The 266,487-nt window shown below is 41.2% G+C and overlaps 1 protein-coding gene across 1 annotated transcript; it reads right to left on the minus strand.

Annotated features, from left to right (window-relative positions):
* Window positions 1–17,437: 17,437 nt before the first annotated feature.
* Window positions 17,438–213,978, minus strand: adgra1b (adhesion G protein-coupled receptor A1b). The gene is made up of 19 exons (XM_085297564.1): window positions 213,163–213,978; window positions 190,999–191,070; window positions 168,309–168,380; window positions 165,961–166,032; window positions 165,710–165,781; window positions 165,211–165,374; window positions 155,970–156,183; window positions 144,699–144,863; window positions 141,379–141,598; window positions 140,802–140,951; window positions 138,962–139,123; window positions 138,394–138,627; window positions 80,167–80,377; window positions 79,421–79,629; window positions 50,204–50,331; window positions 42,444–42,567; window positions 32,783–32,928; window positions 22,288–22,383; window positions 17,438–21,958 (listed from the first exon to the last, which is right to left on the minus strand). Exons 1-19 carry the CDS (start codon window positions 213,378–213,380, stop codon window positions 20,545–20,547), a joined length of 4,143 nt encoding a protein of 1,380 aa, XP_085153690.1. The 5' UTR covers window positions 213,381–213,978; the 3' UTR covers window positions 17,438–20,544.
* Between the last annotated feature and the right edge of the window lie 52,509 nt (window positions 213,979–266,487).

Below are 266,487 nucleotides of genomic sequence, written 5' to 3' on the forward strand. Positions count from 1 at the left end.
CCATTTAAATATCTTCTTGTGCCGTGTCCTAGTCATGATGGAAAGCCTGTTTGGGTTGCCAGCTGAGCTCTGGGTGGTGGTGAATGAGATTGCTATTATGCCGGCGGTGCCCCGTGGCTGCTGAGCGGTGATAGAAGGGCCTCTTTGGCCAGGCAGAGGGAAACCACTATTAGAACTGTTGACTGCTCAGTACTGTGGCATGTTGAGATAATAGAGGGAAGTACTTTTACTTTAGCAGCCACGCAATTAATGTGATCATACATATTCTGGCATATCCCCTCAATGACTTATTACTTGAGAACAAAGCAGTCTATTTGATCCTTGTTGGCACTGTGCTGTAGCCAAGTGAGAGATACATTCAGAAGGTATTTCATCTTCAAAAGGATTAGCTCCTAATGTGGAAACACTGCAGAACTCCTTGCTGCTGGGAACAACTGAATCATTTACAGCGAGGCAGCGCTTGGCAGAGATGAGCCCGATGTTATAATCTGAAGTCATCTTAGAGTATTATGGCTGCTCAGTTTTGTCTATTTTCATATTTCAGGCTCAGATGTACTTCTTTTCCTCCTTCCTTATTTGGGTATAGCTGTCAGGATTGGCGAGAAAGAGGAAATACTTTTGGCCTGTTTGCACTTTTAAGTCGGAACCAAACTGATAAAAGATGGGATGGGATGTAATGTTACCTAACGTGTTGGGAATTCTGCAAATACTACAAACCTAGAAAACTAAATTACTTTATATATAAAGTGTGGAAGGTGAGCAGGAGATTCCAAGTAATAATAAATAAGGACAGTGACAGAATGTCAACTTATAGATAAGTGCTAAGAAATAATGACTGTTAGCTAAATGCTAAAGGGTTCAAGCTAACCTTTTCACAAAAAGTAAGAAATTACACCAGGTAGGAAGTCATTCTCCACACTAATCATGACACACGGTTGCTTATATCCAAGCTACAAGCTAGAGCTACTTTTCAGCTCAAACCTGCCCAAATCCTCAAATTCATGCACTCATGGTTTGTGACACCAAAACGAATGATTTATTCTAATATTGTTTAAGTGTTTTAATAGATATGCAAAATTTAGCTAATTTACTGAAGTCAGTAAACATACGAGACATGTAAAATGATAGTTCCCATTTGAAATCCTTATGCGTGAAAACATTTGTTGTAGAAAAGAATAGAAAAAGAAAGCTGTGACCCATATTTGGGATCCTGTTTGTATCCAAGGCTGATAGTTGACCTATGAAGTCTGGGAAGCATTGTTTCAGAGGAAATTCATGATGGACATAGAATGTCAAGCATGTGGAAACTTGCCAGCCTCTTCTGGAAATAGTGAATATTTACAGATGTGTCACAGAGATGTCAAAAGTTGCTATAGTCTTCAGTTCTGGTATGAAGCTTTAAAGTGTGGCTGTGTCTCAGCAGGGAAGCTCCTCTGAGAATATCTGACTTGGGAAAATGGCAAGAAAGCTTTTGGAGGTGCTGAGGTATGCAGGAAGTGTAGTAAAGTGTTGTGTTTAAATGAGCAAGAGCAGTATGTTGAACTATATGTAATATTGACTTTCAGCCACATGCAAATGTTGAATCTTTATACTCTTTTATTTACATCATATCATATATCAATGACAGTAAAATTATAGAAGTCAAGAGCTCTGCTGGCTCACCTGAAATCCGAACAGTAGCTTTGACTTGGAATATGAATGGTTAGTTCAACCAGGTTGTGCTTTCGTTCTTGCTTATAAGATCTATCACTTAAATTGTGATGGCCTCTAACTGTAACTTAAAGATCAAAATAGGGTTATTTTCTGATGCAGTAATAATTTTGTTTCATTATTCTTCCTCAAGGGTCATCAGCTGAGGATTGTGACTGTTTTCTTGAGGCATGCAGCTTTAGTCTCAGCATTTTAGCATGGTATAATTATGTAGCCTACCATGCATATTAATGATCTCATTTACCAGAACCTTATCTTAAAATGAGTCAGATGGAAATGTTGAAAAGTAGGCCAAAGACAGTATTTTTTTGAAGTTAAAGTTACATTAATCACCTAATAAAATCTGTTAAATGACAAGCAGATAATCATTGAGAAAGTAAAAACTTTGGGTTTTGTTCTAGAAGGGAAAAAAGCACCAATTGTTAGCTAAGTGGTTGCGATAGCTGTCCCTAACATATATCATGCACAAATCATGGTATTCATGGCAGGACATGGTGATGGATGTGCATCTAAACACTATTAGTTTATAAAAGTGCTACAAAGGTTGAATTTTTCCAGGACACATAGCACTACATATTTAGTGCTGTGTGTCCTTGTACGCGTATGTGTAACTGGGTCTGCATACCAGCATAAAAACATCATCCAAGAACTGAATAACAGTAAAACCAACATAATAACTTTGAGCCTGTAAAGTTCACCTTCATCCATCCTCTTCTTCCAATATAATTCAGGGTCACAGTTAGATTTTGGTCTATTCAAACTAGCAAAGGGCAAAGGTGTGTGGTGCACGCTGAACAGGTTGCCAGTCTATCTGAAGGCTAACACAGACATATAGCCAACCATTCACACCAACGGCCAATTTAGAATCGCCTAACATGTCATTGGGCTGTGAGAGGAAGCAGGAGCAACTAAACAGACACGGGAGAATATTCGAATGGATTCAAACTCTTGCTACAAGGCGATACCACACACTGGTGTGGTGGAAAAGTCACTATCACCACGATCAAGTGAATAATCAATTCCCAAGGTTCTGTGGAGAAGCCAACACCACTTGGTTTATCACTTCTAGCTGACGTCCAGTGCTAACTTGAGAGTTTACAGTTATATAAACTCTGGGTTTCATAACCCGATGTACGTCAAAAAAAACCATGATACCAACACCATGACCCAAGGTATCATGGTAGATGGTGTGTCCAGATGCATAACCAAGATGTATTCTTGTACTTCCTGACCTTGATCTTGAAACGACTGTTGAATGACGAGTGTGCTTATTACACAATGACCCCATCCAGTCAGTTTGTGAGAACCTATGATTAATGGAGTTCTGTCTTTTGTTAAATGCTTATAAACTTTACAGTTGTCTTCATGTTGCTTTAGTAAGGTTGAATGAAATGAAAGATGGACACGCAAGGAGAAGTTGTTTATCCAAACCAACAAACAAAGCAGATGAGGAGAGTGGTAGAGACGAGTGTTGGGTGATTAGTGATAGAAGGATAGCAGCAAGAGTGAAAAGGAAGATGGTAGTGAGACCTGCTGTGATGTGCTGTTTGGAGATGATGGCACTGACAAAAAGACAACAGTTTGATTTGATGTGTGTGAGTGACCAGAATGGAAAAGATCAGAAACAAATTCACAAGAGAGACAACTTTATGTTGAGCAGTTTGGAGACAAAGTTAAAGAAGCAAGGCTGAGATGGTTTGTGTACTGGCAGTTTGTGTGGCAGGCACAAGTTGGAAACAAAATGCAAGACTTGGAAACAAGTTACAAACTAAAAGGTAGTTTTATTGTTGAGCTCTTACAAAATAAACGTAAAGCAGGTCAGGAAAAAAAATCATTTACAGCTAGGAATCTTTCAGGAGAAAACATGAGCGGGGAGGTAGAATGTGACAAAGAGCCAAGAGCCAAGAGCCAAGCCTAAAATGACAATATATACAAACATAAGATAACAAGGAACAGGCAAAAGGTGGCAGAACTGCTGAGACTAATGACGAGACAGAGAACTAGAACTAACCAAAGCACTGGTGACAAGAGACTGTCAAAATCATATAGAAAAAATAACTAACACTGACAAAGACATACAAGCTTGACACAGAACATGGACAAACATGGAGACAAGATTGAAAGGACAGAATTGGAAATCCAAAAGGGGGGAAAAACCCAACCCATCATCTAAAGCCGTCAGGGACCCAAAGGCACAGACAACAGGAGCATAGCCATAACAGCATAAACAAAAGGAGTTTTACCAAATCCTGTATAAAAAAGACAGAAGGAACCTAAAGGTCACGAGAGCAAGAGCACAGAACTAAAGGCATGGAACTAAGTTAAAAGCAACTTGTATCAGTTAAGGGAATGAAGACCTATAAACATTAAGAAATAACAAATTCAAGGGGAAAATTTATTAGCAAAAGGTTAGACATTTTAGGTTGATTTGAATAAAATCCAAAGTTAGGAAAAAAAAGGTACAGAAAGAAACTTAAAACTAACCAGACTCTGAGACCTAATCCTGGAGCTGCGAGACATGAAGGAAAACTGAACTGACACCATGACAAAGGAAAAAGGGAGACTGAGACAATATATACACGGGACGTTGGTTATGGGAAGTGGAGACAGCTGGGCAGGATGAGACACCGGTGAATGAAATCACAGAAGATGAGACACAGGAAGCAAAACTAAAGGCAACACACACAGAACAACAAACACAGGAAGAGTGATAACTGAACGTAAACTGACCCAGGACCATGACGTGCTTATCAAAAAATAAAACTACAAAACCCCTAAGCAGAACAAAAAGTCAAAACCTGGTTCTAGGACAGGTTTGGACACTTGCAGTGGAAGGATACTGGATATACTGGACACAGAATGCTGAAGATGTTGCTCCCAGGCAGGAGGAAAACGAAGGAGGATGACCACAGAGAAGATTGATGGATGTAGTGAAGGAGGACAGGCAGAGCATTGGCGTGGCAGAGGAGGACAAGGAGACGAGGTCAAATGGAGGCAGATGGTCCACTGTGGTGACCCCTAAAGAGAGCAGCTGAAAGAAGAAGATTCAAGATTCTTCATTTGTCACATGCATAGTTATACAGATATAACACGCAGTGAAATGTGACCTGATTCCTCGACTGTGCAAAAAAGAGAGACAGAACTTTATATACAGTGAATGAGTATATACAAAGAGGACATTATGTGCAGCAAGTGGGTGAGTTATATACATTATATAAATAAAGATAAAATAAAATAAAGCAAGCTGGAAATTTACAGCTTGTGTACATTGCGTGGGTAGGGTGTTAAAGTGTCTTGTGCTGTTGTGAAGCCAGAAGGAGCAGGATGATATGAGAATGTGGAAAGTCCTGAGGATCCCTGGAGAGACCCTGAACTTCCTCAGTTGTCGTAGGTGGTATAGGCACTGCCCAGCCTTTTTGGACTGGACCTGAATGTGGGCAGACCAGGTCAGGTCTGAGGAGATGTGAACACCGAGATACTTGAAGGACTGCACCCTCTCCACTTGAGCTCCATTAGTGGAGATATCATCTGAATTTCAGGAGCGGAACCACTCCTCCTTCACGCCCCCTCCGGCCTCAGGCTATAAAAGCCCCCCTTCACCAATACTTGCTCTTCTCATTTTCATGCCCCACACTTCCCCCCCATTTTCCCTCTCTTTTCCTCTCTCCCTTTCCTTCATTCACTTCTCGTTAGTACATGGCGATCTGCCCGGGCCGGGAGCCGTCACCAGTCCCCTTCGAGGCCTTCCCCAAACCGCAGCACCAGTTAATACTCCCTCATCGCCCATCGTTACCAAGGATGTGGTCCCAGCTAGTGAAATAATAATGGGCTTGTAGTCTCTGTGCTGACTCCTTTTGAAGTCCACTACCAGCTCAGCTCCTTGGTCTTGCCGACGTTCAGCTGGAGGTGGTTATGCTGGCACCACGATGCCAGATTCTTCACTTCATCCATGTAGGCCGCCTTATTGTTGTTGGAGATGGCGCCCAACACCACTGTGTCATCAGCAAACTTCACAATGGTATTGGAGCCATGGGTGCCCACACAGTCTGAAGTGTAGAGGGAGTAGAGCAGTGGTGAGAGGACACACCCCTTTGGCGCTCCCGTGCTGATAGTGATGCTGTCGGAGACGCACCTACCCATCCTCACCACCTGAGTTCTGCCGGTGAGGAAGTCCAACACCCATGCACACATGCACACAGACGGCTGTTGAGTCCTAGATCCCTCAGCATTGTGAACACTCTACCGGGCACTATTGTTCACAGAAATTCACAGAAGTGTGCAAAAACGTTTTTACTTTGATGGATAAAGGATAATAAAAAAATCTCATTAAAATCACAAAATCCATTCCCTCCCAGTATAGATCTAAAACAGAAGGAACAATAGTTGCAGCTTGTTGTAAATAACAGCTTCCTGGTAGTATTTGTTACTTGCAGTGTCTTTAAGTTGAAGCTTTACCACCAAGTCTCTTTAGCACTCCCAAAGGCCCGCCCTGCTTTCACCTTCACCCCCCCACCCCCACCCCGAACAAGCAAACACTGGCATCTGTTTTTCCACTACCTCATTATAAAAAATGAAAAAGGAACATGTTTGGTCCCTTTGGCCAGTATTTTGGGAACTACACAAACACTTTGAACACACACAAAGCCCACAGTAAAACATTTGCTACTAGGCAACTGTGTACTCCTTGTACCTCTTTCAATTTTATTTAGCATGACAAGTGCTGTGTGGGTAGACCTGGAGTAATATCAGGAGGATTCAGAATCACAAGAAAATAAATGGAAACTGTGTTTACTGCACGAGCACGAGAGTTACTCACCTGGACAGGATGCAGACGTGTGGAGGAGAGTCTTTTTGCCTCACCTGGGTAACAGATGGTGGAGCTGAGGGCAGTGCAATTAGCCAGATGGAATAAACATTTTATCTCAAATAAAATAAGATTGCAATTGCTCATTTCAAATTCTAACTGTTAGATATGCGTATGAGTGCTTTGCACAATTCTTAAAAACATGCAAAACTAATTTATTAGTATTTATTTTTCCACACACAATTTTAATGTTGGGGCGCTGACATCTTGAAAGATAAATTTCATTTTACCCATTGACTCGAAACACAAGTTAAGTCAGCAACAACAGCCATAAACCACACTCAGATTTGTCTGTTCAATTCTTCCTCTAAACCAGGAATGTCAAACTCACTTTACAACGACACACACAGCCCACTTTGATCGGATGTGGGCAGGACCAGTGAAACTCACCCACACATTTAATCCCTGAGATATTTTAATATAAGAATAAGAAGTGTAGTTTCAACAGTGAGTCTCAGTTTTTCTACATAATAAAGAAATGCTATTGTAGTAAATCCAATAAATCTGTCAGCATAACTCTTTAGGGATACATTATAAGCAGTAAAATTACAGAAATACATTACTTATTTAATATGATGTAGTCTGGATGGTCAATTAGAATTTCTGTATCAGCAAGATACAGAAATTCCTTCATATTTTATCAAAACTATCCATTAGGCTGTCTTTGATGGCCAATTCTGGCCCACAGGCCTCATGTTGGACACCACTGATCTAAACTATCTGTTCCACCATTTGGCTTGGATGTGTAGTCTTTTTGTCTTCTGGTCATAGCTAACTGATAGCTAACCCACCTACATTCAGTGTGAGATCACAATATATAGAGAAACAATCACTGACCAAAACCCACTGATCAAAGACCACTGATCAATGGCCATGAGTACCATTCACAGAGAGTTGGGGAATGGCTGCAATCACAGCATTGTAAGATGGTGAAAGATGTACACTTAGGCCCCCTCCTCGATTCAGAGATGGTCTTTCCCTTTTCACGTAAATGGCCTCCTTGACTCCATGCTCAAACCAGAGTTCCTCCCTGTCCAGGATGTGTACATCCTCATCCTTGAAAGAGTGTCCACTGGCCTGTAGGTGTCAATAGACTGCAGAGTCCTGGCCTGATGAGGTAGTTCTTCTGTGTTGTGCCTTCGCCAGAGGTTGTTTGGTTTCCCCGATGTATAAATCCTGGCAATCCTCCTGGCACTTAACAGCGTACACTATGTTACTCTGTTTGTGTCGGGGGACCCGATCCTTGGGGTGGACCAGTTTTTGGCGCAGCGTGTTTTGGGGTTTAAATGCCACAGAGACCCGGTGTTTAGAAAAAATGCGTCTCAACTGCTCCAATACTCCTGGCACATATGGGATCACTACAGGTTTTCGCTTGGGCGATCTCTCCTGGATCGGCTGGAGCTTTCTTTAGGTGCCTTTCCAGCTTTGACAAAAGTCCAGCTGGGATAACCACATTTACTCAGGGCCTTCTTGATGTGCCGTTCTTCTGCCTCCCTGGCCGCTGTGTCAGTGGGGATGGTGTTCGCTCTGTGTTGTAGCGTCCTAATGACGCTGTTTATAAGATTGGGGAAACCTGCAGTCAGCTGAGACTGAAGAAGTCACTTGGATGAGTGACGAAACATTTCTCCCACAAAACGCTACGTCCAGATGAACAGAATCAACCTTTTAGAGACACATATTTCACTGTTTCCTCCATTTCAACTTATCATTCCACTCAGTTAATTATGTAACACATCTATCATCTACTTTCCTTTTATTTTTCTGTTTAAAAACACAATTGTGCATTTGATGACGCATTTATGTGTTCTGTTCTCTTGGTGATCTTTTTGGCATATCTGGCTGTTTACTTACTATTACACTTTTAATTAGTATCATCATCATCAAGAAAAATCTTACATAATAAATTCAATTCAATTTTATTTATATAGCTCCAAATTCCAACAGCAGTTAAAAACCCTGCAATAAACAACATAGAGCTCAGATGACAACAATCAGAAGACCCCTTATGAGAAGCACTTGGTGACAGTGGAAAGGAAAAAAGCCCTTTTTATAAGGAAGAAACTTCTGGCAGAACCAGGCTCAGGGAGGGGCAGCCATCTGCCACGACCGGTTGGGGGTGAGCGGAGGGTGACAGGACAACAGACATGCTGTAGAAAAAAAGCCAGAGATCAATAATAACTAAAAATCAAATGCAGATTGCTGTAGAAGCACACAGTGAAAAAAGGTGGGTGAAGAAGAAACACTCAGCCGCCCACAGCAGCTTAGACCTTATTGCAGCATAATGAAGGAAGGGTTCGCGGTTATATACGCTTTTTCAAAAAGGAACGTTTTCATCCTAATCTTTAAAGTAGAGAGCTCTAATAGGTATTTTGCAAAGTTATCTGTATATCAATAGCACTATATGCATGACGATTTGTATTGTGCACAAATGTATCACTGTGTGTGTGTGGTTGAGGAAGCGCTTAGGCATTAAAGACAGGGAGAGGGAAGAAATGCATATTCATCAGGCCTCGCAGACAAAAACAGTGTTGGGGCACAATCTCTGCAACGAGTGCAGGTTAAATAACTGCAGCTAACTCAATATGTTACAGCGGGACAAACATTTATGAACTTCGCCCATAGACTTGCCTCATGGTTACGCATCACAGGAAGAGAGAAGGGAAGCAGTTATTCCTGCATACATTTGCATTTGGTTGGGGGCTGGTGCTCAAGCCCACCCTAGCGTTTCGTTTTAACTCCATCTTGAACACTTATTTACTTCAGCTGGCTAATCTTTTACTTAATAAAGATCTGTTAAATAGGCTGTCTTAGGAGGGCGAACTTGAGAGATTTTTTTGGTGCACTTTGCCAAGTTAATACCATGTGACTGGCAGGGAAGTGTTGCATTTGTGCTATGTTATGCTGCAGCTGTGTTGCAGCCATTAACACAAAGCTCATGCACTATCCTGTTTAATAACCTGTTGTACATAAGGGCTATTTTCCAATACGGTTCCACATGTAAACTTACTGATTTTAACCACTAGATGGCATTCCTGTATTGAGAGCAGGAAACAGCCTCAGTCTGAAACCGGAGGCAGGGCTGCATGAAATCAGACCTCTCAGTTCATGCTGTTGACACTTAAAGCCACTACCAACTATGTTATGTCATGCATTAACATAACTGTCTGTTTTCATATCGTAGGTGAACAGGAGTAGCCATTTCTGTCGCTATTCCCAACTCCCAATGTTTCTTTTATCCAGGATTTTGATTTCTGTCACACCGAAAGGGAACCCAGAGGAGCCCTCTGAATGCTTCTCCATTTTAGAAGTCACATTTGCACACTTGGACCATATGCTTAGAGCCTTTCCAAGTCAAGTGCACATTTGCAGGCTGAGATTCCCAGAGCTCATCTGGTGAAAACAAATGAAACTGGTGACAGATTGATTTTCTGGAGCATACAGTCAGTGCACTGAATTCCTACTGAGGGAATGTAGAGTTTAAAATGAGAAATTGTACTCAGGCACAGCCAGGATTTGAATCCCTTGCCACGCAAGGAAAATTAAGACCATAAACCATACCTCATAGATAAATATGCACATGTTGGAGACTGTAGAAAAGTGAAACAGCATGGGGTAGGGTTGTGAAACTGACAAAAGAAATTAACAGATTTTATGTTGGCTAAAATGCTTAAGATGTTGGTTAAGCTAGAGCAGTGTGCAGCACATGGCTGATGCGCAATCCCAGAGCAGCTTGGCTAATTGTGGTTGGCGAATGGTGGTTACGGAAAAGAGAAATTCTTGCTGAGGGAAAGCGGGGGAAACAAAGTCATTAAAGACGAGAAAGAAAAAGTGTTGTAAAAGATAAATACAAACTTTCACGTATGATGAAAAGCTACGATTTGGATAAGAAGTGAGCAAAAACATGAATCACCAACAGAACAATAGATAAGAGATGCAGTTAAAAAACAACGATACTGTCACAACTATTCCATGCTTCTTTTCCACATTGTCACAGCTACAATTGCATATATTTTATATATATATTACATATTTTTAGTCACCCTGAGTTGTGTTTGAAAAAGTTTTTTTTTAAGTCAGACAGGGTTTGCTAAAACCAACAATCAACCACCAACAAATTAATAGCATTGTTTTTAATTTATGAAATGAAAGAGAAAACAAAAACGCTATATTAATTTAAAAACAAATAAAGTAAAAATCAAATAATAAAAATAATTAAATGATAAAATAATAAATAATAACAAAATAATAATCAAATATAATAATAATCACATAAAACAGAAAAAGAACAAAAAATAAAATCCCTTTTTTATTTCTCATCTGATTATTGTAATTACTTATAAATTGTTTAAATTAATATAATTATTTAAGGACCAAAAGCCAATATGAAATCCACAGTACTAACAGTAATAACCTGCTGCCCACCACTATATTAAGAAGAAAGTAGCCACATTTAAACATGTAACAACAGAAAATATAACCATATGTATTTTCTTTCATTTAAATCAACTTCTCTTTACATTTTAATTAAAAAAAAAAGAGAAGACGGGTGGGTACATGACATTGTACTGTGTATTTTCCATTGCAGTTTCCGTTCTCTTTGCAAAGTTTGTCAAGTTTACAGGATCAAAAATCCCTTTTGACCTATAGCGGCAGTGAACACTGGTTATTGGCAGCTGTGTGGGATTTAACAGACCCAGAACGAACACCTACTGTAGCATAGTCTACTTGTTGCAATCCTCTCTCTCCATCCTCACTGGTCCTTGGCCCACCATGCTGTCCCCAGCTGTCCTGTCCTCTCTCTCCACTAAAGAAGGGAGAAGGAATGGGCTGGAGGGGAGGGGAGGGCAGGGTGCTGGCTGGTTCTAGTCCTCCCTCCCTGTCTGCCTGGCTGTTGTACGAGCCTTGATGTTACATACTGTAACAGCAGCCTCTTAGGCCTCATAATCCACCGGATTGTTGCATTAAAACCGTCGCATGATGCTTTGCTCCCTTGCAGTTGTGCTGCGTTGCGTCATCATTAGAGGAAGCTATAAATAACAAGGAGAGACTGCGGGGGTGGGAGGGGAGATACGGGGGAGGGTTGTCAAATACATAGAACAACACAGATTGGCAGCTTTTGGCTCCCTCCAAAGCCAGAGTGCAGCTTTGAGTTAGAGAGCGCAGTAATATTCACACTTACCTGACTTAGGCATTGTGATGGCACACATCACAATTCCAACAAAGGATTTGATGCATAAAGAAATTCAGCAGCGCAGCAGGGGCCAATACTTGTGTCGAGAAAACAAGTTAAAGGGAATATTCAGACATGTCACTCACCGAGATGTCAAAGTCCTTTCTTCTATTCTTTTCTTTCTTTCTTTTTAGCACAAGAAGCTAGCTCATAGTGTCACATCACAGACTGAAATTCAGGTGTGGATGTGTTGACAGTAAGCCACTGTGAAATAGCAGAATGGGGTTGAGCTCAGTAAAATAGGTTGGGGTTTTTGTTCATTACTTTTATGTACTTAGAGGGGGATGTAAGTCTTCAGAGGTCTTTTTGGGGAAGCTGAGCGATAGCTATTGGCTGGAAGGCATCCTCTGTATAGGGAGACATATGCTGAGGAAAAACACAGCTATGACAAGCAAGAAAACCAATAGAGCTGTTTTTGTTTTCCTATGTTTGGAGGCCCTATGCACTGCATTATCACACATCATATCCTGTGCCCGCCAGGCAAACAACTACAGTACAAGTCTGTGTAAGTGTAGCAGGCTGGTTCTTCCAAGGGAATAATGTAAGATGACACAGCAGCAATGCTTAACATGCGTACATGTCACTATATGCACACTTGGAGCACCAACATTAACCTTTATATATTATATAACCTTGGGATTAAGTAATAAATACATTATTACTGAAAGACAAATGAATAACACTGATTATCCTTCATCCTGGCACCTATTAGTGGGTGGGATATATTAGGGAGCAAGTGAACATTTTGTCCCCAAAGTTGATGTGTTACAAGCAGGAAAAATGGGCATGAGGATTTTGAGCGAGTTTGACAAACGCAAAAGCGCACTGATGCATGGGGGTGAGCAAAGGCTGGCCTGTGGTCATGTCCAACAGATGCAGGTTAAATTGACAAAAAAAAAGTTCATGCTGGTTTTGACAGAAAGCTGTCAGAATACACAGTGCATCACAGTTTGTTGTGCATGGGGCTGCAGACCAGTCAGAATGCCCACTCTGACTCCTGTCCACTGCCAAAAGTGCCAACAATGAGCACATGAGCAGAAGAACTGGACCACAGAGCAGAGGAAGAAGGTGGCCAGGCCTGATGAATCATGCTTTCTTTTACATCACGTGGATGGCCATGTGAAAGTGCATTGCTTATCTGGAGAACACCTGGTACCAGCAGGATGCACTATAGGAAGAGGGCAAGCCAGTGGACGCAGTGTGATGCTTTGTGCAATGTTCTGAAACTTTGGGTCCTGCCATCTATGTGGATGCCATTTAATTATCAGTTATTAGTCATCTCTGGGTCCTGTGTTAATCCCCTAAACCCAAATGTTCACGTCAGATGTCTGCCCTTTCCTGAGCCTGATCTTGCTGGAGATTTCTTCCTGTTAAAAGGGAGTTTTTCCTTCCCACTGTCTCCAAATCAGTTGTTCATAGGGGATCATATGATTGTTGGGGTTTTCTGTTTCCTTTGTGTTATTATAGGGTCTTCACCTTACATATATAAAGTGCCTTGAGGCAATTAAGTTGTTACCATTTGGCACCATAAAAATAAAATGGAATTGAATGTTACTTTGACACGTACCTCCTACCTTTTACCTACAGTAAAAGGAGACCAACATAATATTAGGCAGGTGGTCATTTGTTGTGCCTAACCGGTGTAGTGTAGTAATTGCTCAGTTCAACAGTGTTGCTTTTTAGCCTGTTTTGTATTGTTTTGGGTTTTTGTTAAAGAGGAATGGTGGAGACAGAAATAAAGCTACATAAACAGTGAATGTGAGTCTGGCCTGCTTTCATGAACAGAAACAAAGTAATTGAAATTTCTGTCTCAAAAAGAATAGAAAAAAAACACGTATGGAAAAGAAAGTTACACGATAGCGAGACTGAGGCTAACTTTACCAGTTTTCTCAAGTAACAATGAAAGAAATGTAATATTGCACTTTGTAAAGGCCTCAGTGCTCCTTTAGTTCTAAAGTTGTCTTTATGTCCAAGTGGCTGCATTCATGCAGAGCTTCGGCTTGTTCTTAAGATATCTGCTAGCCTTTCTCCTGTAAGTCCAGAGTATTCTTATCACATTGAAACTGTGCTCTTGTATGCACAGAGTAAAAATTAAGCAATCATCAACCCAGAGAGACGTAAAGAGATGAAATCAAACAATCTGTGCTTGCAAAGAGCACAGCTGCTGTTATTGAGGACAAACAAATGAGACAGATAGGATCCATCAGGACCATGATGAATCCTTAAACACATACAAAGTGATAATCAGACAGTCTGTGTTAAGCTTCTATGTTTTTTTTGTTTTTCATTTTTGCTGATATGAGCAAGTCATAGGTGACTCATAGCAAGTGTTGGTGATAGCATGATAAGAACTAGTAATTCCTAGAAGTAGCGAAAACACACATTAGTGATGGTACATTTCTTTAGGTGTCCCAGTAAGACAGTATGACATTAACAGCACAATAAAGGGTTAAATGTGATTGGTTGATCATTCATTTCTTATATAGACCTGTGATTTCTGTCCTCTCTTTCTCCAATATGAAAAAGCCCAGTATAAAGATTCTCTACAGAATGCATAAAAAATATTGTAAAACAGACCGTCTACAGTAAGAAAACAGTAAAGAGTAAAAATACATAGGCATAGAATAAGCAGCAATTTAATGGAGGTAAATGTTAACAAAATGATTCACACAGTCACTGGCCACCTTGTTAGGTGTACCTGTTCAACTGCTTGTTAAGGCAAAGAGCAAATAAATAGCTCACATAGCAGGAAAACAGGATTGTTTAAGCATGTAGACATGTTCAAGACAAGCTACCAAAGTTCAAACTGAGCATCAGAATGGAGAAGCGAGGTGACTTAAGAGAGTTCGAATGTGGCGTGTTTGTATTTCACAAATTGTAATCTACAGGGATTTTAACACAGCCTTGTCTTTTTTTTTACAGAATGTCTGAAATGAGAAAAAATATCGTGTGAGCAGCAGTTCTTTGGACCACGTTGATGCTAGAAGTCAGAGTAGATTAGCTAAAGGAAACAGTAACTCAAATAAAGACTCATCACAACCAAAGTATGCAGAAGAGCATCTCTGAAGACACCAAACCCAAACCTTCAAGCAGTTGGGCAGAAGACCACATGTGCCACTCCTGTCAACTAAGAACGGGAAAGTCTACAACAGAAGACAGGAAAAATGTTGCCTGAGCCTTAATTTCTGCTGTGACATTTGGATGGCTATGTCAAAACTTGGCATAACAACTCGGATCCATCCTGCCTTGTTTCAGCAGTTAAAACTGTTGTTGGTTTTTTATTGGTGTATGGGGATATTTTCCTGGCATACTTTGGGCCCCTAGTACCAACCGAGCATTGTTTTAACACCACACCTGAGTATTGTTACTGAAACTGTGTGATGCCTCAGAACTGATTAGGACAGTTCTGAAGGCAAAACAAGGTTTACTAGCAAGGTTTACCAAACTCGTTTACCAAACAAAGTGGGCAATGAGTGTATTTAGTAAATTATTAAATTATTGGAACAACATTCTTTTCTGTCATTATCTGAAACGTCACCCTCAGATCTTACAACATTCCCAGAAACATCAGGAGCAGATTCAGCATCTTCTTGCCATATGATGTATTTACCACTAATGCAACCTGGAGGCTTTGCATAAATTACTCTCTGGAATAGGTGAGGTTCACTATAAACATTGATTTCATCAGTAATAGTTCAGACTTTTCATAAAAAGTGCATATTTTAAATAGTGACATCAGTGTGATATCATCAGGACTCGCTGTATTCTGAGGAGCTCCACCTTTATAGGCTACATTACAGTGTTTATAGATGTTTATAGATATTCGTTCAGATAGATGAACGGATTTGCATGTGTAAAACCAGTGGGCGTGACGTTGGCACTGGAGTAAATTACCTTCCACTGCAGCAAGCCTGAGATGCACTCTCACATACACACACACAAATTTCACGGACACCCATTAGAAATGTAGCTTCCAAGAAACCAAGTGATGATATCTAATAAGAAGTTTTGCCCACCTCTTTCTGTCTTTTCTTCCCCTTTGATCTCTCCACCTCCCTCGCCGTGTCTTTCTTCTCATAAGCCTCAAACTATCCGTCCTGCTTTCCCCTCCATCCACCGCCCCCTCCTCACCACCCCGCCTTCACTCTGCTGCTCCCTCTCGCTCTCCCCACCCCGCGAATCTCTAGCATGTTATTTAAGCCAAGGACAACATTAGCATGACGATCACAGCCTTCTATCACAAGTCTTGTCCGACAAGACAAGAGGAGGAGGAGGAGGGGGGGTAGAGCTACTAAACGTGTGGGGAGTAAGGGAGGAAGCCAAAGGCATATAAACGGTATAACATGGTCTGAGAGAAATCAAAGACATTCTTGATTAAGTAAGACAAAGTAATACAAGTCTCTATACACCAGAGGAACATTGTTTACGTGGCATATGTTGTTAGATCTACATGAGAGATAGCGAAAGATAACAGCAATTTTGACACGTGTTAAGAGACAGGCTTACAAAGAGACTCACAAATCATGCCCCTGTTCATATGTACAGTTCTTGCATCATGATAGAAGCCCCTCAGTAAAATCTAATTGTACTGCATGTATGGTTTCCGTACCATACATGAAGCGTATTTCTTTGCAGGGGCATATAAGCATTTCTCTTCACATCTCCTGCTCTTCTTCTTTGGCTAATACTCCTACTTATAGGCCTATCTATTACAACAGGAAATTAAAACACTGTTAATTGTATCATAAACACACATCTGTGTTGCTAAAATCAGATTAATTTTTAATGAAACAGCTGCCTCCCTGGGCCAATTTCTCCCTTTGCCAAACCACCATGGCCTCACCTACCACGGCCTTCAGTCTTCAAGCCTCACGGTGAATCATCCATGTGCTTTATTGACTCTTTGTTGAGCACTTAAAAAAACACACACACACTTATTTATTCAAAGACACGGGCAAGCGTCATATACAAGGATGGCAGCTACTCATTTGGCACTGCAGCACACAAAATAATTTGGTTTCTTTAAAAGATAGAGGCTCGAGACATCCATTACTCACCTTTCATAACACCCTGCAGTACTCATGTTAAGCCTGGGTCCTCACAGCCAACAGAGAAGGAGATCGGGGGTTTGATATTTCACATGGCTTTCAGTCACACGAATAATCTGATGGTTGTGAGGCTGAAGAGAGAGCTGTGTGGCCTTGGGAAAGAAAAAAAAATCCAGCTGCATATTAAATGTGCTCAGGCGTTTCACGGCCTGTCAAATCAGGGTGCCGTTTGTGATGCGCAGAAGACACAGTGTCTCATTTCCTGCAAGATATGTGCACGTGCAGATGCCTGTGCATGTATGTGGACAAAAGTCTGGGCATGCACCACACACACTCGCACAGCAGCAGCAGCAGGAACAGCAGTCAAGCCTGTTATCACTTGATTCCTCCCCCATGGTGAGTCCAAAAGACATCTCAATTTTCATCACGCTGGCAGAAGTTATAAAAGAGAATTATGAAGAAGAAGAAGAGGGAAAAAACAGGCTTTTGCGATCACTTGGATTCATATTCACATATGTTAAATGCACTTTCACACACATACACACAGGTGGCAGGCACACAAACACAAAGCCAAAGACGCGCTCGTCCGTTGCATGGTGAAAAAATACATTTATTGGAATCTGTGTCAATGTAGAAAAAATTGAAAACTGGCTTTAGGTTTTGTCACAGTACCACAAGTGAATATTCCAGCAGGCGCCTGGTGAGCCGAAACGAAGCCAGCTAGCTTGTTTGGGGCAGTACATCTGTTACTGATGGCGACAGAGAAGGTGGCCTATGGCGGCCTGTGATACCAAACACACCGTCTCACAGACACTGAAAAGCTCGGGCTGCTCCTAAGACACACCACCAGCAAATGCACATGTTGTACAGCAATTAACCTAGACCGATGTTCTCTCGGTTTAATGTGGGATGATTTCGTTGTGATACTGTTACAAATCCCTTTCCAATAACTATAAAGCCAGGGCCGCTGGCTGCTAGCATCCAAGGTGGCTCAAAGGAGCTTGTATTGTATGATCAATTGTGGGCCAATGTTTTATAACCCATAAGCTGAACCCATAACATCCCATTTTGTCCCAGTCCCTGGCAATAACTCCAATGGCCCTGTGCAAAGCTATGAGGTTCATGCATCATCTTTGATGTCTACCATTGCCTTCCTTTACTGTTCAAAGCCTTGCCATTCAACCAGAAGGACTGTCACATTAATATTTTGCTTTCTTTCTCTGAATTTCTTTCCTTAATTCAGGTCTGTCTGAACAAGCACTTCTATTATAACGACACCGTAAGTGACAAATACTATTCTGGCAGGCCAAACGTTATAATGGGTAGTGCATTTCTATTTCTGATATGACAGGATAAGTCTCACAACACACGGCGAGTCTGCATACTTTATGAAGTCGACAGAAAAAAAAGGCATTTGAAAACAAAAAGGACATTTCTAAACTCAGATACTGAGCATTATAACACTGAGAGGTCAGTTTTTTCCCATACAACTTTCTTTTACATAGACTTATTTTATTCTTAAATATCTTAAATCTCATAAAAAATAATTCATCAGAAACCAATTCTATATACACGGACAAAAAGTGCACGAGATGGATAGAGAGGTGGTGCGCATGCTGAGGTGGTTTCGCGAGAGTGGGCTTTGCTGTGAGATTATGCTTTGGATGTTGTTTTTTTTATGAAGTGTTGGCTGGTCTGATGAAATGTATGATTTGTTTTGTCTGGAGCATTGTATTAAATATTATCATTCATAAAACAAACAAGCGCTTCTAAATCAACACGGAGACTCTTTTGGCTTCTCTTTCGAGAGGCAATTCTTCAAAGAGAGTGTGACCTTCACGGTTTAAAAAAACAAAAAAAGAAATGATCCACATTTCATCTGTTAGCAGTCCTGACAAAAGCTGTCACCAAAGCAGGACATATGATTTTACTGACTGGACTCCTGAATAAATGTAAGAATAAAGGGATAGCTTATGGTTTATCTTATTTTCTGTAATACATATATTGTTACAATGTCAAAAGCAATCTTGAAACCTCTCTAAATGTTTTTTTTCTAGTGTCGACTCTGTTTGATTCAGTGAGGGGGGTATCAGCTTTGGCTATTACTTTTGGCCACACATGTGCTGTTTCTGAAGGGCAACCAATCAGGAGAAAACTGGGTGTTCTGGGCTAAAGCAGTTGCCCAGAAATAACTGCACTAAAGCCTGGTATAAGATAAAGAAGGATTCATTTAAACTATGAATCTTGCAAACATGACTCTAAGATTGAAGATTAAAAAAAAACTATGAAGCTGTAAATGAGCATAATGGGTCCTTTTTAAAGTGATGCAACATGAAGGTCACAAGAGCCAAATAGTACTGTTGAGAAGTGAAATAATCCACAAGTGCTTCAAAAAAGGACACATGGCAAGCTGCATTGGGTCGAGTCAAATGATATGTCTGTGGAAAGGCATTCATTTACACCATTAAAACACAGCTACATATAAGCATGCATGCGTTGGAGCTTTTATAAGGCAAATTATAAATTTATAAAACACAACAGGGCCGAATTTGCTCTGGTGTCTGCCATGTATCATTTTTTTGGCTTCGGCCAATGTCGGGTGAGTCTGAAATATTTTATTAGCATTTTAATAGGAGGGAAAATTGCAGGACGCTGGGCTGGTTTCCCAAAGTTATGTTGATGCAGCTTGCTGTTATTGTTGTTGCGGTTTTTTTTTTCTAGATTGATTGTACAGAGAAACATAAGCTGATGTGATACCGTCACATGAAGCGTGTGCAAACTGAGCTGAATGGAATAAAAACCAGCACACCGGTTTGGCAATGAACTTTGCTGTGAGGACCTGGCTCTTTATGGCACAATGGATCCAATGACTCACTGACAGTAACTTTCTACACACAGTGCTGTTGCTGCTGATGTGCCGTTATTCTCTCCAGAACAGAAAAGAAAAAGAAACACAACAGTGAAGACATCATATAGACAGCACGATCAATACTGACCTGGATAAGAGGATGCTTAATTTCACTTCTCTTTTTCTGTTGCTTTGAATTTTCACAACTTAACTGGCATCCACACATCTCTTGTAAGCAACAGTATCTTTATATATATTTATATATATTTCTTTTTTTTAGAAAACTCTAGTAGATATTCACAGTTGCTTGACCGAATGGCAAAAATACCCATGAAGTCTAAAACTGCTGGTTTAGTTGTCTAAAGCATGGATGCCAAGAAGTTCTTTTAAGTACTGGAGGTTCACTGTCATCAGAGACTATTTGACGTGTTTCAAAGTGTAAAAAATATCTTGCAGCGTGTTGCCTTTGAGCGTTAACACACACAAATTCATACGTACAACCATTCATTTTCTTGTATATATAGAGAGAGATAGATCTGTAGTAATATGGAACAGTGGCGACACCTTCGATTACATCTGAAGGTGCCATGCGACACACGTTTTCACAAATTCATTGTGATGGAAGAAATTCGGTTTCTGTCAGTGGATGCCCCCTGAAGGAGAGCGTTCAAATGGAATTCTGTACAGTAAAACAGCACACATAAAATCAAGAGGACATTAAAATAAAAAAATATCCCACGCTGATTGTGATGTTTTAAAATGTTATACAATTCTTTGTTTTTTTATTATCCTAGAAGGGGAAGCAGGAATGCTGCCTGCATCCCCTCTTCTCAGTCTTCCCACACTACACAGTAGTTTCATTCTTCCAGGGTCCAGTGCGTATATTTCCTGTGCTGTCTGACGTGTAGAGGAGACCCTCATGCAGGCTCCCCTTTAGAATCCCGTTCTGATTGGGCGGGTTCTGAGGGTAAGATTGTCTGCGCGGGGCGTGCATTTCCAAATGGTGATGTGTTGCCACGGGGTCCTCCTCAGCCACTTTGCCGCAGCCGCACAGGAAGACGCCCGTGTCTCCTGCTTCTGCCGGGCACAGAGAAGGGAAAAGGTCTGCCTTGGCACAGCAGATGTGCCTGTGGCAGGGATTATGGCATGCCAGGGACTCTGCAGCAGCGTGGCATGTGTGATGCACGTCATGGTGGCCTTCGTGGGCCAGGTGTGGACAGATGTGGGCGTGGCGCTCGTGTGTGCTGTGGGGGCTGTCAGTGTGTAAGCTGTGCACGCTGCCTCCATCCACACTAGAGGGGATGTGATAGGCGTACTCCCTCTCACTCCCCGCTCCACAAGCACCGGCCCCATCCCTGCGGCTGAGATGTCGGCCTTTAGTCCTGGCACTGCTCTTTAGGCAGGGGTGCAACTGGATCCCCGGCCGGTAACCCTCCGGGTCAGCGTGCAGCAGCACATGCGTGGCCGCGGGCTCTTCTTCCATAAGCTGCTGGCTGTGCAGTGCGGCACAGCACGGCGTCACTGGCGCTAGACACGTCATGTGATTTTGTGAGGAAGGAAGGGCAGCGTGTTTACAGTGAGCTAAGCTGCCATGGCCACAGCTTAGAGCTTTAGCCTGACAAGGTGAGTCATGGTGGCAGTGGCTGTGGCCGTGGCCGTGCCCGGGGGTATCTCCGTTCACGTTGACTTTGGGCCGCGTTTGAGCGGGCGCGGGGGCACCAGAGGAGGCGTCGGCGCTTCGTCCAGGACAGCAGGAACACCAGCAATGCCAAACATCGTCCCGCTTGGCACAGTGATGGATGAGGACGAAGAGGCCGAGGGTGACGGAGAAGGCACCATAAAGGCAGCTGAAGATCATGTCCAGGAAGTGGCCCTGTGACACAGCTAGTGCCCCAAAAGTCCAGGTTGCCAGGAAGAGGAATAGGGTGAAGGCCGCTGTTCTTAACTGAGCCTTGAAGGAGTGCTCGTTGGCCAGCAGCGCGGGGTTGATGGGAATGCCAGGGCAGCCGGCGGGGCAGTGGCTCCCGCTGGGCGGTGGAGCCAGGGCTCCGGGCTCGGCTCCCTGGTGGCAGTGTGTCGGCACATCGACAGCAGCCAGCCTCTGCTGCTCCTCCGTCAGTTGCTTGAGCTCGTACTTCTTTTCAGGGTGTCGCCGTAGCTGGATGAATGTGCAGAGGAAATAGATGCACGTGACCAGGACGATGAAAGCTACGGGGCCAAAGAATGCTCCCAGACTGGGCTCCCACGCCATCCAGCAGCTGCAACACACACAAACACACCACTGCACTTTAATACCATAAGAAATATGGAACAATTCAAAGTTTACTTTCTGTTTGTAATTAAATGGTTACCTTCATAAAGTCACATCATCTTTATGTGTTTACTGAGAAGAGAGTAACTAAATGAAATACACATCCACCAAAGGGAGCATACGCTTGTGTCTATGTATACACCCGTCTAACAGCGTTTAAAGAAGATTAAATCAAATTTAATTTTTGGGAGTAAAACATAAAAAAACTCTTTATTTGCATAACAATGTGAAACATCATCTCAGACTGACTCAGGAAGAAGCAAATCTAGGACTTACTACAGCGCTTGCTCCCTGCTGCCATAGTTGTCTATATTGACAGCTGCCGTGACCCCGCAGATGATGAGGGGCACTCCACCGCTGACTAGATAAAATCTTTGAGGGTAATGGGGGGAGGGGTAAAAAGAGAGAGTGAGACAGGGTCAGTAGGGCAAGAATATCAAAGTTGGAAGTGAAAAGACATTTACAAATCCTGTGTCACACAAAATACACTGTCAAAATAAGACTTCAGGAAGATTAAAAAAGCTGTCAAAGAAGGTGACAGATGAAAGATGCTGACTTGTGCTGTGAATGGACTGGTTACCACAGCAGATGGACACACACATTTGATTTGGCAGCTTTTTTTTTTCTTTTAAACACCACGTGAGAATTTGTCTCTCCTCTTGGGAAAGCTTTTCTGTTTTGGGACAAATGTGTTAACCACTACAGTATGGAGCCACTGGTGAATGCAGCTTTATGAGTGTTTTAAAATAAATGAATGAACAAAGATCAATGATGTGTGATTGGAACTTGTCGGTGTGCCTGTGACCACACTCCATGGGAGGAATCGCCACCTACAATTTGTTTTCTTTGCCACAAATCAAAGTGTAAATTTTCCTATATAAACAAATCTGTTTTCCCGGCGATAAACTTGTCAGTGCTCATTTAGGGCATCTGCTATTCATCAGAGCACCGAATATGGAAAGAGAGTGCGGATTTAATAGGAAAGGGATGGCGAACTTATCAAAACTGGCTTATCAGACAGACAGAAAACGGATTGTATCCTCGACTTCAGCTTTCATTATCATAAAGAGGGCAGGTCACTTAATAGACAAAATGAAAAAAACACTACACAACAATGAAGCACAGAGTTATACAGCTAAGTGGCAGTTATTTTAGCTTTCATAGCAACAACCCCAGAAATACAGCATTCGTGTTATGTTGTAAGCCACCAAGAAATTTAGCAGAACTACCTTTAATTTTAACACGTGTATTAAGTGAATTAGCTCTGACCTCACTTGCCAACATAGCTGATGTAATGGCGGTTTATCCAATTAAATCAAGACTATATAAGGCTAGCTGGAGAAAAAAAAAACCAAACAAACAATATTATCAATGGGAGAAAGATGTGAAGCGGAACTAATAAAGTATGATCTTAACAACAGTGCATTATGCCCCTAGGTATTACCATGTTTAGTTCTGTTTACTTTGTGTCGGATTAAATGTTCTCAAGGATGATATTCTAATGTTAACCGCAGATTATTCGGTGCTTTTTTCCCCCTCTCCTTGATCTTTCACATGTCAGCTACACTTATGCATGCGCACGGCAGGTATGTGAACCATGAAACTTGCATTGCAACAGTATATTACGATCCGTCAAGACTTCGGCGCAGAAACAAAGCTAATCCCCCAGCAGCTTCCTGTCCTTGGCTTTCCCTCCACTGTCATGCTATACAACAGTATGCTATTTCCTCTTCCTTCCTGTTCAATCTTAGCCTCTGTCATTACTCTAACCTTTCCACCACTCCATCTTCCTCCGTCTTCATCCTCAGTTTCCTCCCTTCCACCCCTTCTTACTGTGGCTCTCTCTCTCTCTCTGTCGCTCTCCCTTCCAATCGTTACTCCGTCACACAGCAGCCGTTCTGAAAATTCAATTACAATCAAGATGTTTGTCTGGGCTGGTCGGTGAGGGGTGGCTGGAGGTGAGGCAAAGACAGGGGGTTTTCGGGGGGAGCATTACTGGCCTGTCACTGTCTGTGTGAGTGGAACGGTTCTCCCGGGGGACCCTGCTCCAGCAGAAAGCCATTTACACACCCGTCAGCTAGATAAGCATAAATGAGAAGAGCTAGTAGATGTTAAAGCACCCAGCACTTTATAACCCTCATTCCCCTTTTATCCCTTCTAGGAAAGCCAGCATGTGTTTCCTTAAGACGTGGTCCCAAGTGAAGCACATGTACAGTACATGCAGAAACTGTATCGAGAGCGTGTGATATATTTCATTCTACTTGCTGCCTCGTTTTTATTCGAAAAGGTCTACCGCATTAAAATTCTTGCTAATGCACCCATTCTAATATGAATATGCACACAAAATCCTGCCCCCCTTGAATGCACTCATCCTCTTTGTTGGCCAATCTACTTTTTTAAAAAAGCCTTCAAACTCAAACAAAATGGCTGTGTATGCAGTCTTGTGCTTTTGAGTGAGTTTAGGAACAGCAATCATCTGATATAAATAGACCCTAAAGTGCCTTTTAGTCAGTAGCTACAGCAACTCCTCTTTTTGTTCCTATGCTTATGCTTATCTTCTGTTTTTATGACTGTGCACTGTCCTTTCTCTGGACCCTGTCCAGGATATACATAGCACAGCTGGGGACAACTGATGGTCATATTCAGCTCCAGCAGAGGGCAAGGGCTTTGGAGTAAAGCTGGAGGATGGAACATTAAGGCATAAATTTGGCATTAACCACAGTCCTGCAGGTCTGAATTCTCTTTAATGGGCAAAGTAAGCTGAATGAAGTGACAGTTCAACACTTTGGGAAATATACTCATTAGCTTACTTGCCAAGAGTTAAATGCACAGATTTATGCAAAGATTGATGCCACAGCCAAAAGAAAGCTGTGCCAGCTACCACAGCTTAGCATAAGGATCGCAAACAGAATAAAAACAACTCACAAAATAACACTCAAGCAATATGTCTGTGAAGGTTCTCAGTCATCCAGGCCATTGTAGTCTAAAGAGCTTGGAAAGAAAAGCGTCTGGACTTCTTTAAGTTGCTTGAACACATTTCACCTCTCATCCGAGAAGCTTCTTCAGTTCTAGGGTCAAATGGTGGAGAGCCCCAGATTTAAACCCAGTGGGAGTAACCCCCCAAGAGGGACAAAAGGACCCCTAATGATCCTCTACCTAATCACATGAGCCAAGGTGTGAAAACGAGTGTAGGTCACAATTAGCCAAGGTTTCGGGTGAGCTCATTGTGAAACCTAGCCCCACCCTATCACGTCCAGAATTTTTTTATTTCCAAGCGCCTTAGATAACACTCAAGCAAAAACTCTGAACAGTCTATGTTAATTTCAAGTAGTCTTTTTCAAAGAAAGATGTTCTTCCATATACCATTTTATTTTCTGATACATTTTTTGCTACTTTTATCATGTGACAACAGCTTTGGGACACTGTCACAAATAAGAGGAAGCCTTAAAATCCCCCCTTAATCATAAAACTAACAGAGGACAGAACAAAGTCTGCAAATCACTTTGTTCAAAGCCTAAAAGAAGCACACGCAGAGACTTCTCCAAAAATCACAACACAACTTTATGTAGGTTAAGTGTAGCCGGATTCACTTTGCTCTGAAACTTCACATCTATTAAAAATGTGTGGTAGTCTTCTCATTCAAAATAATTATGCCCCAAATGCTGAATTTGATCAAATTCTGGTCAAAATCTTGTCAAAAACAAAAATAAACTTGACTGGTATACACTTTATACCAATCATACTTTCCTTAATGATTAATTATTTGAATAAACAAACATTTGATTTTATTTCCGTTGCAGTTTATTCAAAATTATTGCTTCATATTTATGAAGGCAAAGAATCACTTTTTGTTGGAGTTAAAGTATCAGAATTTCAGGAGCGGGACCACGCCTCCAAACACGCTCCTTCCGGTTCTCATCTATATATGTCCCCCCAGTTCTACAAGCCGTAGTTCTCGTTTACCTGCCCCACCCTCCCTTCCCTTTTCAATTCTTTAACTTCTTCACTTCTATTTAATACACGGGGATCTGCCAGGCAAGGGAGCTGCCGCCAGGCCCCTTCGAGGCCTTCCCCAAACTGCAGCTTAATTCATATCCAAGCCCTTCTCCTTTATCTACTAAAACGCTATCAAACCTCAAATGAGGACGTGGGCCCAGCGAGTGAAAGTGCTCTTTAAACAGTTCATTAATCACCTGCAGCATCATACAGCAGCAGGATCCATGTGTGTGTCTCCAAAACAACAGTTTTGCACATATACACTTTACAAAACTTTGCAAATATTGTAAGATTTTGTAAATTATATTTCATGTCACTAATCAAAACACATGGATGATATAATTGCAAAGAGCATTGTATTCTTTTCTCTATTTGAGAGAGGTGAGCTGCCAAAGGCTACAGTCGCTTAATTTGTTACCCGGTGGTTTTCCTCGGGTCGAGTATTGAGCACCATCATAATTGCTGGGACATTTTCCTTTCTAAAGTCACAAATAGTTTTCTGTCATGTCTAGTTTTTCACACAGTTTCAGTCTTAGAGTTTCACTGTAGGCTATTTGCAGCAGAGATATTTTTAGGTCTATGGATGCTTCCCAAGTAGAACATGACCTCTCAGCAAAGTACCCACTAAAATATAACTAACGCCTTCTTGGTACCATAAATTACTGTAACTGATAATTATACATGACACACAGACAGTAGATTAAAGTTGTTTTTGTTTATCTATTTATTTGGGTTATTTAGGGACTTGATGGGTGACCTTTTCCCTTTAAAACACACTGCAGCATCTCATGTGCTGGGTATATTTTAATTGTTTGTCCATCTAAATTAATATGAATAAATTTTAACTACTGTAAAAAGATTTAAATGAGTATTACAATACATTACATAATACATTACCTTAGATTTCTCCCTTGTTTCCTGCTATACATGTAGTGTTATTTTACACTTACATGACTGCACTTGTCATGTGAGTTTTCTTTTCGATATCACTGACACCGACGGCTGGTATAAGAAGTTTTTATCAATAATTGTCAGATATTTGATGGAGATTCTATAGTGAATCCTCTGTTAAGTTTTAGAGGAAAGATCAGCACTCATCACTCCGGATCGGTGTTAGTTAATAGCAAAAACAGAAGCGTTTAAGGTGTGCGGTCCAACATGGTGTGGCAGATTTTTGACAGGGGTCGGTGTAATGGTCGGCTGGATATGCCATCAGATGCTGTCAAGAGTGGAAGGACGGGAAAAGAGGTAGATGAGGAGAAATAGGTGGGTTGTTGGGAGGGGAGAGAAATTGATTTGTCTCCAGCTGCTAAGTCTCATTGCATGAGCCTGTCTGACGGGGAGCATTACAGTCAATCACTGTGGATCAACTTGACTGCTGTGCCACACAATCCCCCCATCTGCCCCCAGACAAATTATCTCATTCACAAGCAGTGCATGATGGGAGAGCCTCGAGAACATTCCATATTAAACCCCTGAATCACGCAGGTGTCTGAGGATTTGCTTTGCAAGGAAAGTGCTGCTTATAGGTTGAGGGGATCCTTATCTTAGTGGCGTCCGTATCCTCAGACTTTCAGCGACTCGTCAGGAATACGTTATTGAGAGATTCGAATTTTAATAATGTCAGACATATGAATCTGCCCCTTTATAAATTTTCCAGATATTAGTTTCGGGTGGTATGGGCAATAAATGCCCATGAGAGTGCTATATTCGTCATAATAATCCTTTTAAACCACCCCACAGACAGCGATTCTAAAAGCACGTAAGGTGTTGCAGCAGGGTTCATATCCAGTGCAGCTCCACATGTTCAAATCATTTTCTAGTTTGGGGTCGTCTGCTGTATCTCCTGCAAAATATTCTGAAAAGTTCAAGAAAATTCATGCAACTGAAATTTCCCAGCGGGCTTTAAGAAAATGACAGATTAAATGACAAACATACATTTGCTACGGTCTGCCCCCTGTTTGCCTCTCTGTTGCTGCTCTGAAACCTTCCTCTAACAGGATTTCTCATTGAAGCTCCAGCAGCTTCTGCAGCACGGTTGCAATGTGCTGAAGAGCTCACACAGCACCTTCTCACCGCAGAGGAGGAGCGCCGCATGGGTCCAAAAAACGATCCTCTTAAATGTGCCAAATGTTAGGCGTAAGCAGTAAAGTAATAAAACGAAGAAGTAGGGGGAAAAAAAACAACACAAATAGGAGAAATGTAATCTGATGTGCGCGTGTCTAAGTGAAGAGGAGTTAAAGGGTTAAAAAGCTAAATACATTTAGGTTTTTGATAAAGCTTCTGGCTCAGTGGCCTCCTGGGTGACTGCGGTAATTAGTAAAAGCACTGGAGGTGATGCTATGGTGAAGGGCTTTAGTCAATTACTTCTCCGTCCTTCCTTCTCCTCCTCACATTCACCTGCACTCCCTCCTACTTACTAAACCTTTAAGTGTGGAAGGAAAGCTCACACAAAATAACCGAAAGTACACTGTGTTTTCACTAATCTATAAAAATATCTATAAAAAGGCAAAACATGATGTCTCAGGTTATTTTGAAATGCCTATTAATGAACAGCTAACAAAGGTTTGTGTTGTGTTGATTTACATAGATTCTGAACTGCAGCTATCAAATTGTCGATGTTGTCAGACCTCAGTTTAGTCAATGCTGCGTTCTCGTGTCTGCCATTTGGAGCGGCTGACATAGTCGTTTTTAATCCAATAAAACTACTTTAACAAAGTATTTTAAGTATGAATGGTTATTTCAAAATTAAGTATTTAAACAACTTGCCAATAATGTTATAACTTATAACAGAAAGCAGCTGTTTCTGTATCACCTTAACCATTGTGTTGTCCTCGGGTCAAAAATGACCCCTAGGTGTGTGGCAAACAAGTGTATGGGAATCCCGAGGACGACACAAGGGAGCTGCAGGTGCTTTAAACAAATCAAGTCAATGCTGACTCTTGTCTTCACATAGGAACCAAACCCTTGCCTCTTAGGTGAAACTCCATTGATTAACCTGTAACACTGCCTGCGTTTTGTTTGTCACAGTTGTTCATACTGTCCGTGATTCCCGATATACATAAATATTATGAAGAAGTATAACAGGCAGTGTTACAGGTCAATTTCTTTTTTAAATGTTTATTTGAATTATGTCACAATCCTTATTTTTGTGTTTTTACAATTAATAAAGTACATTACAAATACACTTAGATATTCACCAGTGTTTCTGGGCTAGAGATTACAAGACTGCGGCGGTGACTGCAATGATTCTAGCAAACAGATCAAAACACTTTCTGGTCAGTCTGCTATAGTTCAGTGAGGCTGTTTCTTAATGTCCTGAAAATATCAGGCAAGTTGATTAGCCAGACAAGCTCAGTGGGGAAATTCAGGAAATGCCCTACTGAGAGCTGCTGATGACTGACGGTATACTACATATTCATATTAACCTTGAATGTCACCCCTAACAACAACCTCTATCCATTTTAAGTGGTCTCTCTTCAGGAAATTGGCTGATTACAAGGAATTTAAAGTTCTCTAATCAGTGGTTTATCAGTTTTCACATAAAGTCACTCCTTACTATTCAACACCCAAGACATGTGTGAGAAATCAATAAGGTGATGCAAAGTGTAACAACAGAAAGTCTTGATAGCCATCTCGCTGTTGATGTTGAATAATGCAAACCAACTGGGGTTTTATTTTCATATAAATTATGCAACACTTGCATGACAGTTTCTCCCCTTTGAAACACCTGAGCCTAAACTAGTGTGAGACACAAAGATGCAAAAGTTTACTCCACAGTAAAGTCCACGTAGCTCACACGTGCCCAAGGGAATGGCTGAGTAATCTGACAAACACATATTTAGCTATTTAAAAGCCACTAAGAATTTTATTCTGTGTCCATGTCAAGCTAGCAATAGTCATTATCCCACCAACTCAAAGGGTATGAAGCAGCGGTCTCCAACCATTTTTGCGCCACTGACACTTTATGTCCTTTAAGGTGTCGTGGATAAAACCAGTACCGGTAACAAAAAAAGGAAGATTTATTCATAACACACGGGGAAAGACCCAGAGAAACTGAGTTAATGATAAAACCGATTAAAAACAATAATGATAAAAAACGATAAAAACCCTGAAAACCATAAATTTCACACCTGAGCCTCAACTCTCACGGCCCGGTACCGAACGATTCACAGACAGGCCCGGAGGTTGGGGACCGCTGGTATAGAGGATGCTATGTTGCTAACTCTGCAAAGTTAGCTTATCAGAAATATGCCACATATTGTTAGCTGTTAGCTTTAGTAGGTGCATGAAGGTACTTATCCATAGTTTCTTACAAATCACTGTACTGCTGACAATGGGAAACTGGCAAAAGGTTTTCTTCCACCTATAAAGCCAGTGGGAAAAAAAACTGTTTGTGAAAAACTACTTCTCACTCCGAAGTGAAAGTCCTGGGGCCTGTGCTTCGTACCGCGCTAAGTGAGTTAGCTGGATTAGATTGTTGACGATTTCGCGTGATCCTGGATCGTTCGGTTCCCCGAAGCCCATCCGGGACTTGCTGTCATAGCAACAGAGCCGTAAGCGTAAACCTGCTGGGGAGCAGGTTTACTTTATGTAAACAGGATTAGATCGTGGCCACGCAGGTATGTCCGCGTCATTCATACGAAAGCAACAGCGATATTCCACCACTGTTTCACCATAAATAAATAACATCAATGTAACTAAAGATAATGCAGCACTTGATCCTTTTATTGATTTCACACAGATACATACAGGTCATTCCCTAAAAAAGGGAAATGTACTATTAACATTCTATTACATGTATGTGATTATTACAGATGTAATTCATATTTCAGAGTAGTAATTGTAAATTACTTCGTGTAATCAAGATGAGAGACCACGGCTATAAAAGCGAAGGTGGATTTGGGAAGCCTGTCGCAGTCATATCCTGTCCGTTTACGCGAGCAACCCATTGCGGAAGGTGCAAGATTGATAAGGAGAGTCCTCAGAATTCAGCGTATATTGCGGGACAGACAGGATCCTTTAGCTCAGCGCGACAGTGTGCTCATAGAGAGATATCGATTTTCCCGTGAGGGTATTATTCACTTAACCAACTTGTTGACGAGGGGGTGCAGGACCACCACCTGTCTTTTTTTTTGCTCTGCCCTTTTCTTGGTTGCTGTTATGAACAAACAAACAGATTATTTCAGGGTCTCTTTCCAAGAGACGACAAGCAATATAAGTGATAAATATTACCATTCTGTAGGATATTCTTATATTTCACTTTTACTTGTTCCCATGTTCTAGTGGGTCCTGTTGTGGCTCTAATGTGAAAGGGGATATAATATAACATATTATAATATAATATAATGTAATATAATATTGGTAAATCTACCCTACCGCCTACTGGTGTTGGCCAGAGGGGCCGATGGCGCAATATGGCAGCCTGGCTTCTGTCAGTCTGCCCCAGGGCAGCTGTGGCTACAACTGTAGCTGCCTCCACCAGTGTGTGAATGTGAGAGTGAATGAATAGTGGCATTGTAAAGCGCTTTGGGTGCCTTGAAAAGCGCTATATAAATCCACTCCATTATTATTGTTATTATTGGATTACTTACGAGTTTGATTTGTCAGCAACTTTCTGCCAGCCCTCTCTCCTTGCTTTTGCAGCCTTTGCAGTGTTCCCTTGCGTTTTAATTAAACTCTGAAACTCCTGAAATCCCTCACTCAAGAGTTCTTGCTCTGCTGCCGAAAAATACCGAGCGCGCTCCTTCGCCATTTTCGCCAACCAATCAGCGGGTTGCCGATCACTGTTTCTGCTATCGATGCGTATCCCCTTTTACGGCACCCAGTGATGTCACATTACTGCGTCCAGCTGTACTAATCGTCAACAGCAGGTGTGTTCGGGGAACCGGATTAGCGAGCTCACGGTTAGTGCGATGATTTGATCTTGGATGTTTCATTTGATCTTGGATGTAGTAAGCGACGTACGAAGCACAGGGCCCTGGTCTACCACTGCCTCCATCTGTTAGCAAGTTTATGTTATGGTGTGACTTTGTTGTTCTAACAACTGTGAAAGCTAATGTGCGAAATCCTCAAAGTCACACAATATTGGGAGTAAATATAAATCTATTTATGAAGTGCTTTTCCAGCCTTGCTGATCAGTCAAAGAGCTTTAGATTACAAGCCACATTTAACCACGCATTGATACAGCGTTTTACTCTATATAGTTTAAGCCCTTTATCGGCCTTACATCCATGGCCCTTTAGAATCATCAGTCAAGCCAATAGTTGTGTTTTTAGTCAGTGGGAGGAAACTGGACCACCTGGAGGAAACCTATGAGGGCACAGGGAAAAACTCCATACAAAAAGATGAGTAGAAACCAAATCAACAGTGCTAATCATTGTATAGTGCGCCACACATAAAATAGACAACACAATATAAGACCCAGGGGTCTGGGGCAGGACCCTTATAACTGAGTATATCGATCATCGCTGTATTTGTATTTTTACTCATCTGAAGACTTCTTTCATCAAAATGTGAATGCATAAACCTACTATGACAGTATATCTCAGCCTCGGTCAAGTTGTGTATATACAAAAAAATGAAATAAGAAAGCAAATAACTGCGCAGTGAACCGTCCTTGTCCTCTAAAGGCACACATGAAGCAATCAAAAAAGACCAAAGAAAAGTACCACACACACACATACACAAACACATATGTGTGCACAAATGTTTATGAACTTTCTGTTGAGCGGCATTCAGGGTTGGGAAGGGTTGCGAGGACATCTGTGCTTACCTCAACAGGGGCTGTTTAGGGCGCGGAGGCGGGTCACTGTCTTGACTCTGTGGAGGCTTCTTGGTCACCTGTTTATAAATGTTCCTCGCCGTCACCCCGAGCCACAGCATGGTTGACAAAGACGAGTAGTGCAGCACGACCCCGACCTGAGATTGGGTGACGGAGGGTGCATCAAGTTACTTCTTTGACTTTGCTGAACTTTTGCTTATACATAATACTGTAAAGTGTGTCTCTGTGAAAAATGTCAGACTTCATTATATCCCTGTAACTCAAAGAAGAAAAGTGTTCAGGATGAGCTGCCACTCCTCTTGAGAAAATAACCATCAATGTCACTCCAAGGGTGTCTCCACAGACGTTTTCCTTAAAGACCTGGCTGCTTTGTGTTATCCTCCACTAAAAGACAATAGTAGAATGACGGAAAGACAGGTTCAAAAAGTGCTATTGAATCATCAAGGTTGTCTAGGATAAGAGCAGCATAGTGAGGTTATACTGGTGGATACTGAGCAGCTCCTTATCAGTTGAGTTAGAGGACATGAGGTGTGCACCGTGAATAACAAACCTGAATATAAATGTCAGTCACGTTGACAACTATCAGCGTGTGATTGTTTTTCCAAAAACGCACTGTACACATATCTCCGTTCCTCGTGTTTTAATATTCATGAATTATATTTGAATGGGGAAACTAATCTAACTTTGTTTAAAAGCTTTGCTAGCTCACAGACAGAGAGCATAGACATGACAGTTGCAAAAAAAGACAGAAAGGAGAATGGATACAGAAGATTAAAATGCACTGAGCCTTTTCTTCAACCAGTCAGTGCGTTCATGATGTACTGGCAACCTGAGGTACCCAATCAAATGGCTTCTCTCCAGCACGAAAGGCCTAGGGACTCGAGCTACCAGTCCAGATGCTAATTGGAAGCGTCCTTGAGCTGGTTATAGAGAGCAGAGAGTGGGTGGTAAGTCAATCACAGCTTCAGAGTCCACACTCTTCAGAGCTTCTTTAGTGCCAAGAACAGACAGAAGGCAAGTGTGTCTTTAAATATGGTTTTAATGGGGGAGGAGGGGGTTCTCATATTAACGTACGGAGCGTGACCTGTGATTGTTACTGGCTGATTAATGTCCTGAATATTGTTTTGCTATTGCAACTGCACGATCAATCAAATGGCAACAAAACTTTAATGTCCAAATCAGCTGAGACAAGTCAGCAATAATAAAGCGACACAGCTATAGTTGCCCATCTGGCAGTTTTTCAAAAAAATCACACACAAGCCGCAGTGGACCAATAGTGTGTGTGTGTGTGTGTGTGTGTGTGTGTGTGTGGTTAAAGAAACCCTATGCTAACATTTGTTTTGATAATAAAGCAGAATTTCTGGTGTCTTTCAGAACCGAAGGTGGTCACAATTATAGCTGTAACCATTGGTGACTGGAGCTATTTGTGACCATCTGTATTCGTTATTGAGTCTGTGAAAGGTGCATCATTTAGACTGGTATATACTTGAGGGACCTGACTTCTAAAAAACACAGCAATATTTTGATATTTGATGTTTTACTATTCAGAGCTGGTGTGTGCTTTCACCTGATGTGCCATTGTTAGCACAGAATCTGGGTAAATACAAAATTTCAGTCAATAATCGGATCAGTGAGCAGCAGCACAATGATCACACAGTTAACAAAACAGAAGCTGGAAGCAGCCCAGGAAGCCTGATCAATGTGTCCCCATTAAAACAGTCACTGCTTCCGTCTCCTCAAATCCCTCTTTTATCTCGTATGGAGATGTTGGTGAGACATGAAAAAATTAACACTTCACAAAAAAAAAAAAGAGTGGCTTGATTTTGATTCGTCGGCTACTTTCCTCCATACATGTGTGGTCAGTGGAAGAAGAGTAGCAACTTGTCAAAGCACTAGCACGTCCTTCTGCAGTACCAGTACACAGTGCAAGAGTGAACCCCAGGATTCTACTAGCTCTTAAACAAAAGCATCATGTGAAATTAATGTTAAATTAATAAGGAATCAGCATCGTTTTTGTATTCTCACTAATCCTATAAGTGTCTTGTTGAAAAACTAAAGTAATAAATAAACATGTTTTTTCATCCCATAAACCACCATTAATGGTTAATAGAAACATTTATCACAAATGATCATAAATCATTTCTGATTTCGACTTATTTTCACACACATTGTATTTCCTGACCGCAAAACGTTTGACCAGAACTGTATGTAAACTACAGAGTATTTTTTTTTTTATAATTATAATAATTTATTAGACACTCTTTTGTATTAGATGATGGTAAAGGCAAGAAATCTGTTTTTTTCCTTCCCTTCAAGGTGACTGTTGTAAAATATATGACAGAAAATGAGGAAAAGCAGAATTATAAGGCAACAATAATATTGTAAGTCTAGAAAAACACGTGTGCTCTTTATACTTTCTGACTGGAAATCACAATAATCAGTTTCATAGTATTTTTTTCAGTGAACCTAGTCCTTGAAAACTGATTTGAAATTTGAATAAACATTATCATAGTTCTGGAGGGAAAAGAAATGTGGAAAATAACAAGCGATTAAGAATTTTCAATGAACTCTATACTACATTTTTATTTCAGTTAATATTGCCAGATGATCTGTTTTAAAACATTTGGCACAGACTAAAAGTGCGATATTAAAAACTAACTTTAAAGTCTTTTATCTTTTATCACATCTTTGTCATATTGTTTCCAAATTATTTTTGGTAACCAGTCTACTCTAAGCTACAGTATTTATGTACAGGGAAACTTGGGAACAGTCAAAGTAGACCCAATGGAAAAACAAAGCAAAATCACTGCTATAATGTAATGCCCTCTCTCTCTCTCTCTCTCGCTTTCACAGCTTTTGCCATCACAACTAATTTCACAGTGCGGTGCTAATTAGGGAAATCCTCTGTATAGCATCTTTAAGCTGACACTTGGATGTTACCTCAGATCTAGGTCATCCTTAGCCAAGTTCTTTTCTAAATTAATAGGTTATTTAACGCCGGTCACACTCAGTGAACAATCATCTGCGATGTGTAATCCAAATTTTGATGGTCTGAGGTAACATGAGGTAAGTCGACTGGAAACAGTGGTATACTGTATGTTGTTCTCCTGCTTAGCCCGGGCAAGCAGAAAATGTAGTGTGACAGCTAGGGTGTTGCTCAAATCAATGATAAAGCAAGCCTTGTTTGAAGAAAAGATAGAAATTGAGATTAGAGATGACTTTGACTTTGAAGCTGTAAAGACATTGGATGCTGCATAGCGACAGTGCCACAGTGGGTGGAGTAGCGGTGCACGACTGAAGACTGGCATACAGATAGAAGAACAGGCAGACGAGTATGGGATGCAGGTGTGGAAGGAAAAGGAGGGGGGGGGGGGGTTTGGAGGAGGGATGGGTGAAGACTGGGTGGGGAGTGCGTGCTTGAAGTCTTGCGAGAACTGCCAAATCTAGACTCAGAGCCCCTTGAAGTTGCTTAGTTTGGAGCGAGAGCATGTACTTATTTTTCCTCCTGGGAAGGGAAAGGAGGGTAAGTGTGTGCGTAAGGAGGTTGGCGGGGTGATCGGGGGGTACAGTGAATTTAGCAGGCAATGCGTGTATCCGTGTGTGAATCTGACTGTGTATATGCATCGGGAGATCACACATCTCCTCAAGCATTCCTGTAATTATCCCAAATTGTGTCTGGTGGGGCCTGCCTCGATCCCAGTGGAATTGAAGACAATCTGGGCTCCTTCCCAAATCTGCCAAGAGTGATTTTGCTAGCAGTGATTAGGTAAAGGAGGAGCATCAAAAAGTATTCAAAGGCCCCAGGACAAAGTTGAATAAATGAATGAAAGGTAAGTACGTTAAAAACCAGCGGCAAGGTCAGCTAAATTACACAGCTCCATCAGAAAACTCTGCACTGATATTGTGGGAAAGCAGGAGATTGTGTGTGGCTGCATAAGTAGAATTCAAATAACAACCTTTTTCTAATAAGAAATAGGTTTTTGAAAATAATAACATTATTTCTTGTCCTTTCAAAACATTAAACACTGATGTACAATTCAAGGACAAACCTAAAAAAAAGAGAAAAAAACATTTAGAGGCAACAGATTATTGCAACAAACGCTTAATTTAGTACATTTTAAAATGCTTGGGTATCTAATCGAGTGAAAAAATCAAAACATGGACACACCAGCCAAAGTGCTTGTTTACAATGCCACAACTCAAAAGCATATAGAACAATATGCAGCTCATACTAAGTTTAGATGATATTTTATGCAGATGACACATTCCTCAATATGATTGAACATCATTCATTCTTCTCTCCTCTGAAGCTTGTACTGAATGCTGAAAAGTCAATGTCTCCCAGCCACCTATACACTCAGTGGTACAAAAACTAAATTTCATCCAGCTTTTAAGAAAATGAGGAGTAAATGGCACAGAAACGAAAGATAACAGTTGAATTCTTATAGTGATGTTTCTGTGAGGACCACCATGTTCTTCTGTTAAGAGATGTCTTTGTTCTTACATTGCTGCATGGATAACCTTCAACACTAGGCTATGCTACATGCTAAAAATCTAATTGTGTATTATTTGAAAATATAACTTTGCCTTCATAAGCATTAGAAGAAGATAACCACATTCTCTGTTCATTAAGATCTGCAAAGGGTACATCATTACATCACTTCTCTTCTCAAATTTTAAACCACTATGCATCTGAGCAGTGCAAATAGTTCTGAACTTGATCTAAATTGGACCTTATTCGTAAAATAAATGATAGAAGATTTGAATTTCTTATCCCTGTGGGTGTTTTTTTATGTCAAGTAATCAAAAATGATTTGATGTGCTTCACTAGACAAAAACTAGTTAAGCTACTCTTGTGTCCCTTTCACCATTTCTCTAAGAGTAAAGGGACAAATACCAGCCATTTTGTGTCAGTTACCATCGTATGGGAAGACTTGACGGCTGTGACACAAGTGGTGACTTTTTTTAAGACATGCCTGTCAGCGAGCCTTCTGCTAGACAACTCAAGAAAAGCTGGCTATATTTCAGCAGAGGTAGAGTTGTTACACTATGGAATAGGAGGCCACCTAAAGTGCTTGTGACAGCAGAAGAAGGAGTTGAGTCCCAAATGTGTGATAGCGCACACAAAAAATGGAGCATCGGAGGCCAACTGATCCAAACAAGTAGTGACTGAAGACAGTCTAAACTGTGAGTGAGAAGTAGAAAAGAGGTGTACATCAATCTCTTTGTGGCTACATACAGTAAATGCCCCCCTGCTGAGGTGAACTGACAGTGGGAGATGCTCTGCTCCAGCTGATGTTTCATGCTCACTACTGAGGTCGGTCAAGCTATCAATCAAATGGATAGGAAATCCACAGGGACCATATGGTATTCTAACCATGTAAAAAAGTTAAAGGAGAGACATATTGTTTTTTATTCTCACTTTCATTCTTTCTGACGCTGTCAACTATCGCAAACATCAGAGACACAGTTCAATAACACAGCAATTATGTCAGAAGCCTCTTTGATTTTTCCAGCTTTACAAATTCACATATGTTGACATTTTAATTTAATATTTTTCATGGGCTTCTGTAAAAGTTAGAGAGGGGGATGTTTGATATATTGGAGTGTTTAATATGGAGCTGCGAGGCAGGAAGAAAAAAGAAGATTTGCCAATATAGAGAAGGAGGACATGCAGGGGGTTGGTATAACAGAAGGATGTTAGAACAGGGTGAGATGGAGGCAGATGATCCACTGTGGCGATCCCTAAAGAGACCATCCGAAAAAAACAAAGTGATGTATGGAGGAGGCCAGTGAACAACAGTGAGTGTCTACAGCCATCTCTAAAACATGGTGGAGGCTTTGTCATTGTTTTGGCTGCATTTTAGCCAGTGCTGTCTGGGATCTCATCAAAACTAATGGAATTCTGAACACAGGAAAGTGTGGCGATATGTGGATCCACCACGCAAAACCATCTGGAAAACATCTAATTAGTAATGGCTTTATTTTTCAGCATGACACAGAAATGATAAAGTAAAAGTAGAATGCCAGGCAGAGCCTTCAGCTGTTTGCGAAACCAGCTCCCAGTCTGGATTCAGGGGACAGACACAATCTCTACTTTTAAGATTAGGTTCAAAACTTTCCTTTTTGATAAACTGTTTAGTTAGATGACCCTGAATCCTCCCTTAATTTTGTTGAATTAAGGCTTGGTTACTGGGGGCTTCCCATTGAGCACTGAGGGTTTCTTTTTCCCTCACTCTTCTTCATTCTTTATGTGTTTAAACACCACTTTGCATTTAATCATTAGTTAGTACTAAGCTCTGGCTTTCTTCCACAGTGTGTCTTTTGTCCCGTCTCCTTCCCCTCACCCCCAACCGATCATGACAGATGGTTTTGTCTTTCTTTCGAGAAGCCTGCAGAACTATTCCTGCAATCTATCCAAAGAAATTACAAGAAAACTTGCCCAAGTGAGATCAAGTTGTGCGAAGAACAAAGGTGGTCATACTAAATATTGACTTTAAAGCACATTACAATTTCACAAACTCTTTCACAAACTACATGTCTCTTTACCCCTATTTCCCTTTTTTCATAGCAAAATATAAAGAAACAAGGCGTGGCTCAAGAACTTTGCACAGTACTGTATTAGCTTTATAGTTTCATTTTTGATGTGATTTTATTCAGGTATTTTTTCTGTTTTCAAGTTACAAACTCTGTCAAAAACAGCTACACTCTAAGTTCAAGTGGAGTACCAGAGTGTAGAAAGTGTTATTTAGATTTGTATGCAAGTATTTTAATATGAAAATGCAGTCACTGCTATCCAGGGCCTGTTTCTCTATCTATAGCTAGGCTCAGTGATTGCTGTGATGGTCTCCATTGTCATTCAACTGCCTCACCGTCTTTGGTCCAGCTAACCACATATGATTTACCTAAATCTATGCAACCCTCATCAAGGCTGTAGAGGATAAAAAGGGCTACAGTACCTGCAGGCAGGGACACGCAAGACCCGAGCTCATGAGCAGTGACTGAACTCTAAATCTAAAACACTTTCAATGATGTGAGCTTCAGGACTCATCTAAAAAGCACGCCATATACCAAATTAAAGAATGCCTATACTATAAGATTTCCAATGCCTCAGAGGAGTGAAAACACTTTAAGCATGCAGGGGCCCTCAATTTATCCAGGGACCATAATGCATTCAAGATTTTTTACAGTAACCCACAAGCTCGGCAAAAAAACAAAATCTGTGCAGCTGTTAGGTTGAGAAAAACACAAATCATGAACCATAAACCATCATACACAAACTTAACACATTACAGCCTTGTCACGGATAGGAGCGCAACATAGCAAACAAGTGTTTCATCAACCAAATACAAATACTATTCAAACACTAGGGGTGCAACGATATTCGTATCGATATTGAACCGTTCGATACAGTGCTTTCGGTTCGGTACGCATATGTATCGAACAATACAACATTTGTAATTTATTTTATCAACTTTCCTTCTGACGATGCTGTCTGTGTTGAGCGCTCAGTGAATCTGTGTTCGACTACTCCGCCTAGGCTGCACTGTGGAGCGCAGATCCACTGAGCGCTCAACACAGACAGCATAGTCAGAAGGAAGAGCGCAGGCAAGCTAGCGAGAGAGAAGTTAAGCTCTCCTTGCAACATGGACCTCCCCCACCCTCATTCAGATCTGGCGTTTGGAATTATTTTGGTTTTCATGTGACGTATGACCCTGAAGGTAAGCGAGTCATGGACTAAAGTAAAACAGTATGTTGAATGTGCCACACAATGCTCAATTACATGGGTGGGAACTAGTGTGTTAGCGCAGTTAGCTCGTTAACGTGTTGGCCGTCTAGCCCCATGCACGGGGCGATCGGCGGTAGCTCGTTAACGGAGATTTGCCGTGTTGTGGCGTTAAGGTCATTTCAACGAGATTAATGCTGACAGCACTAGTGGGAACACAACGAATATGACTGCACATTTACGCCGACATCATCCTAGTGCAAAGACAAGTGGAAGCAGAGAAAAACAAGCAAGCATGCTACTAACTTTAGCCGAGTCATTTAGACAGCTGTTAGCACATGATTCTCCTCACATATGTTTAAAATGCTGCTGAGAATATAGCCCAGAAGAAGCGGATAGTATAGCTTTTATTTTTGGAAAGAGACATTTCTCTGTAATAAACTCTCTTTTCCAAAGATGAGTGATTCCTCAATCAGATACAGGGCTCGCAATATCGCTAGCCCGACGTCCCGGGGCTAGCGATTTTTTTTTCAGTCGGGCTACCAAAATCTATCTCTGCCCTGCCCGTCGAGCTATTGTAGGAAGGAAAAATATATGTCAATGCTTTTGCATTCTTTCAGAAATGTAGCTGGGTAATTATGTCATTGGCATCGGTGAGCCACTGTCAATATGTGACATATTGAAATCGCGTTTGAATTTGCGCTTGTTTTTTTGCTTTCAATTTGCAATCGTGCAAACTGTGTATAGAGAGCGACAGCACCGATCTGTGAGTGATGATAATTTGTGCACCAATTCCTCTGACATCGTCTTATTAATTGTTAGCTTACTATGCAAACATGACAAGTGAAATCTCCCGCAGCAAGCTTAAACATGTGAGAGGTTGATCGCGCAGAGAATCGCTGAGCTTATGTGAGTGCGCGTGTAAAAGCAGCAGGATATATATTTTAGTTCTGCTGAGCCAAATAAGAGACGTCAGGGTGAAGAAGTGACAGCCAAAGAAAAGCTTACCACAAAACGGAAAAGTTATGACAAATCAGACTATAAGGCAAAAAGAAAGTGCAGCTTTATGGTTTCATGGACAAAAGAATTTCTGTGGCTGCAACATGACGAGCTAAATAACCAGGGCTGCACATTAGTGGTCCGCAGGTGCGCATTCGCTGTCAAAATAAAAAACACGCACAAGGGTTAGGGTTAAATTTAAAAACTGTACTTTTGAGTTAAAATATATATTTATAATTTTAATAAATGACAAATTAAAAAGGCATGAACATTTCTTTTGTATCGAAAAAATATCGAACCGTGACACCAAAGTATCGAACCGAACCGAACCGTGAATTTTGTGTATCGTTGCACCCCTATCAAACACGTAAAAATCCTGGAGCTTATTTCATTAAGTAATTTAAAAATCCTTTGAAACTGCTTTTACTGTTATTTATGAAGACAGACACGCAATCCACAACGATCATGTTGCATCTCAAGTACACAGGCAGGGTGCCTTTAATGAAAAGCGATGTGGTAAATGCAACATTGAAATTTCCATAGAAAAGCATGTTTGTACAAAATTCTATTGACCAGAAAATCTTTTATATGCTAACAATTTCTAAAACATCCACAATGTTTGTGGCACAATGCCCACCACTAACCCCTGGGCAAAAAGAAAGAGACAAAGATAGACAATAGAGAGCCTGCTACTGAGTGCAGTTATGATGGGAAGGCCTGAATCATCCGCACTCACTAGGCCACCACTTTACTAAAAGAGTGACCAGACCATACATGCAGCTGAAGCATGAAAGACACACAAAGCGGGGTTATTGTACATCCACATACTGCACCCAGTGGCCTGGTTGTGGACACCTGAATAGACATTCACAATCAATTTTTTGAAAAGCTTTGAGAGTGGGACGAATGAAAAGGGAATGCACTTACTGCTTGACAGATGATGGGGTATTTGATTCGATTGATGCCGCCAGCAAACACAGCGAAGGTCAGCGCTGTGTGGAAACAGAAGTTGAGCAGCATATGCCATCCCTTCCGACTGATGCGGATTGCACTGCCAAAAAAAAGGTTCAAGGGAAAAAAAATTAGTAGATAAATAGTGATAAATATCATACTGTGAAGAGTTTTGTGGATTACCTTTTGTAAATTTGGTTGAAATTGTGTTATTTTCAGTATTATTTACAAAGGTCAGCATCAGTTTTCTTTATCATTTATCTCCTACCATATATATTAACAGTAAAACCTGGTAGTGCTGTCCATAGAAACCGAGTAGTATAAACAAAGTTTTATATGCTTCACTACCAATACACCTGCTGAGTAGCAGATATTTAAATTTTTATGAAAAAAATAAATCTATTAGCAGAAACATTGTGAGCTATTTGTATTCCTGTCTGAAGACAGTTCCACATTCAGATGGAGGAGCATAGAATTTTACCAGATTTATCTTGAAGAACTTGGGAAGCACTATCCCAGCCAATCATTATCAACCATACACATAAGATCAGTTGTGGCACCACAGCACCATTCATTCTCAATGAGAAAGGGTATTGCAAGGGTACACTAGAAAAAATGCAACTCAGTTAAATGCTATTCACTTATATAGCACCAAATCACAACAATAGTTGCTTCCAGGTAACATTAATCTGGAAACCCATTAACTACTGTGCTGACTTAGCCTGCAACAGTCAATATTTTGGGGCCTTGGTTTATCCAGAAAGTCACTGTTTACAAATGCAAATACATCTCTAAAAATACTGTCAGTGGCACCTCTCAGCCTCCAAGTAGATACACCAATGGTATCCAAAATGAAACTCCTACGTCGCTTCGTTCTCGAGTTATCGCATTTGCAAACTTAGATATCCACATCGCCTACGCGCCTGCCAGGGTGACAACAGTACTTCATCAGTCTTTTAACGCTAATAAAAAGCTCATACTTGTAAGACATTCAGACTGTTTATGTAGACACATGTAGCCAAAGCCTCCTGAAACTGAACATGGACTACAAGCGGAGTAAAAATGGAAACTGGAAAGCTTCAAATTCCAGAAATCTTGCCTACATACTCTGCATATTCATATGCAAGATATCTGTTGATAGAGATCACCATAACACAAAGTCAAAGATAATCATGTAACTATGTTCAAATATATGACATTTGTGTTATCAAAAAAAAGAATTAAATGATGTCCCTATTATATTATTTTATAAGAAGACTCAGTATTGAAGTGCAAAAAAATACATATATCTCTTTGCATTGACTATATCAATACTGTTTGCTAAAAGCAGAATGAACTGCAAAAATCACATTTTTACAAGTATTTGCTACACAGCAAAAAGCAGTTCAGCTACTTTTAAGTTCATTCTGATTGAACTTTTAGAAGAATGCTATTTACAGCAATGCTGTTTGAAGTCTTGTGACAATAAAAAAAAGAAAGTGCATTAAAAAAAACAAACCCAAAAAACAAAAACGGCCCTTTCAAAAAGAAGATCTCTGCATGTACAAAGTGAAAGACAGAATATTGTGTCATCAAAAGATACGAATGATTTAATTCCTTGCTACAAAATGCATAATGCTTATTTTAGAATGATGGACCTCAGGCAAAGGGATATTTGCAGATTCTTTTACAAGAATTCAATGTACATTCTTTCCACACAGCTTTTTTCCACCACCTTCTCGCGTACAATACATGCAGCATATGTACACAAAAGAGAATCAATCAGCTGATTTGATGATGAAATAAAAGGAGATTGCCTCCAGTTGGTTTGGCCAGTTGAAGTTTTTACATTTTTCATCTAAGCCCTGCATCTGTTTGTGAAATATGGTAGCAGCCACGCTCTGTGCAGCAGCACATTTATGGTAACCCAAACCATCGCTTTTCACCCAGCTGAAAATAAGCTGAATAGGTCAGACATTACCAACACATTAGTTGGACTGTGTGAATTACTAGACCATCTATTCTTTTAATTACTTTCCTACATCGGCTCCAGCCTCTTCAACCTTACAGTCACTGTCACCATTTGAAATTATATAACCATGTGCTGGAAATCTCCACTCCCCAAAATGGAGGAGCAGAGCCCCAGCTGCACGTGAGCCAACTGTAGATGAAGCAGTGGCTCAGCAGTGAGCCATGAGGTGTTTCTGGGGCCGGGCTTCACTGCTCTGTGTGAGGGGAGGGAGAATTAAAGCTACCGTTGTCGATGCCTCTCCTGCGGTCCAGGTACTGAACTCCTTCCAGCAAAGAGGCCATAAATCAGGCCGGCTTCAGGCCTCCCTTGAAGGAGGTTTTCATAGGCTCTGCTCTGGGCTTTCACTGGGTCAAGTACATTAACCTGGCAACCCTCCATGTCCCAATCTCCCAGTGTGAAGGGGGAATAAAACTGTCCTGACTTTGCATCTGCTCTCTCACCCTGTGTCCGGTCCTCAGCCAAATGTAAGGGACAATAAAGCTATGGACAGTGTAATATGACACATTATGCAATGAGTAGTTTGAGCCAAGTCTTTTTATTGGTGGCAGACACATTCCAAATATGCTGCTGAAGCTCCATAAACTATAGGCTGCAGCACCGTTACACAGTTAGATGGTACCCGCTGCATGGAAATGCATGTTAATTATGATGGAGGAAAAAGAGGAAACGTGGCAAAGGCAGTGGGGTATATGGTTGAAATCTATTTCATATATGAAAATAATATAATTTGTGTTCAGTGCAATGAACTGTGGCCCACCATATTATATTATAATAAGACAAACTCACAGAAACAGTAACATATGACATACACTACACTACCACAAGTATTCACTCCCCTAGCCAAGTTACATCCGTGGCCACAGGTGTATAAACTCAAACACTTAGGCATGCAGACAGCTGCTGTGAAAGAATGGATCACTCTCAGGAGGTCAGTGAACTCTAGCATGGTACCTTGATAAGATGCCACCTATGCAAGGAGTACAGCGAGTCGTTCCTCACTACTGAATATTCCACAGTTAACTGGTAATGGTATTATAACAAAGTTATGAAAGTGATTGGCAACAACAGCCATTCAGCCATGAAGTGGTAGACCACCTGCTCAGGTGCATAATGTTCAGATGTTGCCAGCTTTTTGCGGAATCAAATGCTACAGACCTTCAAACTTCATGTGGCCTTCAGATTAGCTCAAGAATAATGCATAGAAAGCTCCATAGAATAGCCTAGCAGCTGCATCCAAGCCTTATATCACCAAGCACAATGGAAAGTATCAAATGCAGTCATGTAAAGAATGCCACCACCATACTCGGAGTGATGAAGCACGTTTCTCCGTCTGGTGATCAGATGGATGATTCTGACTTTGGCAGTTGCCAGGACCGCACTGTGCCAAATGTAAATTTTGTTGAGGAGGGTTATTGTGTGGGGTTGCTTTTCGGGAGTTGTGGTCAGCCTCTTAGTTCTAGTCAAAGGAACTTAATATTTCAGCATACCACGACATTTTGGACAACATACGCAGTCAACTTTGTCGGACCAGTTTGGGGATGGTTCCTTTCTGTTCCAACATGACTTTGCACCAGTGCACAGCGCAAGGTGGATAAAGACATGGATGAGCAAGTTTAGTGTGGCAGAACCTGACTGGCTTGAACAGAGTCTTCATCTCAACCCAACAGAACACCTTTGGGATGAATTAGAGCAGAGAGCCAGTCCTCCTCATCTGTCAGCATCTGACCTCATGAATGTGCTTCTGGAATATCCATCCATCCATTTGCTTCCGCTTCTCCTTTTCAGGGTCACGGGGGGCGCTGGAGCCTTTCCCAGCTGTCATAGGGCGAGAGGCGGGGTACACCCTGGACAGGTCGCCAGTCTGTCGCAGGGCCAACACACAGGGACAGACAACCATTCGCGCTCACATTCACACTTAATGGCAATTTGGATTTTCCAATTAACCTATCCCCACAAGCTGCATGTCTTTGGACGGTGGGAGGAAGCCGGAGTACCCGGAGGGAACCCACACAAACACGGGGAGAACCCCGGCCTGATGTTGGAATTGAACTCAGGACCTTTTTGCTGTGTGGCAACAGTGCTAACCACCGTGCCACCGTGCTGCCTGCTTTTGGAATAATGGTCAAGAATTCCCATAAACACTCCTAAACCTTGTGAAAATCCTTCCCAGAAGAGTTGAAGCTGTTATAGCTTCAAGGGATTGTTTGGCCTATATTAAACCCTATGGATTAAAAATGCAATGTCATTCTGTTCATATGCATGTGTAGGCAGATGAGCGAATACTTTTGGCAATGTGTATGTATGTATTTGTAGAGGATATATAAGCAAGCAGTTGTGTATTTGCACATCCAGCACACTTGGAGGAACAAAAGAATTCATTTGGACTAATTTTCCTGACAAATGTGAGTCCAGAGTGCAATATTTGTGATTCACTTTTGGTGTCCATCAACTTTAGAAAATATGTATATTTTTATCTACTCAGTGCACTACTCAATTCACTAGTGAGCTTCACCACTGGGTTGCAGCTGGTTTAAAGTTTTCTTACTGCTTGCTCCAGCTGGAAACAATGCTAATGAGATCCTTGAGGCCTGAGTTGTAAGTCTGAGGTCTATGGTGAAATCGCAGACTGCACACACAAGCATTCTGAAAAACAAAGAAAAAACAAAGAAAAAAAAAACAGCTTTCACACCGGCATCAGTTGAGATGCACAAGGACCGATCTTGAAGGGAAGATTAGCCAAATTTAAATCAGGCAGGGCTTGTGATTGTGCTGAATGGAGACCCATCATCTATGCTCCTAAATGACGCTTTTGAGATTGCATTGGAATATGAAATCCCTGTTTCAGCTCCACACAGACTCTTTACCAAAGCCTGCTCAAATATGATAAGACTACAAGCAGACGAGCGGACCTGAAAGCAGAAAGCTTTTGGGTCAAAAGAAGTCTCGATACAAATGCATATTATGCAAATTCATATGCAGATATCTGTTTATAGAGATAAACTGGATGGTTACTGTATAAACTGGAAATTAATGAAGTATTCCTCTGACTCTAACAGCATGATATCAGTGTTTTCGAATATTCACTGAGTCATGACTGTAAACACTTTTGACTCAAATTTCATCAATTGGACTCAAAGGATTTGGGGTTCAAAGACGTGATACCCACCACTATGTTCTTCCTTGGCTCATACATCATACATCACATGCACTCTTAATCACATATTCTGTCTTATTATCTTGCCAGCAGAGAAAGAACTAAAGCACACAGTGTATTGCTATATTTATGCATGTGTGTATGTGTTAGTAAGCTAAAGTGAGAATGTGACAGATTCAACGTGCCCACTGCACACGGTGCCTTTGGACAGCCTCTATTCTATTCTGCCCATTTAACACAGTCCCAACGCTTCACAGCTTGGATACTGTCAGTCAGCTGGAGTGATACTACACAAGTAAAGTGTTACTAAACAGAGATGTGTTTTAGTACTAGGGAGAGCCTGGAGGGAGGTGTGGAGGAGGAGGAGGTGTTGGAGTTTGTTAATGTGAGCACTGTTGAAAGAAAAGCCCTCTAACCCTCTCCTGTGTGTGACAGACACCACAAAAGCTCTGGCATCATATCTTAAATATGGGCTTGTTCTCACTCTAGTTTAATCTGGAATTTCTGCATTCTTGCTCCGAAAAGCACTCTCTGATGAATGAATGTCTGTCTACTTGGCTTTGTTCAGTTTATTGGGATTATCATAGCTGTGTTATCGATGTAAACACAACATCTCTAAACTATCGTTTAATCCCGATGATGCTCTACCATCCTTATTGGAAAAGCAGTTCCAACCAATTTTCTGCTGCATTTCAATGTTGGGGAGGAAGCAAAGTAAGCAGTGATGCACAGGCCTGTGTCTCCCTGGTTATCTCCTCCAGCTCTTCTTGGGGGAATATGAGGGTGATCCCTAGCCAGCTGCAATGCATAATTTCTCCAGCATTTCCTGGGTCTTCCCTGGTGTTTCCTCACAGTTGCATGTGCCCAGTTGGATATGCCTCTTGGGTACCACTTGGGCATCCCAGTGAGGTGCTGAACCACCTCAGCTCTTTTCGATGCAGAGGAACCGCAGCTCCTTTCTGACCTTCTAATGAATGGTCTCTCCTGGTCTTATCACGGTCTCTGCCTTTGCCTGTAACTGTATCCCAGATTTCTGCTACGCTTCCTGCGAGTGGTGAGCCTACAGCAGGTTGGACCCATGTGGCTTATTATGTGCAGAGTCCTTTCCCAGCCCTTGCTTCGGGGTAGTGCCAAAACATTCATTCACCAGGCAATGTTGATATGTGCCAAGATGTTGTCTTCATAGGACTATTTTGAATTACACTTAGTCTGACCCCTCACCCAGGACCAATTTACCTTGTGGGCCAAGGTGCCCCTGACAACATAGTTACTGGGCCTCTCATAAAGTCCTATGCTCATTTTTGATCCCTGATGAAGTGATGGAGAACCTAAAACCAGCCCTGAGATAAATGCCAAAAACAAGACCCCTGGTAGATCCCTGGTAGCTTAAATAATCAAAAATCAAAATACAGGTTTAAAAATCCAATCCTTAACTATACACCACAAAGAGAAATTCAAATGAATTTGAATTGATTCTTTTTGTCTCTAATTCCATTTTGTGGAAAAACTACAAAATGCACACCAGTATCTGGGAATTGTTTTTTTCATTTCACTCGAAACCACAACATCTCAGTCTCCTGCCTCTATGGCGATTTCCAATTTTTCCTTCAAACGTCAATACTGCAGTGCCAGACAACAGCAAGTGATGCTGCTGTTTGGAGCCCCAGATGCTGTCATCACTGTCTGACTGCAGAAGGACCCACCCTGTCTCCATCCCAGGTGTCACAGATGGATGTAAACTGCGAAAGCCTCTGCGCCTTCGTATAGTTTAATAAATTCAGTTCAGTCTCCGTAAGAACAGAGACCCCACCCACAGAAAAAAACACAACGAAAATAAAAATCTTACTGTGAATATACCAGATAACTGTGTTATAAAACAATCTTTTTTGAAAATGTGACATTTGAGATATTTCTTAGTTCCTTTATATGAAAATAGATGGAAAGCTATTACAATAATACCACATTAATGCCAAGGATATGATAAAATGAGTGATGCTCTACAAGAACAACAGATGATGAATTGCTGTGCTGAAACAATACGCCAGTCAAGCTCCCTCCTGCTTTAATAACAGCATTCACAGCAGATGAAACTAAGATGAGCAGACAGATGCCACCGTACAAAACCACAAGAGCCACAGGGTCCACTTTTTTATTTTTTTGCCCTCATCTCCATGCCGAATAAAAAGAACAAAGCTGGTAAAAGTACTCCTTAGAAATCCATTAGACGCATATATCTCTGCTGTAGCTGTCTAAAACACAGCTACACATACACACATTTGTGTATATGTTTTTATATCCTCTTAGTCAGACAGGCTGCAATACTTGATGCCAGCCTAAAGCATCTGACTCACACCACAGTCAGCTCAGGATCTGTGACAGAAGAGTCAAAAACAAGCATGAAGGTAAAAGGGCGGGAAATAAGGAGATTACATAAGCGTCTGCCTGAATGTCCAGATGATGAAGAAGTGAAATTAATGGCTGCAATTTTAGAAATCGAGGCAAGACGTGCAGGGAGGGATTAAAGCCCAAATGCATACTTAAACAAAATCAAGGTGGAGATTTTCTTCATACCTGTGGTGCACTATGTACGTGATGATGGAGGCGAAGAGGCAGAGCAACATGACCGCCGTGCAGGCATACACGACCGGGTGCAAAAACTCCCCAGGGTATGGGGGGAAAGACAGCACCTTCTTCAGATCCTGAGGCAGAAAAAAAGGAGAGACAGAGGAAAATAATGGGGATCAGACAAAAAGTCATCATAAACACAGTATCCAAAAAGAAAAAAAGAAACTATGAAGAACAAGAGCCAGGCCTGCACAGTCACAGCATGATGAGCTCTCTATATGCATAAGCATAGTATGCTGCGCTGACAAGATATGCAGCCAAAATATAAATGAATGTCAAGGAAATGTCTTTGAGTTAGAATGCGGTCCAAATCAGCATAAAAGAGTAACAACCCTGTCGAGGGAACATTCTTCCTCCTGCATTTACATTTTGCATTTCAGACATTTAGCTGTCACTTAGCCGGAGCAACTGAATGCAACAATAGCATAAGCTTCCTTGTCTGCCAACATAAAAAGAAAACCCAAACAAAAATGGATAGGAGCCAGGCAAACAGAAAAAAAAGGAAAGAGGGAAAAAAGAAGTCATTTTTTGTGTTTCTAAAAGACGGTAATGCTATCACACATTCATTAAGCCCTTATCAACATCACAGTCGATTTGCTCGGAAATTTATTTACATATGTTTTACAATCTGCAAGACAAACTTCTTCCGTATTTGCGGCACACATGGTGACAAAAAATTCCCAGACTTCAGACGCATTTTTAATGCTTCCATTTTATCGCTGCATGTGAACGGTTCGGATCTGCTGTGCACAGATAAAAGAGACAGCTTTAAAGTCGGCCCACTCGACTCTCGTGCGCTGGACTGCCCTCGCTTTGTGCCACGGGCAGGTGTGGAGCCAGCGGTGGCGTCATGATTTAGGCTCCATCATCTTGACGTTGCTAAATAAAGCACACCTTATCTCCATAACCCGCCGGCTCAATGTGAGGTTGTGTCTGCGAGAGTGATCCACAGACACGCTGTCTGACTGCATCATTGTCTCTATGAGTAGCCAAGTGGGATATTCCCTCTCTCTCTCCCTGGTTGTCTAGACGCAGATGAGCCTGTTGGGGCCTCTGTGGGGTCTCGACCAGCAAGAAGCATTTTTTAAACACAGCTGTAATGCAGTGGCCAGAGTTAAAATGAAAGGTTTGCAGAACAGGACGTTAGAGAGATGTAAAACAGGAGAAGATGCGATAGACGCGGCTCAATCGATCAATCTAATAAAGCTTTTCATGTGTGTTTAAGGAGGCAAAGGGAAAGACTGGAAGTCATCTGTTCAAGCTTCAAATTGCAATGTAACCTTTAAATGTGTTTTCTTTTCAGCTACAAGGTGCCACTGCGCCTATAAAAAACAACAACAAAATGAATTCTCTTCAAGGCAGTCACTGATCTGCAAACAATGCTTCCAGCATTTCAGCTATGTTGGATCTCTCTCGGTCTTCTCCTGACCACCTGCATATTAGTTATATTCCAAAACAGAAATCTTTTAGCTTGAATTATTATATCTTAGGGAAGATGATGAAGTAACACCTGTATCTGGTGGATGGGAAGGCAGTGAGCAGCAATGATGTGCGATTTTATATTACAGTAGAAATTAGCATTGATAGTCTGACCATGGGGAATGTATTGATGGCGCACAACACCACATGCCAAAGTAAATAAGCAGCATACTCTTGGTGGCATCGGTTTGGACATTGCAAGCTTTTCCACTGATGATTTCTATGTGTGCTGTGGTCCAAGCAACCAATGATCATAGTCAGCATGACAGTTTGGTCAGCCTGACACAGAATCTGATGTTTGAGATCCATGGTGAAATCATCAAATGTGGCCCTGGCAATGATCACTATGACTACCAGGGAGACATCCGTGCACCCACAGAAGGACTGCTAGAGGTGATGCATCTCAGCACGATGCAACAACTTTGACACACCAGACTATTTGTTACACGTAACGATCTGAGAAATCTTCCACGTAAACTGTTTGGAAAAACGTCATGCCTTCAAAACATTAGATAACGGGTGATGACAGGGTGAGCCATCTTCCTGTTATTGTTACAGTCATATTAAAGACCCACAAGACATGGAACATAAGAGGAGAAAGCGGCGCAGCGTTGCAGAATTTAACTTATTACACCATCAGTGTAGCAACCATTCAAATGTTGTAAGATAATTCTCGGTGTCTTTCTAACGAAGACCGTGAACAAAAGTTTAATAAAACTTTCCAATCACTTTCCAAAAATACTTGGCAGGTGGTTGAATAAACCATCTATTGGTACAGCTATAACCTTTTTGGGCAGTAGCTCCACATAGCTTTATTGGCAATGGCTAAAAGAAGCGGTGGGTGATCATTTTAATCTGCTAAATGGACATCATCTCTCTGTAATCAAGGACTATATTTAGTTTGAAAATCACAAAGAACATTATCATGGTGAATTATACCACAATTATGCCAGAAAAGATGTCAGCATGCCCTTGGACTCAGGGAGACACCTGAGTTAAAATAGAAATAGAAATAGAAATCTCTTCAGCTGACAGATGTCTCACTATGTTAACTAGCTAGGAGCTAACTTGCTCCATCTGGTGCTATGCATGTAGTGGGTTTATGGGAGGTTTTCACTAAAAGCAGTTGCCTGCCTCTATAGACTCCACTATAGAGCTGTAGCTTAACTGTAACTTGAAAGTCAGGTGATGACTCTCTGCAGGTTTATGAGCGACAATGACAAAAAACATGACATTTTTAAAGAACTGTTTGTTCCCAACTCTGAAAAGCAGTGGAAGACACAACAGTGTGACAACTGATCTGACTTTGACATATATGGCTTTGGAGCTTGGAGCTTGGACAGTAATGACAAGATGCAGGCATGGAAGGAGAGCTGGAGGAAAGTCTGCCATCAGACCTGAGCAAAGACATACAGAGCAAAGAAAGAACAGAGAGGAAGTGGCCTTTATGGGTGAAAATACAACACGAAGAACGCTTTCCAATTTGTTCACATAATTTGGTAGTTACGGATTTTCATGGAATTATTAAGTTTGAATGACGTCTTTAAGTGATGTCATGGAAGGACAAAACTGGTGTTAATTACAGCTCAATGAATTGATGGTGCTGAAAAGAATCATGGCCCGAAGCATCCGAAATCCTCCTGAAATGGAGCCGCCAATTCAGTAAGCTGATTTATGTACTTAAAAAGCAAACAGCGCTTCATATGAGTTTAGATCATGAAAATGAACCCCATGCAAACATCATTTCAACTTAAAAGAAAATTTAAAAAAAACAAAACATTTCTCTTTGAAATCAGTCTGCATTTGGGAAAAACTGGAAAAAAACCTGCCCACACACACGTGATGCTAATCATCACATGTCACAGTAAGGGCAGCTCCTGTTAAAAGGCTTTAGGTGGAAGTCAAACAATCTCATGGGAGCCATCATCATCATCATCATTTGGCTTATACTATTGGCTCATGTCAGTCTCTTACCTCCTGAGTCTTTAACCATTTCTCAAACCACTAAATAAACAGCTGCTGAGCTGTTTCCCCCTACAAAATTCACAAGATGATATGCATGTTGCCATTACGTATTTGAGTAACACACTGATCATACAGTACCTTATTCTAGTACTCTTTTTATCTCTCGAAAGCCAGGCCTATCATATTTGTTATAGAACAAAATGACTGGATGTGGATCTGAAGTTAGTGATGCTCTCTATGCAGCTACACTTAGCAAAACCTGGAACATATTCACTTCTTTATTGATACATAGCGAGGTGCCAAAACTTATCATAACAGATACGAGGAGGTTGTTGAATGCCGTTTTTATGGGAGAATGAGTTAAACATAAAAACAGGTGATGTGTGTAACAATGATTGTGTCTATTACAATGAAATGTTCTGCTGGAGAACCTTGTGTTCTGGTATTCATTCATTGTGTATGTCTCACAGGACCTAATCTAAAGTCCCCCCCCCCCCCCCCCGAGACTCTAATGGCAATTCCACTTTTCAGTGAAGAAATATCCCCACTGACCACAAGACATGTCCATGTCCAGGAACAGTAAAAAAACACAGAAAAAGCTCAAAGTGTTAAGCTTCAACATCCCACTTTCTTTGCATAATAACAATCTTGATACAGCAAGGTTCCATCATGGTTGACTTCCCAGTTGATCTGCTGCCAACATCTTGGACCCAGATGGACATATTCAATTCAATTATATTAGTATATCGCCAAATCACAAAGACAGTCACCTCAAAGCACTTTAAAATGTATGAAAAGACCCAAAATAATACAAAGAAAACCCCAATAATCAAAGGTCCCTTTTTAGAGCAAGCACTTGGTGACAGCAGAAAGGAAAGACCCCCTTCAAACAGGATGAAATCCCAGCAGACCCTGTCTGTAGGGAAATAGGATAGGACATAACATATAACCCTTATAGAATACAACCAGTGTACCTCCACGTGTATCTGATATGAAGTGATCAGTGTAAATAAACACAGAGGTCTAATAGCTAAAAAACATCAACTGACTTGCAACTTAACATTACCTTTAGTGTATTTTCAAATTATTTACAGCATGCCATTATAAAGAGTCTCACCATCTTTTCAAGCTTTTGCCATTGTGGCACATTTGTCCATTAACACCACGTCAATAATCAAGCAATTTTAGAACCTGCTTAATTTGCTCATTTCTTCCAGCAGCATACGTGAAGATACTTGAAACACATTTAGAAACAGTATTAGTTATGCAAATTGGATATTGATTATTAGCCTCAAAGCCCTGCTAACAGCAGAATGTACCTTTCCCAGCAGCCAGCTAAACTAAGACAGACTAACATCGCCAAGCTGCGCTGTTGACAGAGGAGCTTAAGATCAGGTGCTTCCAAAGCTGAACAAAGGTCTACACAGCTTAACCAGCAGACATAGCATTTGCACACAAGGCATCTTAAGTCAGATTCCTAATACGTAGAAGGCATTTAGTTTTGGTGATGACTGCCAAGAGAGCAATCATATTGTTAATACATTAACGAGAGCAGAAACAACAATGTAGTTAGATGATATACAGTAAATTAATCTGCAGCAATTCTGATCCTTCATTAATCACAATCAAAAACACCAAAATAAAAATGTTTCTAAGACTGCCAAAGTAAGCAGACTTACTGTGCCATGTGGAAATGGGTGTTTGTATTTTCAGATATTCAATGGATCAAATGCTTAAACGAGATATTCGAAGAATGCTGAAATATTACTATGAAAATGTTCAATAATCTCCAGCCCTACAGGAAAAATCAGACACTAGCAACATCATTTCTCAGAGAATTTTCCAAAATTAATTACAAATCAATTACAACCATCACAAACATCTGTCCTGTGATGCGACAGTGCAAGAGTTAATGTTTGGTTACAGTCGGGAATAGAAAAAGTAAACAAGCAAGCATTATGCAAAAGAGCTGGCGGCTCACAGACAAGCTAAAGAAGGACAACGGTTGCCTAAAGGAGAAGGAGGCAGCTGGCAGAAGGAAATAGCCTGACTGAAAGTGAAGTAACAGCCCTTCTTCAACAACTACAACAGAGGTACCCTTGAGCAAGGTGCCAACAGTAGAGGAACTGCCATTTTTATAGGGCAACATAGACTATACAGCGGCGGGGTATGAATGTGAAGAAGGGCAGAGCTGCAACGGAACATGCATGCTCAGCAGAAACCTCCAGTGGACAAATAAAGGTTAAAAAAGACCTTACAGCCCAGAGAGCACGCGGAGACAGAAAATAGAGGGAAAGAAAGGAAGAAGGATGAAGGGAGACGCTCCCTTCAGCAGATGGATCAGCCCAGAGAAAAATGGCGAGGTAGACTACAGGCTGCCCAGAACAAATTGTTCATATGGCTTCTAGGAGCAGTGTTTATGCTCCTGGGGTGGTGTGGGGGCAAACTGCAGAAGCAATTCAGAAGAGATGACTTCAGTGGGGTGAATGCACAATATGCAGTGCTGAGCATTGACTCAAGGGCTATAAAGTTTTTCACCTCTTCTTTTCATATTTTTCTGTCACTTGGTATTTTCTCATTTATTAGTAACACCGTAAAGAGAATTTTCTATCGTCCTTGCCTCCCAAAGTCTACTACTCCTGAGTTTTACATGCTCTATATTTACGTTATGTATAGATCTTCCTGTCCCGTGCAACAGATGCAGGCTGTGAAGTTGCAATTCCCTTGTTGACCTGGCTGTCATGATGACTGATAGGCTATTGGTGTAGCTCGCAGCGTGCTCTAAACAGCGCTTCCCTATTGTACCATTGCATGCAGAAGCCAATAGCGGGATGTCATCTAGGGACAGCAGCAGCGAGCTTCAAATGTGATTCTTCAACTCCAGTTATTATCATTATTGCTATCATATTACATCACAGCACTGTGGCCACTTTATTACTGTGTCTGTACAGCAGGGCAATGTGACCAGCCCCTCCCTCCCCTGACAGTGCAATTCATTACAGCCAGGCAACTATATTACCATACAGGGCAGCTTAGTTTAGCCTATGCTGGATTAGCAGTGGCATGTTACATCTAAACATGCCTCCATTGTCCCCTAGCCTCTGCAGCTAAAGAGGCCCCTGATCCCCTGTTTATGTTGTAGTTACAACTTTAATCCAGGATCCTCCATCCCTGTGCCAAAATCAGATTACCAGACTCAATTAAACTTGATCCGTAATCTCGATCCAGCACAGCGCAATGCAAGGTTATCAGGCCCAGAAAATATAACTAGGACAAGTACACTGCTGATGTGCGAGACCTTATAAGCTCGGTGTCGTGTTTCATCCCGGGGATTGGGAATAATGCTGAACAACACAACGTGCACTATTATTATTTATTATATCCTCTATTTAACAGCTGAAGGCTGCTGAGAAATTTTTAAGGTCTTTTATTTCTTTTGTTTTTTAAATATCGCCCAGCCAAGGGCGGCAAACGTTGTCAAAAAACATAAACACAAACAATACAAATGGACAAATACAGCTGTGGAGCTCCACAGCCGGCTCACACGCAGGAAAATATCAGTTATTTAAGGATCAGAGCAGTTACACAACCAAGAAGGCTGTTTTCTTCATCCTTTAAAACTGACTTTAATTATGCCACAGTAACCAGCTCCTGCAGATTATGCCAAGAGGAAGGGGGTTGCTTTTTTTTTTGGTCAGTTGTGATCTAACTCGCGGGAAAACAGTAGTAAAGTATTTTAAGAGCACAGGCCATGTGGATTTTAAGTTTTCCAGCATGTATGAACAAGGAACCAGCTCGAGGATGGATTTAGAATGTGAAAACCTGTAGACACAAAGAAAAGGCCATTTATAGAGAACAACCAGTAATAGAAAAAAATAAAGTGATAATGATAGTTTCTTTGGGTATATTCATGAAGTCCACATAAGTGTTCGTTCATTAAATGCTATAAAATGGGAAAAATAAGTCAACTTTCCTTGCGGCTGGGGTGAAATAGGGTTTAACCCACAGTCTTTTACAGAGTGGTGTGATTTCTAATTGAGCGACACAGTTTAGCGAGCTTTGTATGTTTTGTATGTAAAGAGCAGAACCACATTTTGGGAAGCTATATTTGTCTACACATCTGTTTTTTTGTTTGTTTGTTTTACTGTAAAAAAAATTATGTTTCTTTTTTAACTTCATGCCTTTTGGGGATCACACGAGTAACTAATCATGGTAACAGAAATTTGGACCAGTGGCACACAGAATTTCACATATCACTGTACAGCTTTGCCCATTCCCAGCTGTAATCACACTGGTGAATGCAAGAATGCACAAACAATTTGGGAAAGAGGCAAGAGCTGAGAGAAAAAAACAAAATTAAAATCCTCTAGTGAACAGCCCGCGGGCTCGCGGCTCACAGCTCCCATCCAAGCACTGTATTTTATCATCCTTGAGTGGCCGTGCCAATGTTGGAACAGAACCTCAGCGAGTGTGCAAATCAAACCTCTGGCTTGCCCATACATACTGAATAACAGAGAGAGAGGGAGACACACACACACACAGGAGAGCAGGCAGGACAGAATGACCTCCGGACTTGTCAGGAAAACGGTCATGCACCATTAACGCGGGTCATCAGTGTTTCGGCCGGTACCTTGTGGCTGTCACTCAGCACATAGCTTTGAGATACGGTCATGCTCGTAATCGCCACTTCGCCCGGTGAATGTTCAACAGTTTCTAACGAGGCCCACTGCGAGGAACGAGCAATCAAATCACGTGGAATCAAGCACGCATCCATCAAATCAACAAGCATTACGAGCTGATGAGGACGCTTGTTCGGAATAAAAGATGAAGCCCACCGTCGTTTGATGCGCACACATATCAGTGGTGCTGTATTTATCTCCTCGAACATCAAGGGGGCATTGTTTCATTAGCATTAATTTCTCCAGAGCCCGAGATTAGAAGTGTTGTATTTAGCTTTAGGCTATTCAAATTCCTATACAGAACTTATTGTAATCGCTGTTCTGCGCAGATATTCAAAGCATGACTATCGAATAAACGAGCCTTGTGCACTGTTCAACCTTGCAAACAGAGAACAAGCTCATAATTCACCAAATCCCCCCCGCCCCCAAGTGGAACAAAGAAATGTGAATACTCAAAGCCTGCTACAAACAGAATGAATCAATACAGACAAATGTGAAAGCAGGGAGAAGACTGCTTTTTAATATAGGGCAGTTACACTAATCCTTCTCTCTCTGCAGCTTTTATTTATTCAAGCAACAGTTCCTGAGCGTGATGCCTCATTTTGCTCTCATACTGCTAACTTGGCTACTGGTAGCGGCCCAATCTGACCACAAGCTGACTGGTGTTTACCGAGCAGCTCCACTACAACAGTCGGGGATTTAAGACGCGTTGTTCCTAAAGGCTCGTGTGCCAGTTTGTGAGAATGAATCACAGTCTAGAATGCACAGTACACATGACACAAGGTATGAAAATTTGTCGCTCATCAGTCTGCACTCACTCCGCTGCAATGCAACGTTTGGGAGCAGCGGACAGGACAATTTGATATGTGGACAGCAGGAGACGGGGATTAAACCGCCCACCCCTGCGATTAATCAACGACCTCTTTTACCTCCTGCACCGCAGCCACGAGAAAGTAAGTGACGCATTCAAAGTCTGTCAGGCCTTTGCACAAAATATTTCCTTCTCCACAGTTTACACGGTGGTAGATGTGGACGGTTGTGTGATTATTACAAAAAAAACCAATTCACTCTCACAATTAGCACATACTCCACACAGAAAGTCTATTTGCAATCACAGTAGTGTCACCAGCGTGCACGAGGCACTTTAACTTAAAGTAAGACCACAGAAGCATGCAGAAATGTTTGGAGCCCCCAAAAACATAAAAACTTTTTAGCCAGAGCCAGATGAAAATCATCAATGCAATGAACTATTTTTTTATTCAGTTTTGTTAATTAAGGTTTCATTTGCTCAAACATAATAGACCTCCTTGTTCATGAAATGGATGTAATTAGCTGGAAAACACATAGATTTATGCCAAGAGAGGCGCCATTGATACTTCAGTTTTACGGTTTGCAGACTAACTGTAGTTGCACACATAGCCACCCCAACTGTGGTGAAACTGGAACAAGGAAAAACCTTTTTTTGCGTGTTTGTCAGTAAAGAGGAGCAAAGAGGGATAAGAGGGACCTAAGCTTATCACTATATAAACAGCAAACAGCCAGCAATGTCCAACTATCAGGGACTAAGCAGCCAAGGACCTGCAGGCACAGGTGTCATTTCCAAAATGTGGGTTTTATTATATAATTCATTTCACTTTTATCTACATAGCACCAAATAACAACAAAAGTTAACTCAAAACACTTTATATTGTCAGGTAAAGACCCTAAAATAATACAGAGAAAACAAAAGGACCCCCAATGAGCAAGCACTTTGGCGACAGTGGGAAGGAAAAACCTCAGGCAGACCTGAGCTCAACGAAGGGCATCCATCTGCTGCGACCGAAAAATCAAAACAAAAAAGACCCAGAAAAACACAGAAATAATGTAAGAAATACACACTCAGCAAAATAAGCTATTTCTAAGAAAATGTGGGCCCATAAAAGAGGTCAACTAAAAACAAGAACCGTACTCAAAATTAACACTCAACAAAACGTTAAAACATAACAAACTGACCCAACCCAAATGAGAGACAGCTCAGCCACTGACTGAACTCCAAAAGGGAAACCACAGGGACAATAACTAGGTTTAATACAAAAAAATAACCCAAACATTTCCTCCCATGTGATTACAGCAGATGGTTAAGTCCACTCGGTCGGCCTCTGGACTTAAACAAGCTACACCCTGAGCCTCCGTACATACTGCTATATATATTTCTTATATACTTGCTTGTGCTGTATCTATAATATACTAACAAAACATGTCATATTTTCATAATGTATTGAAACAAATTAACCATATTATGTATATAGAAACCAACTGTTTGCTGTGTAGCTTCAGTAACTGCCAACTAAAAATGTGAAAATAGGAGTAGAAGAATAAATATCACCCGACTGTGTGGTCACGGACACAACCATCACACCAACCCGTTTAGCTATTAGATTCCAGCCACAAACCCTGCTCCTGAAATAAACGTGAGAGAATCTGTTCCTTCTGTGAACCGTAATCAATAAAAATAAATCTGAGAGGAATTGCTTTAAAATGTGGAGCAAAGAGGCTACAACGAGACTGCTTTCTCTCTCTGTCTCTCTCTCTCTCTGAATGTGAATGTATGAGCAAGCCTGAAACTCTGCTCCCCATGTCTCTCATCATTTTTAGATGTGTGTGTGTGTGTAAGAGACGGAGACAGAGAGACAGAGAGGGATGGTTGGTAGGTGTTGTCTTGGAGGGGTGACTCATCTTACAATCGTTACACACTACAGAATGCTCAATGGAAGCCTGCTCACATGTGCGTGCACACAGACACACAAGCTTATAGTCACAGGCGAGGACATGAAAGAGTCACATGAGGGCAAAACTAGGCACACAGAAAGAAACACGTCGGCCCCTCGTACGCGCACCCCACTCGTGCTCTGATCTCAGCTCTCTGAGATGGCACGCTGTTCAGCACACTGAGTGGGAGCATACATTACACCGGTCCACACCTCGTTCCTTTGCAGGTTGACGCGTTGAACCAAAGCGTGCCATTTTTTTTCTCTCTCTGTCCTGTAACAATAGATGAGAAGGAGGCCAGGACTCCACAGGTTCTGCACTGTTAACGCTTAAAGACGGCGCGACAGAGGGGGGATGCACACCCAGTCTCTGCAAGCAGCACAATACAAACAGCCTCTCTCTCAACAGAATGTATCGCTCTCTGGCTACACAGGTCTCAGTGCGTAAATAGGCTTAGGTGTGCCTGTGTGGTTCTTATCATGGCAGAGGTGGAGCATTTACAGAGGCCGCCTCGTACGCGGACATCTGTTGCTATCCACCATTTTCATGTGCGCTCTCTCTCACTGTCTCTCTGTCTCCACTACAAACCTCTATCATCCCTTTTTAGTGCTGGCTGACTACATAAAAAGCAACCCTGTAATGTTGGGCTTTTGATGACTCTATTTTCATTGCCATAGAAACCACATTACCACCTCGGGTTCTTCAAATAAAATGCATGTTTGCAGGTAAGGGGTCACGCCACCACCCCCCTTAAACATAAGAGAAAATGAATGGCTTTAGCGTGGTTTTATTTAGTTGCTGCTTTCGGCGTGGTCAGGAAGTGAAACTGACCATTGCTGGTGTGTGTTCTGACTGTGGTGCCATTTAGCCCCCTGGGACAGGGGTACTGAGGGAGAAAACAGATGGGGGATGCTCTTGAGTGAAAGCAGTCAGCTTCGCACACAATAAATGTGCAGAGAATATGTTATGTGATGCATCTAACAGAAAACAGCTTGTAGCAGGGACCACAATGAAGAGCTGCGATAGGAGGGATAAGGAGATGAAGAATGATGGCATTATAGAGACAGAAAGCACGGAGACAGATGGAGAGAGAAGGACACCCAGGTAAATCATTATCCCCTTCAGCCTAGGAAGGGACTGTAAGTCTGGCTGGATTTTTCCCTTAGTTTCTTTCCCATTCCATGCATCCTCCTCGCACAGCAAAGCAATTTTCTTCCATTTCTGATTACAGATAGCTCACGGTGATCTCAACCCGGTTCCATTTTACTATCTGACAGTTGCGCTATCTGTGCCATTTACACTTAAGTTGACACTCCATCTCCTCTGATGGCAATTTACATGTTTGCATCTTGTTTGGGCCATTTGTAAGGCAAAGGCAAAGTGTCAGGACAGTGAATGAAGACAGAATTTCAGCTCCTAGATTAGTTTTCACTTTTGATACCAAAGCATATCGCTCAGCAACTCGAATGGGATTTTGGAAAGGCAGCTGCAGATACACATACTCTCAAACATGCTGTATACTTTTTGCACATATCTTAACCCACTGTGACATGTGCAAACACGTGGCAACGGTACACTGGAGATATACCCTATGGGCAATTTTTTCCCCTTTAGAAAATTAGACCATATTCATGCAAACATTCTTGTATTGCTGCATCACAGAAATACTATACCAGAGCCCCACTATTCTGGTAATGCCTCTGAGAAGTTAAGAGCACCGAGGCCTTATCTGAATGAACGTGGAGAGAGATCTGAGTAAGTGAGACAGAAAAACCGCCTGTCGAAATCACCAATCAAATCTACTGAACATGGCTTGAAAAAACTGCCAGTTTTGCCCAGATCAATAAGAAAAGCTGTGACATTGTCACTTCATTTATAGCTCGATCCAGACTACCAACACGATCAGCGTCACCAGCTCATTCCAGGGGTAGTGCACAACTGTCACGCTACTACACATTACTACCTGAGGAAAACAAAATGTACACTTCACTACATTTTTATTCAGATTAGGCCTGTCACCACACAGATCAATAATTCACTATTTTTTCGTACCACGGCAGTTGTTGCATGCCCTGGCTGCTCCAGTCTTCATGCCAAATATTGTTGGGGAGGATGCATTGGAGTGTCAGTGTGTGTGAATGTTAAATAGAAAGCACTAAAGCTTAGAAAAACAAGGTGCTTGTATGAATGAGTGAAGGAATGTTGCATAAAGCACTTTGAGAGCTCAGGTAGAACAGGATAGTCCTAGATAAGAACCAGTTCATTTAAAATTTCATTTCCCATTTGAGAAGTCAGGTGTATATATAAAAAAACACCCAGCACGCCCCTGCGGGCGGTTTATCCTTCAAGCTCGGGTCCTCTACCAGAGGCCTGGGAGCTTGAGGGTCCTGCGCAGTATCTTAGCTGTTCCCAGGACTGCGCTCTTCTGGACAGAGATCTCCGATGTTGTTCCTGGGATCTGCTGGAGCCACTCGCCTAGCTTGGGAGTCACCGCACCTAGTGCTCCGATTACCACGGGGACCACCGTTACCTTCACCCTCCACATCCTCTCGAGCTTTTCTCTGAGCCCTTGGTATTTCTCCAGCTTCTCGTGTTCCTTCTTCCTGATATTGCTGTCATTCGGAACCGCTACATCGATCACTACGGCCATCTTCTTATATATATATATATATATATATATATATATATATATATATATATATATATATATATATATATATATATATATATATATATGTAAAAACCCAGGATCAACATGCTGCCATTTTGACCATTTTATTGACAGGAGGCATCTAAACAGAGCATACAGAGCTGTGAGAAAAATGAAGCTCAGAGTGGAAATAAACCATTTTTATCACTCAGCGGCCTGCAGGTGTGTTTATTTAAATAACACTGCTTAAAAATGATGTTTGAAGGAGGAGGTCTGGAGCTCTGTGCGCACTGATAAATATACATGTGACTCTACCGTAACTTGTTGTCCACATCTGCTTTTTTTAAACATATGCTGTTTAAAAAAAAAAAAAAGCTCCACCCTCAGTTCATTAAATCCCTGCAGCCATCTGAGGGCACATATGCTGGCAAATCTGCACCCTGTGATTTGAGAAGTGTCATGCCAGTGCGCAGCGCCATTACACACGACAGTGTACTGTTTACCTTTATTAAATCATGTGTAAATAACAGCAGGCTGCTGCAAAGTAATCCTACTCAGTACTGCACACATCTGACTAGTCTGGTATGATTTGGTATTCTGTTGTATTGGCAGAAGACTTCAGATTAGAGCAGCTGAGAGTTCCCCCCCCCCCCCCAACGTGGATGGTATAACGTGGACATTTACAACGTTGACATATTTTGCCGTCTCCTATCATTATTGTGCAGGGCCTGCCTCTGCCTGCAGATTTGAGGTGCCAGTGTTCAGGTCGTGCTTCTCTGCACCATCCAGACAACAGTATAATTTCCTGTAGAGGCTTTTTTTTTCCATTTGTTGCACGCTCGTCGTCATGCGTCACTGAGATTGGCACAGCTGTTTCAGAGCGATGAGATCGTTGATGTGACCAGATAAGGGTGCATTTATTAACCGTCACACCCTCTGGTTTATATTCCACTTTAAACAACCCCTTTTGCGTATTCTGCTGCTGCACCTACATGAACCGCAAATGCAACAGGTGTGCTTTACACCTGTTGCATTTGCAATGGCTAAGTGAATGCATTTAAATTCAGCTGAGTATTGATACCAAACATCACTATAGTTTTTCTTTCTATGATGCCATCCTTTTGTGACCAAAGATCTATGAGGCCAAGCATGAGACTGACGTTGTTCACTATTATTTATTTTTCTTACCAAATTCCCATGAATGCTAGACACTAAGCAAACAGGAGTAAACAGAGCATTTATGGGATACTCAGTATTTCTGTTAGGACAAGTGTATGAAAAGACCGTTATTTAGATGTCTAGCATTTATACTTGAAAGTATGGGTTTTGGAATCCTTTAGAATCCATCCTTTTGTGTGCATACCAGAAAAACTGGAGCATCAACATGCCTGCTTTTGGAGACTGCAAGTAGTTAAGGTGACCAAGTAGTTGCTGAGAGGTTGAAAGGTTGAACTCTCGATCAGCAACGCAACTGCACAGTTTGCCTCTCTCCGGAAAACTGCCGTCTGCCTCAGACTGACTGCAATCACTCGTCAAAGCTTTGCAAATAATTGCCATCTTGGTTAGACATGCAGACAGATTGGCAACTTGTTGCAATCAACCTGTGTCGTCTGTGACATGGGTCTTTGTAATAAGGACTTGATTGCCAGCTGACTGCATTCAGGTTATATTCCTTTATAAAAGCAAGGTTTCTGAGCGTCTATGGCTACGTTCACACTGCAGGCGAAAGCGCATCAAATCCGTTTTTCTTTTACCCTATGCGACCCATATCCAATCATGGTATGACAGTGTGAACGGCACAAATCCGATATTTTCAAATCCGATCTGGGTCACTTTCGTATGTGGTGCTGAATCCGATACATATCCGATGTTTTAGAAAGTGACTGCTGTTTGAATGGTCAGGTTGCATTAAATCCGTCTTTTACGTCACTGACACAAGACAGACGCCAATTATCAGCGCCGGAGAAGACGTCGCGAACGCTTCCTGGCTATCCAGTGTAGATGTTAGTGAAACTGTTGGGAAGACAACGTTGGAGAAACGTGAACATTTTATTTGTACTGTATAATCTGCAGATTCTGACGGAAATCTGCAACTATCCTTTGAAGCACCGCTCCTCTAAAACAGCAATAAGGATAATTATTAGGTTATTTACTAGCATAAAGTTGAGCTAATCACCACCTGAGCTTGACTTTGTGGTCTGAATGAACTACGGATGTAGGGGTGCAACGATATTCTTTTCGATATTGAACCGTTCGATACAGTGCTTTCGGTTCGGTACGCATATGTATTGAACAATACAAGATTTGTAATTTATTTTATCAACTTTCCTTCTGACGACGCTGTCTGTGTTGAGCGCTCAGTGAATCTGCGTTCGACTACTCCGCCTAGGCTGCACTGTGGAGCGCAGATCCACTGAGCGCTCAACACAGACAGCATCGTCAGAAGGAAGAGCGCAGGGCAAGCTAGCGAGACAGAAGTTAAGCTCTCCTTGCAACATGGCAAATTGAACCTCCCCCACCCTCATTCAGATCTGGCGTTTGGAACTATTTTGGTTTTCATGTGACGTATGACCCTGAAGGTAAGCGCGTCATGGACTAAAGTAAAACAGTATGTTGGATGTGCCACGCAATGCTCAATTACATGGGTGGGAACTAGTGTGTTAGCGCAGTTAGCTCGTTAACGTGTTGGCTGTCTAGCCCCATACACGGGACGATCAGGGGTAGCTCGTTAACGGAGATTTGCCGTGTTGTGGCGTTAAGGTTATTTCAACGAGATTAACCTGAAAGCACTAGTGGGAACACAACGAAAATGACTGCACATTTACGCCGACATCATCCTAGTGCAAAGACAAGTGGAAGCAGACAAAAACAACAAGCATGCATGCTACAAACTTTACCCGAGTCATTTAGACAGCCGTTAGCACATGATTCTCCTTATGGGGACCTGATATGTTTAATATTGTGGCGAGCTCAGACAAGGAGGAGACGGAGGTGTCGTTTGGTCTTGCTTCCCGTGAGGTAGCCAGGGAGCACAGCCGTTTATTGACATCTGCAGAAGAACACTGCCGCTAGCTAACTGCTGAGCGCGGCAACCGCACAGCAACAACACACAGGGCGCCCTCTGACCCCGGAAGGACACACCGTCGCAGCGAGAGGGCGTCACCCGTCACTATGGCAACATAAACAAAACATAACTGTACAAACAGAACCCCGAACAGCCCTGACCCGCTACATAGCCCCCACCTAAGGGGTCAGTCGTCCCCGACGACCCCATTGCCCCACACAAAGTCCTGCAAATGTCCAGGTGCCTTCTTTCGGCGCACCGGCCGGTCACGACCGGCGGGGGAAAAGTCACTCGGGTTAGAATATGGGGTGCCACCATCATCCCACTTCTGATACCAATGTGGCGAGCTCAGACAAGGAGGAGACAGAGGTGTCGTTTGGTCTTGCTTCCCGTGAGGTAGCCAGGGAGCACAGCTGTTTATTGACATCTGCATAAGAACACTGCCGCTAGCTAACTGCTCAGCGTGGCAACCGCACAGCAACAACAACACACAGGGCGCCCTCTGACCCCGGAAGGACACACCGTCGCAGCGAGAGGGCGTCACCCGTCACTATGACAACATAAACAAAACATAACTGTACAAACAGAACCCCGAACAGCCCTGACCCGCTACAATATGCTGCTGAGAATATAGCCCAGAAGAAGCGTATAGTATAGCTTTTATTTTGGAAAGAGCCATTTCTCTGTAATAAACTCTCTTTTCCAAAGATGAGTGATTCCTCAATCAGATACAGGGCTCGCAAAATCACTAGCCCGACGTCCCGGGGCTAGCGATTTTTCCAGTCGGGCTACCAAAATCTATCTTTGCCCTGCCCGTCGGGCTATTGTAGGAAGGAAAAATATATGTCAATGCTTTTGCATTCTTTCGTAAATGTAGCTGGGTAATTATGTCATTGGCATCGGTGAGCCACTGTCAATATGTGACATATTGAAATCGCGTTTGAATTTGCGCTTGTTTTTTTGCTTTCACTTTGCAATTGCGCAAACTGTGTATAGAGAGCGACAGCACTGATCTGTGAGTGATGATAATTTGTGCACCAATTCCTCTGACATCGTCTTATCAATCGTTAGCTTACTATGCAAACATGACAAGTGAAATCTCCCGCAGCAAGCTTAAACATATGAGAGGTTGATCACGCAGAGAATCGCTGAGCGTTATGTGTGTGTGTGTAAAAGCAGCAGGATATATATTTTAGTTCTGCTGAGCCAAATAAGAGACGTCAGGGTGAAGAAGTGACAGCCAAAGAAAAGCCTACCACAAAACGGAAAAGTTATGACAAATCAGACTATAAGGCAAAAAGAAAGTGCAGCTTTATGGTTTCATGGACAAAAGAATTTCTGTGGCTGCAATATGACGAGCTAAATAACCAGGGCTGCACATTAGTGGTCCGCAGGTGCGCATTCGCTGTCAAAATAAAAAACACGCACAAGGGTTAGGGTTAAATTTAAAAACTGTACATTTGAGTTAAAATATATTTATAATTTTAATAAATGACAAATTAAAAAGGCATGAACATTTTTTTTGTATCGAAAAAATATCGAACCGTGACACCAAAGGATCGAACCGAACCGAACCGTGAATTTTGTGTATCGTTGCACCCCTATACGGATGTGCTCATTCATGGTATCAAGACAGTCTGTTAAACTACACTTTGGGCAAGCATGGCATTTAGAAGCATGCCATCAGGTGCTGCGGCATAAAACACTGAGGTTTGGTGTCAGGATTTGGCAAAATTTGTAATACTTATAATGGAGGATGAAATCATGTGCGAGAGAGACGCTTGCTCCTGTACAGCTGCTCTGTCCTTACTGCTTTGTGGTGTGTGCTACCAGTTAATTGCATGTTAACTGCTCTTTGTGTGGAATTTTCTGTCACAGGTGAAGCACATATTTCAAGTCAAAATGAAAAAAAGGAACAATTGAACAGCTGGAAATCTGCATAAATATGTGCCACCCCTGAAATCTGAAGGGCCATTAACAGACTTTATGAAAAGATATACCCCTTTGTCTGCCATGTTATCGCTACCCCTTCAAATGACTTAAGTCTCATTTTCTGCCGTGCTTATCTTCCACATAGAAGCTCACAGGGGGCCACATTGGATCAATATATTCTCCCTAATTACGGCAGAGAAACCAGCAAAAGCAGCAGCAGTTCCAATCTTACAGTACACACACACACACGTAGAAAACATGCTGGGCCAGGTTGCACTGTTCTTGCATGCTGATGAGACTAATGTGCTTTTCCAAAAACAATAAAGAGGTAAGGTCATATGGCATAGGTCACTGGTTGAGGCAGGATATAAAATAACTTGCGAGAGTTTCATTTCTCGCGTCTGTTATGAAAATGCCTCTCACCTTTAACCCTTTGGCTTTTCGGATATATCGCTGCTAATCAGCCAGGCGGCAGCAGCAGCAATGGCATTCTGGGAGCTGCTGTTGTCTTGGCTGACAACAGAAGTGGACATGCAGATAGTCAGCCAGCCAAACATCTAGCCAGCCACAGGGCAGAATTGCTGTCTACACTGGCCTAATAGAGGAAAAAAAAAAGCACTTAATGTGTTTGTCTAGACTGTCCAGCACTGTGCAAATGAGTCGCTGTCCAGTTTAGTTAAATGCAGTTCACAAATACAGTGACCCAATTGAAAGCCAGTGACAGAAACTCAAACAGAGGCAGAGAGAGAAAGAGACAGAAAGAGGCTGTTTACACGGCATGCCCTCATTTCTACCAAGCTGTCTCGGGTTCAGAGAGGGTCGCACTGATGACTAGGGAACAGCTGGTAAAAAGGGATGGGGAGGTGGGGACATTTGACCAGGACAGTTTCAGATCAGATGCCATGTTATGATGTGAACAGCTCAGTTTTTTTTAAGCTCAAATACTTTTTGGATGCGACTATGTGCACCAACAGTGTCCTAGTACATGAATCATTTATGTCAGATGGCCCCTATCGCATGCGAGAGGACAAGCAAGACCTGTTTCATTTTAATCATTTGTGAGTAATCGTGGACTTGCACGTCAGATGTACTCAAGTCTGCATAATACTTCTAGAAAAAAAAGAACTGATTCCCATTCAAGCGCTCATATCTCACTAATTGTTTGAGAAAATGTGTGCCAAAATCATGAACTTGAAAATAAAACCAAAATGCGTCTGCGTCGTTATCTTTTATAAAGACAGCTTGTCAGCAAGGACAGTTTCATATTTCAAGCGAGCGAGTTTACCCGTGTGTAAAACTCTGAGCACCGTTTTGGCTGCCAGTTAATCAGTAACTGCATATAAACGTCATCAAAACAGTGAGACCACCAAATATCCCATTAGCTTTCTTAGCACACAACGGACGTGCGCACACATTAAGTGCAAGAATCCTTTCTGCTGCCAGAAGCACTATTATAATCTTTCATACACTGTGGTTGAGGAGCATACATAATTTGAATAACAATAGGTTAAAGCAATGCAATTTGTATACAGGCTAAAGGAGGGGCACACTGCATTAAAAACAGAGTGTCCGATACAGAGCGCCACACATTAAAAAGGAAAAAAAGTGCCAAGTATTGGCTTACTGTATAAATGCCAGAGCAAAACTGTTGATGTCTGAGATAAATGGTGGTCTGTGAGCTCTGAACTCATTAGTCAGGAAGAAAACAATCTGCATTACATGTCAGCTTATTGGCAAGCAGCAATCTGCTGTGGGAGTGGAGGTGGGCTGGCCCCCCCCCCCTTTTTTTTCCCCATTTCACACCAAAGCAAGTCAGCAAACACAGAGAGTTTAAATCAGAACAGAAGCAACAGAAAGAAAGTCTGCAGTGATGCACACACAGACACACACACAAACAGCAAACCTCATGTGTTAAAGTAACCGTGCCCGACATCAAATTTAAGTTAATGCTTTCAAATGGAACACGAGTGCATTTATTAAATATTAAGTTAAGCCAAACTCGACTGTAAGTGCAGTAAGTTCACAGAGTGTAGCACAAACCCGAGCCTCAGCGTAGCTGGTTAAGCCAGCCGCCCGTGAGGAAGCTGCATGGTTGCCTCTCCTCAGAATGAGGCGGATTAGAGTTGGTCTGCCAGCTGCCATGTTTGGAACAAGCGTAAGTGAGGTGAAGGGTGAAAGGTAGACGATGCGTAGTGAGCTGCAAATAATTAGCATTTACTCAAAGAATTAGCCTAAGCTGTATAATTACGGCGAAGCACAAACACACATTAAGCAGGTTATGTGCAGCCTACTGCATGCTCGTAGAATCATATTTTATATTCTTTATATACTATGATAAGATGCCACCTGTGCAACAAGTCCAGTCATGAAAAATCCTCGCTACTAAATATTCAGCAGGCAACTGTTAGTGGTATTATAACAAAGTGAAAGCACAGGGAACAACAGCAACTCAGCCATGAAGTGGTTGACCACGTAATACCACAGAGTGGGGTCAGTGGATGGTGAGGCACGCAGAGTGCAGATGTCGCCAACTTTCTGCAGAATCAATTGCCACAGACCTTCAAACTTGATGTGGCCTTCAGATTAGCTCAAGAACAGTGCATGGAGAGTTTCATGGAATGGGTTTCCATGTCCAAGCGGCTGCATCCGATGGATAAGTCTGAGTTTGGCGGTTGCTAGGAAAACGGTACTTGTCTGAGTACACTGTGCCAAATGTAAAGTTTGGTGGAAGGGGGTTATTGCATGGGTTTGTTTTTCAGGCCCCTTAGTTCCAGTGAAAAGAACCCTTAATGCTTGATGAATTAGAGCGGAGACGGTGGCCTTTTCGTCCAACATCACTGTCTGACCTCACAAATACACTTCTGGAAGAATGGTAAAAAAAATCCTATAAACACGCTCCTAAATCTTGTGGAAAGCCTTCCCAGAAGAGTTAAAGCTGTTATAACTGGAAAGGGTGGGCCAACATCATATTAAACCCTACGGATTAAGAATGGCATGTCACTTCAGTTTATATGTCTGTGAAGGCAGACGAGCAAATACTTTGGCAATATAGTGTATGTCGGTCTCCGTATGTGTCTCAAGTGGCCAATTGTGATGAGATCTTATCCTGTTAAATAGCAAATGCATTATTTTCTTTTGCCGACCCCAAATCCCAATGTGCAGGACAACAACAGCACTACAGGCACAGCTCAGCAGGCTTCATGTCCTGTCACCTGGAGTTATCACGAGTCAACACAAACCATGATTAACAGGGCTTAATTTTTAGCTGCGCAATCGGCCATGAGATTCATGTAAAACAAATGACTAATAATAGTTGTCCGTACTGAACCTGTTATAGCGATCAACAAAACGTGTTGTTGTTTTTCCACAGCAAGAAGCACATCAGTTGAGTGGGTGATCCTTTTGTGTGGTCAAGGACTCATTCGCATGCAAACTGCTAGAAGAATTGGCCATATGTTGCCCAAACTTCCTCCGAATGTGGTCTGAGCTCAGCGTGTCCTCTGTGTGTCATTGGCGCATTGGTACTTAGAGGAGTCTGCTTGTGATCAGATCACCAAGGAAACAAGTTAGTTAACAAATTAGTGCCAGTTATGAAAGGGACCTTAAGGACACAAATTAACACATTGTATATCATTTAAGCTTAAATACTTGATAACCACATTTTAGCTGTGTCTGACCAGAAAAGTGTTTTTCTTCTCCTTTAACTCCCAACAAGAATGTCAACATAGCCTAATTGAAAACCACAGTTAAGGCACTTGAGATATTTAGTTCATGGCTATTGTACGTATTAAAAAGTGTATATTGTCAAGTGGCCTGTTTTCTCAAAACAAACCTTTTTTTCAATCCACTGTCATCTAACACACCATCACAAGGCATCGCCACCCTTTCCCTCTGTAGATATCATAGCCTATCATCCCTCTTCTCCTCCCACAACAATGCCTATCAACAGAAAATATCAACATAGTGCTGTGAGACATGGTTGCATATCTAAACAGGTCATCATCGTTACCACTGTAAATCCCTTCATCACCTAAAACACACACAGCAAAGTTCCTTTAGCATGAACACGTCTCGGAGATAGAAAAGTCCAGGGTGTGAGGATAAAGTCGAGGGAAGCAGGAGCTGGGTCTCGCTTGTGGGCGAACAATGAAAGCTGGCTTGTTGTCTCATTATGTCTGCCTTGAGCACAGATGTGGACAAAGGACTAATGAGGACACATAACTTATGTGCTGCTGGAAAAAAACAAAAAAACAAAACAGACTGAGAACAAGAAAACAGTGTTTCTGAACTACAGAGGATCTGAAAGTTGCCGGGAGGTTATTTTCAATTAGCAACACGTATCCAGCACAACTTACACTCTGTGTGCATTAGCCATTATTGCCAAAGACGAAAACACCAAATGTGGATTGAATTTGAATAAACAACTCCCTTTTGATGATGTTTTCTAGAACACAGCCAGTTGGCATCTTTAAGATGAAGCAGAAGGGCAGAAGGATTTCTGAATGTATCGCTCCTATTCCCTCCTTTTAACTTCATCCTTTATTTCCTTTAAGAGACAACGATCGTGATCCAGGTGGCAGTACACATTTCTGAATGAATCTTATGAATCAAAGCTGATGCAATGATCTGATCTAATATTTGAGAAATGCAGCCGGATTATTCCACCTAGGATAAGGATAAGACAATGAATGGATGGATTCTTAGGGACATTGTGCCCTACAGATATTTTCTTCCTCTCTATAGGAGACAGGACCTGGTGGTCAGCACCAGATGTCAGCAGTAATGTCACAGCAGTATCGGGCTTGCAGAAGGCTCAGCCTGTGAGAGTTAATTTATCTAGATGGGATCCTGTCTTGGCTGGTTTGGTTCAAGGTGGAGGCGGAGCAGCCAAGTGAATCATGGTTTGTTTGGTCATTTTGAAAGTATCTATGCAAGTGTCCTAAAACAGGAGGTACTCAGGCTAGAATGACACAATAAATCTCAGTCTATGGTCCATTACAGTTCAGACACAGCATTAAAGGAGTTGGAATGGAGGTGGGTTGCAAAGTAGTCTGCAGATGCAGCAGAAACTGTAAGCAGGCTAATGCTAAAACAGCTTTACCATTTTGAATGTGTATAAGGAGATCAGCTGAGCTACATGGATGAAGTGAAGAATCTGGCAACGTGGTGCCAGGACAACCACCTCCAGCTGAACGTCAGCAAGACCAAGGAGCTGGTGGTGGACTTCAGAAGGGGTCAGCACAGAGACTACAAGCCCATCATCATCAATGGAGCTCCAGTGGAGAGGGTGCAGTCCTTCAAGTATCTTGGTGTCCACATCTCCTCAGACCTGACATGGGCTGCCCACATTCAGGTCCAGACCAAAAAGGCTAGGCAGCGCCTGTATCACCTACGACAACTGAGGAAGTTCAGGGTCTCTCCAAAGATCCTCAGGATTTTCTATACAGGTGCTGTGGAGAGCATCCTCACACAGAACATGACATCGTGGTTCGGGAACAGCTGTGTGAAGGACCAAAAAGCTCTCCAGAGAGTGATCCGTACAGCAGAACGCTGCTGCAGGATTGCTCTCCCCCCGCTTCAGGACACCTACACCAGGAGATGCCGGACTAGAGCAGCGCAGATACTGAAGGACCCGTCCCATCCTGGCAACAAACTGTTCCAACTTCTGCAATCTGGTAGAAGGTTCCGCATCTTCCGGGCAAGGACAGAGAGACTCAAGAGGAGCTTCTATCCCCAAGCCATCCGTGCCCTAAACACACACACCCGCCCTCTCACATCATCTATAATTGACTGAGACAGGACTCTTCCAGACACTCTAAACCAAGGCACAATGTACATTTCAATTCCTTTAAATTTAAATATGTTTATATTGTCTATCCTGTAAAATAGTCAGATATCTATTCATATTAATGTACAGAATTCACCTGCTTGCTGCTACTACTGCACATTCACCCAGTGTATATACTATATATATATATATATACAATCTACACCCCCCCCCCCCCCCCCTAATTTTTTTGCACATGTCGAGGAGCGTGTCAGGCTACATTTCACTGTGTGTTATACTTGTATAACTATGCATGTGACAAATAAAGAACCTTGAAACCTTGAAACAGGCTGGTGACATGGGCTGGCACTGAGATCAGCTAATCTGCCAACCACTGACTAAGGATATTTAAAATATTTCAGCGCACTTTGTGCGCACTAATGGGATTCTCGTTTACGTGCCCCACCCTCCCTCCCTTCTTCTTCTCCATTCTTCAACTTCTTCACTTCTATTTAGTACGTGGGCATCTGCCAAGCCTGGGAGCCATCGCCAGTCCTCTTCGAGGTCTTCCCCAAACCGCAGCTCAATTCATGTCAAAGCATTCACTTTTACCTACTAAAACGCTGTCAAACTTAAATGAGGATGTGGGCCCAGCTAGTGAATTAAAAATACAAGTTCATTAACGCAACATGCCATCATCAGAGATTAAAGCAGTGTTTCTAGGCTTTTACTGTTTACTCGTAACCCTGTGTGTAAAAGCAGTTCCTTACAACTCATGACCTTTGTTACTCCACTGTGGGAAACACTGATCTAAAATGCCAAATTCTGTATAACAGAAAATAGTTGAAACTTGCTTTCCCTCAGTCGGCTGCTGTCACAGTGATGTATTAACAGTTTAACGGTGCCTCAGCCTTGGACCCATGGTTTTGAGTTTTTGTGGGATGGTGATTCCTTTTGGATTTGAGAATCACTTGTGTTTGAATTTTGTTCCCTTTTTATGTAACATAGCTTGTATTGTGTAGATTTTGCCTACACAATACAAGATCATTTATATCTTCCAGCAGTCTCTTGTGTATCTTGGTTAAACAGTATTTAGTCAGTTGCCTTTCGTGTTCTGTCCCACTCTTGTCTCGCTTCTATGACTTTGTCCTTTAGCATCTCCTCTGTCCAGTTGGTCTGGGTTCTCCCGTTCCCTTCTGTCTTTTTTCCTGTTTTATTTTGTTAGCGGTTGTTCTCTGTGTCTTAGGTTAAGTTTGAACTTTTATCTCATTATGTTAGTTCATGGTATTCCTGGTACCCAGATTCTCTGCTTCTGACCTGCCAATGTATCAAACTTTTTTTTTAGCAATATGAGTAACTGACATTAAAGCTGGATGGCTTTCCATCCAGATCCATGATCTGCCTACAACACGGCCAATCTGTCAAATCTTTCATTGGTCAATTTCTTTTGCTTCTCATTCTTAAAAAGCTGTTAATATCACCCACCGATACTGTTTGGGCTTTAATGCTAAATTCTGCACTTGGTGGATTGTATTGTAACTAAAGGATCTAAACAATCAGCCTACCATGACTCTTTCATCTGTCATCATCTTCTCATTAAAGCCATCATCTGCAAACACTAAACAGTACTACAAACTTACCCTTACACTGTATGACTCTGCCGTGTTTAACCAACAGGTCTCCTGTTTCGCTTGAGGATAAAACAGAGGATCCACCACTCTATAGGAATCCACTTCCCTTAACATATTCGTTATATTGTTTACAGTGCATGGGGATATATCTCTAAACAGCTCTTCCCTTATTGGACCTCGGCCTTGGGCCCTTTGTTATGATTGGATACTTACAAAAGCCAGCCACCCACACCATGTCTCTCTTTCGTTCTAAAGGTCTGCTCCTGCATATTAAACAGTCTGGACCGCTGCAGCAGTAAAATGCATGAACTCCTTCATCGACATTATCTCCTCAGGAAATACATGCATAAATAAATGAATCCTGCTACCTCCGAGACAGCACACCATACTCAGCGTGGTTACAGAAGAGGGGTGTGTCTGGTAGAAGGGGTTAAAAGGTTGCTGGGAATGTGGGGTTGAGGCTTGTCACTGTGATGAAGACTGATGATGAGGCTGCATTGCTGTAAACGAGTGAGTCAGCCCTCCCTTCAGTCAGATAGACACAGGCTTGCAGGAGGCAGATGGGGGAGGGGAAGGGGGGGGGGGGTGCAAGAGGAGGAGGCGGGACAGAAGGAGGGAGACAGAGAAATGCATGGGAACTGTCCCCGGTGCTGAAATCTGTAACGGCTGCATTGTAACAGCTTCATGTTCAGCCCAGTGCAGGAAAGAGAGAAAGAAAAAAAAATCCAAAATAGAGGGAGACTGTCTTTTTTATACCTGACCCACATCTGAAACAACTTGTATCACTAGTTGGAATGTAACAGGTCAGCGCCGCCTGCCTTCCAATGTCAAAAAAAGAGAAAAAGTAAGGCATTTGTTACACCTACACCAAATTTTCAAAATCCATTGCAAGGAGGAGTGTAATATTTGCCCAAACAAAAGCTCAGAGGCTCTTGCAGTTGAGGTTTTCCACACTGTCCAAAAGTCATGTCTTTGGCATTCTGATCACAAAGCCAGGGGAGGATATTCTCTACCGTGTAATTCCTTCTGAGCCAAGTCAAAAAGATTCTCATTAGAGTGCTTTTTATATTCCAAACATCAGTGCCCAGGGACAATTGTATTAGGCTGCCATGCTATTTGTAGACTAATCATCTCCACACACAGACACAGTAAGAACTCAATGGAAAAGAAAAAGTCAAGATCAACAGGAATGGGATATTTCAATGTCCAACATCCACCCACCCTGCATGTTCTTTGCTAACCCTGACAGACACTTCAACTGCACACTGCAGACAGTTGATATAAAAGCATTTCGAGGTCAGATGTAAGGGAGGTGATACAGCTATGCAAGACACCAGCATGATGGCTAAGCCATGACTTGACACCCAGGGAATAAAAAACACATCACGGTCACCTTGTTTAACTTCACCCACAGCAGCTGAAATGTGGAACTCTGCTCAACTTGTTACTCTGATTTTGCTTTAGAACACCAAAAGCAAGAGCTGAGCTTAAGCTGGTCGCTGTGCTTTTACTGCATTAGTCACAAACGGTGGTTTCACCGATGGAGCCCCCCCCCCCCCCCCCTTGTGAATACTGTAAATTAAAAATGGTCAACTTGCAGTCGGGCTGTAATTGGCAATTCCCCTCAGATTGACATGCAAAAGATTATGCAACAGGTTTAGTACTTGCAGAAGCCACCCTGGGCTATAAATATCCCTGTTGCAATAGTACAGTATTTTAGATGAGACCATCAGGAGAATGATGTCACAAGTCCGTAAATAAAAGGTCCTTCTTTCTTGGGCACTGCAGAGAGCAGGCGGGTGTGGTGACTGCATTATTAGACGCGCAATCCCCGGCGCGAAAGCTCACATTAGACCACGATGTGGACATTCCCGTCACGGCTTTCTACCATCGCTATGACTACCTGCTACTTATCGTACGTGTCTTGAAGTTCAAATCATTCATCTGCAGCCGGGAAATTTGAGCAAAAATAGAAATAATAATAAAAATGCCGATCTAGCGTTTATTCTGACAGTCACAAGGTGCCCACTGACGGTGCGCCTGCCCAAGCCTCGCGTTTGATAGAGAATACATGTGCAATGACAATCTGACATCTGCTCTCCATCTGACAACAGCTCAGTGTTCTCCACAGACACCCCACTCCCCCCCTCGAGCAACACCCCCACCCCTTCTCCACCACCACCACCCCATGCCGTTTTTATGTGCCGCTTTTCCCCTTGTGCCCCACTCTTTTCCCCCCCATTCCTATGCGGCTGTTTTTTCTTCTTCTTCCTTTTTTCTCCTCCATCCTCGATCCAGCTCATTTCCACACTCGGAACAACAACCAAATTGAACAGCGGCTTCATAAAATATGCAGATAAAAGGAAAGACAAAAAAAGAAGCAACTCGGAAAAGCACCGACATCTCAAGCACAACACTTTTCATGCTCTGCCGAGGACTGACCTCCCAGTCTAACGAATGCCACTCTTCGGTAAACATCCGGAGGATTTCTTTTCATCCAAAAAAGCGGACCAGGCGCAGCAGCTCTATGGAGCGACTGGGCGATGCGATGCCATTGCGCTTTTGGTATTATCCTCATGAAATCAATTCGAACAGAGGGACGTCGTCGGAAGAAGGCATCTCGTCGGCGTCTAGACCAACTTGAGCGACACAGATGAACGATCCTACGCTTTGCAGTCCAACATTTCTTTTCTTTTTTTTCTTTCTTTTTTTTCTCTCTGCGATGGTTGCAACCAATTAGCACACCACTTGCGCTCGGAGGCGAATAGCTCCTGACAAGGCGCTCCTTCTCTTGAGCATCGCTTCTATTTCAGCTGCTGTGCTGCTTTTTGGAAAAAAGGTGGCAGACTATACAACACCCGCAACTTTCCAGGATACGGGGTGGGGGGGGGGTGGGGGGGGGGAGAATTTTTCTTTTCTTTTTTTCTTTTTTCTTTTTTCTTTTTCTTTTCTTTTTTTTTTTTTTTTAGCATAGCGCATACTCCAAAGCCAATAAATCCCCGTAACGCATTTGACAAATCCTTTTCCCTCTGCTGAAGAGGAGCAACAATAAAAGGAAGCGTTTAAAGGTCCCTTCTTAAAACACGTGACTCCAGCCTATTCCACGGTGAAAACAGATGCATTTGATCCATAACAGGCCTTAAGCAGTGGAGGAAGCATTTATGTAGTGGTTGGGGGGAGGGGGGTCATGGTAAAAAAAAAAAAAAAGAAAAATGAATGACACCGGTACCACACAGGAGACTACTCACCATTAGCACAGCAAAGTTATTATGGTGGGTGCAATGAATGGTGGTCGTGTTGCCCCCGGAGCCTGTTATGTGGCAGCCCTCTGCCCTCCAGCCACCGTGTCCATCCAGCAGGTCAAAATCCCAATAGGCTGCGGTGGGGTCTACACCCAGCGCGAAGTGCCTCAGAGCAATAGTAACAGAGTGCACGGCGCTCCCGAGGCTGCACCCATCTGCAAGGAAAGCAACACATTCAGTAAAGGAAATCATGTGGAAAGTCTGTAAGTGCTGTGGCACAAAAAAAGCATGGGCATGAGAGGACGAACCCCCCCCCCCCCCCCCCCCCCACCCCCCCGGCCGCTATACACACACACATGCACACAGGCTAGACAAGTGTCAGACAGCTGACTGCAGGTGATAGACTGGTGTGTGAAGTGTTGCAGTTAACTTTCATTTCAAATCGAACCAAAAAATAATAATATTTTTGCTAAAACATGGTGTGTTTTCGGACATGATGCAGCAGCGGAGTGTGCAGGGTGATCTGAAGCACGCGCTGCTCTCTTTAATCAGAGTAAATGAAACCGCAACAGAGTTCTTTCATTTATTCCGGGAATACGCACAGGAGCGGTGTGTCAACATGTTGCGCAGAGCAAACTGATGGACTACGGCTATGTCCGCGTGTGTGTGCGTGTGTAAAGCATGTCCGTGTCGGCAAATACAGCACGGCGTTGACATCACAGGCATGATGATAAAAATGGATTTCCTCTTACCTAATTTGGTGAAAGCAACTGGTGTTGAAACGCTCCTACGCTTCCCGTCGTCTGCGAGATTTGACGAATTGCCGGTGCAAGGGAAGAGTTTCCCATTGCGAAACACAATAAACTGCAGCTTGCAAGTGGAGTTATCAACAGATTGCAACGGCGAGGAAGAGATAGGCGTACCAGCCAGCGGTAAATGGATTGAGGCGACTGCCACTGAGTTCTGCGGATGGAACAAAAAAGAAAGAGAGAGAGAAGAAAATAAAAATTAAATAATGTGTCGGTGATGCGCCGTGGGAAAAAAACTCTGTTAAAAAAAAGAAAGAAGAAGAAAAAACTGAAAAAAAAAATCCTTTCCTCTCCGGGAGTGGAGGCGACCATAGACCAAAAGTGACCAAGGGAATGAGAATCACGTTTGAAGCGCTCTAGTGCGCCTATTTGGTCAAGCTCCCTGCCGCAGAGGTGGAAATGGTTCTTACCATTTCAGCTTGAGGGCACATCAACACTGCAGCTTGATTTAAAGAGACAACCGGTCTGACTTTATCTTCTTTTTAGCAACTGTAAACACCAAAGAACACAAATAACATCCCTGGCAAGATTTCTTTTTTTTGGGGGGGGGGGGGGGGGGCACAGCTTGGGAATGCCAAAGTGAAGACTCTCGCCATCTTTAAGCAGAAGTAAATCCAAACTGTAATGTAAACCTGCCTGTAAAATAAAAAAATAATCCCCACCAGAGTTGCATTCAAGATCCACACTCCCTCTGATTTGTTATGACCTGAAGCAGATCATTTTATATTCTGACCAAATAACTAAGTAGCCCATACTGTCCAAGAAAGTCTGAGCTACAATCAAGATCCAGCAGCCCCACAAGAGCGGCATGATTACAGCTTCGGGAACTTTGGCAAAGCTCACGATTTAGTAACTTGACATCCTGGTGGACAGAAATGTTGCTCAAGGGTGTGTGGACCAGTGAGTGACTGCATTTAGGACAGGACAGGCAGCACTTAGGCTGCCAAAGAGCAAGTTTAATCAGAAAAAAAGGCTTCCAAAGTGCCACTGTCAGCATGTGTGGCCACACACACTTAACTCTGTGCAACTGATATATCTGCATCAGCTCATGAATTCCACATGCCATGCACAAATACAGCGGAGGGAAGTGTGGCGTGCTTGGAAAGTTAAGCAAACGCGTGTTTAAAAAGAAAAGGCTTTCTGCTGACATTATCTGAGCTGTGATTTTATTCAGAAAAGTGATAATTCTCTAGTCAGGGACCTTCATCAGAGTGTGAAGCAGCGATTAAACAAGCTGACATCTTTGTTGTTGTTGTTGTGAAGAAGTGATTACAACAGAAAATGTTCTTTCAAATGAAGCCAGCACCTTGGGTTATTAACAGAATTTGCGCGCCATGAACAGATTTCTCGGAAGAAGCAAAATGACTGACCCCGCACATTGATTCATCCCTGATGGAGAATGATGCTAATGACAAGGCTGCTGATGATACCCCTTCATAATAGGCATAATGACGGCATCTTGCTTGCAGCTTGCTTTCCGAATGCAGTCTGTTTTTAATCAGCTTTCAATCGCTTCACCCTCCCTGGCGTGAGAGGATCAGCACTTTGAACCTAAAGGGGAGGGAAGCTTCCTGCCAGAGATGAATGTGGATGCACGGAAAGTGCCCTTACAGTTAATGGGTAGCTGCTTAGTCAGATGTTCAGCCCAATCAATGCCGAGGAGGAAGATAGCCAAATTTCTTAATCGAGTTAATCAAGAGCTTCCTTGTCCAGTATTATGTTGATTACAGTAACCGTGGCGTTTGTCCAGCCTTTTATTCTGCTTTGTCCTGATCGTCCTGGTTCCTTCTGTATCCTAGAAAATAAATATACACGGGTGCCAAAGAGCAGCTGTGTGCTTAAGCACAGTTCTTTTTACGTCCGAGACACCACGGCAGCATCAGCTTTGTTAGCTATTTGTTTCTGCATTGACTCACTCTTGAAAAGGTGTTGATTTTCACCCTGCAGGGTGTGTATGCATGTGTGTGTGGAGGGAGAGCAAGAAAGACAGAGGATCTTTGCCTTGAAATTTATGTTGCATCATTTCCTTTCTGTGAGCAGCTCAAGCTTGGCAGTCTGTTTCCAAGACGTCACAGGATACAGACATCAGGGATGGAGTCAGGGAGGATTTCAGCCTAGGTGACGATCTAGGTGGTGTTAAACACAGGCCCTGGCATGCTATTCGAATGCAGTGAGCACAGATTCCGAGTGACCCATCATCCCCAGGGGAAATGTTTTCAAATCGCACAAATTCAAAAAAGAAACCTTATCTCGTATACTTGTCTCTGCATCTCTTCCTACATCTGTTATCCCTTTTTATGTGGCGTATCAAAGTGATTTACAGCCCGGGGTGTGTGTGTGCGCCATAAGCCATGGCGTGCGTAAGGTCCCATTCTCAGCAACAATCTATGTTCCTCCTGAGCAACCTAAACAGCTACATTTCCTCAACCCCAATGCCACCAGGGACCTCACACTTCAGAGTTGATTTAGCTGGTTGTACCTCAGCTGCCTGACCTTCCTCCAAGCCCCTCCCTTTTTTAACAGGGCAGCATGCTGTAGTCTTAGTAACCATAATCACACGCTCCCCTCCATCTCTCATTCTAGCCTTCCCCCTGCTTATTCTTTTATTCTCTTCCTTATAGAGGGCAGTTAGGTGAATGTCAGCAGTCACCTCCTATTTCAAGCTGTTCCTTGCTCGTCCACCTCCCTCCCTCCAGCCTCCTCCTGCCTGCTCCTTGATGCACAGCCCTGCTTGATGGAACCACCAAGCTGCAAAACAGCCTGCTGGGCAAAACACAACAGCGGCGTTTGACCTGGGGTGGCCACCAAATCACAGCATAAACATCGTGCTTAAACACAGATTCCTGACTTTACAGGAGCGATTGCTATTTAGACAAAAGAGGTGGAAAATTAGGAGAGCCACTTTAGTGTGCGATCCAAAATTAGAAAGAGCCACAGCTCTGTGCCTTTGTAGATATATCTGTGGGAGCGATACAGCTATTTATTTGCGCGGGCGGAAACTTGAAAATTAAGTATGAATGGAATGGATTTAGCTCAAAGGGCAGCTTGCTGAGCTCGCCTTCAGCCAAGAAGAACTGCTGACAAGCACGATGGGAGACTTGCATAATTTTTCTGTTTCTTTTTTTTTCTCATAATCATTGGCAGTCCAGTCAGCACAGACGTGGTCAAAGGCGCAGTGTCCATGACAAATAGGTAGACATCAGGAGACTTCAGGGGGATTGTTTCTACCCCTTATGTTTTAGAGTGATTCTGAAAATAAATCACAGTTTGCTCAGAAACATTTTTTTTTCTCTTTAAACAAAAAGCTTGTACACAGGATGCTGCCAGAGCTTATTCAATATTTGAACACACTTGTATCTCCTGACACCGAAAATACAAATAAAAGGAAACACGGCTCTACAGCAAATGACTGCTGCTCGCGAGATTCAAATGCGTTTTGCTCTTGAGCAATTTTACGCCGTGGCGTTGTTAGCGTTACCTATCAAGACAAATTAAACACAATCCCACACGGTTGCCATGCCAACAGGAATCTGTTTCCCCCCCTACATGAGTTGTGTGGCGTCGTCGTGTTGTGTTGGTTAGTTGGTTGGGTGGGGGCATTTGAGCAGATATGAAGCAGGAAATCAGCGTCTTTGGAGAGGCTGAGCTGTGCTTCAGCTGTCAGCCACGCTCTCCTCAGTCAGCTCTGACTCAAACTGTCACATCACAGTGTAGTGGCGTAACAAAAACATTCAAGAGGCCGCAGCAGATGGACAATACTGTCTGACTGAAAGGCCGTTTCGGATTACAGATTAATTAATGAGTATGTGGTGGATAAAACTCATGAATTTGCTGCGAGGTGACTGATAAAGAGCCATAAAAGAACCTTAAAAGGGGAATTCACATTTCCATCATAGTGCTTTAATGCAAATATTTGAATTTCACTGGTCAGTAAGAGTTTGTCGCATTAGTCAGTCACTGCCACGTCAGCGTAGCCTACATGCCCATTATTAAATGGCCTGTATTTTATATAGCGCTTTACTAGTCCCTAAGGACCCCAAAGCGCTTTACATATCCAGTCATCCACCCATTCACACACACATTCACACACTGGTGATGGCAAGCTACATTGTAGCCACAGCCACCCTGGGGCGCACTGACAGCAAAGATAACTGTGACTCACTACAGTGTGCCTTTTGAAAGAAAACATTTTTATGCACTACCACAATGATAAGAAGCAATTTGCGCACACTAAGAAAAAAGAATTATTCATTGCTCTGACTCATCTCCCATCTACAGTCGGTACCATAAATATTTGGACGGTGGCACTTTGTGTAATTTTGTCTCTGCTCAGCACAAAAGATTTGAAATGAAGCAATCAGGATGGGAATGAAGCTAGACTTTCACCTTTAATTTAATTTTAAGGGTTTTAACAAAAATATGCTCTTACTTTTGAGAGCTGACAGCCAGGTTCTGCTGTTTCCTGAGTGTTTCTTGAAAAATTAAAGGCGATAAAAGGTATGGAGTTCATTCCAAGTATTGAATTTGCATTGGTAGTATTTGACAGGAACCCTTGATATGTGATCTGAAGTGTTGTGGATGCACGAGAAACCTAACAGCGAGACGATAGAACCTTTAGGAGTCGCCAAAACTACAATGTTTGCTTTTAAAATTAAACAACAAAGGCCTAAAAAAGAATTTGAGAATGTTCTCAAATGGCCAAGTCCTCAACTGACCTCAACTGAGAATGCATTTTATTCACTGAAGACACAACTGAATGCAAAAACATGCGAACACAAGCAGTGGCTGAAGGTAAAAGCCAGACAGAGCATCTCAAGGGAGGCAACGCAGTATTTTGTGATGCCCATGGGTGACTCCAGGCAGTCACAGACTGCAAAGGATTTTCATTCAAGTATTGTGGATAATAAGTTTAACTCTGTTGCTTTCTCCAATTAGTTTTAAACGTCTAAAATTGGAATGACTATCGCTCCAAATCTTTAAGGAGTCTATAAAACGACTATTGTAGGGCTTGTAGTTTTGGAAGGCTCAGACCCAAAGTATATAGTTTTGCCTCTATGGAGCAGGTTGTTAAAATAATAAATTCCTTATTTGCCTTGACAGTAATCTTGAATTTAATATTAAGCTGAAATTTAGAATTTGCTTTAACTCAAGTTTGGTTGGCACCGGCCTGTGTCTTGCTGACAAGTTTGCCATTGTGTTCAATGCTCACCGTCTCACTATCTCACAATACATTTAAATGATATCCTTAAAGAAGCGATAGGCAATGGACTGCATAAATCAGAATTTTGGATTTTGTGAAAAATGCCTAATTAGTGAAACTGAAACCAGCGTTAGCAATGAGAAGGACTTCTCTGAACAGTCCCAAACAATCACCACCTTTTTCCTTGGAGACGCTTGCATGTGTGAAGCTGTCAGACTAACTGAAAGAGCTCGGCTTTGCAAACATCAGCACTGAGCAAATCGCTGCGCTGTGTGAAGTTTACTGTTTTTGAAAGGCAAGAAGTGGTAGAATTGCAGTACCATATCATCATTTTGATACATGCTCTGCAGGCTTGAACTTTTCTAAACATTATCTGAAGGAGGTCAGTACACTTAGTTAGCACCGAGTGATGCTTAATTGAGGCAGTAAGGAGCCTTGACTCTCAGTTTATTACAACGTCCCTGTGTGTCATGGAGATTCAAATGCTAAAAGGTAGCTAACACTAGCTAGCTCACGTTTAAGTATTAGCATGAAGTAGGACATTTTTAAAAAGTGATGAAAACTGCTGAAAGTAACTGATCTGTGCTGTTGTTTATGTTTCCAATGGGTAAAAGGACAATAATAATAATGTCACTGCCACAGCTTTAGTTACTGGTGAAAGCTGTAAGAACAAAGACCACCGCTACCTCCACCACAGCGCTGCCACACACATACATAAAGTCCTCTTGAAGTTGATCTGGCTCATGCTTTACTGTCACCACTTTCTGTATCTTATGCTCTCGTTTCTTGACTTAGATTCACCTGCTGGTTACAGAGACAAGATTAATGGTCGGTCACTCGGCGTAGCAATAACAGCTGGCGATCACACAAAGTGGATGTGCTAGCACTGCCTGAGAGGTGAAACCGATTCATAACTTTGGATTATGCCAAAGGGTCCTGTCCTCTCTCTGTTCGGACTGCCCCGGTGGATAAATGTCTGAGTTCCCCTTAATTCAATACATGTACAACCTCTGACTTTATACTCTTTTCCAGATTTACTTTCACTTATTCCAGGTCAGCAGTCTAGCAGTGAAAGAGGACATGACAGCTATACAATTAAAGTCATGTTTAGGCTTGAAGTCATTAATAGATTTCTCACTTTTGTTCCACTTGTCGGATAGCTTTATTTCAAGCACGCTGCATCTGAAGCCTGGAAACAACATTGCTGCAGTGATATCAATTGTCGCAGCTTGCTGCTGTAAAGGCAGATTTACCCAGAAAAGGGTGCATTTGACTTGAACAATATGATTAAGCACATCTCCATTTGAGGAGAGACGGGGGCAGAACAATTGCAGTCTCTTTGGGACTTTTTTCGATTGTAATTTAAGATCCGCCACACAGGTGGAATGGATGTGAAGTGGTGTGTGTGCGCTTCACAGATTGAATTATACAATTACTTTCCACCTGCCATCTGATGATTTTTTTTTTTTTTTTTGTACATGTGGCAACACTCTCAGCTTTGGCAAGCCAGGGCCAAGTATTGATCGCATAAATGCACGTCGTCAAACAGTTTGCAGTTCGTGGGACTGAGGTGAACTCTGCAAATCAATTGGAATGAAATAATGAAACGAAAAATGAAAGTGTAACCTTCACAACTGATGTTCATGCTACCATGAATCCAAACACTGTAACGCTAGCACACATCCCTATGTAGACACACGAGTTTAAAATATGTATCATGTTCCCCTGACATGATCTACAGTTTGTATTAGTTGATAGCAATATCCAGTAAGATATGATGGCACACAGAGCCTCCTCCCATTTCTGATCTTGTCACCATGGAAACCTGCTTATTAGTCTGCGTGAATTAACAAGTTTCCTCCACAGAGTGGAGGGCTAGCTAGTGCTTCATGTGCTAAGTGCCTTTACATCAACATGGGTATGCATGAATATGTATGACGGTGGGGAACCGGGGTCATTCATCAGCAAAACTCGAGTACAACATGGTAGAGTGGGATTTCTGACTTCCAGACCTCCGCTCGGGGAACATGATTAACCATCCTCTGACCGGCGGCGGCAGACACGAACCGTATTTCAAAGATTTTCTTTTTTTAAAAAGCAGACACAATTAATTTTTTACATGTAATTTGATCAACCCAAGGAAAGTCTAAATATTCCATTTTCTTGTGAGCGTGATGCAACACGGAGTGGTCTGCGAGCTCATTAATCATAATTTAACACTCGCACTGTAGCACTGGCCTCTTTTAGGACTTCTCTTACACTGATGTTGCGTGCAGGGCCTTATGGTTCCCTGGATCCCACCTACACACACCAGCTGTTGTGAGATTCTAGAGAGGTCAACACCATCTGCACACAGCAAACACAACTCATGCTGTATAGAACAAATAACGCTTTGGAGATCAAGTGGATCCATTCATGTGCAACCAAAAAGCATTTTGGGGCTCCTGTGGTCCCGCGACTGTGGTAGATATTGCAACCATCCGACTGCTTCCAGCTGAATGGCAAAGCATAAAGGCAGTGAACTGTACATTATAAATATACACACGATATAAAATTGCTCGCTCAATGCTCAATACGTAAAGACGAAGGATGCATAATGGCAAATCCTCATGAAAGCATTTATGCCATAATAACATTTATGAGCAATCAGGTGTGCTGCGTGGTTAAAAAAGGTATTAACTGTTGGTTTACTAAGCCATTTTCGTTAATCAACACAGCATTATATAAAAATGCAAAAGGTTTCATTTAGCCATAATGTATTTAAAGCTAATGGAATTGTCCTGAGATGCGATTGTCTTTAATGACCTACTCTCTCATTTTGCATTTAAGCTCCTCTCCTGGAAAATGCTCCTGGGCATCAGCACAGCAAATCTAACAGATCTGGGAGGGAAATGAAAGCAGAGGAAGAGGGGAAGGAAAGTGCTGTATATTTTTGCCCTCTTGCACCATATTAATCCCTTCCCACTAATCCTTCAGCTGAACCAAATAAAGCTGTAATGGCTTTGATGGCCATTTTTGGCTCACCAGGGTGATGATGAACTCACTGGTCAAAATCACCAATTCAATCCCTTGGCCAGATTTTTAAAAACATTCATTATTATTATGTCCCTTTTGTCTCCATGTGTCTGATAGACTTTCACAGACTACACGAAGATCTGTGATTGTTCGGCCACGAAGCAAGCGCAGACCTTCACGCCTCAAACATGAAAATACAGATGAGAAGTGTAACAGAAATATCTTTAGAATCAACAGATCAAAAAAAGCCAAAAAAAGAAGAAAAAAGTAGGCATATTCACCAAACCTGCTCGGCTTCTGCCCACTGTGCTTACTCACACTGACTTTATTAAAAATCTAGCCTCCGCATTTTAAAGTCAGTAAAGGGTGAGTCTCTTCAAACAATAGTTTGAAATAAAATGTCAACAACTTAAGGCAGATGCCTTTGAAAAGACAGGGCTTTGAAATGTTTGAAGCTTGCTTCTCTGCAGAGGCTTCTAAGAGTAGGTTAGTGGATTTCACTTGCTACCTAGATAACCACAAGACCAGCCCTCAACAGAAACAATTGGAATCCATCCAAGAGCTGCAACCGCTATGTGTGAACAGATGGGAAATGTGTTTGGGCTGTGGAGACCAGCACAAAGAGACTAAAAATGGCTTGTTTAGAATGTCGACTTGACCTTGTTTGTCTTAAATTAGGTCTGGAATGGGAACTGATATATGTCAGCCAAGATGTGAAACACGCTCGTGAGCTGCACATCTTTTCCAATAAACTGAACGTGGAGCAAAGAGAATGATAGTGTGAGATAATCCAGGCTATTACTAATGCTGAGAGGTGGTATAAAGGGGCTGGATGGAGCCTGGATCGACTGTCATAGGGCGAGAGGCGGGGTACGCCCTGAGTTGCCAACTTTGACACTTCAGAATTGGGGAGACATTCAAAAGGGCTGGTTTTTTTGGGGGGGAGGGTTTTGGCGGGGGGGCAGTAGCCAGTAGCATCCATGCGCTTGACTTCGAGGTGTCGCGGTTATTATTGTCCGGCCGGAAACGGCAGCCCAATTAAGGATGGTTTAGCAATTTTTTTGTCCGGGTGGAATTTGGGAGAAATTTGGGAGAATGGTGGCTCCAGGAGATTTTTGGGAGGGGCACTGAAATTCGGGATTCTTCCGGAAAAATGGGGAGGGTTGGCATGTATGGGGCTAACACATAGATGGATAACCATTCAATTTGATTTTCTATTCAGTTTTATTCATATGGTGCCAAATCACAACAGCAGCCCTAACTATATGCTTTATTGAAAAGGCTAATCTTAACCAGCGTCTCTGTCTTCTGAAAAGTTTCTAAAATAGAGCCAATCAGAATGTGGGACTTTTTCTCTATAAGTGAGATTGGAGACAAATTACAAAACAAAACTATGCAGTCCCAAATAAAAGAGAACACCTGGTCAGGCTATGACATTGCCCAGTTTCTGTATTCATGCTTTTTGGTAGGTTTTTGGTTTAGAGACAAACAAATAAACTCAGTTCAACAAACAGACAAAGTCTAAACTTGAATTATTTAGTTTTAATTTAAATATAATAGTTCATTATTGCTTTATATTTTAAATTAACATGATACAAAGCAGTAGTCAATTTTCAGTAGCTTGTCTTTATGCACACTTTGATTTTTGTTCACAGATGTTGTTTGCTATGCTGTACAAGCCTCTCAGTCTCGGTCACGCTGAAGAATCCAAAACACAACACTCTTAGCAAGGGTAGGAGGATTTATTGAAGCGCACTCGTGCCTCAGATGCACATCACTTTAATCGATCTGTTTAAGCATTACCATAGTCAGCTCACTTTGGGTGTTCAGACCCCCTCCCCATGCTGTAATCAATGACAGTCCATCCACTGTTCCATTCCCCCCCCACTCCTACATGATGCAGTGGAACCAAAGCAAATTGACTCATATATGTCTCAAGAAGCGGAGATGAAAGCTTCTGTTTCTCAATCAGGTCCACCATTTCAGCGAAAAGACCGACAGCAAATTCTCCAGCGCCATCTCATAGTAAGATGAGAAAAAGAAAGATGATTGGAGCTTAATTTGAGCAAACGAAATCCCCGGGGATCTGCACTCAATTCATCAGCCATTTAATGTGTTAAACAAGGCTAATAAGCTGGTGTCAGTAAGCTGCCTCTTTAGCACAACTGCAGAAAAATACGCCCTGATCCATGTTGTCATGGAAGTGGTGCTACGCAACTTGGAAACAATCATCCAGGGAATTGTCTCTGCCTACACAGTGCAGTTTAAAAACTTCATGTGATATTTTTTTTGGTGGGGTTGAGGCCTTTATGAAACTGCAAACAGGAAATTATAAGTGGGGGAGAGAAAAAAAGGCCAGTGGTTGAACTTAAAAAAGAAACATCTTAAACTCTACCCACAATACCTGATTTGAGTCCTGGTCTCTGAGCCAGCACAGTTCAAGGTGTCATCATATTTCTCCCACTTCCCCCAATAAGCCATTTTTTTTTTTTACAATTGTTGTTATGTCATATAACATGTAAGCATACTGAATAAACACAGGCAATCTTAACGGCGTATTCTCTACTACTTTAAAGGTTAACAGATCATATAACAAAATACTGCACAGTGTAGAAAACCCACCCAGGAGTCATTTATTTTGCTCTTGTTAGTGGACTGTTGGGAGTCTCAGTATATACTCAACACATAGTCTGATCAGTGCCATAGTCTGGTCTTGTAAGTCGTTAACAAATAAATGAGACACATTTTCTCCATGCGCACCCTTCATTTAAAAATAAATGCAACATTTTCCTTGTCATTGACCCAAGTCCACCATCACTATCTAAAATTAATGGCTGCACATAATAATGTCAATGTTAGAACTTTTACATTGTCACCCATAGCGCATTATTCAAATGGGCAGACTGATGATTTGGATGGAGCAGAGCTTACGTGAGCCAATCTAGCCACTGCCTACATCCATCAATCTACAGAGCCTCCACTTGGCCCAGATTAACATCAGACAAGAGGGCACACTTTGAAGATTCTGTTTAAAAAAGTGATTAGCTGGGAGCCAGCCATGCAGCCCAATGGGGACTTATTAGCCATCCCACTTAGTGTACACATTGACCACCGAGAGACAGGGAATGAGGACGGGAGGGGAAGAGAAGTCATTCATCACAGATATTTGTTTTCACCCTGATTAGGAAACAAGCAATGTAATGGTGTTAACAACCGGCTAACCTTTGTCTCATCGCCTTCTTTAACATATGTTTGAGAATGCAGCTCTTGGTCCAAGCTGCAGAGCCTCTAAAAAAGTCCAAGACAGAGATTTGAAGCAATTGCGTATGATTGATTTTTGTAGCTGTTCCACATTGGACAGCACACTAAATGATTTATAGCTCAGGTCTTCTTCTCAGAGGAAGTGGCAGTTCTTTAAAAGCTCCACACTCTGTCATAGCTAAAGTTAGCTGTGTGTATGCACCCACCCGTGTGTATGCATACAGTGATATCAAATTCTGACATTCACGACAAGTGAAACTTCTATCTTACAAAAGTCAAGAAGGAGATTTTTGAGAGCAATTTATTGGGAGAGGTCCTTGAACCCTGCAGGACCAACAGTAAACAACATAATGTATGCCTAGATGTACAGTGTGGCATTTCTGTGAAGAGGCACGACTCTTGCCTCTACTTTGCAAGTGCCAGGCTGAAGTAGGATCAGCTGTGGTAATGGTGGAGGGAGAGGAGGGGGACGAATAAGCTCATTGGTGCTGTTCCATTTGTCATGAGAGAGACACTATCTAGCTATTTGTCTGTGATCCTTTAACCTCAGGGTCACCGCCGCTGGCCATGTTTAACTCCATCAGACTAAGGAGCTTGCCACATGCCCCCAGCTACCATCGCCATGTCACAGCATCTAAGCTACATGGATCTCAGGGGTTGGAGCTAATTGGTCGCTTTTCAGGAAGCCTGTCTCCATTGGTCTCATCAGGAGAAGTTAGTACTATCATCAAGGTGTCATTACCCAGAGAGAATTGACCATTGTGGCAGTGATGAAGAGGAAGCAAAGATCTACTCCTATCTTTGCCCTGAAATTCATTTAAAAAGCAATTTGACTTGCTGCTTAATGCTCCTCCCTTCAAGTCGCATTACTTTAAGAACTCATTTTCATGTCCTTGAAGAGTGGAAAAAACAATTCGTACTTTTCAGCAGCAACTGAAAAAATATGCAGGACACTTATATAGATTGTTTCCAAGATCACTATATTTATTTATTTATTTTGTTGCTTTTCAAATAAGTCAAGCATTATTCAAATTGGGTACTTTAGTTTGCAAAGCTTCATACAAAATCCATTAGTAGCTGTTCATCACTTTTATCTTTCACATTTTTCACTTTTTTTTTTAGAAACAATAGCAAATAATTCAATGTTATTTTTTTTCTTGAAAAAAATATTACTAAGATGTTCTCTCAAGGTGGTGATACTCAGTGAAACAGTCATCTAATTCTTTTTTTCTCTTCTCTGCAAAATTAATCTATAACTTCCAAATTGTTTACAGCTTTTTGAAAATAAAGTATGTACATATATGTACTTGTGTGTGTAGATATATATGTATGTATATGTATGTGTGTTTGTTACTTGTAGTTATTACTGCCTGTTACCTGTGGTAATGCAATTTATAATTTATATATTCTGTATTCAGTTATGAAGGCTCTAATTGTTGTTTGCGAGCTGCCGTTTAGATGCTTGTATGTGCCCGGGGCTGTTGATGGGTCTGTATGCAATGATGGGCGTAGCTGAGGGAAGTTTATTGTTTTTTTTGTTGATGAGTGAGTATAAGGGTGGGATTTAATAATAATAATGTTCAATATAGGTATTTGTTGTGCCTGAAAATGAACAAATAAATGAATGAATGAATGAATGAATGAATGAAAATTCTCTCTGTTTGTTTTCTTCAAGTTATTCTTGGATTTTTTAAATTTTACCATGTGTGTCGTTTTTGTTATTCCCTAACACGTAATAATCCAAATCAATCCAATGTAGGTGCACAGCTAGAAAGACTCTTAATCCTTACACACGTGAAGTAGAATCTGAGTCAAGGGACAGTTTAGTTTCATCAGATGCAAATCAGACACGGAGCAAAATGTGCAGATGGTACATTGGTTCTGTCTCATCCACTCAGTATAGGAAGGCTGCTAGTGAAATGATGAAAAAAAACAGCTGACTGAGATGTTGGCGGTGACTGTGACACCTCCCTCCACCAAGCTCCTGAAAAAAGTGAGCTGCAAACCTGCAGCCTCCAGGGGGCTTTGTATAAGAATGGATGCTCGACGGTGGCTAGCACCAGCCAGACGTTAGTTCCACTCCAGGGATGGACCTGCCTTTCCATGTCAGTGTAAATGTAATTTTCACTCAGCTAAAGCACCTCAGGTACCCTCTCGCCTCACATCCAGGATTAAGTAGTGAGAGCGAGAGTCAGGAAGAAAAAAGACAGACAGCAACATGTGATGTGAGAAATGAAAGCAATGTGTGGCAACCTTTGCGATATGCTTTCGTGCATGCGGAGTGTGCAGTCATGCGTGTGTGCATATCGTCAGGTGCTGTGGCACCTGCAGTTTGTCCCATTTTTACTCCATTAAACTGCCATTCATCCGCACAATGCATGAAGCACTGGGCGATCAAATCTAATTCCGCATGGCCAATATTTTGAGGTTAAGATCTCAAAATCCATTTAACCACAGAACCAATAGGAAGTTCAGAGAAGACTTAAATATCTGCATGTATTTTACTGTGTAAAATACTTTTTACTCTGTAAAATACCAAAAATAAAGTACAGTAGCATACTCTTATTTATTTAAATAACTAAAATTTACATTTAAAAATGACATGTATAGACATGCATGCAGTCTTAAGAGATATACTGAAGTTTTAGCTGAAGGCTGTCTGGTTTTGTGTGATATCCAGAGCTCTCTTTTTTTTATCGGAACCCACGTATAGCAGCTCAGCTAACAGTCTGGAGATTGTGCGATAGACAATGGACAACTCTATCAGCTATCAGCTCAAGTTGCAGTGCTAATGCTAAGAGAAAGCAGTACTCTTCAACTGCAATAATGTTTCTTCCTTACGTGTTTAATCCACATAGTTTATACTGGCACACCAGATGGCGAGTATTTGTGTTTTTATTGTAAAACATAAAAATAATGCACAAAAGGATTTATTATTATTGTATTGTTGACACGATGTAGCAATAACTGCAGCTATTCCACAGCTCCACAGCCAAACAACAAACTAACCTTCCATGTAGTCCTCTGTCCTCAGTCCCAGGGCAGGGGAAAGAAAGAGGAGTATACAGGATTACACACAACTGACTTGTCATGTCATCCCAAACACAATCGACCTTTGTTGGCTCCCCGTGGGAGGCTCCAGCCTAGGTTTCTATCTGCAAGACTTAACCTAACACACACTGCCATCCATCTCTTTCCTCAAGGCCACAATGTATCACATCTGCCTTCTCATTTACAACTAAAGCTCCTTCCAAAGCTGCCAATCCAGGCCAAAGTACACTCCTGGGGCTGCAGGATCCAGATAAATGCCCCAAACAGTTCAGCATAAACAGGTGCTGTCAATCAATGAGATTCTTGTCAGTGCACAACTAGGTAAGATGATTCGCCGTGCATACAAGCCAGAGGCTCCTGAGCAGGTTCAGAAAGTCACCTGACATCAGGCAATATTTTTCCAGTGATATAATGATTTAGTAATCACAGCTTTTAATGCTTTTAAAAAATTTGACGTTTTCCAGCAATAGTCATTCAACACTTCATGGTACTTTAAGCTAATGGGCTAGTCCTAGAAAATGTTTCCTCCCTATCTATCACTTCTGCTAACACCTTTTCAGAACAGCATTAACTTGCTGCAAACAGCACACAGCTTACTAACTTCATATGTCAAAATGGTAGTATTTTCTCATTTAGACATAAATCAATTTTACCTTTTACGTTTTCCTGCCACTTCATGTTGCGTACATATGAAATTCACAGAATGAGCCATGGTACCTTCGCAATATCATCTACTACCTAACTATAAAGATTACAGAAGCTACTTCCTACACCCTAAGAGACATTCAAAACAATCAGTGAGTAATGAAATAAAGGAGCCAGGAGCACCAGGAGCAGCTGAGTCGCAGTGTTGCTGTCTGATGCTCCAGGTTATTACACCGAGAAAAAAGACTTCAACAAATAGCAGGAAGCAACAAAGTCTCGATTAACAATAAACTTTTTGTCAAAGATTGTAATCATTACTGGTGAGTCTTGTCAGTCTGACTTGTCACTGGGTCAGACTGCTGTAAAGTTGTGGCTTATAAACATTTAATCGATAAAAGAGAGAGAATTATAATGCAAATGAGAAAAAAAGATTAAGCATACATGGAAAAAAACGGGACTCTGGGTGCTGAAGGGAGGCAAACTGTGCGTATCTCTCTGTGATGATATGTGATGATATTTCTGATAAATAGACATCAAGAAAACTTCTTATATGACAAAAGAAGCTTCAGTTAGTTCTAAAGAAAGAGAACTGTGTAATGAGCTAGCCTCACTACGGAAGAAATTAGCTGTGTTAACTTAGCATAAGTTTTTTTTGGTTTTGTTTGTTTATTTTGTTATTTTATTTATTTACTTTTGTTTCTTTTCAATTTGTTTTGTTGGTATTGATGTTGCTTTTGTTAAGTTGTTGTATATTATGTGATTGTACTATAAACAAATATGTCAGTTGTTTTCAGAGCAGCTGCTCATGGGGTATTTGCTGTAATTTCCCACCTGTCAAGATTGTGTTTTGGATATTGACTGAAATTTATTGCCTGCAGCTAAAAGGTTTCTTTGTTCTCACCTGAAGTCTGCAGGCATATTTTGTCAGATTAGAAGTAGAACAGAAGTCCAACAGGAATAAGACATGGAGTACTGCAAAATCCTGCAGTTTTGTATGACAGTAAACACCCCTGACATTAAAGCATTTGCTTATTAATAGATTAAAAGAAGAGTCTCATTTTATATTGGGAAACAGGTCTGTACCAGATCTTTGAACAGAGACCGTGAGCATCACTAAAACAACCAGGACTCACAGCTTACAGATTTTAAAAATAAAGGCTGTATAAGGTGTTTTTGTAGGTAATTTAAAATGTAGAATACAATAGAATAGAATTGAAATATCCTTTATTGTCCTTTGTTGGGAAATTCACGTAATCCAGCAGCAAAGTGACAGACAAATGGCAAATTCAGATTCACACAAACGTAAATATAAATATAAATTTTAAATAAAAGGAAATAAGAAACATCATGTTACAAGGAAACAGCGCCTTACTAGTTTTAGGATCCAGGAATAGTTTTTTAAAACTACTTTAATTCATTTTGAAAGTTCGGATTCATTTGCTTCATTGCACATAGTTCATATCACAATAAGAAAATCTAAATCTAAACACATAAATATGGACCCCTCACAGGGAATTCAGCCCTGCCCCAAATGTGACCCCATTTAATGGGCTAAAACTCATTTAATGGGCTAAAGCTCATTAAATGGGGTCTGCCCATTAATTGACCCATATAAAAATGGGGAAATTCAGTGATGCCACACCACCGCCTAGTGATGATAACCAAACTAACTCCCGCAGTTGGAGTGTGAGAAGAGCTGCCTTGAAAATCCCATTCAAATAAGTACTGAATAAGGAAATCTATGAGAAGGACCGGACTGAATAAAAATGAGGGCATTAGGATAAAAATAGAACAAAGATACTTTTTGGAGGACAGATTTTTCAAAGCAGAGTAAACTGAACGTCTGTAAGGAAGGCCAACAAAGAGAAAAAGACATAAACCTCTTTTTCATATCATATATAAAAGTTTGCTTTCACCAGATCATTTGCAAAGCAGTGTCAGAGTTATCACTACCACTAAGGACACACCTCCCACTCTGGGGTTTGTGAGTTATTATGTTAATCGTGTGTTTACTGTTGTGGTGCGACAGCAGAATTAAATGCTTTCCTCTGCTACATTATTCATGGGCTAAAGGAGAGCCTTGGCTCCATGTTTGGCACTGGCTTGGGTTGTTTTGTTTAGCATCCCTTGTTACACAGGCCCTATCCACCCTACTTCTCACATTATGAATTCTTAATCGATGGCCGCACTCACTCACAGCCCAAATCTTGCTGGCTCTTCTCCCACGCCGCAGGCCCAAGGAGCTGGAAACAAGTTCAGGTGGATCTCGTCTTTGTCCTCACGCTCTGTTTACAAGAACGCAACGCCGATTAACGGAGATAATCAGATAACAGCTTTTAATGAATAAATTATGATTGGCTGGATCAGGAAGCACTAGGTTTTTGCCCAGGAGGCAAAAAAGGATTTAAAATGAATGCTTAAACAATAAGTTGAAAATGTGCTCATGTGATACAACTGAGATACAGTCTGAGTACCTTTGTCTTCCAAATCTGTTGCCCAGCTTTTTTCTTTAAATGTGATTCATATTCATGCTGTGCGCTGACATATATCCAATCACTATGAAGCGGGGATTTGACCATTTCTTTTTTATCAAGGTCACTCAGGTGCAGTAAAACAATGAGAAAGTGAAGTCACTTACTTAATATGAAATCATTCATCAGAGTGGCATGGGACTCACCAATATCAATAAGTTCACAGTAAAAGATAGATGGGACCTAAGTTGAAAATCAATGCTCCAACAAGTTAAAGTCACATCATTTGAAGCCATTTCTCTTAACCTACAACCCATATGGCGTGCGGATAGCAGCACTGCCAAAAATAACATCAAGAGTCCATATTTAGAGTGTTATTGGAGTGCACTTTTACACACATGAGGTGTGGACAGAGGCCACTGGAGTGGTGAAAAAGAGATTGTAGTTGGTGGGATGGCTGGGTGGGTGGCTAGGTAGGCAGTGGTGGGAAAAACTGATTTTTATTGAACCATTAAATCCCCAGTGCCAAATGTAATTTCAGGTTTTTGTTGCTTTGCCACCATTAGCTGCTAACAACCCAGTCGCTCCGGGCGATGTCCTGATAAAAATAGAGTGAAGAGACAAGGGCAAATCTGAACAACAGCATATTCAATCTAGGCAGTTAGGGTGTTGTTAGCGTTAGCCCGTCTGATTCCTTAACGTCAAGGCAAATGGACACGTCACTCAGGAAGCTTCTAAATCTCATCAGAGAGGAGACACAGGTGGGGATCGAGAGCCAAACAGTGCAGAGATGAAGCAGCATAATAGACAGAGAGGGAGCGATAGGGACACATAGAGTCTTGATGAGAGCGGGCAGGTGCGTGTTTGTTTGGGATTGTGGGTTTGTGCATGTGAGACCATGCATGTGTAAAGTATAAGTGCACATTGCACGACAAGGGACAGGCCACATCACCATAAAATGTAATCTATTAAAGCTTATCCCAGACAAGATCGCTACATCTAAATTCATCTCAGTCTGTCAGGCCCTCTTCTATTCCCAAAGCTGCTGCATCATAATGGGATGTGACAGGAGATGTCCTAAGGAATGAGGAAATAAGAGCTCTCCATGTCACATAGCTGTGTCATTTTCATATAGTCTGTTGCCCCATAAAGACACAAAACAACATGTAGAGAATTAAAATACTGCATTATGGACTTTTTTAATCATTACATAAAGCCTTGCATCTCTATCTCTATCCTAGTCTCAGTGGAGCATGGCATTATTTCTTTCCGGATTTAAGCCTGTGCATCAGAGTTTATAGAATTTATATAGTTATTCCACCTCCCATAATTTCCATAATTTGCTATCTGTGTGTGGATCAAGAGTCTCTTCTCTTAGGCCTCAGACACACAGCAACAGTAGTTGCTTGAGGTTTTTCACTGTTGCTACGTAGGTGAAATTGGACACAAAGAGTGTGCTGCACTGTCCTTGTGAATTCGTTGATTACTAAAGGATTGCTGCAGTTGCCTATAGTTTGCGGGGAAGATGCAGACATCTCTGCAAATGGTCACCAGCTGCTGGCCGAGAGGCAGTGAAGGTGTGAAGAGTGCAACGCAAACAGGAAATAATAAACATCCTAGTAAAGATTGTGCCTTACTGATTGTTAAACATTGCAAAAGCTGCAACTTTTACTGTTTCTCATAGCAACCAACTTCACCTATCAACTGGTAGCAACTTCCAGTAATCACTCGCCAACCTGTCAACAAATACACTTTCTACCCCAACAACCATGGTTTCCAGGGGTCACCCATCAGTCCCTTATCCTGTGTGACTGGGACAGTAAGATAAAAGTCAGTGGCAGTGATGAAACATTGCCAGTTTGTCAGCGACATTTTTGAGGTAGGTTGGCAAACGTGTCGACCATATGAACGTTGGATGCGCATGATAATGAAAAGAGTAAGAGATACTTTACTGAACGTTTTAACTGCTTAAATGTATAAATCACAGAATAACTGACCCTCTAATCTAGCTGGGTAGCCTCTAAAATAATAATTCACTGATGTCCGGTACATATTCACAGTATTAGTTTACTTAGATTATTTGGTAGTGTTGAAATGTTGACAGCTAATGAGATTTGCCAGTGTGCTGTGTTTGAGTAGTGAGCCATGACCGACACACGCTCTGTTTCCAGATAAGGAATGGCCAGAGAAAAAGATAAACAAGCGCCACCCATCGTATTCCACACAACACAAAGTCAAAGCATTGTTTCAACCCTCCAGTTATGCTGAAGTTTAATTAAGCGTGGTTACAGCTGCTGGTCTCGTAAAGGTGAACAGAATATTGACAACCACCCCCCAAACCAAAGAAATGCTGCTGAACAATGTGAGTGAAGACGGAAAGGGATACTCCACTGTGCCTCCACACTAACATACACAACACCCAAAAGACGTACTCCAGTAGGTAAAGCTCACACCATTGGCTGACACTCACCTTCTTCCATCTCCACTGATATCTGCTGCATAGTCAAAGGAAAATTAAAGCTCTAGAGACGACAACAAGATAAGGAGCCAGCTCATGAGGAATTAAGAAATGTTTACTGAAATATATGACAAAAAGATGCCAAAGTGTGAAGATTAGTATAAGTACAGGGTGGGCTATTTATATGGATACACCGTAATAACATGGGAATGGTTGGTGATATTAAAGTCCTGTTTGTGGCACATTAGTATATGTGAGGGGGCAAACTCCTCAAGATGGGTGGTGACCATGGTGGCCATTTAGTCGGCCATCTTGGATACAACTTTTGTTTTTTCAATAGGAAGAGGGCCATGTGACACATCAAACTTATAGGTAATGTCACAAGAAAAACAATGGTGTGCTTTGTTTCAACTAGAGATGGCACGATACCACTTTTTTATGTCCGATACCGATACCGATATCATAAATTTGGATATCTGCCGATACCGATATGAATCCGATATAGTGTTTTTTAATCAACAAAACTGTTTTTTTTTAATATCTTGCTGCATTTTGTATAAGTTCATACTCAAGTTTAAAACAACAACTACACTAAAGCTATTCTGTTATACCTGTATGCAAAAAAAAATATTTCATAGTTCAGCAATACTGATCAATCTAATAAACTTAAACCTACACCATCCTCCCTATTCTGGTATTTTAAAGAGTACTTAGCATAAATATTAAGCAGCCTAACTAATAGGGTTCCAACTCCCAGCAACAACAAAAATAAATAAATAAAAAATAGGGAACCAGCCCTCACGCTCCACCTCATGATGCTTAATCGACGTAATCAACCTTAATTTGATGCAGTGTGAAAAAAAAATGCACAGAAATCAATTATTTTTCAAGAAATATTAAATAGATTCAACATCTTTCTTCAACAAAATTGCAGACTGCACAGATGGTACCTTCCCAAAGGAAAAAGTACTATAGCTTACTAGGGTATATATATTAGACTTAATAGTTACTATATACAGTAATGGACTTCGATTTATTTTGCATCAAATTAAAACTTTGGGTGTCAGATAATTATTTATTAAAAGCTAGACATTTTAAATGAGAATAAGAAAGAAAAGTATGTCTTTGTGCCCCCTTTTCCCTGTTCATGCCCTATCGGCCCCCCTGGCTAAACTTTGCTAGATCCGCCCCTGCACAGTTACCAGCGTCAGCTACGTAGAAAAAGATCCTCGAGTAGAAAGTAATAATAAATAAATTCTAACAACAGCTGATCAAGCTTAAACGTGCTGCTGTTGTTCAGCCGCTGGTTTCCTCTTTCTGGTGCAAAGTGGGCCAAAAACAAACCAGAGAGATGGACTCGTGACAGAAAAGCCGATCAGCTGATCATTAAGCAGTTTCATGATTGAAGTAGCAGCAAGAAGAGGCAGTCACTCCATATATCGTTTGTTAAGCTTAACGCAGGAATGCTTTACAAACATTCAGAGATGGACTTACACACTTGCTTTACTTCTCTCGGGGATAACTTTGTCGGAGATGAAATGCCGGGTTGCTAGCGAAGCTCCACATGCTATCCAGACCACCGACAGGTCCCGCATGCCACAGCCGCTCTATCACGTGATGCATACTGCTCCGACTGCTAACGTTCTGAGGTGAGTTACGGCGTGTTGCAAGTTTTGTGAGGTGCTTTCGTGATATTTAATGGATCGGATTACATTTTTTATTTTTCTCCGATATCCGATCCAGTAATTTAGGTCAGTATCGGACCGATACCGATACGTAATATCGGATCGGTCCATCTCTAGTTTCAACATAACTTTATTCTTTCATGAGTTATTTACAAGTTTCTGACCACTTATAAAATGTGTTCAATGCGCTGCCCATTGTGTTGGATTGTCAATGCAACCCTCTTCTCCCACTCTTCACACACTGATAGCAACACTGCAGGAGAAATGCCAGCACAGGCATCCAGTCTCCATAGTTTCAGGTGCTGCACATCTCGTATCTTCACACCATAGACAATTGCCTTCAGATGTCCCCAAAGATAAAAGTCTAAGGGGGTCAAATCGGGAGACCTTGGGGGACATTCAACTGGCCCACGACGACCAATCCACTTTCCAGGAAACTGTTCATCTAGGAATGCTCAGACCTGGCACCCATAATGTGGTGGTGCACCATCTTGCTGGAAAAACTCAGGTAACGTGCCAGCTTCAGTGCACAAAGAGGGAAACACATCATCATGTAGCAATTTCAAATATCCAGTGGCCTTGAGGTTTCCATTGATGAAGAATGGACCCACTATCGTTGTACCCCATATACCACACCAAACCATCACTTTTGTTGTTCCAACAGTCTTGGAGGGATCCATCCAATGTGGGTTAGTGTCAGACCAATAGCGGTGATTTTGTTTGTTAACTTCACCATTCACATAAAAGTTTGCCTCATCACTGAACAAAATCTTCTGTGTGAACTGAGGGTCCTGTTCCAATTTTTGTTTTGCCCATTCTGCAAATTCTGTGCGCCGATCTGGGTCATCCTCGGTGAGATGCTGCAGTAGCTGGAGTTTGTAAGGGTGCCGTTTGTGAGTAGCTAATATCCGCCGAAGGGATGATCGACTAATGCCACTCTCCAGTGACATGCGGCGAGTGCTACGCTGTGAGCTTTCTTGCATCCACATTTTGGCAAATCCAACACTGAACCAGTTTCACGAAACTTAGCAAGCAGTTTGCTAACTGTAGCATGGGAGATGGGTGGTCTCGTAGGGTGTCTTGCATTGAAATCTGCTGCAATGACCCGGTTACTGCGTTCACCAGATATCAACACAATTTTGATCCGCTCCTCACGTGTTAACCTCTTCGACATGTCAATGGCTGTGAACAAAGAGAAACTTGTAAATAACTCATGAAAGAATAAAGTTATGTTGAAACCAAGCACACCATTGTTTTTCTTGTGACATTACCTATAAGTTTGATGTGTCACATGGCCCTCTGCCTATTGAAAAAACAAAAGTTGTATCCAAGATGGCCGACTTCTAAATGGCCACCATGGTCACCACCAGTGTTGGTCAAGTTACTTGAAAAAAGTAATCAGTAACTAATTACTGATTACTCCCCCCAAAAAGTAATCCCGTTACTTTACTGATTACTTATTTTCAAAAGTAATTAATTACTTAGTTACTTAGTTACTTAGTTACTTTTTAAAAACACGATTTACAACCTGAAGAGGTGATAAAGTGATAGATCTGTCAGCCCAATTCTACTTTTTCTACATAATCCATCATACAAAATGTAATCAAATGGAAAAGTCTCTTTTTTTTAACTTGTTTTATCAGTTTTAATCTTTTAACTTTATGCATCAAGCAAAACATTTAATTATATGCAACATTCTCTGACTTGAATAAATTAGTTTAACATTTAAACCTATTTTCTACACATTCCAGCACATAAAATAAAATATTTTTTGTGTTTTCACTCACTCTTTCAAACAGATGCAAGTAAAACACAGCAGAAAATAAATAAAGTCAAAGACTCAGCGGTCCTTTTGCTCTATTTTCACCTGTAAAGCAGGAGCAGGGTAGGCGGAGGGTTACCCTGGTGTAGGTGTGCTGCGGTCAGTTGAAGAATCCGCGCGAGTGTCTCTGTGAGTTTCCCATGACGTCGTAGCTACTCGGTGCTTGCTCGGAAGTTTAGGGGTTTTTTTCGCTGTAAAAATAAGTTTTCTTCCCACGCACGATGGACGCTAATGTTTTTGTCACTTTTTATGGAATCAAACTCAAAGTAAGGTCAGTACTTCCACACTTTAAACGCTGCACGCTCATACTCTCTCCCGCACTCGATATATTATCCATTGTTGATCTGCACACAGCTGCTGTCACCAACGTCGCACTTGCTTACGTCACTGTCATAAGACATTCTCGCAAAAAAAATCACGGTTTTAGTAACGCAGTAACGCAGCGTTCCTACAGGGAAAGTAACGGTAATCTAATTACCGATTTTGCAATAGTAATCCCTTACTTTACTCGTTACTTGAAAAAAGTAATCAGATTACAGTAACGCGTTACAAGTAACGCGTTACTGCCCATCTCTGGTCACCACCCATCTTGAGGAGTTTGCCCCCTCACATATACTAATGTGCCACAAACAGGACTTTAATATCACCAACCATTCCCATTTTATTACGGTGTAACCACATAAATAGGCCACCCTGTAGTGTAAAGAAATGCATGGGCATATATGAGCTATAAATAAATGGAGCTATAGCAAATAAATGGAAGATTTGGTGTGTGCCTGTAGGACTAAAGTGACCCTGCAAAACACTGACCAGGTGTACTGCATTATAGCCAGTCCAGCTCCACACAAAGTGCCCACGCTGTCACAGTGGTGAGAGCCTGTGGCTATCACAACCCTGTTTCATCAAGTTAAAAAGTCCAAACACTGCCATCCTGAGCTACCATCCTTAGTTTGGTAAACTAGCCTTACAGGACTTTGCTCTGAGAGCAAAGGGAGTTTTGACCCAGTGTTTGGTGTTTCCAAAGACAAAAAGCAAGTCAAGGCAGGAACTGTTGCTCTTCCCTCTGGAAGATGGTAAACTGGTGCTATAGAGTTTGCACATGGTTACTAGAAAGACTCATGTAGGCCGTGGTATTTAAAGCATGACTGTCCTGTATTAAGTGCCCCAAAGTGTAAGAAAGAAACAATCAGCATTACTCCATCACAAGCCAGACGGGATCCACAGAGTCAGTGCTGCTGATGCCAAATCTGCAGCGTGAGTGCAGTTCGATATTCATCTGAGCGGGATACATTTTCCAGCCTTCAGCTTTTGGTAAGTGTGCACTCTTTGAACCCGCTTTTCCTGCCTAACAGTGAAAACTAAAATGCTTGCAGATGAGAGCTGGACTCTGGTCCCCTGGTTGAAATTTGAGTGTTTTTGCTTCCTAACATGGACTTTTTTGGGCTGTTTTAAGTCAGCTCTATTAGATGTGATTCCAATAATGCCTACATGGGTTGTTTCATGCTCTGTGGTAGAATCAAAGTTAAGTTAGTTAATTAGGTCACATTTTTATCACACAACTCAGTGGCAGTTCATCAGCAGAACTGCTACTCGCTAAGTTTTTCTTTGTTTTATTTATTTTTTGTTTATTATTCCATGTAAACCATAGAGACTGTAACGGTGAAGGCAATCAGCAGTTTTAGAAATCATCAAACAAGCCTGTCTAATAATCATGATGCAGTCAGTGATGCTAAAATCAGTTATACAGTGGGGCAAAAAAGTATTTAGTCAGCCACCGATTGTGCAAGTTCCCCCACTTAAAATGATGACAGAGGTCAGTAATTTGCACCAGAGGTACACTTCAACTGTGAGAGACAGAATGTGAAAAAAAAATCCATGAATTCACATGGTAGGATTTGTAAAGAATTTATTCGTAAATTAGGGTGGAAAATAAGTATTTGGTCACCTCAAACAAGGAAAATCTCTGGCTCTCACAGACCTGTAACGTCTTCTGTAAGAAGCTTTTCTGTCCCCCACTTGTTACCTGTATGAATGGCACCTGTTTGAACTCATCATCTGTATAAAAGACACCTGTCCACAGCCTCAAACAGTCAGACTCCAAACTCCGCCATGGCCAAGACCAAAGAGCTCTCGAAGGACACCAGGAAAAGTATTGTAGACCTGCACCAGACTGGGAAGAGTGAATCTACAATAGGCAAGCAGCTTGGTGTGAAAAAATCAACTGTGGGAGCAATCATCAGAAAATGGAAGACATACAAGACCACTGATAATCTCCCTCCATCTGGGGCGCCACGCAAGATCTCATCCCGTGGGGTCAAAATGATCATGAGAACAGTGAGCAAAGATCCCAGAACCACACGGGGGGACCTGGTGAATGACCTGCAGAGAGCTGGGACCAAAGTAACAAAGGTCACCATCAGTAACACACTACAACGGCAGGGAATCAAATCCCGCAGTGCCAGACGTGTTCCGCTGCTGAAGCCAGTGCATGTCCAGGCCCGTCTGAAGTTTGCCAGAGAGCACATGGATGATACAGCAGAGGATTGGGAGAATGTCATGTGGTCAGATGAAACCAAAGTAGAACTTTTTGGTATAAACTCAACTCGTCGTGTTTGGAGGAAGAAGAATACTGAGTTGCATCCCAAGAACACCATACCTACTGTGAAGCATGGGGGTGGAAACATCATGCTATGGGGCTGTTTTTCTGCCAAGGGGACAGGACGACTGATCCGTGTTAAGGACAGAATGAATGGGGCCATGTATCATGAGATTTTGAGCCAAAACCTCCTTCCATCAGTGAGAACTTTGAAGATGAAACGAGGCTGGGTCTTCCAACATGACAATGATCCAAAACACACCGCCCGGGCAACAAAGGAGTGGCTCCGTAAGAAGCATTTGAAAGTCCTGGAGTGGCCTAGCCAGTCTCCAGACCTCAACCCCATAGAAAATCTGTGGCGGGAGTTGAAAGTCCGTGTTGCTCGGCAACAGCCCCAAAACATCACTGCTCTCGAGAAGATCTGCATGGAGGAATGGGCCAAAATACCAGCTACTGTGTGTGCAAACCTGGTAAAGACCTATAGTAAACGTTTGACCTCTGTTATTGCCAACAAAGGTTATGTTACAAAGTATTGAGTTGTATTTTTGTTATTGCCCAAATACTTATTTTCCACCCTGATTTACAAATAAATTCTTTACAAATCCTACCATGTGGATTCATGGATTTTTTTTTCACATTCTGTCTCTCACAGTTGAAGTGTACCTCTGGTGCAAATTACTGACCTCTGTCATCATTTTAGGTGGGGGAACTTGCACAATCGGTGGCTGACTAAATACTTTTTTGCCCCACTGTATGTAAGGTGAAAATTGACTTTATTTCTGCATTTTTTTTGTCAATGTGTGGCTGATTGGTTAACTACATTAATAAGGAGGTGTAAATGTTTTCCTAAAAGAATATGTGTAAACAAAAAAAATGTATGCAATCTCTAAATAAGTGAAATTTACATGTGGAAAATTACCTCTCTATTTATCCAGATCTCATCAAATGTTCTCCAAAACTCCAAAATACAACTGCAAAGAAATGTCTAAAAGTGCAGTAGGCAGCAGCCACTTGCTTTTTTCCTGTCTGTTTCTCTTATCCTCAATCCCTCACTGCTCACCTTCTACCCTTCCTATCACCGTCTTTCAATGCATCCCACTCAGTCAATCTGCCAGGCAGCTATTGCCTTGAAACAATGCACCAATCATTGCAAAAGGAGCGTGGCTCACACCTCCTCTCCTCCTGTAGTCCAGTGGGATTGGCTGCTGCTTCGTCCTCCAGGGGTTTTCAGACAACAGCCAGATCCTCGGACCACTGTGTGGCTGCCAGGAGCAAAGAGCTCTAATGATCGCACACTGCCACTGAAGCAGAGCCAAGGACACAGAGGCCCAGAAAGAACTGCAAAAACCAGAGCGCTCAGGGGGGATGGAGGAGGCGTCACAATTTCTGTATTATTCAGAAGTGTGTTCAGGGCTATCTATCTACCTGTCGTCCATGGTAATCATCCTATTTAAATTCACTTGGAGAAGATCTTTTTCGAATGGATATGTCCTTCTGAAATGCTCCTCTTGTAGAAAATGTGTTTCTTCTTGAGTCATTGCTGGTCAAAGGTTTTATGCAGGTTATTGTGCAGGATGACTCAGTGGTGGACTATTTTTCTCCCTATATTCTCTTGTGGCACAACACAGCATCTCGGGATATGTGGTGGGAATGGCAACCCGAGTGTGCTCAATGAAAAGAAAAAGAACTTTAAATTCACTCACTCCCCCTCTTTCATTCATGCTTTATTTATGCCTACCTCTGTCTCTATTTCTTACCTCGTCTCTTCCTCTCAGTCCTCCACACTTATAATTACCCTCACCTTTTCTCTGCCTTTCGGTGTCTTGGCTCTATACACCTTAATCTCTCCACCTGATGGACTCTCTTTCCTCTCAGCCATCTGGCCCCTTTTCTCTTTACCTTTCTGTCACCTGCTTTTTGTCTAAGTAAGGGAAAGCTTTTAGTTCCTTATCAAACTCTCATGAATTATGAAGGGCCACTGTCCAGTGGCCTGGACAGAAACACATCTCACTGTCTGCCTGCCTCGCTGTTGAAGCAGCTCAGAAAGGAGAGGTACTGCATTCCAGTCAGAAACACCTTGTTCTGCAGGTCTGTGAGATGAATTATTTAGACTGTTGTGACCCCTAAAACCTGTGTGTGTGTGTGTGTGTGTGTGTGTGTGTGTGTGTGTGTGTGTGTGTGTGTGTGTGTGTGTGATCACCCATACACCTGCCAAACCTCAGTCCAAACAGATCATGCACAACTGTCACGCAAGAAACCTTCTCAACACTGAAGTAAAAAGCCGACAGACTGACTCCAGGTCAACCTTTGAACCCAGTGGCGATTCGGCTGGGAACAAAACTGCGTTCCCAGACTGTTGTTCCCAATCTATTTCAGCTAGATTGCCGAAATGACCTCTCTGTCATGTATCTGCCCATCTAAGACTAGATTTTGAACAACTTAGCAGTGGGAAGAATGACTACATTCCCACCCAAATCCATGCTACATACTTAAAAAATGCAGTATGCTCTCCGTAATGATTTGTACTCACTGGCAAATGTAAGCCTTCTTTGTGCGCTAATCATTTTAAACAAACATTGTAACATGAGCTTATATATACAAACAATAACTTGTCAGTGTTGGCTGAAGTTCTGGCCAGATTTTCCCAGGACTTCAGTGTTTAGGAAGTTGCATAAAATATGCAACTTCCAGATGTTCCAGAGATCACCATGACTTATTTTGTCAGTGCCACCATCATACATCAGACCTGCATCCTACATCATACAAGTCTCAGTACCATGCTGTAATCCTTCACTGTTCACTGCTATCATTCTGTCACATATCATTCTTGAGACTTCACCCACTTCACCCTGCCTTCACTCTCTTCTGTTGCTCTGGATGGCTGACCCCAGGGATTTGAACTTATCTGTCTATTTGTACGTTCACCTTTAGACCCGTGTCCCTCTCATTCAGACACATGTATTCTTTCTTGCTTCTACCGACTTCCATCCATCTTCTCTCCAGAGAATACCTCCACCTTTTGAAGCTTTCTTCCACCTGCTCTCTCCTCTCACTACAGATCACAATGCAAACATCACAGACCACAGAGTCCTCATCTGTCACCTTTACCATGAGCACTGCAAACAAGACTGGAAACCCATCTGTCACTCCTACCGCACACCTCACCACTGTCTCGCTGTCTTCATAGGTGTCCTTCACCAGTCTCACATAATTCTCTGTCATTCCCGACTTCCTCATGCAGCACTATTGTTTCTCTCTTGGCACCCTATCATATGCTTTCTCTAGATCCACAAGACACATTGAAGCTCTTCCTGACCTTATCTGTACTTCTCCATCAACATTCTCAAAGCAAACATCACATCTGTAGTGCTCTTTCTCCATACTGCTGCTCGCTGATGTCACCTCTCTTCCCAATCCAGCTTCAACAACTCTTTTTAGCTTCCTGGTATGGCTCATCAGTTTTATGTTTGAGGTCTCTCCTCTGCAACTACTAAATACCTGCAACTCCACTGAAAAGCAGAATCTTTAACCATCCTGAAAACAAGAGAGCTTCATGAATAACTTATAACTATTAATTATTCCCCAAACAGAGACAAGACAGCAGTGGATCAGGGTTTTTTGTCAGACAGGTACACCGTCATACACACTGAGACTCAAACTTGATGGGACATCTTTGTTGTACTGTCCATCATGGTGATCTGCCAGTGGACTGCCCATAGATATTTCTCAGGGATCTGAGCTTTTTGCCTACTGCAAACAGTCAACTTGAAGCAACCAGGGGTGAGCTGATGGACCTCTCAGGTCCACACATCAGACACGACTGTCTCACTCCTGCACCTATGTGCATCTCTTGGCGAGGCACACACTGTGCACCTGCTTCTCTATAGATAAAATTCAGTTGCCCGGTTATAGGGGGCGGTCAGAAGAAGAGAGAAGGCTGAGGGATGTCAAGATTATTGCTCATTCGGGTTTTCAGCCTTGAATTCAAATTCAGTATATGCAGTTAATGATTATTTTATCAAATACAGAACCTGAAGGCGTAGCAACACTCAATTGAACATCTTTTATTAAACCATAAGTTACAAGCATTAAATAACTCATCACACAGGAGTTTTCTTACATCATAAATAAAGCAATAAACTGACTTTGGGAACATCACAGCCTGCAGATTTGTGATTATCATTACTAATTAATCATTTTGGGGTATTCTCTGTTGGGAGACTTCATAGAAGTCATTGTTTTCATCTCAAATCTACTGTGGCACCTCTGATTCTGGTCTATTTGAAAGGCCATTTCACTCAAATTATGATGAAAAATCAATGAAAATTCCTTGAAACCCTCTGGTGAAAGGATCTTCATTGAGCTGCAGGTGAGAAGAAGAGCCACTAAAAAGCTCATGCCTGCCATATATCCAAAAACTACAAATGCTTGCTATCTATCCTTACTTGTCAATAGTAAAAAGTGGTAGAACTTTTGGCTGGTGGCTTCCCTTACCAACCAGGAACATATTTTTAACTCGAAACTCTAAAGTATTTGTCTTGCATTTCACCTACATATATGCCATTGCGCAGAGGCAGAACAATATGGCTGCAGGCAGCATGAACACTAAGGAAGGGAGGCAGCTAACGAGATGAGCCGAGCTTCTGGCAAATACACATAGATGATCCTTCGTCTTAGGATTCGTGTCGGGTGCCGTGCATAGAAAGAGTTGAGAGCTCCAGTATGGATTAGTGGGGCTGGGAGTTGCTTATGCTCTTCAGGAGAGCACAGAGTAGCGCCACACTGGATTACACAGCTGGGGAAAAGGTTGCACACTTCAATGCATGTGAGAGAGGGATGAACAGAAAGAACAAGCTCACAGCAGCAAGGATAATTAGAGAATTCTACACATCCTCTTCCTAACAGTACAGTCAGACAGGTGTGCCTGCGAAGAATGGATGAGGATATTTTTTTTCTAAACTTTTGTTCTGTTTACTTGAGTGAAAGAACCATTCCCTGGTAACTGCTTAGCATGTTTGATATTTCTGTGCTGGTGTCACCCATACGAGTTGCTGTGTATTCATTGTAATTTGGTAATTACGGTGCCTTGATGGCTTTAATTAGCATGAGAAAGAAGTTAGTCACAGTGGGCCATAGCCTGACACTGATTGCGATCTGGCTTGGTAGCAGATATTGTGCACTCGGTTCAATTATTCTCTTTAATGAACTTTTATAATGCAGTAGTGTCCTACCTTATACTAGGTGTAGTCAAGAGTATATGCATGGAAGAGACAGACCAAGATAACTGCAGACTTTAACCAGGCATCTGGTTCATCAATAATCAATTTAAAAAGTTTATAGAAATCTCAAGAAAAGGCCAAAACACATATTGTTTGTCAAACTACATATATTGTACATATATTTATTAGTTTCAGGTTGGCCATTCTTGTATTTTGCTCGTTTGTGTTGTTGTGTTTGCACATCTCTGTTGCTTGTGGGGCTCGCACACAAGAATTTCACTCGCATGTGCTGTGCCAGTGTGCCTGCACATGTGATGTGACAATAAAAAGTGATTTGATTTGATTTAATTTGACTAAACTGTAATACAATTTATTCATGTGCCACAGGCCTTAACTACTCACTCGGGTTTTTAGGTATGAACACACACACACACACACACACACACACACACACACACACACACACACACACACACACAGTAGTTTATTAGCAAGTTAATCTAACTAGCATACCAAATCTGTTGCTAAAAAACAGGCTAGAGTTTATAAAATGCTACAGTGCATAGCTACAATTTGATCAATCCTTTTGGATGGTAAAAGTAAAAATTCATTGATATATTTAAAAATGGTTTTAAAGATTTTGATTTTGATTTGAAATAATTGGGGGTGGAGCAAAAAAAATGAACTCATGCACAAGAAAGATATCTTCCTTCATATCAAATAAAAAATGTGATCGTTCCAGCCAACATTTTTGTTTTGCTTACATTTTCCAGACAACACAAATAATCGGGTGTAGAATCAGCTGTGACATCTGACATTAGTCCGATTCTAAAGTCACTATAAGGTGCACAAACACACACACACACACACATACACACTCACTCACTCAGAAAACAGCCTTGAACAGCTCCTCAGGTATTTCCTTGCCTGCCCTCTGCAACTGCAGTCATATGTGCTGGGCCTGATAAGGTATTAGCATTCCAGTCCTGTGGAACAAGATCAGCCTTCTCTGTTGTAATTAATGCAGTTCCCTCCTGCTCCACATCTACAGCAGGTAGCTAGACTAAACAGAGTTAGCATGCTAGCCATTTCAATGCAGGTATCATTGGAAGCTGGATAGAAATACATAAAAGGTAACACAGTGAAAGAGAAACAGTCTTTTATTTTACTTATTTACTCCCTAGAATAAACAATTACTTAAAATGCTTCTTACCATACATCTACATTAAACTATATCACCTAAGATTCATTGCCCTGTAATATGCAGTTGACAATACAGACCTATAAAACCTTATATATCCCCACATAGCAACACAAATACCTATTTTATAATGTGGAAATACAGATCAGTAATTGTTTCATGAACTATTCTGAAGCCTTTATTTTAGCATTTTTAATGTTGCCATCTTGGTTTTATGAAGCCGAAAATGAGGGATGGATGAGAAGACGCAGCATAAACATGGTTGCAACTTGCATACCTGTATATTACGTGAGGAGAGCAAGGAACTTTATAATTATGTGACAATGGCAGGTTGAGCTGCCTGAATGCATGCTTTGCACCATTCACTGCATAGTTGTTCAAATGTGGAATTTAGGAACCGTCTAACATGTCTAACATTAGAGGTCAACGCCAACGCTGCTGTTGTAGTGGACCGATACTTTATCTCTATCCTCTAATTTGAGTATGTAACCCAGTGAATTGTGTTAAATAAACAATCTTTTGGGTAATAAAAAAAATTAACTCCAAACATGCTCTATGAAAAATGTCTGAACCTTTTTATGTTGACTATTTTATTTATAGTCTGTAGAACATTTGAACACCAGAAGCTGACCCAAAATGCTTTAGAGACAGGCACATTTACATTCCAGCGCTTCAAATCACACAGTTTCAAAACACATTAAAATGTGCAAGTTGATGATGTTTCATCTCATAAATCATGATACATTGCTCCCCCACATAAGTTGGCTTTATTGGTAAAAATATTGACATCGGTACCAAAATGTCCAGTATCGCACAGCAGTATCTAACTTTACTTTGGTACAGAGAAGAATAATATGATTACAGTCTCTCAACAGCGTGGCCAGTAACCAAAAAGAAGGGAACCCATAGTCTGTTGCAACGACACTCCCAAATGCACCATCGTGTGAGTATGCACTACCCATGGTGGACTATTCACAGTGTTCTGCACTCCCCCCCCCCAATCTACACTCAGACTGAATAACCATGATGCAAAAGCATAAATTTATAGACAGCCCCTTAAACTGGACAATAAAACTACAGCAAATGGTTTGTATTTATGCAGCGGAGGACAGCTAATGTGCATTCCGAGTATGACTCCAAAATGATAACAGGGTGTTTGTGAAGGCGTATGTGGGAGAAGTAGACTGCAGAAGGAGCAGTTGGGCAGGCGCAGCAATGAACTCAAGAGGTGAGTGTGAATGAGGACGGAGGATTCCATCTTTCTGTAGTGATAGCACAGAATAATACATGTATTGTGGATACTGGATGCAGCATCACCCTCTGTATAATGTATGGTGGTACAGGGTTGAAATGTGCCCTACAAAGAAAACTAGGTGGGGGGGTTTGTTATGCAGCCACAAACTACTGCATCACAGCTAGCTGCACCTTTTGAAAAGCTTAATTCACCCACTTAAAGATGATGCCGGTCTCATTCGAGCCTGACTTAACATAGCTTATAAATCTTTACGATGCCAAGTGTTTATTATGATACTTTTTTCCCCTGCTATTTCTCAGAGCTTTTCTTTCCTCTCTTCCCTCCCCCCTCATGCTAACCAGTCTAGGCAGATAGCTCCCCTTCCTAAGCCTGGTCCTGTCTGTGGTGGTTTTCCTCACCAGTGCTTCCTCAAAGGGTTCATTTTTGCATTGTTGTATAAGCGTGAGTCTATATTTTACTGCATCTACTGTATATAAGATATACTGTACATACACAATTACTCATGTGCTAACTTGGCACTAAATTTAGTGCCAGGTTGAACTCAATTAAATTGGAGATTGCATTATGTTTCACAGACATGATATTCAGTTGTATTTGGAGCACTTGTCCAGCAAGTCTGCACTTTCTACCTACAACTTGCTTGCTTTCCCCTGAAGCAGAGATGGTTTTTCATGCTTAGCTCATTTACGATCACAATTAGACTCACAGCAGTGCAAGTAAATAAAAGTCAGCAGGCCCCCAAGTAGCTCATTAAATGGACAGAGTACAGTGGAGCTGTCATTGTACCAGAGAGGGGATCGGAACCAATTTGATTCCAGCTTCTGAAATTGTAATCTCGGCATGAGTTTAGACTTTGATTTATTCTCAGCTCTTTTTCAGCACTATCAAGAACTTGCAACTGTTGGTTGACAAGTATAAGCATCTTTCAAAGACTCCATTTCTGAGAACACAAACTCTTGGAAATCTAACAGATCTCAGACAAACATTCAAATGGTGATGTCCAGTCAAAGGAAACTAAAAAAAAAGCTGCCGACATTCTTCTTGTTATTGTATCATTAAAATGGAAAGTGTGATTTTGAGTTACAGTTCTGTCTTTTAGCTTTGATTGTGACCTGATACAAATCCAAATCATATATTTGTTTGGCAAATGTGAGGTTTGTTCTTTTTTTGTTTTTTTATTGTCATACAACATTATCAAAGCAAACTGAAACTGAAAAAGTTGCTTTTACAATGAGTTTTTACAACTTTGTCACTCGATGTGACTATCACTGTCAGTGAACACAAGCTAGGGTAAATGTAACAACTGAAAAACAAAACAAAACTAACAACTCTCACTTTTTTGCCACTAGATTTTTACTTTTCAAGAAGAAGCCACCAACTTACAGAGAGCAGCACATGTGTAGTGTGCTGGTTAGCACTGTTGTCTCAGAACAAGAAGGTCCTGGGTTCAAATCCCCCACAGGGCATTTCTGTGTGGTGCTTGGCGGTTCTCCCCATATATGTGTGGGTTTTCTCTGACTTCCTCCAATGGTTAATTGGTTCTAAATTGACATGTGTGATACCTGTCCAGGGTGCACCCTGCCTGTGGCAGTGGTTCCCAAACTCTTTTTTGCTGGGCCCCCCTTTGTTTTATAAGAAAAATGTTCGCGTCCCCCCGTGTGCACACATCCTCCAACCACACACACCCATATTTTGCTCCATTGCGGTTTATTTCACACCTCAAACATTTAAGCAAATACAAGTAATCTGCAATAAATTACAGGTAGTAAGAAAATATACTACTAACTCTTTTACGCTACGTTTGTCCGTGATTTGAACCGGGGGAACAAATCGTGGCAGGATCAGCCTGATATTATTTGTATCCCGCTGTAACTTTACTGTATAAAGTATAGTATGCACATCTCCAAAATGTCAGGAATAGTTAGTCATTACAAGAAGTGTTTGTGAACTAAAAATCAAGAATGAGGGATACTGTTTGTGATTTGACGTGATTTGAAGAGCCCAGCGCTGCTCCCGACGAAGGGAAAACCAATTCTGCAGGGGAGACCTACCTCAGCACTTGTGCAGGTGAAGCCAAAGGGAAGATATGCTTCACCATATTTTCTAGTCTTTGGCTTAGAATGAAGTTGGTTTGGAAACATATTCAGCGATGTTTCATCTCCTGCTTTGCATTTCTGTAGGCGCCCGTGCTAGCAGTGTCCAAGCGTTTTGTTTTTTTCCCCCCTTGTCATTTTGTGCCCCCCCCCTGCCATGGCTCTGCGCCCCCCCCCCCCCCCCCCCCCAGGGGGCGTGCCCCACACTTTGGGAAGGCCTGGCCTATGGTATCTCCAGACCACCATGACCCTGAGGTGGATAAGCAGCAAAAAATGGATAGCACAGAAAACTAATGTGACATGATGTGAAGCTGATATATATTCAATTCAATTGTATTCATCCAACACCAAATCACTCTATATTGTTTATATTGCTTTATATTGTAAGGACCCTAATACAGGGAAATCTCTAGCACTTGGTGACAGTGGGAAGGACAAACTCCCTTTTGACAGGAAGAAACCTTCAGCGGAACCAGGCCCAGGGAGGTGCAGGTATCTGCTGCGACCAGTCAGGGACGAGGGGATTGACACAGGATAAAAAACACACTGTGGAAGAAAGCCAGAGATTAATAATAATTAATTATTAAGGAGTGGTGTGTAAGCACACAGTGTGTGAAATAAGGTGCTGCTTTGCTTTCATATAAACACATTATTTTGCTAGGACAACAATCAACACTAGTATAACTGTTTAGTCTGCATCAGACTGCGACTGTTTGCACCACAACTAAACCAACCAGAAATGGCTAAGCGTTCAGTTTGTTTAAGCGGTACCCAAACAGTTTTGGTGATGGGCACCTTAAGGAACCATGGATAACTTCTAAACATAGCGTTCCATGAGGCTTAGATCCCGTGTACGTGTGTTTGTTTCTGCGTTTGTGTGTGCGCATCATCCAAAATAAGCAGCTTATATTGTTTCAGTAAATCCAAAATTATGGACACTGTGGGAGGACTTGTAACTGCTATGCCAAATTTACAGCTTTGCACAGTGCAGTAACAGATACAATAGGGGGTGAAAACTACTATTTCCACATGAGGAATAACAATAATTAGAGAGAAATATACAGAGAGAGAGTGATATCCCACTGTTGAGAGAGGAGCACAGTTTTACTGTAATTATAAGCTGTGAAAGTCGGTGCTTTTGCAGCAGACTCCATCTGAGCAAACACTGGCAGTGCAGTAAAACTCCAATCTCGTCGATCTAAGAATTCTAATTGAGGGAACAGCAGAAGCTTCACAGATGGTGCAACATGCAAACACACCACAGAGTAATTAGAAAAAAAGGCCCCCTCCTCAACGAAACCTCTCCTTTTCAAGGGTATCACAGAAAACACGATGTGGATGGAGCTGATATAAGTGAGGGGAAGTTAGAGAAAAAGATCCTAAAAGAGGGATGGCTTCAAAATGACAGTGAAGGGGAGTGAAAATAAGAAATGAGGGTGAGGAGAGATTTGGATTTCATTCATCAAAGGAAAGACGTCGCTGCCTGTGCCCACCAATCTCGCAGGTACAGACTGTGTGAGTACCAACTCAGCAGCATATGGCATGCTGTCCCGAACACACGTAGCATACATGTCTAAAACATCTGTCCACATATTTCAGCACTTCTTAACAAGCACTTTACATCACCATATGGCAAAAAGCTGCGTTCAAGCAGCTGAGTGCAAGAAAGAGTGCAGATGACCAAAAAAGCTTTTTTTTGATGTGTTGCAAGAAATATGTGGATTTCAAACGCTGCAATAGGTCCACAGCTGAATTTTATGAGGAAACATATCTTATAAAAGTCTGCAGCCAATTGTTTACTCTTGATATTATCTGCACAGCTGTCAAACACTAAGAGCCTGACCTTGGACATCCAGCTTTACCAGCAACCTGATGCTCTATCAGCATGCATTTAATTACATCCGCAAAGTGCAGGATGCCACATGAAAGCAGCACGGAACAGGCTGAGAGAAACACAGCGTTGTGGTGGGGCTGATGAGACGAGACACAGAAGAATTGCAAAGGACTCCCTGCTGCTGCACCCTACTTTTCTTAGAGAAGGAGGCGCTTGCTGCGGGGCATGAGGGGAGGACAGGGGGGAGAAAGGAGATGATAGAAATAGGAGTCGATCGAGCTTTGATTTGTGGACCAGAAACAAAAGGTGGAAGATAACGCTAGACAGGCCAGATTAACCAGCACATGGGAGGCAAACTTAGTTGGCTGAGTGTTTTACTGCTTTTAGCCACAAAGAAGGACAAAGGGAGGAGGCGAGAGAGCAGCAGGGAGTGAGAGGAAGAGTTAAAATATGCACATCGGGTTTTGTGAGCTGTTTTGCTATTATGACAGCAATTCATGAAACAATTAATATTAATGGCATCATAGTGTGCATAGAGAGCAGAGCAGTAGTGCTGTAATATTCTGCACGCCACCTGACACAAGAGATGTTTAACATTATTAATAAAATTAAGTATTATTTAACCCCTGCAACGAGTTTCGTGTAAAATCAAAACGTCTTATATTCAGAAGTGTGCGCCTGCGCGTGCATGTGTGTGTGTGTTCTAGAGATAAAGGGACAAAGTTCAAAAGATCAGACAACTATGCGAATATGAAATGCGAGCGGGTTACTGGTGTCTAGATTGTAAAATGCCAGTGCTAAAGCGTGCTTCTTTATTACTGCCAGGGGTGCCAGTGACAGGGCACTGGGTGATGAATGCCATCTGACTGTAGCAGAGCAGGTAGCCCAACTCGTGAGATCACCATAATAACTTAATGTCATGTCAAACTGAAGACACAGTTAACTGGCTTCAGAGATGAAATGTCAACGGCTGTCGCTAAGTTGAGAAAGCCATCTAAACTGTTCAGGTGATCGGGTGATGTAATACTCGAGTATGCTCAACCGCACGGTGGATTTTTTGCTTTTTGTTTTGTTTTGCCTTAGATTTGTGGTGACAGCTGGCAGCTGCCCAGTACAATAGGCTTCCAGTACTGGCCAGTCTTAGTGCTGGCTGAGTGAGTTATGTATTTGAGGAGGAAATGTATGACTCATTCACTTTCAGAGTTATACTGGGATTAAAAACCATATTGCTATTGTTGGCTGAAAACCTGAATGTCAACAACTATTCAATTTTCAGTTTGCCTGAGATTTTTTTTTTATCTTTACTTTTTTAAAGGAGGAATTTATCTGCTGGAGATGTAATCCTGAAGGTAGTTCATAAAAGTTTGTAAAAAACAATAACAGCAGGAGACTTACCTGTCATGGTAGTCATCATTTTATTTCATGATTAAAAACAGATTGGTGTGTACATTTTTATGACTGTATGCTATGATTTTTCAGAGGTCACTGAACACATCACAGTTCACTTTCCATTATTAGTTTTTTGATTTTGATTTTTGGCGAAAGTTGCTGGAGATCCTTGTCCGTTCTGTGTCTGTGATTAACTTAGTTAATGTTATGTTATACTTGTTGTATGTGCTGATTTGTAATGTTAAATCACAGACTGATTTATGATAAATGACTGACTGGCAATATTCTTTTCACAAGTGAGCTTCAGCTTCCTAGTGGAAATTGTGCTTCTACGACCATCACTTCTCTACTGGAACATCAGACTTTCTTCAGCATCCACTGCCTGTAATCACTTCTTTGCCTCTCTTCTGCACTGTCATCGCCAAATCACAACAAGAGTCACCTCAAGACGCTTTATATTGTGAGGTAGACCCTACAATAATACATACAGAGAAAAGCCCAACAATCATATGACCCCCTATGAGCAAGCACTTTGGCGAGAGTGGGAAGGAAAAACTCCCTTTTAACAGGAAGAAACCTCCGGCAAAACCAGGCTCAGGGAGTGGCGGGGCCATCCTCCGCGACTGGTGGGGCGAGAGAAGCAGACAGGATAAAAGACATGCTGTGGAAGAGAGACAGAGATTAATAACAAGTGTGATTCAATGCAGAGAGGTCTATTAACACATAGTGAGTGAGAAAGGTGACTGAAGAAGAAACACTCAGTGGATCATGGGAGTCCCCCAGCAGCCTATGCCTATTGCAGCATAACTAAGGGAGGACTCAGGGTCAGCTGGTCCAGCCCTAACTATATCTTTTAGCAAAAAGGAAAGTTTTAAGCCTAATCTTAAAAAGAAGCGATAGTGTCTGTCTCTAAACAAACTAAGCTCCATCCATCCATCCAGATTGTGGGGCACCTGGAGCCTATCTCAGCTCACGCTAGGTGAGAGGTGGTACACCCTGGCAGGTCAGTAGTCTATCACAGGACAAACTACTGTTATAGAGTATTGAAACTCTGCTGATATGCTTCTGCACATCCTGTTGGCAAATCTCACATGAAGCATTCTAACGAAGGTGTGTTAGCCTGCTGACTCTGCCAGCTGCTTTGCAACCCACCACCATGCCAGCTCTGTTCTGTCGGGTGGTCATTCAGCTACGCTCCCTTACTTTTGGCTTTCCATGCATGCATGAAAGATCAAGAATACTTGCTTTCCCCTGATATTTAGGCTTTCCACATATGAAACTGTACAACTGACCTGTGTTACTCACAACAAGAGAAATGAGGAGCTACGTGTTTAAATTCACAGATTAAGGTTGAACTTGTCTTTTTGAAAAAGCATCTGCTTTAACTAAAGATGCTGAAACTAGCATTTCAGTACCAGTAATGCCAAAATAATAATAATAAAAAATGATGATGCTTAATTTAACAAGTGCAGCAAGTGGAATAGAGGAAAATAGTTCAAGGGCAGCAACAGATTCATCCAATGTGAGAGAAGAAAAAATATTTTAGATTTTACTTGGATAATTGGGGACAAAATATACATACATGTATAATGCAGCTAAATTTTAGAAACTGCCACAAAATATTCATAGCAGCCCAAAGAAAGCACTCCATGCCTTTACACGGATTTCAAGGTGACAAAGTTTGAGTGATGCTATCTGAACAAGCTCCTATGATCCAAGATGAAATGCTGTGTTTGTGAATTGTGACAGCTACAGATGCTGCAGAAAAGTTACAATACAATGTCAACAAAACTAATGTTAGCTTGTTGTAAATCACAGGATGCTCAAATAGGTGTGACACCTCTGTTTTTCCAGTTAGATTTGCTTCGTCTTCAGTGCCCTGGCAGTAACTTTCTAGGATCAGGATACAAGGATACAAGATAATGCATGAACAAAGATCTCATGTTTCTCTGTTTGAGTTTTTTTTTTTCCCAATATGGACTACTTGATTACATCGCCAATAAATCCTTGTATCTCTTAATTATTCTGAGCTTTATGTCTCCTGTAGACCACTAACAATGGGACAAGGCTTGATAACCAAATCAAATATGCCAGCAAGTGTAGAGTCTTGTTCCCCACATTCCCACTTCGATACCATGTGTCCTGCACCAAGTGAAGCTTCAGAATTTTATTAAATGGTGGATTCCCACTACTGCATTGCAAAAAAATTAATTTAACTTGAACTATATAAGGAAAACTACCAAGTCATTTCTGCTTGTGTTTAATAACCTACAGTGGGGCAAAAAAGTATTTAGTCAGCCACCGATTGTGCAAGTTCCCCCACTTAAAATGATGACAGAGGTCAGTAATTTGCACCAGAGGTACACTTCAACTGTGAGAGACAGAATGTGAAAAAAAAAATCCATGAATCCACATGGTAGGATTTGTAAAGAATTTATTCGTAAATCAGGGTGGAAAATAAGTATTTGGTCACCTCAAACAAGGAAAATCTCTGGCTCTCACAGACCTGTAATGTCTTCTGTAAGAAGCTTTTCTGTCCCCCACTCGTTACCTGTATGAATGGCACCTGTTTGAACTCATCATCTGTATAAAAGACACCTGTCCACAGCCTCAAACAGTCAGACTCCAAACTCCGCCATGGCCAAGACCAAAGAGCTTTCGAAGGACACCAGGAAAAGTATTGTAGACCTGCACCAGACTGGGAAGAGTGAATCTACAATAGGCAAGCAGCTTGGTGTGAAAAAATCAACTGTGGGAGCAATCATCAGAAAATGGAAGACATACAAGACCACTGATAATCTCCCTCGATCTGGGGCTCCACGCAAGATCTCATCCCGTGGGGTCAAAATGATCATGAGAACGGTGAGCAAAGATCCCAGAACCACACGGGGGGACCTGGTGAATGACCTGCAGAGAGCTGGGACCAAAGTAACAAAGGTCACCATCAGTAACACACTACAACGGCAGGGAATCAAATCCCGCAGTGCCAGACGTGTTCCGCTGCTGAAGCCAGTGCATGTCCAGGCCCGTCTGAAGTTTGCCAGAGAGCACATGGATGATACAGCAGAGGATTGGGAGAATGTCATGTGGTCAGATGAAACCAAAGTAGAACTTTTTGGTATAAACTCAACTCGTCGTGTTTGGAGGAAGAAGAATACTGAGTTGCATCCCAAGAACACCATACCTACTGTGAAGCATGGGGGTGGAAACATCATGCTATGGGGCTGTTTTTCTGCCAAGGGGACAGGACGACTGATCCGTGTTAAGGACAGAATGAATGGGGCCATGTATCGTGAGATTTTGAGCCAAAACTTCCTTCCATCAGTGAGAACTTTGAAGATGAAACGAGGCTGGGTCTTCCAACATGACAATGATCCAAAACACACCGCCCGGGCAACAAAGGAGTGGCTCTGTAAGGAGCATTTGAAAGTCCTGGAGTGGCCTAGCCAGTCTCCAGACCTCAACCCCATAGAAAATCTGTGGCGGGAGTTGAAAGTCCGTGTTGCTCGGCGACAGCCCCAAAACATCACTGCTCTCGAGAAGATCTGCATGGAGGAATGGGCCAAAATACCAGCTACTGTGTGTGCAAACCTGGTAAAGACCTATAGTAAACGTTTGACCTCTGTTATTGCCAACAAAGGTTATGTTACAAAGTATTGAGTTGTATTTTTGTTATTGACCAAATACTTATTTTCCACCCTGATTTACAAATAAATTCTTTACAAATCCTACCATGTGGATTCATGGATTTTTTTTTCACATTCTGTCTCTCACAGTTGAAGTGTACCTCTGGTGCAAATTACTGACCTCTGTCATCATTTTAAGTGGGGGAACTTGCACAATCGGTGGCTGACTAAATACTTTTTTGCCCCACTGTAACTAAAGGTTATTTCATGTACTTGATCCAAACAGTGGTAGGTCAGACTCACCATGCTTTAGCACTTAGTTAATGGCTTATGCCTAAGTGAAGTAATCCTTGGCATGGTATACAAGTTACAACAAAAGCTGACATCATCTGCGCTCTTATGACCTCTTATGTTTTCCCGAGATTATTTTTAGATTTTGCAAGGTCCGAATACACAAAATCACCCTAAACATGAATGTAATATATCTTTTAAAGTAAGTATAGTATATGCCATGTTTACAACTGAGTCTTTGTCAGTTCATGTCACGCAGGGGAACATCTCTACTCATGTGAGGAGCCCCAGAGTGATGCAGGTTTACAGTATGGCTACGGGCAGTATACTTTAAACACAGTCTTTCTTGACAGGAAGCAATATTATGATGCAGACACAATATATAATTTAAAATGACCTATTTTCCATTGGATTTATTTTCCTAAAACTTCCAGTTGTCATTTTCCTACAGAAGCTGTCAGGACAAAGCTGTCTGTATGTGGTACAGCTTTCCTGATGAGAGTGTGTCACACCACAGAGAAAATGAGATCTTGGCTAAATGTATAAAAAAAGGGGGGATAGTCAGAGATGAGCAAATGCCTCCATTCATCTCTACACAATGCTGCAGAGTGAGATGAAAAAACCCCCCACATTGTTATGCAGCAGCAAAACACTGCATTGGACAACACAGCCAACAGACAGGCTGGGTAAGCACAGCACAAAAAACAGGAGTATCCTGGAAGATTCAGCAAAATGTTTAATGGGGTATAAGCACAAACTGGATGGGGCAGTAAGGAACGTGAAGGTGCTATGTGGGCTCTAATTTAAAAAAGCAAAACAAAAAAAGTTAGAAATGACCTTTATGTTGCCAGAGTGCACTTTAAGGGGATGGGATGGGCTGATTGATTCAGTTGGGGACAACTTGTCCAGCACAGAATCTACACAGGAAGTAGAGGATCAGCTCCTCTGCTCTTCTAAAAAGGGAAATAAATCACTGTCTCTCATTCAGTGGAAATGGATATAAGTCCCCCGGGTGTGCTGATCTCCAGTCATTGATGGAACAATTTCTCCTCTCTCTTTCTCCTGTTCTTAGTATCACCCTCTCTTGTTTCCTGCTAAGTCTCTCCTTCTCACTTCTTGCTCTCTATTTCCTGGATGTGTCCACCTGTCAGTGTCTAGTCCTTCATTTGTCACTTTTGGCTGTATTGCACTCAGTCTTGTTCTTTTTTTTTTTTTCCAATTTCAGTTCTCTGTTTGCCTCCTGCCCTCCTCCTCCTCCTCTCTCTGCCTTCCTCTCTTATGATGTGTTTAGCATTCAAGGCCTCTCACTGCTGCATCACAGGCCTGTTTGTTTCACCGAGCTGCAAAGAGAGAAAAAGATGTGATTCCTCTGGGAGGGAGTAAAAATTCTATATGCCTTCATGCTGAAGAATAATGCATCTGCATGGACACTCAGCCACACACATACCGTATGAGCTGCAAATAGTTTGCACAAAAACAAAATCCGGAGCATGTATAAATCCATTTGCCTACACACACGCACACACGCAAGGATGCATGTGCACTGTCCGCACAAGCCAGCACACATGCACAACACGCCCACGCCCTATTGTGAAGCTTAACATGAACTAATAAAACCTTAATACTTAATAACTGTTAATGCCTGCTGCCATTTGGCTTTGGTGCTTAACAGAGTTCAGCATCCATACAATTAACCTCCGGTCGTTTGCATGTCAAATATGGCGGGAGGATTTCCTCAATCTGTGGCCCCCGTACAAAGAGACACAGGTCAACGAGCTAATGAAGAGTCCTTGCACTGTTCGTGTTGGAGTTAAGTACTTGAAATCCTGTATTGCTTATTAGGGAAGTGTACACAACACATCCCTAACATATCCCAATTAGAAGCAAATTATTGAGACATTAGGCATTCGCATTTGTAAAGCTCCATGTTTACTGAATCAGGACAAACTGGGTTATATTTGGTGGTCTCAGATGCCAGTGCTGACACACAGAGGATTCGTTTTCTGCGCGGCAGCCCTGCGGCTCTATTCTCCTACAACAGAGTCCCCAGATAGAGTCTTCACCTGGAGGGCGACTGGTGGGCACGCATCCAAACACACCCTCACACCAAAATAAAAAGCACAAACGCACACATGAAGACACACAAAAAAGAAAAAAAAAACAGACTAACAAACACACCCACCCACGCAAAACAGGGTGGGTATAATTAAAAAACACTGGAGCTCTGCAGAGCAACGAGAGGCTATATGAGGGGAGAGGGAGGTGCAAATACTCCACTGTTCAGCCTAAAGGCCTCCGCTAATTACCTGTCAATGACAAGGAAGAAGGAGATCTAAAGTGGTAAATATTGTCCCAAACTGTCATCCTCAATGAACCATACACTCTGCAATTCAGTTCAAGGATAACGCCCACTGACTTGGGAAATAGGATAAGATGCCATATGTTTGTGTAATTTAGGGATAATTAGTTCAGAGTCTGTTCTAAACAAAGTGGAACTGTGTGATACCAACCAGAGGTCAACTGGCAAGCATGCTGTAATCAGGCAAGATGCTGAAAAGATCTCGAAAACAGTCAGGGGTTTTTTTTTCTTCAAAAGCTTGTTTAATTTCTAATTTAAATACAACTGCTTTTTTCAGATATGAAAATGAAACATCACAGCTACTGTAAATTCTGGAGCTTATGATTAATGTATGTCAGTGAGTTCAAAGCTAGCTGATAAATAACACATAAAACAAGTGATTCCCAAACTTGAGTTGGGAAAGCAGTTCTGCACCACAAAAATTGCACCACAAAATTTATGAAGGCAAGGCAAGGCAAGGCAAGGCAAATTTATTTGTATAGCACAATTCAACAACAAGGTGATTCAAAGTGCTTTACAGAGACATTAGAAACAAAAACAAATAAAAAGCATGATTTAAAATTGATTAAAACAAGCAAACAAACAAACTAACTAAACACACACATTTCACACCTGTTCGCGCAATCTGAACCCTTATCGTAAGGGGAGCTACCAGTCCTTCTGTGGACGAGCTACTTTCTATTTTAAATTCCCTGAATTTAAAATACTCTCTAGACCCAGTCTAGACCCAGTTGGGGAGCTACCCAGAGCTCTAATCCCACACCTGTTCGCGCGATCAGAACCCTTATCATAAGGGGAGCTACCAGTCCTTCTGTGGACGAGCTACTTTCTATTTTAAATTCCTTGAATTTAAAATACTCTCTAGACCCAGTCTAGACCCAGTTGGGGAGCTACCCAGAGCTCTAAACCCCCTCAACAAACAAACAAACAAACAAACAAACAAACAAAACAGTATATAAAATCAAAACAGATAAAATCAGAACAGTAGATAAAATCAGTAGTTAATGTAAGTTTTGAAATTTAAGCTTAACAAACAAACAAAACAGTATATAAAATCAAAACAGATAAAATCAGAAACTTGAAAACATGAAACTTTTTTTTAAATAAATTGTACTAAATCTGAAAGGGATAACATCTTTTAGATGACACAAGGAGTTATAAATGAAGACTGTAGGGCATTATTCAATTTACCCACGCAGAAGAAGAAGAAGAAGAAGAAGCAGAAAAAGTTTTGAAAAAACAGATTTAAAACCTTGACCTACTGTCTGATTTTCGCTTTTGCTCTCTTCTCACACACCTTGCCAGTTTTGGTCACATGTTCTTTGGGCACAGCTAATTTCCAAAGCTAGTCTCTTTCACGCCCCAACCATTAGCTGATTTGGACATTCAGACTCCTCAAAAACATGAAATATAGAACATAAATGAAGGTAATTTTACTTGGTTGTCATTGAATCTATCTATTCCGTTGTTTGGTACAAACATAATGCGGGCTGCCTGCTGTTTAGCTTTCAGCTTCACTACTGCTATCGTTTCTGTAGTTAACTGATAAAAGCCCATTAAAGCATTATTTAAAGATACTGCAAGGTAAATTGGCATAGAAATCAGAGCCTTAGACTCATTTTTGTAGTTCAAGTAAGTGTGAGTATATTATCTAATCTAATCTGCAAGAATTTGTTAGCTAATGTTAGCAAACATTAGCTAACATTAGCTCATATTTGAAGAAAGTATAGAAAAGCCGCTGGCTGTAGATGGATGTGTGCATATATTCATTCACATGTAGACATATTTTGAGCACATGGAATTCAATTCTAATGGGAATCATAAAGAAAACATAAATGTCAAGTATGAAATTGTAATTCTCCCACCTAGTTCACTAAACCCAATTAAATGAATTAGAATAGAATAGAATAGAATTCAACTTTATTGTCATTGCACATGCACAGGTACAGGGCAACGAAATGCAGTTTGCATCCATCCAGAAGTGCTTTAGTGATATAGATATATTACAATATATATTAGCAATAATATAGATATGTGAGTATATTACAGAAATGGGTCTATTATGGTATGTTATAATGTACACGGTATGAAGTATGTTGTGAATATTCTATAACTATAAGTATGTACAGGCTGTAGTGAGTACAAGCTATGTACAGGATATGAACAGGATATAAATATGAAAAACTATACAGAATATGAAATAAATGACTTTACAGAAATCTGAGATATACAGCTATACAGAAATGGGAACTATGCAAGTTGTAAACAGTTGTAGGGTTAAAAATTATCGAATGTACAGAATGATTATTTACACAGAGCTATACAGTAGTGCAGTTAAGACAAGTGAAATATAATTCCTACAGAGGCTATATAAAGTGCTAGTGGTTGTGAGTGGTGGTTCAGTCCATGTTATTATTGTGTGTTTGAGGGTACAGTTGTCCATTGTGGGTGTGTGTGTGTTCAGTCCATGTGTTAACGTGGGTCAGATGTCAGGAGGCAGAGTTCAGGAGTCTGACAGCTGTGGGGAAGAAGCTGTTCCGGTACCTGGTGGTCTTAGTCTGGAGGCTCCTGTAGCGCCTCCCAGAGGGCAGGAGGGTGAAGAGTCCATGTGATGGGTGACTGGGGTCTTTGATGATTTTCCCAGCCCTTTTCAGACACCGCTTCCTGTAGATGTCTTTCATGGCAGGAAGTGGTGCTCCGGCGATGCGCTGGGCAGTTTTCACGACCCTCTGCAACGCCTTCCGGTCCGAGGCAGAGCAGTTCCCGTACCAGACTGTTATACAGTTGGTCAGGATGCTCTCGATGGTGAACGATAGAAGTTCACCAGGATGTCTGAGGACAGGTGGTTCTTCCTCAGAGTCCTCAAGAAGAAGAGGCGCTGGTGAGCCTTCTTGACCAGCTTGGAGCAGTTGGTCGTCCAGGTGACATCCTCGGAGATGTGGACTCCCAGGAACTTGAAGCTGCTCACACGCTCCACAGCCGTCCCCTTAATGTGGATGGGTGGATGTGGGTCAGCATTCCTCCTGTAGTCCACGATGAGCTCCTTGGTCTTCTCGGTGTTAAGCAGCAGGTTGTTTCTGTCGCACCACTCAGCCAGACAATCCACCTCCTCCCTGTAGGCGGCCTCATCGTTGTCACTGATGAGGCCAATCACCGTGGTGTCATCTGCAAACTTAATGATGGTGTTGGAACCATCAGCAGGTCTGCAGTCGTGGGTGAAGAGGGAGTAGAGGAAAGGGCTCATCACACAGCCTTGTGGTTCATCGTGATTGTAGATGAGCAGCGGTTATCCAGCCGGACATGTTGGGGGCGGTTGGTCAGGAAGTCCAGTATCCATTTGCAGATGAGGGAACTGATGCCCAGGTCTGTCAGTTTCCTGATGAGTTGTGAGGGGTTGATTGTATTGAATGCTAAACTGAAGTCTATAAACAGCATTCTGGCGTAGGTGTTGTTGTTGTCCAGGTGTGAGAGGACAGAGTGCAGTGCGATGGAGACTGCATCCTCTGTGCTCCTGTTCTGGCGGTATGCGAATTGGTGGGGGTCCAGGGTGGGGGGGAGTCAGGATTTGAAGTGTGCTAGGACCAGCTGCTCTAAGCACTTAGTGATGATGGGGGTGAGTGCTACTGGGCAGTAGTCATTGAGGCAAGATGGGTTGGAGTTTTTGGGTATCGGGACGATGGAGGTGGATTTGAAGCAGGCCGGTACCACAGCGTGGGCCAAGGACAGATTGAATATGTCTGTGAGCACTCCTGCAAGCTCCCCAGAACATGCTCTGAGAACACGCCCGGGGATGCCATCAGGACCTGCAGCCTTGTGGACATTGATCCTGCTCAGCACCGCTCCTACATCGGTAGGGGAGAGAGTCAGAGGTTGGTGGTCTGGCGTCATGTCTGCTTTGGTTGTGGTTGTGGGGTTCCCTCGCTCAAAACGAGCATAAAAGTTGTTGAGCTCGTTGAGGAAGGAGGGTTTGGTGGTCCTGTAGTCTGTAATGGTCTGGAGTCCTTGCCACATGCGTCGGGGGTTGGAGTTGGAGAAGTGTTCTTCTACCTTCTTTTTGTAATGGTGTTTGGCTTTTTTGATGCCCTTCTTTAGATTAGCCCTGGTTGTACTGTAGGCGTGTGCATCTCCTGACCTAAAGGCGGTGTTGCGGGCCTTCAGGAGGAGACGAACATCCCGGTTCATCCAAGGATTCTGGTTGGGGTACATGGTGATCCGTTTCTGGGTGGTGACACTGTCTGTGGTTTCGGAGATGTAATCCAGTACAGATGAGGCGTACTGGTCCACGTCTGTTTGGGTGAACATATTCCAAATGGAACAAATGGATAATGAGGTCAGCAATAAAATGCGGTGCTCAATATTCAGGCTGATTTGAGGGTGCATGCTTATCTTCTTCCAATAAATGAACAGTCAGAAACCTGAAACTGGTTGCTTTCTTTGTCCACCCAGGGATTCGAACATTGTTGGTGTTTTGTTCAATAAGCAACACTCAATATGAGAATCTCAATGTCATACCAGCAAAAAACAGTGAAATTCTGGCAATGATGTTTATTGAGATATCCCAGCCTCCCTGGAATATCTCAATAATGATTACGTTGGACACCCAGATTCCCTTCAGGATAAAATTCAGTAATTCCGTTGATCCTTTGCCTTTTCAACTAGCACCATCACTGGACCAAACAGCTTGCCCACTGCTTTTCTTTTTGACCAAATACCTGCAGTGAGCCTTAGCTCACTTAGACACTTTGATGCTGTGTTGGTTTTGTTTTTAAGTAACCTATAATCTTCTTAAGTTCCTCTACACAGCCAGTGTTGGATCCTCTTCTTTTCTCACATAAATCTCACTAAATTTGACCTGCCACTGAGTGAACATCAGGGTGCTTCATTAAATCACAGCATGCTTTCAGGGAATAACTTCTAAGCTGCTTCAGATGTGCAATATGAAATACATGGAATATCTTATTCTGTCACAAGGTCTTGTTTCCGACAGAAAATGACACGAAACGTGACAAATATGTGGTTTCTTTTAAACATCCAATAACATATCTCTTTTTTTTCTGTTTGCAAACAGTTGGTGAATAACTATTTTTAAAAAAGCAAAAAAGAAACAGAATAAAATAGCTCTTTGAAAAGTTAAGTGAGGATCACATGTTTCATGTTGGCTGTTTTATTATGCCACTTTTTGGCAAGGTGTTGGCACAGCAGGGCCATATGCTGTGTGTCTAAGTCCAGTTGGGCTCAAAATGGCTCTAAACTGTGCTGAGCTCCTGCCAGAGTGAGACAGAGAGGGGATCATTCAGTCAGGTACATGATGGTGAAGGAAACAGTCTGGAAAAGGAAGAGTTTATGGACAAGTGCAGATTTTTAGGTCTTGGCTTGTTTCTCACTTTTAGAGCCCCTTCCAAAGACAGTTCTCTGTCACTGTTAGAAAGAAAGAAAGTGTAGGGGAGACCGGGGATAGTTGTAACGTGGGTCAGTTGTAACACTTCCAATTTCTCCAATCAGGGCTAAGTTTCAAATGATGTGACTCATCCTGTGCATGCCCAATTCAGTTCTGCTATCACATGTGAAAAATCAGCACATTTTGTCAAACACAGACAATTTAACACGAAAAAAAGTAATTTGTTTGCCAAAAAGTAAGTTTTTCTACTTTATTTCAATTTCTAATAGCATTATCTGCTTTGCAGTTAAACTCATCAAACTTAAATTATGTTATTTGTATGTCTATGGGGATATATTCTGTGTAGGTCTTTAGTGCTAGTGTTTTAGCCGTTGGCTGTAATGTTAGCTAGTTCATGGCTATAGGAGTCTGGGTCAGTTGTAACAGCAACAGTCTGGGTTAGTTGTAACAATAATGCAGATGTTACAACTTGCCACACTATTACTTTAACTTATATTAAACAAGTTGGGGCAACAACATCAGCAGAGAGAGGTTCACTGGTCGCATTTGTATATGCGGTTAATGCCATTGGCAACACAATTCCTCCACTGTTTGTGTTCCCACACATACATTATGCAGACCACTGTGTCAGAGATGGACCAGTAGGAAGTACTGGTAGTGGAAATAAATCAGGATGGGTGCAAGAAACAGATTTCCTCATCTTTCTGAAGCACTTTGAAAACCACACCAAGGTAAGCCATGATAAAAAGTAATGGAATTGCGATGCTGGTGAACAACTACATTTTTTCAGCTTCATTGTTATGTTCAAATTTGGTGCAAGAGTTGTAGGTTATAATGCCCACTGAGCCAATGAGGCCAAACTCAAGGAAGACCAATCAAAATTAATGAAATATTCAGTTGCAGAAATTTCCATAATTTGTCTTTTTTGGGGGGTTGGTATATGTTCAAAAGCTAGATTTCTGCATTCTGTCACACACACACAGAGCTACATAAATGGCTCTAAGTGCATTCATGTGTTGAATAAACAAAGATTACATGTTAATGTTTTGTTAGTACCCTTATTTCATTGTGTTACATTTTACCCCAGGATATGTTACAACTAACCCAGACTATGGGGTTAATTGTAACATTTCACTCTTCGTGTTTGAGACCATACCATGCAATGGGTAATTGTGCTGCAGAGAAAATAGCTGCACTATTTAATAGCAGAGACATGTAAATACTTTGCATTACAATTTGAATCCACTACCTTAAAAGAGCTTCAATTTACAGACAGAAATGTCACAACTATCCCCGGTCTCCCCTACTTTATTGGCCCCCGTGGGGAAAATCCCTCTCTGCATTTAACCCATTCACTCAGTGAAGCAGTGGGCAGCCATTGGGCGCCCGGGGAGCAGTGTGTAGGGACGGTACCTTGCTCAGGGGTACCTCAGGGTAGCTGTTCAGGGGAATCGAACCCCCGACCTTCCGATCATGGGGCCACCACTCTACCTACTGAGCTATCCCTGCCCTTTTAATTAAATCTGTTACAAATGTACTAATGAACTAAAATATTATGACCACAGATAAAGTTGCTTATATTTTATATTTTTATTTGACAGTAAGTCACCAGGCAGTCTTCATCGCTGTGTTAGAAGCCATGAATGCTTGCGAACTGGACAGATGTAAAGACCTGAGTAACTTGGACAGACTGTTAAGGCCAGAGGAGGCCAATAAAAAGATACTATGCAGGCTGATTTCAAGGTGCTGTTAGTTAGAAAAGAGTATTTCACATGCAAATGATGCCATTCTGGTCCACCCTACAATTAACATTGAAGTGATCCATACTAGGTTGCTGCTTCACACCCCAGAGCCTTTAAAGAGCAAGACGAGGCATAACACAGGTGTGAGAGTGTAAATCGCCCAGAGAGTTCTCGCTTTATTCATTCTGCACATTCAGTGAGTTGGAAATAATATAACATTCTTCATCTCACATCCAAAAACTGACCTTTGGAGAGATTTTTTCTGCCAGAATTACCAAAATATATTAACTATTTAAAGGTAAATCTGACACTGACAATTGTATGCACCTCATAAATATTACATAAAAATGCAAAATAAGAGCAGTACATCTGCAGAAAATCTGCACCTGTGGGTATTAAGACTAATTCTAACACCTTTTTTTTTAATTTGGGGCTGTATAGAATTGGAATTTTACATCAGCATCTAATCTGATCTAACCTCTCTTCACATATTAACGAGCTGCATTGATGACATTAAATGCTGGATGTCTCAAAGCTTTTTGGAACTGAGACATTAGGATGACTTCAAAATGCAGCAGCCAGAATCCTTACAGGTAGGTGGAAACACGTTACCGCTGTTGTTTTGTTTGTGCTGCTCTTGCCGCCTTAAGATGTTATAACCTGCACTAGTTTTTATGTTTTTGTCTTCTCTGTTAAGCTTATTGAGTTTACACATAATGAAATGTACAATACAAATAAAGCTGTTATAGCTATCTCTTTAAAATGTTCTCGTCCTAGGCTAATAATGCATGTTTTTTAGTCACCCAACACTGGACTAAAGAATTGTCTCTTCACACATTGGCACGCTACTTCGTGCTGCTTTAGGCTACGTCTACACTAGCTCCGTGTCCACACTACACTGTTCCGAAAAATAGTAATGTCAAATTATTTTACTGTGTATTTTACAGTTGCGTACTGTTTTTCTAGAATATCATTACATTTACATAAGTAGACTGTGATCTGACACGTCAAATGTAAAATAACATAACATCACTGTAAATGTAATAAAACACAATTTACTTGTTTGTTAAATATATTTTGTTGTACATATGCATATTTAGATTGTAAAAATACGTCCAGAAATGTCTCCCATTATGCTTTGGGACATGTGCTGCTGTTTAGATGTTCTTGTTTTATTGTTTATGGTTACGTTACTTTTAACTGTTATCTTGAATGTTGTGTTTACGCCGTGGTGCAGCGTCACTGACAGTTGTTGTTTCGTAGAGAGAGTGCTGTACCATGAGTGACTTCTGTTGTGCTGTTGTTGAACCTTGAGGCACATAGTAGCACCGGCAAGTGTTTTAATGAAGAGCTCCCCCTACCAGCTTGGAGTTAAATAACAAGCGCAATCTCTCTCTGTGAGCTTACTTGTTAAGATTTCTCTGCATGCCACAGTGTAAAGCATTGCACGGACACGCTGTGCTAATTAAATAGTTTGAAAAAGGAATGTAGAGGTAGGAGTTGCAATAAATATAAATAACATGATGCTAAGTTTTGGCCATTGAATGTGAGCTAACAACAACAAGGTCGCGGGTATGGCTGCGACCGTAGGAAAAAAAACCCTAATATGAAGGTATTTTACTGTGCATTTTACAGTAATGTTCTGTTCTTCTAGAATATCATTAAAGTTACGTAAATAGACTTTGACTTCACATTTTGAATGTAAATTAACGTTAAATCACTGTAATGTAATACAACATAATTGTCATGATTATTAAATGTATCTGTCTGTACATATGCATATTTAGATTGTTAAAATACATTCACAAATGTATCATGATTTCACAAATATCTGTCCGTTATTTGAAAGATTGAACTGTTGAATTCAAATGTTCGCCTTGTGATCAGAAGGTTGCCGGTTCGCGCCCCGGCTCGGACACTCTTCGTCGTTGTGTCCGTGGTCAAGACTCTTCACCTACCGCCTACTAGTGATGGCCAGAGGGGCCGATGGTGCGATATGGCAGCCTCGCCTCTGTCAGTCTGTCCCAGGGCATGCAATCAATTGTTATTTAAACCAACTGTTAACTGTATATTTCTGTACATTTACGTATTATGATTGTTGTTTATAGGTAATTTCATTGTTTGATCACGTAAAAATGTTCCTAATTTAATGTCTAAAAGCACTTGGAAAAGGCAGAATCCCGCGTCAAATTAGCGCAACAAACTCTATTTTCATTACTGAAAATGACCGTATTTTTATGGGACAGTTATTTTCTGTTATTTTACGGTCGCATTTTGGCGCCCCAGCTGCCGGAATATTACGGTTTTTTTAAGATGTTTTTTTTTTCCCCTATTTATAGATGATTTCATTGTTTAATCACATTAACATGTTCCTGATTTAATGTTTAGCGGCACTTGAAAAAGGCGAGATCCCATGTCAAATTAGCGCAACAAACTCTATTTTCATTACTGGAAATAACCGTATTTTTATGGGACAGTTATTTCCTGTTATTTCACGGTCGTATTTTGACGCCCCAGCTGCCGGAATATTACCGTTGTTTTTTTTAACAGTGTAGCTCCGTGTCCACACTAGAGTTTTCAGTTGTTTTCACAGAGTTGTTCATCCACATTGAAACAGCTGAAAATGCTTGCGTTCCAGTACTGCGCATGCGTGAAACGCAAGAAGATTCGACCTGCCTCATTTCTGTCTGCCGCTTATTTACTTTCAGGCTCTTTGAAACGTTGCGGCAAAATGTTGAGGAAAAGCGCCGAGTTTTTTAAATGGACTGACAATGAGGTGGAGTTGTTGCTGCGAGTAACACAAAAGCACAAAGTTGCAAAAGCGAGTGAGAATTAAAGAATTTGAAGAAAAGCTATCTGGAGCATAACTGATATTAATCGTTAATAGGGCTGTCAAAAGTGACAGCAAACAAAACAACTGCTGTATAATGGCCCTCCGCTATCTTGGTTTAATTGGTCACATGACAGCATCACATGACTAAAATGTGTTATCGTTTTCGAAAAAGGCTCCGGGTTCGCTGTCCACACTGCGACGCAAAAAACTGCATTTTCAAATATATCCGCTTCGGAGAGCATTTTCAAAAAGCTGTGTTTTCCATGAACGAAAACACCATCTCAGTGTGGACGGGAGGCCAAAACAGAGAGAAAAAGATGTTTGTACCTTTAGTTTCAAACAAAAACATATTAGTGTGGACATGGCCTTAATCTAAGTATTTCATCTATGTGGGGCCCTTCAGTGGGGCTTGTTAAATTAAGATTAAATAACATTCACTCTATCTTTAGTTTCATATGTTTGGCTGCCCTAGCATTTGTGTTTGAAGGATTTTGATTTCTTCATGCCAGCTATGTGGTGATAATGTCAGAATCCCCGAGTAGTAATGCTGTATGGACATGAAATGAGCATTTTCCATGCAAAGTATGGGTAACTGGAGCAATTTGCTAGTGACCAAAGTCATCACAAAGACATTTTGAATACAACAGCCTCCTTGTGACCAATTCCACTTAGAAACAGCCAGCAACCACCACCAAGCATTTGCCAGCTGGTTGGAGAATAAACCACTTTTCCCTAGTGACAGGAGTTTGGCAGAGAGTCATCTCTAGGTCGCATATAGCTATTTTTGTTTGTTTCTCTTTTTTACATTGCAAAACAAAGATACTATTTAGCTAAATGGTAACCTATGGGATTTGTACAGTGGACATTACTGTTAACAACAGGAGAAGAGCACTAAGACTAGTGAGAGGTCCCGGGCTTAACAGTTCAGATGTTGGAAAAAATGCAGTTTAACAGAGTCCAACAATAACACGTATACTTTTACCCTTTCTTGTAGTAAATAACTTACCAAAAAAAGTCTTTTTACTGGGAGCATGTCGAGACTATGAAAATCAATTGTTTTCAGCTATCAGTAGCAGCGCTGAGCACTCCATTGTTAGCAAGCAAGATATGATTTTATAGAGTTGTGCAATGACTTCAGTAGAGTTTAACTTGACAGTCATTAAGATTTCCTGCTGTCAAATCAGGTTCACCTTCTTATTTTGACATTCAGCTAACAACAGTTTTCTTATGTGAATCTGTAATTGAAATGTTGATTATCTTAATAATGAACCTTTTCTGTGCTGCTGTTGAAGAAACACTTAGCTGAGATGAGTCACTGATAAGAACCCTTTAAGTTTACACATCACATACGAGCTTCGAGCTAAAGTATTTTTCTCAAGGTCACACAGTGCTGCAACCGTTTAGTGGGAAGATAAAATATTATTTTTTGTTTGGACTCTGCTGTAAGAAAACCTTTTAAAACTGAAAGTACTGGCAGTGAGATCACTTGTCCATAATGAAAATAAATGTTAATTCCTCATTCGTCGACCTCTGCCAGAGCAGTATTGTCCTTTTTGTGAATCTGCTAATTTATGTCAGTTTCCAGAGATAGAAAAAGTTTGAAACATTTGAAATGCTGAGATGAATCATAAGAAAAAGGTCTTCCATCAGTAGCTGAATAAGGATCACTGCAACAGTTGGTATGATCCTCACACATCCCTGAGCTCAGTATTACGTTTGCTACACTTTGTATGTGGACAGGTGATTTAAAAAAAAAAAAAGAAAAAAGAAACCTATAACACACCTACTTGTGCTGAAAACCTTTGACACCGCTGTACAATGATATACATGCGTGCAAGCTACACAGACCCTGGAGCTACAAACAAAGTGCTGTAATTGCTGACAAAACCTGAAAGACTTGACGAAGAAGAAAGGTGGAAAATGAAACAATCGTGCGGATTTAAAGACAAACACGCACTCATGAGCTCTTTCCTGCTCATAAACACTAACATGCACAGACAGTGTTCACACGCACGTACACTGGTGAATTCATCCGTGGACTGAATAGCTAGAGGGTGCAAACTGTACAAATGTTGCACAAATATGACACTACAGTGCCAGGGGAGTTGAGTGTTTTGCCTGCTGTCTGCAGATGTATAGTGCCCCATGTCTATTTCTCATTTGTGACAACCACAACTGGAGATGTAGTAGAGCTTCAGCTGATTTAAAGTGACAGGTACACAAGGCCACCTTATCCATCACTGGGGAGTGGTCGGCATTCCCTGACTCCCAAATTGCTGCCCTATTTGCAGTCCCTGCTCCCACCACAACCCCACCTATAACGAGATGATCTATAGCGCGCCAACAAACCCCAACAAAGGTGTCAGATTGCCAGGACAAATAGGCAACAACAGACTTAAGGGCAGGAGGTAATCTTTTTCACATGCTTCAAAGGCGTGGTGCAAGGGAATTCATTTTATTGTGCCCATGAGCTAGTATACAAACTGTACTCCTGTTTTCGTATTTTATTTCTGTCCTCTCTCAGAGCATCTTCCCTCTTTCTCTCACTCCTGTATTTGGACTAAGAATCAAAAATTTCAAAAGTGAATGTCTGTTTAGAAATGTTTTTTTGCTGGGAGTGAGAAAGGGAATATTTTTTTCTCCCCCCCTAGCTAACACGTCCAAGCAGCAGAAGATAGTGGCGTTATTTTAGAAAGCTTCACACCGCTTATTAACTTGCGTCTTACCTTGCTTAGCTGACTGACCGGTGAGCCACTGTTGTTGACAGTGTGGCATTTGAAGCTGAGCAACGATTCCCCCACGGCATCACGCTCTCTGCTCATGTCCTTATCAGAGTGGGAGTGGCTGTCAGGACGGGGTGAGGTGGCAGTTGAGGGGGGCTGTCGAAGGGCTGTGCAGCACAAACCGTGGAAGTTTGACGGACGGATCAGAAAGGCCTCCAGAGCTATGTTAGCAGATACCTAAGATGAGCATCCCAGGATTTAGGAGTGGGGAGAGAGAGGTAAGGGTAGGAGAGCGGCGAGGGGAGGAAAGACAATTTTATATTTTTTTAATTTAGCCACTGCTTTTATCCCCAATGACAATGGGGAGGGAAAAATAGAAGAGGAAACCAAGAAAGGAAGCAAATTATCTTTAGCTTGCTTTGTTTTCACTATCTACTTAAGCCAAATTGACTTCTCATTATTCTAAACCACGAGAAAAAAGTGAAAGCTTTGCGTCATTTAGCGCCATAAGCAACCCTTGCCCTGAGTGTGGTCTTGAGTGTGAGTATTTTTTTTTGTAGTCCAGCTATACCTTAGAAATGGCCTGATTGTCTCCAGTCAGCGCCAGGTCAGCAATTCGCTCCACACACTGGACGATTCGAGTGCACGCCCTGGCCTCATTCTGTGCCATCCACAGGATATGCTCCTCCACCAGCATCATGTTGCTGGCAATGTCTGATATATAGTCCCCCAGCTGAGGAAGCACAAGCAGACGTTTATGCAAATGGTTGCTCGCGCACACTAACACAAACTGCACTGTACGTGTACAGCACACACACACACGCACACATGCAAGGAAGAAGCAGACTCATCATGCACATCAATCATAGAACAACAGGCACATTTGTAATCTGCAGCCAGGATTGTGAGGGAGGCAATGGTGGCTTCATTCATTACAGGGAGATTTAATTTAGATTAGGAGCTCCAATGGGGCATAATTGCTTCCTAAGGATGGCAGTTCACTATTTACTTACTGTACTTTTTATTGTTGCTTCATTGGGCTGTTCTTTATTCCGTGAATGAGGGTGGTCTCGTCACCATTGTCTTAGGAATGATAAAACTCTAAGTATCTCCTAATAATATGTCCTCCCGAGTGACCTGTGTTGAATAATTGCACAAGTGAGAGCTAATATTGATTCTTTTCACTGACTAAGCCCAGCACCGTTCCCCCTCACACAACCTGACCTTCAGTGTGATGTAACAATCCCATTGCCTCTACTAAAGAAATTCACTCAGGGTAAAAACATGACTCGCCCAAACACGAGATGCATCTTAACAATGATTCCCATTCAGGTCCAGTGCCACAATGGCCAGTGGGATATTGTATGAGGTGAGAAACATGTTACTGTGTTTTATAAGGAAGCTTCTGTGGTTTCTTGTTGGGATCTGGTGAGCAGTGGTTGTGCAGACATTCATCAGTTATGTGGTCCTAATTGCTAGTTGCAAGTCTTAATAGATACATGTTCAATTAGTAAATCATGGTCCCTGTTAGAGTCAAAAAGCTTGATAACGTAGGGTATCTTTAGAGAAGGCCTGCACTGTGATCGACAAGTCACTGACATTTCTTGGTTTTTTGGTTTTTCAGTGATATTGCTTGTCTAGTGCAAGAGCAACTAACTGATGGGTAATGTGATATGGTGTAGTCTTTAGGGTAACCTCTAGATGAGCATTAAACAAAACCTTATTCTTTCTTAGGGTGATGGAAAAATGAATGAATGAACATGTGCGCAGATCAGAATAGGAACTGCAATTAGAACTATTGAAACAACAAACAAAATACCTTCCTCTTTAGACCTAATAGCTGCTGTCTAATTGTCACTGTAGACAAGAAGAGCACGTTGCAGGTATTATATGTTTCGCAGGGTTCCCCTCCTACTGTCCTGAGTTCCCAGAAAAGTTACTTAGCAAATCAAGTTCCTCTTCTGACAGTTAGACGAGCCGATGGCATAAGCTGGCTGAGAGTGAAACGGGTCAGATATTAAAATGGAGACCTAGAAACAACATGTGTTTTCACTTTTAATAAGCACTCTTTGACAAGAGTAGGACTGGCTGATTTAAGCTAAATAACTGTCATTAAGGCCCCAGTGACTGCAGTCTAAAGACCGGCTGGTGGCAGCCCAGCAACCACCATTTGCCAAGGAAAAATGTGTATTTGCAAAACCAGTTGGTGAGTGGTTGCAGGAGGTTGCTTGCAGTCACTCACATTGGTTGCAAAGACGTACAGGTTATGCCACTGAAAACCTTGTAATTGCTTTTACAGTTCATTCACACAGCATCTTAGGGGTTTGATTCTGTTTAATTCAGTTGTAAAATATTGGGATGATTCCACTATAAATGCATTGGATGTAGTATATTTCTGTGTTTCCTCTTACATCTTTATGTTTCTCCACCAGCCTCGTTAGTCTCTCCACCAGGTGGGTGACATAAATGACATCCATGACATCGGTGAAGTGCGCCGCCCTGCTGGTGAAGGCCACCAACTGCTGTCCAAAAGGCTGAGCGTTGGTCGTATTAATAGGTATCTGGAAGAGAAATCAATATATTGTGCAGTATGCAACAATTTTCAGAGAGGACAAACATGACGGCTTGTTATAATAATTCCACAAAAACATTGCACAGTTGATAAGATGAATAAAATGAATGAAAATTTCAAGAATTTGTGTAGTTTTGCAAACTTTGTCACTTTAATGAATCCTTTGAGCAGAAGTAGACTAAAACAGCTTGCATATAAATGTTTCATACACAGATCTGGAAATACCTGCAGGCTACAGGTGAATCAAAGCAACTGGTAGTTTTCAGGGAATATGAACTTGAAATCTTGCTGTTAAGAGTAAGCTGGAAAATTTCTAAATAAGGATTGATGGACAATTAAAAAAAAAGAAACAGAATCCATAAATGAATCCTGTTTCCCAGCAGTTCTCGGCACTAGTTCTACACTAATGCTGATACCTGGGTGAGCTCATGCAGCACACGGGTCAGTTCACTGGCATAAGGGCACTGAGTATAGTCCTCCTCAGCCCACCGCCCAGCACGGTCGCAACGTCGCCACGCCTTCTTTTCTGCCCGGCTCGAGGGGTGAGGAACGCTGCCAGATGGGTGAGGGGCAGAGCCAAAGGTGGCAGGAGCACAGGGTAGGAAGGCCAGGATGCCAGCCAGCGTCTTTGGCCACCTGCCAAAGAAATATCAGAAATATCAGGATCTACACAAGCGGCACCAGATGGCAATTTCATACTCCCTGTACTTAGGAAAGTATTAATTTGCATAAATGATTTACAGCTAGGCTTAATTATTTTGCAGATGACTCCCAGATTCTTGACTGTGAAACACGCGTCTGTCTTATTAATGACTTCTGAATTAATTTTATTTACTAACTTTATTAATGAAGTTTATTGTCTATTCACTTGGTGCAGTGAAATATTTTTTTTTGTTAATCACAAAAGACATTTAAAGGTGTTGATGTCATCTCCCCTCTGCTTGTGATGGTTTCCTCTGGCTTTAGCCCACATTTGAGTATCCAAAGACATCCACTTTTACCTCCTGTGGCTCCAGATGTGTGAAAAAATAACTTGTGTGATGTCGTCACAGTTATTTTTGATATTTTTAGTTTCTTGCAGGCACAACAGAATAAATACTCTCAAGGTGATCTTTGGAAAAGCTGGCTTTGTGGAGTGGCACAGCTTGACCCATACAAGGGCCTGAAAGTCTGGATACCTCATCCTCTACTCTGTTCTGAACTGTTTGTAACTTCCACAGCATATTGAAAGAGCGTTACAAAATCGCCTGCGTACCCCATTTAAACATGCACCACAGTGGCAGATGGAGAATGTCAGTGAAGGATTTATATTTCAAGCAGAACCTGCTCTTGCCTGTTACTCCTAAAGGGAAATTCAAATTAAGTGTTGTTCTTATAGTAATACAAAGTTCACTGAAGACTCCTCTGGAGCAAGAAATGAGACTTTCTCAATAATGTCATCAAGAACCAAGTCCTGGAGCTGCTCTACTGACCAACCTATGATAGGGGCTAGTGTGATTTTACAGTCAAATGGATCATTTCCATTTTCTGGGTAATGCCTGTTAGTGTTTCAATAAAATAAAGCTCATTAGGGTGTAAAAAGGCAGCCAAACATTCACAGTCTAGGACACTAGCCTGTATTTCGCAGATAACAAAAGAACTCCAGGTTTTGTTACTTGGCATCACCGTATATTAAAGGAATGTGTTTCTGTAGCCTTAGGACAGAGCGGCTTGTGTTCTCACATGTTGATCAATTTGTCAACAATCAAAGAAGGAGCATGTGTCTCATGTTCGTGGTTTTATGCTAGAGGCAGCATCACATTGTACTTCAGAAAATAAGCTGAAAAAATGTGTGAAAACAAACGCTTTTGACTTCATCAAAATTAAAATAAAGGAGCAGTGCTCTCAGGAGGCTAGTAATCTGTTCTGAGGGTAGAGACCTGCCATCACACTACTCCCCACCCCATTCTCTTTACCCCCACCTCTAGTCATCCACATTGCTGCTGCTGCAGCAGCTACTTAGTAATAAATGGCATTAATTTCACCCCCAACAAAAAGGGGGCTCATTTTCCAGCCCATTACTCCAATGCTCCAGCAGAAACAAAGCCTCTGTGCTTGCTGCACTAGAAGTGGGCTGTAAAGTACAGCAGCTACAAAAGAGTGTACACGACAACAGCACACCCACAAGGGAAGAGAGGTGGAGGGTGTGCGTGCATGTATGTTAACAAATACAGTTTTAACGTGGTTACATGGAGTCGAGGACAGCGAAAATGGAGTGCACAGTAGATGTGTGGCGTTTTTCTTCTGTCTATGTGAGACTTTAGTTATTCAACTTGTTCTCTGTAGTCATGATATAAATCTGGACTACAATGAGCCATAATGTGTGTAGGAGTTTTTCTATTGCACATAACAATTATTATTAAATAATATGAACTGTCCAGACTCTGCTGTACTAGTGAGCCAAACGTAGAGGAAGGCAAACCAGTTGTAAGATGAAACAAAAAAAGGCACGACACTACCTAAAACCAGACTTAAGTACCTTGACTGGGCACTCTATAGAGGGATAGCAACAGAGTGAGTTAGTTCTGTGATTAGAGTATTAATTTTTATAACATGATATTTTATAATTGGAAATATTTCTTGTGAAATAAATAATAGTGGGGTTAAACTATTGCTTTAAATATCAGGAGACTTCCTGGTTTCAGCTTTGAAAACCAGTCCAAGCACAAGACCAAAGTACAATGTACAGGCAGATTGAAGGAAATTGTTTATTTACATAATATTTACTAGAACTTTTATTATTTATTTATTGATCAATGGTCTTTGATCAATGATCAGTGGGCTTTGATCAGTGGTTGTTGATCAATGGTCATGACAATTTTCATATTACTGATCAAGAAACTGACCTCACAGCCCATTGTTCATTCAGTGTACTGGTTTCAGTTATTGTGCAATGTACTGTTTATAAGGCTGGGGAAACCTGCAGTCAGCTGACACTCCAGAAGTCACTTGGATTAGTGACGAAACGTTTCTCCCACTGAAAACGCTACGTCCAGATGAACAGAATCAACCTTTGGGACTAACCTAGCTAGGTTAACAGTTAATAGAACTGCAAAAGCTGGTTAAGCTATAGATTATAGGTTTTTACAGTAATCAGTGTGTCAGTTAAGATGGATTTTATTATCTCTGAAAAAAGCGAGACTGACTGTTTCCAACCATATCATTTTAAATCCCAATGTAAATCCCATGTACTAATGCTGTAGAATGAGTATGTGATGATTGGTGGGAACTCTTGCTCATACCAACTATAACAAAATTCAGCTAATGGGTTATGAAGGGTGTATTTTAACACAAAACACAATTCTTTACCTAACCAGTTTTGTCCCTAGATATAGGCAAAAGCAAGTGATGCAAGTAAAAATGAATGTGGGAAAAGCAGATGTTCTGGACAGCAATCTTCTGGTTGCAGGTAAGTGCCTCCAGATACAGATATTGCTGGGGTTTATTTTTCCTCCTCACATGAGAAACATACATCGAAGGGGTATCTGCATGTGTCAGAATATGTTGGTGATGGGGTATGAGAAGAAGTGGTTCCTGACCAAGCCACAACTGCACAAACACATGAAATATACCAGGTTTCTTATCCAACTCTCAAAAATACATTTACTATTATTTTGAGACCTTTTTTTCCAAATCAGCCTGTATAATAAAACTGAAAAACTAATCTGCCATTGTCTGTGGCTGCAAGGTCACTCACCTGAAGTCCCCCTTGTTGTTGGTGACTCTGTCAGCAGGGCAGTATGATGCTGACGTTTCCAGAACCACGATTTCCATTTGCTGAGAAATGTTGCCACGGGAACTGGTCACCAGGCACTCCCAGATTCCAGCAATGGGCACATCGATGCTGGAGAGAATAACCTCGCTGGAGGAAGAGAGAAGACACGTAAAACTATGAAAATGTGTTTTTAAAATGACATATCCATGAGGGGGTTGTGTCAGTGAACCTCTTCCTATGAGATTTAGGAGAAGTTCGAAGTACCGAATTAGAGCCTAGTCGTACATTTGGGGTTAAATGTAGTTTTAGGATTAGTTTTCTCTTGCGGCTTGATTTTAGGGTGCTTTGAATTATTTTTGGATTAGACTAAGGATTAAAGTCAGTCAAAAGGCATAAAGAGTTAAGGTCATCTTAAGACGTCTGTAGAGTGCAAAGATGTGCGTGCGCTTGCGTGGTTCACCCGATCTAATTCATTCAAGGGACCTTTGTCCATATACAAGTATGTGGTAGCTTAAAACGTTGGCTGTGACTTAAGATGATCATTACTCATGCTTATCTTTCCTACTTTGTCACAGCGATTCCTATCTCAATGGAAAATGCCTGATTATACAAAGAATGGTGAAACGGTGACAAAGAGCCAATGCAGGGCCATTTGCCAACGCGACTAATCTTGAGGATTTTACTCGTTATAAAAAAACAGAAAAGCCGCTGGAGATGGCTAAGCAATGGGAATAATCACCATGGAAATTCTACCTCCTTAAGAAATGCCAACTGTTTTATTTTCAAATACAATCCAGTTGTAGTCAAATATACACTTTGCTTTGTGTCTGTGTAAAAACCTAATGCCTTTTTTGTGTGTTAATTAAGCTGCATGTGTTCGTAATACACAGTATGCCACTGTATACCCCCACTCGGCTGCATAAAGTTTTTAAATGGGACTTAAGGAACAATGCTGCACAAATGGGAAAGTATTACAACTGACATGGAAAATCTGAAGTGACAGACTGGACAAGAAACGAAAATCTTTCAGAGTAAAGATGATTAGTGGCTGAGTGGCTCTGATGTGCGAAAGCTGTAATCCCAGAAAACATTTATCAGACGGTGTGAGGAAGGCATTTATTTCGAAAAATGAAATGCCTTCGTTTTTTTCTGCTTCTCTCACTCCTTCCTGTCATCCTTTTTGTCTCAATATGCTTATTAGCAAAATCATTTCCGGCTTCCATGCGTGTACTTCAAGAAAGTCAAAACAACCATCCCGACAACCAACACATGTAAACATATTCACACATCCCAGCCTAATACTGCAAAACAAAAACAGGACAATATCTTCTACACAGTATGAAAAACCTACAACTCTGCTTTCCCAACAAACCAAAAAGAAAGAAATATTATCTTAGAACCAGATATTCGTAGTACAGTATGTAAGTGAAATAACTAGTTAAAATACCAATATAGTTTAAGTTTTTTTTATTCAATTTACTAGAACAAATAGAAAGACTGGCATTGATGTGGACATATAAGTAAAGCTCAGAATAGCTCATAAAGTTAGTTTTACAATTCAGAAGCCCACTCATTACCACATCAAACTGTAGAATTAGTTTTGAAATTTCCCACACATGAAATAAAAGACATACCATTTTAATTAGTTATCTGCAGAAATAACTAGGAATCAATGCATACTAGCTTTTAGTATTTGTGCTAAGCTAAGCTAAATAAAAGATAGCTTGACTATCCGATAAAAGGATTATCACAAATTGTTAAGGGATGAGTGTGATGGAGGGTTTTACACAACCCACATGCTTTTAGAGTAAACTTAAGGTTGAAAAACAAGCTTATATTTTAGATTAACTAAGACCAAAAATGTGCTGGAAAAGTAAGCAGTAAAAAGTTTAAGAAGTTACTGTCCATATCGATAAAATCCCTCAACTTAAAGCATGTGTATGTATCCTTCTGTGTTAAATCTGTACCACAGGTATGAAGGCCCCGTGTCATAAACCCTTTGGAAACCCTGTGCCGTAACCTGAGGTGTATACCTTCCTAGAAATATAACTACACATCACCACTGATGCAGCCCACACAGATAATAAACACTGGCAATAGTCTGCCTCTTGTGTAGACTACAGTCATTGGCTCTGCATAGACTAATGCCAAAGTATAAATTAAGCAATTAGCTTATTAAGTAGTCAGTAAGCTTAAGAAGTCCAGGTACAGTAATTTCTCTCTTTTTCCAGTTAGCTTAGCCAAGTGAATACTTAACATTTTATTTAACTTTACCTGATTAGTGACAAATCCACAGTTGTGCACATACAGTACCAGTTGGAGTGGTTTTCAAAAAATCTTACAAAAACATATGGCACATGCTGCTTGAACATATCCTTTATTAGACTGGTTACTTGACAGCTGACAAGCTGTCACTGGGTTTCATTTTCACACTAAAAGCAAACATTTGCATAGAGCTGTGAATTTTGTTTGAAACAAAAAACAAACAGGTGTGAATGAACCACAAAACATATTTAAATAATAGTAAACTAGCAAGAGTCTGACTTGTGTTTAACATATGAACTGCTAATGCAAATAAATTGAAATGTGGAGACCATGCATTAAAATGCAAAATCAGTTCATCAGTTAAATGAGCTATTACTGAAATGAAATCTTTCTACTTTGTGATCTGAATCTACTACAGAGGTGATGCGATCATACAGTAACGTTTCCAAATGAAAACATATTGTACTTTCATGTGAACTTATCTCCACTGCTACTTGTTTAGAAAGAGGAGGAAGTTCAGTGAATGCTGTTAACATTTCCAACATATGACTTTGCTCCAATGGCTTTCTGTGAGCAAGATATGGAAATGAATAAAATGAGTCCTGATTTCATCTTCTGTGTTCCACTGAAGCTCCCCTTTCTGATTGCTTTTCTAAGACACCCTAAATCAGATTTGAACGCTTGACTGAGATGATGACATTCTGGGCTACAAAACAAATGTGTAGGCCTGTGCCTGGCTCTTTGTTTTTGTGCAAGTGTAAATATGTATGGTGGCATTTTGTGAGCAAAAGTACATTTTCAGTTGTCTGAAAAGGACCTATTTTTTGCCTTGTACTGTCATTATGACAGATCTTCTTACATATACAGTAAGAATGTTTGCATGCCTTACTGAACCTTACTCCAGGAATAACATACTCCCCAACATGACTGCGATGATTTTACATGCTTATTCTGTCTGACACAGTGCAAAAACCTCACATTTTCAATCACCCTCTCTCTCCCCATGTCTCTTCTCCAGCCCCACTTAAACGTAAATGAAGCCCTGTGGAACAAAAAGGATGTTGTGTTAAACTTTGGATGGGCTCTCCATTAAAACCTTCTTGGCACAGTCAAGCCTGTCTTCACAGTACAACAGTTACAGAGCATACAACAATGAGGACATGGTGTCTGGAAACTCAATATAAACAGATAATATAGATAAAATATTAGGAGGTATTTTGAAAGACTAAATCCATAGACCAAGTCAAGCTTCTCAGGCTACTTGCACAGGACCTGTATTAAACGGCGGCTGCAGTAATTCACAGATTACTCATCAAACTCTGTGGTGGTTACATTTTGTTTTTACACAGGATAATGAAACGGGAAACTCTTGCTGTCTGTAAACCCAAAGTTTAGTAAATTGTTTATCGATTTAGCAACGGAGATGCGAAGAGACCCGAGTATTCCAGACCTTCTTCTGTGGCGTATTAGAGTGAAAAAAGTAATATACAATTTGCACAGGATAGCGTCCTCATTTCACCCAAAACTCTCTTCTCCCATCCTCCACTTCATCTTGTCCAATACCTCCTCCAGTTTCCATAGGAACCTTTTAATGACTGGGATCACCTGCTCCTGTTGCTCATGCCGTTGTATTTACTTAAAGAATACGTTTTGTACTCATTTCACGCTTCACTTTCATTTTTTGGTTTTAAGGGAGTAGCTTTGTTTGATTTACAATTCAACCTAATTTCTACTTATCTTAGACCCTCTGTGCAGCTCTATCATCATCCACTATATGAAGGCAGTTGTCTTGTGCTCCCTTTATGTTTACCTTCCTCTGATTGGCTACCCATCCTAAGCAGAAGGTCTGAATAGGCGGAGCTGCTGTGCTTGTGACCAAATACCATTTTTTTTCCTGTCTTTCATCGTCAAACAATTTTGTCAATAGTGTCTAAAAATTAGTCGAACCAGGCAGCGCTAGTGTGATCTATAATGAATTAAGTAATTAGTGAATTACAAATTAATAATAATTTTATAATGTTTAATTTAATTTACAGTGTATCAAATGTATAATCTATAGTAGTGAGTAGAATCCCTGCCCTGGTAAATGGTGTCGTTCTTTGCATTTATACTTTAACTTTTTTTTTTTAGGGCAGCACGGTGGCACGGTGGTTAGCACTGTTGACGCACAGCAAGAAGGTCCTGAGTTCAATTCCACCATCAGGCCGGGGTCTTTCTGTGTGGAGTTTGCATGTTCTCCCCGTGTTTGCGTGGGTTCTCTCCGGGTACTCCGGCTTCCTCCCACCGTCCAAAGACATGCAGCTTGTGGGGATAGGTTAATTGGATAATCCAAATTGCCACTAGGTGTAAATGTGAGTGCGAATGGTTGTCTCTCCCTGTGTGTTGGCCCTGCGACAGACTGGCGACCTGTCCAGGGTGTACCCCGCCTCTCGCCCTATGACAGCTGGGATAGGCTCCAGCACCCCCCGCGACCCTGAAAAGGATAAGCGGAAGCGAATGGATGGATGAAATATAGTATTTTTGGATATCATTCCTTATATATATTATGTCAACATAGACAATAAAACAAAGTTCTAATAGTATTAATGTCATTTTGACATTCAGATCAATCTATTTACCTTGAAGGAGAGGTCAGAGGTCAAATGTGACATGATATTTTGAATCTTTGTCCAGTACTTTTCATGTGTTAGCAAGTTATAAGGCTTATTTTTAAAATTTGCCCAGTAAATCTTTAAATAGATCAGGGGAGCCTCGTGGATATAACCCAGATTTCACCAGATTGTTAACATGACCTTGCTCTAAACCCTTATAAAGTTTTATCAGAATCAAGCTATTGTGTTTACAGACAAAAAAAAGTAAAAAAAAAAAAAACCCTGCTAGTGTGGCGTCAATAATAACCCTATCAGGAATGTTTACACAATAGGTGTCACTGCAGCACACAAACCAAAACAGATCAGTGTGATAGCAGTTCCTCTAAATTAGAGCGTCTCTCTCTCTCTCTCTATCTCTAGACATGAATAGTGCACAGAGGGGACAGTTACATCACTGTTGAACAAATGCCAAATCTCTGAATGCTGGGAAATACAGAGGGAAATACCCCCACCCCCATACACAAAACCTCCCACCCTTACCTCTCCTTTTCCTCCTCCTTCTCCCTCCCTCCGTCCCCCCCTCCCGACAACTTCGCTGATGATCACTAACATCCCTGGTGAGCTGCTGCACCCAGAAAAAAAAAGAAAAAAACAGAGAGAAAGAAGAGCAGGGAAACCATGGAGCAGCCTGTTTAGTTTTCAGGGAGGGGAAAAAGGTCATTTTCACATAATGAACATATGAAGAAATCACACCACTTAGTGAAAATCAATAGGGCAGAGGCACACAAGCTGCAGAAAGCACTGACCTACATCCTCAGTAATACTGCACTATTGTACAGCAGCTCCCAAAGGACTCATTAAGAACATTTATGCTTGTGCATTGATATTTAACACTTTGTTTACACAATGTTGCTTATGAGACTGCAAAGTTTCAATCTGTCCCACCTCAACTCAGCTATGTAGGAAATATTCCAAAAGAGCATCGTTTGTGAATTTGCGTCAACTGATTTTGTCAATTTTTAAATGCCTAAACGAGTATATGTGTGCAACCATGGTATGCACACACACACACACACACACGGTGGCATATTTCACAGATACTACTCCCACTGTAGCAGCTTCCATCAAATTAGCTCCATGTCTTAAACCACTCGATGCACTACACTATATAATGTGGACTATAAATAATTTACACCTCGTGTTATCGTTGTTTCACTTCATCCAATGTAACTAAGAGCTTTTATTTTTCTTTATTGAGTGAAACTGGCAAGCAGTAAAGTGATGAACCCAGAGGTAAAACCCTACAGTATGTGTGGACATAATCACATTTGGTCTCCTTATCAACTGACGCTGCACAAAAGCTCGTAAACAAATGGTGAAATCCAGCGTGGAAAACAAAGGAGAGAAAAAAAAAAGCTACCAAAAAAGAAACAGAGACAGAAATTTAAGGAAAACACTGCAGAATGCAATAAGAGAGGAAAGAGATGCTGGTAATAGCAGAAAGAAATTAAAGTTTATGCGCAACAAAATGGAAAAAGAGCTTTCAGAGAGATCACCATTAGAAACACTTTGCCTTCAGTAATGCATCCACATCAGGTTTTGTGTAAGATTAGCCTGATTAAAAATGGAGAGGATTAAGGAAGATACATCCAAAGTGTCTGCTGTTGCTAGCTACAGGGCTCTGAAATGTTTGATTAATGAAACATGAATCCCAGGCTGATCCCACTGCTGCTGCTAGCATAGCTAACACTGGGAGCTTGGCCTGACACCATTACTCAGCAGGAGTTTGACCCACGTCGCAGAACCACCAGGCCTCATGGGGCCCGTTTCTTTGCTGCTATTCACTGTGAGCAATGTAAATGGCTTCACTTATCGGCCCACCTGCTCTAGCAAATGAGAGGCCATGATGACATGGCACAGCATGAAATGAGAGGGAGCTGATAGATAGAAAAAAGAAAAAACAGAAAACAAAAAAACCAAACACTTTTCATAATGTTATGCCCGTTTCAATAAGCAAAACACCCTGTCAGGCTTTGAATGTCTACACTGGCTGCCTGCCTGACACTGCCTAAAGCAGGATAAAGCAGAATTTAGATGAGAAAATAGCCGCAAAACATTTTGGGTTCACCTTCAAAGAGGTCACTTCACTGAGGCTTTGGCATCTCTGCTCACACTGCTGCAACGCTGTGCAACAAATCCAGATGAGGGCTTTAAGCTACGCGCTAAATCCTGTGTATTCAGTCTTTCCCCTCTGATGGGGCATGCAGGGCGAAGCTCACTGACTCAGAAGACATTTATCCAAGGTGAACGACACCAACACGGCCTGCGATGACTAATATCTTGTCCACTGTGCTTAAATAAGCATCGACTGCATCTGGCATGTCAAAGGTCAAAACATCAGTTAAATTTTTTCTTTTTCTTTTTTTTAACAAAAATTTTGCAGGGCTGATGAAGTCAAAGCACTAATTTTCCTCCCTCCCTCCCTCCCTCCCTCCCTCCCACACACACACACACACACTGTTCTCTCAGCACTCCACTTTAAGATACAGCAAAGGGTGAAGGGTGAAGTTCAGCCCATGCACAGCAGATTGTTTTTGTTGGCCCAAGCTCTGTTATTCACTCATCAGCTATGGAACTAATGTCTGCTTTTTGTAGGTTTTCTACATGAGGGAGACACTCTCAGGTGCCAAGAGAAACATGACCTAAATAGGTTCCACTTGGAGTAGAAAATTACATTATTTGTGTATACTGGGATAAGAGTGGTGCGTAATTGCAAATGGAGCCCTAATCAGAATGGGAGTGTTGTGAAATTCATCGGGATACTGTGCTGGAAAAGAAAGACAAAGTTTTGAGGAGAGGGAGATGGGTTCATGTAGTCTACAGTGATATGGCTGATGAAGCAGAAGGCTGGATGAGACACTGACAGACGTCACCAGTCTGTACACAACCATAATAGAGGGTTTGTTACATAAGGTGTTTGGACCCCCGAATATGCATAATGAGGGCTGAGTGAGCCTAAATCTCACTGTCTCCAGTGAGTTTTCTTTCTCATGACATCAAATGGTGAAAGTTGTACTCAGACTCTTTACTTTAAGCTACTGTTTGCAAAGAATGTTTTGGATTATGGCAGAATGATGTATAACAGCAGGAACAGGAATACAAATAATGTGTAGTTATTATATTTAATAACCATAATCGATCTGATCTTAATCTGAGCTCACAAATCAAAAGTTGGAGATCAAAACTGTAGATTAAATTCAATCAAATTGAAAATAAAATGAAAATATCGGGGACGTGGAAAATAAGATATTGAAATATGATAAATTTGTAAAAAATCAGTACATTCTCTTCACTATTATAAAAAAATAATGATTATACATTATTATTCTTTCTGGACTTAACTGCAGATTAATCAGCTGTAAAGAAATCATTCACATATTTTTAGCTTGAAAAGATATTGCAATATCATTACTCACCTGGCTTGTTTACACATATATAAGAAACCGTGATTTAGATTGTGTCATGTGCCATGTGTACCACTGTGTATAGCACTCCCTCTTTCTTTAACAACAGTATATGAATGTCTGGGACGTGAGGAGAGCAGCTGCTGGACTTCTATATGCTCAACAGTCCCGGATCTTCTTCATCATATTTTTCATATCATAACGCGCCAAATGTTTTCAGCTGGTGAAAACTGCAGACAGGCCCGTTCAGCATTTGGACTCTTCTACTATGGAGCTATACTGAGTTAATAGATTCAGTATGAGGTTTAGCATGGTCTTGCTAAAATATGCAAGGCATCACTTATAAAAAACCTCATCTGGATGGACGCATGTGCTGCTCTAAACCTGTAGAACTGTTCAGCATTGATGGTGCCTTTCCAGATGTGCAAGCCGACAATTTCATAGCTGCTAATTCACCCCTATACCATCAGAGAATGGTATATGGGTGCTCCTTCTCCAGGCTCTTCAAAAACAATTTCAAAATTCTGATTTCTGACCACAGAACAGTTTTCTACTTTGTCTCAGTCCATTTTAAACAAACTTTAGCCCATAGAACACGGTAGTGTTTCTGGATCATGTTCCCATATGGCTTTTTCTTTGCATCACAGAGCTTTAACCTGTATTTGTGGATGGCATGCAAACTGTGATTTCTGTAACTGTTTATGAACCCATGCTGTGATTTCCATAATAGAATAATGCCACTTTTTAATGCTGTGCTGCCTTAAATTGAATTAATGCCATTGAACCGCACTTTTGTGATGTAGTTGTTTTGCAGACTGGTGAACCTCTGCCCATCTTTAATTCTAAGAACATCTGCCTCTCTAAGACCCCCTTTTTATACCCCAACGTATTGTTGATGAGTTTCAAAATGTTCCTCCAGCTGTTACTGTTTAGTGCCATTTACTTTTCCAGCCTGTCGCAATTGGGTTTGTACTTAATACCCAACTGATGCTCCCATCTTTATCAACAAGACAGGACTGAGCTATCGCAGCAGCTGCACTAGTCACCGTACTCAACGTGTAGTTTTTGCTGCGCCGTGTCATGTCTTGCATGTGTAATGCATGTGGGTATCCTTCTTCTTTTAAGTGTATCCCTCACCCTTCACTTCTTGAAGAATTATAACCTACGCTACCTACACAGTTTAGCATTGCAGTACTTCCACTGTCCCCTTTGTTACACTATTAGAAAAAGTTACTGCATATTAGATTATCTGTATGTACATGCAGTTCAGTTGGAAACAAGTGCCTGAGGGTCGATCTTTATTGCAGTTTTCAGTGTTGTAGCAATGCAGAGGCATAGGGACAACTGGATAAAGAGGAGACATTCTGGAGAAAACTCTAAAAAAAGAAAAGTGATGCTGATGCTGAGGTTTATTTTGAGCTGTTATAGCTATCATTTAGAAGCCCACCAAGTCCAGTATGCCTCCAGCATCAGTGTAAATGAATAAAGGGCTGTGATGTTGTCACAATTGGCACAAGTGACAACCGTTGCGGTGACCACAAATGAGGCTTAAGGAACATTTAAGACTGGTGATTAATTTTACTAGTTAATATGCTAGTAGGTAGTTAAATCCATAATGCATTACAATTTTAAGCTGATTATACAGTATTTGGCATGTAAAATCTTAATCTGCAATACAAGCTGCACGAGCTGCCAAATAGTGTTTAGCGGATAAAAAAAAAAAGTACAATATTTCTTGTTAAATTGTAATTAAGAACATATAAAGCAGGATGATGTCAAACTATTCAGGCTCAAGGACCTCGGAAATGTGCCAGTATTTGGTAGCACTTCCCTGTTACGACTGTAAGCACTGAGAAGAGAGTGACAAAGTATTGTATTGATTGAAACCTTGATTGAAATGAACCTAAAACATTCATCATCACTGAGACACAAAGACACCAATACATCACTAAAAGCACCCACACTACCTTTAATCTAATTATGCCACCACAGGGATCACCGAGAACGATTATTCACCACTGAGTTAATTTTACATAATAAAAGCAAATAAACCCCACTGACTATCAGTGGTATTTGCAGCAGGGGAAACGGTATACCTTCCCAGTAATGGAGCGGAAAAGTAGCTGGTGCTGCTGCTGCCAAACACACCACACAACAAGAGGCGTTCTGGCCCCGTTAACACAGGGAAACATATTTCTGTCAGCACTCCATCAATATTTATGTTAGAGAGGCCAAGTAAGAAAAAGGCAGCAGTTAAAGCAATCGGCAGCAATGTGTTCTTGTGTCTGAGCCCTGTTGCCACGGCATTATGTCAAAAACATTAACTGTAACACACAAACAGAGGAGTGCGTGAGCACGCCCATGACACAAAGCAGGCCAGCGCTAAGGCAGCAAAGATGGGAAAAGGACAGAGGTTTGCGGCAACGTCTTATATCAAAAAATAAACATTTTTAAAAATGCACAAAAGCCAGTGTTGCTGCTTTAATTTATCACTGCAATTATGATTCAGCATCTGTTCCTCTTAGCGTGTAAACAGCTAGTGCTCGGGGAGCGGCTGGACGGCCAACCTCTAGAGACGGGCCGCGGATTGCTCTGAGGTGTTGGCACCGTGCCAAGCCAATTTTGCCCTGTCCTTTCAGATCCTTATCAAGGGCGGTAATAACAAAAGGTAAATCACAGCCTCTATGAGTGAGTGAGAGAGCGCGTGTGTGTTTCCGCACGCATATTTTACATCTGTTCCCGTGGAAGTGGCTGTGCTGCATGAGTAAACGCATGCATATTCTGACGAAACTCCTCATGCATCAGCATATTTGTATGTGGATTTTGACTGCGTGGGCTTAGTCGGGCTCTGACTGTGTGCATGTGGGTCAGTGCAACAGGGCAGTCAACAGCTAATCAGACATTAGATGCACTCCCCTATCCTTTGTGCACACCTTGTGAGCAGGCAGCAGTCGTGAATGAGGGTTTCTTCCACGTAGATGCCTCGGTCTTCCTGCGTGGTCACGATGTGCCCGTTATGACGCCACAGCAGCTCCACTGATGGGTCCAAGTAGGAAGCGGTGCACTGCAGGGGGAGGCGGTCACCATGGAAAACAAGCTGCCTCCGGGAGGGGATGAGCTGAAACAGGGGCATCTCCAAAGGTCCATCTGGAACACGAAGAAGATTTAAAGCAGAATGGTTATGTTGTAAAGCTTCCTTTAGCTTCTTTGAGACAGGAAAAAAGCCAGAATGGAGATTTTCGGGGAATGGAAGTTCTACAGACTCAGCATCACATATGGATTCAAATCAGGCATCAGGTCTTTCCACATATTCCACCACAAGCACAAGCATTCTTCTCGGGAAAACCAAACACGCATGCTCCTTAAAATATTATAAACACACAGAAACCTTTTGTCAAGGTCACACCCCTCCCCCATCCTTCACACACTGTTGCTGTTGCTCAGCGAAACCAACAGGAGCTGATAAAGTGACAGCCTAGAGTGCTCCCCTGGACTCTCCTTGACACCTAAAATTTTCCGCATAGGAAGCTGACAATAGCACCAGCAGCTGGCCAGGTCAACAGGCTTTTTTGCCAAAGATTAAAGGCTACAACTGGGAGGAGATTAGAAGCCATAGGAGTGTTTAGTCTAGTGCCAGAAAATGGACCTAATTTTGGAAAAATGATTGATCTAAGCATACTGTTGAAATATGATATACAACACAGTGTAATGTCTCTAATCATACTGAACCCTTGGAGATCAGTGCTGTCTATTTTGCAGGGCATGGATTGGTGCCTTGACAGCTCAGTGCACTACACTGGGAACTCTCTCAGAGCTTGAAACAATAAAAAATATCTGTGAATAAAAAAAACATCCAGTTAAAAAAATCATGTAAATATAAACATAATGTAATAATTAGAAAATCAAGGTATTTTATTTTTATTCACGTTCCTTGCACATGCTCCAAAGAGCAACATAAGCAGGCACTTTGCCTGCAGTGTGTCTTTTGTAATAAGTTATATATGCTGAAAGCACCAGACACACAATTCAATTCGTGGCTCATAAACCCTTTTTATTGCTCGATGAATTGGTTTGAAAGAGGAAATCAGTGAAAGATCCATGTTGGGTGGTAGCAAAAGGTCTAAGTTCACAAGCTGACATTTCCCTTGAGTAGCCTTGAGTAGCTAGCAATATTACTTATTGTAACATAGAACCCACAGGGCAATCACAGCTATTAACACAAGCAGAGCCTTGACCTCAGCTTTCTACATAAGTAGTTTATAATCATAGGTGTATAATTAAAAGTGACATGCTTTTGAGAGTGACTTTAAAAACTGGTCACTAATATTGCCTCCTCCATGGCAACATCTCAGTGTAATTGCTTGATGACCCTGTTAGATTGTCGAGACTCTATGACAGTAGTGGCAGATGAGGCTTTGCTATCTCCTCTGCATGAAACACAACAGAAACAGCATGGGGGCCATTGACTGTTGACTAGTCTGGTGCTAACACTGTTGAAACAACACTTTGAGGCAAGGATCAGAGTGTGGCTGTTTGCCTTTGGCCACTGGACACTGTCAGAGCAAAATGTAATTGTTGGCTGTGGGTTTGGGAGTGTGTGTAGGACAACCAAAGGAAGTCAGGGACAGGGACAGAGACATAATTATATGTGCAAGAACTAGGGGCATGTGCACTGGAGCCGAGTCTGTGAAATAAAAAAAACAGTATAATGCTTTTGAATTAGCAGTGCCTTAGCACCAGATTATATGTATGCATCTTCTTTTAAATCCTATGTGAAATATACAGTTGTGGCCAAAAGTTTCCATACACTCATCATGTGCATGAATGCAATGGTAATTTGGAGGTTCTAACAATTTCCTTTAACTGGTATTTTTCCAGCAATCATCATCTTTAATGATTAAAAAATAATAATTGGGTGCTCATGTTTGATTTTATTTTGGAATTTCTCTAACCTACACAGGGACACAACTATACATAGAGACTGAAATATACACATACGGTCATCTTAATCTTTTAATAAGTGGTGATGAAGGTGTCAATTAACTTTTCATTCAAGACTACAACTGGAAGATTCTCTTTGCTAGCATGAAATTTACTTGTTTGACAGGACTCATTGGATTCACCAATGGTCGGGAAAATGGGAAAGTCCAAGAACCTTAGTGAAGGAAAATTGTAGATTTACACAAGGTCTCTTGGAGCCATTTCTAAACAACTGCAGATTGTCAATTGCAGGTAAGTACTAGTTATTCAGATATGCCAAGATCTGGAAAATGACTAACTGAAGAGCCAAAAATAAAAATCGAGTTAGTATGATTCTAATCATCTTGAAAGTTTAAATTTGATCTTCAACCCAGGCCAATCTGTAGTGCTGATAGTGTTTCATTATGCGTTTTCTGTTCAGGTGTATTTTCACTGCACTGGCACTTTATTGGGATCATTTTCATGCTATATAATGAAACCATTGCCAATTAGACAATTTTCAGACTATACTGCATGATGCACCAAAATCTGAATGGACTTTTCCTAACTCCATCGGTTTAGACAACATCAACTGGCTAAAATGCAGCCATCACCCAGCTTCCACCATGTTTTACAGATGGCTTTAGACACTCAATATTGGACCGCTCTTCTTGACCTCCTCTCTAAAAAAGATCATGGCGCAGCTTAGTATGGCAAAGTTGCATCTAAACAATACACAAGAATTCTGGAACAATGTTCTTTGGTGCAGTGACACCAAGATGGAAATCTGTGGACATACTGCACAGCTCCACTTTTGGTAAAAACCAAGTCATTGAGCCAATCATGAACTCCTCTGTGTACCAAAGTATTCTAGAGTCAAATGTGATGCCATCTGTCCCATATGGAAAAGATATATATACATTTTATAAAGTTTGTATCTGTATTGTGTGAAACTTGTATGAAAAGCATACAAGAGTGAAAGCAGATATAAGATCCCCTGAAAAATGATATAAATGAAACTTGTATGTTTTGGATACTTACTAAAACAATATATGAAAGTAATGAGAAAGTGGCCACTTTCATGAGTAAATCATATAAGCCTTATATGATTCACTATATGAAGTAGGCCACATCTTATGCAAGTCTTTTATGTTTTTACTATTTCTTTTCCATACGTCTGACAGCTAAAGCTTAACTGAAGCTGGCTCACTCAACAGGACAAAGATCCTGAGCACGGCAGTAGGTCTACAACAGAATGGCTCAAAAACAAAAGGGTCAATGTCTTGCTATGGTAAGGTCCAGACCTCAAATTCAACGCGATTGACATGCTGTAGTGGGATTTTACACTAGATTTTAATGTAGAAGTCACTTAAAATGTGAATGTCCAAGTCAAAGAGAGTGAGCGAGACAACAGAAGATTTAGCCGTTTTGTGTCAGTAGGAGTTGTGTCCTGGTTCAAGTCATTCAGAGCTCTTGCTGCTGCATCATTCAAATGCAAATTCAATTCATCAATTTAAGAAATCATCCATCCATCCATTTTCTTAACTGCTTATCCAATTCATGGTCGCGGAGGGGCCTGGAGCTTATCTCAACTGTCAGTCCATAAGAGGAGCGGTACACCCTGGACAGGCCACCAGTCCATAACAGGGCTATTTGAGCAATCGTTTTAATTTAGCAATTTTTAAAGTATAGACCAACCTCCATATCCCCCATTTGTTATGGATCATTGCCCCCCTAGAGGATTTATTTTCTTTATTGCTACATTTACTGTATTCATGCACAACTGAATTGGATTCAAATCCACATTAAAAATAAAACAAAATAAAACACGCAGATATTCTCAAACACGTACTGTCTGTTTGTATAGTCACTTCATTATCCCTTTCTCAAAGCAACTGGTTTTAAAAGAGGTGCATGACTGAACTTCAAAGACTTGTATGACAGACTATCTTGAGGTATATTTCATGATATTTTTGCATCATTAAATTATTGGAGTCACACCACAGGCTAAGAGAAGTAGTGCTGCACGTGAAACTCAGTAATGACATGATACCCGTGCAGTTGCACTACTGTGTCATCATGCAATAAAAACCGCTAAAGAAAGCAGGGTCTTGTTGGGCAGTGTATAACATGCTGTGTTAGTTTTGCACTTTATGTCTGGGCTGTTGTGCTCCTCCTACCAGGGTTAAAGAACCAGGAGTCCATCAAACAGACAGCCCTGACCCCAACACAGGAAGCACCTGATCTCCTAAGGAAGCCGCGTGCACTCTTCCGTTCCCCCTCATTTGCAGGCAGCACCCGACCTGTATCACCGGAGGGATGAGAGCTTGTTGCTGGAATGTATGGTATAAACATCTGCAAACCATCAGGCAGGAGCCGTTGGAGAGAGAAACAAATTTGTCCTCAGTGACAAATTTTCATAAAAACAATGAGGGGATAATCTCATTTTAAGCATACTTTTGATTCCATGTTTGAATTTTATTATATTCCAGGTCATCATCATTCTTGATAGCAAGAATGTGGTATCAGGTGCTGAGAGATAGTCAGGTACTTGGATGTACATTGCTGGAAAACATTCCTTTGCAAACTGTAGCCATATGAAAACAGCAATCATCAAATGACATTTAAAATATGACTCTCAGAGCACTACACAAGTTAATGGATAAGGTACTGTAAGATAGAGTTGTACTGTGGACAAGTGTATGAAGCCAAGCATGCCTGAGAGCAGGACTTTATCATTGTAATTCCATGATGGATGCTTTAGGGCCTAAAAGCAGTGCCTCCTGTCTTGCCACTGGATTCCACTCATGGCTCTTTGTCCACTGACTATGCAGAATTACTCTGTAATTGGTTTGGCTTGTTCTACGTAAATGAAAAACACATACAGTTAGGATTACATAGAATTTCTCCAGAATGTCTGCATTGCAGTGTCTGGATGCAACTGCAAAAATGCAAAGAGAGATATGTATTCTGCACATGGGCTACATTAGTTTTTTTTTCCTTCTGCAAACTATTTGACATCGTGCATACAGTGCATCCCAATGTAATGCCCCTTTGCATTATATATACACATACACACACAGACATACACCAGCACTAAACAATGATTTTTCTCATTCCAGTGCAATATCCCCTGTGCGAGCCAGATGTAAGGAGAAGAGGAGGATGATTCTATCACATATGAGATACAATTCCCCTGTGGACAGCAGCACGGAGCAGGGAGATAGAGGAATGGAGGGAAGACAGAGGGAGGCAGGGGGAGGTTGCCTGTCTGTAACCAGTCTTTCAGGAAAGAAAAAGAAAGCAAAGACTCGTGGATTTTTCTTCGCTGTTGCTAACAGCTTCCAGTCAGTAAAGAGAGCATTTTTATCTGCTTAAAGAACTCACTTTGATGCCCCCACTGCTGATAGACAACATATCTGTCCTAATCTTTTAGCCTTTAAACTCATATTTGGTCTTTAAAAGTCCACCGTGCATGCCAAAATGACTTTTCCACAAATTTAGCAAGCTCCCCAGACAAAATCTCCAACAGCATGCAGTGCAATCAGTTTTCTCTGTGTAGACATTTTTGCACTTTGCAGTTCCAGTTACACTATAGCCTTCAACCACTGGCTTCTACAGAGTGAATAGCAGGTTTTTCTGAAGGTCCTTTGGCATCAGCGTGTGAGTCAGGGAAAACAATAGAGCATTTATGATTATCTGAGGAAAAGAGAAACGAGCAAATCTTGGAGCTCCTTCCTCCTTTTAGGGATACCGACGCCGGATTTACAGATGAACGAGCGTTGCCTAACAGGCCAAAGACCACACAAAAACACCTTTATGAGACAATCTTTGCCTGCAATTTTCTGTCAAGCAAATTTGCACTAAATCACTGGCTCATGTTAAGCTTGTCAAACAGTTCACAGTAGGTGGAGAGATAACAGCGGAGGGGGAAACCTATCATCCAAATAGCTCTACTTAATCATGTTTTCATGGGTAAAACACTTGAAAATGCAGCTTTCATGACATTAGAGGTTCTTGTTATGAGAAGTCACCAAAAGCAAACCTGAAAATGTAAAGCTGTCAGACAGCCAAATTAAAAATATGATGACGATGTTAGTTTTTTTTCTCATTATCAGAATAAGCTGAAATTCTTATAAGACTGCCCTTATTATCTGAAAATCAACTAATTCTTATATATTGATATTTATTTATTCATTCAGTCATCACAGACTACACAGAATGTGCAATACAATTAATATAGGAACCACTGAACATGTGTATAGATGCCTGGCCTATGTTCTTATCATTAAAGCTACTTTCCAAGTAGAAAATGAAATAACAGCAACAAGAAACAGACAGCAGCAACAATATTATCACAAGGAACCCACCAAAATATATTTTAGCATTCTTTTAAAGACCAAAACCATTTTTATGTTGATGTCAACATCATTCCACAGTTTAACCCCAACAACTGAAATATGTCTTTGTTTAGTCTTTCGCTTTGCTTTTTTCCCTCAAGTCGTATTTACTCTTCTGTAGTGAAAAGAAACTTTATACAAAGTTTGAGAGTAACTTTTTTCTTCAGATTTTGCTTTAAACATCGTTTAAAGTAAACCAAATTATTACATTTCATAATATGGGACTTTCGAAACAGTGGCTCAGTGACCTACATTGCTTTTTCTTTGTAACATATGCATCGTTTATGAAGACCCAATAAGACTAAAAGTGGACTTCAAATCAGAATAGCAGAGTGCAATCTGGATTGTAGAGGGTAAAGAAAATGTTACCTTTATTTGTGTAGCATTATTTAAGCAAACTTGTTTCACTTCAGTGTCTCCACATCTGTTTTGTTGCCCTTTCTGGTCTTTGTTTCACAGTGTGTGCAGGCAGACGTGGAAACGAGCGGGCAGGGGAGACCAGCAACACAGCAGTAGTCTGTCATCATGGCGATGGGCTCAACAGCATAGCATGGCCACTCAGAGTATTTACAATGCTTGAGTGAACGTTTGTAACCGCTTTGATTGCAGTGTACAGAACATTTCTGGTTGTAAATTTGAAGGTAGGAGGAGGTTTCTTTGGTGCTCCAGCGCCACATCCAAGTGCCCTTTGTTATGTGGTACAATGCACTTTTGTTCATTTGCAAATACTAAAAAGATATGATAACTCTCGTCCATAAAAAACTGAGCTATATGCTGTCACTGCTTTGTCTTTATAATTATCAACAATGAAATTGTGTCCCGCTGACAAAAATAATACGTTTCACACATTTTCTCCCTGTAAACATCTGTCAGACAGTCAATTACAAAACTCAGAGACCTGCTGGCTTTCATTCTGGCCTGAGACTGAAAAACTCATTTACGCCTGGGATGACAGGTGGACTCAATTAATTAAGAAATTAACAAAAGTGCTAATTAAATTGAGCATTATTTGGGGACTGTTGGATATCATTTTGCGGGGACAAATTCAGTGCTACAACTAATGTGGGAAACTGCTGACTCACAGTTTTATTTGCGTTAAATAAAATATTGCTGCACTCTCCAGTTACTTGGAAAATGAAGTACACTTAGAATTTATATAATATTTTGCTTCACTTTCTTAAGTTATGAAAAAATATGCAAAATTTTGAGTCACGTAGTACAACAATTTGACAATGTCAAGTGTTTGAATGAAACATCATAATCATACAGCCATAATTTGCAGTGTTATGTCACTTCGGCCATAAAACTTAACTTCACTGCAGATTCTTTGTCTCAGCATCTGTGTTCAATCTGCTAAAATATGCGTAAAGCTAGTAATAAAATAAATGTATGTGTGTTTAAATATAAATACCTTATTATTACTCTAAAGTGGTTCTATATTAATTTCTATTTTCATAACTTTATTCTTGGACTCAATAATAGTAGCTCCTTAAAAGTTCAAACTAATTCTTTTTTACCCTTTACTGCGCCGTAGTGTCCCATTAGCCTGTCCTCTGTCAGAAACAAGGCATTTAGATCTTTATTTCTTTTTTTTTTATATCTTTGTGGGGTTTTTTTTTTTAGTTCCTCTCACTGTAAAGTTGTAAATGTTTTAAGTCAACTTTTAGCCAAAGCTGTGTACATGAGATGGCCATATTAAAGACAAGCCATCATTTTTATCATAGATATCCAAGAGTAGAAAAAAAACTATACGAATTGGGGCAGAGTGAGGTGCTGCAAACAGAAATGACCACAAACCACATGGCGTTAATGTCTCAGCAGTTTTGAGCGTGTGACAATTCTGAGGTTCCAGCCACACAGGCCTAGAGACTGGTCAATGACCATCTGGGATCTGCCAGTACCAAGGGAAAAATGTCCATTCCCCAACTGGTTGGTGAGTGGTTTCTGGATGTTGACAGAAAAGATTGCTAAAAATAAAGTTCTAGCGAGTTGTTAGTGACCTCCAGTCTCCACTCAATCACAGATTAGCAAAAAATCTGTATTCCCAACCAGTTAAAAAAATACTTCCTTGTGGTTGCTTCGGTTCTGACAATCACAGGCTAACTTGTCTACAAACACTCGCTAGCTATTCTTGTGAAACTGTGAAAAGTGCAACACAAACTGGAAACATTGTGCCTAGTGGGGCAAACTTTCTCCATTTCCAACTTGCACCATACTTTCTCAGGTTTTACTACATCTTAGCCAGTAGTTTGTGAGTGTTTGCAGTCAAGTTGGCATCTTTCATGCAAACTACAGTCAACCACCACAAGCTGCCAGCAAATAAAACATTCACAGCGGGGATTTTGGTTTAGCATTCTCTTTGCAATCAGTTTCACCTAGTGACTTCCAGCAACCTCCAGGGACCACTGCAACCAGTCAGATAATGGCCAAATTTCCCTTGCAACCAGTTGTTGTCCATCCTTTCATCCATCCATCCATCTCTTCCACTTATCCTTATAAGGGTCATGAGAGGCTGAAGCCTATACCAGCTACCAGTGGCTGTATCATGTCAAATACATCATGAAAGAAACTGCGCAGTCTGTAGTCTGAGGTTTTGGCTCACGGGGATTACTTGTAAATACAATTATCTCATTATGTGAAACTTTGGCCATGTTTAACATGACCTATATAAATAACAGGTTAGTGTTTAGTGTCATTTTATTTTGCAAGCTAAAAGCTTTCAACAGTCAAGTTCTTTTGTTCTAAATAGCCCCAACATTTAAACCAGTTTTAGGAGACAGTAAATGCCAGCCACCACCATTGGCTAAATCCTTACCACATTTGAGCTGTGGTTCGCGTAGGTTGCGAAACTCCAGGCCGTGGAGGTGGGTAGGGAAAACGCAGACCGTGTCATTGCCAATCTTTACGGAGTTGCTTTTAGCCCAGATGAGCAGCCACTTCAGCTGACAGTCACAGAACAAAGTCTCAGCGCTGAAGTGCCTGGTGAGAATACAGCATACTGTTACAACCCATGCGCCTGTATTTGGACTTTATTCATTTAACACGTATTTGATGTCATAACAGGAAAAACTGGTCTAGTTGCTGAGTGCATGTATTATGGTCACTCATTGGCAAGACTTCCAACCTACTGTGTGTGCTGCATAGCTATTATTAATGTCATTTTCTTCCTATGACAAGCCAAAATAACTGCAGTGAAAACAGCCAATAACTGACTTTTACCACTGCATCCATGCTCTAAACTACAACAAACAAGTGAAACGTAGAAAACTGAATGGATCAGGCCATTATACTGTACACTTGTATGTTTCTCTTACAGTACTCTGAGAGCAGCTAGGTGTGTGAAGAGTCCCATGGTCAGAGTGGAGAAGATGTTCCCAGATAAATTCCTGTTTGTGGGAAAAACACACAGAGAGAAACAGATCACTCCTCACATACAAAAAGGCTTTACTACTGGGTTTTTTTTCATACATTACTGAAGCCATATCAAACATATCCTCTACAGATTTGGTGAATACAAAGCATAAAGAGATGCAAGACATGTTTCCAATTTTAGGGGATTACTCACAATTTCGAGAGGTTACCCAGATCGAGAAACATTTCAGGGGAAAGGCAGCCAATCCTGTTGTTGGACAGATCCCTATATGAACAAAAAGGCAAAGAGAAAAATGCTTCTGTTCATATGGTGAATTTTGCTGATATTATTGTGCAGAACGAGTTGGAACAAGAGCTAACTGGAAAACAATATGTCTGTTTTCATGGCTGCTTGAACAGAGAAGTTAAACAGCTGTAAAGCCTATTCAACTTCCTGGAATATTTGTCCTGACCTTTTACTCGTCGCATAACCATTTTTGGCACACAGAGCACGAAATGCACAAACATGTGCAAACGCATTGGGCTTCCATGTGCGAGTGGCTGAGCGCTGTCGCGTCCGTGGCTCCGTGCCCTCACACTCTGTAATTAAAGAGCTGCTTTGCTGGAGCAGCTGTGGGAAAATAAGCAGAGCACTCGAATAATCACCAGTTGGGGAGCACTTAAATTAGCACTCCGCTGCACTCCGAGCCTTGCGCACACGCGCCCCGAATCAGCGCGGCTAACTCACTGTTTGCATCCCTGCCAGCCCAGATCCCACTAACTATCAGGCTGCAATCATGTCACTCACTCCCTAAGCCTATATGTAGAAAGGATGAGGGTAATCATTGAGAGAATTACCCAAAGAGAAGAAATCAACGAAAACCACAAACAAAGGAAAGCTAACCTTTAAAACTGCATTTGCTTTTTGAATATTTGCCTTCCAATTAAGTCTGTAAAACATTTGAAATGTTGCTGTAACTTTAACAGAAGCATAACTTTAATCGAAAATTGGAAAGAAGAATTCATTTGATGTAAGCATAGTTTCATTTTTAACTTAGTAAGGCAGTAACATTCAAAGTTTTTGAAATTGCTATGTAATTTTTATACACAGAACATTTACTTGCAGGCAATAAAATACACCCTGGTGACTATATATAGTCTTACTTACAGGCATTGTAAAAAGAAAATACTCCTTCTGACTAAGTACGCTCCATGATTCAGTTGCTTCAGTAGCAGTAACCACTTTTAGCAGCAACAATATGAAGTCATTCTGTTTGACTTTCAGTCTCTCACACTGTTGTGGAGGGAATTTTGGCCCACTCTTCATTAACAATGTTGCTTCAGTTTGCAGGCCATGATTTATGCATGCTTTCTTAAGGTCATGACACTGCGCGTCAAGGTTGAGGATGTATGGGTTCTGACCGGGCCATTGCAAAACCTTGAATCTTTGCTTTTTCAGCCATTCTGGTGTAGATTTGCTGGTGTGCAGTGCTTTAGCTGTCATGTAGATGACCTCACATTTGACTCCAGAAAACGTTGGTATTCAGAGGAATTTGTGGTCGACTCAAAGACTGTAAGGTGCCCGCCGAGGTCCTGTGGCTGCAAAACAAGCCCAAATCATCACCCCTCCACTACTGTGCTTGACATTTGGTATGTGGTGCTTGTGTTGATATGTACATTTGGTAAGTGGTACTGTGGTATCGCGGTTTGTGGCCAAAAATCTCCACTTTGGTCTTATCTGGCCAAACGACATTGTTCCAGAAGTCTTGTGGTTTGTTCAGATGCAACTTTGCAAACCTAAGTCGTGTTGTTATGTTCTTTTTTAAAGAGAAGACGCTACCTCATGCCAGCCCTTCCAAACAAGTCAGACTTGTTCAGTCCTTTTGAATGAATGAGTTTTAGCATATAGCATGCTAACTGAGGTAGAGTCTCAGATGTACTTGGAAATGGCCTGACGGGCAGTAACAACTGCTTCTTTCAGATCATTACTGATGTCCTTTCTCCTTGGCATTGTGTTAACACACCTTCAGCACACTGCATTTATACAGGTGCTCACACTTGCTGGTATGGAAGCAGTAAGGGTGTTATGTCATGTGTTGTTGACGATCTGAGGTTGCATTTTTCAGACCTGGTAAGGTCCTAAAACCAGACAGTGGCAATTAGCATGCCAGCAGAGTGCCGGGGCTCACAAGCTCAGTCAATCCCGTAATCCTCATCCTCATCTCAAGGGGTTGCAGTAGTCCAATTGAGAGTGTTCCAATGGCAGATACTGTTAGCAAACTGTAACTACACTATCCTGTGAAGCTGACTGCTTTCGGAGTCAGTTTGCTAACTTGCAGCTATTCTGTTCTTCCCATAACTCTGTGTCCTGAGTTAGCTTTGCTCAGGCACAGAAGGTTTGTGAATGTCTAAAACTGTACTGCAGGCCTTTTGCCTAAGTTAAACACTTCAGTCCACTCTTCAACTCTGTACTTTAAAACACTCTTTCTCGTTGTCTCTAAAGCCAAAGGACTCTCCCCGCGTCCCCTGGAGAAGGCTATTACAAGGCTTCATCATACTTACAGTCTCCTCAGTGCTAGCAGACCACGGAAAGCCCCAGGCTCCACTGTACTTATCAAATTATTCTTCAGGTCCCTGGAGAAAAGAGACACAGAAAAAGAGTCAGATAGGAGTCTATCTCTCTATCTATCTATGGATGTTTAGGGATTATTTCTGAGATTCAATTTGCTTGGTTTAAAGAAATCTGACCATATAGGCCAGCACCATCCTGCAAAACATGTTTCTTTCACAATGTGCACACAGCAGAGTCCAGTTCACCTTATAATAGCGTGCTTGCAGTTTGAACTGAAGCAAAGAATTGTGTTTTTTAAGCTTTCAAGAAGAACTAAACAGCCAAGGAATTTAAAATGGGAAAAAAAACCAAAATTAAATATTTGCGCTATTTGTAAATTTCTATTAGATTTACTATTTTACATTGACATCTAATTGAGACAGTATTTGTGGGTTAACTAGCACCTGTTAGCTGGATGACACAGACAATTTCCTGCATGCTGGAGACCCAGACCACATCCAGCCAAGAGACAAAAACACACATGTTGCGGTTACAGCCAAGGACTTCTAATCCACCCCCTCTGCCTACCCCAAAACCTCGGACGATGCTAAAATTGGATTCCAGAAAAATCTCCTCTCCGGTTTTCTCAGATGGCCAAAGAAAACTTCCTGAAATTGTGTCCCTGGTTTCCTTTGACTCTGAACTGTATGTCCAGTGTGATGAGAATGAGATGAAGGGTAGTGCCTTTTTCCAAATGTGAGCAACAACAAAGCTCAACTAAAACTTTAGCAAAATATCTGTCAGGTCAACTCAGGGTCAGCCAGAAGAAACAAAATAAAACCAAAAGGACACAATAATCATCCCAAAGTGAAAATAGAATTAACGCTTCAGCTCTTCTATTTGATATATGGGACAGTTTTTGAGCAAAAAGCTCAGAATGGATTTGCAAGATTTATAGGAGCCATTCAATAATGCAGATTTCCCCTTAGAGGTTGAAGGCGTTGATGGCTATATCCCTACTGTTGGTGGACTTCAAAGAAAACCTTTGGTTGTGGCTGTTTTACAGTAACTGGTGTTAATTCAGTTGATTTAAAGCATTAGTTAGTCATACTGATACAAGCCATCATTAGCAGCAGAAAAATGAGTCTCGTTTAGGGTTAATGATCTGTGTCTTGTTGTTTGGTCCATGCTAAAAAACACTCCCACACACAAACCACACACACACACGCCTGGTCTGTACTCTTAAGACTTTGTAACAAGCTCTCCAAGCGGACTTTCATCCAAACTATGTGTTATATGCAAAAATATATGCTCTTCATCATATATGAGTGATCATGTCACATGTCATCATCTGAGCATGCCAGTTTTGTATGCCTCTTACTCACTAATGAGACTTTGTATGGACATCCTCCAGGATTTGTTATTCACACAGGAAGGGGCTACCACGCTCTAGGAAGAATACTGAAGTTCCTTTCCTGACTGACTAACCTCCTAGTCCAACAGGGTCAGCCAACGGCTAGCTCTCATCTCCGCTCTCATCCAAAGTTATCTTTGATTATGTATGATAGTCTACAAAAGAGCTGGTGCAGGCCTGAGGTCAAAAGGTCATCCACTGCGCCTGTAGCACCTCCTTTTATCCCGAACAGTCGTGTAGCTCACTGCTCTACTGCCTCTGAATTTGCTGAACGTTCAAAATGTTCCACCTTATCGACTGAGTGCCCTACCAAAGGGCAGAGATCACTGCTGTGTGTGTGAGTCTACACACAGTAAATGTGTTGCTTTGCAAGTGTTATTGGAAAATGTCAAATCCCACAAAGCACCTCACAAAGCAGGTTTGGAGTGGAGGAAGATTTCATGAGAGAAATCCCTTATAATGGTAAATGGCCTGCATTTGTATAGCGCTTTTCTAGTCCATAGGACCCCAAAGCGCTTTACACTACATTCAGTCATTCACCCATTTACACACACATTCACACACTGGCGATAGCAAGCTACATTGTAGCCACAGCTGCCCTGGGGCGCGCTGACAGAGGCGAGGCTGCCGGACACAGGCGCCACTGGGCCCTCTGACCACCACCAGTAGGCAAACACGGGGTTAGTATCTTGCCCAAGGATATTTGGCATGCAGCCAGGATGCAGCCTGGGATCGAACCACCGACCTTCTGATTAGTGGCTGACCTGCTCTGCCACCTGAGCTACAGCCACCCAATAATCCCAACACTGATTAAATATAGAATAGAATAGAATAGAATTCAACTTTATTGTCATTGCACATGCACAGGTACAGGGCAACGAAATGCAGTTTGCATCCATCCAGAAGTGCTTTAGTGATATAGATATATTACAATATATATTAGCAATAATATAGATATGTGAGTATATTACAGAAATGGGTCTATTATGGTATGTTATAATGTACACGGTATGAAGTATGTTGTGAATATTCTATAACTATAAGTATGTACAGGCTGTAGTGAGTACAAGCTATGTACAGGATATGAACAGGATATAAATATGAAAAACTATACAGAATATGAAATAAATAACTTTACAGAATCTGAGATATACAGCTATACAGAAATGGGAACTATGCAAGTTGTAAACAGTTGTAGGATTAAAGATTATCGAATGTACAGAATGATTATTTACACAGAGCTATACAGTAGTGCAGTTAAAATAAGTGAGGGTGTAGATAGTTTCTACAGAGGCTATATAAAGTGCTAGTGGTTGTGAGTGGTGGTTCAGTCCATGTTATTATTGTGTTTGAGGGTACAGTTGTCCATTGTGGGTGTGTGTATGTTCAGTCCATGAGTTTAACGTGGGTCAGATGTCAGGAGGCAGAGTTCAGGAGTCTGACAGCTGTGGGGAAGAAGCTGTTCCGGTACCTGGTGGTCTTAGTCCGGAGGCTCCTGTGGCGCCTCCCAGAGGGCAGGAGGGTGAAGAGTCCATGTGATGGGTGACTGGGGTCTTTGATGATTTTCCCAGCCCTTTTCAGACACCGCTTCCTGTAGATGTCTTTTATGGCAGGAAGTGGTGCTCCGGCGATGCGCTGGGCAGTTTTCACGACCCTCTGCAACGCCTTCTGGTCCGAGGCAGAGCAGTTCCCGTACCAGACTGTTATACAGTTGGTCAGGATGCTCTCAATGGTGCAGCGATAGAAGTTCACCAGGATGTCTGAGGACAGGTGGTTCTTCCTCAGAGTCCTCAAGAAGAAGAGGCGCTGGTGAGCCTTCTTGACCAGCTTGGAGCAGTTGGTCGTCCAGGTGAGATCCTCGGAGATGTGGAACTCCCAGGAACTTGAAGCTGCTCACACGCTCCACAGCCGTCCCCTTAATGTGGATGGGTGGATGTGGGTCAGCATTCCTCCTGTAGTCCACGATGAGCTCCTTGGTCTTCTCGGTGTTAAGCAGCAGGTTGTTTCTGTCGCACCACTCAGCCAGACGATCCACCTCCTCCCTGTAGGCAGCCTCATCGTTGTCACTGATGAGGCCAATCACCGTGGTGTCATCTGCAAACTTAATGATGGTGTTGGAACCATCAGCAGGTCTGCAGTCGTGGGTGAAGAGGGAGTAGAGGAAAGGGCTCATCACACAGCCTTGTGGTACACCGGTGTTCATTGTGATGGTAGATGAGCAGCGGTTATCCAGCCGGACATGTTGGGGGCGGTTGGTCAGGAAGTCCAGTAACCATTTGCAGATGAGGGAACTGATGCCCAGGTCTGTCAGTTTCCTGATGAGTTGTGAGGGGTGGATTGTATTGAACACTGAACTGAAGTCTATAAACAGCATTCTGGCATAGGTGTTGTTGTTGTCCAGGTGTGAGAGGACAGAGTGCATTGCGATGGAGACCGCATCCTCTGTGCTCCTGTTCCGGCGGTATGCGAATTGGTGGGGGTCCAGGGTGGGGGGGAGACAGGATTTGAAGTGTGCTAGGACCAGTCGCTCTAAGCACTTAGTGATGATGGGGATGAGTGCTACTGGGCGGTAATCATTGAGGCAAGATGGGTTGGAGTTTTTGGGTATCGGGACGATGGAGGTGGATTTGAAGCAGGCCGGTACCACAGCGTGGGCCAAGGACAGATTGAATATGTCTGTGAGCACTCCTGCAAGCTCCCCAGAACACGCTCTGAGAACACGCCCGGGGATGCCATCAGGGCCTGCAGCCTTGTGGACATTGATCCTGCTCAGCACCGCTCCTACATCGGTGGGGGAGAGAGTCATAGGTTGGTGGTCTGGCGTCATGTCTGCTTTGGTTGTGGTTGTGGGGTTCCCTCGCTCAAAACGAGCATAAAAGTTGTTGAGCTCGTTGAGGAAGGAGACATCAGAGGATGCGGGGGAGGGTTTGGTGGTCCTGTAGTCTGTGACGGTCTGGAGTCCTTGCCACATGCGTCGGGGGTTGGAGTTGGAGAAGTGTTCTTCTACCTTCTTTTTGTAATGGTGTTTGGCTTTTTTGATGCCCTTCTTTAGATTAGCCCTGGCTGTACTGTAGGCGTGTGCATCTCCTGACCTAAAGGCAGTGTTGCGGGCCTTCAGGAGGAGACGAACATCCCGGTTCATCCAAGGCTTCTGGTTGGGGTACATGGTGATCCGTTTCTGGGTGGTGACACTGTCTGTGGTTTTGGAGATGTAATCCAGTACAGATGAGGCGTACTGGTCCACGTCTGTTTGGGTGAACATATTCCAGTCTGTGTTTTTAAATCTGTCCTGGAGCACTGCGTCTGTCCCCTCTGGCCACACTTTAATTGTCCTCACAGCAGGTTTCACACGTTGGATGAGTGGTGAATACCTAGGTGTGAGGAACAGGGAGAGATGGTCCGATATACATAGTATCATATACCATCTTACCACAATAAATACTCTTATGCCACTGGATCGAATCTCACTGTAAAAACTGCATATTTCAGAGAGATATTTCTAATTCATAGTGTTAAACACAAAAATGCTCTTTAAATCATGCTTATATCAATTATATACTTCTGAGGGTAATCTTATTGCATTTGGATTCAGCTTGACAGCATTATGACTTTTCAAGTGTCTAATTTTCTAGTCCAGTGGTGCACTTTGGTCTTCTTATGGTATTGTCACTAAAACTAAATACAACATTACCACCTGCATAGTTTCTTAATTAACCTGGCATGGGTCAGTCATCACTTGATGATGTGGACTAGGTAAAAGTTTTGCCTGTTCTCACCAGCTACCTAACTGGCTAATAGGTGCAAAATATTCCTGCTGTTATTTTAATGACCCATCAACTTACTGAATGAAATTACACTTGTTACCTCCACCAAGGAGGTAATGTTTTTAGTAGCATGTTTGTATGTCCGTCTGTGCGAGCATGTCATTATATGTAAACAGGATCCCTCAAAAAGTTTCAAATGAATTCTGATGAAATTTGACAAAAATGACAAAAAGCATTAAAACTTAGAAACTATGATTATTACAAGTGTGGTGTATATGGTCAACACATAGAAAGTACCATATAAAGATTAAAAATATCATGTCACATTTGACCTCTGACCTCTCCTTCAATGTCAGCAGGTTGATCTGATGGTCAACGTGATAATAATCCTACATAAAGCTTTATCAAAACTATGCTTCTTACTGCCATTGTTTGTACTGACAACATTTAGGAAATGATACTGGCATGTGTGCAAGTGGATGATGGATGACGGACATGGATGACTGTCATAAATGGTTACTACCTAGATATTCATTTTAGTCAGGATATAACACATTTTTATGATCGAGAGAAAATTATTTTGCTGACTCCTGTCTTGGACCCGAATTTGAGAACCAGTGTCATAAATTTTAAAAGTAAAAAAGAATTGCATTTAAATTTTAATTCTTTTAATTTAAATTAAAACAATTAGAGGCAGAGCCTTCAGTGTTTATGCCTTTATGATATAGCTTATAGCTAGGGCTGGATCAGGTGACCCTGACCCTTCCCTTAGGCTGCTGGGGGCTTCCCATGAGTAGGGATGGGTACCGGTATCGGTTCTGACATAAACGGTAGTAACCAGACCGAAAAGCAGCGCACATTTCGGTGCTTTATTTCGGTGCTTTTTTTTTCCTGAGCTGTGATACACTTTAGATTCTAGCCAATCATTTTACGTTTCCGAGGATAGTAGGCGGGTCCAGGTACGTACGTTCTTTTAGAGCAGAGCTACAGATTAAAAATGCCCAAGGCGAAGCGGTCAAAAGTCTGGCTGTACTTCACAGCGAAATATGCAAACTCAGCAGCCTGCAACAAGTGCTTTAAGCTGATACTGTGATACTGTCAAAGGAGGTAACACCTGGAATCCAATGAAACACCTGGCGACGCATAGCGTTTTTTTTCAAAGCCCAGAAATGCGCCGTATTTGATAGCTTGCTGCGAGACCTCACACCGTGCACATCTACTGCGGGTGGGTTGCCTGTTATCGGACCCGGAGTTAGCAACATCCCCCAAAAACCCGAAGAGGAGAGTCCTGGCCCCTAGCCCTGCCAGTGTAGCAGAAATGATGAGGATGATGATGCAGCAGCAGCCGTTCTTCTCTGGGTCAGTAGCTTAATGTTGTTCGTGTGTAATTTACGTTGAGTAGGCTAACCACGTTATTACATTAATGCGTGTAAGGTGAACTAGCAATCATCATCATAGCTACATGCGGCTGTCTTCTTGTTTGATGGCAGATACTCCCTTCACCCTTGCCAAAAAGGCTAAAATGACCAAAGAAAAAGTGGAAAACAGTTAAACATGAGAGGTTTTTGGACAAAGTTTGTGTTTTTTCTATTGTTTAAGCACTGCTTCCAGCCAAGAATGATACCATATATGCCCCATAGCTGCAGAAAAGGCTAACATTGTTATCTTTTTACAAAAAAACAGCTAAACATGAGTGTTCTCCATTCTTTAAGCACCGGTTTGAGCACCGTTTAAGCACGGGCACTGTTTCAAAAGTACCGGTTTGGCACCGGTATCGGATAAAACCTAAACGATACCCATCCCTACCCATGAGTATTTCTTCTTCACTCACCTCTTTTCACTCTCTTTGTCTTTATCCATGACTCTCCACTTAATTATTAGTTATTATTCATCTCTGGCTCTCTTTCACAATGTTTCTTTTGTCCTGTTTTCTTCCCCTCAGGCCCAACTGGGAGTTTTTCCTTTCCACTGTTGCCAAGTGCTTGTTCACTGGAGTTCATTTGATTTTGGGGGTTTTCCTTCTACTATTGCAGGGTCTTTACCTTATAATCTAAAGCACCTTGAGGCAAATCACTGTTGCTGTGATTTGAGTTGAATAAAGTACAGAAAACAACCAATTGGCTGATTTGTAATTACACATTTCCTACAGTAGGTACTCATGTGTCTGAACTTCCTCTGGATATTAAGAGAATAATTGTCCTGTTATGATGTTGTAGTCCTGGTTTCACAGACCATGCCAGCTGTGGCCCTGTTTGTGTTAGTGGTTTCCTGTATACAGTCACGTTTAAAGCCATAGATGACAATACAGGCAAAACCTTTTAAGGTCACCAGGCCTGAGATAACAAATATCTGCAAATAAATGTTATAAATTATGATTCTGTGTCATTAACTGGCTCAGGATGGGTGGAGTCTGCTACATAATGCAACAGAATGGATGCCAAAAGTCAGAACAATCAGAGGAAGTTATTTGAAATTGAGTTTTGCATCCTTTTCTGTGATTAACAGCCTGACATAATGTCCTCATTCATCATAGTGTAAAGCTTGAAGGATTTGTAGTTGTTGGTTAAGGACCCTGAAAAAATGCAATAATGTCTTCTACCCTGTTTTTAGCATTCCTAATTTTGCCAAGGTAATTTCCCTGCTACAAGCTTTGAGACCCCTGCTGAGTTTACTGTCACTTACATCACTGGTTCCCAGCGGCTTGATTTACATTCGCTCTCAGTCATTATAGTAAAGTCGACACATCGAAGAGCTTAAGTTTCATTCAAGGTTATTTTCCATCCATCTATTCTCTTAGCTGCTTATCCTGTTTAGGGCTTAGGGGTTTAGGAGTTGGAGGGGAAAAAATCAACACACACTGGAGGGGGGAACAACTAAGCTGTAGTGCCTCTTCACCTCACTGTGCAATACCTTTTGTGCAATACTTTTGTAAATAGTCAACGGTGCAATAGACTCAATACTTGAAATGTGCAATTCACTTGTATTTTTATTTTTATTCCTATTTATTCTATTTATCCCCTTCGTATAGTTTATTTATATTGTCTCTGTATTTATATATATATGTGTGTGTGTGTGTGTGTGTGTGTGTGTGTGTGTGTGTATTATATATATATATATATATATAATATTCTGTAACTCTGTAACTTCTGTCGGTGCTGTGCTTTTTTGGAAATCGAATTTCCCAGAGGAACCCACCCGAGGGATTAATAAAGTTCTATCTAATCTAATCTAATCTAATCTGAATGAAGGTACCCCAGATTTATCACCAAAATAAAGCATTTGTTTCTCACCAAGGCTCAGTCACGTAGGCCCAGAGAACTGGTTAAAGATCGCCTGGCAACTACTGGCAACTACGGAAAAATGAGTATTCCACAACTGGGTGCAAGTGGTTGCTAGAAATTGGTGGCTGTCACTATGAAATTGCTAAAGCTCCAGTCATGCAGATGCAGTGACCTATCAGTGACTGCCTGGCCACGGTTTTGCAAAGCAAACCACAAATGTAGAGATTTCACATTCAAAATACATAACCAATGCTGAAAAAGTTGGGACACTGTGTAAAATGTAAATTAAAAAGAGAATGCAGTTATTTGACAATATCATAAACACATATTTCATTCAAAGAAGAAAACATCTCAAATCTTTAAACTGAGAAAAAGAGACATTTAAAAAAAGAACTATTAGCTCGTCTTCAGTTTGATGGCAGCAACATGTTTACCACGGTGTAGCATCCCTTCTTCTGTTAACAACACTCCATTAACATCTGAGATTTAATGAGAGCAGCCACTCGACTTTTGGAAGACAAATACTGCCCGACGGTTGCCTAATATAGGATTAAAGCTTCTCAGCAGTCCAGGATGTTCTTTGTCATAGTTCTCATTTCATGATGTGCCAAATGCTTTCAGTTGCTGAAAGCTCTGGACTCAAGGTAGGCCAGTTCTACCCTGAAGTCTTGATGAACCGCTGCACCCTGTCAGAGTATATTATCTGTTTTTCAGTCAACTTGAATAAATAAGGAAATGATTTATCTGTTAAATTAATGTATTACCTCATTTTCTTTAGTACTGGGCTGAACACAAGTAGTTTCTTTTCATTGCATCTTAAAATCAAATAAAACTTATTTGTACCTTTTAGAGCTAATATTTAGTCCAATACAATGTTTACTAGACTTTACATGTAGGGAAAAATATGGACTTGTGTACAGCTCCAGAGCTTTATGGAGGAATTATAAGCTCTGCATGTAATATTCAGGTCAGTCCAACTTAGGATCTCCCTGCAGGATTCAAACATTTTTCTAAAATAATTGTACCTAAGCCTGGTAATAAATTTATATATATATTTTTTAATCTGATTGAAAAGAAACGTTCTTTGTCATTGTCTCATCTGTGCCAAATATTCCATGTCATTTGTGACTTAGATTAGGAGGTGAACTTGTTTCTTTTCTGTCTCTGATAGTGGAAAAACTACTCCAGCACACAGCAAGAACCAACACTCAGACCTTTTTTTCTTTTTTGACAAAGTCAAGCCATATGTTTGTAACCCATCCAAGATCCACTCACAGTGAGGCAACTTTGGCCAGCAACTCACCAGTTAGGAAACCTTCATTAACTTCCATAATTCTGTAAAACTAGCTGTGAGGCAAGTGACCAGCAGCAGAGACCTGCTCAAACGGGCACTATGAACATAAAGAAAATGTGTACAAGCATAATGAGAAACCACACAAAATACAGCTAATACAATTATAATAACTTATATTGTAAACTCAGTAAAATCTACATTATGGCTGTAATGTAGAAAGGAAAATATCTCACACTGGTTTAATCTACATATTAGTGTATACTGACAAAAAAAGCTCCACACTTCCTGCGTAAACAGTTGCAGTTTTTCAGCAAATGCTTTCTAAGGAAGAAAAGAGATTATGCCACCTCAGGCTCTAAGCTCTGAATCTAAAGTAACAGGACACAGTGGCGGCATATAACAGCAAAGTGGAGAAAATGTGAAAAAAAGGAGTAGCTTCAGCACATTAAATATACTTATAGAATATATTTAAGGGGAAATCGAATATAAGTGGTGAGTCTGATAGTAGCCCGACTCAAATAAAAGCCCACTTCTCTCTTCAGCTGAGGTAAACAAAAGCTCTGGCCACTATTGAGTATTTATGACGCGTGCACACACACACACACACACACACACACACACACACACACACACACACACACACACACACACACACACAAAGACACACAAACAAATGATAACTACCTTTGGGAGACTTGCCCCACATAGCCGCTGTAGATACAGCTGGAGTAGCTCAAATGAGACGAGTGTTTAAACAATAACCATTTTCTACTCCCCTCCTGCCTGTTTGAGTAGCAGTAGCGACCCTAAGTTTAAACTCCACCATTTGTGGTTAACGTTTGAAAAGCTACTGAAGTGCTTCCCAATTAATTTAAACTGGACTGTATATGTTAGGCAGCTCAGGTTCTCCTGACGCGCGTGATCCCGAGGAGAGCAGCCTGTTTGCAATGTGACGCTAATGGGTGGATTCATCCACGAATCCAAATGATTACCGCACCGCACTGTTACATTAATAAAGAAGCGTGCACAGGCATTCAGTCGCTGTGATAAATCTCCACATGCAGAACACACCACACACATGCTCCAGACACAATACTGCCTTCTCTTTAAAAGCAAGCCCTATTTAATCATGCGTAGTTCCAATAAATAAATCTCAGTGTTGATTGAATTATCAGAGCGCCATCAGTTTCACTGAAAGTCAAATTCTACTTGAAGTACATAAGCAAATAAAACTGCAGCCTCCTATGGCTACTCGGGCACTCGTCCAAATGGAAAGTGATGCCGCATGACGTATTCGATTGTGTGCACAGTTAATGAAATGAGACCACAAGGTGCTTTCATTAACTGAACTTGCATCGTATTTCTCAGTGGCGCGGTATTGTCTCAGCATTTGTGAATCCGAGGCCATCTTGGTTTTAGAGAACAGAAGACTAATATTCAGAATAGTGACGATACAAAGATACTGCACTCCCACACATAATGCTGCAGGCAAGACTGGATGGGGTAGAGTTAAAAATGGTTTAATGGTTTAACTAACAGTGCACCAACTTGGATAACTCTATAACCTTTTCATCGATTTTATTCCAAAAAATGAAATAAATAAATAAACAACTGTTCAAAGGATTTCAAAATGCTGTGCACACTGTATTTTAGTGATTCCCAAACGTTCAAGCAGATTTTTTTTCTTTCACTTATCTTCACTTAGTAATAGAAGTCTCAGCTGTACAGTCCAGTGGTCTTAGGATAATGAGAACACCTGCATTTTGACTGCTTCCTACTAAAACTCATTTTCACCATTCAAATCAGTCTGCCATCAGCTACAATATCTTGCAGAAAAATAAGGCCTCATTGCTCAACCAAAACAGAAAGAGCATCCCAGTTTTGTTGATCACTCTCCCCATGTAGCTACAGTGGTGGCCAGTGGAACGACCAGAGTAACGCTGCCGTCACACTAGGGGAAAGTATTGACACCATGTATAATTAACTTACAAGTTTGTTGCCTTTGAAATGGTTGCTTTGTGTGTCATGTTAGTGTGAGTGAATAAGTGTGCCAAGCAATAAAACGGCAATAAGACGGGGTCAGTCTGCTATCAGTTTGTGACTGAATGGGGCCACATTAACAATTACATGCAACCTGTTTATGAATAAATGTTGCCATATGAAGCAAATCTAGTGTGTATACATAAACAGAAATTACTTACATTCAGAGTCCAGCCAGATCCTCATAGATCTGGAACTGAAATGCCTCCACAAACAGTGATGCAGTAGCTGCATCAACACATCGGACTACAAACACGCACATTACCACTTCCGGAAGACGATCAAAGCAGCCAAACGTGAGTACAGGGACAGGGTGGAGCAACAGTTTGACAACCCTCGGAGTATGTGGCAGGGACTAAACACGATCGCAGACTTTAGAGGGAAAACCAGCACACCGCAGACCACGGCCTCTCTGTGTGAGGATCTAAACGTATTCTACGCTAGATTCGACACAGCGAACACCATGAGACCGGACAGTGTGTGCACCGCGGATGACGTCAGTGCGCACACTGTGTCTGAGGAGGATGTGCGGAGGTGCTTCAGGAAGGTGAACGCGCGCAAAGCTACTGGTCCGGACGGGATTCCCGGCCGCGTCCTCAAGTCATGCGCGGCTCAGCTGGCTGGAGTGTTCACACATATCTTCAACCTTTCCCTCTCTTTGTCTGTAGTCCCAGCCTGCTTCAAAATGGCCACCATCGTCCCTGTACCCAAATCCTCCACCATCTCCTCATTGAACGACTGGCGACCTGTAGCCCTGACCCCCATCGTAAGCAAATGCTTCGAGAAGCTGGTCAGGGACTTCATCTGCTCTGCACTACCCGACTCACTGGACCCTCTACAGTTCACATACCGCCACAACAGGTCCACTGATGATGCCATAGCCCTGACACTACACACTGCCCTGTCACACCTGGAGAAGAGAGACACGTATGTGAGAATGCTGTTTGTAGATTACAGCTCAGCATTCAATACCATCGTTCCCTCGAAGCTGGACAGGAAACTGCAGGATCTAGGACTGAGCAGCTCCCTCTGCAGCTGGATCCTTAGCTTCCTGTCTGACAGACGCCAGGTGGTCAGACTGGGCAGCATCACCTCATCCCCCATCACACTGAACACTGGTGCTCCACAGGGGTGTGTACTGAGCCCTCTCCTGTACTCACTCTAAACCTTTGACTGCACAGCCACTAACAACTCCAACATCATTGTGAAGTTTGCGGACGACACTACAGTGGTGGGTCTTATCACCAATGGTGATGAGACGGCTTACAGGGAGGAGGTCAGCGCCCTGACCCACTGGTGTCAAGACAACCATCTCACCCTCAACGTCGCAAAGACAAAGGAGTTGATAGTGGACTTCCGGAGGTGCAGAGAAGTACACACCCCCATCACCATCAACGGCGCTGCTGTGGAGAGAGTGAGCAGCTTCCGGTTCCTTGGTGTACATCTGGCTGAGGATCTTACGTGGTCAGTACACACAAACAAAACAGTGAAGAAGGCGCAGCAGTGCCTCTTCTTTCTCAGGAGACTGAAAAGATTCGGCATGAGCCCCCGCATCCTCAGGACCTTCTATCACTGTGCCATTGAGAGCATCCTCACTGGATGCATCACCACCTGGTATGGCAACAGCACCGCCTACAACTGCAAAGCTCTCCAGCGAGTAGTGCGGTGCTCTGAACGGATAATTGGAGGTGAGCTTCCCTCCCTCCAAGACATCTACAGGAAGCGGTGCCTGAGGAAAGCGGGGAGGATCATCAAGGACTCCAGTCACCCCAGCCATAAACTGTTCAGACTGCTTCCATCAGGAAGGAGGTTCTGCAGCATCCGGTCCCGTACCAGCAGACTGAGAGACAGCTTCTTCCACCAGGCCATCAGACTGCTGAACACGTCATAGACACCTCACCTCCACTACTGGAACTTCAACATTATGCACTCCATACTGCACATTAATACCACTGTTTTGCACATGTCTCAACTCTGTATATTTTTATATATTTTATTTATTGTTTACTCTATTTAATTTGTAAAATATGTACACACACACACACACACACACACACACGTAGAAAAATATTTAGTATACACATCCAGAAATGCATATACTATTATATATTGTACATATATTTATTAGTTTCAGATGTAGCCATTCTTGTATTTTGCTTGTTTACATTATTGTATTTTGCACAACTCTGTTGCTTGTGAAGCTCGCACACAAGAATTTCACTCACATGTGCTGTACCAATGTACCTGCACATGTAATGTGACAATAAAAGTGATTTGATTTGATTTGATTTGCAGGATGGCAGTTTAACTGCAAAGTCACATAGGTGTCCAGAAACCTCGGTTTAATATAGCAATAAAACATTACAACCATTCGAGTTCTGTCTTGCACAGTGATGTGTCGCAGGCGAATTGCGCTCGTCAGTGCAGACTGTCTGATCTGTCTGATAGTGACTGCGTTCAGTTTGTGGTACTGCAAATATTTGGAGACCAGTTGCATCCCACCAGGTGATTTGTGTAACTGTCTTGCAATTGAAAGTGGTCATGCAGAAGTTAAGTGTGTTACACGTTCATCATCTCGGCGATCAGTTGTTTGCTGCAGCTGCTAGCAGAAAGTCACCCAATCTGAAAAAATTCAGTGCATTCTCTCTGCAACCAGTGTTTTTTATTCAAGTCTCAAGGAGGTTGCTGTCCTATTTTTATCCTAGTGTGACTGAACCATAACTGTAGAAAACTCCCCACTGTCAGAGTAGGTAAACAAAGTGATGATAGAGGCTGACAGGTAACAAAAGAGGAGTTTCCTTAACTAAGAAAGAACTCTGAGAACTGAGAGGGTATAAAAGACTAGATATTCAGTTGGTATTATTTCTCTTAGATCAGTAATAAACTAAAACTGGCTGCTTGTTAAGGTGATTCCAACTGGTTTTGTATTGGTGGAGCAGTGGTTAGTACTCTTGCCTTACTGCAAGAAGGTTCTGGGGCGTTTCTGTGTTTTCATCTCCTCCCTGTGCCTGGATGGGTTTTTCCAGGCATTCTGGCTTCCTTTAAAAGTCCAAAGATGTTTGGTCAATTAGTGACTCTAAATTGTAGATGTGAATGATTGTCTGTCTCTCTGTGGTAAACCTGTGGAGATGGACCTGCCTCCTGTCCTATGGCAGCTGGGTTATGCTTAAGCATCCCTATGACCTTGAATTTAATATGCAGTTAAGAAAATGGATCTATGGACTTGAACATATCTTAGCAACTGTTGGATGAATTGCCACATAAAAACCAAATTCATGGTTTCCAGAGGATTGTCGCCACTTACCCTTTTTTTTTTAGCAAATTAAAAAATATCAGATAAAAAAAATTATACTGTTTCTTTTACCTTTTCTATCTACATCCCGCCTTCAGAGTCACCCTCTCCTCCCTTATATGGCTGTGTAACAAATTTCTGATATAATTTCGATGACAATTTTGTGGATTACGCTTATTTTTTTGTGATGTTGTAATCTGAGAGGAGAAGATAGCAACATCTAGCCTCAAATGAGTCCAGTCTGAGTGTTACGACAAATTGTGTGGTGGTATTGTATCAATGCAGGGACACCAAGTATCAACATTTTATAGAAACACTTTAGAAATACTATGAACAAGAGGACTCCTCTCATGCAACATCATCCTGACATAAAGTTACCCGAGCAAACTTTTGTTTAATTGGCTGTTAGACAGATTGTGTAAGGTCGCCAACATGTTGCCATCAGTCTTTGTCAGTGAGTCCAGTTCGAGAGGACTCAACTCAAAGAACATGAAGATTGCTGAACGCAAATGTAATAGTTATACAGAAATATAACTATTTCTGTATAACTATTACATTAATAGTTATATTTCTGTGAATTTCGGTGTATGCAGACAACAACAGAGGTGTGATTTTCAACTATTTATGTAACCGACCCCATTCAGTTGCAAAACTTTGCATGTTGCAAAATAACAAAAAATTGCAATAATTGTGGGTACTGAACTGTGTCAATATGTACCCTGCCTTTCCCCTTATCTCAACCAGACTAGGCTCCAGCCTTCCCTAAACCTAAACCTGGATGAAAGGCTGTCCCCATGAAAACTCTAACTGGCTCTGTCATTAACTTGACTAAATGCTAAACTACAGTATATTGGCACCAGACCTGATTGTAATGTGGATGGTGTTTATTAAAACCATTTATTCACATGTTAAATATTCATGGGTGAGTTTGCAGGTGCTTTGAGGGAAGGCCTGGTCACATCCACTGAATTATAACAAACACTCACTGAGACAGATAACCACCTATTCAATTGTAAATAAATGCGTGTTGAAAGCTTACTGAGAAGGGGAAAAAGGCAGACAGTCAGACAGTTCAGTCCAATTAAACAGAGTGAATGTGTATGCATTGTGACAGGCTTCTAGCTACCGTTGCCAGAGCTTAAAACGGTGGACTTCCCTGTGTGTGTTTGCATTATAAAATATTACATACAGTAGGCACCACAGCACCTGTGGGCACAAATTAATTATTCAACCTTCTTATTCGAATTATTCAAACAGTAACCGTAGACCCATGTAAATCTAAAAATAATCTGTATGAACTGCGAATATATTTGTTTTTGGGGGGAAAAGTTTAATATTTCTCAAGCACTGATGGAGTGCAGGCTCCTTCCTAGCTGTTAGGTGAGGCTGTGTGCAGGCAGGAATAGGACCCAAGGTGCAGACTCCGGAGACAGACGTGAACTCAAAAAAGGCTTTAATTTAATACTCAAAATATAACAAAACTAAAAAAAACTCAAAACAAACTTAAACTAGAGAAATGACAGAACACACAGCTAAGAAAATGGTAGATCGCGACACGGACACAGAGAAACACAGGGCTTAAATACACAGAGGGAGTAATCAGGGAATGAATAACAGGAGGGAAATACAGCTGGGGAAAATCAGAACTGACGAGACAAAAGGAAGCGTAAACTGAACACACTAAGACAGAGACCTTCAAAGTAAAACAGGAAACACATAACATAGACTCACATGCAGGCACTACAGAGGGAACAGAGACGTGGGACCAGGGCAGACACAAACACTGACTGAACACGGGGATATAGGAACTAAGGATACATAGAGACGCGAACTAGACAAGGGGATGCAGGTGATAGGGGAGACAGAGCAACTAAAGAAGACAGAGACATAAGCCATAAGACAGAACTCAAAGAAACCAAAAACTAGAAATTATAAATAATAACATAAACTCAAAAACCCTGGGTCGACGACCCAGGCATCCTAACACTAGCGGGTCGATTGGCGGTGCAAATGAAATATTTGTCAGGTTTCACTTCTGACCTAGAAGAAAAGTAGCAGTAAAAGCAGTCACATTTGCAAAAAAATAACCTTTAGTCAAGCAACACTTAAAATTAAAAGAGTTGCACAAAAGCAGCAGATTGGGGGAAATGCTTCTAAGGATTCCAGAAATGTGAAGAAAATTTCTTTGTTAACAGCTCAGCGTCGGTATCCAATTTTGGAACTACCCCTCTCATCAGTGTGAGAGATTTCTATTAGAACAAAACAAAAGGTCAAAGAGAGTGTGAAGTTCTTTTAAGAGACGCTTTTGATGCCCTCTTGCTTGCTGGTTTAGCACAACAAAGCAAACAACAACTCCCAACACTCCCACGTTACACCTGAATATTATAACCAGTCTGTGCTGAAAGTCTACGCTCCTCATCTGCTGCTTGTTTTAATCGTGGGAGACAGTTATTTGTGATTACCAAAACAGAGCGGGAGACGGATTGTTCTTCTGTCTCCCCCTCTGTTTCTCCAAACTTGGTCAGTGAGTCAGTCACACCCATGCTCCTCACATGTTTTACCTCAGCTGTGACCCAGCAATGATCTCCTTTAAAGTAACAATAAAAGCATTCATATTTCAAGCGTGCACTTTGATCCATTTAAGGCTTGATCATACTCCACGTCTTAGGTAAACAAAGGGGGTTGAGGGGGTTATAGCAATGCTTTTGTGTGATACGGGGAAATCTGGAAAATGTAAAGCAAGCTAACACTGCACTAGCAAGCCCAAGTTCACCTGCAGTGTTGTCTTACATGAAAACTAGAGCGCATACCGAAGGAGGATAAATACAATTATGAGTTAAGTTGGTAATAATTACACATAAATGGTTAACAAATTGAAATAGATTGAACAAGTAGCTGTGGCACTACCTAAAAATGTGTTCTGAGTCTTTAATCAGATGGCTTCACTCCATCTATTAATTGTTCTTAATGAGGAAACAAAATGAACTTATTCAATTGTCAATCAGTAATGGAAAGGTTCATTTGAATATTTGATTTTCTTTCTTTTTCTTTTACACTAACACATGTAATCTTAGGCTTTTTTCCCCTTTAAACTGCATGTGGACTGTAAGAATTCTAATAATGCTCTCATTTTTTCAGCTGTCCCTTCTTTTAACCTTTAACCCTTGCAGGAAAACGTCAGGGTCAGTCTGGTTTATGATCGCATAATCATCGAGCATTTCCCGACCTGCACTCCTCACTCGGAGCCCTGGACTTTACCCGGCCGCACATTCTTATGCACAACCGGCCGGGGCGATGTGTCCTTCAGCGACCTTGCCACTCCATCATCAATCACCTCCCAAGGAGAGGCGTTCACAGGGAAGACTGAATAAACGTCACTTTGTCAGTATGAACAACAGGACTCGCGAAACTTTTTAAACGACGCTGCCTCACACCTCTGACATCCACTTTTCAGGATGAGCAATTGCAGATGCTACTCTGAATTCTGATACTGTCTCCGGCCTGAGCCGTGGTCCGCTCAGTCTGACGGCCTGCCTCTAAACACCTCAGGGCTAGACAAATAATGTTTGGTCAAATAGACGAAAAAAAAAAAAAAAAAGATCCTCTGCTTTCAGTAAAGAAAACATTTGGACAGTCTGCGAAGGATAAATCTGCTGTCATAGCCACTGTCATGATCTCAAAAATACCCACTCCTCTCTCTGACACCTATAATCAACAACATGCTTGAAGCCAACAGAAGTGTGCTCGAAGAATCTCGACCTTATCATTAAGGAATCATTTATTTTCTGTAGTTGCTGTTGGATTGTTACGTTGGACTCTAGATGTTACATAAAGAATGCAAATAGAATATTATAATGTCCGCAATAGTTCCAAATTAAGTGCAATCTTTCTATAAAAACATTTGCTCATGAGTGTAATCGGTATGAGAAGGATATGCCAGCCTCGTCGCTTTCAGACAGACCCTTCGCACAGCGAGGCCTTCTGCGGTGGAAACACATGATTAAGTGGCAAAAGCTAGATTTAGTGTCCTGACCAGAGAACAGAGATGGGCTTTGTTTCTGCTTTGCTCCTGTGGGACCCAGTTTGGCTGACGGCAGTGGGCTGGTGTCCATATGGGGGGGGGGCATCACCCACAATACAGGAGCCCTCCATTAAAAGGACTCTATCTGGCCTACAGGGGCAAGCAAATCACATCAAAAGAGACTTCTATGGGGGATTAATAAAGTCGCTTAGTGTGCTGTATAAATTCCATCATTCATCAACGATGATAACAATAATGATGATATATATGAGTCCAGCCCCTAGCTAGGATTAGTAAGTTACAAGCAAAACAGTATACTCTCATCACGGAATTGGACTGGGAAGCCTAATAATGCTCCCCCATGACCTCGGATGAAAAAGTTAATGCTCATTTGGTTCAGAGTGAAATTACTATTAAAATGTTTCCTCAGACCTTGTCTCCAGAGCACCTAACCTTTCCCAAGCGCCCCTGTAAAACCACTGTAGTGATTTTCATGAAAAGTGCTACATTTGATTAACATTCAACTGATGCCTAAACCTAAAAATATGAGTGCATCGAGTTTTCACGCTCGTCTTTTCTGCTCTGCTTGTCCAAAAGAGCAAGTGCACTAAACTAAGATTCTGAAAATAATACAATATATGTTTGCATGTTCTCTAGCTACTCCTAGATGAGTGGACCAATCTTGATGTAATTTTGCATAAACACTGCCTAGGGCAGGGGTGTCCAACTCCAGGCCTCAAGGGCCGGTGTCCTGCAGGTTTTAGACGTGTCCGTGATCCAACAGAGGTGATTTAAATGGCTAAATTACCTCCTCAACATGTCTTGAAGTTCTCCAGAGTCTTGTAATTATTTGATTCAGGTGTGTTGATCCAGGGATCTCTAAAATATGCAGGACACCGGCCCTTGAGGCCTGGAGTTGGACACCCCTGTTCTGGGGTAATGTGAATGCTAAAATACATATGACTTATACAAATATCTCATACAAAATCCCCAAATCATATATAGTTATACATTTGATAGTTCAATTGAGTGTGTTTTTGTGTTTGTTATGCATTTTAACCGTCAGTGCAAATATTTAAACTTTTTGGTGCAGCTGAATGGCCGCTGATTATCGATCAAAGAAATAAGCCACTATAAAAGCATTTAAAATTTAGAAAATACTGCAGCAGAGCAGGCAGCAACATTGTGGGGATAAGAACACAATGTTTGGATAAGCATCATATTATAAGAGACTTTATAAACAACCTGTCATGTATTAAATCTTCTATATGAATTCATCATTAATTTTGCAGTATACATATTATTTAATATATTCTTCATTTTACTAATTTATATTGTTTAGATTTGACAACTAATAAATAATCTAATAAGTCAGTATTCTGGTAAATTTACCAGTATATAGATCTTCCATCAATGAATTATTAAATTGTGTGCTTATTGTGCCAATAATATATCTGGTACCATATATTTGTACGCAGAGTATATCACAAACACACGCATACTAAAATGAAAATCTGCGAAATGTTTCATGTAATCACGATTTTAAAAACTACTGGACGCTGCCAGGCTACCCTCAGCCTCCTAGTAGATACACCTATGGTATCACTTTGAAAATCATACATGACATCTTTCTCGATTTATGGTGTTCACAAGATCTTCAGAAAACTTGGACTCTCACCTTGACCTTAACCTTGAAGTCAACCTCACTGAGATTCAAACTCATCTCAGACTTTTAGTAGATGCACCCATGGAACGAATTTCAAAATCCCACGTCTCCTCGTTCTTGAGTTCTCACATTCACAAACTTGGGTGTCACGCCACCCACCCGCCTGGTGGTGTGACGATATTACCCCCTCAGCCTTTTATGGCAGAGAGGTTAAAAAGGGATGAAAAAGTGACAGTTATTCTTGACAGTTATTGTTTATTGAGCCAACACCAAAGCAAAGACCGGCGTGCAGTGCAGGGGGTTATTTTGAAGCACTTTTTTTTATTTCAGTGGTCCACAGGACATAACAACTGCATATAGAGAAAAAAACGTCAAATCTACTAAAAACTTCTACCAACTTCCACCTTCTATGTTTGCTGGATTTCAGTTTGTCATTCACAGAGTATTTTGTCTGTTTTATTATGTCTGTGCCTAAACTGAATTAGAAAGGAAACAGATTGCCTCAGAATAAAAATGAATGAAACTAAAATTATCTGCATATCTAGAGCCATCGTTAAATAAGAAAAGATGTGCAAATCAGTTTCTGTTTCATTTAAAAAAAACAAAAAACTTGCAGTGGGATCCAAGTTTCCATTCCTGCCCCAAACGGTCTGTTTGTTGAAGAACATTGAGAGCGCAGCTGCAGCAAGAGTGGTGCAAACATATACACATGCCTTATTAAGCTTGTCAATCAGCTGCCAATTCTCCACAACCCTCAGATCCATTCAGTCAGCCAGCCGTACAGGAAGGCAGTCAGTCGGCTGTGCCAGACGAGGGAACAGCTGGCCGCCACTTTCAACTCACTGAGGCTACCTGGTTTGGCATCAGCTTCCAGCAACAGGCGTATCTCTGCCAAATGCTGCATGTGGCAGGAAGAATGGAAAGACTGAACCAAGGGAGTGAGGTGAAAGAAGGGATAGGCCACGCAAACTGCTGCTCCAAAAGGTCAGGTGCGACAGACCTTTGGCTGAATGTCCTTAAAAGCCTCGCAATCATCATCTCCATCACTCCAATGGAACTGGAGAGAGAGTCGGACAATTTAATGGCACTAATAAGGCCCGGAGAGACAGGTGACACCATCCTGTAGGTCACCAGGCGACACAGCCACCCAAAAAGAAGTGAAAGAGAGGCAAAATTATACCGCTGCCATTATTCCAATCTAAATTTAACTGTCAGTCAGCAGTCGGCGGAGACGGGGGCCAAAACTGACTGTAATAATATTCACAGCAGTCACTGATGTAGTTTGTGTGTGCGTGTGTGTGTGTTTTGGCGTGAGTGGTGAGCTTAATATGTGTGCTTTCACATGCACATACCTCTGGGAATGACTGACTGAACAGAGCAAGTTATCAAGCCATCCGCTCTGTGTGATTTCAGCCCCTTTCTGATTTCCTCATCAGCCAGTGTCTGTGTCACCATCAGGTAGAAAAGCAGCTATCACCGGGCTGCACGGAGGTGAAAGCAATCAATAGCTGACTTCAGGGGGGGACACAGGAGGAGCTATCATGGAGCTCATCATCAGGCTGTATGAATACAGCCCTCTGGGAGATTGCATATGGTGCGAGAGTCATCGGCATGAGCCCGCCACAGTCAGTCACACTGTCAGAGCACCCTGATCTCACACTGCATTAGTCCCTAATATGATGCTATATATTATCGCTTTTAGGACATTTACTGTGGCAATTGTGGTTAAGCGCAAGGGCTGGAAGGTAAAAGAAAAAAAAACACACTGGCAAGCCTCCTGCAGGGTAAAACCTGACAAGGATCTCCTAATTCCCACCATGTCCCCTGTTTGCCTTTTCCCAGCTACAGTGCAATACTGCTGCTGCGATGACAGCTATTAGGACTCTGGGGAGGACAAAACATTAAAGAGTGCTTGATTTAAGTACTCACAGCTTTTCCAGGGCAGCCAAGCCATAGAAGGAGCCGTTCCTCAGCAGAGAGATCTTGTTGTTACTCAGGTTTCTGTTTAGGGGCAAAAGATATGAGAGAGAGAGAGAAAGAAGTCGAGGTGAGCATGCGGAGCAAGTAAGAGGAGGCGCATTTGTAAATATCACAAAAACAGAGCTGGGGGAGATTACTTATTCAAATGGCTGATAAATTGTTTATCCTCTGCCTGTCAATATGTTAGCAAGAGATAAGGATTTATGCCTGATGAGATTGCGGCTGTAAATTACTCATCCAAGCCACGTTTTGGACTTGTTTATGGCCATTTGTGGTTAAGATGTGTAATGATCCAAGCCATCCACCACCCCCCACATGCCCCCTCCTGCACTCCTTCATGTCAAAATATTGGCCTAATAGAAAAGCTTAAGGAAACGCCAGGTCAGCACAATTCAGTCATCCATTGCTCACACCACAACAGCAAACAAATCAATGAAATGCACTGCAGGGATCTTTAAGTGATGAATTAATATTCAGAAGAGACGTTTTGATTATTTCTATGACAGCCATCACTGCTTTTTCTCTTTTTTCCCCCTTTTTTGGGGATGAATTATGTCTGGGCTGGATGTAAAATGAGAAACTATGTTTCTCTGAGTGATGCATGTGTTTGGGGGAAATAGAAAAATAGCGCCTGGACAGGACTTCTCGGAGAGTACTTGAAAGCACAAACACACGCACACAACCTTATCGTGTCGCGAAAACGTAGGAAAATCCAATTTAACGCACGCTACACTTGCGGTATTTCTGTTAAACCTCTGTTATCTATCCGCAGAAATGAGCACAGCTAAAACAAATAAACACACATGGGGCATATCAAGGTAATCAGGTGGGTTTTTTTACTGTAGAAAAAACAAAACAAAACCCAGAGTGACTTATTAGACCACGTAAAACTCGGGCGCCTGCTGCGGGTGCAAGAGGCATTTCAGATAAGGGCCCGAGTCTCCTCGAAGCCCGCTGCAGTAATTACTTTTGCTATGTTTGTCGAGAATAACATGACCACACAAAGTCACCTCTGAACCAGTTACTGCTGGAAATACAACGATACAGCAGACAAGAACAGGTAGTTCAGGGCTCCACTCTGAAATAAATCTCTCTCTCAAGCCGGACTTCCATGAGCAAATTGGCAAATAAAGACTTTTTGAGTTTTTTTCATTATACAGATTTCCTCAGATTTCCTTAAAACAGCGAGACGGTGGTAATACATGATGTATGTTACAATGCACCAATTATCCCTTTATTCTTCTATTTAGACAATTCAGGGTTGGAGACTGTCCCATGAGGTCATGAGGTGACAGGCAGGGAGAACGTGTAAACTCCACACAAAAGGGCCCAGGCTGGCCAGTGGGTTCAAACACTTCCCTGGCAGTGTGAGACAGTGCTAACTACTGCACCGCCACGCCACACCTAGGGTTTGTGTCTCAGTTCAGAAGCCTGGTGCCAATCAATCATATCCAACCACACAGACACAGTTAAAGGAGATTAAAGCTTTTATAAATTAGAAACTACTCACTACACTACTCACTGTCTATGTGAAGAGGATTGCTTGTAGCTAAAAACCAACAGAGAATTGTGATTTTATTTTGTAGTTTCAGATCACAGAGGTTGTTGACTTTCTCCTTTACTTTATATCTTTTAACCTCAGCACAAAAAACAGCAGTGATGCAAAAATGAAAGCACAAACAGAGCTCAAAGGAGAGACACTGTTTATTATGTAACAGTTACATAGCCTGTATTAAAAAGACGAAGGTAGCCACCGTGTGATCATCCATCAGTTTTGCTTTTGAGTTAGTGTGTCGTTTTGTGAGTTTGTTTAGTGGCTAAAGAGGCTTTTTGTTTTCAACAGATTGGTGGGTTCCTTGTTATTAGCTAATGCTAGCAAACTTGCTAACCAAGCTTCCATGAACAATATGAATGCATTAATTGCGTTACACATTATATGAATGCAAACACCTGCTAATTAGTGTCAAGCAACAAAAAACTAAAAACTAAAAAAATTAAAGTAAAAATTTCTATAAATTTATTGAAATTAATACACATAATTTTCTCATTCACATTTAATTAGAGTAATTAAAGGTAATAGTATTTATAGGTACTGTTGGGGTAAAAAAAAGAAAGAAGGTATTTTCTCTGCAGACACATGGATGCAGATGCAACTTTACACATACACTGAACAAAAATATAAACGCAACACCTTTGTTACTGCTCCCATTCCCCATGGGATGGATGTAGAGACCTAAAATTCATTCCAGATACACAATATAACCATCCCTCCCAAACAGTGGTCACAAATCAGTCCAAATGTGTGGTAGTGGGCACATCTGCTATATTGAGATAATCCATCCCACCTCACAGGTGTGCCACATCAGGATGCTGATCTGACATCATGAGTAGTGCACAGGTGTACCTCAGACTGCCCACAACAAAAGGCCACCCTGGAATGTGCAGTTTTTTGCGCTATTGGGGGTCTGAGGACCCAGAACCGGTCAGTATCTGGTGTGACCACCATTTGCCTCATGCAGTGCAACACATCGTCGCATGGAGTCTATCAGATTGTCAATTGTGGCCTGTGGAATGTTGGTCCACTCCACTTCAATGGCTGTGCGAGGTTGTTGGATATTCGTGGGAACTGGTACACGCTGTCGTATACGCCGGTCAAGCACATCCCGAACATGCTCAATGGGTGACATGTCCGGTGAGTATGCTGGCCATGCAAGAACTGGGACATTCTCAGCTGCCATCTGCCCTGAACAATGTGAACCATGATTCATCCGTGAAGCGCACACCTCTCCAACGTGCCAGACGCCATCGAATGTGAGCATTTGCCCACACAAGTCTGTTACGGCGACGAGCTGGAGTCAGGTCAAGACCCCGATGAGGACGACGGGCATCCAGTTGAGCGTCCCTGAGACGGTTTCTGACAGTTTGTGCAGAAATTGTTTGGTTGTGCAAACCAATTGTTCCAGCAGCTGTCTGGGTGGCTGGTCTCAGACGATCTTGGAGGTGAACCTGCTGGATGTGGAGGTCCTGGGCTGGTGTGGTTACACGAGGTCTGCGGTTGTGAGGCCGGTTGGATGTGCTGCCATATTCTCTGAAACGCCTGTGGAGACGGCTTATGGTTGAGAAATGAACATTCAATGCACGGGCGACAGATCTGGTTGATATTCCTGCTGTCAGCATGCCAATTGCACGCTCCCTCATTGCTTGTGGCATCTGTGGCATTTTGCTGTGAGACAAAACTGCACATTCCAGGGTGGCCTTTTATTGTGGGCAGTCTGAGGTACACCTGTGCACTACTCATGATGTCAGATCAGCATCCTGATGTGGCACACCTGTGAGGTGGGATGGATTATCTCAATATGGCAGATGTGCCCACTACCACACATTTGGACTGATTTGTGACCACTGTTTGGGAGGGATGGTTATATTGTGTATCTGGAATGAATTTTAGGTCTCTATGTCCATCCCATGGGGAATGGGAGCAAAAACAAAAGTGTTGCGTTTATATTTTTGTTCAGTGTAGCTGTAGGCTATGGTCCAAGAGTCGGGGGGATGATGATATACGCGGCGCTTATTCTGCAGCCCAGACTCACATAATTTTAAATACAACTCCAATGGAGATTCAAGGTTTTATATCTGCTAAAATATTGATTTCTCCAGCCAGCTCTTAAATCGTCTGCTGCAGGGCTGCTCTCTCTCGCTCTGTGATGCTGTGGATACGTACATACCCATGTGATCTGCTGCCTTGAGCTCTCCTTTGCATGTTGTGTATCTTCTTGTCAGCCAATGGCCACTTCACTCACTTACGCACACACATTCAGACAGATAGACAGTGGCAGATTTGCACAAGGTCAGATCCTTTTATCACCTTCCACCACTACCTTCCCATCTTCTTTTAACACAATGGGCTGTGGGAATGATCACCCAGGTTTAAGGAGAGAAGGCCAATTAGAATGTGGTGTTGATTTCTTCTGTGACGACAGTGCTCTCGTTATGGCTACATGCTCATTTTTAACTCCAGGATTAAGCAGCGGGATCCCACAATGCATTGTGCTGAACGGGCAACTCGCCGGCCAAACTGCTCAGGGTGCAGAGTGTGCACAATGAAAATGTACTTGTGAAGGCACAAACAGACATGCAAACTAGGCATGAACTCACAACAGGAAATAAATATTTGGTCTTTTTGGTCATGAGAATAAACAATTCTATAAAGATTTCTCTCGGTTTTTGGCTGAAAGGTTAAAAAATGATATTTGCACTTGCCATTTTTTGCACTTGCACTGGAGAATTGTCTCATTTAATTGAATAAGTTTGCTTCTGGGTGATATTTGGGGAAAGCACCTCTTTCTGCTCACAGTTGTCTTGGCAGGAAAAGCTAAATTGATGACAGGAAGTCCCCTCTCAGCAAAAGGCCAGGATGGACGCAAACTCGCGTCAGCAAATTTGTGTCAACATCTAAGCTTGTATTTATATTTTGGCCTACCCCAATAGCAAACTTCCAAGGAGATCGTATCTCTATTACTTCCAAAATGACTCTTTTTTTTTTTTGACAGAGAACTAGTGGGAAGATCCGGCGGGACAAAATCCGCAGAGCCAATACAAGAGACAAAGAATGCACAAAAAAGATAGAAATAATCGGGTGAGATAATAGACTTTTCACTAAGCCCCTCCATTCAGTTATTGCTGCTATGGCTGTCAAGCGTTCCATTGTTGCACAAAGCACTTTACACACTGATACCACAGGCACATTTATCATTTGAAATTTGCAGTAATTCTTTAAACAGTGATATGACAGCTGATTTCACATGGAAGTAAACAGTAGGCTTCTCATTTCCAGCCAACAAGTGAAAATCTATTTTATCTGCTGTACGAACGACTGTCGTTTGACAGTCCACTGAATTTAGTGTTAGAAGACTGAGGCCAAAGCTGCTCGTCACCCGCATGAAGTCATACTGTCACCAGCTGATGATCAGCGTCAGTATGGAATAAGGAGGAGCATGGGCATGTTTTGCATAGTAGAGATGGTTAACCGTAGTTATATATGACATTTGTGCCAGTACCACTTTTTTCCATCTGCTATGTGCCACTGCTTGTGGTACAGAACAGAGCAGCATTAACATGACAGAAAAGACACTGATTGTGTCAGACATGGCAGAGGAGGAGGAGCTGGAATGGAGGTGGGTTGCTAACCTTGCTCAGTAATGTAAATAACATGCCCTATATGAGATTTGCCAATCAGCTGTCAAATATCTGTCTGCACTGAAATCTCACCTGAACTAATTCCTCAATTATCAGTAAAAACGTAATTTAAATGTTACATGCCAAAAACGTCCTGTTTAACTGACTTTTATTTTGTGCTATTTTATTTTTACAAAACTGTTTTGGTTTTTTTTTACATCAAGTGTAGTTATTACTTGAGCCCTGTGTCTACTGTTTTGGGACATGGTGAAATTCAAAGGCTTGCAATTTATGTGGGCTTGGCGAAATCAGTCAATTAGAAAGTGTAGGGCCAAATTAACTCATGGGTTGAAGGGGAAAAAAGTTCTGTGGGTGATCAGCTCAACTAACAATGGGCTAATTTACTAAAAACCTAAATTCACAAATCAAAACAAGCAGACTGGATAATGGACAAGCAGTCTAGTAATCAAAATAAAACAGTCTCCAGTAACAGCAATGGCAATTTAGATCACTGAGAGCCAACTTAATGGTAATTTCGTGTCTTTTTTTAGTGCAAACTTCTCTGTTAGAAATTGCTGAGGGCTGCTTATGTTCTGCATAAATCAGAGGAGCACAGGATTTGTGTAGAAAAAGGGCTGTTACAAACTATCCCATAGTGTAAACCTGAAATCTGCAACAGCTGATCTGTAGGATGTGCAGAATAACACAAAACATAATCTACCATCAAATACTTACCCATCTGTGCGTCGATGAACTTGCTGTTATTGTGTTATGTGCAATAATGCAAGCAATTCTCTCATTTTAGGAAGACGTTTTTATAAAACCCATTAGACATCAGAGATCAGTCTAGAAGTGTATGAGTCCCATTCATTTTTGCATTTTGACAGTCATTTCAATATGGCAATATGTGCATGAAAAAAAATCACGAAAGGTGAAGATTTTATGACGTGCCATTTTCAAATGAAGGAATTTTCTCGATTAATTTTTCAACCATAACTGAATGTTACAAATAACAATTACAGTTCACAATTACAACTACATACAGAAACTGTTAAAAAACGGATAATATGCTCACAGAAAATTACGTTAGTTTTTTTTTACAGTGTAACTTTGAGCTATCCACTATATACAAATTCGTTCTCACTCATTTTGAGTATATCAGCATTCCTAGGGGCGACTATCACAGCCACACCCGGTGCAAAATAACACATGACCTAAAGTTAAATGCATTAAATTTAGTGCAATTTGCAATGAATTGCTTTATCAGACCTTTCTGATTTTCCACTCTAAAACTGAAACTCCTACAAAGACCTGCACAACAAGCCCAGTCACGAAAATACCTGCACCCTGTGCACTTTAATACCAAAAGAGAGTATTTCATTGGTGCAGTAAATTTGTAAATTTGATCCTTTAAGCTGAGTCAGATTAGACAAGATTTATAGACCACCAAATGTGAGTAAGCAAGAGTTTGTATGGATTTCTATTGTTGTTGATCCAAACATCAGTATCCTGCTGCGTTGGTGTCAGTTTGAATTCGTCTTGACAAAAGCTCTCTGCATGCAGGAAATTGCAGCAGATACAAGCCAGCATGGAAGCAGCCGGACATGGTGAGAAACTCCTTGGAAAACCGAGCAGGTCAATATCACAATATTTCACACAGAGAATTACTGAAAGATAACCAAAGAGCTCAAACAGTTTGAAGGGCCAGGTGGAGTTGATTCTGGTATTCCCTGAGCTTTTTCTAAATGCTAGCACTATAAATTGTGCCAAAACTGCTGCGCTTCTTTTCTAAAGCCACATATGAACAATGTGGCAGGGTAAAGGTGGTCGAGCTGAGACACTCACTGCTGTCGCTGTGTTTTCTCCAGTGTCTCCCATTCTGTTCCTACACCTCCCTCTGCGGACGGACGTCCCACTCAGGGACAGGCAGCCACTGTTTGTGCAAACTCAAGCGTGTCCTGTGCTGTGTTATGCTGCATGTATGTGTGTGCGGATTTGTGTGGATGTGCCTGCTTGCCGACCCCTGCATGCCTATCTCAGGCCTCTGCGCAACGTCCAGGAAATCACAGGAAAAACAGAATTGAACATTATGTAAACAGGCCATGACAAACTTGTGGAGGAGCCATCCAACTCTGTATTTACATTATCAATTATGTTCTCTGTGGATAAGCTGCTTTCAGCGAGGAGAAGTGATTCAGTATTGTCTCTGTGGGCTGCAGCAAATGGTCTATGTCATTGCTTACTGTGTTCCAGCGCCAACCACAGCCAGATGTGTATAGTTTATCTAGTAAATGCTGCATTTTCACAAAATTCCCACATGGCATAGGGCATTCATTTGTGTGAATGTTGAGTTTGCGAGCGTAAAATTGGAAGATTGAAGCACTGCAGAAGGTTAAACAGTTGATTAGTTAATTGATAATAAATTTGTGTGACAGTATTTTGATAACTGATACACACTGGAGTCATTTTTCAAATAAAAATGCCAAGGTTTTGATGAGAAATATGAGAACTGAGTACTGTACGAAAGTCTTGAGCCATCCCCATTTTTTTTTAAGTGGTCCTGAGTAATAGTTCTCAAGACTTTCTGAAGGTCTTTTTTAAGTTTTTGGACATAACCTGTGAATAATTCAAGAATAAAAAGACATCTGATTCAACAGATAAGTAAGTGTTGTGTCTACACGTATCAGACAGGTTTTTAAATGTTTCTTTGGGCACTTATTAGCAGCCTGTTGCAAAAACATATCATTTGTTCCCATTAACACAGTTTAACAGGCATAAAATTGCTTTTGTTGTGTGTTGCTTTGTCTTTTCCCAACAAGGTGATTCCCAAAGAGCCATTAGCTGAAAACATATCTCAGCATGGTGTGCAATGAGCTCTTAAAAAATTTGAGGAACATGAACAAGTTGAGGATAAAAAGTGACATACCTGAAAAACTATGTACAGCTTAAGAACGGTATCTAAAAGTCATGTCATTGAGAAGTAAAAAAAAATCCAGCAAAGACCTGACACGGGACCTGAGAGACGTGTCTGGACCTCTAGTTGATCCATCTACTGTTTCTAAGCCTTATTAGAAATAGTCCCAGTGGAAGGATGGCTGCTAAAGAGCCATTATTAAGAACTGGAAACAGGGGTAAAAGGCAAAACTGATGACTGTCACCAGTATGTATGGAGGACGTCAGCAGAGAGGTACGACAGTGCTTGTTTACAGTCATCTGTAAAACAAATTGAAGGCTCTGTCATTGTTTAGAACTGCATTTCATTCCAATGGTGTTTGGGATATTGTCAAAATGTTAAAAGTGATGCGACTATAAACACAGAAAATTATAGTCTAATCTACCATGTAATAAATAATAATAATAAATGAAAACATTCTGGATTTTTTTTTTATTATGGCTTAATTTTAAACGTGACAATGATTGTAAACACACTGTCTCTGTAAACGCAAACCTGACAGAAAAACACACAGTAGAACACTAATCAATCACATAACTGAGGCAGTTTAGGATCATTCTGATAGAGAACAGAAAAAAGGCAGCTAATATCTAAAAAAGAGCTTTGAATGTCCTTAAAGGAGCCCGGAGAGCTACTTCAAGAAATGACAAGAAAGCTGCCTAATGTCTGGACATGTTTCAATAAATAGCTGCACCTATTTTCTATTTCCTAGCCAAATATAAAGAAAATTCTTCCTTTAAACAGGACCTCTTGCTCTTAATCTCCCTCCACACCACAGCTGGGATATTTCTGTGAGGCCGAACAAAGTCAGTGCTCTAGAAACCAGTCTGGCTGGAGCAAAGACATTCAGCTATATCATTATGGAGGAATAGAAACGAAAATAGCTCCCACGGAAGTAATCCAACACACCGATCATGAGGAGCAAAGGGAGTAAAGATCACAATCTAAACTATGGCAAACATTTAGATCTACTGGCCTCGAGGATTCAAGCCACTTCTCTTCAAACAGCCAAACCCAGTGTTTTTTTAGAAGATCAAGTTACTAGACAGGGCTAACCAAAATAACATATTTCACATCTACTAACATTGACCTTGGATGGAAAATTGCTTTAAGAGCTACCAACAGATGTTCACATGGCCTCTAAATGATGGTGAAGGTCATCTGACTGAGACACAATCTACCGTTCTACTGTTGCAGATCAGTTAGTCAGATTTGTTTGCTTGTGTTTACAGAAGGTTATAAAGTAAGGTGTTATTCTGTGTTATTCTTGTGATTTGACTTAAATATGAAGCAATAAAATGAAGCTTATCTTGTCTTTATCTTTAACAAAAGAGAAAGTTGTGTTTAGTTGAGTTCTTCAGTTGGGGAATTCCAAAAAAGTAAGTTCTTATCATAATCTTTATTATTATCTATTGCATGCAACTATATAGTTTTTCAGATGCCTTAGATGCTCTTCATTCTGATCAGAGTGAATCAGAGAGAAGAGTGCAGTCTTCGCTTGCTTTCCTTTTTTGTGCAAAGTGCCATATTCGCTGGGTTTGCCCTATTTGCTATTGAACAGCACAGCAATATTTCATCTTCTTGTTAGGGCAAAATATTGCATATCTTAAATTTGGAATTAACCTTTAGGAATGTCTTGTTGATTTTAATTATGTGACTTCATAATTTGATAAGTTGTCAGAACCAGCACAACAATAACCTCCGATTACATCACCTCTAGTGTACCACCTTATAAACAGCTCTACACTCTGCACTGATGACTGCAGACGGATTCAGATTGACTGTTTGCAACATATCAGCAAACAGTCTGTGTTCATAAAGTAGATAGTCTGTCAGTCAGGTAATTGCAAACCTTTGAGTCTCAGAGTGACTTCAGTCAGTCTCGCTCAACCTCAGGACAACCAACTGATCACCACAAAAATTCAATTAAAATTTTTTCGTATTCATAAGAAGCGTGACATTCTACTTTAACTTTAGTCTGATTGAGCCATAAAGGCGATTGGAGATCAGAGATTTGAGTTTACACTATTGTAAGCTAAGAATTCAAAAGTTCATTTACCGAATTATATATTAACCAGCAATAATATTTAGATATGAAAAAGGCCACATCACGAGAAATTACTTAATGGAAAAGTTCAATAGAAAAAATAAGCATTTTTTTAAAAGTTAGTTTTTTGTGATTACAGGCATTGCTAAATGCTGAAGCTACGTGACTGGAAGCCTAAGCAGTCTCTAACTATTAGGCTCACCACAGACATAGACATATAGCATCAGTGACTTGTGTTGAGTGAGTGGAGAAAAATGTGAAGAAGCTGAGTGACAAACACATATGCAAGCACAGGGCTCCTACATATGCACACAAATGGATACACTGACTCCCTGATTCGTGCACACACAGAGGCAGGCATACGCTCATAATCTAGCACACAGGGCTGATAAAAGCCTGCCAAGGCTCCTGTGAGACAAATAGAACAGCTAATACGATTCCCACTGGGATCACACATTGCAACAGAAGCAGCACACATCAGGGCTTTAATCACCTTGTTGTACAGTTAGTCAGAAAACGGGGTAAAGACAACATGCTTCTAAGCTGGCCTCCACTGCTCTCTCAAATTTATGGCCCTTTAAGTAACTTTAGTATTTACTCAGCGGCGTATGAAGGAGGCAGGGAGAGCAGCACAAAGAAGTATCCTTGGCAGACACTGTATTTGTCTTTACTTAATATTTTTTGGTAGTAGGTCTGGGTTTTGACACATTCTTGGTTTTTCCATGCTACAGTAGGATTTACAGCGACTGCTCCAGTGGTCATGAACTCTCGATCATTGAATCATTATTGTCTAACGCAGAACTGATCAGACCTGAACCACGTCAACTGCAGTCAGAGAGATTTTCAGGCAGCCAGTGTGAAGGCCAGCTTCTAAGTGATATATCTGTAGCCTCTGAAGAAACCTTGACAATATCATTGGCATTTGCTGGTAACTAGATTGAGTAATGGCTATTTATTAAGAACACTGGCAGTTTCCTTAAAGAGCAGCCACCTCTGTGGCTGTAAAATGAAGCCAACATGGAAGTGGTAAAAACCGCACTTAAGTGGTCACTTGAGACTGGCTCCAAAAGCATGTCACTTCTTATCGACTCTATTGATAAAAATGCCCACCGTAAGAACTTTAACCAACAGGAACAAAAAAGTTTTGGCCTCCATAGTTTCCCCCTTTAACACAACTGTACAGATAGTGACTTATTTATTTATTTATTTATTCATTCATTTACACCCATTTAGATTTTGTTAAGGACCAACGTTAGGTTTTCTTCAGATATGCTGACCACAGATGGTGTACGATGGCTACCGTGACATCACTCACTGGTTTCTGAATTCTCGTTTTCAAGCCTTTATGACATTTGACAAGGTGGGGTGGGGGTGGCCTGAGAAACTGCTTGATAACTGGCCAATGACTTTTGATTGACTGTGGCTAATCTCTCGTTTTAAAATATGGCATGACCAAGATTTGCAAAATAGATTTCCCAGCACCAGCTGAACACATGAACAGGAGTACCACAAACTTTGCAGATCACCTTAGAGACCAACATCCTGGTCTTTATGAAGAATTTTCAACAACACCTAAGTATTAAACAGCAAGAATGTTACTGTTTCACTTCTAGCAGTTACCCCTCATTAGCCAACTGTTGAGCTGTCATTAAAACAGCGGTTAACAAGCTCCTTCTAATAATACAATCATAACAGTTATGTGGGAACTAGGTAGCAAATGGAATTTAACAGGCACAGTCATTAGAGTGTAAAAAGAGTTTTGCTTCCCTTAAAGACCCAAATTGAAGACATCTACCAGCACCTAGGCAGAAATGGTGGCAGCCTGCTTAACCAGCAGCAGGAGTCCTGACAGGGACTAGAAAGAGAGAGCAGATTTCTCCTGTTTTGGCTTCCTGTTAAGTCCAGAATTGAATTCAAAATCCTGCTCCTCACATACAAGGTCTTAAATAATCAGGCCCCATCTTATCTTAATGACCTTGTAGTACCATATCACCCTATTAGAGCACTTCGCTCTCGCTCTGCAGGCCTACTTGTTGCTCCTAGAGTATTTAAAAGTAGAATGGGAGGGAGAGCCTTCAGTTTTCAGGCCCCTCTTCTGTGGAACCAGCTTCCAGTTTGGATTCTGTCATGGTCTGGTTGGGCACCTGCAGGTCTCAGACAGCGGCTCCTCCTCCTTTAGGCGGAGTCCGGTTGCCCCTCCCTGGCTGACCACCTGTGAGCAATCGTGCCAGCGGTATATCAGACCTGCGCTCTCAACCACTCATCGCCAGAGTATCTGCTATTCCCATCGATAGCACCCGGAGTGGAGATCTTGTTCCCCTCGCTCCCGTCCTCCTGGACCTGGGCCGCCAGCTGCTTACACAACGTGGCCTGCCGGCCCACCGCTCACCTGCCTGCCTCCCCACGCCTCGACCGCTTCCGGGTTTTCCGCTCCACCTGTCCCCTCCATCTGAAACCAATGCCCCCGGCCCCTACCTAGTCCTGTTTCTACCTCCCCGCTGTCCCCGCTGTTCAGCCGTCTCCTAGAGGTGTCTAGGTCGCCCTCATTATCACCGACGAATCCTACGCGCCACTAGTGTGGTGGCGTCGCTTTGTGTTTCACCTTTGTTTACCTGTGGGCGGAAATAAATCATTTGTTTTCTGTCACCTCGCTTCCGGGTTGGTTTCTGCGCCTGTGTCCATCCCTGTTCCCTCGTGCCGTTGAGCCGTGACAGATTCGGGAGACGGACACTATCTCTACTTTTAAGATTAGGCTTAAAACTTTCCTTTTTGCTAAAGCATATAGTTAGGGCTGGACCAGGTGACCCTGAATCCTCCCTTAGTTATGCTGCAATAGACATAGGCTGCCGGGGGATTCCCATGATGCATTGAGTTTTTCCTTTCCAGTCACCTTTCTCACTCACTATGTATCAATAGACCTCTCTGCATTGAATCATATCTGTTATTAACCTCTGTCTCTCTTCCACAGCATGTCTTTATCCTGTCTTCTTTCTCTCACGCCAACCGGTCGCAGCAGATGGCCCCGCCCCTCCCTGAGCCTGGTTCTGCTGGAGGTTTCTTCCTGTTAAAAGGGAGTTTTTCCTTCCCACTGTCGCCAACATGCTTGCTCATAGGGGGTCATATGATTGTTGGGTTTTTCTCTGTATCTATGAAGCACCTTGAGGCGACTTTTGTTGTGATTTGGTGCTATATAAATAAAATCGAATTGAATTGAATTGAATTGAATTGAATTGAATTGAATTGAATTGAATTGAACCATCAATGAAATATGGTGCCAGGTTCCCAGAAGCACTTGAAATGAACAGGGCTGTTACTGAATACATTTACATGAGCTAAAAGAATAAAGAAGAATAAAAAGCAAAAAGGCAGTGTGGTAGCACAGTGGTTTACACTGTTGTCTCACAGCAAGAAGGTCCTGAGTTCAATTCCACCATCAGACCGGTGTCTTTCTGTGTGGAATTTGCATTTTCTCCCTGTTTTTGCGTGGGTTCCTTTTGGGTACTCCGGCTTCCTCCCACCATCCAAAGACATGCAGCTTGTGGGGATAGGTTAATTGATTAATCTAAATTGCCCATAGGTGTGAATGTGAGCGCAAATGGTTGTCTGTCTCTGTGTGCTAGCCCTGCGACAGACTGGTGACCTGTCCAGGGTGTACCCCGCCTCTCACCCTGTGACAGCTGGGATAGGCTCCAGCGCCCCCCGCGACCCTGAAAAGGAGAAGCGGAAGTGGATGGATTGAAGAAATAAAGAGTATTTTCCTGAGTATTGATATCGAGTTTGAAATTCTAGAATGGTGACGACCTTACCCCCTAATTAGCAGGTAAAATTAGCTTTGAATTGAGCTTTACAGTTTATGAATGTAGCTTGTAAACCACACTCTAATCCAAATATGAGCATTAATCAACTTTTTCTTAATTATTAAAATAGCAGCTAACAAGTTGTGATGTGGGAGCAAGGAAGCAAATGTTAGTTCTGCCTAAAAACCAACAAATTCCTACAATAAGCTCCAACAAACAAACATGGCAGTCCTGACGTCCCTGCAGCTACATCTTCTATATTCTGTTAATGTTTCCAATACGCAGCAGCTCAATGCCCATGTTGTTGTTCTTGAGCACACGGATAACATGAGGAAAGAGGTCCTTGGCAACAGCGAAGATAGAAGTGCTGGGGATCTAAAATATTGCACCCTCTGAAGCTTTGATGACTGATACTGGTAAGTGCACTAAAGCTGAACCTTTTGCTTTTTAAAAATCTTCCATATCAGTGGAGATAAGAATGAGAAAAGCCAGTAGAAAGAGACAGAAAGACCAAGAGATTGGCATGACTCCTCACAGCATGAGATAGTAGATACACCATGTTTTATCAGGGTCATTTTGGTCACATCTCTTTAGATTAACATCCAGCTCTCTGTGGATCTGAATGTCATATCATTTAAGGCGTTTAACACTCGGAATGTCTTGATCCGATGTGTTGTGCACTCACAAGGTTGTTCAATGAGTTAATGCACAGGCGTATATGGACAGGCTATGTGTGCAATGAAATATTCATGCAGAAGTACTCAGAACTCAGAGGAGGGTAGAGCACAAACAGCACCTCGGCAGACGAGAAAAGCCCCCAAGGAATAACAGCAAGGAAGAAAAGAGCTGGAGTGAATATAATGGGGGGTAAAGAATATACAGAATTATATTTATAGCAATACTAAAAAATAAAATGCTCTGACATCCAGTATTTGTTCACAGTGACAACGCAGATCAATATAAACTTCTCAATCCTTTGATCATGCTAATCACAACCTGTCCATCTGCAGCGAAGAAGCGCATTAATCTAAAATCCAATTGCTATTTTACAGCCACGCTTCCTCCAATGTTTCCCTGCCAGCACTTTGACTGACATGTTCTTGTAGTGGTTTGGAGGGAGCTACTGCCCTATCCTGATCACTTCCCTCTTGACACCACAAACATCCCTCCTGTCTTTCAACTGAAAGGATGATGATGGTGGCGAAGGTCCACAGAGGAGGATACTACAGATTTGGCTTTAGCCCAAACCAGATGCCCTCATTTTTCTCTCTGGCAAACTGGAGAACAACCAGGCTTTCAAGGAGCTCAGTGTGTGAGAACATGCACCAATTAAGAAGATCAATTTCAGCTGACACTTCTGTAAATCACAAACATTTTATTATAGTTGTGTTTTTTTAATTAAGATATTAAAAACAACATGAAGACAAATAATGCACTACTGCAATTATATTTGTTTATTATCGCTGAACTCTTAACTCTGGAAACTGATTGCAACAAGGACAATACTGGGCTCAACGTGAAAGAAGAAAAAATAAACCATTTACTGTGTGATATGAGATGGATATTTAAAAAGGGATTTTTTTTGGCTGAAATGCCAGCATTTAATGTAACAAGTTGCCTTTTTCCCTGTTTGCAGATGTGGGTGAAAGACAATGACGCACTAAGGATGAAAGCCTGTTTATTTCCCCTTAAATGGTGCCACACTGAAAAGGGAAACGCATTTGTGGATTGAGCAACAGCGTTGAGTATGTGAGCTGTGTTCGTGAAAACCTTGTCAAATGTTCCCCGTCTTCTCTGGTGCCTTTTGTTGGATTGGATGACTGAAATCTGAAGGATCGAGACATATTGGCAATTTAACTATTTATTCATTTAACAAACAGATGCCTCTATAGCTCTGGAAGAACCATACAAAGCTTGGAGGATAGAGTTTGGTCCCAGACTGTGGAGATATTGGGTTTGCCAAAACTGCAGAATCGAATTTTGATGTCGTTTAACATTGACGTTGCTTCCAATGATAACAAGCCTTGTTTTTCCAGTGACATCACCATCACAATGCTGCCACCAAAAGCTATGCAGTAATCAACATGTTGATCCAACTGCAGTAGGCAGAATCTGGACTGATCACTGAACATATTTCTCCAAATGTTCAGGTTCCAATGCGCATGGTGCTGACACCAGCGCAAATGGGCCCGACGGTCAAGGGCAGCTGCAGCAGGCCTCTTGACAACCCTTTAAGACCACAGATTGGCTGCGTGCACTCTGTTCTGTATTGTCTGGGTACAGAGCTGTCGGCCATATTGTCCTGCAAACCTTGTCTGCAAATCAGTAGAAGACTGCCTACAGTTCCTAAGTTCTGACAGGGTGAGGAAACAGTCTTCTTGTAGCGTCATCTTCTTGGGACGCCAGCTTCGCAGCCTGTATCTGGCATGTTATAGTCCCCAATTATATGGAATTTGGCCTTCAGTTTGGAGATGATATAAGGGCTCACTAAAAATAATGCTGTAACTTGCTTTTGTGGAACATCAGCCGAAAGTTGACCTATCCAGATCAGTCCAACATGGTGTGTTTGGAGTAGACACCAACTGATGCTATAGCAGGGTCCATGCTCACCAGTGCTGCTATTAAGGCACCAAACCTGACTGCAGTTGAGGTATCAGAAGCTCAAAACAAGAGTTAATAGAAGAATAAGCTGTTTGGCACTGACATTGCTTTTTCATTGGTTTTTCATAGATGTAACCCACAAACTCAATTCTGCTGCTCAACCCACAAACACATTTTTCTTACAGATGTGGCACCATTTAAAGGACAATAAAGAGACTTTTATTTGATTGGCAAACTGACTGAAAATATGACATTCAGAATTTTGCACATATTAATTTAATTTATAAAAGTGTCTTAGAATTTTCTTGAACATTGTTTAAGTTCTGAATTTATTTACTTGAAGTTCATAATAATAAATCCTTTACAGGATTCAGAGTACATAACACCACTGTGGTTAATGAGTTATTTTCATAAGGGGGAAAAAAATCAAAGAAACAAAACAACATAAAACAAAAAAACTTTATGCTTCGCAAATCAGTCACTGCATAACAGAAGAAAGTTTTTTGGTTTATTTCTATAACATCGGATCAGACTGGGGCTCTGGGTGCATCTTCATCACTTTCTAACATGTAGAAGACAGAAACATTGTTTTGAGGAACACTTGAATGCATTTCATTTCAAAGCCACTCATCTCATAGACTAACACTTTAGGTATTAACATTATATTACAGGTTGAAAACCAACCTGTTGGGTGAACTACATGCTAATTCTAATAAAGCAACAGAGTGTGGATTTCTGATTTTTCATGAGTAGGTGGGCAATATTCTGTCTCTACTACTACTATGTGCTGCAAGCAGTACTGACAGCTTTGTCAACTGTGAAATGTGCTTGAGTATACAAACTGACTCATTGTTAACATGCACTTTGCTTAATTCGCCGTGGAGAAAACATCATGCTCAGACTGTGGAACAAGTATTTTATTCCCCTGAATGAAGAAATACAGTCTGTACAGTAACATGACCGTAAATAATACTGCTCCTTCTTTTATTTATCCTTTGCACACAAGAGTCATACATTTTAGTTGGCTGTTTTGCCATCCTTACCTATGGAACTTTTTTATGCTGTGTTATGGAATATATATTTAAATGATAGTTAAAGCTAATGAATCAGACGGCACAGTTTTTCTCTATATTCAGTCTAATGATGTTGGCCAGTGTCAAATACTGGATCAGGGCAACCCTTGACACCTTAAACCATTCTTTACAACTTTGTTAATGCATTTTTGCCTTTGGAGAGAAGGGGAATATTTTAAACTATTTATTTTGAGCCAGTGACTCCTTCCAGGAGTAGACCCCAACCAGTTTATTAGTGATCTGATATTATTGGGTATTGGCTAACTATTTGTTTATCTAATGTAAACACAACAACCTGCTGTAATCTGTTTATTTTTCGTATGTTGGAATATTTCATTTTTATCTTCCTCCAAACACCCCCATCTGATCACAGCAGATGGCTCCCCCTGCCTGAGGTGGTTCTGCTGCATGGTTCTCCAAGTTTAAAAGGGAGTTTTTCCTTCCCACTGTCACTGTGATTGGAGTAGCTTGATTGTAAGGGTTTTCTCTGTATTATTGTAGAGTATCTACCTTACAATATAAAGCACCTTGAGGTTGTGATTTGATGCTATTTAAATGAAACAGAATTGAATTGAATTGACCAATTATTGGTACTGGTATCAGTCTTAAAAGTCCTTTATTGGTTGGGCTCTAGATCCATGCATACCACTCTAACATGTGTAGAAACTGCAGCCTGACTTCCTGTTTTGTGCTATGTTAACACACAGGACCACAGGAGAAAGTGTGGTTGTAGAACAGTCAGCTGAAAAATATGTGAAACTCAGTTTAAGCTTCCACACGTTGAGCTACTCTCAGCAGGTAATATATGAGTATTCAGACAATATGCAAATAGTACACGACCCGGGTCAGGCTGCAACAAAGCAACTCAGCAAGAGAGAGAAAAGCAGCAGTACAAACATTGTAATGTTTATTAAAAGTTGTCAATTATGCAAGTGCACTGTATGTGCAGTATGTCTTTGGATGTAGATTCCAGCAGAGCAGAGACTCACAAGCTCACTTACAGTAAGCTGTGAGTGTGGAGTGTGCAAGCACCTCCACATCCCAACTGTTTGCAGTGGTCGCATCTGCTCAGTATCACTCTCATCATCAGTCTCAGCCCTCAGGTGATTTTCTACCAAACACTTGACATCCTCACTTTCCCAGCATCCTCTCTGTCACTCCTTTAAGTACTTTAACTGCTTTTTTTACTCTGAATCTCCCATCTCCCCCTACCACAACCATCCATGCATCTCTTCCACAATCTATTCCTCCTCTTTCTGAGATGAGCGAGGCGTGGTCCTGCTGGACCACTGCCTAAGACAAGTGTCAGCAACGATCTCAGCCGCTACTCTCTGCAGTGAAATGGCGCACCGCTGAAACGATTACACCAGATAGGTCCCAAGGTCAACAGAGCTGTCAGGACAAGCTCTAAACTCTTCAACTCCAACCCCTCCCCGTGGACGATAAGGAAAACAGGCGGAGGTGTTAATCGAGGGCGCTGTGCGGCTCACAGACTTACTGACACGCTCTCTCATACAGTTCATTTTCATCTCTCTCGTTTATGCAAATGTTCTTTCATTTGCTCGTTAAGTTGTTTTTCTTTGGCAGTTGCAGGGCGCCGCATTATTGCAGGGCTTGTTCCTCATAAACATTTTATAGATACAATACTGAAACGCAAAAAGAAAACCAACAAAGCACAATCTGTGCCTCTAATCAGAAGTGGTGCTTGGATCTGGGCTGGTACACTTGAACGTGACAGGTTGTCATTGAGGAAATGGCTCAACAAGGGGTTCATTGTCTATATAGGTGGTGAGATCAGGAGAAAATAAAGAGAGCATGCCGAAGGACATTTGGGAAATTTGCTGACAGTTTATGGGGTGGGGGGGTGGGTGGGGGTGGGGGGGTTGGTATGTACATGCTTCCCCTGATATATATGTTTATTTGTACAGCACATCTAAACAAAAGAGCACGCAGGGGAGGTCACTTTAGCCTGACAAAGGTCACATTTCCTAACGCAGGAAAACTGCTTCCTGGCCGGTAAGAGCTCTGCTGTAAGATGGAGTTCACCAAGGAATAGTGCTCACACACTACCTCGAATTTCTCAGGGAAACTCGGAAAGAAGGAGACGCTTCGACCTGCGTCGCTGTACTTTGATGCTTACTTACTGTGTACTGTGAAGGTTAACCTTACTTTATCTTTCTGTGTAGACCGCTTAGAAAAAAATCAAACCTCGTTAGTACCTGTGAAACCTTAAAAACGCCTCCACTTTTACTAACGCCGAGGATAAAACAAAGCTTTTTAACCATTCCCCACTTAAAAGAAACAAAAGCAGCTCTGCCTGCGCGGAAACAAACACCACTCCAGATAAACTGCTGTAAGCAAAGTGCTGCCATTAATCAACTATGCTTGTGGTTCAGAATGAGTAGTCGCCTGTAACTTGTCAAGGGCCTTTACATTAAGTATTTGCTTTTACACTCCAAAGGCAGACCTCGAGTTTCCGTGAATAAAGCAGTCTATTAATCTTGCCGTCAATCTGTGCACCTGCAGAGAGAGAAGGGGGGGGGGGGGGGGAAGTTATCAACCCCTCAAGTGTTTGAAGTGCTATTTCATCCACAAGAGAGACACAGATGAATACTAAGAGAGGTTTCTCCAAGATGGTGTGGAAGAGCAAAATCTATGAATGTTTGAATGACTTTCAATACAGTAAAGGTAACGGCACCTCTAAACAGCACCGAGGGTAGGGAGAATGATTTATGCAGATGTGAGCAATGGATGAGGTCTGACTGTCACTAACAGGGGGAAGGTAGATCTCAAAGTGGGTCTAGAAACACACTAAGGAATAGATTTAGATTTTTCAAACTATCATTTGAATCAGTGATCTAGTAATAAGAGCAGGATTTTACAAGGACTAGCTTCTGCTCTCTCCCTTTTGAAATTACAGACAGCATGTAGACAAACAGTGATCACTCTTCATTACAGCATACTAAACACCCCCGTCAGTACAGGAACAGGAAGAGAAGTAAATGCCTCCTGCTCTGCCAATGCATAAGACTGTAATATAAAACTGTCATTCATCAGAGCATAGTTCAGGATGGATTAATTCCCAGTAACCCACCAGAAAACATTCTGAGAATGCTGACAGACTGAGTTGCACCATATGAACAGAATGAATTACAGAACTTATTGAACCTAGACCATCTCATCTGGACCATTTTTTGTGATGTGGTTTGTGATTGTCATTCCTTCTATTGATATGTGTGTATGTGCAACCCATTTCTTGCATTTCTTTGTACATATTATCTCTCCTTTCTTCACCTGCTGATCTTTTGGGAAATGTGAGACTAACACATTAAAAACTGTTAAAAGGGTTAGAATTGCAAATTAAAATTTTTAATTTAAAAAAAAAAATGCTGCTAAATTTTATAATTAATCCATCCAAATAATAGACTGATCATCAGAGTTAACAGTGATCTCATTTCACTTATCGATCAGTCTTTGACCAGTTTTTCCAGTTATAAAATCTCTTTATTATTTAATTAATTATATTAATTATTAATTAGGCCTCATTTCTTTAACCATAAGCAATAAGAGTAAATCAATAAAATAAAATCAGGAAATAATAATATCCTGATTTTATTTTTTTAAACGGAGCAGTGTAAAAAGTTTCTGTATATTTAACAGAAACTTTTTGGCAGCCGGATGCCCGTATAAACCGTATAAACCTATAACAGTATCTTACTTTTGGCGCTCCCCATAATACTGTTCTAATCACAGAAATCAGTTACAGTGTGGAAAACAGAATATGATAACAAAGAGATTCTTTAAATTGCAAGTTACTACAAGGTTAATTCAAGGTTTGGCAGATAAAGAAGAATAGTAGGTACACTACATTATACATTATTATTTACTTATTATACGTCATGACTGTGGGGATTACCTCAGCGACTTTGCTAGCACTCTGATTTTGAACTGGAACCAATCTGTTGTGTAAATTTTTTAAAAATCATTTTGTTAGAAGAGTGGATCGTGGATAAGTTTAGTGACCTTTCAGTGGCATCCTTAATGCAGTGGGGCTGGGTGGGCGGGGGCAGTAATGGTAATAATGTAATAAGGTTGCAGAAAGGCTGGCTGCCAACCACATATTTCACAACATATTTATGGTAACAGTGCAAGGTAACATTATTCTTTGATGTGTACTATTCTTCTGCAACTCGATAAATGACTTACTGGTAAATTATGCCAAAGTTGTTTAACTGTGTGGAATCAATTTATAACACTTAACGCTATTGTTCATGCAGGCAGACGCCCTAACGGGGGCCGGGGACTCCGTAGATGAATTGGAAAATAGAGGAAATAAAATTATCTTTGCACTTTTCCCACACTGTTTTCTTCCTGATAATCCGTTATATGTTGAGTCTCACAAACACACACTACCTCGTGTGTGGGCTTTATATTAGTGACGTGAAAGTCTTGACTGCTCCTACTTACAGCGAAACGGTCCTGTTGGGTAAGAAGCTGGGCTGTAAGGTGTCCATCAGATCCACGTCGTCGCACACAACTTTGATTCGGACCTGCTGCCTGCTCAACTCCTTGGACCTCTCAGCGGAGCAGTGACAGCTGTCAATGATCAGATCCGGGCAGTTTCTATTGCTCAGGCTCGACTTGCACAGCAGGACTATTACGCACAATAAAGTCAGCGCCCTCATTGTGGACTGAGATAACTTAAAATATAAGAAGAAGAAAGGGAAAAAAGGAAAGAAACCCGCTATTTTCAAGTGATGTCGTCCCAGCTTCTGTGACAAACAGGGACCATTTCACATTCACTCCCGTTACAATAAAGTTTCCTCCGTTCCTGAGCCGAAGTCCAGATCCCAAACCCCGCTCGTCACCTGCTGCGCTGTAATGAGCTGAATACTTTCGCTGTTTTATTGCTTTTAAACCAGGAATAAAGTTAAACATCGCGGGTTTTAAATGCTGACATTTCTGAACAACAGTCTTACGAGCCGGCTTCTGTCATGTGCTCTGGAGAAAACTTCCAAAAGTTCGTTTTCAAAGTCAAACTTTTCTACCTTTCGCGCTGGCAGCAGAAATCAAGAAATATTCCCTTCACGATCCATTTAAAGTGCTTCTGTTTAAACCGCTGCATGCAGTGTTGTCATTCTTTGTCATCACGCAGTTTATGCGCCCTTGGACTTGTTGCGCATGTAGTGTCCCGAAAGTCCCTCCCCGTCCAGTCCTTACAGGCGTCGGTGTGGGCTCATAAACGTCTCATTGCTACAAGAGGCCGTTAGATAACGTCCTGAAGACTTTCGGCTTCTCTTTCTTTCGGATTGCGCTTACTGAAAGCAACAGGGGGAAGAAGCCCGTCCTCTCATCTAAATAATAATCAATGAGTGGGATCACAGATGGGCTAAATTAAACAATTTTCTCGTCTTTGCCACCTCAGAGAGTCCCCGGAGGTCCTCTAGACCCATGATTTCTCAAACACAAACATTTACACTGCCTGATGAAAAGTGCTGCTGTTTGTTTTAGTCTCTTCAGTCACTCAGGGACGAAGGAACCGGTTTGTATCCAATTCCCGTGACCTGTACACAAACTGAAAATGAGCCACAGCGCTGGTGAACAGGCGAAACACACATTTTCGGGGGGGAAATGGCTTGAATTGTGATCTTGGGAAACATGGTGTTCTACTATTTTACATGCCCCCTAAACGAAAGTAGAATCTTGTTTTTTTTAACTCATTAGTTTCCATATTGCTCGGCTTTGATTTGCTGCAGTGAGAGGCTGCTGCAGATGTTGGCATTTTACGAGCAGAGGACAGACTTGTAAACCTGGCGTTCATTTCACTGATGGCAATAAATTAAGAATATGAGCTGGAAGGTTGACACAGTAACGGATTGTTGGCCTCATGAAGATGATTAATGAGTAAATACAGAAAAGACTACTTTAAATGTCTTTATGTTTTAGGATTTAGAGGTACTTAAAAGAGAGTGTGAACTGGGGCATTTCTTTGAAATTAGATTAACTTTGATGAGCTGAATTTTAGTTTGTTTGTTTTTTTATTCCATCCAAGATGTCATCTGATTCCTCTTGAGACAGAAAGCAAACAATGTGGACCAATACCTGTCCTATAATGTGCACTTATTCTTATCAAGCAATAGTGACTTTGAACAGCCCACACGATGTATCCAGTGACATCAATCTCGTCTCTTTCTGGGGCATAATCTGTACAGAGGGCTTGGCCCCAGGGGGACAGAAGCTGAGACAGCTGGCTAGTTAGGTTCCCCGGGGCCAGGGTGAGGTGCTTCCCCTGTGTGTTTGTGTGTCCATGTGCATTGCACCCTGGGCCAAAATCCTCCCTCATTATCCACATTGTCTCCGGCACAGGCCCGAGAGCACAAAGGAGGGTTTGAAGCCGCTCCCACTGACCCTGCAAGCAGCCCGTGTTTCCTATTCTTCCGTTTTGACAGGCAAACATGGACTCCCTTTCTCTCCATAAGAGCATGCTATACTGAGAAAGACACAACCTTCCCTTCTCTGTTTATCCACATATGGAGACCCTTGTGCTCCCATGACACCGCCTCAGACTGTCAGTCACATTTGTTTACACAGATGTATATTTACCTCGTACCTCTAAGTGCAGAGGAGAATCTTACCCACCAGCTGACCTCTGGGGAAGCCAAAGAAAAGTCACTTGATGTAGCTGACATCAACATTTGAAGTGATCCATCTTTAATAGACCCTAAGGAAACCTTTCCTTGGATGCAAGCCATGACTGTTCACTGAGCTACTTGTATGTTCTTAATGGAAAACAGATCCATGTACTCGAGTGTGTTCTATAAAGGTTTTCCTGTCTGGCAGCGGCTATATTTTCACACCAACAGCCTCTTCTGAATGGCACAAACAACTTTAATTGAAACTATGAAATCCCGCTGAACATTATTGTAAAATAGTGCTGCAGTATTAACTCAAAATAAAACCTCATTAGTGCACAATGAAGTGATGGAGTCAATCCTGGTCAAGCAACGCAAACATGTCTGTCTGCAGAGCATGTTCTTGTGTTTTCCCTCGTGCACATTAGTGTTCACAGCTCTCCATTATTACTCTGTGACAGAGATGAATAGACCCTGGCTGCAAGCAATCACAGTCCTCACTAAATATTTACCTGCTGAACTTGAAGAGGCCAGGGTACAGCAGGATAAGAGTTACTCATTATTAGTCCATGACGTTTCGGATGAAGGCTCGAGGTGTTCAAACTTGTTCCGTTAATATGGAATATTGCACATAAAAAAATTGTTGTTTTAGCTTTAAGCAAATGTGACAGGTGGTTTCTAGTTTCATAATCGTTAATACTGGTGTTATCTGAAGGGTGTGAAAGAGTAATAAAAATGTACCATAATGCCCCATCTGTGTTTTGGCCGGAAGTAAGACAGCGACGGTTGAAATGATCCCTGAATTAAACATACAGGTGAATTTAAAGCGAATGCTCTTTGGGCATGTGAAAAGCAGTCATGTAATATTTATATGACTTAGAAAATAAAATTGTGGGGCCTGCATTAAGGGCAATACCCAGAAAAGTCGTGGAATCATAAGTCTGCACTTGAGTCAAGTCCAACAAACTGTCAAACAAAAGTTATATAAACTATAAGATTCTCATTTACTGAATTGTTTTGTTTAATTTCTCAGTCTCACAGACAAAGAAATTTAAAACTACAATAATTGGTATTTGTGAATGCGCAGCGGGACGGACCATTGCATCTGACTGAAAAGAGTGGAACAAAGATTTATTCATCAGTTGTACAGCCACACTTGCCTCAATGAAAAACAAAGCCTCAAACTTTCCTGGAAAGAGTTTGGCTCAAAGTCTTAGCCAGGTGACGGACTGGAGACCTGTCCAGGGTGTACCCTGCCTCAAGAGCGGTGACAGGTTCCAGCCCCACTAACAGCCCTAAATTGGATAAGAAAATGAACGTGTACAGATGGACTGATGTCACCAGGACTTAAAAATGAGGCTTAAAAAGCTCTTTTTTGGGGCAGGATTCTTTTTTGCTTTTGTTTATAGGTCAGTCCAGAGTGCCGAGATGATCGACGTTAGTTCAGCCAAAAAAAGGAAAAAGATCAACACAACTCAGCTGTAAACATGGATGAGTGGAACAACACAATTGGGTCTTTGAAGGCATTAGGTGGACAACTGCAATTTGTGCCTTTATGTAGTTCTCTAATCCTAATATCCTATTCCTTAAGAATACTTCCATAAAAATAACAAGACAGAACCTGCGTCCCCACTAATCCTCTGTATTTATTACAAATATGTGTCTTTATGTGTAATGTATTTAATATGGATGTCTTTTGCATGCGTAATCCATTCATTTAAAAGCAAAGTTAGTGCATATTGCTGTCCATTATTACTGATTAGAAACTTGTTCTAAAGAACTGTGGCAGGTTCATTTCCAAATCCCAAGAGGTCATGAGTCTGTGACTCAAATATGAGCTGTCCACACATCTATTCAGCATAAACAAGCAATCTTTTTTTCCCTACCATATTCCCATGTGCTTGTGGGAGTCTGAGAAAATGCGAGTGGGCACTAGGCACCTGTGACATGTATTGTTGTGACACAACTAACACCAACATGAGCCCATGGCTTTTAACCAGCTTAAAGCCCAGAGGATTTTAGTCAACAAAAGTCAAGTCGAATCAAGTCATACATGGATTTTTTTAGTGCTTCATCATATGAGTGAGAACAAAGGAGAAGAAAATGCAGCACTTAGAGACAAGAGTGGCACACATCTACGCTGATACGTGGATGCAATTTTATTTTATTTTATTTATATAGTGCACAAAACACAACAACAGTCACCTCAAGGTGCTTTGTATTATAAGGTAAGACCCTACAATAATACAAAGAAAACCCCAACAAACAGACAACCCCCACAAGGAAGAAATTGGCAACAGTGGCAAGAAAAAACTCCCTTTTAACAGGAAGAAACCTCCAGCAGAACCAACCCAGGGGCAGACATCTGCTGTGATGGATCAGAGATGAGGGGAGGGAAACAGGACATAAGGACACAGAGTTGAATTGTAATTCAAAGCAGAGAGCATGAAGTACAAAACAGTAGAAAATCTAATAACATGTTATACACCAAACAATCTGGTTTCCCCTCTTGGTTAAACAAGGTCTTGGGATGAATTTACCAGCAATAAACTGAGACTCACTATAATAAGGTGCCAAGAGGATTTGGGAAACCAGTGCTACTTTTAAACTTGAGAATGGACGACGCTGCGGTGCGAGCTGGCATGTCGGCGCTTCTGCAGCGACTGGGTGGACCCACTGACCACCAACCACCGCGGCACGGCGCAAGGACTTGAGTAAAAGTTTGGAGCGTGTATAATGACCTAAACAGAGATGTCTAGAATGAATCTTTGGAGGCCCTTTTATGAGAGTGCAGATTTGTTATTGCCTCCGCAGCTTTCTCTCACTCTCCGTCACCCGAGAATACAAGCAGAGCACCACAAACCAGATGCCAGCAATGAGCTTGAGCTCCAGTCGTTTTCACCTCATTTACAAACAGGGCACATGACAGCTTTCGCAATGATATTGTTTTCAAGGGAGGCTGCGGACAATAAGTCGAGTATATTCATTTGTAATCACTCTTTCCCCCGAAGTCTCATAAAAATCTCTGCACATAAACTCCTCTCTTGTTTTCACATCTCAATACGGTCATCATGAAATTTCATCAGCCTGCTCATTTGTCATCATTAGCGCTGATGGAGGTCGCTCTGCTCCCGTCTGTCGATCCACAACAATAAGTCAGAGACAAATAAAAGCTGCACAGGCCTGACGTACCGCCGCTTTTATTTTGTTGCTTTGACAAGCTGCATTGGCGGAGAGACACGGTCCGACTCTGTCTGCGGTGCAGCGCTGAACTCGGCCTTATAAGTATTCTAGCCTCTCTCCATAATCCCAGCTGCGTGAGCGGGGGACCCAATGAGAGGATTAGGTATCCTGGGAACATTTCCTGACAGAAAAAGAGAAAAAGGGGAAGGAAAGGGCAGAGAAATAAAAGAAACACAAGTAATTTTTAACTGCATTTACAGTCTTAAAGCAAGTCATGTAAATAACAAAATATTGAAAACAATCTACCAGCAGGGTGCATAAAATTCACTTGCTCCTTTGAGCTCCTCTCTGTCCCTCCTTAAAAAAAAGACAAGTGATATTTCAAAACATCACGCTGATCCTTTGGTATAAAGATACTCCTTCCTGTGGCTTTTCCAATTGTTTTAAAACATTTGAGAAAAACAGATTTATTTCTATTGACATTTTTCACAGCAGTGCGAAATGAAAACATTTCCCTTCTGCCCTTTACATGTAATCTGACCTATTGGGCAGTACTGTCTATTTCGCAGAGCTGGGAAAGGCCAGGATATGTACATGTGCACACACACATAGAAAGAAAAAAAATATAGGTATGAATAGTGTGATCCAATTATGGGCTTGAGAATTAGATAGCAATACTGGGCCCTCTTGGGGAAATTGGGTGAGGAGGAGGACGTGATCTTCACCAAAATGGATTTGTTGTTAGCATAAGTTGCATAACCTGACTGGGTTTAACACACTCGTTCTCAGGTTGTCCTCTATTTATAGTACAAACAATGAATAGGAAAGAGAAAAGCAGTAACACATTGTGAATCAGAGAGAATCTATTTCAGATTTCAATTTCAAACAAGGATGCTTTGTGCGATGGCGTGAATCTAAAAACAGCCCTGAGGGGAGTCTTGCATTTGAACCCTGACCTCAGTGGCTGTAAACTTTGAATAGCAAGGGGCAACAAGCAGTGCTCCCATATCCTGCCCTATCATGCCCCTTTCTGTAACATAATTGCTACTTGTTCTCGGTAGTGAGATAGGTCATCGCAGAGTCAGAGCCGAAGCTCTCCCACGGCAGATATTTCACGCCTGTCGGTGGATGTCTCTTTATCTCGTTTCCTCCTCTTCTATTAAAAAGACACGCTTTGGCTCTGCTGCGGAGACGTCTTCTTCATCGGTGCTGAGAGGGGCTTACAGCTGGGCACTTTGGCACAAGTGTATCGAGGCCCGGCTTCCATCTCCGTTGCAGGACGGCGCGCACTCAGTAAGTGCTTCTATTTTTTAACCAGCCCTAATTCATTGCAAATCCACTCATCCTTGACACGGCCTTCATACGAAAAACATCTCTTTTCTGTTTCCCACCCGCATCAAAGCGGATGGATAGAAGGAAATCAAGACAGCATATGCTGCTAACCAAAAAAAAAACAAACCCTCCAGTTAAGCCCTCCCTCAACAAGGGGATGGTTTGCCAAGAGGGAGAATAGATGGGCTTTTTAGTGACACATTCTTACTGGCATTTCATGGTCAGGATCTGCCGGCGGCCTCAGCCCATCCTCCCCCTCTCCTCCTCACCTGCGTCCAACTTCTTCAGTGCTTTCACACTTTTTTGTGAACCGCTCAGTTTGCCATCCAAACCGGAACCCTGAGCTCAAAAATGCTCTCTAATTGGTCAAAACCTCTTATTTGGCTCTTGTGGCTTAGCCTCCCCACAGAATGTTCCACCAGCTCTCTGCCACAGCAAAGACTTGGGAGGAAACGGCGGCCCTGTGGGCACGAAGAGGAGGGGCACGGCTGGCATCACCGGGAGAAAAAGAAAAACATACATGGAGCATTCCCAGAAGAACTTAAACAGCAGATAGCCTTGAACAGCTGAGCTCATTAAATCTGAGGGCTCCCACGAGAAAAGGCGAGATATTCTTTGCAGAGAGCGAGCGTACGGGCTCGGTTGAAAAGCAGGAAGCTTTCATACCTCCAGTTTTTTCTCCTTTTTTTTGGTGCCTTTGTTTTTTCTCTCGGTGGGTTTGTACACAAACCCCCAACACAAATATCCAAACTGACAGCAACCAAAGTGGATGAGCGGACTCCAGGCTAAATCAGATCACTGCACTCAGCATATGTTGTGTATTTAGAAAGTAACTACAGGTAAAAAACAGACTTGTGCGCAGGTGTGAATTATTCATTTTGACTAGATGAGATGCCAGATGGGTGGGATTTATCAACCTGGGAAAATACAGACAGTGCTAAAGATGTTGCCACCTGCAAAAACTGTACTGTAACTCCACATTTTTAATCTACAGTTGATATCGTCCCATGTCTCAGCTACAGTGCGTACCCTTACAGTGATACATTTATGGCCTGGATAACACAAAGCCAAGATCCTCAAATATTTTTATTGTTCATGTCAATTAATTCCCTTCACTCAGCAAATTGTAGACATGCTTTTGGTTAAATAAATCTTTCAGCATATCCAGACTGCATGGATAAGTTTACTGTTAAAATAACTACATCAGTGTAACACTGGAATACGCAGAAAATGTATTACCTTAATTGCACAACTGTCACGAGCCAATACCCTGCCCTTGTTAAAATATTGACCTTAATGGTGGAGGTCTGACGCAAACATATTTCTTCCTGACTGACTCATATAAACCTTAAGAAAAGAAAAAAAAACCTCTGCACAGGAAAATTAGTCCTCCTCAGAGAACATGACAACATTTGGCAATAATGAAGGAGTGAATGCAGGAGCTGCTTCAGCAGATGGGTACTGAGGTCTCTGGCAAAACAAACTCTTCAGTTTTTACAGAGCGACAGGTCACGCACCTGGCGGCGTCATTCTTGCTGTACAACACTGGAGATCTGTAGTGAAACTGTAATTTAGTAACTGTTCATAAAGGTTGTAATGGTTTGATTTCATGCCATTTTTAGACTTGTAATTTACCTACAAAATGACACAAAACCTGTTTCATTTGTAAACCTGCTAGTTAGCAAAATTAATGCTTATATTGTGATCAGTAAACTATATGAATTTAAACATTCTTAAAGGTAATTTCCCATTCAGAATGTGGTTAGTGCTTTAAGTTAGATTTACCAGGAGTTTATCTAGGTTTTTATTTCCCACAATGAATACATTTACCAAGCATCGGAAGTTGTTTGATCCATCCATCCAGCCACCCTGGACAGGTTGCCAATCAGGTGGAAGGCTAAAGGGTTGTTTGGGTTAATGGTAAATGGTAAATGGCCTGTATTTATATAGCGCTTTAGTCCCTAAGGACCCCAAAGCGCTTTACATATCCAGTCATCCACCCATTCACACACCCATTCACACACTGTAATTTAAGAAACACGCAAGATCAGCAAAATCCAAATTCGTGACTCAGTCACATGCTAGGCCCGGGAGCCGCCACCAGTCGCCTTCGAGGCATTCAATTCAATTCACGTTCAAGCCATTTACTTTATCTACTAAAACGCTGTCAAACCTAAAATGAGGACATAGGCCCAGCTAGTGAATAGGTTTTTGAAGTCATAGAACAAGGGAGCCAACATTATTTTGCAACCTCAGGAGTTGCCCCCTGCTGGCCAGTAGTAAGAATACCAGTAGAAGGTGCTGTGCTATGTCCATCTTTTGCGTGCAGTTTATGGTGTGCAATAACTGTGGTTTGTCAAGATTTGTAACCTTGTTTTATAATGCTCAACACTCCCTTGTTGATATTTTTGAGACACAGTAACTTATTATGACCAATCACACTTCAGTGTTTTGACTTTGTGTATATGCTCCTATGATTAACCCAGGTTCGAACCAACACACCCAAAGGGTTTCTCATGTTCACACATTCTGTACTCTCCAGGGAGGTCTTGGAACATGATGTATGCAAGTTGAAGCTCAGCTCTGGAGCCCACAAACCCCCAAGGCCGGCTAACCTCTGCTCCACTGCTCTTCACTCTGCTCTGTCCCAATGTGTGTTTCTTTCACTCTCCGGCTCTCCCTTGATTTCCTGGGCTTATTGAGTCATGATTGCACACCGGCACTCAGTGATGGAGGATGTCACTTGGCTGTCAGGCGTTCAGGAGGCTCCAGCTGAATCAACAGTCTTTGCAGTTAAACACACACATATGCGCAGCATCTCGGCCCTTTTTGTATCTATACATAGAAAGGCAATAAAAATATAGCTACAAAAATAGACAAGGAGATATTTACTACCTCTTACAGACATCATGCAATCATAACCTGAGGCAAATAGTATGTCACCGAATAACATCAGATCCTGGCTGAGGGTTCCTTTCTTTCTGGATGCCTTTATTTTCAGCTGATGGGGCCATATATCTGTGACGCATTGCAGGAGTTAAAAATATTAGCTCTATTTCCCGTTCTTTTTTTTCTCCTGCTCATTCCATTCCCTTCCCTCGCACTCCCTCCAGTTCATGACACTGGAAGCTCGCCAAGCAAAATGTTGACGCCAATTCCCCGGTGTCACTCACAAAGCTGGTTCTGCGGAGTCTGAACCCTGGCCGCAAACAGCACTGAGCAACGACTGGCCTCCACGAGCGAACAGGTAGCACACCTTAGAGAATTTGCTAATGCACTTTGACCAAATTTCTCACTTGAGAAATAGCCAGAATTTGGTTTTAGGGGAGAGGAAAGCTTTTTCAGATTATACTTTTGAAAGAACCTCTGCACTGGCTGCCCCTGAGTCTCCAAGGAGACGGGGGCAGACAACAGGATTTATCCTCAAAGGGGCTTGACATGTCTAATGTGCCTGCTGGTCAGTCACTAAAGGGTCAAGCTATTCTCAGAAACTCCAGTGGGAAAAAAATAATTCAACAAGACGCTCAATAAGGGAAAAGTCCTTCTCCTTTCATTCAACAAAATTCACATCAGAAAATTCTCAAGACATTCAAAAATAAACAGACCACTCAATTTTTACAGGCACATTCACAGGATCTAAATACGGACCGAAATAAACTCGTTTCTCTCCATCTGGCTCTCTTTGAGACTAAAGTCTTTATATTCATTTGTGGGTAACTGGTCACCACTGTACCCCAAACGCCAGCAAGCCCTGGCCCAGACTGCCTGCAGCCTGCATCCTGTCATTGTGTTGAGAACGCAGAGCTAAGCAGACCAGAGAGTGGGCTAGTGACATCCCAATCAAGTCTCTTACCGCTTTCAGTCCACAAAGAAAAACAGAACTCACAATTAGAGGAAAACTATAAAGAAAAACAAACTTTAGTCCAGACGTATGAGTCATAGCAGATAAACAACAGCCAGTTGCTTCTGTCATGGGTTGGTAAGCACTGAAAAAAAGTACTTTGACTATGTACAACTAATTGCATCTGCTGAACGTCATTACCAGACTAAACCACATTTGTCCTTGAATGGCCCAAAACACTCAGCTTCTCTCTTTACAAACACTGTGAATGTGAACACCAGGTTTAGCTTGCTGACACTGACTAATTAGGGTCATGATAAAGCTGACTTCTTAGGTTTTTTTGTGACAACCTGTACTCCTAGTTACGTCTTAAAGATGTTAAATTATGCTATTTCTCTTGATAATTGTAGAGCAATGAAGCTGTCTTTTCATGTTCGTGTTTCTAAAATGAATTGTTCATAGAATTACTTTTTTGTGGAGGCGTGGAAAATATATGAAAAAAAAAAAGGATTACACAAAAAAAAGTAACACATCTGGATAAATAATCAAATCGGTACCTCAGCAGAGCTGGCAATATCATCAAGGACCACTCTCACCCCAGCAACCAACTGTTTGAACTATTACCGTCAGGCCGACGGTACAGGTCACATAAAACCAGGACAAACAGATTCAGGGATAGCTTCTTTCCCAGAGCTATCACCGTAGTAAATAAGCACAAAAACAATTGAACCTATTCCATACCGTCACTGTCATTATATTATGCTGCTATTCATACTGTCATTATATTAATGCTGCTATCCTGTATATATTGTACATACTATTGTTTGAGTACTTACGATTGTTTTTTTTGTACTTTTTATATTTTACATTTATATTTATTATTGAAACTTGCACCAAGGGAGTGGCACTCCAATTTCGTTGTACTCTGTACAATGACAATAAAGGCTATTCTATTCTATTCTATTCTATTCTATTCTAATCACTAGTTTTAAAAAGGTTTGAAGCCAAAGGTTTTACGTGTTATCTAATCTCTTCCAGATTAGGTGATTTAATAGTTATTATATTGACCAATAGGCGCTGGAACATTTTACAATGTTGCAGACATGTCAGTATGAGCATATATGTATAGTAACCAATAAAAAAAAGACACATCAGTTCAGGCATGCTACAGATTTGTTTGATATCATTTTGACACACTGTCTGTAACACCGACAGTGAACTAATAGACCTCAGGATACTTAAACATGTTCAGTTCAGTTCAGTTCAATTCAAAGGTGCTTTATTAGCATGACAGTTTTTTAAACAATAGTCAAAGTCAAGTCAAAGTCAACTTTATTGTCAATTCTGCCACATGTACAGGACATACAGAGAATAGAAACTACGTTACTCTCAATCCCTAGATAAAATAGCAAATGAACATTTAAATATAAGAGTGATTAAAAATGCAAGTAAAATAATTAAAAAGTAAAATTTAAATAAATACAATACAATTTTACATATAACAAGAAAGCTATACAATATACAATATAATGGGTAAATGACATTGGGTGTAAACCAGGCAGAGTAGTGCAAATAGGCAAATAGTGCAAATGGAGATTTAGTAATGTACGGTAAGAGATAGTGTAACAACAAAGTCTTATGAGGTAATGGCAGTCCAATGCTCCACAAAGTGACTGGTAACTGGTGCAGGCCAGTGAGTGAGTCAGAGTGTGTGTGTGTGTGTGTGTGACAGAGTTCAGTGAGACCGTGGAGGAGAGAGGGGAGAGGGGGCAGAATCGGGAGGGAGTTAAGCTTCCTGACAGCCTGATGGATGAAGCTGTCCTTCAGTCTGCTGGTCCTGGCCTGGAGACTCCGCAGCCTCCTCCCCGACGGCAGCAGCTTGAAGAAGCTTTGCATTGGGTGCGTGGGATCAGCCGCTATGCAAAGGGCTTTTTTAGTGAGACGGGTGCTGTAAATGTCCTGGAGGGAGGGAATTAGTCAATATTGAAAAGCTTAAAAAGATCATAGAAAGTGAAAGACATTTGACAACTTTAACCAGTGGAGGGTGAAATAACCTCTGGCAATGTAAAGTGGGCGGATCCCAATTTAAACTTGAGGTGAGAGTACAAATGACAGGGTGATAAATACATTAGAGAGGGTTACCTAGGCAACTGGAGCCTGGAATGCCCACTAGAGACTAAGTGTCAACAGTTAACCACTCAGGAATCGATTTGCTCATCCATCCCTTATTTATTGATTTATTTTTATTTGCTCTCATTTATTATCTTATTATTATCCTCAAAGTGTAAACTGGTCAGTGCATTTATTTGCTATATTTTAATTTATTTTTTATTTGGCTTGATGTTGCCATACACACAAAGATTTGTTTCCCAGAGTCTCTTGGTTACAGTGATGAATACAGTTTATTGATTTTACACTGGTGTCAGACAGGAAGCCAGTATTCACATATACCCTAAAAAAAGGTACTGAAAAACTGAAATAAAATACTGTTTGAACTGTAACAGTAATACACCCATTTCTCTCTATCAATGTTTATTTTTGGACAGATTTTACAATCATTTTATTTGTTTATTATGGCATGTTGCATAGTTTAAGTTAAACAAGCCATTAAATGTACTTCAGACAAACAAGCTCTCCTTCTCTTCTTCACATTGTAGAACCTATCAAATCAAATCAATCAAATCACTTTTATTGTCACATCACATGTGCAGGCACACTGGCACAGCACATGCGAGTGAAATTCTTGTGTGCGAGCCCCACAAGCAACAGAGATGTGCAAACACAACAACACAAACGAGCAAAATACAAGAATGGCCAACCTGAAACTAATAAATATATGTACAATATATAATAGTGTATGCACTTCTGGATGTGTATACTAAATATTTTCCTACGTGTGTGTGTGTGTGTGTGTGTGTGTATACACATTTTTACAAATTAAATAGTAAAAAATAAATAAATAAAATAATAATAATAATAATAATAATAATAAAATATATAAAATATACAGAGTTGAATATGTGCAAAACAAGTGGCATTTATATACAGTGTGGAGTGCATAATGTTGAAGTTCCAGTAGTGAAGCTGAGGTGTCTATGACGTGTTCAGCAGTCTGATGGCCTGATGGAAAAAGCTGTCTCTCAGTCTGCTGGTACGGGACCGGATGCTGCAGAACCTCCTTCCTGATGGAAGCAGTCTGAACAGTTTATGGCTGGGGTGACTGGAGTCCTTGATGATCCTCCCCGCTTTCCTCAGGCACCGCTTCCTGTAGATGTCTTGGAGGGAGGGAAGCTCACCTCCAATTATCTGTTCAGAGCACCGCACTACTCGCTGGAGAGCTTTGCAGTTGTAGGCGGTGCTGTTGCCGTACCAGGTGGTGATGCATCCAGTGAGGATGCTCTCAATAGAAGGTCCTGAGGATGCGGGGGCTCATGCCGAATCTTTTCAGTCTCCTGAGAAAGAAGAGGCGCTGCTGCGCCTTCTTCACTGTTTTGTTTGTGTGTACTGACCACGTAAGATTGATGTATTGAGGCCTTGGATTACCTCTTTTCAAAACACAGTTCTATCTGAGGTCCTTCACACAGGCTTATGGAATTGGCTAAGCTAAACTGGTTATTCAGAAACATAGCGTGCTGACGGGTCACCATCATTTTCCAGTTTGTTTACGGGTTGTTGTTGTTTTTTATGGCTTCAGTGAACAAAAATATTTTAATGGAAGAGGTATTTAGGTTGGGTTTTTTTTTAAACAATCTAAGCTGTAGCTAGAGTCTTTGTTTTACATACCTTGTTTTGAATTTGAGTTATTTACCAAGGCTTATGACTACAAACATATCAGTTATCGAGATTTACACAGATCTGCTCAGAAAACCTACAGGCGTACTTTACTCTGGCGGACTCTGATCATCCGTTAGATTTTGACAGGAAGATTAGTGCGAAGAAAAACCATTTTCACTAAAGAGGAAACAAGATGTGTTTATTAAATGATGATGTCACTGTAAGACAGATTGAGGTCAGATTTCCTGCAAAAACAAACCAGCTACAAAATCAAATCACCCTGTAGTATTTACAACATAAAAACTGCAATGGGAATAATGGTAAAGCGCCCTTCAACTCAATTATGTATTTAAAGAAGAAGCTGTTATGGTGCACTCATATTTACCTCCTCTTCAATTAGCGCCAGCTCAAGCTACTTCGCTACGTATCCCCTGAGGGCAACCTTGTCATTGTTGCAGTCGGCGTAATTACGCTTGCAGCTGTAACAGCTTCAAAGATCCCCACAGAGTTGAAGAAATTATCTCAAGCCATACTAACATTTACCTTATTGACTTATTTGTTTCCTATCCTGTGGATGGGAGTGTTGTGACTCACACAGAAAAACAAGTGTGCTGTGTCTCTCAGAGAGGCTGATGATTAGTTACAAAAATGAAATATTGCTGCGGTCATCACCCATCCAAGAAGTTTGAATAAATGAGATCTCAAGCAATTTTATAATCTGTCCTGAGACAGGCGGATGTAAATCTCACACAGCCTTCCTCAGATGTTTTCACCCCCACCGCTTTCTTGATGATGTGTCTGTTTAGCTTAAATTACAAGCAAGCTTAAATGAAGACTGATAAACATACAGAAACTGTTGTAGTGCACAGTAATCTCTCTCTCTGTGTGTGTGTGTGTGTGTGTGTGTGTGTGTGAGTGTGTGTGTGTGTGTGTGTGTGTGTGTGTGTGTGTGTGTGTGTGTGTGCGTGCTACACTGCTCCCTTCACTGGAAAATGGGTCAGCCTTTTTAAATTGTATTTTTTATATACACTTCACACCTGCCGTGCAGCTCTGCAGCTTATGAGATTGCAAATTCTGCTTGACCTTTACTGCACATCCTTCATTGAAAAGTTATTACTAAGCTTCAGTCATGCATGTGCTTTTAGACACCTGTCAGTTTCAGCCAAGGTCGTAGTTGACAGTTTTCCAGCTCAGTGGTCACTGGTGTATTTTATCATGCCATCAGGCTCTGTTGCCTCCTGGGGCAGCGAGGAGATGTACTTCACTCCTGAATGAGTCACTCTGTGGTGTCTTAATGCAGTGATTCCAATCAGCAATCAATACACAAAAGATAGTTTTTAGCTTCTGGGTTTGAAAAAGTAAAGCCTGTGGGTGCCTTAAGCTTGCTATGTTTTATATGGCCAGTGGTGGGCAAATCCTCTGGTTGCAAAAAGTAGTTATATAGTCCATCCATCCATCCATCCATCCATCCATTCACGTCCGCTTATCCTTTTCAGGGTCGCGGGGAGCGCTGGAGCCTATCCCAGCTGTCATAGGGCGAAAGGCGGGGTACACCCTGGACAGGTCGCCAGTCTGTCGCAGGGCCAACACATAGGGACAGACAACCATTCGCGCTCACATTCACTCGCACATTCACACCTAGTGGCAATTTGGATTATCCAATTAACCTATCCCCACAAGCTGCATGTCTTTGGACGGTGGGAGGAAGCCGGAGTACCCAGAGAGAACCCACGTGTTATAGTTATATAGTATAGATGTCAATAAGACCTCAGTAAACACTCTGATAGGTTTATAGGCTCAAGTATTAATTTTAAGTCTTAAAGAATATAAAGTCAGTGTTCACTCAGTAATTAATGGTCCCCTATTATAGCAAGAATGAAGAATAGGTCATCCATACCATGAGACTGACAAGTCACTACAACAAGAGTGTGAAGTGTCCCTTGGTTTCAGAGTTAAGATCCTCCTGGTGTTTTAAAACACCAAGATAGGAACGGTTACAATGGGCTTCTCAGTCTGTTTTTCAAACCAGGGGCTGCTTCTACATTTGGCACGGGTCAAAGTAGCCTATACTGTGAGCAAGCACTTGGCAAAAGTGGGAAGGAAAAACTCTCTTTTAACAGGAAGAAACCTCTGGCAGATCCAGGCTATGGGAGGGGCAGTCATCAGCCGCTAAAGACTGGGGGGAGAGGGGAAAGAGAAGAGAGCGACACGCCAAAAGGCAAACTATGGAAGAGAGACACAAAGTTTAATAATTACTAATAATTGAATACAGTACTGGCGTTTAAATAGTTAGTGGAAAGAAATGAGTGAAGAAGAAACACTAAGAGATGGTTCGGGTTTGCCTGAAAAAGTCAAAGTAAACTTTTTTGTCATCTCTGAGATATCCAGTGCAGCATACAGAGAGGAAGATGATGAGCTCCGGTTACATCAGTGCAAAAAAAGCTAATAAATAAATATAAAAGGAGTAAGAAAATAAATATACGCTTAAGTCTTAGGCAATCAAGAGAACACTAACTATAAGCTTTATTAAAAAAGAACGTTTTATTATTATTATTAATATTAATATTAATATCAAAACTGCTTTTTTTAGAAAAATAAACTTAAAGTAAATTTTTGAAAAATAAAAATATAATCTGTAAAATGTGTAATGAACACTGGACACTTTATTAGATACACCTTTATTAGCTACCATCTATATTATGTTGGACGCACTTTTGCCTTCAGAACTGCTTTAATTCTTGTGGCACAGATTCAAAAAGGTCTGCCTAAATGCACTGAGTTGCTGCCATGTGATTGGCTGATTAGATATTTGCATTAAGAAGCAGCTGTAAAGGTGTACCTAATAAAGTGGTTGGTAAATGTATATATGCAAATTCTAAAGATACCTTTCAGCTTGTTTTGTAAAATTGTTACCCTACACTTAAAGCTTTCAGACTGAATGCCATTTTAAACACAAATACTTTTTTTGAGTGTGTCGGCGATGTCAGGAATGTGTTCTTATCCAAGTCTGACTTGCCACAGCTCCAAGTGGCAGATAAGAGCTCACCAAACAACAAGGAGCAGCTAGCAGGCCAATCTGTGCAGGGATAAGACAACCCCTGAGGACTGTAGTCCTCAACTTTAGTGACAAATTAATCTAGAGTGGACTGCTCTTCAACTGGACTTATTCGTAGAGTGTATGTGTATGCGTGTGTGTGTGTGTAAATGTGTCTGCATCAGGTGTTTGTGCAGCAATCTGCATTTCACTGCAAGCTTTGACAGTAAAATCATAGCTCTCTCAACACTTTACTGTTCCCACTTATAAATATTGCACTGAACCTGTTTTTACTATCCCCAAACACCTTCAATCTCAACTAATGAAGTGAGCAGACAGGCCGGTAGTATTATCTGAGAGGTGATATTACAGGATTTATACTGATCAGCAATTTCACATTAGGTATTTGACTGAAAAGAGTAGCAGGGGAGACAACTATCTCATCTAAATATGTTATTGTTTATTCTGACAGATGGAAAACTCGATGCTTACTAACTCTGATATCTACCTTTCCCTTTGCCTAGAGCAATGCGAGTAATACATTAAGTGAATTGGTCTTTTTCTGCATGTGTGCATGCAGAAAAGTTTCTATTCCTGTGTGCCTGTGCGAGCATTAAGTCACGCACGTATAATGTTGCATCCTTCGTGCGTATGTGTGCCTACGCTGTGTGAAGTTGTGTCTATGTTTATGTCTGCTTGTGCTTAATTAGGGGAAGCAGTGAGCATTTCACTTCTGGAGGGGATTTTATGGCTATGTAAATATCACACATCATGATTCAGCGAGGTGAGGCAAGCGTAGCCCAGCGGCTGCCAAATCTCACTTAGATTGCTGTCTAGATGGCAACAGTGGAGGGTGACACAGCCAACGCAGAAGTGATGACTGATTTGTTTCTCTGGGTCAGAACACACGGGGGTGGATTTGTCTTAAGGTGCTTAAAATGAAAGCGTATGATGCTGTCGTTTAATCCCGACTGCCGATTTCATTTAAAGCAACACCAAAGATAGTGTCACTATTGCCAGTTTAATGGCATGTCAAATAACTATTCGCTAGCACCAAGGGAACTGAAACTCAGCTCATGCATTACTGTAAAAAGTAATGACAACTTTGTGCTTAAATTACTGCAAAGATACATTACTGCTGGTACAGAAAGCTTGGTGGATGCTAGAACAGTTGGTTTAGTTTACATTGTGCAGCTCAGCTCCAGTCCTACAATAGGAACAAGGTGATTCATTTCACTGGAAGCTGAGAGAGAGTTACCCTAGTGGCTACACATGATGGATTTATCAGTGGGCATTTGCTGAATATGTGAAATTTTACATGATGTTACTTGTCTTTGTGTTTTATAGAGTGACAGCTATGACAGAGGAAGGTTTCCACTGGTAATGGGTTTGATAAATCACAAAAATTGGAATTTGTTGCATTACAGAAAAGGTAAAAGATTATTTCATCATTTATTTAGCAACTATAAAAGTGGCTGTTGTTTGCGGCAGTCGACAGTCTGTAGGCATACCCCTATAAATCAAACTTTAGGACCTTTCAAGTGTGTTGTCGACGTTCAAATGCTCTGATCTGCAGGATCTAAGCGCTTGCTTTGGCATATCTCACCTCAGAAAGCAATGGAACACAACATTAAAATTCTGCACTGATTATTACAGTATGTATGCCAAACTAGAAGGCGCCATTTGCCAAATTAAAAAAAAAACATCCCAGAGTATAACTTAAATGTATAAAAAATTAAGGAACTGCTATATAGTGTTTTATTTCAGAGTGAGCACAGGAAAGACAAAATGATGAGACTTTTCTTATCCCTTCATGAGAATTGGCAATATTTAAACAAACACTGCCTGCATCGCTGTTCCTGTGTCCCCTCTGTTTTCAGTTGTTTTGAATTAAAAGCGATGCATGTGCTTTGGACTCTGACTCAAATTCAAGACTTCATCTTTTTAATGAAATGGAACAAAATGGTGTCAAAAGGTTTTTATACTTGGAAACTCAGTCAGAACTCTTTTATTTTGGTTTCATCTGTTCAGGCAAAAAACACAGTGAAGCTGCTTTCGAGTACTTTGAAACTACAAACCTTGACAAAAACATGTCATTTCCAAGCCTCGCAAACCAAAACCTGCAGCTGTCAGGATCTTCAAATCAAATAGGTGAGAGACACTGCACACCAACATGTTTTCACATATTACAGACTGCAAAATGTTCCTGTCCTACGTTGCATGCTGAAATATGTACATCTATTCTTTAGTGATTGTTGTCTGCTGAAGTTTTCTTTTTCATAGGGTTAGTGTAAGTATGCTTCTGTTTTTATATAGTAGACAGTAGCCTGTAAAGAAGAAGTCATTTTGCACTGTTTCTTATCTTCGACTTCCCATATTTACGTTTTTACAAAACTAAGTATTACCAATTAATGCTTCTCTATTAAATCCCAGTAAAGTTGTGAGAACAGGTTGAAAACAGAAAGAAAATGTTTAACATAAAGAGAAATCTGCCTCAGGCTACATTTAGATTTATGATCAAATGGGTGAATAAAAGCTTGCGATCTAAAAAACAAATTATACAGTTCTGTGACAAATGGGAGCTGTGAGACAATGTATGTTTTTAAAATTGATAAAGTACAACTGATATACTTTGGTTTATACTTTGATATACTGATTTCATACCTGCATGTCATCAAGTGCTGACTGAATATACTATAGCTACACTGTTAAAAAAAACATCTTAAAAAACGGTAATATTCCGGCAGCTGGGGCACCAAAATACTACCGTAAAATAACAGAAAATAACTTCCTCATAAAAATACGGTTATTTCCAGTAATGACATTACAGTTTGTTGCACTAATTTTACATGGGATCTTGCCTTTTCAAGTGATTTTAAACATTAAATTAGGAACATGTTAATGTGATTAAACAATGAAATTATCTATAATTAGGGGAAAAAAACAAATCCTAAAAAAACAGTAATATTCTGGCAGCTGGGGCGCCAAAATACTACCGTAAAATAACAGAAAATAACTTTCTAATGAAAATACGGTTATTTTCAGTAATGAAAATAGAGTTTGTTGCGCTAATTTTACATGGGATTCTGCCTTTACCAAGTGCTTTTAGACATTAAATTAGGAACATTTTAACGTGATCAAACAATGAAATTACCTATAAACAAGGTCAATGAATGTAACAATATGAATCATAATACGTAAATGTACAGAAATATACAGTTAACAGTTGGTTTAAATAATAATGGATTGCATGCCCTGGGACAGACTGACAGAGGTGAGGCTGCCGTATCGCACCATCGGCCCCTCTGGCCATCACCAGTTGGCGAAGAGTCTTGACCATGGACACAATAACGAGAGTGTTCGAGCCGGGGCTCGAACCAGCAACCTTCTGATCACGAGGCAAACTGCCAACTCTTGAGTCACGATCGCCGTAAATAGCAATGATAATAATACTTATGTGATGTAACACAAGCTTATAGGAATCATGTTATATACTTTTCCATAGCATTACATTTGAATTCAACAGTTCAATCTTTCAAATAACGAACAGATATTTGTGAAATCATGATACATTTGTGAATGTATTTTAACAATCTAAATATGCATATGTACAGACAGATACATTTAATAATCATGAAAATTGTGTTTTTTTACATTACAGTGATTTAACGTTAATTTACATTTGAAATGTGAAATCACAGTCTATTTATGTAACTTTAATGATATTCTAGAAGAACAGAACAAAACTGTAAAATGCACAGTAGAATACTTTTATATTAGGATTAGCGCTACAGTGCTGCCATCAGTGTTGGTCAAGTTACTTGAAAAAAGTAATCAGTAACTAATTACTGATTACTTCCCCAAAAAGTAATCCCTTTACTTTACTGATTACTTATTTTCAAAAGTAATTAATTACTTATTTACTTAGTTACTTTTTAAAAATACGATTTACAACCTGAAGAGGTGATAAAGCGATAGATCTTTCAGCCCAATTCTACTTTTTCTACATAATCCATCATACACAATGTAATCAAATGGAAAAGTCTCTTTTTTTAACTTGTTTTATTAGTTTTAATCTTTTAACTTTATGCATCAAGCAAAAATTAAATTATATGCAACATTCTCTGACTTGAATAAATTAGTTTAACATTTAAACCTATTTTCTGCACATTCCAGCACATAAAATATTTTATTTTTTTTGTGTGTTTAGACTCACTCTTTCAAATAGATGCAAGTAAAACACAGCAGAAAATAAATAAAGTCAAAGACTAGCCGTCCTTTTGCTCTATTTTCACCTGTAAAGCAGGAGTAGGGTAGGTGGAGGTTTACCCTGGTGCAGGTGAGCCGCAGCGGTCAGTTGAAGTTTCTCTGTGAGTTTCCCATTACGTCGTAGTGCACTCGGTGCTTGCTTGAAAGTTTAGAGGTTTTTTTCGCTGTAAAAGAAGTTTTCTTCCTACGCACAACGGACGCTAATGTTTTTGTCACTTTTTATGGAATCAAACTCAAAGTAAGGTCAGTACTTCCACGCTTTAAACGCTGCACGCTCATACTGTCTCCCGCACTCGATATATTATCCATTGTTGATCTGCGCACAGCTGTTGTCACGAACGTCGCACTTGCTTACGTCATTGTCATGAGACATTCTCGCAAAAAAATCACGGTTTTAGTAACGCAGTAACGCAGCGTTCCTACAGGGAAAGTAACGGTAATCTAATTACCATTTTTGCAATAGTAATTCCTTACTTTACTCGTTACTTGAAAAAAGTAATCGGATTACAGTAACGCGTTACTGCCCATCTCTGGCTGCCATACCCGCGACCTTGTGGTTGTTAGTTCACATTCATTGGCCAATGCTTAGTTATAATGTTGCCCAACATCCAGTGGCATGTCACATTGTTTTCATGGCCACACCTTCACCCCAGGTGCAGAGGCTTATTTCTGTTCAGGAATGTTGTGAATACTTTGAGATTTATATTAATTGCAATTCCTACCTCTACATTTATTTTTTAAAATATATAATTAGCACAGCGTGGCCGTGCAATGTTTTATAAGTTTTTTTTAGTTTTTATTCCTATTATTTATATTTTCACTTGTTACCTCTGAAATATTGAATCAGACCTAGATGACATGAAATTTTCAGCAAAATTATAATTCAAATACTCCTTTAATTATTGATTATTCTCATTAATTTTCGATCATTTTATATATTTTTCCATAGTATTATTTGAATTTAACAGATCATTCTCTCACATAACAGACAAATATTTGTGAAATTATGATACATTTCTGAATGTATTTTTAAAATCTAAATATGCATATGTACAAAAAAAATATATTTAAAAAACAAGTAAATTGTGTTTTACTATATTTACAGTGATGTTATGTTATTTTACCTTTGACATGTAAAATCACAGTCTACTTATGTAAATTTAATGATATTCTAGAAAGACAGTACAAAACTGTAAAATATACAGTAAGATACTTTGACATTACTATTTTTTGGAACAGTGTAGCTGTTTTCTCTTAGGACTTGTCCAGCAGAATTAATGAATACCTGTTTTCACGGTTCTGCTTTGATGGCTGCTTTAGCAAAGTCACTAAGTGCAGAAATACCTAAGAGTTCTTGGCCATAAAGATATTCAAGATCGCCAATGAGTTCCAGAAGCCCAACAGAGAGGTGGGTCATTCTTGTCCACCATGCTTCATCATAAACATTAAATGTTATTTTTCTTTATTTCATGCCCAGTGTCTCATATTTTCTTTCCAGCTGACTATGCTGAAAAACATCAGCGGGCGTGACCCTCTGAGTATTGGTCGGTTCTTTGAGGACTTTCAACAAAAAGGCACAGTTGTCTAGTATTGCTAGACATGAAAGGCTACACGCGGATTTAGACATATTAGAAAAGAAGCTACCCCGCAATCCACTCTCCCTTCATGAGATTAAACCCATAACATAGCAGGTATCATCAGTCTACCACAAAGCACTGTCTGCTAATGTAGGGTGCAAATGTGCATGCTTGAACATATTTGAACAACACAGTCTAGTTTTTCCTTTGTCCGTGCGACTGTTTTCTGCGCTCAACTCTCTGAAGAATGCTGGCATCAAATATTAAACCCAGCAATATCATGCTGGTAAACCAGGAAGTCCAACCATTCACAGTTAAACTAAATTCTCAATAAGCCATAAAAGCTGCTGATGTGGAACAAAGCTACATCATACAGCCTGTTGGATACCGGTTTGTTTCCAGATTTGTGTTCTAACTTCGGCTACGTTTGGTTCCTTGTGGATAATTTGATCTGATGTCAATAACTCTTATCAATATGCAAACATTTGCAGGAAGTCATTCTAATCACTACTTCTTGTTTTCCACTCTCAGATCTCCTGAGGTTTTCATGTGGACTCCAGGTCTGCAATGCTGTCCTGAAATGCACAAATCAAAGGATATTTTCCTTTTCTCTCTGTGTTTTTGATTTTTTTTAAAGTCTTCTCAAATACATTCTCTACTTTTTAGATGTCTGAAGCGTACCGACTGGGACTGGATTCCCACTTCAGAGAGGCAAAGCGACTGAGTTCAAAAGTCTGTATGACCTGGTGGTGGTAGGTAGTCCTTGTACTGTGGATGTAAAATTGAATTTAACTCATCTGTAAGTCAGGAAGTGGGTGTTTTAAATATACATGAAATATGTCTCCAAATGCAGCTGTACCCAGATGTGGAAACATATGAGGACAAGATAAAGTTTGTCAGCCTGCTGGAGATGCTGCTGCATCTGAATCCTCAAAGGAGAACTACACCAAATGATGCGCTGGCACACCCGTGTTTGAGCACCTGTAAATTGTGTGATGCCACCAGTTTTGAGTGAATGATTTTCTGTGTGTATTGCCTTTTGGTTTACACTTCTGCAGTGAGATTAAAGTTTCGTCATCCAGTGACATAATCTCAGGTACCCTTAGTGTCCCCACCACTGGTGAAATCGGCAGGAGAAGGCAAGACCAAAACAACTAAAGAATCAGCCTCAGATTGTGCCACAGTTTTGGCTCACGCTGCTACAGATGATGCCGCAGTTGGATCTGAAATGACTTGCAGAAACAACGCCGTCTCAGCTGCTCAAGAAGCCTCAGAGAGCGCTGCCAGATTAACGGATGACTCTGCCTCTTCAGAGGAAGATTTGGGTGAGGCTCTAAGAGCAGCATGAAACGAGCCTGCACATTTGAACCACGCCCATGATGTGTGGCACTGCTTCAGCTGTCAGGAACGGTCTTCATGTTCTCAGCTTCAAAGGTTAACAATGAGTCACATGAAGTTGACAAAGGTGCAGTTGCCAACGGTTCCGCAGATTGAGCCTCACCTGAAGCAAATGATGCTTCACCCACACTGGGCGAAGTTATCTGTGACCCTACTATGGACAGAAATGCTCGGACTGAAAGCAGTTAAAAAAATGTTTGGACAGGATGTTTAGATCTCCATACTGCTGTGGCAATAAATCAACATAATCATTCAATGTTTTTCTCATATTCCCACAAATTAATACAAATATTAACTTACAGGCCTTGAGTTGTCTGACCTGGTAACTGAAAAAGTAGTCACATAGCAACAGCCTCAGCAGATGCAGTGACAGCAGTTGTAGCAGGAGGAGCACTTGTGTCAGCTTCACTATAACACCAATGCTGTAGTTTTAGTAGCTTTAAGTTTTGAAACTGAAAAAAAAATCATCAATAATCATTTGCCTTTAATATATTTCCTCAAAAAGTTTAATTACTTTACAAAATTATTTAAATTTAAATCAACTGCTGCAAGCTAATATTTATCAGAAATGTAACTTATGTAAAAAAAATATTATTATTTATCTGCAGTTAAAAAATATAACAAATACAAATATCTCAACCCCCATGTATACATCTCTTTGGAACTAAAAAGAGACCATTTTTGTGCCTGATATCACAAAAAAACCCTATAAAACAAATGGAATTGTGTGTTGTGGTAAGGTCATTAATCCACTTCAGCACCTAGAAATAAATATATTATGCATGCCTGTTTGTGATTAGTTACGGGTTGTTCAAAGTAAGTTGTTTAGGCTTGAATTTGTTGTGTAGCCTATAAAGGTAGCCAAGTGTATAGGCTATAATTATACAGGAATTCCTCTTCCAAACAGTAAGTCATGGTATAAATGCACTCTGTTTTTTCAGACAAAATTACAGTGGGAGTTGAGATAATGCCCCCTTGTTGGTGGCCTGTCCAGCACATATGCTCTGACATCTCTGACTCTCTGACTGTGCTTGATATAAAAGATGTATAGCATGGCGCACCCAATTTCAGTAACATAAATAATGTGAAAACTTTTTCCACCACTCTCCTTTGGTAACACACAAACACCAACCATTTGCAGGTCTACTGACTGCAAATAAAGTCTAATTCCTCTGTACTTAAAAAAAGACTTCACACACTGAATTTCACGTACTTGTTCAGGATCTAATAGGGGAATGCATTCAGAGTCTTCCAGAATGTTAAATCTTCTTTGGTTACGTCTTTAAACACAGTGGCGTGGTTGTTAGCATTGTTGTTTCACAGATTCAAATCTAAGATTTGGTCAAGACATGCAGATAGTGGGGTTAGCTTATTTGGTAATTCTAAATTCCCCATAGGTGTGAATGCGAGTGTAAATGGTTGTCTGTGTGAGTTAACCCTGCAACAAACTAGCATTTCTTGCCCTGTAGCAGCAGAGATAAGGTCAGGCCTGACTAGTCCTGAAGAGGGTTTATGGAGTGGTCACATTCTTAACAAAAAGTCAAAATACCAAGAATAAACACTAAAAGACATTACTGGGTAAGTAAAGCAGTGTAGGGGGCAGCAAGCAATCAAAGCTAAAGTGGTCCGCTTGCTCTTATATGCTATTTGTGCGCTTTTCCGGACCAAAATAAACTGACCGCAAATGGATTCAGACCCATCACAAGTGTCACTGAGAGCCAAACATTTGCGTTTACAGCTGCATTACATGGCGCCATTATTATGGGTAGAACACTATCCCAAATCTCAGAGGGGCACTAACATTTGATTGCAGCGCACCATTAATGAGCACAAGGTCGCGCAGAGTCCAGGGTGAAATAGGGTCCTGTTGTAATTTTCACTTTATAAGAAGTCCTCTGACACCTGCTAATTGACCTACATGAGAGTCAAAAAAAAAAAAAAGGAAACCTTGTTTTTCTGGGTGGCTAGGTGGTTAATCAGCCTTGGCTGCAGATGTGTTATTTCTGATAGCATTGAAACTTTAGGACCTTTTCTTTTTTTTTTTTCAGACCTCAAGGCGGTCCCTCGACCAGCTGGCCCCTACCCACTGGCAAACACAATGCCTCCCCCTCCTTTTCCTTTTTCTCTCTCAGCTGCAAGCCGTGTGCTGCTACTGACCCTAATCCCAAACCGCTGCTGTCACTTCTGCTTAGCCAGCGCTCCTGATTACACTACAGGGGTATGCCATAAAAACCCACTTTCCCCAGTTTCTTCAACCCAACACAAGGACCAGCTACTTCAGATGAAACGCGATATCAGAGATTTCAATAACATAGCTTTTTCTCTCTCTCTCTCTTTTGCTGCTGCTGTTGCCACTCCTTGTCCTTGCTCCCTTTCGTCCTGCTTTCGCTGGCAATTGTAACAGCTTCTCTGCAGGAACAAAGGCAGCATATGAATTTCAGGTGGTGTAGAATTGCTTTCTCTGTGTTTTTTTTCTTTTAACCCTTTGACATTTCACACCTTTCTATGCCTGCCTCTTATAAGAAGCCATTTTGAAACGTTATATTTGTAGTTTTTATATAAATTAAAAACTACACAGGCGTGAAGGATACTGTTGCTCGCCCTCGCTACCCTTAAATATTTGAAGAGTATGAGCATAACATCTGGAGAATTCAAAATTCTGTGAAAAACCTTCTATTGAGCTGAGTTACCTTGATCTTCACCTTGGCATATTTCGGTATTACACTTTCCATTTATGGGAGAAAAAGCAGAAAAATGCTATCTTTGAAAGGGTACTCGGTTTAAAAAAGAAACCCCAAACTCGGTTGATCAAAAACCGCCCAACCATTCTGAGTATCTTTTGAAATCTGTGCCTTATTCCTTAAAAATATCTTCTTAGTTAAACATAATCAAGCGCTTGATGATTCAATGGGATCAAACAGACGAGGTTCTGTGCAGTAAACACTTGACTGCTAGATTGAAAGCTAGTCCTCTGGTGGAGCTTGGTTCAGTGGTTTGACTTTTTTTCCCTCCTTAGTTTGTGTCTCGTGATTCATGGGAACACCACTTAAAGTCAGAAAACAATGAATGCTTATTTTATGGGAAGTACACTTTCAAGAGATACAGTAGCTTTTTGGACCTCAGGAAGTACAAAGGCTCGTGACAGGGGCGATTTGCTCTGTACAACTGTTGATCCTTTGACAGGGAGCACTTTTTTGGTACCCTTGTACATAACGGAGGCTGGTTTTGAACATCTGCTGACAGTTCTTTAATCTGAAACTCCGGGACAAATGGTGCACATGTGTACCTTCCCAGCCCTCAAAAACATACAGATAGTGACTTCAAGGTCTGATCATTATTCCTAGGTCAGGGGTCGGCAACCGGCGGCTCCGGAGCCGCATGCGGCTCTTTAGTCCTTTTAGTGCGGCTCCGCGTGGTTTGGGAAAAAAAAATTGTTTTAAGTAATTAGCTGAAGTGTATTTTATTTGTGTTAGTTTTTTTTAACTTGTAGTTCTAAATTGGAAGATTATTGTGATATTGAAATATAAATACAAAATTATATTCTATTATTTTTTGATCGCTCAAAATAAGCGTCACACTTGCGGAAGCCGGTATACCCGCCGAAACGCCGTGCATTTATCGGGACTTTCAACCCCAGGTAGGCAAAGTCAGCAACTATTCTCCACCGTGAACTATGTTAAAAACAAACACCGCTCGCGCCTCACAGATGACAGCTTACAGTCCTGCGTAAAGATGAAAGTGACTTCGTACAGCCCCGATCTGCAGACGCTGTGCGCAGAGGTTCAGGAGCAGAAGTCCCATTGTAAACATATCACGGCAGACCCGACAATGTTTCCATGAACATGCTTTTCAGCATCTCTTTATTGACCACTTTTCACACACGGTTGCTGTATGCATACAGCCGGTGTTAAAGCTCACAGCCCAACACATACCAACACAACGGCATAGATAGCACAGACGTTAAGGCGGCGAGGCGTGATTGTGGGTGGCGCTCAGGTGCGTCCGCCTCATGCCTTCCCCTCCAAACAGTCTCCGCCTGCAAGCACATCAGGCGGCACAATGCTATAATTCTTTGATTAACACGCAACTTTTCTTTGGAGAGAACTCTGACAGTTCTCTCCTCAGTTTCAGTGCCCTGGTCTGCCATAGCTCCCTCCGCCCAGTCCCTGCATCCCATCGTCACAGTGATCTGTCATAGTTTAGTTATTGTTTTAGTCTCTCCTGCCTCAGACGTCTAGTTTATGTTCCGCACTAAATTTAGTTTGAGTTTTTAGTTTCCTTACCACTACAGACGTTGTGAATAAAGATTTTTTGTTACACCGCACTTCAAGCCTCCGGTTTTGAATCTGCGCTTGAGTCCATCCCATTTTCACAGGCCACTGTGCCATGACAGCAAAGTTTAAACTGCATCCACGACAGAAACGGCCACATTATGGCAATAACAGAACTTCAGCTATTTGAAAGCATCTGCACAGACAGCATGGTAAGAACCCAAACTGATGTTAAAGCTGATTGCATGACGACCCCAGTCAAGCAGCCAGAGCCTGATCTTCAACAGGTTACAAATACAGTGAGGATAAGCAGTCTGGCTTGCTGCCCCCGTTTCTATCTGTTCATTATCTCTTTGGAGTTTGGGCTCATTTTAAAGTTTTCTTTGTGTTGTCGGCTATGTGTTCATATGTAAATACAAAAGAAAGATCCTGTGTGAGTCCTGATTAGGTTCAGGATTTATGTTGCTCTTGCCTAAGGTTTAACTGGTAATTAGGTGACAATGCATTTCAGGTTATTTTACAGTATAAGAAGAAACTAATGCAAAGAGTAGTGCAACAAATTACTCTCTCAGGTGAGTAATTAATTATTAATTAATTACATTATTTTAATAAAATTAAAGAGTAATGTGTAATACATTACTTTGTGTAATGACCCCAACACTGGTCATAACCATCACCATAACCATCTGTTCCTAATGTCACTATATACGATAAAAAGATCATATAAAATGATTTGAGTGGTCACATTCACCTAACACGCGAGAGAGCTTCCATATAACACCAGGGGGAGACACTAATCCCTGCGAAGGTTGCATCAGCAACCTGTGCAGAATTGTGTATGCAGATCTATGCACTGTGGTGACCCGTTGCAAATAAAAGTGCTTCTTGAACAGAAACTTTATTTTGGTAGAAAATCCAGCAAGGACATCCCAGCATAGTTGAACAATATACATCCAGCAGGCAGTCAAGCTGCATCTCAGACATACAGATTTCAGTTTGGAAGTTATGCTGCTGCTACAGGACTGAATAAAGCCCCAGAAAAGCCAGACTGTTGCAAATACCTGTGTAAATCCTGCTTTAGTTGCTGATGTGTTGTCTACTTTTTCACTGGTCTCTTTATTCCTCTGTTTCCGAGCTAACATTTGCTGCTTTGATAAACTGCAGAATAGTCTTTTGACTTCCGACCTTTGACGGTTTTCAGTTAGGTTGAGTGAGTCACTGCAGTTTAGTTATCTACTTTACATTCATGATAATTTAATAGTGGATTTATGCAAATTTCATACATGCACTTGCATATATAACAAAGCCATTTTCACTTGGTTTGCCACTGTTAAAGGCTTGTCTTAAGGACAATATTGAATTATTAAACTTAAGGAAATTAAAGTTAAATCATCTCCCAAACCTGGGAGGAATAACACAAACTTGTTTATTTTCAGGAGAAACAAATGAGCTCAGAAAACTTGCATGTGGAAACAGTTCAGCAGTGGCCAAGAGCTTATAGCTGTGACTTGGTCACTCTGAATGGAGAACACAACCTGTTCTGGAGCGCTGCCAGCTGGAAACTTGTCTAACCTATATCTGAATCCCTCTTTGCTCCATTGTGTCATTCTCATACTGCACATTAATGAGTCATTCTGTGTTACATAAAACAAACAGTAACACCAGTTGCTCTATTTTTGTTTCTCCTACCACGCACTTACCAAAAAGCACACAACTTTGATTCAAAATAGCAACACTCATGTATTTTATACTGAACTAGCTCTAAAATTACTGTTGTACTGAAATTTTATTTTCCTTTTTTAACAGTGGTGATGGGGGGTGAGTTCATTGGCTGTTAAAGTTATCTGACATTTAATGAGCAAAAAGAGAGGACTGGCTTTTAATCCATTAAACTGTTGCATCAATACGCACATCCTAAACAATTTTGAATATCAGCATTTATTTTCTTTGGCTGGTTAGCACTACCCGAATCCTTTGGCCCACATTCGGTGTTATTAATGCTGGACACACAGCATCAAATCACAGTGAAGGCAGCCAAAGCAGGTTACAGGTTTTTCACAAGTCCTGCTGTGAGAATCCTGAGCTTGTGCGTCATCATAGCAGTAGTTCTGGATGGTAAGTCTGATATCTCGCCAGCAGTTAGATCTGGAAGGATTTCTGCATTCCTGTTATAGAGTACTTTTTACTAAAACCGACATTCACTGATTCACACACACAAATTCATACAGCACTAAATTAAATAACATTTTGTCTTTAATTTTGTATTATGAAGCCTATCATTACGTGTAATAGCTATTGAAAAAATCAGCATTTTCAGCTTCCTAAAAATGTTTTTTATCTCAGTGCTCTCACTAGCCTACCACCAGGCACTTGAAATCAGATTTTGTTGCACCAAATCAGATTTCTAAAGAAAATTGCACAAGCAAATCTGGAAGCAGTTTACCGTTTACAGCAAATTAGCAGTTAGCTCACTACGCTAATGGTGTAAACTATTTTCAGAAGTCAATACCGCAGCAGTTTTCTGGCAAGCACCGCTTCCGTTACTAGCCTTTTTATTATCTGATATGGCCGAAGTTAGGGGTGGTCATCTAGCTCAGTGTTTCCCAACCTTTTGGAGCCACAGCACATTTTTCACATTAGAAAAATCACACAGAACACCACCAAACAAAAATGCCACAAAAAGCATATTGATCATTTTTCCCTGCGCACCAGATATAGTGGAATTGGCTTGGTTTGTCCCCAGTACACCTTTATTGCTTTCTTCTGACCACTACTCATACTAGGGCCTTCATCTGGGTCAGAATTTTCTCCAGGACCCAGGTCAGATTGACTGCTTTTTCTTTTCAAATACTTATCTATTGCTATTATGCGCTGTGTTGTCTCACTCGCAGCATGACTATTGTGTAATTTCTTCTTTGTTTTCTTCTGTTTTACTGGTAGTTGGCAACCCATTTAATTAGTGCAGGTAGTTGTACTGCCCTCTAGTGGAAGAGAATGTAGTTGTTCTGCCCGTTACTCATGCCAATCGCTTAGAGTACTAATCAGGTGGAACCAGATAATCTTCCACGGCACACCTGATCATTTTTCCCGGCACACCTATGTGCCACGGCACAGTCCTTCAGAAACACTGATCTAACCGCTAGCCGTTAGACACAGGTGCTAAAAACTTTTCAGAGGTACCGGTGGATATCTTTTTTTTAGCTGGCATGGCAAATACACAGACACCTTTGAAAATGCAATCACTGAAAGGAAAAACAACAAGGAGGGAAAGGAGAGAGCAACAGAAAACGGGACAAAGCAAGCAAGAGTTAGACAGTGACAAGCATTTGTACGATAGAGACACGATCAAGATTTAAAGGGCTTCAATACAGAGTTACCTGGCATTATATCTACAGATCAGTAAGTAGCAAAACCTGCCTGACATTTGTACAGTTTAGTATTTTCTTGTAAACTTAATATACTACCAAAATGTGTCATTGGCGCTAGACAGACATTCTTAAGATCTTGTCTTGCTTTGTACAGTAGTAATGTTGTAATGCTGTTAGCATTAGCCATGTTGCTAACCATCCAAACAGCTATCTGGACCGGCCCAAAAATTATTTGTGATCTAAAGACAAACAAAAATTTACATTGACCTTCTTCAGGACTGTTTCTGTTTATGGAAAAAACTCTAAATAAACAAATAAATATATATTTCTGCATTAGGTATGCCAACGTGACTATAACATTGGTATGCAAAACAAGTTAAGATCCATGGTCATATTGGTAAATATAAATTGGTAATATAAACGTGAACAGTGCCTTCTGTCACTGCTTAGATAATAAAAAGAGTGTAGGCAGAAGGAAACAGTTGGTCTGCCTGTGTTCAAAGATTAAAATATTCAAACACAGTTAGCTGATTAATACACTGTACATGTGCTGCTACGGTGCGTTGCTTGGAAGGTGAAGCACAGGTTGATATGGACTATAGCTTAACCAGAAGTCAGACATTTTTGTTACAAACTGGTATCAAGGAGTTAAAAAAGAAGAAACATTTACTCATCAGGACTGTTGAAGAATGAGGGGCATGATTTGATTAGATGAGTTTAATTGTTGGAGTGTGTGGCCTGTTGCCTCAATTCTGACCATGATTTTAAAACTCTCCAAGTCAAACACATTTATAAAAGTGCAAATCCAAAACAAGTCCGTAACTCAGTCTGCATGTGTTTATGTGCAAACAATAAGGACACACTGGAAGCCAAAGAGAAAGTTTAAACCAAACTTCCCCCTCTCTGAACACTCCCCTTGCTGCGTTTCATGGTAACAACAGAGGTTCAGAATGTCTAAATGCACTAGACCTATTTTGTAAATGGGAACTGACTAACTGGCATTACTCATGCATAACATTGTTTTTGCAGGACTTGTGGCTTTTTTAAAAAAAAATAGGTCTCAGCCATAACTCATCTCTGCAGTTTTACCCACTAGAGGTCAGAGATATTTAAACTCATGTGTGACTCACCTGGCTAAGTTGGAGAGTGATCTTCTCCGTGCAATCCTTTATTCCCATCTGATGTTTGATATCACATAGCTCAAACCCAAGTCACTGATCAGGGAAATGCTGAAAACTTGTTAAAAAAGAGGGTGAAAAAGAGGATCCAGGAGCTTCCCAGCTAAACATTTTCAGGTGTCGATGTCATGACTGCATAACCGCCTCTGCAAGACATGATGGAAGATGGAGAAAAGAAAAAAGGGGAGTTTTTCTGAAGAAAGTAGCTGAAATATACATCACAGAATGCTGTTCTTATGAGATCCCGCTGCAGTCTCAGGGGGTGCAGGGGTGGGAGAATGGAAAACACACTCTTTAGTCACAGAGAGATGAAACTCAAACACTGAGCGGCGAGAGATGGCAAGGAATACAGCGGCGCAAAGTGCCTGAATGTAGCGGTGCGTTAGGTGGTAGCGTGAATTTCAATCACGGCGCAGAGTGAAATTAATCAGGGACGTGGAGGGCTCTTGACGATTCCCGCAAAAGTGAAAAAGATCACAGGAACGTCACAGTGCTGCATATTACAGGATCAGGGCTAGACAATCAGATAATCTGCTGCCTGGGATGAGGGAGGTATTATTATGAATGACAATGTCTGTGTGTGAGTGAGCGCGTGCATGTGCATGTCCGGGAATGTTTTTTGTTAATTTGAAGGTATGGATCATAAGGTTCTCAAAGGTGTTCACGTTAGTACCTGATTGATTCCCACATACACATTTCTCTGACACATTCTCCATGAATATTTATACACACATAGATGCATGGTCATGTTACTTGTGCAGCACCGTTCCCTGTGAGTTTTCTGCTCCCCTGTTTGTTTGCCCACCTTTATGCATCTGCAAATGTGTGTGCCTGAGTGAGGGTGTATCTGTGTGTGTTGAAACACCAGAGCTGCTCTGTATTCCCAACTCCCTACTGTGATGCAGAGGCTCCAGACTGAGCTATGACTCATCATGGGCTCTCAGTGAGATCTCTGAGGTCAGACACAAAAGAATACAGGCAGAGAGAGCGGCTCAGAGACATACAGAGAGGCATGGGCTTAACAAACGCTTGGACACTGGCTTGAAATCCACTGCCAGGTATTAACCGTTCCACTAAAATACACCGCATTATACACAGAGTATTTTATGACCACTGACAGGTGAAGTGAATAACACTGATTATGTCTTCATCACATTGACGGTGGGATATGTGAGAAAGCAAGTGAGTATTTTGTCTTATAATTTGATTTGATAAAGCAGGAAAAACAGGCAAGTGTAAGGATTTGAGCAGATCTAACAAGGGCCAAATTATGATGGCTAGAGAACTGGGTCAGAGCGTCTCCAAAACTGCAGTTCTTGTGGGGTATTTCTAGTCTGCAGTGGTCAGTATCTATCAAAAGGAACAGTGGTGAACCAGTGAAAGGATCATGGGTGGCCAAGGCTCACTGATCTGCATGGGGAGTAGATCAGTGTGATCTGGTCCAAGAAACAAGCTACTATAGCTTAAACTACTAAAAAATTTATTGCGGGTTCTGATAAAAAAAAAGGTGTCAAAATTATGGAGTCCCACAAAGGACATGGGAGAGAAAAAAAATAAAGATGAAATGTTTTGGCCGCATCCTATGGAGGCCGCCAGCTCAAAGCCAACCGGGAGGTCGAGGCACGATGTCCCGGGAGTGCAGTGTCCCCTTAGGCTGTAGTGGGCCTTGACCTCACGTTAGCTTCGAGATGGTGGGTAACAGACGTCTCTGAAAACATCGGAGCACTTTTGCAAATATGTGATGTCTTGATAAACCGAGCAGATATTTGAAGTTTACACAGCTACATTCATGCCTGAAAAATATCTTAAAAGTTAATTTTGTGACTCAGAACGAATAATATTAAAACTAAGTAGCTGCCACCATTGTTGGAAACGAATTGGCTGGGCTGCGCTTTGAATTCTGGGATAGGTTGGGTCACGAAGGATACACCGACTTGGCCTTCAAATGCGACCTGTGAAGGATGCAGTCAATTTTGCAAGATATCGCAAAAGTTTTGCAAGATCCCAAGTTACTTTTGCAAGATCTTGCAAAACTTCATCTTAATTTTTTTTTCTCCCACATCCCTTGCGGGGCTCCGTACAGAATACACGATGCATCACAGTTTGTTGCATATGGGGCTGAATAGCTGCAACCCTAGATGTGACTTCGTTGTGTTTGTGTTATAGTAAAGTTGGTTCTGGTTCAACACTGCAAGTGTTTAATCACACTGTAGTGATGTCATGGCTTTGTGACACGGAAACACCGTCACACCACACACCAAACCTTAACCCTAAATCCTCCCTATAGCCCTGTAACCCAAACTGCAATCACATCCTAACCCCCAACACTAACCCCAACCATTACCACTCCCTTTTTTGGATTTTTTCCTGAGTGGACAACAGCAGGTGTTTTTCCAAGTCACACATCAATGGCATCATAACAATGTGATTAATCAGGTGCAATGTTAATCCTGGACAAACATTATTATGTTGATCCAGGAACAACACAGATGCAAGGATATCACATAGACTAGCCGCAGACCAGTCAGGGTGCCCAATCTGAGCAGTGGAAGAAGGTGGCATGGTCAGATGAATCATGTAAAAGGTGGACACAAACAATATTAAGGAGATGTTCATAATGTTATGCACGATCAGTTTAACTATGCTTTTAAAAGAATGTGCATTTTAACAACAGAACATGCAGAACGACAGAAAAGAGAAATGCATCAAGCTTGAAATTAACCAGCTGTGGATTCAAAGTTACCTGATAATACAAACGTTCCATAAGTTGCTATGCATCTGTTTGATAGTGTGGCCCCTCTTTTTTGGACTGCACTGATATTGTGTTCAGTGTGCACTGCCTCCTGAAAGGCGTGGATGGAAGTCTGCAGAGAGCCAGGCAGAGCGACAGACAGCACAGTGGCGTTATCACACAAAACGCTTGTTACATAAACAAGCTCAGAGCCTGCTTCCAATTGGAGCCCAATTACATGGTGTTTGCAGGCCATAGGGAGAAGCACAGATCTCAGGGCAGATAAGGGCTCACTCCTGCACACCCTGCACGGGGGCTCTCAATACAGGCTAAACACTGCCATTCTGCAGTGATCTCACAGATGGGCAAAGTGAGAGGCTGACAGAGGTAGATGCATGTGTGTCTTTGTGTGAGAAGGTGAGAGAGATGGTGAATACGAGGGCGTTCATTCTTGTGTTACAGCTGCACATGACAAGGAGCGGAAAAGCACTTTTTGGGAAGATTTCGTGCTAATAGCGCCATCTGATAAGACTGCTGATGGTGATTGTGTAGAACTGAATGGGTGAAGGTGGCATGACGACCACAGCAGTGTCTGTGATAACCCTTCCTTTGTTTGCATGCATGCAGCGAACTCGGATGACTGCCATATTCGGAGTTCTTGTAACAGTATCACAAAGGGTCTCATCAGCAATTTGTAGAAAAAGTGGGGACACTTTATTTTCACCATTGCATTAGAGCACTTGATGTCTATCAGGAGTCCAGTCTATCACGAGACTCCTGATAGAAGCAGCAGGATGAATGCAGGACTATACTCTCTGCTCAGATTCAGTCAAATGCTGCAAAACTGATTGCACAGAGCTTTACAATGCTATTGGATAATAACCCCAAGTGTAATACAAAAGCAACCCAAGAGTTTCTTAAGGGAAAGAAATGGGATATTCTTCAATGGCCAAGCCAGTCACCTCATCTCCATCCACTAAGCCAATAAGCATGCTTTTTAGTTACTGAAGACAAAACTGAAGGTAGCAAGACCCCCAAACAAGCAGCACCTGAAGGTTACTGCTGCATTAAAGGCCTAAAAGTAAAAGTCTGCACATCAATCACATCTTGCTTATTTGACTGTGAATCATCTGTGGTGGACTCTTATTCAAACAATGAGGTCAATTGTATCTTAAAAATAGAAGCCGTGTAATAAACATTGTGTAGACATAGAGATATTTATGAAAATATGATGTTTTTAAGTTTTTCTTTTCTCTTGTTATTTGAGTTATATTTGCATGTTCGTAATAAAAACTATTCTGTTGGTAAGAGAGCTCCCTATATTCACTGTACTGTTCCATAATAGTCCTATTTACCTCCTGTGAGGAGATTTGGGAAAATAAAAAACAGTTTGACATTGTTTTAAAATTGTATGATAGAATGATGAATTCAGCGCTGTGTCGATAATGTACAAAATACTTCCTAACTGTATACATGTGGGCAGAGGTCGGGTCCTTGCACCCCTGCTGTTGTGGGAACTGCTTAGTTTGCTTATGCTTTGAGCTGGCTGTGATCCGGTAAAGTAAAACAAATAAATAACCCAGCCTGAGGAGGTGAGACCCCTGCTGATCTGCTCTCTGCCTCCATTCCTGCCTCCTGTAGCCTGCAAATGTTGCATTTGAGACATTTTGATCAGAATTCAAAAATGGATATTTTTCCACCAAAAAACGTCGACAAATATTTTGCGATTGAGTGAGTTTTGCTTGGAGCATCAAGCTTAACATTGCATTATTTTTCTTCATTTTTGTGTAAGTATAAGATGGAATTCTTCAGTTTCTTACACCCATATCCAGAAAATTTTATCCAGTGAACAATAGGTCAGCTTAACTGACCTATTGTGTAATGGTATTACATCATCAAGGCACAATGTAAAAATGGTCAAAAATGATCAGTTGTATTGGTAATTATATTTATACTTGTGAAAGTTTAAATCAGTGGTCAAACTTATTTTTTATGAAGCTTGAACTATAATTACAGTACTGTGGTTTCGTAGGTGTAATAGCAGAACATCTAAAAGCACAAGGTTAAATTAGGCTTATAATATGAGCAATTATATGACACATTATAATAACCATTTTTTTCTTCATGTTCCTCTTATTTTATCAGACATAACAGTTAGAGACATCACATGTGACAGTCTAATAGTCTACTGATCTATCTGACTGTTTAACTGTATATGAAAGCTGCCTGACGCTGTTTCATTAGAACAAGCAACATGTTTTTTTATTATTTTTTATAAACTGGAAAAAGCATTGTTGTTGTATTTTAAAGGTAGATGTTCCTTTTATTGATATTCTTTCAAAAAATAATACACACAAGCACTGAGGTCCTGCGAACAGATATCTTCACTCTAACAAAGTAGCATAGCATTTTCCGCTGTAGTGGGTGTGAAGCAGATGTGTATGCCATTTATGTTAGTTCCCCATCTCAGTTACTATTGTTGATATATAAACATTAACAGGAAGTTTAGCCTCGCTAAAGAAATTTAACAACAGTGGCAGTGGGAAGGAAAACCTCCTTTTTAAAAGGATGAAGCCTCCAGCAGAACCAGGCTCTGGGAGGGGCCGTTGTAGTGCTACATGTACTAAAGGTACTCAGGCTTAGTCTTGTATTTACAGAAGTTAATTTCTCTAATACTTATATTTATTATAAGCAGATACTCACACATGCCTACTTAAAAAAAAAACAGCAACTAATCTATCATTATTATTTTTGCTGTGGATTATAATCCCTGAAACACTTAGATCCAAAGTGTAATTAAATAAATGTGGCCTTATTTGAAGGATTACTATCAGATTGATGTAAGAGAGTGAGAGAAATGCAGTGAACAGGCTGTTGGGTGAGCTATGTTTACTGACAGTATATGAACAGAGAGAGAGAGGCGTACTGTGGTTTAAATGCATTAGCTTATATCAATAGGAACCACATGTGGTTTCAAGGAGAAGACTCCCATATACATTTGTTCTCTCTAGGTTTTGTGCTTTGAACAGAAAGTGTATTTATTAAATTTACTTCATCCTCATTGTTACCTTAATTCTGTGCGGAAATATTGAAACACTGTAGTTTAACTGTTAATAATTGTAGGGTTGGAACTCACCGTCCGTTATTTTATTAGTGATGTTTGCTGCATACATCTGAAACAAAAACACATAAAAAGCACAGTTGAACATAATGAACATAAGACAAGAATTCTACAAATTACTGCAATTTTTGTCAGTTTTCTAGTCTTAGGCTTCATTTTCATTAAAATCCTCCAATTCAAACTACCAAAGCCTTCAAATAGAGCCAAAACAAAGGTTTTATCTCGGCATTTATTCTTCATTACAAACAGACTTTCAGGTGTGAGGTGGATGCTCTCTACGTGTCTGAGTAATTCACTGTTCTCCGACTGTGTTTTTGCTCTCCCTCAGTGCAGGAGTGATCATATCTTCAGCAGTGACGTAAGCTGGGATGTGATTTTCCTGCAGAAGCCTAAGGAAATGTATTCATTTTCAGTGTATGCTCTGCATAGTCTGTGACCATCAAGGCTCTGAATGCTGTGATGCATTCAGTAAATGATGTGGAAATAAGTTTCCCAGACGTCATAAAGTGAAGTTGAATCCCTGCTGAGAGTTTTTTTGATGTTTACATTTTAAAAAGATTTCTGTGCGTGTATTTTTGTTTGTGGATGACAATATACCAGGTTTATGTTGGATGGTACAGCTTTGACAACACTTTGAGACATATTTTTTCCACCAGGCACCCACACAGGAAATCAGCAACTTGAACTTCATGTTGGAAAGACTGCCTCAGTCATAGTTGACTCTGCATTCTCTACTTTACCTCCTAATGTTTCCTAATTTCTGCCAGAGCCTCAGAATGACTTCCAGCAGGACACTGGTGTCAGTGTCTCTAACCAAAGAATAAGAAACAGACTTCTTGAGGGCAGCCTGAGGGCCTGACATCCTCAAGTCAGGCCCTCCTGTGCTCACTGCCCAGCACTGTGGAGCCCAGTTGATTGTGGGGACGCACATTCATATCCATGGAGGGACACACTCTTCTACAGGCTAGACTACAAGATAATTAAACAATCATCAGACACTAAAGGACAGACAATTACACCTGTACTAGGATTTCTTTTCACCACAGTCTAAAATTAGGTTACTGTTTAGCTCCATTTTTGTCTTAAACTACCAAAGCAAAACACCAGGCTAAATAACTTCTTTGCTGTTTGCTTTTAAAAGCTGCTACTTGGTAAACCTGGAAATAAAGCAAAGGAAATGCTGACTGCAAAAGCTCTACAGATAATAATTTCATGATGCACGTGTAATAAACCAGGTAAGTGTAACCAATATAAAATGAGGGTACTTCTGTAAAAAAAAGATAAAGCTTAGGAAAGAGCGACAGCCTGTCCAACCAGTCAGAATACACAGCCTCCTGTTTGTTTTGACCAATGGGAATACAGACTGCTGCTGTGTGTCCCGCCCACCTACTATGTTAATTACAAAATGATGTCAAATATGATGTATACAAAAATCTAAGTTGTGGATAATATCTAGAACAGTGTAATTAATACTGGTATCATTCCTCTGACCCTGTGTGATGACATGTTATATTTTTCTTTGTATCCTGGATTGTTTCTGTGGGCGATTTCTTCACTCATTTAGATGACAAGCCTTCCCGTCTGGACTTGGAGAGTGAGAGAGAGATTTTTGTGATTTTTGTTTTTGTTTTTCATAATTGTGTCTGAGAACCATAAAACTGTGGTGGTCAAATCTATGGTTCTGTTCACTAAAGCCAGCTTATTCTTTAAATTCCCATTCCTGTCTCTGTCGTGTTTTCATAAGTGCCAAATCTGAATCATGAAGTCTGGAAAAAAATGGATGTCATACAACAGGAATCAGTCAGAATTCCCCGTTCTGTAGTTGCTAGTTTAACAGGATTAGAAACTGATGAGGAAGTCTCCGCCTTTCTCCAGAAATATGGCTCCATCAACGCTGTTTCCACGATCCTGATTCAGATTACCATAAGCACATGATTATTGAATTTTCTGAAGACAACCAGCGGCACCTCTAGACTCCATGATTTTGACAGTGACAAATAATGCAAGTAAGCCTCTTACTTCTCCCGTTTTCATTGAGAACCCGATTGAGCTCAGCTCCTCACAGACTCTTCCAGTCTCATCTGGATCCAGTACTAAACCCGTAATTGATGTCAATCCACCAGCAGTCGTAGTGTTGAGCAATGAGAGCTCACCCCAGTTTGCTTCACATCATAGACTCGGAGGTTTTTCAGGCAAGAGTCCACGTCCCAGCCATGAGGCAGATTACAATACATGGCGTGCCAGTGTGAAATCCTTATTAAAGACCCTTCCGTGTCTGACTTGTACTGCACACATGACATACTGGACCGTCTCCTTCCTCCTGCTTCTGAGATGATTAACCTCTCAATTCCCAAGGGTATTTCTGAGGTTCCTGCTCGAAAATGATATGCCCAACATGAATTGAGTATTTCTCTGCAATAACAAACTATGTGAAAACAATCTTGATCTCAAAATGAAACTAATTTCATCAGAGGTGTAAATATTACAGCAGATGTTACTCACACAAACACACAAAAACCTGATTTCTTTTCCCCTTGTCTAAATATATTTTTGTTTTTATAGCATGAAAATATGCTAGAGAAACTCTGGAATATCATGAATAAACATATGGACATTACCTGTACAAAGATTGATGCTAATGAAGTGAAATACAGCAAGGTTACAGAGGTTTTAGTAAAGATGTATTTATGCGTTTTTCAATTTGGCACCATCTGTGAAAGTTGAAATATCTCAATTACTGAATAACAGAAAGTATCTAACTTTAGGGTGCCTAAAAAAATATATTTTTTATTATTCAAATAACACTATAATAAAGGATTGTGTTTGACTCCCAACGGAGACCACTTATTAAAATTCCAACCCTACACTACATATTCACACTTTTACCATTTATTTCTGGTCATCATGCCACTTTACTCACAGTTCTAACATGCAAGAAAGAAAGCAAATATGGAAATACCCAAACCTTCAGTTTTTTATTTATATATTTACAATTATAGCATTTATTGCTACTCATCATGCCACTGTTAAAAGCAGATATTCTGGGGGGATAAGAGGCACAGAGGGACATTGCAAGCCTTACAACAGACTGGCATTTTCATCTGCTGGATGACTATATCCTGGCACCTCCTGCAGTACCTCCTGTAAAGTGTAGCATTGCTGCCATAATAACGTGGAATGCAGGTGAGTGTGGGCGTACTGAGGCAACACCAACACCAACACCCCACATTTCTTCAGCAAGCTGCTCCTGGAGCCTTTTTTGTGTTCCTGACTCCTGCTCCTGACTCCTTAAGCAAAATAAAACTCTCCATAACGGCAATGTCCAAGAAGTCATCACCACTTCATTATTTTGTGGCGAGCACTGTAATATCCAATCAGAGCGTCAGACACCACCCATGTTCTTATTGTAGTCCACTACATCAAGAACAGGTACCGCCTTTTTCGTCCACTAGTGATGGGAAGTTCAGGTCTTTTCAGAGAGCCAGCTCTTGTGGTACAGCTCCCAAAGAAAAGCTGGCTCTTTTGGCTCCCAAAATTTCTTATCATCTGTAGCATCATATTTTAACCTTACTTGGCAAATATGAATGCTTTGTTTGTTGATAAACCCTCTTGCATTTAGTGTTTCATGAGAAGCCTTATCATTGCCTAATTTTGTGTATTTATTCTGTTACAAAAGCAAGCATTCTTATTTTTGTTTAATATTTTAACTTAAATGTATTTGTGATAACTGATCATATGCCTCAGGGGTACCAATTCCAAACCAACAAGCAAAGACCAAAGTGTATCTGTGAACTTACTGGCATGAAGAAAGTACATACAACCTCTTACCATCCCAGAGGAAATCCCCTTGAGAGATTCAATCGTGCTCTTCTCCAGATGCTTGGGGAACACTCAATTGGTCAGATAAACTCCACTGGAAAGTCTTGGTCAAGTTTTGGTACATGCTTATAAGTGTACAAAGGGTCTTCTCTTCTGAAGATTAGGAAGAGTCCCAGGTTGCCACCAGTAATGCATAAAACAATGCAACTTCCAACAAAGCCAGATCTGTGGGCAAGTGGTTGACTCAACATTGCAAACTGGAGACAGAGTCCTCCTAAAAAATGTGAAGCTGCATTGACGCTGCGTGGGAAGAGGATGTTTACATAGTCCTTAAGCAAGCTGGAGACAGTCAAACCTGACAGTACAGATGGACCTGTGTGGATTTCTATCAGCAGCTGCAGAACCTGACATAGTCAAAACTCACCCAAACAAGAAAGAGTGTCAACAGTTTCCCTTCCACCTGATCCTCCTACAACTGAGTCCCTTATAGTAGTGGAAGGTGAGGAAGTGATTCAGGGTGTATGTTATGATGACAACTCACTTGAATGTGACAACTCACCTGAACTTGACATGTCATCTGAAGCAGGCATCTTGCCTGGACTGGACTTGCCAAAGAATTCAGAGTTCAGATTTGTGGTGGTTTGAGGAAATTCCTCTAGATGATGAGATGAGCTCTGATGCAGCATGTGATGAAGGATTGAGTGATGTAAAGAGAACTGTGGCTGAACAGCCTGAACTCGTGAAGATCCAGGTTAGTGAATTTCAAATTACTGAACTATCTGTCACGGTTCCGGGTCCGTTGGACCCAGTATTTTGAGTTTATTGTGTTTTGATTTATGTTTGCATCAGGGATTGTGTTCTTGTTCTCTTGTCGTGTTATGGTAATGTTTATGTCTATTTAGAGTTCCATGTTTCTGTTTATCTGGGTCTAAGATGTGGGTTTAGTTTCATATGTCATTTCAAGTCTGTCTCTGTCTAGTCTGTGTCTTAGTAAAGTGTGTTTTGTTTCCTGTTTTATTGTGAAGGTCTGCGTCTCATGTGAGTGTGTTCATTTTTACCTTTGTCTCGTCTTGTTGATTATTCCCAGCTGTGTCCACCACCTGTGTGTAATTCCCCTGTGGTTCTCTGTGTATTTAAGTCATGTCTTCCGTCATTGTTGTTGCTGGTCCGTCTGTGTTTCCACCCTGCGTCATCTGTGTGTTTCCCTGCCGTCACCATCTTGTACCGTCGTCCACCTTGCTTCATGTTTGAGTTCCGGTTTGTATTCAGTAGTTTAGTTGTCTCCAGTCTAGTTTAGTTCGTGCTCCATTTGCTGTTTGTCTAGATTTATTTCGTGTCCAATAAACCACCTTCACTCCTCCACTACTGCCTGCAATTGGATCCTCATTTATTATTTTTATACGGCTCATCTCACTCGCCGTGACACTATCCCTTCATCGCTTCATCGCTCTCAAAGCAAAGCTAGCTGAGATATTGCGTTATGTAAAATTTGCCAATCCTCTGATAACGATGATAAATTCTCTTTTTCAAGGCCTTAGTGTGGCATTGATTAGCTCTTTTAAATGAGTTTGAGAAACCAAATAGAAATTATGTTGGAGATGTTAAAGTCATGTGACTCAGTGCCACACTGCAGATGCCTAGGGACGGGCAGGAGGGGAGGATATAACCCAGATAAAATGAGGGTACCGCTGTAAGAAATGATAGAGGTCAGGAAAGAGAGTGTGTGTGTCCCGCCCACCTGCTTGTGTCTGCTGCGTTGTTGTGTGTGTAGTTACCTGCTGACATGAGGAGGAGAGTTATAAGAGACTGAAGTTTTGAGATGAAAACGCACTGGATATAAGCTTGCAACAAACCCTACTGTGGATAAGTTCAGCTACTTTCAGCAGTTTTCTGAGCTAAAAGTAGTTGCAGTGAGTAAACAGATGCATGTTTGGAACAGTCTTTATTTTGCAATTTACAAAAAGTGAATTGTTTGAGATTTTTATTTGAATGGAAATTGAATTTGAGTAATCTGTTTTTTTCTAGAAAGGTTCAGATGTCAGTTTACCTGGTTACACCCAATATTAAGAACTGAGAACTAACACTTGGCCAAGTCTTTATCCTGGTAGTTTTATGTATTTTTTTAGTTTTTAGTGATTTTTCTTTTTTATAATTGTAAGTACCGTTAAACTGTGGCGGCCAAACTTATGGTTCGGTTCACTAAAGCTGGCTTATTCTTTAAATTCACATTTCTGTCTCTGTCTCATTTAAACACACCACTGTGCTCCTATAATCAAACCAATTGGTCCATTAGTATAATTCATTTAGGAAGTCTTGTTACTGTGTTACATAAGGAAATCCCCCCAAAAAGTTTATTTAGTTCAAGCTGGACACGATGTTTTTCACCGGGAGAAACATTTCATCACTCATCCAAATGACAGAAGAATGAATTTGTGCAAACAACAAGGCATGTTCAAATGCCTTCCATTAAAAACATGCTCTATAGTACACATTAAGAGCAAAAACTGCAGTGTTAGTGAGTTGTTGTACTGCTTGCCTTTCATCAGTTAGTCTGTCCTTCTACCCTGGCAAAAACATGGTGGTAGCTACTTTTAAATTCTGCACTTTTAACAAACCCCACAAACCAAGTTGTTTTAAGCAACTAGGGTTCCTGGCAGGGCTTCCTCACAGTCTGACTGTGTATTCTGTATTTTTCCCTTTAAGTCTGTATAGCTTTTCATTGTTACGTATGAAATGTAACTCTTTTAGGGTGATTTCAGGTTGATGGTATTCAGTAGTCTCAGAAAGTCATTTTACCTGAAGAGTAAGTTCCAGTTTGAGCTTGAATTGTTATATTGTAATATGTTTTAAAATCATATAAGTGTTAGTAATTGCTGCATGAATACGATCACTTTGATCATTTCATATGCTTATGTGAGGGAGTTTGCAGTACAAGAGAGACACTGTATTTCAATTTAGTTGTTAAATCACAATGAATGATTTCTCTTATTTCTATGTCTTTAATTGATTTGACTGGATTTTTTTTTTTTTTTTGAGGAGACATTTTAACATTTTTGCATCATAGCACCCATATTGCTAATAACATTCACAACAGCTGTACAAATTGTGCACCCGGGTTCAGCAGTAAGACTCCCTGAGTCACCTGAATATGAGAAAGTGGTCATTAATTTTGTTAATTACACCAATACATTTCGCGCTATGACAAGTCCAATGTGTTGCACAGGGAGTCTTGGTGTTGGCTGCAGATAAGACAAGAAATACAAAGTGATAGGGGCTGAGCTCTGTTTCATTTGTCTCCCATTCAGACGGATTCCACTCAGCATTGCCCATGCTAGTTACACCCCTTTATCTAATGTGGGTGCAAAGACTGACATCTCTGTCTGCTGTAATCAGTTTACACGTGTCCGGTTTGCAGCTCTTTGTTGCTCTGACTGGTTGTAGGCCAACTCAGTCCAGTTGCATTGACGGATTTTGGTCTGAGTTTGTTGATTAAAAACGCAAGTACGAGGTTCCAGACTAATTTGAAATGCTCATGTGTCCGGCATAAAGACAGGCTGCTCTTGGCTTTGTATTTAAGTGGCAACGCTGCTTCATTTTCATCTTTCATCTAGTGGAAAAAAATTATAATAACAGCAAAATAGCATTACTGAGTCGGTTGAGGAACCGCAAAGGTGCAGTTCAGCTGTGCTTTTTCCTCACTTTGACCTGCCAGAGTAGGGAAATCACAGTGTAAATAATACAGTGAATGGCATCTGTATTCTGTTTAGCTCCTGCAGATACTGTACAACTTTTCTCACTGTGATTGTTCATGTCTCATGTTCACATCATCCATGATGTCTATGCTTTCCTTCGTGCATATAAGAAGGCATGGTTCCATTCTGTTTGCCCTTTTGAGGATCAGAGCATCATTTCAGTTCCTCCATACATCCATCCATCTTCTTCATCTTCTCATTCTATGACCGCTCTGTTTTTGGATATGGACTGTTTGCATTGACAGGTGCACTTGCAACACTCTGGCCTGCATGTGCATGTGAAGAACATTCACCCACTGTCTGTTTCAAATTACACATTGTAAGTTTTCCCCTGTATTACAAAAAGACCACACCAACCTCCTTTTGGGGGGGGGGGGTGTTTTTATATTAGATTTGAGGTGAGAAAAAGAATCCATTGAGTTAACAAATCTTTTAGAGTGTTTAGTTTAAAAGTATTCATTTGTTTGTTTCCAGAGGGAGCCACTCTGCGTGTCCTTTATTTGCACGAATGAAAGGTGGCTAAATGAATGCTTTGTCTCTCAAGGTAGAGCTGTGTGAATGTACTGCCACCTACCATGAGCTTGCATAATACCAGAAGTCTGGACGTAAACACACTTTAGTCGCCACTCACAGAGCTGACAGCATGATTACATAAGTGACTTTAAATGACAAAGTCATGACAGACTCAATACAGACTGTAATAATATGCTAGAATGAAACGGCCAGGGTTTATTGCAAAGAACAGAGACATGAATAATCTGATTAGTAATATTTGCTATAATAGTATGAAAATCACAAGAAAAATTGAAAAACTGTCTCCACGTGGTTGTCATCTGGTTTGTTTTCCTGGTATCTGTGATTCATGTGAGAAACCTTCACCATGTTTAAAGTGTACTGTTTGGGACACAGTGCACAAAAGATGAAAAGTCTCCCAGTCCTATGGATGACAACTGATTTTTCAAGTTTCCTATTTGCTATGGTAACAAGCCTGTACACGGATGTCCATCAACTCAGGCTTTAATAATTACATACCTTCCATATATACCTTTTATAAGTCCTCCAAGTAGCCTGTGGAGATCCTCAGACTCCCCCATTCAGAGAGCTTAGTCCATGAACAACAGGGGAGTGTGTTACACATAGTGAGCTAACGCTTAAAAGGTTTGATTGAAATTCAATTTGCAGGGTAATGGCCCCAATGGTCCAAATTTGCAAATTGCAAGGTAATCTGATTGACACGGAATGGACCACAAGAAGTGAGGAAAGTTATTTTTAGTTCAAGTGCTGCGGCACAGAGCAGTTAGCAGGTACTTGTGCCTGAGCTGTTCTATTTTGGAATTCATTTCTGTTTTACTGTCTCATTTAATCACTGTGTGAATAATTATATTTATATTCTAACGTGCTGGTTTTCCCCCCTCTCGCTGTCAAAATCCTTATATTCTTGTATAATTTCCTTATCGTTATAATTCAGCTTAATTGTCAGGCACTTGGTTGTATATAGTCAGTAATATTTAAATTGCAGTTTTCACTGATTGATTGCTCAGCAAGAATTATTGATTCTGGTTTTGCATTTTTTAATCGTTTCAGGTAAACTGCGTCTAATGAGGTATTTACTGAGAAGCTGATTTATGATTTATTTATTTTTTATATAATGCTTTACCTGATTTTTGGTACTGACTGAGTTGCAGATGCAGCTGAAGTTGATTTCTACAATAGATTGCAATGCATTACAGTAAAAGCACACAAGAAAACATGTATATACTTTACTCTAAAAAACTAAGCAGGCTATATCCTCACTGCTTCTATATGAATTAAGAAGGATATGTAGCAGTAATCAAATTAATGCACTTGAATTAAGTGATCATCGGCATGTGTGACTGCCCCTGTAAAAGCAGCGTTTTGCTGAAGCATTCAGGTGTATGTTAACACAATGCTACACTCTTGGCACGTTCAGGAATTCTTAAGAAATGTTTATAGATATATTTTTAAAAAGATAAAGCATCAACATCTCAGCTACATCTCAGACTATACAGGCCTTAAGTAAGTAAATGTTATGCTTGGAAGGATTACTAGGAGAAAACCTCTTCTTTCTGAAAAGCAGGGGTCCCCATGAGGTGATTTGGGTGCCTTGCAGTCACTGAGTTGACCATGAACCAAAAACCAATTTGAGGCCAACTGTTCAAAAGATTCAGCTTGGCCTGCATTGGGTGATGCAACAAGGACAGTGATCCCAATCATAACATCAAATCTTCAACAGAATGGTTGAAAAAGAGAACAATCAAGGTCCTGCAATGATCCAGTCAAAGCCCAGATGTCAACTAATTTTTCAAAACCTCCATGAACTAAATCAATGTTGTAAATAATGATGTAGGAGACGGTTAAAGTCATAAAGAACTTCAAGTTATTACTGCTAAAGGTTGTTCTACAAGCTGATGAATCATAAGCTGTGTGTTTTTTATGAGACTGCAGAGAGTCCTGGGAAAACTTTATTTTACACACGGTTGTATCATCAAATACTTCAATGAGTGTGGAGTGGTGATCATTTAAAAATTCCACTGGTGTGTGGTAGCCTATATTCTTGTACAGTACAGTGAGAATGATGGGGCCACCTTAGAAAGTGAACCTTAGACAGCATATTATAGACATAATGATAATAATAACCCATACGTCTTAATAATTAGCTCATCCAGACCTCGTCACTGTGCAGTAATAAGCAGGTTCAGACTGGATTTTTACTGAATGCCAGTGGTGAGTTACAATTGTGGTCAGTGGAACTTTGCATAATTTTGTTCCAGTTATGGGCATTTAAAAAGATAATAATATGGGTGACGAAGGGTTACTGTTCCCCTTGAACATGTCTTAGTGAAGTGTTGGCCAGTCTTCAAGTCGCTGTAATTCTCTTGAAGGGATGAAAGACCATTTTTCTAAAATATATTCAGTCATTTGTTGTTTTGATAATGTTGATGGAGAGAGAAGGGTTTAACATGTTGATCTATAGCCAGCACACACAACAGGATACAAATGTTTCATCACAGGATAAAAGTGATCACTCAAAACAAGTGTGTGATGATTTGCAGTGACCTTTCCCTCTAAGGGAAACAGTCGTAAACAATCTCAGCAAAAACCATAATGGGTTCAGATTCCTTCACGATAGACGTCAAAGGTTCAAACTTGTCTTTTGTGTTTTAAGTAGACTGAATGATCCTCCAAAGACCTTAATGCATTATCTAACTCTAAATAAACTGTATATGTTATCATAGAAAGCCCAGGTACAAATCAGTATGCGATACTATTAAAATTAGTCATGCAGTATACAGTGACTAATGCATGAGTGTCAGGGAATTTAATTAAATCATTTGAAAAAAGAACTGTGCAAAGGACTGTGCACAGTTTAGCATATGAATTAGCAGCAAAGTGCCTTCGTGATTTTCAGGATATCTCATGAAAAATGCAGATTTATGCATGAAAACGAAGCAAACAGCATCAAATTGCATGCATATCAATAAAATGAAAAATTTTGAGCTGCAGGTTAGCAAAAAAAAAAAAATCAAAAAGACAACATGAGCGTAATTGCGACTGCATAGCAATCAGCAATCACACCAATGAGGATGCTTATTATGGTGATCAGTTCATTAACTGGATGCAAGCTTATTCATTTCATAAACATAGTAAGAAATTCTTATAAAGGGTAAATACTGCAGCAGCAGGAGCAGCATTTTGACAGTTCTTTTCTTTCTATGAAGGATTCATTTCAGTTTTATACATCAAAAAATATAAACGAGCAACTTCAAACCAATCAATCTTGTCAATTCATTAAGATTCTTATTAACGCTGCAGTCATATTTTCAGCTTCATAATTTGCTTAAACCATTCCGTCACACAAGCTGAACCCCATTTTAATGAGCATCATGTCTTCTCTTGTCACTGTAACCTGCGGCTCCCTGAAGACACAAACACTAAACCTGCACAACAGCAAAACAACAAAGTTCCACACATGTAATTGGCTTAAAATATTAGAGGGGAGCGGGTCAGTACATTTTTATAATAGCGATTTCTCAGTGCACCAACATGCGAGTCAATCTTTTTATGGTTTGCTGCACAGTGCAGCTCTTCTCGCACTGCAGTGGATGTGTGTGATGGTTAATCGTGGTTCTATACCGCCATCTCGTGGCGACATTGAGCACCACGCCCTGGTGGCAGGAGAAAGGAACACGCCATGGTTTGAGGAGGTTAAAGAGTGTGACTGTTTACAGAATTAGTTAATGACGGACATGTCACACCTTTCTCGAGACACAAAGTGGCCAGTGTGGCTGGACTTAAAGACAAAGCAGGAATTCTTGTTGCATCAAAAATGTTCACATCAATTCGCTGCATTCTTCTAAAATGCATGCTCAATTGTCTGTCAGTAAACCCAAACGACATTTATCTGCTCAGCTAGATTGCAATTACTCGCAGCCTCTATCTCCTGCTACACTCCATCTGATTGGACCACTATTGATATTCCACAGACTGTGAGGAAAAACAATTGCACACATTATTTTATATTCCCGTGGGAGTTTTCTGTCGAGACAAATGCTGTATTGCTCTCACTCAGGCTGCTACATCCTCGAATCTACCACCCTGAGATGTGTTTTGATGTTGTGATAACCTTCCACTTCTCAGCCTCATTCAGTCCAGATTCAGGCTCCAAGTCCTGTGGGGAGGGTAACAGGCTTCACACTATGACTCATCTTATCAGTTTTTACACTGATATAAGCGATAGTTCCGAGAGGCATACAGCCACCCTAAAAAAAGGATGCACTGACTGTAAGGAAAGATGTTATTTTTACAGAGATTGTTGTCCAGTTGAGAAACTGGTTTAACACAAGTAACAACATAATTGTAACTGTAATGTAATTACTTCATCCACAGTATTAAAATACAATCTACTGTAGAAAAGTGAAAAATATAATGTGATGACAAAAATACTTTACTATGGAACTGTTACACCCAACGCTGTTTTGAAATTGGATGTAACAGTGGGTGGATCACTTCACTTTAACATAACTTTGATAACTTGTTGATCACAAAATAAGCCCCCGCTTTGCATCCTTATTCAGCTCTGATATGGATCTTAACTTATAAAATGAACTTAATTTTACCTTTTGTATGATGCATTAAAACAAATACCTGGAACTGAACTCTCATCAGAAAACCTTTAATTTAAACATTATTTTTGATCGACCACTATGCGCTTCTTTTTGCCTATAAAAGGAGCAATATAGAAAAACCCTTTGATGAGTAAGGGTTGTAAAATCCTTGTTTCTAGTATTTCTTTGTGTGCTCTGTTTGTTTGTTTTTTATGTTGCTGTCATCAACCTAATTGGTTGGTTAGGCTGCTCAACCCTGGTTCTGCTGGAGGATTCTTCCTGTTTAAAGGGAGTTTGTCCTTCCCACTGTCTCCAAGTGCTTGCTCAAAGGTGGTTGTTTGATTGTTGGGGTTTCTCTGTAGACCATGAGGTGACTGCTGTTGTGATTAGTCACTACATAAATGCAATTAAACTGATAGACTTGTACTATTTTAGCTAGCTCACGCTCAAACAACATCTCAGTCTCCTGAGAATCAAACAGTGGATCATAAGAGCCAGTTACTGTTTCCACATCTTCACTATAACATGCTGTTTACCAGCTCTTGTGAATGCATTATGGTGCTGCATGTAGTTATATGACCGCATGCTTCGTGTTGTTAGTTGGTGCTAGTTGACTGAATGCTGCTTGGAGCACACTTGTTCTGACATCTTTCAGTATTCTCAGTACATGCTAAAAGGTTGTGATAATGTTTTGCTGGATATGTCAAAGCCAAGACGTGACTTTTTTTCTTGTAAATGTTCTAGAGAACTTCCTGCTGAAGATATGTAGTCTGTGTCACTGTGGAAACCCACGATATATAAATGGTGGAGGAGAACCTGAAGCTGCAGAAAATGCCTAACAGAGTCAAGCTGGCAACCATGAGTCTTGAGTGCTGAAGTGCAACTGCAAAGCCATGTCAGCTTTGATTGGATCAGATTTTCATCTTCAGGGCCACAGATAGGTCAAATCCAATCAGTTTTATCTCTGCAAGCATGCTATTCATGATGAATGCTACACGGGGACATGCAAGCTGCCTCAAGTCTGCATTGTTCATGGTTATTTAAGAAGACTGCATTATTTACATGGTGTAAACAATATCAAGGATATTATCAGCTTCATTTAGCAACCATGTGAGCACCACAGGGCTACGACACAAAATTTTGCTTAGAGGGTATCATCAAGGCATTCAAGCTCCCTCTCATCACTGAGCAGGTCATTCCCGATCAGAGAACATAAAACATCTGCCACGGAGAGGCCCAAATCTGCACCTTTGATACGCGTCACATCATGATCTCTTTTAAAGGGATTTCTAGATTCTGGGAGATTGATCCAGTAGAGGATCAGGATTTACAGTGTGAGGATTATGAACACTTATATTGGAAACATTAGAGCATTTTACACCTGCC

The sequence above is a fragment of the Mchenga conophoros genome, linkage group LG13 (genome assembly GCF_057382185.1).
Source record: "Mchenga conophoros isolate Kocher_MC1m ecotype Shallow Benthic linkage group LG13, M_conophoros_male_GT1.1, whole genome shotgun sequence".
Lineage (NCBI taxonomy): Eukaryota > Metazoa > Chordata > Actinopteri > Cichliformes > Cichlidae > Mchenga > Mchenga conophoros.

What these genes read in the sequence shown, in the direction of transcription:
- adgra1b (XM_085297564.1), bottom strand. Translation starts at nt 213,380, where the DNA reads ATGAGGGCGCTGACTTTATTGTGCGTAATAGTCCTGCTGTGCAAGTCG. An exon ending in GACTGCTGCCTGCTCACAAG is followed by an intron (nt 144,864 to 155,969) that starts GTGTGCACAAAG and finishes CTCTTCCTCCAG; the next exon opens with CGAGGTTATTCTCTCCAGCA. An exon ending in AGTTGCTTTCACCAAATTAG is followed by an intron (nt 79,630 to 80,166) that starts GTAAGAGGAAAT and finishes CTTTCCTTGCAG; the next exon opens with ATGGGTGCAGCCTCGGGAGC.